General features: G+C 42.8%; 1 protein-coding gene and 1 pseudogene across 3 annotated transcripts; both read right to left on the bottom strand.

The window, feature by feature from the left end:
* Positions 1-71,695: 71,695 nt before the first annotated feature.
* On the bottom strand, positions 71,696-265,609 carry SASH1 (SAM and SH3 domain containing 1). Of its 3 annotated transcripts, XM_068985545.1 has the most exons (20): positions 265,481-265,609; positions 222,704-222,832; positions 175,533-175,583; positions 175,361-175,410; positions 148,799-148,839; positions 146,331-146,417; positions 143,844-143,956; positions 134,350-134,451; positions 109,507-109,639; positions 103,998-104,344; positions 97,450-97,524; positions 95,817-95,960; positions 92,307-92,442; positions 90,893-91,062; positions 89,964-90,173; positions 89,016-89,166; positions 83,583-83,696; positions 78,518-79,650; positions 76,134-76,265; positions 71,696-74,982 (listed from the first exon to the last, which is right to left on the bottom strand). In XM_068985545.1, exons 1-20 carry the CDS (start codon positions 265,607-265,609, stop codon positions 74,719-74,721), a joined length of 3,711 nt encoding a protein of 1,236 aa, XP_068841646.1. In that variant the 3' UTR covers positions 71,696-74,718. The 3 variants fall into 3 exon arrangements, with proteins under 3 accessions (XP_068841646.1, XP_068841648.1, XP_068841649.1); XM_068985547.1 differs by lacking the exons at positions 134,350-134,451; positions 143,844-143,956; positions 146,331-146,417; ... (3 more) ...; positions 222,704-222,832; positions 265,481-265,609 and adding an exon at positions 114,655-114,666 and having other exon boundaries at positions 103,509-104,344; XM_068985548.1 differs by lacking the exons at positions 134,350-134,451; positions 143,844-143,956; positions 146,331-146,417; ... (3 more) ...; positions 222,704-222,832; positions 265,481-265,609 and adding an exon at positions 114,655-114,666.
* LOC138089925 (lanosterol 14-alpha demethylase pseudogene) lies at positions 139,196-142,985 on the bottom strand (annotated as a pseudogene).
* Positions 265,610-288,358: the final 22,749 nt, after the last annotated feature.

Raw genomic sequence — 288,358 nt, 5'->3', positions numbered from 1 at the left:
GGTCATGTATGGATGTGAGAGTTGGACTCTGAAGAAGGCTGAGCGCCGAAGAATTGATGCTTTTGAATTGTGGTGTTGGAGAGGACTCTTGAGAGTCCCTTGGACTGCAAGGAGATCCAACCAGTCCATTCTGAAGGAGATCAGCCTGGGATCTTTGGAAGGAATGATGCTAAAGCTGAAACTTCAGTACTTTGGCCACCTCATGTGAAGAGTTGACTCATTGGAAAAGACTCTGATGCTGGGAGGGATTAGGGGCAGGAGGAGAAGGGGACGACAGAGGATGAGATGGCTGGATGGCATCACTGACTTGATGGACATGAGTCTGAGTGAATTCCGGGAGTTGGTGATGGACAGGGAGGCCTGGCGTGCTGCGATTCATGGGGTCGCAAGGAGTCAGACAAGACTGAGCGACTGAACTGAACTGTGAAGAATGTTCCAGTACTAATATGGGGTTTAAATATAGGCATGGATTATTAAGGTTGAGGAATAAGGACAACACAGAGGGGCAGGCCTGATATTCTAATTTCTCATGATGCTATAGATCTTTTTAAAGTAAAAATTAAAATGCTGTCGTTACAGCCAATGCCAATTTAAAAAGTTTATCACTTGGAAAAAAGTGAGTCTTGGACTTCCCTGGTGGTCAGTGGTTAAGAATTTACCTGCCAACGCAGGGGGCATGGGTTTGATCCCTGCTCCCAGAAGCTTCCACATGCCCCAGAGGAGCTAAGCCCACGCACCACAACTACAGAGCCCGTGCCCTAGAACCCAAGCTCTGCAACAAGAGAAGCCACCGCAATGAGAAGACCTCATGCCGCAATGAAGAGTAGCCCCTGCTCACTGCAACTAGAGAAAGCCTGCGGGCAGCAGCAAAGACCCAGCACAGCCAAAAATAAATAAATAAAAAATGTAAAAGTGAGTCCTAAAGAATTAAAAAAAGACAAATTTTTAATGACTGAATAGTGAATGGATAAAAGACTTCCCTACATGAATTTGTCTGCAATGCAGGAGACCCAGGTTCGATTCCTGGGTCGGGGCAACCCACTTCAGTCCATGGGGTTGCAAAGAATCAAACAGGACTGAGTGACTGATGGTTCCACTTCCACATATATATATATATATACATTAATTCATTTTAATCAAACTCTTAAATAGGAGATGATTGGAAAAACTAGGTTTTATTTAGTAAGGTGGTAAGACCAAGTAAGGTTTCGGTTTTAAGAACTTGGTTTTTTAAAACTTGGTTTTTTTACAACTTTGGTTTTAAAAGCTGGGTTGTAGAAACGCAACTTTCTACCTTGGTGGAATTTTCATCACATTTTTGTAATTTCTCTATGCTCTCTCACCTTGATGGGCCACTGGCTTTTTCCTTTCCAGTTGAGCTGTTCATTTTCAGACCTCTGCTCTTCCCTTGAGTAATGTGCTCCCTCCCTGGGGTGCCCAGTAAAGCCTACTCATCCTTCAAGTCCATCTCAGGTGTTCTCTCCGAGTGGGAAATGTAGTCCTCCTTGTTAGAACCGCATATTCCTCTCATTATACTTTCATCGATTTCTTCTGTTCATGATTGCCTTTTGTCTAGAGCCCAAATCCCCCAATATTATAGGACCCTCACCAGCTCCTAGCACTCACTCTAAGCCTGGTCATCAGCCTAGGTGTGAGCCCTGACTCTGCACTTCCTCTCACGACCATTGGCCTCACTGCTTCCTACCTTTTCATTTTCCTCCGTCCCCAAATTTTGCACTGTACATTCTGGAAGCTGCACTGCAGCAGCTTTGAAGATATCTTGATCACAGACCAACAAAATACTAAGTCTTGTTCTTTTTTTTTTACAACTGAGAAACCACATGAAATATACACACATTTTATTTTTAAATGTGCAATGTATTCTACTGTCTTTTTAAAATAAGTAACACTGTTGTGGGTCAATTACATATCCACACACCAAAAAAGATGAAGTTATATCCTTACCTCATGCCACATGCAACATTTAACTAAAAATGAATCAGAGACCTAAATATAATAGCTAAAAATAGAAAACTTCTTAAAGAGAATAGAAATCTTCATGACCTCGGGTTGGACAAAGAGTTCACAGATAAAAAAACAAAAGTAAAATCCACAAAAGAAATATTGAGAAACTGGATCTCATTAGAAGCTTCTGTGCTTCTTAATGTGACACTATTAAGAAAATGAAAAGACAAACTACAGGCTCGAAGGAAATATTTGCTAATCTTATATCTAGTAAAGAAATATTTCCAGGACCCTCATAATTCGGCAATAAGAAGACAACCCAGTTGCAAAATGAACAAAAGACATGAAGATATACAAATGATTAATAAGCACATTGTGTGCTCAACCACATTAGTCATTAGGGAAATTAGAACCACAATGAGATACCAATACACCCAGTAGAAGAGTTACAGTCAGAAAGATGAACACTACCAGTTGAAGACTGCAGCCACTGAAACATTCATGCATTGCTGTTGGGGATATGAAATGGTACGGCCATTCTGAAAAATAATTTAGCTGTTTCTAAAAAGTTAAACATAACCTTTTCAAATGACACAGCAATTCCACTCCTAGGGATATACCCAAGAGAAATGACGACAGGTCCACCCAAAAACTTATACACAAATGTTCACCGAACTATTACTCATATTAGCCCCAAACTGGAAACAATCCAAATGTCCATCAACTGGTAAATGGGCAACACAATGTGGTATATCCACACAATGGACTGTCCAGGATTAAAAAGGAACAAGCTATTGATACATGTTCAACATGGATGAGCCTGAAAGTTTCCTCCACTTCTTGCCTTAAGTGGAACTAGAATATCAGTTTTATTTCTCAGTGTTATATCCAGATCTCCCCCCAAAAATGGGCTCACACCCATCTGTGGAGTCCCAGTCTGGGGTTTTCCCCTTCCCTACCCCTTTGTGACACCTCATCAAGGCCCAAGTTCTCCAATGGTACTTCCTCAGACCTCCTCACTTCCCTGTGTTTCTACCCCTCCAGCTTAGTTCAAGCCACTACTGTCTCTGGTCTTGATCCCTGAAACAACTGCCAATGGCTACTTTGACTCTAATCTTACCACTTTACGACAGACAGGCCCTTCTAAAGCATAATCTTGTCAAGTTAGTGCCTATTTAAATATTATAATGGCTTCCAGTGCCACAGGAGGAAATGTAAAGGTTCTAAGAAGGCAAGCAGAGTGTCTGGCTGACAATAGATGATCAGTAAAATCTGCTGAAAGATAGAATGAGTGCATCTTCTGGCACTAATGTTTTACTCAGTTTCATTGTATCTATTTGTAGGAATGCTGTGTCTCCCCTACAAACCCAACACTTCCCTAGGACAGAGACTTGTATGTTTATACTCCTTTGTCTTCCCTAGCCCTCAACACAGTGCACTTCACATTGCAGGAGTCTGATTGCATTTGCCAGTGAAGGAGTGGAAGCTGCTGCTGCCAAGTCGCTCAGTCGTGTCCGACTCTGTGCGACCCCATGGACGGCAGCCCATCAGGCTCCCTCGTCCCCGGGATTCTCTAGGCAAGAACACTGGAGTGGGTTGCCATTTCCTTCTCCAATGCATGAAAGTGAAAAGTGAAAGTGAAGTCGCTCAGTCGTGTCCGACTCCTAGCGACCCCATGGACTGCAGCCCACCAGGCTCCTCCGTCCATGGGATTTTCCAGGCAAGAATACTGGAGTGGGGTGCCATCGCCTTCTCCACAGAGTTTTTCAAAGAATGGTATTAGGGACTTCCCCAGTGGTACAATGGATAAGAATCCGCCTGTCAAAGCAGGGGACACAGGTTCGACCCCTGGGCTGGGACAATCCCACACGCTGCAGGGCAACTAGCATACACGTGCCACAGCTACTGAGCCTTTGCTCTACAGGCCAGGAGCCACAACTACTGAGCCACAAGTACTGAAACCCCCGCACCCAGGGGCCTGCGCTCCACAACCAAAAGAAGTCACCGCGATGAGAAGCCCATGCACCTCGACTAGAGAGTAGGCCCCGCTCTCCACAACTAGACAAAGCCCAGCAACGAAGACCCATTTCAACCAAAAATAAAATAAATTAATTAAGAAGAAGAATGGTATTAGAGCCCAAGAGTTTCTGGTTCCCCAGAAAGTTCTTGGTTTTGGTGTAACTTGCAGAGCAAACAACATGCTCCTAGTAGAATATGCAAACTCACCAAATGTTCTGCATTCCTGAAATCTGCCTGGGGACTCATCATTCAAACTCTCTGTTTTGACTTCAGAGAGTTGATTAGCTTGGTCTGGACTCCAGTCAGCAGCCTCTTCTTGCCTGGCACTCCTACAGTCTTGCAAAGAGGAGGAAGAAAACAGTTAATGTTTATCTTGAATATAAGAGACTTATTCACATGTGTGATAATAGTTTCTATCCAAAATGTCTCTAGAAAGGCTCAGTTCAGTTCAGTCGTTCACTCGTGTCCGACTGTTTGTGAACCCATGAATTGCAGCAGGCCAGGCCTCCCTGTCCATCACCAACTCCCGGAGTTCACCCAAACTCATGTCCATCAAGTCGGTGATTCAATCCAGCCATCTCATCCTCTGTCGTGCCCTTCTCCTCCTGCCCCCAATCCCTCCCAGCATCAGAGTCTTTTCCAATGAGTCAACTCTTCACATGAGGTAGCCAAAGTACTGGAGTTTCAGCTTTAGCATCAGTCCTTCCAAAGAAATCCCAGGACTGATCTCCTTTAGAATGGACTCATTGGATCTCTTTGCAATCCAAGGGACTCTCAAGAGTCTTCTCCAACACCATAGTTCAAAAGCATCAATTCTTCAGCGTTCAGCTTTCTTCACAGTCCAGCTCTCACATCCATATATGATCACTGGAAAAACCATAGCCTTAACTAGACGGACCTTTGTTGGCAAAGTAATGTCTCTTCTTTTCAATATGCTGTCTAGGTTGGTCATAACTTTCCTTCCAAGGAGTAAGAGTCTTTTAATTTCTTGGCTGCAATCACCATCTGCAGTGATTTTGGAGCCCCCACAGAAAAATAAAGTCTGACACTGTTTCCACTGTTTCCCCATCTATTTCCCATGAAGTGATGGGACCAGATGCCATCATCTTCGTTTTCTGAATGTTGAGCTTTAAGCCAATTTTCTCACTCTCCTCTTTCACTTTCATCAAGAGGCTTTTTAGCTCCTCTTCACTTTCTGCCATAAGGGTGGTGTCATCTGCATATCTGAGGTGATTGATATTTCTCCTGGCAATCTTGATTCCAGCTTGTGCTTCTTCCAGCCCAGTGTTTCTCATGATGTACTCTGCATAGAAGTTAAATAAGCAGGGTGACAATATACAGCCTTGATGGACTCCTTTTCCTATTTGGAACCAGTCTGTTGTTCCATGTCCAGTTCGAACTGTTGCGTCCTGACCTGCATATAGGTTTCTCAAGAGGCATGTCAGGGGGTCTGGTATTCCCATCTCTTGAAGAATTTTCCACAGTTTATTGTGATCCACACAGTCAAAGGCTTTGGCATAGTCAATAAAGCAGAAATAGATGTTTTTCTGGAACTCTCTTGCTTTTCCCATGATCCAGCAGATGTTGGCAATTTGATCTCTGGTTCCTCTGCCTTTTCTAAAACCAGCTTGAATGTTAGGGAGTTCACGGTTCATGTATTGCTGAAGTCTGGCTTGGAGAATTTTGAGCATTACTTTACTAGCATGTGAGATGAGTGCAATTGTGTGGTAGTTTGAGCATTCTTTGGCATTGCCTTTCTTTGGGATTGGAATGAAAACTGACCTTTTCCAGTCCTGTGGCCACTGCTGAGTTTTCCACATTTGCTGGCATATTGAGTGCAGCACTTTCACAGCATCATCTTTGAGGGTTTGAAACAGCTCAACTGGAATTCCATCACCTCCACTAGCTTTGTTCGTAGTGATGCTTTCTAAGGCCCACTTGACTTCACATTCCAGGATGTCTGGCTGTAGGTGAGTGACCACACCATCATGATTATCTTGGTCATGAAGATCTTTTTTGTACAGTTCTTCTATGTATTGTGGCGACCTCTTCTTAATATCTTCTGCTTCTGTTAGGTCTGTACCATTTCTGTCCTTTATCGAGCCCATCTTTGCATGAAATGTTCCCTTGGTATCTCTAATTTTCTTGAAGAGATCTCTAGTCTTTCCCATTCTGTTCTTTTCCTCTATTTCTTTGCATTGATCGCTGAAGAATTGCCCTCCCCAACACCTTGTTAATTTCTTATTTCATTTTTTCATTAATTTAGAGTATAATTGCTTTATAATGTTGTGTTAGTTTCTATTGTACAGCAAAGTGAATCAGCTGTCCCCTCTTTTATGGATTTCCTTCTCATTCAAGTCACCATCGGACACAGAGTTCCCTGTGCTATACAGTAGATTCTCATTGGTTATCTATTTTTTATACAGATTTCATAATTTAGAAAATATTGCCCTCCCCAACACCTTGTTAATATTTTCTAAATTATGAAATTTTTATAATTTTAAAAATTAATTTAAATAATAAAGTAAATAAGAAATCTGTAAAACCCTAAATATTTAAAGGTTATTCATGATCATTCATTTGATATGAAAGTTAAAGTGAAAGTCGCTCAGTCGTGTTGGACTCTTTTCGAACCCGTGGACTATATACAGTCCATGGAATTCTCCAGGCCAGAGTACTGGAGTGGGTAGCCTTTCCCTTCTCCAGGGGGTCTTCCCAACCCAGGGATCGAATCCAGGTCTCCTGAATTGCAGGCAGATTTTTTACCAGCTGAGCCCAGAAGAATTCAAGGGAAGCCCAAGAATACTAGAGTGGGTAGCCTATCCTTTCTCCAGCAGACCTTCCCGAGCCAGGAATCGAACCAGGGTCTCCTGCATTGCAGGTGGATTCTTCACCAACTGAGCTATCAGGGAAACCCTCATTTGATATAGCTGGAAACATTCAGGAGCTGGAAACATTCATTGATCACAGTCAATGACTGGATATTATTATTCAATTGTTCAGTTAGTGTTATTAGATATTATTGTTCATTATTGTTCAATGAACACTTATTGTTATAAATTTATTTCTTTTCTTAATACACATTTGAGTATGCTTACTTGCACTTTAAAAAGACTTACATGAAAACTAACGTGGTCTTTGATAAAGACATTAAAACAGTAAACTAGTTGTCAGTTATTATTTTTTCATTTACATATAAATTTCCTTTCTCTATATGAAAGGGAGAAGATGAGACAAAGTAGTTGGCCTAAGAATCAATAGACTTATCTGACACTTTGCTGTGTGTCAGTGGAGTACCTGTGCAATCTGTGTTGTTTGCTGTTCAGTTGCTAAGTGCTGTCTGACTCTGTGACCCCCATGGACTGTAGCCCACCAGGCTCCTCTGTCCATGGGATTTCCCAGATAAGAATACTGGAGTGGGTTGCCCCTTCCTTCTCCAGTGGATCTTCCTGACCCCAGGGATCAAACCCGAGTCTCCAGCATTGGCAGGCAGATTCTTTACCACTCAGCCACCTGAGAAGCCCAGTCTAGCTGTGACCCTCATACAATTTAATAAACAGTTGATTCATGTGGTAGTGGCTTTGCCTCCAGATGACTATTTCACTGAAACTGAAGTACTGCAAGTTAATCAAAGCTGACTCCTTCTTTCTTAGCTAAGGCTAAGAAAACTGGGTCTCTTGTCAGCTCCTGCTAATGAAGACAAAACAAACAAGCTTGCAGCTAGTCCTGGGCACACAAACTACACTACTGCAAGAAATCAGCAGGAGGCTCCGATGTCTCAAATGCATAAGAACACAATGTGTGTTTGCTGAACTTTTGGAGTCAAGTAAATTTTTAAGATTTTTGAAAAGATGCTCTTTCAATTCTGGTTTCCTCGGTGTGTATGCCCAGCAGTGGGATTGCTGGGTCATAAGGCAGTTCTATTTCCAGTTTCTTAAGGAATCTCCACACTGTTCTCCATAGTGGCTGTACTAGTTTGCATTCCCACCAACAGTGTAAGAGGGTTCCCTTTTCTCCACACCCTCTCCAGCATTTATTGCTTATAGACTTTTGGATCGCAGCCATTCTGACTGGCGTGACATGGTACCTCATTGTGGTTTTGACTTGCATTTCTCTGATAATGAGTGATGTTGAGCATTTTTTCATGTGTTTGTTAGCCATCTGTATGTCTTCTTTGGAGAAATGTCTATTTAGTTCTTTGGCCCATTTTTTGATTGGGTCGTTTATTTTTCTGGAATTGAGCTGCAGGAGTTGCTTATATATTTTTGAGATTAGTTGTTTGTCAATTGCTTCATTTGCTATCATCTGAAGGCTGTCTTTTCACCTTGCTTAGAGTTTCCTTTGTTGTGCAGAAGCTTTTAAGTTTAGTTAGGTCCCATTTGTTTATTTTTGCTTTTATTTCCAATATTCTGGGAGGTGGGTCATGTATAATATCATATATGAAATGAATCGCCAGTCCAGGTTCGATGCATGATAGTGGATGCTTGGGGCTGGTGCACTGAGATGAGCCAGAGGGATGGTATGGGGAGGGAGGAGGGAGGGGGTTCAGGATGGGGAACACGTGTATACCTGTGGCGTATTCATGTTGAGGTATGGCAAAACCAATACAACATTGTAAAGTAATGAACCTCCAATTAAAATAAATAAATTTTAAAAAATAAAGAAAGGGGATCAAATTCCCTGATTTCAAAATTCGAAAAGAAAAGATGCTCAACATCACTCATTATCAAAGAAATGAAATCAAAACCACAATGAGGTACCACCTCACACCAGTCAGAATGGCTGCTATCGAAAAGTCTACAAATAATAAATGCTGGAGAGGGTGCAGAGAATGGAACCCTCTTACACCGTCTGTGGGAATGCAAACTAGTACAGCCACTATGGAGAACAGTGTGGAGATTCCTTAGAAAACTGGAAACAGAACTGCCATACAACCCAGCAATCCCACTGCTGGGCATACACACAAAGGAAACCAGAATCGAAAGAGAATACATGTATCCCAGTGTTCATCATAGCACTGTTTACAATAGCCAGGACATGGAAGCAACCTAGATGTCCATCAGCAGACAAATGGATAAGAAAGCTGTGGTACACATACACAATGGAATATTACTCAGCCATTAAAAAGAATGCATTTGAATCAGTTCTAATGAGGTGGTTGAAACTGGAACCTATTATACAGAGTGAAGTAAGTCAGAAAGAAAAACACCGATACAGTATACTAATGCATATATACATATGGAATTTAGAAAGATGGTAACAATGACCCTATATACGAGACAGCAAAAGAGACACAGATGTAAAGAACAGTCTTTTGGACTCTGTGGGAGAAGGCAAGGGTGGGATGATTTGAGAGGGTAGTGGTGAAACGTGTATATTATCATATGTGAAGCAGATCACCGGTCCAGGTTTGATGTATGAGACAGGGTACTCAGGGCATGAGCACCTGGGGGATAGGATGAGCAGGGAAATGGGAGGGGGGTTCCGGATGGGAAACACATGTACACCGTGGCTGATTCATGTCAATGTATGGCAAAAACCACTACAATATTATAAAGTAATTAGCCTCCAATTAAGATAAATAAATTAATTTAAAAATAAAATAAAAACACAAATGCCCCAAAAAAAGGTTTCTAAAACTAAGATTCCAAACAAATTCCTTTTTTCCCATAAATTTCCAGCTCCATGAAGAATTTAATGCTTGATTATGGAGGGTCTACTATGTCCCAGGAGTTTTCAAGTGCATTATTATATTTTTGCTCAATTAATATTATGATAACCTCAGTCTCTTATATTTTAAGCCACCAAGGTTTCGCAGAAAAAAAATGCAGGCATATTTTCTAAATGCCTCCATTTAGACATGGGGTATGGGTGAGAGTGAGATGTATGAAGAATAACTTGAAAACTTACACTTAGTTCAGTTCAGTTCAGTCGCTCAGTCGTGTCCGACTCTTTGTGACCCCATGAATCGCAGCACGCCAGGCCTCTCTGACCATCACCAACTCCCGGAGTTCACTCAAACTCACATCCATTGAGTTGGTGATGCCATCCAGCCATCTCATCCTCTTTGCCCCCTTCTTCTCCTGCACCAATCCTTCCCAGCTTCAGAGTCTTTTCCAATGAGTCAACTCTTCACATGACGTGGCCAAAGTACTGGAGTTTCAGCTTTAGCATCAGTCTTTCCAAAGAACACCCAGGACTGATCTCCTTTAGAATGGACTCGTTGGATCTCCTTGCAGTCCAAGGGAATCTCAAGAGTCTTCTCCAACACCACAGTTCAAAAGCCTCAATTCTTTGGCGCTCAGCCTTCTTCACAGTCCGATTCTCACATCCATATATGACCACTGGAAAAACCATAGCCTTGACTAGACGGACCTTTGTTGGCAAAGTAATGTCTCTTCTTTTCAATATGCTGTCTAGGTTGGTCATAACTTTCCTTCCAAGGAGTAAGCGTCTTTTAATTTTATGGCTGCAATCACCATCTGCAGTGATTTTGGAGCCTCCCAAAATAGTCTGACACTGTTTCCACTGTTTCTCCATCTATTTCCCATGAAGTGATGGGACCAGATGCCATCATCTTCGTTTTCTGAATGCTGAATTTTTTCACTCTCCTCTTTCACTTTCATCAAGAGGCCTTTTAGCTCCTCTTCACTTTCTGCCATAAGGGTGGTGGCAGCTGCATATCTGAGGTGATTGATATTTCTCCTGGCAATCTTGATTCCAGCTTGTGCTTCTTCCAGCCCAGCATTTCTCATGATGTACTCTGCATAGAAGTTAAATAAGCGGGGTGACAATATACAGCCTTGACGGACGCCTTTTCCTATTTGGAACCAGTCTGTTGCTCCATGTCCAGTTCTAACTGTTGCTTCCTGACCTGCATATAGGTTCCTCAAGAGGCAGGTCAGGGGGTCTGGTATTCTCATCTCTTTCAGAATTTTCCACAGTTTCTTGTGATCCACACAGTCAAAGGCTTTGGCATAGTCAATAAAGCAGAAATAGATGTTTTTCTGGAACTCTAGCTTTTTCCATGATCCAGCAGATGTTGGCAATTTGATCTCTGGTTCCTCTGCCTTTTCTAAAACCAGCTTGAACATCTGGAAGTTCACAGTTCACGTATTGTTAAAGCCTAGCTTGGAGAATTTTGAGCATTACTTTACTAGTGTGTGAGATGAGTGCAATTGTGCGGTAGTTTGAGCATTCTTTGGCATTGCCTTTCTTTGGGATTGGAATGAAAACTGACCTTTTCCAGTCCTGTGGCCACTGCTGAGTTTTCCAAATTTGCTGGCATATTGAGTGCAGCACTTTAACAGCATCAACTTTCAGGATTTGAAAGAGCTCAACTGGAATTCCATCACCTCCACTAGCTTTGTTCGTAGTGATGCTTCGTAAGGCCCACTTGACTTCACATTCCAGGATGTCTGGCTCTAGGTGAATGATCACAACATCATGATTTTCTTGGTCGTGAAGATCTTTTTTGTACAGTTCTTCTGTGTATTCTTGCCATCTCTTCTTAATATCTTCTGCTTCTGTTAGGTCTGTAACATTTCTGTCCTTTATCGAGCCCATCTTTGCATGAAATGTTCCCTTGGTATCTCTAATCTTCTTGAAGAGATCTCTAGTCCTTCCCATTCTGTTATTTTCCTCTATTTCTTTGCATTCCCTGCTGAGGAAGGCTTTCTTATCTCTCCTTGCTATTACTTGGAACTCTGCATTCAGATACTTGTATCTTCCCTTTTCTCTTATATCTTTCCTTTTCTTTGCTTTTCGCTTCTCTCCTTTTCACAGTTATTTGTAAGGTCTCCCCAGACAGCCATTTTGCTTTTTTGCATTCCTTTTCCATGGGATGGTCTTGATCCCTGTCTCCTGAACAACGTCACAAACCTCACCTCATTCCATAGTTCATCAGGCACTCTATCTATCAGATCTAGTCCCTTAAATCTATTTCTCACTTCCACTGTATAATCATAAGGGATTTGATTTAGGTCATACCTGAATGGTCTAGTGGCTTTCCCTACTTTCTTCAATTTAAGTCTGAATTTGGCAATAAGGAGTTCATGATCTGAGCCACAGTCAGCTCTCGGTCTTGTTTTTGCTGACTGTATAGACCTTCTCCATCTTTGGCTGCAAAGAATATAATGAATCTGATTTCAGTGTTGACCATCTGGTGATGTCCATGTGCAGTCTTCTCTTGTTTTGTTGGGCATATGTAAAACAGATAGCCAATGGGAAATCGCTATATATCTCAGGGAACCCAAGCAGGGGCTCTGTATCAACCTAGAGGGGTGGGATGGGGAGGGAGATGGAGGGATGTTCAGGAGGGAGGGGACATACATACACCTATAGCTGATTCATGCTGATGTTTGACAGAAAACAACAAAATTGTGTAAAGCAATTATCCTTCAATTAAAAAGTAAATAAAATTTTACAAAAAGCCTCCATTTAGGAGGGCTCTGTAAGGTTTTTTTAATTGTCTTATTCAACAGGTATGTTCCAAAAAGGAGAAAAATCAGAACCTCATAATTTTTAAATATGAATATTATCTTTATTAGAACAATTGGTGCAAATAAAAATGCTGTCAAAATAAATCTTTTTGTCCCTAAATGGGGTCATAATTTATCAAATTCCCTGCCTTTATTTCACACGATTTATTTTATTTCAGAGCTGTATGATCTATAAGAATTACATGATTGTTATTTCCCCAGTGTTAAAAACCTCTAGTTTTTCTCTCTAAATAGTTTAAAGGTTTAACACTGATGTTTAGAAAAGCTTTTCAAATGTCATATTTAAGTACTTTCCCCCTAAGGATTACATCATCCTTTTAGTAATTAACCAATCTGATTGCTTCTGGTTAAAATAAACTCTTTAGCAAAATTACACTCATGTGTTTACTATGGTGCAGTTATTTAAACAACTGGATTCCAGGAAATGAAGTTGCAAAACATGTTTAGGTAAATAATGTTTTAGGTAAAAACAGTATTCAAATGGTCCTGTTAACTAGATTTACAAAATTATTAGCAATTTCTATTGCAAAGTAAACCTTCATTTCAACAGAAGGTACCAACCTTAAGAGTAACTCAATATAGGTCATCATAGTGGAGAATAGAGGAGCTTGGCATGCTGCAATCCACGGCGTCACAAAGAGTCCAACACAACTTAGCGACTGAAAAATAACAACAACAACAATAGCTCTTCCCAATTTTGTTCAGTTCTGGAGAAATTTAACACTGACCTAAACAATTAATATACAGCTATCTCCCAAGGGCATAGCATAACTAAATTCCAGGCACTAAATTTGAAGTCCGGACACCTGAGTTTGAATGGAAACTTTTTGTTACAATTGATATTCCTTAACTTAACTGGGCAGAGAAGGAGATGGCACCCTACTCCAGTACTCTTGCCTGGAAAATCCCATGGGCAGAGGAGCCTGGTGGGCTGCAGTCCACGGGGTGGCAAAGAGTCTGACACGACTGAGCGACTTCACTTTCACTTTTCATTTTTATGCACTGGAGAAGAAAATGGCAACCCACTCCAGTGTTCTTGTCTGGAGAATCCCAGGGACGGGGAGCCTGGTGGGCTGCCATCTATGGGGTCGCACAGAGTCGGACACGACTGAAGCGACTTAGCAGCAGCAACCAAACTGGGAAATGATAACCATTTTACAGAACTCTTTGAGGCTTCAGTTTCATAATCTATGTGAAAACTCTTCATAAACAGACAAGCAAAAATTATTTCCTTTTTCTGGGGTGACAACACCCATAACTGTGACCAAGCCAACAGAAGTCAACTGTAGCAACAGGCTATTTTTTTCATCTTGAGTTGGGATTTCTGTTTTGCCTCAGAATAAATTAGAGCCTATTCATGCCTAAACAGACACTGAACCCCTGCCTGCATTTGGAGCCCCTGATACAGCCAGACACTCAGTGAACTTGACTATTACTAACTATCCCCCATCCTGCCTCATTCTGGCTTCTCCAAGATAACACAATCTTTCTCAGCTGCATTTTAAATTATTTATGTTCAAGTACTATTTTCTACAGGCTTCCCTGGTGGTTCAGTGGTAAAGAATCTGCCTGCAATTCAAGAGATGTGGGTTCGATCCCTGGGTCAGGAAGATCCCCTGGAGAAGGAAATGGCAACCCACTCCAATATTCTTGCCTAGGAAATCCCATGGACACAGGATCCTGGCAGGCTACAGTCCATGGGGTCACAAGGGTTGGATATGGCATAACAATAAAACCACCACCACCTCCACTATTTCAATGGCTTTTACAACTGATTCCCCTTGTAATACCTTTTGTTATGATTAACAACAACAAAAAAAGATACTATTGGATAAAGTGAAAATGAAAACGCTCAGTTGGGTCCGACAATTTGTGACCCCATGGAATTTTCCAGGCCAGAATACTGGAGTGGGTAGCCTTTCCCTTCTCCAGGGAATCTTCCCAATCCAGGGATCAAACCCAGGTCTCCCACATTGCAGGCAGATTACCAGCTGAACCACAAGGGAAGCTAATCACTTATTAAATAGTAAATTTCATTACTAAGTCACATACACCAAAATAAAGGATGATAAAATTATTTTTTTCTATGGCCGGTGGGCTGTGTCATGTCCAACTCTTTGTGACCCCATGGATAGTAGCCCACTAGGGTCCTCTGTCCATGAGCTTTTCCAGGCAAGAATACTGGAGTTGGTTTCCATTTCCTACTCCTGAGGATCTTCCTGACCCAGGAATAGAATCTGCCAATCTTGTGTCTCCTGTATTGGCAGGCAGATTCTTTACCACTGCACCACAAGTTCCAAATGATGCCCAAGACAGCATTTTGAAGGATGTCTCATTGACCATCTACATCATAGTCACATGCGATATTAAATAAAATGCAGACTTATCTAGAAGATTCAGTAGCCTGCAAGCCACTGAAACTCCCTAGGGAAATGTTACCATGCTGACGTTTGAACGTGATGAGAAGCATATTAGTCAGCACTTGAATACATTGGAATTTACTGAAGAATCAGTATACAGAACTACATTTTGACACTTCTCCATTTCGTTTCTCCTTTTCATCCACAGTACATCCATTGTAACTTCTAATCCACCACTGTCCCTTTGAACCAGTTCACCCTGTCCCACGCATGAGAGTACCACACGGCAGAGGGCAGAGTCCCCTTGTAAATCCAGTCTGGAGCTACTTGTTTCTCTCTGCTCCTCAATACTCTTTTCATTCTGCATCTGAACTTCATTGTAGATGAGGGAAGTAAATTAATATTGGAGGCGGATGACGTGCAGGAAGTGGCAATTACTCATGGTGGTAGCGCTAGACCTCTACATAAGTGAACAAGGTTGACCAAGGAGCTTTATGAGAAATTTCAGGTTAATGTTACTCATAAGTTACTCATAGGTTAACAGCTTGTTTTGAGTAACATAAATTAGCAGTTTTATTTCCACTATATTATTTTGCCAGTGATACCTGTAAACTGTATCTCCTGTAAACAAAACAAAACAAAAGAATGCCTTAGGGCTTCCCTGGAGCTTCAGTGGTAAAGAATTCACCTGTCATTGTAGGAGACACGAGTTCGATCCTCGCTCCAGGAAGATCCCACGTGCTGCAGAGCAAGTAAGCCTTATGCTACAACTATTGAGCCCGTGCTTTAGAGCCCGGGAGTGGCAACTATTGAGCCCACTTGCTGTAACTACTGGAGCCCATGTGCCCTAGAGCCCATGCTCCACAACAAGAGAAGCCACTGAAATGACAAGTGTGAGCACCACAGCTAGAGAGTAGCTCCCGCTCGCCGCAACTAGAGAAAAGCCGTCACAGCAGCAAAGATCCCCCCAGCACAGCCCCCCAAAATGAGGCTTTAGGACCTCTGAAGTTTTCTAACTTTAAACTTTTTATTTCATATCAGGGTATAGCCAGTTAACAATGTTGAGGTAATTTCAGGTGAACAGCAAAGGGACTCAGCTATACATACACATGTATGAGACAAATACTGAAAAGAGAAAGTGTGAAACTATTCTGACCAAAAAGCCCAGTGATTTAAGGTGAGATTAAGTTAGTAAAGTATCATTCATTTGTCAGCTGATTCCGGGAAGTTCTCTGTACCATTGCCTGGTGGGTGTGGCTCTTCCAGCCTGGTTATCAATTCTAGATAAATAACCTTCAGTTTGGTCTTTGAGCTCTCTTCCTTCATGATTCCGGGAAACACTGTTGAAAGACACCATGGACCAAACAACATTTGTGCTCTCTGAGGTCACTGGCTGGGCCTCCAAGGTCCTATAATGGGGATTGCCTCTGAGACCTGGACAGCCTCACTGTAAAAGCAGCAGCCAGGATTCATCTGATAACAGCAACAGATGAAGCTAAACTCTGTGTGGCTGAGATTGTATTTGCATGGAGTCTCTGAATTACTGTGCATTTGTTTATTCCTTCCCTTGGAAGTTCTGAACTGAGTCTCATTTTGAGAAAATTGCCATGAGAAGAAGCAAGCCCGGGCAGAAGGGATACCATCTGGACCAGAAATGGGACAAAGGAAAAACTGTTACAAAGAGCTCATACATTTTCTTTGCTTTTATTTTCTATCTTGATGAAAATTATAACACAAAACAAATATAAACGCAAAATGCAGCTGAAATCATGCTTTTTTGACAGATCTATTAGGGGCCTTATCATTATCTGGGAGCTAACATCACAGTTGATTCTCTAACTATTTCTGTTCTGTTCTTGCTCCCCAGGCTTGCTGCCTTTCCAGCCACGACCTTGGTCCAGTTCTCCACATGGACTGTGCTATTTCCTTTGCTGATTCATTCAGGACCCTCTTCCCCTGGCATCATTTCAGGAATGACCGTGTCACTACTACCACTGTAGAGCTGTTTCCAGAATGTTCACTGGGAAACGTCATTGTACTTAGCATAACAAAATGTATGAAGTGTAGATTAAAATATGGCATTGAAACATGTATAATATCATATATGAAACGAATTGCCAGTCCAGGTTCGATGCATGATACTGGATGCTTGGGCTGGTGCACTGGGATGACCCAGAGGGATGGTACAGGGAGGGAGGAGGGAGGGGGGTTCAGGACGGGGAACACGTGTATACCTGTGGCGGATTCATGTTGAGGTATGGCAAAACCAATACAATATTGTAAAGAAGTTAACCTCCAATTAAAATAAATAAATTTATATTTAAAAAAAGAACAAAGTAAAAGGACTTACTCTATCATATCACAACTTTTCACAAAGGAATATCAAGACAGTGTAATATTAAAAAAATAAAATAAAAAATAAAAGATGGAGTAAGATATACAGAGATTAGACAGACAAATGGAGATTCTGCATACATACTTTAGTAGAGATTCTATACGTGTGTATACATTCTGATGTTATCAGGGAGATTATTTTGTTTCTTGGCTGTGCTGGGTCTCAGTTGCTTAGTTCCTCTGTGGCATGTGGGATCTTAGTTCCCCAACCAGGGATCAAACCCACGTCCTCTGCATTGGAAGGCAGAATTCTTAACCACTGGATCCAACAGAGAAGTCTCTTTTTCTTGAATTCTTGATCTTCATGATACAACTTCACATCTCAGATCCATCAAAAGATTAATTATAAAGATACAGAGGCCCCTGGGTAGCCAGATGCTTTTCTTCGGAACAGGATTAACATTTCAATGGATTTGACATCCTAAGACGGTAAGTCATGTTCACTAACCTTGCACTCCATTCTCCTAATCCTTGCCAACTGCTTCATAAACTTACGCTCCAGGAAAATGATTCCCCAGTTCCTTTCCCTAATGGTCCCTGGTGGCAGTAAGTGAAGAAACTCTGCTCTTGGAGGAAATCCCTGAAAACCCACAGGCCTAGAATCAAAGGAACTATGGCATCACCTAAAGAACTAACAATTTGAAGACAAGGCAGGTGAGGAATTTTTGAGGATTTTCTTGCCACTCTCTGGAATCCCAGAGGAGCTGAGGTGACACTTGATGACACCAGCTACACTCTGAGGTCAGCAGGGGGCAGTGTGGTAGAAGCTGCCCCAAAGAAGAGACAGTAATTCACAGCAGAGTCCAAGACCAACTCGGGCAGGGCTGCATTGGCCATTGTATATTCCAGAACATGAAAGAAAGCACAGTACAAGTTTTAGAGGCAGCTTGACTCCAGTTCCAATTGCTTCTAGATAGCTAGGTGACCTGACCTTAAACAAGTGACTTTTATTTAACTTAGTAAATTTTATACTGGAGTATAGCCGATTAACAATGTTGTGATACTCTCAGATGGACAGCAAAGGGACTCAGTCATACATAAACATTTATACATTCCCCCCTTAAACTCCCCTCCCATCCAGGCTGCCACATAACACTGAGCAGAGTTCCCTGTGCTATATAGTAGTACTTTATTGGTTACCCATTTTAAATATAGCAGTGCATACTTGTCAGTCCCAAGCTCCTTAATTATCCCTTCCCTCCATTCCTCCTCCTGGCAACCCTGAGTTCATTCTCTAAGTCTGTGAGTCAAGATTGACTTCTGGATATTTATTGTCATCATTCTAAAAATGGAACTATTTATATCTTTTTCATAGGACTGTTCTGTGATTTAAAGAAGATAATGCATATGAAACCATGTTTGGTATATCGCGGTACTGCTTCTTACACTATATGAGCTTGACAAATTAGTAAACTCTGCACCTCCATCTGCTCGTTTATTACATGACAACAATCCTCGTGTCTGCTTTATAGGGGTCTTATGAGTATTAAATGAGATGATATAAGAATATGGAATCACTCCCAGTAAATGATATCAGCTAGTTTTTATTAATAGCAATACATGTTAGCTATTAAAAAGTGATCATTCAATAAATGAAAACTATAATCATTATCATTATCATCATTCAGAGACTATAAGTGAATGAGAGAAACATTACGGAATTTTCCAAACTCACCAGACCCACTCATTACCGAACTTAAAAAAACTATTCTTCCTTCCTTTTCATCAACTTCCTTTAATCATAAGATAATCAAAGTATTTATAAACAGAATCTCAAGTTATACAAATGCTGACATATACCCATGCATACAGGTACTTCTAATCAGCTTGGCCAGAGGGTTCAAATTTCAATGGGCTTTGGCAATTTGAAATAGCTGGATTCCAACAAAGCTACCTGGGTAATGCATTGGATGCCTGATGTATCACTTAAAATCAAAGAGTTACAGGAACTTAAAATAGATAACCTTGGTGGTTTTCAACTTCCAACCAATGGAAGGTTCTTCATTAGCAAGAATTCTTGATCAGCCCCTTCTTTTGGGAAGAGCTTGCTCAGTGACTGATCTGGATTGGACAATGTAAGTCATTATAAATTTTTTTCACGTATTGAACTAAAACTAGTTACCCAGAATCTTCTATCCAATAACATGATTACATTATTTCTATCCTATGAATATAAGAAATCAAGTCAGTGCCCTCTTCTCCAGGAAGATTCTTCACTCTTCACAAGCTTTTAAACAGCTCTCATGCCTCCTCTTAGTCTTTTCATCTCAGTTCTTCTTCATTTCCCATCCAGTCTTATTCAGTATTATTGTGAATAGTACAGTGGGAACATTACCTCCAGGGTGAACATCTGTTGTGTTTGCCTTTCTGGTATCCATTTCCCTCTGCTTTTATTCATACGGTTCCTCTTCATATGGGAACCTACCTCACGTGGTTTAGATAGAAATAAGCCTATCTGCTGCTACTAACCCTTCGAAAGCAAGAACTGGAACATGACCCATATATAGCCACCCCACCCTGTCCACAGTGATTGCTGTAGGGATGTGACCTAAGCCAGGTCAATGAGAGTCCATTTTAGGGCTCTGCTGGAACCAATGGGAAAAGCATTTTCATTTTGCTAATTTAGAAGAATATGAGTCATAGACGTTGAGGGTCACACTTGTCACCATACACTGAGAACCAATCTAAGAATAAATGCAGCACACAGGAAATAAAGTCAGGAGACTGAGAGAGGCAGACTTCGCCCTGCCGGGAGCATGTGGCTCCACCTACGCTGCAAGTAGGGTTATCTCTGGGATTTGAAAATATCACATACAATGCGTTTTGTTTGTTTTTTAGTTTTATTTATGCTACTTTCAACTGCAAACAAAATCGATTAACACACTTTCCTTGCCTATGTAAGAGGGCATTGAGTCCAATCTACTCCCCTCGCCCACTCCCCTAGCAGCTCCACAGTTCCTTCAGGTTAGGTCCCCTGAGAACTTGATGTTATCAGCTGTCTCAGTTGGGGATCCCTTAGTTGCAAGAAGAGAAATGGACATAATCAGCATAAAATAAGAGTGTTCATGAGGATACAACAGTACAATCATAAACGAAGGCTTCTTCCCTTTTAAGTTGGATCTGATTTATTTTGATGCCATATTCCAGCATATTGAGATCATGATAAATTCCATTACCATTTAAATTAGTTGTTTTTGACAGGTGTGTATCTGCTGCATACATTTATGAGTACGCCTTCTATGACTTTACTAAACCACTAATACAAAAGTTGAATAAGACAAGGGCGCAGAGCCTTGTGGTCTACCACTAGAAATCTATACAGGTTAACTGACTATTCATTAATATCCTTTGGGTCTAGTTAGCCAGCCAGCTGCAGACTGTCTAACGTTTCTCTAATCCAGCTCATATTTCACCATTTTAACCTTAACCTATCTCAAAGGAGACATTGAAAAATACTTTTCTTCAAATATAAAAGTAATAACCACTGAACCTGGCATCCACTATCCCCTTACTACTTACCCCTTACAGCGGTTAACTTTTACTAGAGAATTTGTCATTCTGAATTGCCACTGTCTATCTTTCCAGCAAGACCATGAGTTCCTCAAGTGGCTAAGTTCAGTGTCTGTAGTAATGTACTGGTGCTCCCCTGGTCCATTAGGTGTTACAAATTAGATTATAAATGTTTTATTTTATCTTGCAGAGGAGGGACAAAGAAAGATGGTGACTTTTAAAATAATCCAGAAGGGGTTAGTTGGGCCCTTTTAAAAATTAACAGATGATGGCATTCGTTTTTGTTACATCACTACTTAGTTTCCTCAAAAACAGGGTGTCTTTAGTATTATTTTTACAAGCCATGCTTAGGAAATTGGATAATAATAAATAGATTAGGTTCAAAGGGGAAGAAGAAAAAACAAAGAGGATTGGAAAGAGGATTGGCTAAGATAGAAGAAAATGAGCAGAAAAGATAGAGGAAAAGCCAGAAATAGCACAAAATGTGCCTGATGCCTAACAAGTGGGTCAAATCATTCTCTTTGGGGCCACTGGCCCGGACACAGGGAACATTATGACATGGTTGCTGCGGGCTGACCTCCGAGAGAGAGGAGATGAGCTGGTCACATAAATAGGAGATACTTCTTGCAATAGACTAAATACACCACACATTCCTCCCCCATCCCCGCCAAATCTTATATTGAAATTTAAGTCCCAGTATGATGGTACTTGGAGGTCAGGCTTTTGGAAGTTGCTTAGGCCATGAGGGTGGAGCCATCATAAATGGGACTCAGAGCGCAGGCAGTGGCGGCGGCCAGTGCACTAAGCGCGGCCAAAGGCTACCCCATGTCCAAGGTCAGGGACAGCGGCCTAGAGTGCCAGGCTGCGACGGCGCAGGAACGGCCGAGAGGAGCTGCCCCATGTCCGAGGTCAGGGGCGAGGGTCGGGAGGAGATACAGAGGAGATACCCCACGCCCGAGGCCAGGGACGGCAGCGGGAGAAGCCACCCCGCGTCTAAGGTCAGGGGTGGCGGCCAGAAAGAGCAACCCCACACCCAAGGCCAGGGGCAGCAGCCGGGAGGAGCAACCCCACATCCAAGGAGCAGTGGCTGCCCAGGCGCAGGAGGGCCTAGAGGAGCCATCCCACGCTGAAGGTTAGGAAGGGCGGCGGGAGGAGATACCCCTCATCCAAGGTAAGGAGCAGAGGCTATGCTTTGCTGGAGCAGCTGTGAAGAGAGACTCCACACCCAAGGTAAGAGGAACCCAAGTAAAATGGTAGGTGTTGCAAGAGGGCATCAGAGGGCAGACACACTGAAACCATACTAACAGAAATCTAGTCAATCTAATCACACTAGGACCATAGCCTTGTCTAACTCAATGAAACTAAGCCATGCCCGCAGGGCAACCCAAGACAGGTGGGTCATGGTGGAGAGGTCTGACAGAATGTGGTCCACTGGAGAAGGGAATGGCAAACCACTTCAGTATTCTTGCCTTGAACACTATGAAAAGGCAAAATGATAGGATACTGAAAGAGGTACTCCCCAGGTCAGTAGGTGCCCAATATGCTACTGGAGATCAGTGGAGAAATAACTCCAGAAAGAATGAAGGGATGGAGCCAAAGCAAAAACAATACCCAGCTGTGGATGTGACTGGTGATAGAAGCAAGGTCTGATGCTGTAAAGAGCAATATTGCATAGGAACCTGGAACGTTAGGTCTATGAATCAAGGCAAATTGGAAGTGGTCAAACAGGAGATGGCAAAAGTGAACGTCGACATTCTAGGAATCAGCAAACTAAAATGGACTTGAATGGGTGAATTTAACTCAGATGACCATTATATCTACTACTGCCAACAGGAATCCCTCAGAAGAAATGGAGTAGCCATCATGGTCAACAAAAGATTCCGAAATGCAATGTTTGGATGCAGTCTCAAAAATGACAGAATGATCTCTGTTTGTTTCCAAGGCAAATCATTCAGTATCACAGTAATCCAAGTCTATGCCCCAACCAGTAACACTGAAGAAGCTGAAGTTGAATGGTTCTATGAAGACCTACAAGACCTTTTAGAACTAACACCCAAAAAAGATGTCCTTTTCATTATAGGGGACTGGAATGCAAAAGTAGGAAGTCAAGAAACACCTGGAGTAACAGGCAAATTTGGCCTTGGAATGTGGAATGCAGCACGGCAAAAACTAGAGTTTTGCCAAGAAAATGCACTGGTCATAGCAAACACCCTCTTCCAACAAGAGAAGACTCTACACATGGACATCACCAGATGGTCAACACCGAAATCAGATTGATTATATTCTCTGCAGCAAAAGATGGAGAAGCTCTACACAGTCAACCAAAACATGACCAGGAGCTGACTGTGGCTCAGACCATGAACTCCTTATTGCCAAATTCAGACTGAAATTGAAGAAAGCAGGGAAAACCGCTAGACCATTCAGGTATGACCTAAATCAAATCCCTTATGATTAAACAGTGGGAGTGAGAAATAGATTTAAGGGCCTAGATCTGATAGAGTGCCTGATGAACTATGGAATGAGGTTCGTGACATTGTACAGGAGACAGGGATCAAGACCATCCCCATAGAAAAGAAATGCAAAAAAGCAAAATGGCTGTCTGGGGAGGACTTACAAATAGCTGTGAAAAGAAGAGAGGTGAAAAACAAAGGAGAAAAGGAAAGATATAAGCATCTGAATGCAGAGTTCCAAAGAATAGCAAGGAGAGATAAGAAAGCCTTCTTCAGCGATCAATGCAAAGAAATAGAGGAAAAGAACAGAATGGGGAAGACTAGAGATCTCTTCAAGAAAATTAGAGATACCAAGGGAACATTTCATGCAAAGATGGGCTCGATAAAGGACAGAAATGGTACAGACCTAACAGAAGCAGAAGATATTAAGAAGAGATGGCAAGAATACACAGAAGAACTGTACAAAAAGGATCTTCACGACCCAGATAATCACGATGGTGTGATCACTCATCTAGAACCAGACATCTTGGAATGTGAAGTCAAGTGGGCCTTAGAAAGCATCACTTTGAACAAAGCTAGTGGAGGTGATGGAATTCCAGTTGAGCTGTTTCAAATCCTGAAAGATGATGCTGTGAAAGTGCTGCACTCAATATGCCAGCAAATGTGGAAAACTCAGCAGTGGCCACAGGACTGGAAAAGGTCAGTTTTCATTCCAATCCCAAAGAAAGGCAATGCCAAAGAATGCTGAAACTACTGCACAATTGCACTCATCTCACACGTTAGTAAAGTAATGCTCAAAATTCTCCAAGCCAGGCTTCAGCAGTACGTGAACTGTGAACTTCCTGATGCTCAAGCTGGTTTTAGAAAAGGCAGAGGAACCAGAGATCAAATTGCCAACATCCGCTGGATCATGGAAAAAGCAAGAGAGTTCCAGAAAAACATCTCTTTCTGCTTTATTGACTATGCCAAAGCCTTTGACTGTGTGGATCACAAGAAACTGTGGAAAATTCTAACCTGCCTCTTGAGAAATCTGTATGTAGGCCAGGAAGCAACAGTTAGAACTGAACATGGAACACCAGACTGGTTCCAAATACGAAAAGGAGTCCGTCAAGGCTGTATATTGTCACCCTGCTTATTTAACTTCTATGCAGAGTACATCATGAGAAACGCTGGACTGGAAGAAACACAAGCTGGAATCAAGATTGCCGGGAGAAATATCAATAACTTCAGATATGCAGATGACACCACCCTTATGGCAGAAAGTGAAGAGAAACTGAAGAGCCTCTTGATGAAAGTGAAAGAGGAGAGTGAAAAAGTTGGCTTAAAGCTCAACATTCAGAAAACAAAGATCATGGCATCCAGTCCCATCACTCCATGGGAAATAGATGGAGAAACAGTGGAAACAGTGTGAGACTTTATTTTGGGGGGCTCCAAAATCACTGCAGATGGTGACTGCAGCCATGAAATTAAAAGACACTTATTCCTTGGAAGAAAAGTTATGACCAACCTAGATAGCATATTCAAAAGCAGAAACATTACTTTGCCGCCTAAGGTCTGTCTAGTCAAGGCTATGGTTTTTCTAGTAGTCACGTATGGATGTGAGTTTTGGACTGTGAAGAAGGCTGAGCGCTGAAGAATTGATGCTTTTGAACTGTGATGTTGGAGAAGACTGCAAGGAGATCCAACCAGTGCATTCTGAAGGAGATCAGCCCTGGGATTTCTCTGGAAGGAATGACGCTAAAGCTGAAACTCCAGTATTTTAGTCACCTCACGCGAAGAGTTGACTCATTGGAAAAGACTCTGATGCTGGGAGGGATTGAGGGCAGGAGAAGAAGGGGACGATAGTGTATGAGATGGCTGGATGGCATCACTGACTCGATGGACGCGAGTCTGAGTGAACTCCGGGAGTTGGTGATGGACAGGGAGGCCTGGCGTGCTGCGACTCATGGTGTTGCAAAGAGTCAGACACGACTGAGCGACTGAACTGAACTGAACTGAACTGAACCCTTATAAAAGAGGCCCCAGAGAGACCCCTCACCACCACTCCCCACCATGGAGGAGGCAATGAAAAGACAGCCGTTGATGAACCAGGAAGATGGGTTCACCAGACATTGAATCCTTGGCACCTTGATCTTGAACTTCTCAGCCTCCAGGACTGTGAGAAATATATCGCTGTTGTTTACAAGCTACCTTATGGTATTGTGGTATAGCAGCCCAAACTGAGTATGACACGACTCTTTGGACTTCATAACTTAGGGAGCTGAATGCAGTTTGGATGAACTGGAATATATAGTCATATATGTGGGAATGCCTCTACCAGTAACTATTGAGCTTTTATAAAATATCTACTTTAATTTCCATAATAATCTTGAGAAATAATACTATCACTGTCCTTGTTTGCTGATAAACTGAGGTCTGGAAATATTAAATAACAACCTTAGGTCAATGCCTAATTTGCAATGACACCAGAATGTGACTTCAGGCCATCCTCGTCTGGACTTACACGATTACCTCAGGCTTTGAGATTTCAGAACTTTATTTACAGCTCACCAGGGACTACCAAGTTAAATGTGCTTATCATTACTTCCTTTAAAGATGCCCATATTCTTCTTTTAAAAAATGGTGACACTGCACTGTATTTTACCACTTGCTGTTTTTTCAATAAACTTTTTCATAAACCTCAAGGTTCAGAGTCTCAGTTTAAAGCAAACAACAAACCTCTTTGTAACTCGGGGTGATCTTTATCACTCCGAGGTTTGAAGGACATTGTCTTGCTCACATGTTGAAAGGTAACACAGCTGTCTGCAATGAATCTCTGATCAACAGATGTGAGAGAGAGCTGGTGAAAAGGCCCTGGTCAAAACAAACAGAACATCTGGCTGAAGAACTGAGATTTCTGTCTTTGGTTTTTCCCTCTCTCAAGCGCCACTGCATAACCTCTGATGATCACTTATGATCCTTGGAAGTAAAGCCCAGTTGCTGGTCACACTGTCAGTATTTCCTTCATATTATCGTTATCATGAAAGCCACTGTGAAGCAAAAAAAACCGAAAGAAAAATAAAAAGACCACTTCTTTAAGAAAGTTTGCAACTTACAGTACTTATAAAGGCAATTAGTGGACTCTACAACTGGATGTTATTCATTTCTTTAATAATTAATCAAGCATTTCATGAATTTATTATTATGGATAATTATTTAATGAAACTATCAGCATAAGTTCCTAAAAGCAACACGCACACACTTAAGCTGTAGCTCGATGGAATTTTGCCACAGAAACTACTTTATAAACAAGGTAGTTGCTGAAAAATAACACTTTTACAGTAAAGAAGCCACACATCTGCTCCCATTTTTCCAAAGCCATTTTTCTCCCCTTCCTCTTTTAGGTTCCACTTCCCCTGTTTCAGCACTTCTCCAACCACTGCTACAGAAATTGATATTAAATTTAGAGCCATAGGACGAGTTCTGATTCTGAGTATCTCTAGGTAATTGAACTGCCCCTAGAAACTTTCCCATCCTAAGTACCAGGAAAGAGTCAGCTGGTTCCAACCCTCAGGAATATGGATGACACTCAGCTACTTTTGGAACATGGTTTACGGCACGTTTTCATCAGTTCAGTTCAGTTCAGTCACTCAGTCATGTCCAACTCTTTGCGACCCCATGAACCACAGCATGCCAGGCCTCCCTGTCCATCACCAACTCCCAGAGTTCACCCAAACCCATGTCCATCGAGTTGGTGATGCCATTCAACCATCTCATCCTCCGTCGTCCCCTTCTCCTCCTGCCCTCAATCTTTCCCAGCATCAGGGTCTTTTCCAATGAGTCAGCTCTTTGCATCAGGTGGCCAAAGTATGACACAGAAGCGATAGAGTAAAGGGGTGTCAAATCAATCATACTACTTTGATTTACTGTGATCTGGGCGCATTGGGACCCTGTCAACTAACAGCCCCAGAAAGACAGCCCCTGACTCACATGTGGGAAATGGGGTTAAGGCTGGAGTTTGCCCAGGCCTGCAGCTATTGTAGGGCAAATCGAGTGATGGTGAGATAAACAGAAGTATATAAACATATGAAGAGATGAGAATAAAAGAGAAGAGCATATGCATTCATTGATGAACTCATGCTGACATCTTCATGTGCCAAGCAAGATCTTCATGACTGGTGTCTGGAATACGACCTATAAAGAGCCGATCATGCAACAAATGGAATACATGTATGAACACTCATCCATAATGTAAAGGGGTTTGATCAGCCTCAATAGAGGTTTGATCAACTTTGTTATGTAAAACAGAAGAGAGTGCATTCTTCTGAGGAGACTCAAGGAAGTCATGAAAAGCGTTGATATTGCTGCCAGACCTAGAAGAACCTTCAAAGGTTCTTTACAAGATAAGTATAGAGAAGGCTTTTTTCAAAGCATTATGGTGGTACAGTCAGTAAAGAATCTGTCTGCAATGTAAGAGACCACCTACAATGTAAGAGATCTGGATTTGATCCCTGGGTCAGGAAGATCCCCTGGAGAAGGTGAGCTACTATCCATAGGGTCTCAAAGAGTTGGACACGACTGAAGCAATTTAGCACACACAGCAATGCTGTGAAGTATGTAGAGCAGATTATTTCCATTATATAAGTGAGAAAACTGAGTCATACAAAACTTCAGTCAATTGATCAAGGCCACACATTCAGTGTAGGTAAATTCCAGACTGGATCCTCAGTCTTCTGACTCCTGGTTTAATGCTATTTACTTATGTTGTGTTGTGTGTAGAGACAAAGGGATAGACCTGCTACATTGGCATCAATAACCCTACAACCAGGAATAACATTACTAAGATTTCAACCTGTCTTTCCTAAGCTCAATCTCCATCATCGCTTTTGCAAAAACTCTTGTATTTAGAACATGTGTTAATCCAAGTCTTGGTGGGAAACAAATGGTATGCTGAAATGATTTGATTTGGGGAAAGTTTAATAAAGGGGTTATTTATTGAGTTGTGGACAAGATTTAAGGCTGTATATTGTCACCTTGCTTATTTAACTTATATGCAGAGTACATCACGAGAAACGCTGGGCTGGAAAAAGCACAAGCTGGAATCAAGATTGCCTGGAGAAATAGCAATAAGCTCAGATATGCAGATGACACCACCCTTATGGCAGAAAGTGAAGAGGAACTAAAAGCCTCCTGATCAAAGTGAAAGGAGAGTGAAAAAGTTGGCTTAAAGCTCAACATTCAGAAAAGGAAGATCATGGCATCCAGTCCCATCACTTCGTGGGAAATAAATGGGGAAACAGTGGAAACAGTGTCAGTCTTTATTTTGGGGGGCTCCAAAATCACTGCAGATGGTGACTGCAGCCATGAAATTGAAAGACGCTTACTCCTTGGAAGGAAAGTTATGACCAACCTAGATAGCATACTGAAAAGCAGAGACATTACTTTGCCAACAAAGGTCCGTCTAGTCAAGGCTATGGTTTTTCCAGTGGTCATGTATGGATTTGAGAGTTGGACTGTGAAGAAAGCTGAATGCTGAAGAATTGATGCTGTGGTATTGGAGAAGACTCTTGAGAGTCCCTTGGACTGCAAGGAGATCCAACCAGTCCATTCTAAAGGAGATCAGTCCTGGGTGTTCATTGGAAAGACTGATGCTAAAGCTGAAACTCCAGTACTTTGGCCACCTCATGCAAAGAGTTGACTCATAGGAAAAGACTCTGATGCTGGGAGGGATTGGGGGCAGGAGAAGAAGGGGACGACAGAGGATGAGATGGCTGGATGGCATCACGGACTCGATGGATGTGAGTCTGAGTGAACTCCGGGAGTTGGTGATGGACAGAGAGGCCTGGCGTGCTGCGGTTCATGGGGACGCAAAGAGTTGGACTCGACTGAGCGACTGAACTGAACTGGACTGAACTGAAGAGAGGATCATGTAGGATCCCAGAACTGGCAACATCAAGGGTCTGTCACCACCACTACCTTCTCTAGATATGAAGGGCACAAAGGGAGCAAAATCATGAGAACCCAGGTATCATGGAGAAGACATCCTGACAGGAAATGTGGCTTTTAAAGGCAGACACAATCCACCCCAATTACAGCTTTACCCACGTCTAGCTTTCAGAATGCCTGACAGTGCCTTCCATTGGTTGGATCCACTAGGAGTCAAAGGGCATGAGAACCCATTGATGAAATTTATAAAAGGTCAGCTTTTTAGGGTAAGATCACATTGTGAAATGTGGAAAGTAAATCTGGAAAGGTGAACAGGCAGCACCCAGCACAGGGAGGTAAGGCGTGGTTTCTAATGTTTTGTTTTACCCATCTTCCTCACCCACATGCACCTCTGATCTGAGACCACATGCACAAACACACACACACCATTCTCTTTCCTCCTTCTCACTTGCTGTTTCCTTTTATATTTTGGAAATCTCACCACTCAAGTCAGTGCCCTGGGTCTTCAGCCAGGAATCCACTCCAGGCCAGTGGAGCCAACTCTACTTCATCCCAGTCTTTTGGACATTTTAAGTCCTGATCTGAACTTGAGGATGTACGCCTGCCAAGGTGAAGGGTGAGTTACAGAGGAAACATGTATGTAATTCTATGGTGTTCCAAACCCTGTCCTCTTCAGGACCTTCTTGGTATAGTCAGATAATTGGTATCATTTTGAGGACTAAATCTTGGACATCCAGGCTAAAGTTCTTCATAAGCTTTGACTGGATGAGTCAATGACTCTGTTGTACCAGCTGCAATCAATCCACTCTCTTTCATACTAGGCAGAGAGGGCTAAGGTGGCCAAGCCCATGTGACAGATAAGTCCACCATAGCAGCCAAAAGAATGCTCTTAAAGATGACCAACTAAAAAAAATTTTTTTGGCTCTTAATGTAATCAGGACATCTAAAATTTTATTTTGGTGGAGAAACAAGTCCTGGGCTTATTTTGCTAATGAGCGAAGTTTACTTTGTTTCCATTTTAAAAATAAAAATCATAGGCATGTGAATTATGTCTGTAATCTTATTCAGTGATAGTTTCCCTCTTAGACCCTTGATGGAAAGCCAATTTTATTGTAAGGTAGAAGAGTGGCAGCTTAAAAGGGATGAGAGAATAGAAGTGTTTATTTTATATCATGAAGGTTAATTTTACAAAATCTGATATTTTAACAAACATCTATGTGCCCATTAAACCAAAAGTTTATATTCCAATGATACTGAAGTGTTTTAGCTCAGAAATCTCAGATCAACAGTGGGCGGGTAGGATATTTCTAGTGAATCATTTGTTACTGTTCATTGTTGGGTGTCCTTCTCCTCCACCTCTTGTTTGCCCATCAGAGCTCCACATACCACTTCTAGCCAGTTATCCACCCATAGGGAGGCTACCCACCCATATTAGTCTCAATCATGATCTTGGCCAATCTCAATCATGATCACTTCTGAATACTCTGTTAGTTCTCCTGGCACAGGCAATAGGGGTTCAGTTGTCCTGGGATTATTTTAACCTGGAGATAATACAAAGAAGCACAGAAAGGACTCCAAGAGGATATTAAGGTAGACGTCCAAAACCTTCCACAACAGAGCAACATTTTGTAGAAAGGAAGATTTTTCTAGAGAAGGAAATCAATTTTTTTGGAAAAAGAATGTCTGTTTTTTATCTTCTCCTCTGCCTTGCCTTTTAACTTCTTTTTTCTTGGCTGAACTTCTAGAAAGATGGGAGGAAGTTTTGAGTAACTTTCTAGCATGTCAACTGGCAAAGCTAAAGGGCTTCACAAAATAATGGCTAGGGTCTTGTCTCATGATAACTGGTCTGGAAAGTCTTAAATCTCTGGTCGGAGATAGGCAAAGTCATAAAGTGGGAAGTTTCCTCCTTTTCCTTGTTCTCCTTCTTCCGCCTCATAACTAAGGCTTATAACCCTGTTATTTCCAACCAGCAGTATCTCATGATCAGAGCCTTTGCATTTTTGAACCCGTCAATTCAAACAACCCACTTGATTTCAGTCCTCTTGGTATCCAGCCAGAGGAAGCTGGCTAGCTGAGCAGAGAGCTAAGGGGTTAATGGGTAACTAGTTCCAGGTAACATATTTGTGTTTAAACTGGGACTTCTTGGAACTATCACTGAAATATACAGAAATGACTCCAATGTGAAGAATTTGGAGACTTAGCATGTGACTGGGAAATTGTACTTAGGATAGACAAAGCCTTTTGGAATCTTCAACTCTTGCCATTTTGACCTTGATTATGCCTCTTTTGCATGGGAGGGACCCTTCCAGTTTTACCGCAGGACTGGTTGGGATCTGGGGTCAGAACATTCAGACCTCAGACTTAAATATAGGAGAAGTTTGTAGTCATTCAGCTTTGTTTGTTTGGTCTCTCAAACATATAAACCAGACGGCACTCAGTAAGATCCAAGATTAGGGGCACTGCTGCTTGATGACTAATGCAATTAAATAAGTTCTGGTGCTGGCATAACACCACAATAACAAATCCCATAGTGTCGAGTGCTTTTGCCAGATGGATTGCTCAAACCTTTGGAAGCACTCTCAAGTACACATACTTAATCACTGCAGGGCGAGTTCATGGAAAAATGACATGGTACTTGCGTGGGTGGAAGTCTCCTGTCACTTTCATTGGGCAGTCAATGCCATTGTCAGCTTGTATAGCCAATATTGTTTTGATTTCCTCACTTGTGGGCTAGTGGTATCCAATTATTAGAAATAGGATGAATTTAAGAGATCTAATGATTTTTTCCCCAAATATATTAGATTTTTCTAGAACAGGCCTGATTTCAAATATCCTGTTCCATTGACTTTTAAAGCACATTCTGTACTCATCAAACTGAGTCCCAGTTTTTACTTTAAAAGTAAGTTACAGCATTTCCTCTATTCAGTTTATTTAAAAACACAACTTAACTTACCCCAGAGGGACATAGGTATTGAAAAGTAAGTTAAAAGCTTTGTGAAAACCTAATTGAATCTATTGTTCAATTAACTTATTAAAATAAATCAACAAGCCATTCAATTTTTCCTTCAATCGATATTTACTACATACAAGGAATTTGAGAGAGATTCAGCATGATGTGCTACCTCTCCTCAAGGAGTTTATAATTTAGTTGAAGAGGCAAAATGGGCACTCATGAAAGATGGTGGAGAATTCTCTGGTGACCCAGTGGCTAAGACACTGCACTCTCAATGCAGGAGGAACAGGGTTCAATTCCTGGTCAGGGAACTAGATCTCACATGCTACAACAAAGATTGAAAATCTGATATACCTCGACTAACAACCAGCATAGCCAAATAAATAAATACTTAAAAAAGAAGAAAGATGGTGAGTGAGAAGTGTGGATAAGTCAGTGCAATAACCACATGACAGTGTTACTGTATAGAGGTTCATAAAGAGGGAAACAAGGAGAGAAAGGAATAGTCAGACAAGTTGTAGAATGGGGATGGCATATGACAAGGTCTCTTAGGTCTTTGTTGACTTGGATAGACACAGAAGAAGAGTGTCCATGTAAGAAAAACATGCAAGCAAGGAGGCTAAGGTGAAGAAGAGGAGGGTTTAATTGATGAGAAATGAGACACGAAATGAAAATATGTAAGGTTAAAATATGGAAAGCCTTAAGACAAGCAGAAACATTCAGACTTAATGGTGTAGTCTATAGGTTTTGAAAGGTTTTCATAAAAAGCTGAATTTCAGGACCCTTAGGAGGAATTCCCATTATGAGTCAAGTAATAGTGAGGGGCCCTTAGACTAAAGCAGTATAAGCACAATAGAAAAGGAAGGAGTGATGTGAATGATACTGAAAAATATCTATCAAGACTCGATACAAGGAATAAACGGGAAGGCTGGGTCACAGGCTATTCCAAACCCAGTGGTAATGCCCATGTTCATCACTGAAAAAAAATCTAGTTACACTGAACTGAGGGAATACTGGTGCCACTGATAGTAGATTTTAGAAGGGCCTGTATTTGGGAGGGCTTCCCAGGTGGCTCAGTGGCAAAGAATCCACCTACCAATGCAGGAGCTGCAGGAGATGCGAGTTTGATCCCTGGGGCAGAGAGATTTCCTGGAGGAGGAAATGGCAACCCTCTCTGGTATTCTTATCTGGGAAATCCCATGAACAGAAGAGCCTGGCAGGCTATAGTCTACGGGGTCATAAAGAGTCAGACACGACAGAGCGATTGAAAACACACACTATTTGGGAAAGAAGATGAATTGAGCTTTGAATTCTGGACTATGAGTTGAGGAAGGGAAATTTAAGTGAAAAGATCACCCAGATAATCTAAGAGGTACATGGATCTCAAGCGAGATCAAGCATGTGATACTGAAACCATGGTAATGGCCAACCAGTCATAGGAAGAGAGCCTACAGCCAGAGAAGAACAGAGGCCCGAGGCTGTTGTCCACTAAAACTGAGGACCAGTCACATTCCATTGGTTTGCCCAGGACTGCCCAGGACTGAGAGATGTTAGAATGTCTGCCCAAGTCTAACAGATGTTAGAATCACAAAGCTGTGTACAGAAACCTACTATACTTAATCAAATGGCATTTTATTATTAAAACTCTAGGAGAGGGCTGTTTTTATAATGTATTGACTTCTGCTAAATTAAAAAAATAAGTTTGCAAAATTGATGGGTTATGTTTCAGCCTTCCAGCCTGAATCACTGTGTAAACAAACCATAAACATGATGAGTGGCATAGTTTCTGTCCTTTCACCACCTCTGTTTCTAACCTGACATAGATTATCACACAACCACCCTGCTAAATTGCACAGCTGTTACTATCCTGACTCTTCAATGAGAAAACCAAAAGCCTACAGAAACTTGGCAGTTTGATACAGGTCAAACACTAACTGGCAGGAAGAAGACTGTTAGCAGGGTTTTCTGATTCCAAATGTTGTGCTCTTTCTGCTATGTGATAAGTCATGTTCAACAGAAACACGGGAAAGGTGGGACCCCTTCCAAAAAACCCAGATAACAAATTCCCGTGATGCTAAGAATCTTCAAGTTAAGCAGAGCTCTAACTTCTCTCTACTTCCTGTGTTCCACAGTGTACATGCACAAGCAAACATGCACACCCAAACCTCTCAAAAGGCTTGTCAAAGTTAATTAAACCATAACCCAGCACAGGTACCTAGGTGCGGGATAGCTGGGGAATATTTATGCTGCTACTTATTCATACTTAACTAAAGTAAGTGCTTCTCTAGTTTGTAAGTAGAATTTACAACAACTCATTCAGATGAACAAAGCGACTTTTCAGAATCACAGCCCACCACCCTGCTCTTCACCAACAGACGGCATCATGATTGCGCCCAGATATTTAAGTCTCAACTAAAGATTGTTAGTCTGTGGGCGAAATCATAAAGTCAGGCAGATAAAGTAAGTGAATGAAGTGAAACTAGTAAAAGACAACAGAGAAGTTGGTGGCGGATGAAGTAGAGCCTGCCCTTTCCAAAGGGGAAGCTCAAGCCTCAGCTCTAGCCAGTTGTAATCATGAGGGTTTGGGGGTGCACTGTTGCCAGGTATTCTGATTTTCCAAGACAGTGTGAAAGTTCTGGTTTTTATGTGAAATCTCCTGGTTTTAAATTTTGCAGCTAATTCGCATTTTAGAAAAACTCTGTGCAGACTAAACACACCCAGATCTGCACACCAGATTGTGTTTGTGTTTTCTGAGCTAGTTTATTCACATTATTAACTCCGTTATGCCCCCAAAACACAAAGCTTTTGGAGAGTGATACATGTGGTAAGAAGAAGGCCAAGAAAGTCCACAATTCTGAACTAATCCCATCAGTGTGCACAGTTCTTTGAAGACAACTAACTTTACATGGACATGAATACATTAATTGATTTAAAAGTAATGGTTTCAACTCATGAACAAAGGGACTTATAAATCGCTTTTAAAAAACCTGATGTATTCATTAAGACAGAAGCATCAACAACATTTATATTGTGAAACTTGTTTAGAAAGGGATTCTCCTAAATATCTCCTTATAAAAGGAATACTGTTCTGTGACAGTTTCTGTGGCAGACTGAAAGCCTCTGGCATTAAAAAATAAATTACATCAAACATGAGCTTTGAGGGCAAGACCAGTTGAGAAAAAGAACAACTTGATCACTCAATAAGAAAAGGCCTGTGTGAAAGTCAAGGTAGTACAGTAAAAAAAAGCTACAAGAGAATTGGAGTCAGAAGACCTGGAGTTTTAGTCTTAGCTCTGTTATTAACACATAACCGTACTTGATTCTGAGCAAGTCTTATATTTGTGTAGTTCAGTTTCATTTTCTATAGAGTAGGAGTTAATAATTATTTTCATTACAAGCTTGCTATATTCATTATGTAAATGTAATACTGTTTATAAATAGCAAAGCTTAAATAAGTTGTAAAATAGTACTATTAAAATGATAAAGATAATGAAGAAAAGGAGGAGGACACAGGACAGAGAGAGTAAACATATTAGATAAAGCACATAAAGCTGCAACCATTTGTAGTCTGTGAAAAAACCTGTCCTGGTTCTTTTTGGACTGAAATACAGACTACTCAGGAACCTTGCTCTAAAGGACTCTAATTCCACAATACCGTTCCATCAAGGGTACCTCAAGCAAAGCTATCTTCAAAGCTGGAGCACTATATATCCTGGGTAGTGGTTTATACCAGCCCATCCTTGCTTTTATAATTAAAGTCATTTATATTGCATTGAAAAAGCTTGACTTGAATGTGGGATATTCTAGGGTGCATCATGATTGCAATGCAGAAAGGTATATAACAAGAGGCCAACCTTCAATACCTGGAGAGAGAGTCCAGTGCTAGGATATGAGGGAATCAGAGTGAAGTATATATTATATTGCCGCACTACTATTATTTTATATTAAACTAATATCTATATCATTTTTAAAATTTTGGGCCACACCCCACAGCATATGGGATCTTAGTTCCCCAACCAGGGATCGAACTTGCACCCACTTCACTGAAAGATAGGGTCTTAACCACTGGACTGCCAGGGAAGTTCCAATTTATATCATTTTAAAACAAGCATTTCACAGCATATATGCTAAGATTTCCTTAGTTAATTTATTAATTTTAAAAGATTTTGAGGGAGACTTCTACTCCAGACATGACTGAATAATGGTGACTAGACTTAACTTCTTACAAGAAACAAGAAAATTGGACAAAATGCAGGAGAAACAGTTTTGGGATATTAGACAATAGGCAACACAGGACTGTGCTCCCTCAGAGAATGGAAAGACATGAGGTGAGCCCAGCAATCACGCCAGGTATCTGGAGGCTTTTCTGGGTCATGAATCATGGACGAAGGGATCACAATAGAGTACTTTACTTGAGGAGACAGAAACCAAGTTTCAGCAGATACAGCTGGCTCAACACTTAAAGTATTATGCAAGGGTGGAGGAACAGTGCATGGAGAAAGAATGCATAGGAATCAACAATCACATTAAATGTAAATAGTCTAAACACTCTAGTTAAAAGATAGAGATTGTCTGGCTGGATAAAAATAAATGGATAAATATGCTGCCTGTAAGAAGTCCATTTCACATATGATAACACAAATATGCTAGAAGTAAAAAGATGAAACAACTTATATCATGTTAATACTACAAATAAATATATGAGAAAAAACTTAACCTGGAGTTTCTATACTAATGTCAAGCAAAACAGATTTCACAGCAAAGAATATTATCAAAGATTAAAAGCCTATTTCATGATAAAGGTGAATTAATCAAGATAACATAATCCTAAATGTGAATGTAACTAATAACAGATCTTCAAAATACATGGAACAAAACTAACAGAACTGCAAGAAGAAATAATTTACAATTATAATTGAAGAGTTCAACACCCCTTCCTCAATAACTAATCAAACAAGGTGACATAAAATCAGTAAGGATACAGAAAAGTTAAACATTTCCATCAACTATATCGATGTAATTGACATTTCTAGAACACTCCACTGAACAAAAGCAGGACGAATACTTCTCAAGGGCAAAAAGAATATTTATCAAGTTAGATCATATTCTGCATGCATAAAAGAAGTCTCAAATGAACCTGGAGGGTATTATTCTTAGTAAAATAAATCAGACAAAGAAAAACAAATACTGTATAGTATTACTTATATGTGCAATCTAAAAAATAAAGCAAACAAGTGAAAATAGCAAAACATAAGCAGACTTATAGAGAAGAAACTAGGGGTTACCAGAGGGGAGGGGAAAGATATAGGTAGGGGATTAAGAGTTACAAACTACTGTGTATAAAATAAATAAGCTATAAGGATATATTGTACAGCACAAGGAATAGAACTGATATTTTGTAATAGCTTTAGAGTGTAAACTATAAAAAATATTGAATCACTATATATAATATTATAGTGAGATGAATAATATGAAACTAATATAATATAATAAATCAACTATACATCAATTTAAAAGTCTCAAAAAATATAACAGGGCTCAAGTAATACAAAATATGTTCTCTCACAAAAATTAAACTAAAAATCCATAACAGAAAGTTATCTGAAAAAATATTCAAGTATCTGGAGACTAAGTTCCTTTAAAAAGTAATCCATGGCCAAAGAAGAGATAAAAAATAATTTAGAAAGTATTTTGAATGGAATAAAAATGAAACCAACATTCCTATACTTGTGGGATGCAACTGAAACACTACTAGAAAGTAGTTTTAAAGATAATAAGTGATTATTAAGAACTACTTTATACTAATAAGCATCATGCCAAAAAACTTGACAGCTGAGATTAACTGGACAAATTCCTTGAAATACAAAATTTATCAAAGTTCAGACAAAAAGAAAAAAACAACCTGAATAACTTTATATATCTATTTTCAAATTTTAATTTGTATTTATAAGCTTTCCCATGAATAAAATCCCAGGCCCATTTGGCTTCACTGGGAAATTCTGGTAAATATTTTTTTTAAAAAAAGAATACCAATTCTACCCAAACTCTTCTAAGAAATTAAGAAGGAGAGAGCAATTCCCAGTTCATTCTCTGAGGCCAGCATTACTCTGTCAAAGACGATTCAGGTGGGAATAAAAGACCTACACGTATACGATCAATTCATTTTGAGAAGATGCCAAGGTAAGTCAATGGAGAAAGACTTTTAAACAAATGGTGCTAGAAAATCTGGATATCCAAGTGCAAAAGAAAAAAAACCCTCAACTCTTACTTATACAAGACTACAAAAAGTAATTCAAATTGGATCACAGATCTAAAAATAAATGTAAACTTATATAATATCTAGAGGAAAACAGAGGAGAAAATCCTTATGAAATTGGGATGGGCAAATTGATAAATTATGCTATGTCAAAATTATATAAACTTCTGTTCTTTGAAAGATACCTTAAAGAAAATGAAAAGACAAACAACAAATCAAGAGAAATATTTGTAAAATGCATCTCTGAAAAATGACTTGTATCCAAAATATATAAAGAACCCTTACAACTGAATAATTAAAATTAAAAAAAGATTTTTTTAACAGCAAAAAACCTAACAGACAGTTCACTAAACAGATACAATTAGAAAATAAGCACTTAAAATGATGCTCAATGTCATTAGTCCTTGGAGGACTTCTCTAGTGGTTCAGTGGTTAAGACTCCGTGCTTCCGATGCAGAGGGTGTGGGTTCCATTGCTTGTGTATGAACTAAAATCCCACATGCTGGGGAAGCTGTAGGTGAACTAACTAGAAGCAGGGCATCCATGCGACTGGTTAGCAGTATCCAACTTTCTCATCTTCTGTTCCCCCCTTCTCCTGCCCTCAATCTTTCCCAGCATCAGGGTCTTTTCCAGTGAGTCAGTTCTTCACATCAGGTGGCCAAAGTATTGGAGCTTCAGCGTCAGCATCAGTCCTTCCAATGAATATTCAGGATTGCTTTCCTTTAGGATTGACTGGTTTGATTTCCTTGCTGTCCAAGAGACTCTCAAGAGTCTTCTCTAGCACCACAGTTCAAAAGCATCTTTTCTTTGGCACTCAGCCTTCTTTATGGTCCAGTTCTTATATCTGTATATGACTACTGGAAAAACCATAGCTTTGATGATACTGACCTTTGTCTGCAAAGTGATGTCTCTACTTTTTAATATGCTGTCTAGGTTTGTCATAGCTTTTCTTCCAAGGAGGAACTGTCTTTTAATTTCATGGCTGTAGACACCATCTGCAGTGATTTTGGAGCCCAAGAAAATAAAATCTGCCACTGTTTTCTGTTTACCACCTTTTCTCCATGTATTTGCCATGAAGTGATGGAATTGGATGCCATGATCTTTGTTTTATGAATGTTGAGTTTTAAGCCAGGTTTTTTACTCTCCTCTTTCACCCTCATCAAGAGGCTCTTCAGTTTCTCTTTGCTTTCTGCCATAAGGGTGGTATCATCTGCATATCTGAGGTTGTTGATATTTCTCCCAGCGATCTTAATTCCAGTTTGTGATTCATCCAGCCGAGTATTTCACATGATGTACTCTGCTTTTAAGTTAAATAAGTGGGGTGACAGTATATAGCCTTGACATACTCCTTTCCCAATTTTGAACCAGTCCACTGATCTATGTCCGGTTCTAACTGTTGCTTCTTGACCTGCATACAGGTTTCTCAGGAGACAGGTAAAGTGGTCTGGTATTCCCATCTCTTTAAGAATTTTCCACAATTTGTTGTGATCCACACTGTCAAAGGCTTTAGCATAGCCAAAGAAGCAGAAATAGATGTTGTTTTGAAATTCCCTTGCTTTTTCTGTGATCCAATGGATGTTGGCAATTTGATCTCTGGTTCCTCTGCCTTTTCTAAATCCAGCTTGTTCATCTGGAAGTTCTCAGTTCACGTACTGTTGAAGCCTGAAGGATTTTGAGCATTACCTTGCTTTCATATGAAATGAGCACAGTTGTATGTTCTTATTGCAATAGTCTTGAACAAAGTCTTTCTGGACTATTTGACTCTGGTACTTTTTTTTTTTTACAGTATGCATGCATTTTTATTTTAAAAAATTATTTGGATCAGTAACTGATAAAAGCAAACAGTGTATCTAGAAACATATCAGGTTTTTGAAACACAGCCCAACTCAGTAAACATTTCTTGAGCATTTGTATATTGTGTTTGTGTTGTGCCAAGCATTGAAGAAACCACACAAAAAAGTAATAAATTCAGGAAACGGGCAGCATATCCAAAAGAATCCATAATAGATATCAAGTCTGATTTGCTTACTTATAACTGAGACAAACACTAGCTTTGTGATCTCAGGCAAAAGTATTCTCTTCTCTACATCTCTTATTCTGAAAAATAACAGTAGTGTACTGCATGGTTTGTAAATTTCTTGGACTCTTGGATTCTGAGATGAGTTTGGAATAACACAACAACTTGTTTTTGGCAGTAAAGTTACTAAAATATTTTTAAAATTTTTACTTCAGTCAGAATTTATTTAAATATGTTAGTAGTTTGTTTTAGTGGTAGAATTGGACAGGAGTAATATAGGATTCAACAAAGCATATCTGAGTTCTCTGAGAGGTACTTACAAATCGATATTTGAGACTTATCTGAAATCCTAGCTATTTTTTCTCTTTACAGGACATAGTTTAAAGGTCCAAAAAGTATTCTGGAGAGTATTACATTTTGGAGCTTGCTCAAAGTTCTATAAATATCCCGGCAAAGGAAAGAAAACAAGCCATCAGCAATCACTCTGTCAGGGATTTATTGAGCGGCCCAGAGTGTTGGACTCCAGTCCAAACTGCTGTCATGGTTATAAAGGGAGCAGAGTCATCATTCAAATGGATTTAAGTGCCCATTGTATGTAAAGACCTTCCTCACCTCTCAGGGCTAACAAGTTAAGATGGATAACGGGAGCTCTTAGCCTTAGGGGGTGCTTGGCACAGCAAAATTCAAACACAGTAAAGATAACTTCTTGCCAACTGAGTTCAGCACAATTGTCTGTAGTGAGGCTGTGAAGAACTAGAAGTAAGTTGCAGTCATGTACAGTTGAGTTGGATTCCTGGTGTATTCCCGTTTACTAGTTGTGTGGTTGTGGGCAGGTTAACTTAATCGCTTTGAGCCACTCAGAGCTGTTGAAAGAATTAAATGAAATAGACAACATGAAATGCATAGGAATTCACTGGCATGTAAATTATGCTTAATAAGTGTTAGCTGAATTCATTGACAGTAACATTTCAAGTTAGAGGTAGCAGTGGTAGAAATTTAGTCACCTTTATTTACTCTGTAGGGAATCAGAATAAGCCACTTTGGCAGAAGTGTTACTTTGACCTGAAGATACTTGAGACACAGCAAATGGAGGAAGGGCTACAACCTCCCTTCTACTTAAATGCAGGATATAAAATTTCCTGTGAGAAAGGTGCCCTCCTTGTACCAGGAAGGGCAGGATAACCTTTTCATTTCTCTCTCTCTTTTTTTTTTTTTTTTTGGCCACACTGGGTCTTCGTTGTCTCACGTGGGCTTTTCTGGCTATGGCAGGAAGGTCTTGTTGCCTTGTGGACCAGGGATAAGAACCTGTATCCCCTGCCCTGGAAGGTGTATGTGTAACCACTGAACCACCAGGGAAGTCCCAGGGCAGGTTAACTCTTAATCATTAGAGACCCTTAGCCCAGAGATGTAATGTACATAACATGTATGCTAAATCACTTCGGTCATGTTGACTCTTGAGACTCCATGGACTGTAGCCCACCAGCCTCCTTGGTCCATGGGATTCTTCAGGGAATGTACTGGAGCGGGCTGCCATTTCCTTCTCCAGGGGATCTTCCAGACCCAGGGACTGAACCCATGTCTCTGATGTCTCCTGCACTGGCAGGAGGATTCTTTACCACTGGCATCTCCTGGGAAGCCCCTAACGTACAAAACAAATCTTACTAAAATAGTCCTTACCATCCATTTAATTTCCCCCATAATATTTACCTTCCCACAACTGGCCACTTCTAAGAGCTTGAACCCATTTTACTTAAACTTGTCATGTCTCCACAAATTTCTTATTATTTCTGAAGGTGCGTATAAGCCCCAAGTTGTAAGTACCACTTTGAGTTACCCATCACTGAGCATCTCCTGTGTTACGTAAATGGCACAAGTTTATACACTCTGTTTTTCTCTTGTTAGTCTGACTTTTGTCCATTAAATTTCCATGGCCTAAAGAGCGTAGAGAAAGAAGGTTGTTTGTTTTCCCCCTCCTCTAAAGTGCTTCCCTGGTGGCTCAGATGGTACAGAATGCAGAAGACATGCAATGCAGGAGACCAGTGTCCAATCTCAGGGTTAGGAAGATCCACTGGAGAAGGGAATGGCTCCCCACTCCAGTATTTTTGCCTAGAGAATTCCATGGACAGAGGAGCCTAGAGGGCTACAGTCCATGGGGTCATAAAGAATCAGATGCGACTAACAGGCTCACTTTTTTCACTTTCACGTATGTAAGTAAATTTGTGAAAACTGTGTCTATCTATAGAGACATCACTCTTATCTATTCATTCAGGAAGACTCTATGGAGGAGGTAAAAAAAAAAAAGTCACAGACTGATGGCTTATTAGAGAGCTTATTATCGTAGAGGGAACACAGAAATCAGAAAGTATCCTCAGGAAAGGAAGAGATGAAACAGAAGATGCTTCACATGTTGGAGGAACTATAGACAGTCATTATGATTGTGGCAGCAAGGACCAGGAGGAGAGTGGTGGGAAATGAAGCCACCAGAAAAGTCTTTGAATTCCATCTCAGTGGAAGTGGAAGTCCCCGGAGGGCTTGAGCAGCCAAGTGACCTGCTCCAAATACAAGGGATATAGAGCTGCTCCTTGCCAGTCAGAGCTGGCTGCCTGGAGTTTTGACTAGATGGTTTACATCTGCACAAATACGTAGGTCTAGAGAAGTACTGGGGAGAAGGCAATGGCACCCCACTCCAGTACTTTTGTGTGGAGAATCCCAGGGATGGGGAAGCCTGGTGGGCTGCAGTCCATGGGGTCGCTAAGAGTCAGACCTGACTGAGCGACTTCACTTTCACTTTTTACTTTCATGCACTGGAGAAGGAAATGGCAACCCACTCCACTATTCTTGCCTGGAGAATCCCAGGGATGGAGAAGCCTGGTGGGCTGCCATCTATGGAGTTAGTTGCACAGAGTTGGACACGACTGAAGTGACTTAGCAGCAGCAGCAGCAGCAGCAGCAGCAGCAGAGAAGTACTGAGACAGCTCACTTTTCTGTAGATAGCTTGTTTTAAAACCGTGCTCTGCAGTTGGCTGAGGGACGTATCTGTCATAAACTCAGCCTTTGACCGTAGCGTGGCTCCACTAGATGCTAGAGGCTATACCCCTAGAAGTGGCTGGGCAGTGGCCTCACATCTGCTTCCTGCCCCCTCTCTCCATGTAGCAGAAGTAGGTGGAAAGGGAGGGACTGTTCCCTGAGAAAGGGTGTTGAACTGGTGAGTGTGAGAGGCAGCATTAGAAGCAATAGGCCAAGTCAGAAGAGGCCTTGGCATTGGGAACAGGTTGTATCATTTCAACCTCAATTCTACTTCATGGCCAAATGCCAGTACTTGGGGGGGGGGGTCGGTCATAAAATGTTAGAGCTGGAACAAAATAGTTTGGAGAACTTTAAGTCCTACAAATAATCAGACTGTACTGAGGAACCCTGGGAGTCCACAGAGGTGACTCAGGGACAATCCTGAGGGAAGATGCGAGGGAGAGCCAGCGGGTGGAGACAAGCTCTCCTCCCTACTGCCCCTTAACCCCACTGCTTCCATCTATGTTAGACTGGATATTTATCTAAGGTCTTGCTTGAACGAAAGGTTTTGCAGCTAAAACAAAAGTTTGAAAATAAAAATCAAATCCACTTTAATCAACTCATTGTGAAAATGAAAAAAATGTTCAGAGATTAATTACAAATGTTCTGGACAAGCTTTTCTCACATGGGACCTCTTACTCACTTATTGCCAAGGTGCAAAGTTATTTAGTGAACACTTACTATGCGCCAGCCACTTGACTAAATTTTTTACAAACTTGATCTCATTAACCCACCAATAACCCTATGATATAGGTATTAAGGGTCCTGTTAGTGAGAAAATTGAGACTTGGTGAGGTTAAGTGATTTTTTAATGCTTCTCAGCTGAGAAGCAAAGCCCAGATTTGAACCCAGCTGAATCCATCTGACACCTAGGCCACAACTCGTAAGTTCTATCCCATCCTCAAACAGATGAACAAACCTATTAGCCAAGGTAATTCTCACTGTAATCTTAAAAAATACGTTAAATGTTTAGAAAAGCCGAAAAAGCTAATAATATTTATAGAGCTTTTCATATTTCAACACATTCTTCATGCAGTGCTCATCTTAAGCAGAGGACTCTCCTAGGAGATTTACAAATACTAATTCATATAATAGCTCTAACAAGTAGTTACTATCAGTATTCTCAGTTTTTGAGGAAAACTGAGGTGCAGAAAAATTAAGTAAATTTGCCCCCTACTGGTAAAGGATGGATGCAACAACCTAGCAAAAGCCTACACAGAGAATTCATTAAGCAGCACTCTTTTTCAGTCCACGCGTCCAAGGTCACCCCAGAATGGAGAAGAACATGAGAGATTTTATGAGCCAGAACTGGATGGGCTGGCTTTACTCTTGTCACATCCTATTGGCTAAAACCCAGTCACATGACCTCAACTAACTGCAAGGGAGGCTGGGAAATGCGCTCTGGTTTGTGGGGGTGGGGAGGAGAAGGTTGTGGGAACTGTAACAATCCCTTTTACTATAGAGGAAGACACTTTTAAGTAATATAAAATACACTCAACCTATTTGAAGGAAAAAAAAAAGTCAATTTTTGAGCTTAATTTTAATTACAAATCTCAGAAGGCTAAGCAACAGTTCGTGGTGACTTTGTTTAGCAAATGGAGGACAGTGCCTGCCCCTTTTAGCTCTAGTGCCCTGCAGCGAAGGCTGCCCCGGGATGGCTCTGTGGCTCAGAACCTCGGTTTCCCTCCTGGTTTAGGTCCGAGGTTAGACTTAACGGGGATTCATCAGGGAACCACATAGCAGACGCCATGAGCTATTCAGAGGCCTGGGAGATGAGTATCACCTGTACTGGGGGTAATAGCTGGCCACACCTCAGGAAGTTGGCAAAGAAAGTGACGACTCAAGGATAAGCAAGTCATCTGGAAGAAGTGGTTGGCCAACTCCAAAACACAGAGAACTGCCCCACCAAAGCCGGCCGAAGGAAACAGTCTACACTGAGAAAGGAGTGAGGTCCCTGCGGGAAAACCTTAGGGCAAGAGTCACGCACCCTAAGCCGATGGTGACCGGAAGAGCTCCCAAGAGCCCAGGCTGGTCAGTGGGGGTCCATGGGGAACCAAGGGGCCCAAGTCCAGTCCCTCTCCACAGCTGCCCTGTAGGAATTTGGGACCATGGTTACCAGGAATACATCCCCCCTCCACCCCGCACCCCGCACCCCGCAAAAGAAACAGAAAAGCGGGATTTCCTGTGACTCTTTTCATTATAAATTGTTGATATCTGTTTTTAAACATTTTGTTTGAAACGACACGTTAAGTAAAGCATGTGCGTAGGCCAGACTGGCCCCAGATGGGCAATCCGTGACTAGGGATTCAGTCCGCAGGTCACAGTCTGCTACAGACAGCTCTCCCTGTGAAACCAGGCGGTGCTCGGGACGCCCTCCCGCATGTTCTGGGATTTTTTTCTGGGCAGGGAGGAATCATACCGTGGAAAACATAACCAATAAACATGAACCAATAAGGATGAAGAGAACATGGTGATGACTTACTGCTGGGACCAAATTTTATCAAGAGAGGAGGAGTCCTTATTCTTCTCGGAAGACGACAGAGTTCAAAGTAGGCGCCTCATGTCCATAGTGGGGCTTCTCTGGTGGCTGAAGTGGTAAAGAATCTGCCTGCAATGCAGGAGACTCAGAGTTAGATCCCTGGGTTGGGAAGATCCCGTGGAGAAGGCAATGGCTACCCACTCCGGCATTCTTGCTTGGAGGATTTCAGGGACAGAGGAGCTTGGCAGGGTACAGTCCAGGAGGTCGCAAAAAGTCAGACAGGACTGAACGACTGACACTTTCACCTTCCTGCCTATAGAACCTCCTTGCTGCTTTACCGGCCGGCCGCAGCTTCCTCCATCTTCTCCTCTAGGCGGCCTTTGCGAGCGCTGCCTTTATCACCGGAAGCACATCAGTTCTCCAGCCAGGCTGGGCTGGGTCAACCCCGCCGCAGCCAGTGGGTAAACCAGCCAGGAAACTCCAGCGATTTTCCTAGGTTGAGTTGATAACCAGTGGGTTAAATTAAAAATACACTTAGCTTAATGTTTACACAAATCTTACGGGGCTACCTTTTGTAAACCAAAAAGTCAGAAAATGAATAAACTATCCCTGAGCCCAACCCTCCTAATTTCTTGTATTCATTCAGAATGTGAGAATCAGGGGTTTTGAAACTGAGGCTCACGAGAACCTCAAACAGAAACGTGGGTAAGTGGTGCTAGGTGACCCATTTGGACTCTTGTTTCCCCCTCACCAATAACCCCATGACCCTCAGAGTCATGAGGGGTGGGGAGAAAGACTTGAGAACCACTTGGGAGTACAAAGGATGACCTTGCTAAGAAAAAAATCTTACTTTAAAAACTATTATTAAAATATTTATTAAATATAATAAATTGTAGTCACATTTTAATTTATATTTAAATTATATTAACAAACTATCAATACAGATCAATTTTTTATAATTTTAGTTATTCTAATTATATAAAATTAATTAACAACAGAAACCAACTTTTTTTTTCTCTCTTTTTTTTTTTTTAATTTAAAAATCTTTAATTCTTACATGTGTTCCCAAACATGAACCCCCCTCCTACCTCCCTCCCCATAACATCTCTGTGGGTCATCCCCATGCACCAGCCCCAAGCATGCTGTATCCTGCGTCAGACATAGACCAGAAACCAACTTTTTAAATTGAAAAGCAATAGAGTTCAGTTACAATAATACAGATATGTTGAGGAAGAAGGAAAAAAGTATTGGAATTGAGATAGGAAAAAAAGACATGGAGTTGTGTGGGAAAGAGGTAAAACATTGCTGGCAGGTGGAAAATTGCATTCTGCCTGTTGAGGTTGCTGACCAGCTAGTGGATACTCAACAAGTTATTAAACCTCTCTTAGTCTTTTTTAACCTATAAAAATGGAAATTACACCACTGAAAAGGCATAATAGGATATTTGTGAAAGCACTGGAAAATTACAAAGTAGCATAAGACAGTAAGACAGTTATGATAATATAATTTTAATAACATAACTGAAGAAGCATAGAAGAGGACAAAAGCAGGTGAGAAGGGTCCATTGAAGGGAGAAGATGGAAGGGTGGCTTGACGTGTTCTGCCTGCTGCAGTGTAGCCATCAGAACAAATTTCCTCCTGTTTTTGCTGCCCTTTGAAATTCGTATTGTCATCATAATCTCTCTCTAATGATTCCAGTCAGCTTTATTTCTAACTTCAAAGTTTGCATTTTAAATAAATATTTGTTCTAACACAGATTTGGGTAAGTGTTAAATGCATAGAGAAATTTAGAGATTTACACTGGCCTGAACTATAAATTTCTGTGATATTGAACACTTTTTATCCTCAACATTTTATCAGAGATTGTTTTCCTCCCATATTAACTGCCTCAACTCCATATTTGTGACTAGTGTTTAAGTCTTTGTGGCCTAAGTGTATGGATGGGAGTTTGAAAGGAGGACAGCCTGTATCTGATAGCTGAACTTCAGGATAAACATGATCTTTTTGACCCCAGGTGCAAGGACCCTTCTCACTTCTTATGATTTTCCAATAACTTAATGAAATCCGAACTCCCTATTGTGACAAACCAGCCCCTGACAATCTGGCTCCAATCCATTTTCCATCTGGTCCCCTAATAAACAGGATGAGATGACACAGTGCCATGGCTTAGGAAGAAAACAATCCAGGTTGTATGTGGAGAATGAAGAGTGTTTGGAGAGGGGATCTCCAGGTAAACAACAATAATAAAGCGATACACCCATTTGATATGCTTGAACAGAAAACATATTAGTTGACATATAAATAGTCTTAGGGGGAAAATTGTCTCAGTATATAGAAAGTAAAACAATTATAACTCCAAGAAAACAAATATTTCCAGAATAAAAAATGATAAAAGTGGATTACTTGGGTTTTGCAAAAACACACTAATATCAATACTTTTATTGACCTTACTAAAAATGGGATATAACTGTTGGGAGGATGGCAAGAGCGGAAGTAGGGGTGGGGAATGTAGGAGTGCTAAATCTTCAACTACCATCACGGAAAATCAATAAGTAATATCCAGGTTTTAAAAAATAGTTCCATAAGCACACTGTTTAGAAGTCTAGAAATAAATATCACTCCCTTCAGTATACCAGCTATAGAAGTTTGTCTTCATGCTCTAGGTACTCAATTTGAAAATGTCTTGCTCTATCAGGAAATTTTATATAGCTAATAGCATCTCAAGGCACAATATGCACTTAGATTCAGGTTCATTACTGGAGATAATGGATGTGAATCCCTCTTTTGAGTCTTTTCTTGAACTTTCTGACCAGTTTATAAGACAGAATTGTATCATCATTATTATTTATCTCATTATTATGACATAGACAAATCATCCTGAGACCATGGGTCCATTCTGCTACTTTCTGGCTGTCCTTCGCATTTGCCTTGTTAATGCCTGCTTATCTATTCTGTGGGGATCTTCTCAGTTAAATTCGGTGATATATCTTGAAAGCTATTTCCACAGTCACACAGAAACAGCAGCACCTTGGCAATTCTCCATAGAATAAATGAATAAGGGTCACTGTCACTACGACCCCCCGTTGCCTTGTTATGGAACCCTTTCCTCTGGGTGCCACTTAGTGATAATGTCAGAGACAACTCAAATAGCATGTTAGTGGTGGTGAATTATTTTTAATGTAAAAATTAAGTACAAACAGAAGTTCTAATATTCTTACCCTTTATTCTAGTGAATTGTCCTTGACACCCCATCTGGAGGATCCCAGGGTGTGTCCTTAGACACCTGACCTCAGTGCACTCAATTCTGAGCCTCTCATACAATGTCCCAGGAAGAAGGGAGAGGGTGTGGGCCATCAGGGTCTCTAAAGGAAAAGGGAGCTTTGGCCAACACAGAGCAAACAAGACATTTCCTTCAGCTTTGTTCTATCTTAACTTCTTATGCACATTTTGTCTACTGCGTATGAACACTATACCAGTGTGTGTTTTAATCAGGCATACCTGCTTCAAACTGAGGTAAATCTGACTCAAAGTGACAGTCCAAGCAGAGGCCTGTGCTGTTCAAGTACTTCATCTTTGTGACATGTTAATAGGATAAAGGAACAATGTTGACTTGATTTTATCACTGAAGAAGGCCAGCAATCGACCAGAGTGTTCACTGGAATGTTCCCCAGGAGCCTCTGGCTTCCTAGAAATATTAGTTAAAAACTCTAAGCTGCCAGGTAATAACTTTGAAAAGCCACCCTTTTCATTGTCCAGTAACCACAGGCCACCTTATGCTTTGATAAGGATGGTTGGCTCCTCATAATAACTAAGCAATAGAAAAGCTGTTTGAAATATCTAGAAGTGGGGGTGTAAAGGACCCCCACTGGTTCCAGGTGTGAGTCTATACAGGAGCAGCAAAAACACTGCACAGATAATCCCTCATTTCAATTTTTCACTGAGTTAATGTCATCCTGTTGCAGAAGTCACTCCTATGGATAAAGCTGCTAATGGGAATATAGAGTTTGTCCTCCAGAAATGGATGGAAGTAATACAAGGCAGAAGCTTAAATGTCATAAATGCCGTATGGATCCAGTGCTAGAGTTGAGCAGGAGGAAAGATTTCTTCTGACTTGGAGAGAGGAGCGTCAGTGGAGCACAGGTGTCCCCCTCCTCCTGGGGGAGGAGGCATTGAAGAGGTCCTAGGCCACGGGACTAGGACATCCAGAAAGGTCAAAAAGAGAAGAAATGTGCAACCAAGGGGTTAAAGTAATGACCTCTGAAAGAGCTGAAAATATTTGGATTTTTTAAAAGATTTTTTTGTGGGCCATTCTTAAAGTCTTTATTGAATTTGTTACAATATTGGCTCTGCTTTATGCTTTGGGTTTCTTTTTTTTTTTTTTTCTGGCTGTGAGGCATATGAAATCTTACACCCCCAAGCAGGGATCGAAGTCACACCCCGTGCATTGGAAGGCAACGTCTTAACCACTGGACCGCCAGGGAGGTCTTTATTTTTATTTTTTATTAGAAAATATTTGATTTTTCCTGGATAATCTAAGTAGTCATTTATTTGAATATTGTAATCCTTTTTAATTTCTATAATTGACAACATGTGGTATGGTAAAATTGTTTTTATATTCATCACAGTGGCAATTTACTCTCCAGATATATTTGCAGCCAGAAATCTTGTAATTTTAAATCGTGAATGTAGAAATTCAGAAACGCTGCTTCCTAGATTTTAGGACATCTACTTTATACATATTATTTAAATTAGTCTTCTTTTTTATAGAAGCAAAGAAAATTAAATAGTACTAAATGGTTTATGACAAAAAAAGTTGTCCCTGCCTAACCCCTCTACCTTCCCCATCCCTGGGTCTGATCCCCAGAGGCAAGGCTTTTAAATTCTTCAACCATTTTGCTTGCTATTTAATTCTAGATTTCTAACTAGTATGCTTATGTGAGTTTTTTAAACCTTGGACATTACCTATTGCTTTTCTGTTATGTTGGATGAAGATATGCTGCTTCTGAATTCTCTACCCCTACTTCCTCTCTTGATATCTTCCCAACACTTATATTCCATTTTTATTTAGCTAGGTGAATAAAGGTTTTGACATTAGTATGTTCATGGAAATAATGTTCATTGTAAAACCTAAGTAACCTACAATTATTAAGTTGTCTTTCTTGTAAAATGTTTTGTTCTTCTGGACTTATTTTGTCTTATTTTCCCTTTTACAGTGTTTTACATGTTGAAAGCTTGAATTTGCCATGTAATTATTAAAATTATATACACTATAATTTTTTATAATAATTTAGTATATTGTTTAATTAAACAAGGAGGCCGTTAGACTGGGTGGCACTCATATTGGGTTGGCCAAATAGTTCATTTGTGTTTTCCCATAAGATGTTAAGGAAGAACCTGAACAAACATTTTGGTGAATCATAATACTATGGCAGCCTACATAAGCAACTTAAAATCTAACCCTGTAAACATCTCAAGGTTACAAAAATGTTAAGGACAACCAATCTCAAAGAGTCAAGTAGGCTTTAAGTGAAGTATAAGTGTTAGTTGCTCAGTCTAGTCCCACTCTTTGGGACCCCATGGACTGTAGCCTGCCAAGCTCCTCTGTCCATGGGATTTCCTAGGCAAGAATACTGGAATGGGTTGCCATTCCTTTCTCCCAATATTCTTCCCAACCCAGGGATCAAATCCAGGTCTCCTGCATGGCAGGCAGATTCTTTACCGTCTGAGCCACCAGGGAAGCCCGGCTTTAAACTGTAGTCAGATAATTACCTTGTTTTCTGGTGCTGCAGCTTGTCGAAGTCTCCCCTGGCTCCTGCAGGGGAGCGTCCCTAACTGCTTCCTATCTTGTGCTTCCAGATTCCAAGTGTTTCTTGCTCAAAGAAACTCTTGAAATTTGTAATATACCTCAGTTTACTTTCATATCAATCACCTTTTAAAACCACTTAAGCACATTAGATGGCCTTTCTATCTTTTTATTTTTCTGTTTATTTTCCTGGAGACTGCCTCGACCTCCCCGCGACCTCCATCTTCCTCATACAGTCTAGTCTGGTTGTTTGTTAAGCCCATTGCACACTGTCATCCATGGGCTTCTCCGTTACTTTGTTAAGTTGGATTCTCTGTCCTCTGGCTGCCATGTGTGTGTGCTAAGTCACTTCAGTTGTGTCCAATTCTTTCCCACCCTATGGACTGTAGCCCTCCAGGCTCCTCTGTCCATGGGATTCTCCAGGCAAGAATACTGGAGTGGCCTGCCGTGCCCTCCTCCAGGGGACCTTCCCAATGCAGGGATCAAACCCACATCTCCTGCATTGGCAGGTGGGTTCTTTACCACTAGTGCCGATGTCAAAGAGATACATATTTTTTCAGCACCTTGTCTCTTTCTTCAGCCTTATTCTGTGATCACCAGCCTCAAACAGTCCCCAAAGAGCCACCCTTCCTGACCTTCTCGTGCCCTTGTATGGCTCCCTCCTACACTGACCTGAGCGGCAAATTGAATACAATGAAAGTAATGGTGTGTGACTTGGGAGGCGGGTCAGGAAAGGCTCCTGCAGCTCCTGTCTTGCTCTCCTGGATCACTCCCTTGCTCTGCAGGAAGTCAGCTGTCGCATCAAATAGAAGGTCCTGCCAGTGTCCGCAAAGGTGGTGCAAAGGTTCATTTGTTCTCAGTGTCAGCCTTGGGGAGCAGCAAAGACACCAGAAACTTTTTCAGTTTTGCACTGAGTTAATATTTTAGATTTGTTGAACATTGAACACATGAATGAACCCTAGTTTTATAGATATTTATTTATTTGGGGCAAGTTGAAAGAGACAGGGCATCATTATATTGCTGTCAGGCACCATTTGGCCTTGCTGAGACACTGGTGGTTATCTTAACTTCATAAACTCAGGCAAGCATGACTTCTTCCATTTGCATCTTGGTGAAGGATCTACTTCAGCTGCTACTGCCATTAAGATTAAGCTCATAAATAAACCTTCAAGTCCCTGTATCACCAAATGCAAACCAAGATTTTTTAGAAAAGAAGTAAATATATATTTAAGGTGCTCCCATGGAAAATGGTGTTTCTGTTGGGAAATCGGTCAAGGGCTTTTGGCACCACTAATAAAGTAAAAACAATTTATTTAAATTGTTTATTTTGTCATCATCTCATTCTCTTAAATCTTGCTTATGTTTCATAACCTGCATCAGTTCAGTTCAGTCGCTCAGTTGTGTCCGACCCTTTGCAACCTCATGAATCACAGCACGCCAGGCCTCCCTGTCCATCACCAACTCCCAGAGTTCACTCAAACTCATGTCCATCAAATCGGTGATGCGATCGAGCCATCTCATCCTCTGTCGTCCCTTTCTCCTCCTGCCCCCAATCCCTCCCAGCATCAGAGTCTTTTCCAAAGAGTCAACTCTTCGCATGAGGTGGCCAAAGTATTGGAGTTTCAGCTTTAGCATCAGTCCTTCCAATGAACACCCAGGACTGATCTCCTTTAGGATGGACTGGTTGGATCTCCTTGCAGTCCAAGGGACTCTCAAGAGTCTTCTCCAACACCACAGTTCAAAAGCATCAATTCTTCAGCGCTCAGCTTTCTTCACAGTCCAACTCTCACATCCATACATGACCACTGGAAAAACCATAGCCTTGACTAGACGGACATTTGTTGGCAAAGTAATGTCTCTGCTTTTGAATATGCTATCTAGGTTGGTCATAACTTTCCTTCCAAGGAGTAAGCATCTTTTAATTTCATGGCTGCAGTCACCATCTGCAGTGATTTTGGAGCCCCAAAAAATAAAGTCTGACACTGTTTCCACTGCTTCCCCACCTATTTGCCATGAAGTGATGGGACCAGATGCCATGATCTTCGTTTTCTGAATGTTGAGCTTTAAGCCAACTTTTTCACTCTCCTCTTTCACTTTCATCAAGAGGCTCCATGAGTATAGTAATACACTTACATAAGTGTTAGTCGCTCAGTCATGTTTGACTCTTTGTGACCCCATGGACTGTAGCCCACCAAGCTCCTCTGTCCATGGGATTTCCCAAGCAAGAATACTGGAGTGGGTTGCCATTTCCTTCTCCAGGGGATCTTCCTGACCCAGGGATTGAACCCTGGTCTCCTGCACTGAAGGAAGATTCTTTACCGGCTGAGCCACCAGGTACCTCTGTGTTTGTGGTACAAGTTCACACAGGCATCTGTAGTAGGAAGCAGCAGCGTGAAGCGGAGGGCGCTCAGCCTTTGGAATAAAACAAGAAGCAACAAAGCAGAACACGGTTTGAGTTCCAGCCCTGCCACTCCCCAATCATGGCACTTGGGAAATCTGATGATAACAATGCCTATCTCATAAGGTTGAGGAAAGATTAAATGTTAAGTTCCATGGGGTCTCAAAGAGAGGGACACAACTTAGTGACTAAACAACAGCCTGGCACGTACTCTCTTAGTTCCCTTTTCTCTCATATCCATTAGGGTTCAATCAGGAGAGAGAACAAGTTTAAATAGAGAATAATCACCTAGTAAGAAGGATGTGATGATGCAAGCTTTTTTTTTTTTTTTTTTGGTGGCACCACATGGTAGGTGGAATATTCCTGAACCAAGGATCTAACTCGTGTTCCCTTCACTGGAAGTGTAGAGTCTTACCCACTGGACAGCCAGGGAAGCCCAGGACACAAGCTAGTATATATAGAATGGATAAACAGTGAGGTCCTACTGTACAGCAGAGGAACTATATTCAATATCCTATGATAAACCATAATGGAAAAGAATATGAAAAAGAAGGACTTCCCTGATGGTCCAGTGGCTAAGACTCCCCATGCAGGGGGCCAGGTTTGATCACTGGTCACAGAACTAGATCCCACAAGCCGCAACTAAAGATTTTGCATGCTGCAATGAAGAGGGAAGATCCCGTATGCTGCAACTAACTTAAGACCTGGTGCAGTCAAATAAATAAATAAATTTTTTCTAGAAAAAAAAAAAAAAGAATGTGACTTTTATGAACTTCCTTGGTGGTCTAGTGGTTAAGTCCACCGGCCAATGCAGGGGACACAGGTTCAATCCCTGGTCCAGTAAGATTCCACATGCAGCAGAGCAACTAAGCCCGTGTGCCACAACTACAGAACCAACACACCCTAAAGCCCACGCTCCAAAACAAGAGAAGCCACAGCAATGAGAAGCCCAAGCACCAGAGCTAGAGAGCAGCCCCTACTTGCCGCAACTAGAAAACAGCCTGCAGGTAGCAACGAAGACCCAGCACAGCCAAAACTCAATATAAATACATAAAGATTTTAAAAGCATGAAAAAGAATATATATATATGACTGAATCACTTCACTGTCAGCAGAAATTAACACAACAGTGTAAATCAACTGTATTTTGATAAAATAAATTATAAAACAAACAAAAGTGTTAGCTGCTGCTGCTGCTAAGTCACTTCAGTCGTGTCCAACTCTGTGTGACTCCATAGATTGCAGCCCACCAGGCTCCGCCGTTCCTGGGATTCTCCAGGCAAGAACACTGGAGTGGGTTGCCATTTCCTTCTCCAATGCATGAAAGGGAAAAGTGAAAGTGAAGTCGCTCAGTCGTGTCCAACTTTTAGCAACCCCATGGACTGCAGCCTACCAGGCTCCTCCGTCCATTGGATTTTCCAGGCAAGAGTACTGGAGTGGGGTGCCATTGCCTTCTTCAAAAGTGTTAGCTATAAAGGGCAAAAACTATCTCTGAAGGATATCCTAAGGCTGAGTGAGGAAATACTGACGGAAGGAGCAAACTTGAAAGGGAGGTGTTATGGGTTGAATTGTGTCCCGCAAACCCTCATGTTGAAATCCTAAAACCTGGAACCTCAGAATGTGACCTTCTTTGGAATGACTTTATGGTCATTACAGATGTATTAATAACTAGTTGTTAGGATAAGGCTATACTGGAATAGAGTGGACCCTAAACCAAAATGACTGTGTCATATATTAAAAGAGGAAATCTGGACACCAACATGAACACAGGGGGTACGGCAGATATGAATGTAGAGACTGAGGTGATGCTTCTGGAAGCCCAAGAACCAGAAACTGTCGGCAAACCACCGGAAGCATGGAACAGATTCTCTGCAGCTCTCAGAAGGAGCCAACCCCATTGACAGTGTCATTTCGGACTGCCAGCCTCCAGAACGCTGATATGATAAATTTTCTTGTTTAAGCCACCTGGTTTATTGTACTTTGTCATGGCATCCTTAGGAAACGGCTACAGGAAACGTCCTTCCCAAACTGAAATTCAGGCATTACTGGGGAGTGTGTGGTTGCAGCTCAGTGGATGACAGATTCATTCATTGAAATGCTGCAGTGAGTGCCATCGCATCTCCCCTCAACCATCCCTTGTCTCACGCAGAATAGGAGCAAGAAGAAAAGACTCGTGCCAGCGGCGTAGCAGCAAAACCCCTTCCTGCTGCCATGGTCCCTCTGGCGCCCTCTACTAACAAGATTTAGCATCACTCCTGCAACAAAGGAGGAAAGTTTACCGTGCCCTTCTCCGTGGCTGAGTAACCCAGAAGAGGTGGATTTAGAGTCCAGGGACCATTTACTGATAACTGGCACACACACCTCCTTCTTTTAGATGTATTGAAAGAATGTACAACGGAGTTTTGAGAAGGATTTGTTTCTTCTAGCGAAGTGGCCAGAGGCTGGCAGCCACACAGCAGCGTTGTTCTCACAGGTGTCCGTAACGTTTTGGGGTGTCATCAACCCTTCTGGCTGTTCAGTGAAACTTGGGTGTACCTTCTGAAGATAGTATTTTTATATGTATAACCTAAAATACATAGAATTATATTTTTGTTTAACTCCTGGGTTATCAAAGAACATCAGCTGATTTACCTTTGAAGGTATACTTTATTGCGTGTAGCATACATATTCCTGAAAAGTTAGCAGTAAATCATAATTTCCTGATTTGAATGAGAGCCAAATCAATTTGAGTTTATGCTCCCAAGGACCTTATAATGAATCTTTTATAAATAAATAATTGCTTTATACTTTTAGTGATTTCTTTATAATCTATCATCTTGAAATTAAACCTTTAGCTATTATTTCCAAAAACACAAAAATAGAAACGAGGCAGAGGAAGGGAGAGTTGACTGTCTTCCTGACTGTTGAGCTGACATCAGTCTTCTGCTGACCTGGACAGGGACCTAATGCCCTTGGTCTTTTGGTTCAAAGAGCTACACTGCTGGGTAGTATTTAAATTTCCTGGGTCTCTAGCTTAAGATGACAGATTCTCAGGCTCCATAATCATATGAGTCAATTCTTCACAATAAATACTTGGTTTTGTTCCCCTGGAGAACACTGACGAATACTATAGTAACACAAGTGCTTCTTATTTGTGCATTAAAAACAGAATCAAGGGAATTCCCTGGTGGCCCAGTGGTTAAGACTCTGCACTCCCAACAAAGAGGGCACATGTTCGATCCCTGGTTGGGGAACTAAGATCCGCATGCCCCATGGCACAGCCAAAAAAATAAAATAAAATAACAAGATAGACCAGTGGGTCTAATAGTTACATACTAAAATACCAGTGACTGGAAAGGACATTGTGGAAGATCTGTAAGCCCTGTGAAGTGACATAAAAACACCTGTAGTTGTGTTGGTGACAACATCACAGGTGGTGATGGTGGAAGAAAAGGCTAAATTTCAGTTACAGGTTAGTGGAAGGCAAAGGATATAATTCTTCTATTCAAGTTTATGGACCCTTGGAGTTCAGAAGCCCTGTCCAGAGGTAATTCCAGCATTAACCTGAGGTTGAGCTAGACCTCGCCAGAGCAGGCAGGTACGCGTGAGGCTCACACCACGGAGACTATCACCCTGACACAGGCGTGAGCCCCTCAGCTGCACATACAACTCCTGTGGGATTGCAAGGGACTTAGCTGCTCTCCTGCCTCCTCCCACCGTAGCTGCTGCCTCCTGCATAGGGCAGCATGCAAAACACAAATGCATGTCAGGAACGGGAAAGGTCCTGGCTGCACAGCGCCCACTCACAGAACAATACAATGGCCGACGTCAGAGTGCCTGGTGGACGGTCCCATGGTCCTGCCCACGCCTTGGCCAAATGAGTCAGTGGAGGAGGAGATGCTTGTGTATTTGCCAGCGTGGTACTGGGCGGGCCCATTGACCCACTGACCACTTGGCTGCTGACCATCGAGACCAGGCTGACTGCCCTCATTGTGTTATAATGGCCTATAGACCCATGTTCTGAAATCCAGAACCAGAAGACAGGGCAGCAAGGCCTCATAATGTTTAGAGGCTGCACATTTGCATTCTGCTCAATTCCACTCTCCCTGGGGGTAGTCTCTTAAAAAAGAAAGAAAGAAAAACAAAGACGCTGGCATACTTTCCTAGTGCGTTCTGTTCATCCAACAAATACCTCTGAGCCATGGCGTGTGCCAAACACTGTGCTGGGAAGTCAAACTGAGTCCCCGGCCTCTGCCCTCAGTCTAGCGAGAGAAGCAGTCGAGCAGACAAACCACTTCAGTGTCCCGTGGTACCTACACAGGCTCGGAAGCCCACCCAGATGACGTGGAAGCAGGGAGGTGGGCAGGCAGGTTCACCTCATTAAAACAAAAAAACCGCGCACACACACACAAAACACACACCTGACAAGATGTGAAAGTTGCTAAGAGAGTAGCCCTTAACATTTCTCTCTCAAAAAATTGTTAACTATGCAAAGTGGTGGATATTAACTGAACTTCTTGTGGTGACCATTTCTCAATGTATACGTACACCAAGTCATCACGTTGTATGCTTAAAACTAATATTACTATAACAGTATATGTCAATTACATCTCAACACAACTGGGAGGAAAAGAATGTAGGTGAAGGAGGTATGGGCTTCCCAGGTGGCGCTAGTGGTAAAGAGCCGGCCTGCCAATGCAGGAGACATACATAAGATACACTGGTTCGATCCCTGGGTCGGGAAGATCCCCTGGAGGAGGGCACAGCAGCCCACTCCAGTGTTCTTGCCTGGAGAATTCCATGGACAGAGGAGCCTGGTGGGCTACAGACCATGGGGTCCTAAACAGTTGGACATGACTGAAGCAACTTAACACAGCACGCACACACACACACATGCTCTCACCCACACAGAGAGAGAGAGAGAGAGAAGAAAAAGAAAGAAAGAAAAAAAAAAAACCTCAGAATGTTTTACTTTAAATTACTAAAATGAAAGCGACTAATCTCTATGTTACTTTCCTTCTCAGAGTTTACCTATTGCATAAATATAAGCCACAGATATCAAGGACTCGAAAGGAGAGAATGGGGACCGAATTTCTTGTGCTCAGCCATTGAGAAAGCAATTAATTTCTGTTTTTTAAAAAACTTTTAATTAGAAGATAATTGCTTTACATTGTTGTGTTGGTTTCTGCCATACAACATCGGGAATCAGCCATAATTTTATATATATATATATCTCCTCTCCTTCTGAAGCCTCCCTCCCCCTCATCCCCCATCCTGCCCCTTTATGTCATCACAAAGCACCAGGCTGGCCTCCCTGTGTTATATAGTAGCTTCCTACTAGCTATCTATCTTACAGAGGGTAACGTATATGTTTCAATGCTACTTTCTAAATTCGTCCCATCCTCTTCTTCCCCCGCTGTGTCCGCAAGTCTGTTCTCTATGTCTGTGTCTCCATTCCTTCCCTGCAAATAGGTTCACCAATACTATTTTCCTAGATTCCATATATATACATTAATATATGATTTTTGCTTAGTACTCAATTTCTACCCCGTCTCATGGCCAGTCTATCTCTCCCCAGCTCCACTCACCGCCAGTGCTAACAAAAAGAACAAGACGTAAAACATGAGGATAAAACAGTTTATAAAATTCCGTAGAGGGACCTCCCTGGTGGTCCAGTGGCTAAGACTCTGCGCTCCCAATGCAGGGTGACCGAGTTCCAAACCTGGTGAGGGAACTAGATCCCATGTGCTCCAACTAAGAGTTGGCATGACTCAACTAAAGACACTGCATGCTGCAACAAAGACCTGGGACAGCCAAATAAACAAATAAATATATTTTTAAAAATTCCATAGAGCATGGGAAGGCCGGTGGCTCAGTGGTAAAGAATTTGCCTGCAGTGCAGGAGACTTTCAGGCATCACAGGTTCGATCCCTAGGTCAGGAAGATCCCCTGGAGGAGGAAAGGGCAACCCTCTCCAGGATTCTTGTCTGGAGCATCCCATTCACAGAGGAACCTGGCGGGCTATAGTCCAGAGTCCGACAGGACTGAGTGACTGAACAGCAACAAGCCTAAATTTTAAAATGCTTCCGGGATGGATGCTGATGGAGGAAGCACCTCTGAGAGGTCTTCTGAGCGCTGACCCCTTGTTTTTCTGAGTGGAAGAATGGGTGAGAGAAGCTTGAGCTGATGACGCGGGCATAGCACAGTGGATCGCCTTCATGGCACTCATGGAACGAGCACATTTCCGGGAGGAGCTGAGGTAAAGTAATGAGTTCTGGCAAGTCCTCCTCTCCTCCCCCTGCCAAAAATAAAAGAGTCAATGAATTGTTCAGTTTGCACATTTGGAGTGTGCTCTGAGTTGAACCAGTCTCCCTGCCTCCGGTATGTGTTTGGCCTCACTAGGCTGTGTGAACCACGAGCCTGAGGAAGAAGCTTGATTTCTTGCTTTGTCAAGTCATTCTTTCATACACCTTGTGCATAGCTTTTCAAAAATGAGCGTGAGACATCTCTAATTTTGGAGGGAAAATTGGAGGATTTGTAACATCTTCTACTATCCAACCATCAAACGTTCTTCATGAGCAGCTCCCTCCCACCTCAAAGCCAATGAGGGCGGTGAGGATAGGAGTTCCCCAGTGGCCAGGGTGGCCAGTCTCCATCCAAACCGTCTTGACAGCACAGGGAATTATGGCGGTACACCTCCCGGCAAGGCCCTATCCATACATTCTGAGCCTGGGACGAAACAGGAAGTACCCAGGAGCCAAAGTAAACGCGGCTCCTCCCTGGAGAGGTGCCCAGGCCCTGCGTGTAGACCACAGCTGAAAGGGGCCTTGGAAAACTCTTGGAAACCTCTCCTAGGAAGATGGAAGAAATTCACACACTTGTCCCTGGTGAGACAACACTGAATCTGCTCTGCAAACCACGGCAGGCCTTGGCGGGGAGCTCCCAGAGGTGAGGGCTTAATCCGGCCTGAGAACGCCTTGACAGACACTCGGGCCATTTCAGAAGCAGAGAGCGACTCTGAGGCTCAGAGCCCAAACCGGAGAACAGGGGACTCCCAGGTCAAAGACTTGGGACCTGGGTCTAGGGCAATGTCTCATCTCTCCACCTTTATCCTCCTCCCCTCCAGCCCCACGGTCACCCACTGCTCCAGAGACATGCCTCTGAAAGAGATTTTAATTTGGCACCTGCGATGAAAGCCAGGAGGAGGGTTTGCAGGTCTAAGTGAGGATCGGCCTTGGCAAAAGTAGAAAGGATTGAAATTAACCTCGGAAAAGGTATGGTGTTGTGTGGTATGTTAGTCACTCAATCAGGCTCGACTCTTTGTGACGCAATGGACTATAGCCTGCCAGGCTCCTCCACCCATGGGATTGTCCAAGCAAGAGTACTGGAGTGGGTTGCCATTTCCTTCTCCATCGGAAGAGCTATGGCAGCAGACAGATGGGTGCTGTGGTCCCATCTGCTGGTGCCCCATCGTGGCCTCGGTGTGACATCCCAAGCCCCATCTACCACTGATCAATGTGACAGAGAAGTGAGGGGCCACAGCCTGCTTTCCTGGGTCTGCCCTTCTAAGGGAATGCCCCTACCCTGTCACAAATGGGGGCTTCCCCGGTCTCCTCTCCCAGCACGGCTGCACACAGACCACAGGGTGTCAGAGGAGAGCCCCGTGCCTGTGAAAGTCCTGACTCCTGTCCTGTGACCCCACTCCATTCTGACCAGAGCCCCCGCTCTCCAGGAAGCTTGAGTCGCCTCAGAGTTTATAGTCTGAGTTCTTAGAAGCTTGACTGAGCAGCACTTTTTTTTGTTGTTTTTAAAGACTGGCAACTTTATTTTATAATTTTATTTATATATTTACTGGTGGTTGTGCTGGGTGTGTGTTGCTTGGGCTTTTCCTTAGCTGTGGCTGGCAGACGCTACTCTCTGCTCACGGTGCCCGGACTTCTCATTGCAGTGGCTTATCTTGTTGTGGAGCATGGGCTCTAGGGCCTATGGGCTGAGAAGCTGCAGTTCCTGGACTCCAGAGCGTAGGCTCAGCAGCTGTGGCACGTGGGCTTAGGTGCTCCTGGGCATGCAGAGTCTTCCTGTATCAGGGATTGAACCCGTGTCTCTCGTGTCTCGTACATTGGCAGGTGGATTCTTTAGCATTGAGCCACCAGGAAAGACCTAAACAGGACTTTTAGAAGCTGGTAGTTGTCTGTCGAGGTAGATACACCAGTTGCCCCTGTGTGGTCACTTGAGTGGCACCTCACTTCTGGCTTAAGTCACTAATTACCCCGGGACATTTGTGACCTAAACAGCTGTCTCTCATATCCCTTGTTATGCAAAGCAGTTGCTTGGAGGAATGTGAGTAAATCTGAACAGGGACCCAGTTGCCACCTGAGAAAGAAAGAGGTGTCATCCCCTAACCTCTTCCCTTTCAAGAATGCAATAGATAGAATGTCTCCGACAGACTGAGATGGGTCAGACCGGAAAGGACACCCAGGCTCCCCAATGAGATGCCCAGTTCCAGGGGAACCTGAATCTGGATGATAACCTGGGCACAGTACCCCCATGGGAAGGTCCATTTGGGGGCTGGTTTTGGCTGATTGTTTGGCTGAAGCCCCAAGTACCCCCCAGTAAAGCCACCAAAGCAAAGAGAGCATCTTGTGCGGCTGGGAAGCCCTCCCCTTTGGAGGCTTTACATTTCAGATAGATGGAACTCTAAGACTGTCTTTTATCCTCCCTCCAAACAAAATGTCACCACGGTGTTTGTGTTCTTTGAGAGTGGAATAGAGACGTGGTGACGCTACAGCAAAAGAACTCGGCAGACCTGGAGCCTGTCCACGGGCGTCTGGTCCATAGGCTGTCTGTAGGCTTCTCAGAGACGTCCGCAGACTTCTCTGGCTCTGATCGTAACCTATTGTTTCAAAGCGAGACAGGCTCCTTTGAGGTCAGTAAATCCTGGGATTCTTGGGCAACTCTTTTCAGGAATGTCTTAGGGAGAGATACACGATGCCCTATACTTTGGGGAAGTGGGGACTGAAGCAGTTCAGTTTGACAGAAAAAGACTATCCCAGGTGGCAACTGGGTACCTGTTCAAAAGAGAGCAAATGGATTATTTTCAGAAATGGAAGAAGCTCAAAGCTGTTAGCAGTATTCGCTTAACTCCTATTACTGGCCCTTTAGACAAATGACATACTTCAGGAAACTGAAAGGCATGTATGAGAGACAGCACAGTGTCCTTGGACAGAAGTTCAGACAATTTGCGGCACTTTCGAATATGGTTTGAATTGATTTATAAGGAATTGATCTATTAGGAAAAGCTGAGTATCATATGAGCCGACATTTCCACTTCTGGTCCAGGGTAGGACAGAGACTACTTTGAAAAACTTTCACGGTACGGCGGTGTACAATGCATCCCCCTGGCCAGGCCACCGCTAAGGCCTGCATGTGCTCCCCTTCCCAGGTGGTGCTAGTGGTAAAGAACCTGCTCTCAAATGCAGGAGACTTAAGAGACACAGGTTCGATTCCTGGGTCAGGAAGACCCTCTGCAGAAGGAAATAGCAACCCACTCCAGTATTCCTGCCTGGAAAATTCCGTGGACAGAGGAAGTCTGGCAGGCTACAGCCCATGGGGTCACAAAGAGTTGGACACAAGCAAATCCACAGGTGCACACGTGTTCCCGCAGGGTTCCTAAGCTGAAACCCTACCCTCCAATGTGACGGTATTAGGAGGTGGGGCTTTGGGAGGGGATGAGGATTAGAAGAGTCACGAGGGTGGTGCCCTCATGAATGGAATCTGTGCCCTTACAGAACAAGAGGAAGAGTGTCTCTTTCTGTCTGCCATGCAAGGGTACAAGGAGAAGTCAGCAGTCCAACCTGGAAACAGGCTCTCAATGGAATCTGATGGCATTAACACACTGAACTTGAACTTCCATCCCTCAGAACTGTGAGAAATAAATTCCTGTTGTCAAGAAGCAGGTCTGTAGTTTTGTGTTATGGCAGCCTGGGCTGAGACAGCTATCAGTTCAGTTCAGTTCAGTTCATTCGCTCAGTCGTGTCCAACTCTTTGCGACCCCATGAATCGCAGCGCGCCAGGCCTCCCTGTCCATCACCAACTCCCGGAGTTCACTCAGACTCACATCCATCGAGTCAGTGATGCCATCCAGCCATCTCATCCTCTGTCGTCCCCTTCTCCTCCTGCCCCCAATCCCTCCCAGCATCAGAGTCTTTTCCAATGAGTCAACTCTTTGCATGAGATGGCCAAAGTATTGGAGTTTCAGCTTTAGCATCATTCCTTCCAAAGAAATCCCAGGGCTGATCTCCTTTAGAATGGATTGGTTGGATCTCTTTGCAGTCCAAGGGACTCTCACTCAGTTATTCAATCAACATTACCTTAGGTATTGCTGTGAAGGTGTTCTGTAGATGTGGTTCAAGCCCATCATCAGTTAACCTTTAGTAAGAGAAACTAAATATGGGTAAGCCTGGCTCAGTCCACTGAAAGATGTGAAGAGAAGAGCTGAGGATGAAGAAATCCTGCTTGTGGACAACAGCTGATGTTCCTGCCCAAGGGTTCCAGCCTGAAGCTCCTGACATGGTGCCCTATGGATATGAGGTTTTCCCAGATAGCCCCCCACGACTGCAGAAGCAGATCTGTGCAATACATGTCTCCCTTTCTTCTTCTTCTTCTTTTTTCCCTGAGCCATGCAGTGTATGGGATCTTGGTTCCTAGACCAGGAATCAAACCTGTGCCCCCTGCAGTGGAAGTGTGGAGTCTTAACCTCCAGACTGCCAGGGAAGCCCCTATGTTTCTTAAATATATCTCTGATTGGTTCTGCTTCTTTGAACTCTGACTTATAGAGCAGGTGATTTTAATGTTGTTCAGGCTGAGAACCAGAGTTATTGAGTAGTGGTTAAGCCAAAGGGTGGGCTTTCCCAGGTGGCTGAGTGGTAAGGAATCCACCCACAATGCAGGAACCACAGGAGAGGTGGGTTCGATCCCTGGGTTGGGAAAATCACCTGAAGGAGGGCACAGCAACCCACTCCAGTGTTCTTGCCTGGAGAATCCCATGGACAGAGGAGCCTGGAGGGCTACAGTCCATGGGGTCACAAAGAATCGGACAGGACTGAAGCGACTTAGCACAAACACATGCGAGAAATAACCCAAGGTCAAATCTCATCTCTTCTACCTACACCTCTGTGACTGCAGTTCTCAGCTGTAAAACGGGGATCACAGTGTCTACCGCAGGGGGGCAGTGTGAAGGCAAAATGCTCTCTTGTATGTCAAAAGTTCAGTGAGCAGCTGGACTGAATCCTGCCCGCTGCTTTTTATAATGTCAGGCTATTCTGGGCCATGAGCAACGAAATGCCATTCGAACAAAAATGAGCCTGGTTTACATCTCATTGCTCGACATCTAAAGTTTAGGAGTTTATATCAGAGTCAAATAAACACCTCTTTCCTCCAACTTGCTCCTATGGTCTGCAAGAAGGCTCCAGACCCTTAAACCCACCTAGAGCAGTGAACAGAGGTGGTCAGGCCTCTCTGCTAATTAAAGAAGTAATAAGGGGGAGCCAAGAGCCCCACTGTGGCTCAGATCATGAACTCCTTATTGCCAAATTCAGACTTAAATTGAAGAAAGTAGGGAAAACCACTAGACTATTCAGGGATGACCTAAATCATATCCCTTATGATTATAAGTGGAAGTGAAAAAATAGATTTAAGGGACTAGATCTGATAGACAGAGTGCCTGATCAATTATGGACGGAGGTTCATGACATTGTACAAGAGACAGGGATCAAGACCATCCCCATGGAAAAGAAATGCAAAAAAGCAAAATGGCTGTCTGAGGAGGCCTTACAAATAGCTATGAAAAGAAGAGAAGTGAAAAGCAAAGGAGAAAAGGAAAGATATAAGCATCTGAATGCAGAGTTCCAAAGAATAGCAAGGAGAGATAAGAAAGCCTTCCTCAGCGATCAATGCAAAGAAATAGAGGAAAAGAACAGAATGGGAAAGACTAGAGATCTCTTCAAGAAAATTAGAGATACCAAGGGAACATTTCATGCAAAGATGGGCTCGATAAAGGACAGAAATGGTACAGACCTAACAGAAGCAGAAGATATTAAGAAGAGGTCGCCACAATACATAGAAGAACTGTACAAAAAAGATCTTCATGACCAAGATAATCATGATGGTGTGATCACTCACCTACAGCCAGACATCCTGGAATGTGAAGTCAAGTGGGCCTTAGAAAGCATCACTACGAACAAAGCTAGTGAAGGTGATGGAATTCCAGTTGAGCTGTTTCAAATCCTCAAAGATGATGCTGTGAAAGTGCTGCACTCAATATGCCAGCAAATGTGGAAAACTCAGCAGTGGCCACAGGACTGGAAAAGGTCAGTTTTCATTCCAATCCCAAAGAAAGGCAATGCCAAAGAATGCTCAAACTACCACACAATTGCACTCATCTCACACGCTAGTAAAGTAATGCTCAAAATTCTCCAAGCCAGGCTTCAGCAGTATGTGAACTGTGAACTTTCAGATGTTCAAGCTGGTTTTAGAAAAGGCAGAGGAACCAAAGATCAAATTGCCAACATCTGCTGGATCGTGGCAAAAGCAAGAGAGTTCCAGAAAAACATCTATTTCTGCTTTATTGACGCCAAAGCCTTTGACTGTGTGGATCACAATAAACTGTGGAAAATTCTGAAAGAGATGAGAATACCAGACCCCCTGACCTGCCTCTTGAGAAATCTATATGCAGGTTAGGAAGCAACAGTTCGAACTGGACATGGAACAACAGATTGGTTCCAAATAGGAAAAGGAGTACATCAAAGCTATATATTGTCACCCTGCTTATTTAACTTCTACGCAGAGTACATCATGAGAATTGCTGGGCTGGAAGAAGCACAAGCTGAAATCAAGATTGCTGGGAGAAATATCAATCCCTCAGATATGCAGATGACACTACCTTTATGGGAGAAAGTGAAGAGAAACTAAAAAGCCTCTTGATGAAAGTGGAAGAGGAGAGTGAAAAAGTTCAACATTCAGAAAACTGAATGCTTACAGCTCAACGTTCAGAAAACTAAGATCATGGCATCTGGTCCCATCACTTCATGGGAAATAGATGGAGAAACAGTGGAAACAGTGTCAGACTTTATTTTGGGGGGCTCCAAAATCACTGCAGATGGTGACTGCAGCCATGAAATTAAAAGATGCTTACTCCCTGGAAGGAAATTTATGACCAACCTAGATAGCATATTGAAAAGCAGAGACATTACTTTGCCAACAAAGGTCCATCTCGTCAAGGCTATGGTTTTTCCAGTGGTCATGTATGGATGTGAGAGTTGGACTGTGAAGAAAGCTGAGCGCCAAAGAATTGAGGCTTTTGAACTGTGGTGTTGGAGAAGACTCTTGAGAGTCCCTTGAACTGCAAGGAGACCCAACCAGTCCATCCTAAAGGAGATCAGTCCTGGGTGTTCTTTGAAAGGAATGATGCTAAAGCTGAAACTCCATACTTTGGCCACCTCATACGAAGAGTTGACTCTTTGGAAAAGACTCTGATGCTGGGAGGAATTGGGGGCAGGAGAAGAGGACAACAGAGGATGAGATGGCTGGATGGCATCACTGACTCGATTGACGTGAGTCTGAGTGAACTCGGGAGTTGGTGATGGACAGGGAGGCCTGGCGTGCTGCGATTCAAGGGGTCGCAGAGTCGGGCACGACTGAGCGACTGAACTGAACTGAACTGAAGAGCCCCACCGTGCTTATTAAAGTGGATTGTGAATTCCACCAGTCTCCATCATCATTCTTCAGTGGCGTTTCAATGGGTGGTTTACAGGACTCATGGTCTCGCTGATAACTTGGAGAGTCGCGGAGGGCCTGCTCTCCTTCCCCTGGGAGCGTGTCGTTTTCGCCGCTCCTGTGTCCATACTGAGCGAGCGCCTTCCCCCTGCTCTCACCTCCCGCCCTCCTCACGTTCAGCTTCGGCCTTCAATCTGGCACATCAGTGCCCTCTGGTGGCCAGATCCTGCAGCTACTATTCACTCTGCAAGAGTTTATTTGCTGGAAGCGGCTGAGGATAAAGCGCTTTACTGTGATTTCTTTTTAAGCCGCGGACGCTCACGTGCCCCTGCGAATCCTTTGATGGGTAAAGAGTATCTGTCTCTTTATCGATTTACTTTGTCACTGGCTATCTGTGTATGACCTTAGCTACTCTTGTCGCCTCTCTGCGTCTGTTTCCTCACCTATGTGTGTGTTTGCGTTAGTTGCTCAGTCAAGTTCGACTCTTTGCGACCCCACGGACTGTAGCCGGCCAGGGTCCTCTGTCCATGGGATTTCTCCGGGCAAGAATGCTGCAGTCAGTAGCCATTTCCTTCTCCAGGAGATCTTCCCGACCCAGGGATCGAACCCAGGCACATTCTTTACCGTCTAAGCCACCAGGGAAGACCACTGCTTCCCCTTTAACCTGAGATTAAAGTAAATCATCTCCAGCTTTACTATTTAGGCTTCAGGGGCTTCCGGCTCGAGCTAAATCGCTTCAGTCCTGTCTGACTCTTTGCGACCCCCTGGACTGTGGCCCCCGAGGCAAAATACTGGAGTGGCTTCCCGCGTATTCCCTCCAGGGGATCTTCCCAACCCAGGGACTGAACCCGTTTCTCTTATGTCTCCTGCACTGGCACCACATGGGAAGCTTATCAGGCTCCGGGACTGTCATCCATTTAACAAATACTATGTGTCAAGCGTAAAAGTTCAGACTCAACAGACAGCAACCTGAGCATTCCTGAACTTTAAACTGTAGGAGGACACAGCTCATAAATAATCAGCGCAACAAAGAAGTAAACTACACAGTATGTTAGAAGGTGATCAACGCTTTAAGGGAAAAGAAAGCAGATATGAGACTCAGAACTGGTGGCCAAGATAAAGCTAAGGGATGGTGTCCGTTTAAGTGATGAAGTCAGATCAGGACTCTGGAAGGTCGCTCTGAACAGAGATCCAGGGGAGGAGGGTGGGAGGCGGTTAGTCCTGCAGATTTTCTGGGATAGAACGTTCCAGATTGAGAAGAACCCCACAATGGTCTGAGGCGAGGACCTCTCTGGCTAAATTAGAGACACAGAGGGTATAATGGGGCAAGGGGGGTGGGGGTGGAGACTGGCCACAGCACATTTCAGTGGAAATGAGTTTTAATTGCTGGATCACCAGGCAAGTCCCCATGGCAGAGAAGTTAAACTTGACTCTGAAAAAAAATGGAAAGGCGCAGAGGGGTAAGGGCAGAGGATTGACATAACCCGGACTATGTTTTTAAAGGGTCTGCTCAGGCAGCCATAATAAAATACAATAGACTGGGTGTCTTGCACAACAGAAATTGATTTTCTCACAGTTCAAGTCCAAGATCAGGTTCTGGCAGGACTGACTTGTTGAGAACCCTCTTCCTGGTGGGTCAAAGCCAGCCTTCTCACTGGGTCCTCACATGGACAGAGAAGATGCCCCATAGTTCCTTCCTCATCTTATAAAGATTCTAATCCCGACCTGGGTCTCTGCCCTCGTGACCTCATCTAAACCTAATCACTTCCCAAAGGCCCCACCTCCTAATGCTATCCCACTGGGGGACTGGCTTCAATGTTAGAATTTGGGAGGGACACAAATATTCACAGCTGAGTCACTTAGGCTGCTGCGAGTGCTGGATGGCAAGGATGGGGCTGGGGAAGCAGGTGGCTCTGGAACAATCCAAGTGAGGGGGTGGTGGCCACCATAGCAGTGGAGGTGGTGAGAAGGGGTCAGCTTCCGGAGAGACGTCGAAAGTAGAGACAGGAGGATTTCCTGACAGCTTGACGTGGACCAGGAGAAAAGAAAAAAAAGTCAAGGATGACGAAGGGATTTGATCTAAGTGACCAGAAGTCATCATTAATTGAGGTGAGAAATGGGGGGAAGATCAGACATTCGGTTTGGGAGGAGTGTTGAAGATAAACAAGGATGGTAGTAAATTGCAGTCAGATTAATGTTAACTCCTTCGGCTCCCACACAGGTATCCGGGGGGCCTTCCATATTGGGCTCAACCCTGGTTTGATTACGACCTTCGTGTATTTCATTGGAGTTTCAGAGAGGGGACGGCTCACCTTCCTTGTCAGTGTTCTTCTCTGACGCGGTATAAGAGGGGCACTATGTGAGGAATTAAGAGTGCTTCCAAATAATGCTGCCCGTGGCCCACTGAGGCATGGGTGGGTGGTCCAGACCCACACCTGATCAAGCATCTATCCTCTCCTGCCTCTTCCCCCCCATTCACACCCTCACACACACCCCTAGAAGTCCCGTGTACACTTCCCTCTGAGTCGATCCTCAGAAATAAAGTCAGTCATTATTACAGTAAATTCTTATTACATTATTACAGAATAAAGAAAGTCTTTATTCTAAGATGCCTCCAAATAAGTTGTGTGGTGAGATGGGAACCACCCTTTCCTTGTCTCCTTCCGGTAATCAAATTTATCTTCCTTATAACTTCTAAATGAATACAACATAAGCATCCACATATGAAGCCAAGTTATAACAAATACCGAGAATCCAATCAAGGTTTCTTAGGGATCATAAAAAAAATTATTTTCTATGAGTTGAGCTATAGAGTCTTAGGAGTCAGCTTGAGAGAAACAAGATTTGAGGTTTATGATCAATTCTTTAAAAATAATGCCTCACTTCAGAGGAACCCCAAACTCTAAGAATACATGAAATAGCCCCATTTACAAAATGGATTGGGCGAGTGGGGAGTAAAACCATGATTTGTAAGTAAGACTTATCATGGTAAAGCTTACCTTTATTGAAATCCACCAGTGGATTTAACCTATTCTATCAAAATTCTATACATAACACAGCAATTCCACATGCTAAGTGAAAAACCATGGGGAAACGCTGTCATTCCTACATGGAAAAAAGCTTATTCAGTTTCATTTGTAAATAGAGAATTTCTGAAAAGGCACGCCAATAGTGGTTGTAATACTGACCTGTGGTGTGAGAAATAGGTGACTGGACGCTTTTGGGTTTGTATCAAGTGCATGTATTATCTACTCAAAAGGTTGAATTATACACTTCCTCTTAATTAAACACGTTTTTATATCAATTGAGGTACACTAAGTTGAAAATGATTTTTGTCAAATTGCTTAATTTCTAGGATATCCCCATCTAGAAGTTTTTCTCTCTCAGAGGAAGACTTGGATTATTTCCATTTAACTATTGATACCTATGATATTGGGCAAGTCTGTGTGGACTCAAATTCTTCATTGAAAAAAATGGGCTTAGACTAGAGATGACTTCCAAAATCTCTTTCTGGGGTAAGATACTCTGATTATGTGACTTGACTATGCAATATTTGGGAAAAAAACTGAAATAAGTTGTCAAGGAGAATTTGAATGTGATAGTGAGTTTTGGTGATGTGGCAGAAATAATATGGCAGTATAGTTGTATACAACTACTATTTTTGCAATACATTTTATTCTTAAACCACACCTCATTAATTCCCTTTCATTCTACTCACCTTTGAAATACCTAGGGAACAACAAAAGAGACAGATTCAACTGAAGAAATTTATTTACTTTTTTTCTAGGTACATAGATGACATAATTATAGACAAGTTTTGATACATAGGAAAACCCTTCTGTCCACCTCTTTTTGCTAAATGAATCATCACAATAATTTTTTACAATTTTTAAAACAATACACAGCTTTCTTGGGCTGAAGCAATCGCAAGAACATATTGGTACTGGTATATTACAGCTACTTACAATGTTTAAGAACAGCAATGGAGAAAAATAAGTTATTTAAATATTGATTTCATATACAGAAAGTGCAATGTTGTTAGTTGTTATATAACTTGCTTGACAGTTTCTTGTTTATCAATTTAAAATCGAGATAACATGGACTCAGACTTTTTTTTTCTGAAAATAATACAGTACACACATGCAGCATTGACTTGGTGAACTGACTTCTTTTGCTGCAATTATGAAAGCAAACTTCGCTCTGTCAGGAACTAATTTTCAACAGACTACTTATTTCCAATTTCACCCATCCCTGGGTATAGGAAAAGAGAAAAGGGCCTCTGAGTAAGGCAAGGCCATGAACAATCTATCTACTTCTTGGTTATCTGGGAATGTAAGTAGTGGTTGGGGCTGGCTGCATTTCCTTATAGACAGCTTCAAAGAGAAAAATGACACACAACGGATGTGTAGCTACCTGAGCCAAACTGCCTCTCCAGGTCTCTCTTGTGCTTTCCTAAAACAACAGTGTTCACCCTTCCTAACATTCGGCACCAAGTGCAACGGATGAAAACCGGATATTGCTGAAGCCGGCCACCTGTCTTCCGGCATCCACAGGCGGCCGCAAACCATCTCAGTCAAATGTCACACACAAGCATTCAGGGTTTTCTAAGGTCAATTTAAAAGTTTAAAGCAAAAGAAGACCAAACAAATACTAAAAGTTTAAAAACAAAAGGATTTTAATAAAAAGCACAATGAAGTAAAAATCACCTCAAATCCCACAGACTAGGAAGCCCTTCCACTGAAAATGATTCATGGTCCCTGAATTTCACGTCTAGGCAAAGGCAATGATTTCCAAAGAAGAATGAAAAAAAAAAAAAAAATACGGTTTGGCATTCTTAAAAACTCATATTCAGAGAGCTCACTTTTCTGGCACCTCTATTACGTACGTAGAAATCTTACGGTGAAAATGAACTAACACCAGGAAATTCACGTACAATTTTCCCTTCTCCTTTGCTCCTATGTACCACCTGACTCTAGGACTTCCTGGTATGTGTGGTCTTTTAGCTCAGCTTCAACTCTGAGCAGGCTCTCTCACAAGTCACGATGAGGCACCAAAAACGTGGGGTGAGGAGCCCATCCCTTTTAGAGCATCCTCTCCTTCACACATGAAATCCCTTCCAATGACACAGTCACAGCAGAGCCTGCAGCCTCCTTACCCTTTACATGGAATGCCACATCCCACAGGAATGTCATAATGGGCTGAAGAGTTCAACAGAAATTTGGCCGCTTTAGCTTTGTCTTCTAGTTTGTTCCACAACTTCTTACATGGCATCTTATAGAAGGTGACTATTACTGAAGAAATATATATTATTCTTTAAAATGCATACCCAAAGCATGAAAAAAATATTACCTGAGAATGTCCTTTTCCTCAGAAATATGGATCCAGATCTATTTTAAAGCATATGGTAAAATGGCTTTGTAATTCATGAAAACACCTTTTTTCCCCGCTCTCCCCTAAGGGATATCATTTGTTTTAATGAGTAGATAAAATATTACAGAACTTTTAAATCACGACTCTAAACATTTCTACCAGAAATGATCATACCCAATGCTTAAAATAGGGCTCATGATAAGAATGTAAAAGAAAATAATTTTATAAGCAACTGGAAACAATTTCTGTCTGCTAGAAAATCAGACAATAGATTAAAAGAGAATGCTGAAATCAGTTCGAAAAGAACTGACAATATGCAACTATTTAATACATGGCCAATATAGTTTGTTTGGCTCCATAATGAACCTTTATTATGTTTAAGTGAATTACCTAAATAAGATGGAGAACAGTATTTTAACTATAAAACCAGGAAAAAAATCTTTTAAAATATCTTATAAACTATTTCCCTTTAAAGAACGTCTTCCTTAAATATTCAACTTACAATGACTTTTTGCAAAGGTAATCTGTTATCCGATGACCGAATTTTGGAATGGACATGGTCAAGATTCCAAGTCAACACTGCAGCACAATGACCAACATGGTAACAACACTAAACTGATTAAAATTAAAGATCATAACCTCAAACACACAAACATACTCTCACACATGATATCTTTGTGAATTTCAGCGAGCTTTTTACCAGATTTGTAGTTAGTTGAAAATCTGAAAGTCAACATGAATCCTGGCCTGATAAACACCCCTATAAAATAAGCCACGTTAGAGTGAGACAATTAGAAAAGCCCATTTCTGTTGGAAACATCCCACATACGTTAGATGGCAGTCTAAGCTGAGGATCTGGAACTACGGTTACAAGGTAGTGAACACTAGGTTAGATAACTGCTTAAAAGCTTACATTAAGGCAAATAAATGCTGATTTGCTAGAAAGCAATTATTAAAACGTCTCTTGTTTACCTAAAGGAGAATAGGGCTTTCTTTTTCCAGTGCAGCCAGATTTTCTTACTTTTGAACACATGAGCCTGATCAATAGTGTACAATCACTCCCAAGGCTGTTACTTTGGCCTGGCTAAAGCCTGTCTGGGCCTCAGCAACCCTGCAAGGTGACGGAAGAGTGCGGAGCATGCTGAGAAACGGGACAGGCAGCCTCTCCCCCTGCCCCCTGCCCCTGCCCAGCGCACCAAGACAGATTGTGGGCAAAGCATTTGTGGCAAATCGGCATCTTGGTTCTACTGTATCCTGAAAACAAAACTAAGTGCTTGTCTTTCCTTTGGGGGTCACAGAGAACCACACCAATTTCCTGGTGGGGGCTTTTCTGGAGAAGAGAAGGTCATCAGTCCTGTGCCAAGATTCCAAGTTCTGTTGGCAACACACTGGGCCTTTCTCCTGGGTCTGGTCTGCATGTCCAGCCAAGGAGGAATTGCATCAGCATCATGAGCACAGTGAACGGGTGGCTCTTGTCCAGGGAGGCCCATTTTGGGCCTGGCTACATGGCCTCGGGGCCTGGTGGCAGTTTGAAGAGTCTGGCTGCAGACACGAGCTTGCTTATGTGTCTCTCCTCTGTGATGCCAGCCTCCTGAAGGCAAGTGTGGGACAGAGAAGGCACTTGGCCCAGGGTGCTAAAGCCCGCCTCAGAGAGGGCACTGGCATACATGGGCAGACCAATGGAAACCAGCCAATCCGACACGGATGACACGTAGCCAGGAGAGAGGGGCTTCCTGCAGATTTCTGTGAGTCCACCACTTGGGATCTAGGGAAACAAAGAAAGCGATTTCATCAAGATTTGACCAGTGCCACTGGAGAGCTCTTTCTTCTCTGCCTAAGAGGAGAGCTAGGCAGAAATATTATATTTAACACTACACTATCAGAAAGGGATAATACCATGAGATGTCAAAGCATCAAGAATTCTTTCTTGGCTTCTCAAGGTGAAACAAATCCTCAAGAAAGTGTCTGAGGTCCCAGAAAGTACTTGGAATTAGATCTAACCGCAATTAAGTGTGGAAGTCTCCAAACCATCACCATTTATGTTTCTGGCTATTTTGTCTCATGGTGGTCACACTCTTCAATCAATGATTCCTATGGTGACTGAAGAACCAAACCTATGTGATAGTGTGAAAAAATAAGATACCCAGAAAAGCAATGATACTCATACGAAGTAGGTTTTCTTCTGTATTTTGAATCTACACTAACATCCAGAAAATTCATCATTTATTAAATTGTTAATTAAAATTAATCAATTATAAAGAATTAAAAATACAATAATAAATGTTGGCTAGGGCAGGGAAATGGACATTTATACTTGACTTCTGTGAAGGCCAAGTGAGATACCTCTCAGAAAGGCAATTTACCACCAAATGTGCAAATTCTTGAGATTTTCTGAAGTCTTAATGAAGCAAATCCTCTTGAAGGACTCTATCCTCAGAAATCAGTCAACAAAGTCTATAGAATTTATTAACCAGGACATTCTTCACTCAATTATTTAAAATAAATGTCTTAATAATATGGAATTGGCTGAACTAAGACACATCTACTAGAACACTTTGAAACATAAATAATATAGAATAATTTCAGTAACAAAGAAATAGGTTCACAATCTGATAACTGAAAACATTAAGGTTTCCAAACTGTACATGTACTATTATACACATGCAGAGAAATAACCAAATGGATTTTTTTTCACAGTTCTGGGATTATGGATAATTTTCATCTTTTTCTTTCTGAAACTGTATTTTTAAAACTCTGCAGGCTGACTACGTATTACTTTCCCCCAGGTGTCTCCCTTTGATATCTTATAAGGAACCCTGGGCTACTCTGGCTACCAGCATGCCCATCATGAAGCCCTATAACTGAATGGACTTCAGGAAGCTGGGTGAGGGGAGCCCTGAACCGTGGGCTGCTCACCGCCATGCGGTGCTGCTTCCGGAGCAGCTTGACACGGATCTGGTCCATGTTGGCGGCGACATCCCTTTCCGGCTGGTCTAAGTCTTCTGCGTATCTCTGCACCAGGGCCTCAGGAATTCCACAGCGGCCGTGCTGCGAGCAAGAACAGAAATCTCTTAGCAAGCACTGCGAGGATCTTTTTCTTTCTCCAAGAACAGCAAACATAAGGTAGGATAAGACATTTAGCTACTGGAAAGTAGGACCAACAGTTTTAATTTGAAGTGAATCTATTTTCTTTAATGTCAGGACAAATATTTTAGAGAGAATAGTTTACATCTTTATCTTTTAGGTAGTGATGAGCTCTGGAAATACATCTTGAAAGATGGTTAAAATAGAACACAATCACCCTCCATTGTGGGGTCTAAGGTCCTCACCTCACTCTATGTGATCATTTTGCAAAAGGTTACTGAAGGGCAAACTTGTGCTCTATAGCTCATCTACTGTTAGTCCCTCAGCTACAAAGAGTTACACTAGGCCAGCATTTACTATACAGTAAAATTTCCACTACTTTCCACTCAAAGGGGTTCATTCACTAAATATTAAGACGGCAGAGGAGGAGTATTTTATCATAAGGCATTCAGGGTCATAAGGCGCTTATAACAAAGACTCTCAGGAATGCATTAGAACAATTCATGCATTCCTAGGACTAACATACAACTGCATCTATTTTCATGTATTTGTCTTCAAAGTCATTTTGATATTGGTAGATGTACTCTGGGCTTTCCCGGTGGCTCAGAGGTAAGGATCCTCTTGCAATGCTGGAGACTCAGGTTCAATCCCTGGGTGGGGAAGATCCTCTGGAGGAGGAAATGGCAACCCACTCCAGTGTTCTTGCCAGGAAAATTCCATGGATAGAGGAGCTTGGCAGGCTATAGTCCACAGCGTCTCAAAAGAGCTGAAAAGGACTGAGTGACTGAGAATACACACAGTTCGACATGTTTGTTTGTGTTTTTCACAAATGAGAAATGAGTTTTCATTATAGTTCTCAATGTTTTTGGTACAATGGGGGTATTTTATATAATCTTTTATCCCCAGTTACCCATACAGATATCCTACAGTATAATTATTACATCTGAATGATGCTAAGTAGCGCTTCAGTCATGTCCAACTCTTTGCGACCCCATGGGACTGGGGCCCACCAGGCTCCTCTGTCCATGGGATTCTCTAGGTAAGAATACTGGAGTGGGTTGCCATTTCCTTCTCCAGAAGATCTTCCTGACCCAGGGGTCAAACCTGCATCTCTTTTATCTCCTGCACTGGCAGGTGGGTTCTTTACCTCTAGTGTCACCTGGGAAGCCCCATTTACATCTGAATCAGCCATGAAATTAAAAGATGCTTACTCCTTGGAAGGAAAGTTATGACCAACCCAGAGAGCATATTCAAAAGTAGAGACACTACTTTGCCAACAAAGGTCCGTCTAGTCAAGGCTATGGTTTTTTCAGCAGTCATGTATGGATGTGAGAGTTGGACTGTGAAGAAAGCTGAGCGCTGAAGAATTGATGCTTTTGAACTGGGGAGTTGGAGAAGATGCTTGAGAGTCCCTTGGACTGCAAGGAGATGCAACTAGTCCATTCTGAAGGAGATCAGCCCTGGGATTTCTTTGGAGGGAATGATGCTAAAGCTGAAACTCCAGTACCTGGGCCACCTCATGCAAAGAGTTGACTCATTGGAAAAGACTCTGATGCTGGGAGGGATTGGGGGCAGGAGGAGAAGGGGACGACAGAGGATGAGATGGCTGGATGGCATCAGGGACTCGATGGATGTGAGTCTGAGTGAGCTCCAGGAGTTGGTGATGGACAGGGAGGCCTGGTGTGCTGCAATTCATGGGGTCGCAAAGAGTCGGACATGACTGAGCGACTGAACTGAACTGAGGGCTCCACAGTTTTCAAAGTAGGTTTACATTGATCTTATTAACATTTGCTCCTATTAATACTTCTAAACGGTACTTGTGAAGGTTATTATTAATTCAATTTTACATCCAATGAAATGAAATGGGGATTTGTTAAAGTTTAAATACAAAGATGTTGAGTAACACATGGAAACTGGAGCTTTGTTTCAGGACCTGGTTCTAGTAATCACAGATAGTTCTCATTGCAAAGAACAGTTGGCCAAAATTAAATACAAACAAGTGAAAGAAGAGAAGGGAAAGAAAAAGAAATCCCCCAAGGCTGTGTTTGCATTTAATCTGGGCACTGTGCTCCCTGTTCATCTAAACACCCAGTGCAGGGTGACAAGGGCCCCATGCCCTGCCACTGTCTGCCACCAGCTGCCGTCGGGGGGGCAATATCATTGTTCCTGCCTGGAACCCCCAATTTACAGGGGTGGGGGGCCAGGGCCTCAGATACCTTATCAGAATAGGGCTCCTCGGTGAGGTCAATGCCTTCCGCCCGCAGCTTGTTCTCGGTGAGCATTTCCAGGTCCAGCCCGCGGGAGCAGGAGACCTTCCTGGCCAGCGCGGGCCCAAGCCGCACGCCGTGCTCCTGGAGGCTGGCGCTCTCAGGCAGCTCCGACAGCCAGGGTGGTGGCCTGGTGCTTGGCGGGCTGCCTGGCTCCGGCCCCGGGGGAGGCCTGGCCGCTGCCACCGCCGGGGGACAGTCGCTGGGGCCACCAGGGCTGCCCTTTTTAAGCGGCAGGCCGGGTGCGTCGGGGCTGGGGATGCCGGGGGGACCAGGAGGGACAGGATGCAGCCCGTTGGCGAGGCGCTCCCTGCTCTTCTTGGCGGGAACAGGCGGAGGCTGGACAGGAGGTTTGGCCTGCGTTCTGATCTCGGGGCCCCTCTGCTCAGCATCCATGCCTTCTTTGGTGCCCGGGGGGTGATGTGTTCCTTCGAAATCGAGTCCTTTCCTGTGACCCTCCAGAGGCGTCCGTGTTAAACTGGGTTTAACGGCAGGCAGTTGGGTGTCAAAGGTTTTGGGCAAACACGGAGGGGGGGATGTACCCCGTGAAAAGGGCCCCATCGGGCCATCCAGTTTCTTAGTAGTCGTTTTCTGAGGTTCAGAAAATCTCTTGCTTTGGGTCAGTAGCAATGCATTGTCAACAGCAGAATCTTGTTTGGGGCTTGGAACCTTTGTGACGGAGGGGGCTGTCTTTTGTGGCACTTCAGGTACAGTCTGAGGGGAGGGTTCTGTCACCTCGCCAGGCACACCTTTCTCAGGCTCTCCTTGAAGGTCGTCCAGGGAGTGGGACCGGGGCCAAGTCTCCACGGTCTGGGGGCCCTCCAGGGTCTCACAGCTCCGGCAGATGGAAACGGGGAGACTCCTTCGGTTTTTATTCAAATCAGTCACACGTGGGGGATCACAGCTCTTGGAGGCGAGAGGGGTGAGACCACCGCCCAGCCTCCCTTCCCCTCCCTGCTTCAAAGCATCCACTGACTTTGTCAAAGGCAAGGTTGGGTAGTTGCCCAGCTGGTTCCTGTTGAAAGACTTCAAGCTGGACTCGGTGGATTTCTTGGCAGAGAGGCCGGTTTTCCGAGTCTTGCCTACAAGGCAAGGAGATTTTTACAATCACATTTTAAAAAGCAAATCAGTCAAATTGATGTAAAAGGTGCGCTAACGTTATTGAAATCTCCAACTCCCATATCCCGTTGTGGAATTACACTAAGGACATAAAATCACCACTGGTGACGTAGAGCTACTGTGGTTCCATTTTTATTCTTTAGAAAGAATTCTTAGTCTTATTAAGGGACTCGGGGAAATGAAAGTTAATTGAGTTATGTGGAAAGAAAATATGCTGTGTCAGGCAATAATATAAATCTAGGCCTAATGTCTGTTCGCAGCTGCAGTCAGTGTGGAAGAAGGCATTATCCATATCCCACTAAGGAACCACACTGACGGATTTCTGATTAGAGTACAGTTTCCTAAGACCATGGTTGCAAAGGGGACAGGTTCTTTACGTAGGAGAATCTCCAAACTCTGGGATCAAAGGCCCCATAATCTGAGGTGGAACTGATGTAATAGTAACAGAAATTAAGTGTACAATAAATATAATGTGCTCGAATCACCCCCAAACCATCCCTCCCTCCATCCTCATCCATGGAAAAATTGTCTTCCACGAAACCGGTCCCTGGTGCCAAAAAAGGTAGGGGACCATTGCTTTAAATGGTATCCTCCCCAGGTTCACTGGTGACCACTGAACCCTCAAAATGTCATTCAAGCCCGCATTGCTTTGTGTTTTGTTCAAGCGTGTAGAATAAATGTATCCTGCAAACCGTCAGCCAATCCTGGTAACAATGAGTAAACAAGCTTAGGTAAGTCTACTGCCAGTGAGCCTTTAAGATACCAATACGGTTCTAATAGCAAGTGAAGCGACAGACCTCATTAAAGTAAACTAACTGTCAGGCTGATAACTAAACTTATCAACCAGCCACAGTCTACTTACTTAACAATCGCTGACTGATACTAACTGCTTCCGCTGCTTGATGAACAGAGCTGCCCGCTGCGTAACACCGAGTAACTGTAACACCGAGTGCATCTGATTCCCGTCCACTTAGGACTCCCTTTCTGTTTGAGACAAGTGAGCCATCTGGAATTTCCTATGGACTACCTCTGGGCTGTTAGGACAGGGAAACAATGAACAAGACTCACGGCCCTCAGATGGTCCTCTCCCTTGATATCGCTCTGTCCTTCGGTCATGCAGCTGAGGCATTTAAGACACCGCTCGCTGCTCGTGTGGCCCTGATGGATGGTCTACCTGGTAAATTGTTTTCCTTATGGACCTAATAGTTCCCAACACTCAAATGTTGGTTTTTATTGCGAAAAGGAAAGGAGATAGGAGACACACAATTTCGGTTTTATGGTTGCAGGTATTTTAGAAGGAATTTATTCGCCTCACACCGCAGTCAGCAGAGGCTAACTGGAAAGGAGAACGGTGAAGAGGTCAGAAAGGAAAAGATTACCACGGTGTTCATAATGGTAAGAGAATTGTCTTTCCTCAGAACAGTGTACTTTTGAAATCAGTGATTTTCAAAGCAGGAGGATCCTTTGTAATGAAGCTTCATTCATAAAACAGAGCAAAGTTGAAGTGTGGAGGTCGCTCAAGGCTGAGGCCCAGCCCCTCTACTGTGGCCACCATCACTCACCCCACCAAGTGCCCCCTCCAGGCCTCTGGGGCTTGCAGGATCCCAAAGATCATAGATAAAAACCAGAGCTTCAAGCAGCATGAGCTCCCGAATCAGAAGTTACAAACTGCACAAGAGGCACTGCTGCTGTAAACCCGCTGTTTACTTCTCCACTCAACGAAAATACTTTCCTAGTAAAACCAGAGCAAAGTCGTGCAGCTTGGTTTCATGTGTGAAAAAGCAAAGGTTGGGAGAGGTACCATATCCTTAACTATTTTGTGGAGAAAGCAGAAAAGTTTGGGCGGAAAATGTCAAAATCTAGTTTGAAAACATCTTCCTTTTAAAGTGCTTTTAGTTGATTTGAATTGTGGACTTCTTGCCATTTCCTATGCACACTGTATACTTCTACTCAGCGTTTCAAAGTGAAATTGATGGTTGATCCCATTGGTCCAAAACCTGTTTACTGAATGTCTTTTCATTAAACTATGAAATGCATTAAACTATGGAAGATATAAGTAAACCACTGATTCAAACTGAGTCCATCATTTGTAGTGGGTATGGGACCTACTCTGCGAACTAAAAATACATATTCTCCAATAACTTTCAAAAACTAGACCATGAGGAGGGCTGGCCCAACGTGTGAAGTTTTGGGCACCATAACTCTGAGTCCCTAGTCATGCATGCTCTCTGAGTGGGAAGGAAGTACCATATCAGATGTGGGTAATTATACTCTTTCTGTCTAGCTGGTCCGAAGTTTTGAGATTTTTTTTGTCTAATGAAAATGTAATACTTATGATTTAATCATGTACCCTTCATTTAGAGATCTAGCTTTCAAAACAATGAAGCAATATTTGAATAAAGTCAGACTTTTCACATTATTTTAATATGAATTTAGATATTTTCCTACTGAAATGATGACATACTGCTGCCATGATGTATCTGTTTATGGAAGGAGTCATTCTGCTACTGCGGTCCCGATCTGAATGTTCAGGGCCAGCCCTGCTTAGGTTTACTGTCTATTTAAGAAGAAAAACTGAGGTGATGGATGATAATGATCTGAAGAAACCAAACTTTCATGCCCTAGTTTTATAACAATGTTCTCAGTGGGGCTTCTCGAAATTCTCATATTGAAATGAGAGACTCATGAACAAGAGTCCTAAGCCCTAGGATATTTCTGCTCCTCAGACCAAATAAGCAAACAAATAGGCAGAGATCTTTTATGGAATATGTTGCCTTTTTCCCTGTTCCCGAAATAGGTCAACCTTCTTTCATCCAATCCATGATTTGTGAAGGTACTTATGATAACATACACAAACTATATATATAACATATACAAACAAATCCCTTCTGGCTTGAAGTTCAACTAAGCCCAGATACCTCTGGCTGATGTATGACGACATTAAGTAGTTAAGAGTTTGGACTTGAAAATGCTTATGGTATTGGAAAATCAGGTCTAAAATACTGTTTATCATTCGGACTTCCCTGGCAGTTCAGTGGTTAAAACGCTGTCTTCCAATGCACAGGGCTCAGGTTCCATTATTTGTCGGGGAACTAAGATCCCACATGCTATATGGTGTGGCAAAACAAACAAAAAAAACTGTCTATCATTGACTGCAAGACCATTAGGAGCCAGAGCGGTGCCAAGAGGAAGAGAACAAGAGCTTCGGTTATTGTTCAGTTTCTCTTTAGCATCTTCACTTATAAGATATGCACTGCAGGATTTGAGTGATAATTAGCAAATTGCATACATATGCACCTAACCGACTGCTCATTCATAATCAGTGTTTACAAAATACTAGGTATTTTTGATATATTATTACTTTTAAGTCTTAGAACAAGCTATAAAAGAGAAACTCATATTACCGATTTTAGAGGTAAGAGCAAGGGATGGTTGGAGAGGTAATTTGACCCAAGTCTTTGGCTAGGCACTCCAGCTCTCCCCACTCTAAACCCCCTTAACTTTTTTCACGGTCCAGAGGTGGAAGGAGGGCTAATCTCCGAGAGCTGCAAGACAATGGGAAGTTTGGGGGCCCTTTCTCTAACACATACGTTTAAGCTCTTTCCAGTTAGGTGCTGCTGCAGGATGGAAGAGTAACTAATGAAAAGATCTCTCTACTCATCTCTCAGCATCATCCATTCCCCAGATTCTTGAGAGATTTTCCTCCCACCTAAGGATCTGAATCAAGCACCAGTCAGTTGCCCTGGAAAAGCTCCACTCCCTATTTGTAGTTTTCTCAAAAGCAATGGCTCAGGCTGCGGAAGAAAGACAGTCATTAGCCAAAGCACAGACACCAAGAAAGGGCCCAGAAGGCTTGCGTATAACCATGCAGCTGTGATTATCTGTGCTAGAGTACCATTTTCCAAATTCTCACTGCTTTCATAGCATCCTGAGTCTCGTGGAGAGCATCCGCTCAAGCCCTGGCTGTCAACAAGCAGCTTCTCCTGGGATCCGGACTGGTCGCTGTTACCTAGAGAAGATAAACACATGGCGTGGGATTGTAAGGGGAATGAAAAAAAAACACAGCAGTTTTCAAATCCATCGCATCCCAATTTTATCCTCAGTTCTCACCATACATTTTTGAAGACTTAGATTCTGGACGGAAACAAAATTAAATGAGTGAGATCAGGACATTTTTCTTTTCAAATCAAGTATCATGGGAAGCTAAGGCTGGAAAGAGAGCACAGAGGTGAAATACATCAATGCCTTCTAAGTCACTCGAAGGATAACTGGCCTCAGGTCAACCAGGGAGAGAAGAAATTCAGAGCATCATATCAAAAGTGGGGGAAAAGCAACCACAGTCCTTTCTGAGGGCTGATACCACCAAGCAGGAGCAGAGAGTGAATAAATGGGCTTTTCACAAGGAGGAATTAGGCTGTATGCTTTGAAGAGATCTAGAAGATTTGTGCTTCAAATAAGTTCCCACCTTTCCAAGTTTGGGAGCTGATATAAAAGTGAGCGTCAGACCTCCCTGGTATTATAGTAGAGTAAGAATCTGCCTGCCACTTCAGGAGACATGGGTTCGATCCCTGGCCTGGGAGGATCCCACATGTTGTGTAGCAACTAAGCCCCTGCCCCACAACTACTAAAGCCCGCATGCCTAGAACCCGTGCTCCGCAACAGCTGAAGCCACCACAATGAGAAGCTTCTCACAAAGGGAGCAAGGCTGCCATAAAGGGGACACAAACCCCTAAACCCATGAGGAGTGAGTGAGTGAAGTCGCTCAGTCATGTCCGACTCTTTGCGATCCCATGGAGTATAGCCTACCAGGTTCCTCCATCCATGGAATTTTCCAAGCAAGAGTACTGGAATGGGTTGCCATTTCCTTCTTCAGAGGATCTTCCCATCCCAGCGATCGAACCCAGGTCTCCCACATTTCAGGCAGACACTTTTACCGTTTGAGCCACCAGGGAGATTAACCCATGAGGGGCCAGGGGCAAATCCTTTTGCTGCGAATAGGTTGGAGGGTTCTTCCTCCTTTTTCCTTTTCCCTTTGTCTTGGGTTAGCATTTCTATTTCTGCACACAAAAGGTATGACAGGAAAAGCTGAAAACACCCTCCAGAATACCCTTAAGGTGGGTGCCGGAAGGCCGGACGTCCTCATCCTAAGGAATCCTCCTAGAGAGAAGCATCAGATGCTTTCTGCTGAAAGTCAGCCTACAGAAAATCACATGGGAAGTCACGTGGGCCTTCATCACCCAAGCCGTGCAGCTCTGCACATTCTATAAACGGCACAGCTGACCTTATGCAGGTTCAAGGTTACAGGGAGACCATCTTTCAATCATAAGGCGGACCAAATGCTTGGTCGATAAACAGGAAACAAAACATTTTCTACATAAAATAAGTAGTTGATGATGAATGGCTTTATTTTTCTCTTCACTTCCCCATCTCCATCTCTCTCTCTCTCTCACACACACACACACAACCAGAAATCTGATGTCTCTTCTCATCATTAAAAAAAAGTTGTGGGAAGACTGAGGGCTGCCAGATAAACACCAGCGGTTCCTACTGTCCACTGACCTCTTCCTGTTTGTATTTCTCACAAGGAAAGCACTTTATAACAGAAATCTTGGCAGATAAGCCCTTGAATTAGAGCACCAAAATAAAAAATGCTATTTTAAAAGTGATTAATGTAAAATTAACTAATTGGTAGCACAAGAGCAAACCCTTTCCCTTCCTCCACACTGAAACTGGAACATCTAGCGTGGTGTCCTCATTGTATGGATGAGTCTGTGGATTTGGAATAGCCTCTGTTCTAGCCTAGCATGTTATTTAGGAAAATGATACTTGTAAAATGAGGGCTTTGAGCTATCAGTTACAACCTAGGAAGAGGAATCAATGCAGTTTGTCCCTGGTGAGATAGGTCAGTGCATTGCAGCGGCCAAAACAGACTCCAAAGTGCTGACCAATGGGAATAAAACAGAAAAGTTGTCCCCATCATTGCAGGAAAATGAGGACTGTGCCTGCAACTTTGGGGATGCCAGCCTACCACACAGCGGCATAATAACCTGAAGTTATTATGGGGAGTGAAGGGGTCCTTTGTAGTGCCTGAAAATGGCAAATCAGTTTATAAAATCAGGAGACATATGTCAAGGAGATAGAGCCACTTTCTTCATTCTCAAGGAGATAGAGCCACTTTCTTCCTGAAGGATCCAATCAGCAGCTACTTGCAGGAATCTCACTATCAAATTTAGCAAAATTCCTTAAAACTAAAAGCCAGTGTTTCCCAGGCAGGTTGTCCTTCCTTAGGGAGAATGAAGGGGAGGGGTATCTCTTACATGGACTGCAAACCAAGGCCTTTTCCTCTCCCCACACTCACTAACATTAATGCCAAGGCACAAAGGAAGAAAAAAGTGAGCTAGACTCATGAACATTCTCACAGTCAAGTGAGAATGAAGCACTGGGCTTGGGGCTAAAATTTGGACACGACCTGAATTTGGACTAAAGCTTTCCTCCATCTCATCACACACACACACACACACACACACACACACGAAGGAAAAACATGCTAAGACATTGATGAGACATCCAAACATCAAAAGGTACTTATGCCGTGAGGACATGTGCCATTTTTCTGGAGTGTAGTTCTCTTGGGAAAAGAATGGGATTGTTGGATAGCAGGCCTTCCAATGGCCTTGCAAATTATGTCTTTAAAAAGTAAGGATTGAAGTACAACAAAATGTTAACTTTAGTTGGATTTAGGCAGTGGATATCGGAGAAGGCAATGGCACCCCACTCCAATACTGCTGCCTGGGAAATCCCATGGATGGAGGAGCCTGGTGGGCTGCAGTCCATGGGGTTGCAAAGAGTCGGATACGACTGAGCAACTTCACTTTCACTTTTCACTTTCATGCATTGGAGAAGGAAATGGCAACCCACTCCAGTGTTCTTGCCTGGAGAATCCCAGGGACGGGGGAGCCTGGTGGGCTGCCGTCTATGGGGTCGCACAGAGTTGGACACGACTGAAGGACTTAGCAGCAGCAGCAGGCAGTGGATATGTGGATTTGTTTTATTTTTCTCTGTGCTTTCCCGCCTATTTGACATAATTCCTGATTACAATTCTTATGAAAATGATTTTCTTAAAAGACAGCTTTCATTTGGCAGATCAAGGAGAATGGGTTTGGGATCAGTGGAAGGAATTGCTCTGGCACAATGAGAGTCTTTCCTGAATGGAGGAACCCTGTGGGAAGGCTGGCATTCCCCGTGCACAGATGCAGTGAGAGAAGCTGGACCCTCCTGACTGCCAAGCAATGATGCAGGTGTGTCTCTTGCTTCTGAGGGAGCTGAGCTGGAAGATGAGTGAGACATCTCAGATCTCAGCAGATCTCCGGATCTGTCAACTCTAACAGAAACTGATGTGTTCCTCTAAGTTATCAGTTACTTAGCGTACTTCTAAAATACAACAAATTTAGAATTGCTAAGTGTAGAATCTTCTCATCCTAGGATAATCCTGGATCCAGGCTCTCGGTGCTCACTGGCACCCTTGAGTCCTCTAACGCCTTTATTTTAGAACCACTAAAAAGAAGTACCACATTATATATAAACGATGTTCTAAACAGTGGCACAGCACTGATTCAAAATGAGATTTATGAAGAAGCAGTGAGGCTTCCTTAGACAGCTGGGTGGGCATCATGACAGGCAAAGATCCCCTTACCTATAACATATCCCTGGGGCGGATCTCAGGACATGATCGCAGGAAGGACAAGGAGCCCCAGCCCTTGAGACAGATCCTGCCTTATGTACTCAGAACTCAGCTTTGCTCCTTCTATGTTTGAGTGCTAGAGGAAACATAACTGATGGGGTTTATCAACCAGCTGTTCTCAGGGGCTGAGGAAGAGCAAATGAACTATTTTATAGAGCAGATGTGGTCCAGGAGACTAGATAATTAAACATTAATTGATATTAATTGATATTAATATAGCTGGTCAGCCTCACCAGGCACTGGGCCAGGCTCTGACACAACCTGGTCACAGGGCAACCCCTCACCCATGGTGTCTCCTGGGAAACTCCAATCCTAAAGAGACCCGGTTATAAATTGATATTAACTACGGAACACAATTCCCTCCAAATCTATCCCCGAAGGCAGTGTGTTTATCTAGGGTTCAGACACCTATCTGACAGTGTGTCATCAGTTAATTTAGAGGGACAACCTATTAATCAGAAGTGAATTTAACTGTACTGAGACACTTACTTCTGTGTCTCTTGAGCCTGGTACATTCAGTAATGCACAATTTTTTTTTTCCACCATTAACCATGGGTTTGGTGTGTCTTTTAGCAATGGAAATGCTATTAGCTACTGATATCCCTGAAGCAGAGCACACGAAAGAAAATACATTTGAATTCAATCACTGGAAAGGATGCTTCCCCCTTCATGATGAATAATCTCAGGAATATTTTTGATGTCAGAGTGAAGAATAAAGCACGAGATAAGACCGGGTTAATGGAGCAAAGGATACAGTGTATTCAAATAGACTACATAAAAGCTGTGAGCTCACTGAATTCTGTTCAGGGACTGTAAAAATGAGCTATCATTTTGGCTGAGAAATCGCAATATGGAATTCTCTGCTCTACATATTCACTGGAGATGATTCCCTGCTTCTTTAATGCAAGCTGATGAATTTCATTTATTCATTAACTAATTCATTCAATCAGAAAACAACTCCTCATGTGCTTTGAGAAGTAATTAACCCTTGGCAAGACAGGATACCCCAAGTTTGTCAGTCACTTTTGTACCTGGATATCTTAATGACCTCCTAAAGGCTGTATATCCCACCAGCCCCCAAGGTGGTGTGAACTATGTCTTAAGTCCAAAAAAAGAAAAATACAATTCAATTCTCAGTGAAAAAGTACTGGGTAGTAAGGTTTTCTTTTGCTCCTGCATTGGCATTGGGAATCGATGTCTTTGGGCTGTTTGACATAATACAAAATTGACCTTGGCTTTGGAAAGAGTAGGGCTTCCCTGGTGGATCAGATGGTCAGGAATGAGCCTGCAATGCAGGAGACCCTGGATTCAACCCCTGGGTCAGGAAGATCCCCTGCAGAAGAAAATGGCAACCCACTCCAGTATTCTTGCCTGGAACATTCCACAGACAGAAGAGCCTGGTGGGCTACAGGCTATGGGATAACAGAGAGTTGGACACGACTCAGTGACCAACACATTTTTCAAAGAGCAAGATCAAATGAGGGACTCCGGGGATCTAAGCACATATTAGCAGCTTATGGGATGCCTCCTGGTGACCTGAGAATGTGATGGATCTCACTGAACACATCTGAGCTATGAGGGACTTACTGTCATACTCCTGTAACAGCTCCACTGCTGTCAAAAGAACAGCTCTGTGCTCTGGGTCCCTGATATTTAACTCGTCCAAGTCCTCCTCCTCTAGGAGCTTAAAGGTGTCCAGATCTTCATAGCCATTGAACAAGAAAGTGGGCATGTGCTCCTGGGAGGGAAATAAGACAGAAGAGAGTCAGCAGCTCAGCCACATGGTCCACGACCAACAACCATCCTCAAACCCCTCAACTCTTTTTCCATAGCCACTTTTATGCTCATTCAAAAATTAATAAGTATCTTTCTAACAGTCTGTACCCCCCAGTTCTACAGCTCAGTGGGCAAGCGGGGCACTTCACTAACCTTGGATTAAGAAAGTGTACACTGAAACCTGAGGTGGACTCCACTGGCCTGCATTTTAATTGTGCCCTTGCTGTGAGCTGATGCCTGCAATACCACCCAGCGTGTGGTAGAGGAGACACTTCTTTCATCTGGAGCCACAGAAACCTAGCTCAGAGAGACCTGTGACTTCCCCAGGAGCAAGATAGCTTTGCAAGGAGGAAACAGGTCATACCATGTAGACCCACCCTACTAGATGCTGGGGGTAATGGTGGTGGTGGTGGGGGGGGGGGGGGGCAGGGAGAATCCTCAAGACCTCTGTGAGGCCAATCAGGATGCCAGGAACCTGTGCTTACTGCCTTTCCTGGTGGTGGCTTGAAGCTCACAGCTCTTTGAAAGTTGCTCTTTGGACTAGGAGGAAATTTCAACCCGGAGTTTACTCTATCACCCTCAAGGGAAGTAAAGGATAGTGTTACGGTGCTGGTAATACTAATTCTATAGGATAATGGTACTCATCATGGCCATGGGACGACACAGATCCCCCCACCCTTCCCTGAAGGTGCCCTTGCTTGCTTAGTTTAAGAGAAAGTAATGTGGGATCGGGTGGGGCCAGAACAGGACGGAACTGACTTTGAGGTTGATCCGATCCAGGAGGTCCTCCACCGACTTAGGCTGGGGGGGTCTCCCTTTCCTCCTCCTCCTGGTGGCACGCTTGGGCTTCTCCTCTTCCTCGTTGAGCACGTCCACGTAGATGAATTTGAACGTGCCCACCTTGTTGTTCAGCAGGCCCATCCAGGTGCCCATGGGGGGTTTGCTGATTATATCAATGATGTCTCCTTTCTGTGGCCCAGGGAAGAAGGATCTTTCCATTAGGTACATTTCCAAGCATGAACCATCAATCCATCAGAAGTGTCAATCATGCGATGTGAAGACACTATGAAGACTAGAATCAGGGCTCCACGAGTCACCTGATGTGATTGGGAGTATGGCAGAGACCACAGAGAGAACTCCTGATTGTGTAGGATCCCGCGGAGGCCTGAGATCCCATCCCCTCAGGGCTCACGGCTGGGTGGGCACCTGGCTCTCTGAAGGCCTTGCCCTCACCCAGAGAGCTCCTACTTCTTGGAGAAAAAATTCCCACCAATCAGAGGTCAGTGGTAACCCCTGCTCTATACTCGCTTCATACATTTTGTGAAATCCCATCTGCTCCGTAAGGATGTCACCGATCACATCAATGAAGTCAGTCATGTCTTTTCAGTTGGCAAAAGCACTGAGACTGGAAGGTGAAAGGCAGTGGGAATTCTAGAGGGAAGCTGGGGTCAGAGGACAGGGCCAGCGTGGTGATAAGACAGAATTAACACAAGGCCTGCCTCTATCCCCAAAGGCTGGCTGGTTCTCTGGTTTATCACTGCAGAAGAGACCAGTTTATCAAAGGAGCAGCAGATACGTTGATCAGTCTGCACCGCAAGAGCTCAGCATTTAACACAAAGGAGAAGAGAATGGCTCCTAAAGCCACAAGGCACCCGAGGTGACTGCTCTGAGGTCAAGTAAACACACACCTTGAGCTTGAGCGAGTCTGTGTCGTAGGGGCTGGGTGTGAAGTCGGTGTGCACCCTGGCGCGCCCACAGAACGGGCCCCGGTATGGGGGCTCCTCGTCATCACCATCTTCCGACTTGACACTCTCCCTATTGCTGGTCGAGGAATCGGTGGTGCTCACTGTCTGACCACCTGTAGGGAACACACGCAGAACTTGGGTCAATGCAAATTTCCTGCACAGCAAAGCTGGCAACTCTGAAGCTATCACAGACTAGGAAGGTAAGGGCCAGAGGAAGGCAGTCATGAGCCTGACCTGAGCAGAGGCCAGGGGACGATCTGAGTTTTCTGAGTGTTCTCCCTAATCAAGCCCCTAAATGGACAGGGGACTCCAGCACATTATCTTTATGACCAGGGAAGCCAGGTGACATGGAAACTGTCTGAGGAGGACACCAGCCTTAACCTTCATAACCTCCCATTCGTCAGGCATACTGTCTTTACCGCGTTTTACAGATGAGGAAGCTCAAACAGGTCAAGTAACTTGCCCAAAGCCAAATTCTTGTAAGTTGTGGGTTTAAACTTGGCCTCTTCCCCCATGGTGCTCAGCCAACACCACCACTGGGTTAGGAGTGGTTGAACAGTGTGTGTTTCAGGGACACTTGTCATTCTCCTCTCATCTTTTTTTTTTTCCCCTGGTTCTTAGTTGACTAAAACTAAGATTACTAATAAAGTTTTCATCAACATTTTCTATTCATAAAAGTTAAGAAGACATTAGCTTTCTTTGTGAAATCAGAAAATTATCGGTAAGTCCCACTGCACCAAATGCATCAGGGGAAAATAATGTCACGTTATTGAGTTGAATTCTGCACTAAAACATTTTTTTGATTAAAGATTGCCAATTGGAGAGAAGCATTTGTCTTCTCTTTTACTAAACCCCCACTAACATGCTAATAAAGGAATTGGATTTACCATGACAACATGCAGAGGGCAATGCACTGAGGAGAGATTTCTACCAAATTCTCTAAGACGAAAAAGTGGTCAGAAGATCGCTGGTTGCTATTGCAGGTGGAGGGTGTGCCCAGAGGTCAGCAAAGCAACGTGTGCACTGCAGAACCCTGGTCATCTCCCCTTATTCTGCTGGTCATTGTTATCAGTGTTTCCCCTTGACTTCCTCCCTTCAGTCTCCATATCTTTCGCTAACATGCTTTTCTCTCTCCCCTCCAGCCAAAATCATTACCCTCTTGTTTATGCTACTGCTAGACATCGGCTCCTAAACGACTAGGACTCTAGGGCCAGGTATTTTCCAGGTCTGTCTTCATAACAGCACCCTAAGGGTAAGAACTCGGTCTTATTTATCTTTAAACTGCCTGAACCTGACACTCAGCAAAAGTCTGGCTTAGACGCCAAGGAAATCATCTATGATTGCAAACTGGACGCACTCATCGAGCTTTGACCGCTCAGAGAACTCCGCAGACTCTCCACAGAACCTCCGGCTTTGAGCTTGGGCTTGTCCACGTGTTCACTGTCAGGCTGAGAGGACGGAGGGGAGCCCGGCATCCCATCAAGGCCTGAATCCTGAAAGGAGTTTCGACAAAATCACATTTCGTCAGAGGGGGTGTGTATCTTTTTGTAATACACAGCTGTTTAGCAACGAAATCAATCGAATTCATCTTTATACTCATGTCTGATGCTTTACCCAAAATACACCTTCTTTTTAATCTATATCCTGCTTCATCTTCAAGTTGTAGCTCACATAACTATTAATTAAGCACTCAAAATGTGTTTTTCATGCCCTAACAGATGTTCTTGAAAAAAAAATCTCTCTACCTTGGAGACAAAACATTTTGTTAAAGCCTTAGAGACTCTTTGCATACTCCCTAGTTCAGTAATAAAGTGTTAGCAGCGCAGTCATGTCCAACTCTTTGCAACCCCATGTACTGCAGCCCACCAGGCTCTTCTGTCCATGGAATTCTCCAGGCAAGAATGCTGGAGTGGGTAGCCATTCCCTTCTCTACGGGATCTTCTCAACCCAGGGATAGAACCTGGGTCTCCCACATTGCAGGCTTATTTTTTACCATCTGGGCCACAGAGCTGGACCTGAAACGTAGATCAAATACTAGTGTGATGTAGTTTCCAGAAGTGCTATCAGAAAATATTTTATCTATTTGAAGGGAAATTTCTACATTAAAAAAAAGTGTATTCCTTGTTTTTGTTTTTAAAAATAGAGATCAGATTTTTATATTTCTGTTTACACAAATTATTGAAATTGGCTAATAAAATACCCACTTAGGACCCAGATACACAGTTGACCCTTGCACAACACAGGGGTTAGGGGTACAGTTGGCTCTCTTTATCTATAGTTCCACATTTGTGGATTCAGACAACCACAGGTTGTATGTATAGTGATAGTGTTTACTACTGAAAAAAATCCACCCACGAGCTGACCTGTGCAGTTCAAACCTGTTTTGTTCAAAGGTCAGCTGTACCTCAAACATACCATTTTTCTATCTATAATACAGTTTCCATAAGTCACCCTACGAGTTTAGCTTCATTGACTTCTTTTAGTTTGTTGTTAGTAAAAAGCTGTCAAGCCTCTTTCAGATCTGAATACAGACAGAAGTGACTCAGCAGAACTTCTCACTTTTGGGGTGGCTCGGTATCCATTAATTTGGCAGGCCCTCATCTGCACGTGTAACTGTAACATGCTTATTTGATTTGAAGTGCTATATAGACAGACACTGTCACATTTTTAAAAGTCTGCAGTCAGAATGGTCTACTTGCCCAAACAGAACAGTCTCTGTCATACTACACAGCCACTTGAGCACAAAACCATCTAAACGAAACCTGTTATTTGCATAGTGCCGAATCATCAGAAGGGCTCTGAGAGATTCTGCGGGGCCCTGCAAACTTTTAAGGACAATCAAAAGGGCAGCTTCTGATCCAAAACATACTTCTGCTTTCCATTTAAGAAATGAGAGCAAACAACCTCAGCAATAATAATAAAGAGAGGTGCATTATTAGGAAGTTACTGAAGCTGCAAAGGATGAATTCCTGAGGAGGTTGGTTTTCATTTCTCTTTTCTGAATCATAAAATAAACCACCTATCCAATTAAAATCTTCTAAAAATTCTTCTGGAAAAAAAATCTCACAGTTTGAAAAACAGCAATATGAAATATACATCTCTGATAGTGTACGTTCATAAGGCTCTCAAAAATTATTAATTCATTCATCACATTTATTGAATACCACAGGCACTATTTCAGATGCTGGGCATATAGCAGGAACAGAGCAGACAAAAATCCTTACCAGAAGAGTTGATATATTTACTAAAAAGATTTTTTTTAAGCCTTACAATGTTAATTTCCTTTCTCCAAGAAGCACTATAATGGTTCCTTCTTTTTTTGCTTATGTGAAATGACTGTTCTAAATAAACAGGAAAATAAAAATACAAGGCATCTATATAGCAGTAAAATTACAGAGAAATGCTCAAAATTACATGAAAGCTATACGGTAATGATCCACAAAGCAAAAAAAAAAACAAAAAAAAAACCCAGGAATATGTTTACAAGAGCTTTTAGTAGATATTTCAATCTGGGGGGAAAAAAATCAACTAAATAATAAGTGCTTTAAATCCATGCTTTCATTGGCATGTAGTCTGTCTCATAGAAGCATCTGCAGTCTGCCTCGTTGCTGGGTAGAAATATAGACTTTCTATCACTCCCACATCCATAGGGACAAGAAAGGAAAAGAATAAGGGTAACATTCAGGGAGTTTGGAGGAAGCCAGACATCCCCTGTAGGTATAACAAGCCACAGGGTCTCAACCTGGGCACTCTGGTTGCAGAGGCCTGTCCTGTGCATTGTAAGATGCATCCTCAACACCACTCCATCCTAACCCATTGTAAGTATCAAAACTGTCCCCAGCCGATGCCCTGGGCTTGGTGGGGGGAGCAAAATCACCACCCCACCCCCAATACCCCATGAGAACCACTGTAATAAACAGAAGATGCACAGGCTTTGTTTGAAGCCCAGTGCAGGAGGCTGGGCTAGCTGGTGCTGAGTGATTCAGACATGGATTTTAGCTCACCATGTCCACTAGAGGGCAGCAGCTGAGCAAAAAATGTCTGTTTCATTTTGTAGCTAAAGCGGCATTACCTAGGTATTTCAAGTTAAGACAACCAGCTCACACAGGGGGACTTCAACAGACTAGAGAAAGAACACTATAAAGGTGTCAGAGGAGAGTGTTTTGAAATTTTAATGGTCAGAATTATCTCAGGCCCAGCTTTCCAAGTGTCTTTATTCCTTCCATCCATAAAAAGAAGGTCATGTTCCTAGTGATGAAATTATAGAGCTGGGGGAGGAGGCGTTGTCAATTCTTTGATATCTTAATGTTTCCAGATAAAGCTATTTAGTGAACACAAACACCCCTGCAGAAACACGATTATTATGTAAGTCCTGCAGCTAGGAAACACTTTCTCAGTTTATTTCTCAGACTTGCTATGTGCTCCTAAGAACAACTGACACTACATTTATTTGAAAAGTCTGCTTCATAAGAAAATTTGAGTGTCTCTTTAAGGTTTGATTCTGGTGACATACATTTTGAAGGAAGGGATACTTTAGAAAATAAAATCCTTCCTTTGTTTTCTAAATTTTAGAAATTTTTTACTACAGAATAATCATTTCTTTACATGTCTGTCTCTTTTGCTCATCTGTACATAGAACACAAGATCTGATTTGTATTCCCAGCACCAAGCCTGGTGCTCGGATGACCCTAACTGCTTAATAAATGTTTGCTGAATCCACTTTGTCTACACAAACTAGGCATGGTCCTGGAGCCTGGTTAATGCCAATGAATGTATTTAGCACCACTGAAAATCTCAAGACAGACCAATCCCAGCTTTTTTTGTTATGCAAAAGAAGCAAGAGGGTATTTGCTTGACTGTCACATACCTGCTCAGAGACAGAGCTGCTGTATTTTTTAGACATTCTCTTCCTCATTGTCTCTTTCACGGATTTCACCTTTTTTCCAAGAGAGATTCGGGAGGCAGTGGGTGATTTGATTACTTCTTTATACACAAAATCTCCTTCTTTACCCTGCAAAACAAAATTTATTAAGTATCTTTAATCACAGAAAATGAAGCACCAAAACAGGTTTTATCATTCAAACCATGAATGTCCTACCTCTCAGCAAAATGTTGGCATGACCCAGGATCTCCACATTTTTCTTATGTTAACTCAGTGCTGCAATTTATCTTTATGATTAAAAATTAAAGCTGCTGACTAACTGGCTTATGTTTATTTGTTTAAAGTAGAATATGAGTTAGTTTTATTTAAACTTAGTATGATATATTCTTCTCCTATTGCATTTTTTCCCACCAGTTTAAATACCCAAGGGGACTGTGTTTCATCAATAAAGAATGATTCAGATGAACCAGTGTTCACTTAATCCCAGCAAGAGGAAGAAAAAAAAAGATAATACTACTGAGTCACCCGAGAAAGTAGTAAGAACAAAATGGCAAATCTTAATCATTAGAAGTCCATCACCTGAATAGATTTATATCACTGAAGCATTTCATGTGGTCAGCTCCTAACCATGCATAAATTTATTTTTCCCTGAACAAGTTCGATTGTAGTCACTTCTCATTCTATTTTATATTGGGGGGGGGGGGGGGAGGCTTTCCCTTGGAAAAAGAAAAAAGAAATTATACTTTTATTTTTTACAGATTGACCAGATAAAATTATTGGTTTATGAATCAATAAAATTTGATATCCAAATAAAATAATTTTATTCTCCCAGGAAATTCTGAGATACTACAAAAATATCATAGATGGGTGCTTTAGCTGACACGTGATCATAACAAATATAAAGCACAGAATCCTGATTTCACAGCTTCACAATAAAATACACAAGGGGAAAACAAAACTGAATGGAAAATACACCAACATCCTTGGGAATCTCAGAAGGTAAAGTTGAAGGAAAATCTGTACACCACAGTGGGGGCCTGACCCCAGATTGTGATTCAGAGACAAGTCTGAAAAGGCAGTAACCTTGGCTCAGAGGAGTCTGGTTTGCTTTGGCCCCAAGGGGACTAGGTTCATTTCAGGACACTCCAGATCAGGAAGTCCTAAGCTTAGTGCAGAGATACACACATGGCCTATGATAAGGCTGGTTTTCAGAAATGCTGGCTCATACTCTTGAAACCCAAATCACAGGGCTCTCTCCTGTGGCACTACCCACGTGTAATAGCCACATACACATGCAACTATGGTGAACAGAAAGCTTGGGAGCACCAATGACTAAGACTGCAGAAACCAAACTCCTCTGGACTTGTGATTTGAAGAAACCTGGGAACCAAGATATTAAAGGAATGATGCTCCTGCAAAGAGAGAGATGGTCATCTTCCATTCCATCTGAAACCAAAAAGAGGCTTTAAGACGGTGAAACAAGGCTTCTCTCCAAACATGATTTAGGATCCCTGGAGGATGGTTACCTAGTATCGATTTCAAAAATACTAAATGTGAAACTGTGTCCACCACGTCACTTGAATGCAAACCTTTTCCCTCGCTTCTGACGTGTACTCACCATTGGGTCCGAATTATTACTGCCGATGTGCAGAGAACGATTTGTCAAGTCAAATCCTCCAAAACTGCAGGTTCTCTGTGGAAAGGAGAAGGCAGGGCAGAAATAATCCAGTCATGTTTAAGTCACCGAACAGGGCACTGACCCAACACGCGTCCCGTTTGCAGAATGTCACTGGACCACAAACGTGTTACAGGATGAGTAAGAAAGGAGAAATGATGAAAAAAACACATGGTTCATGTTATAAGGAGACGTCGTCACTCATTTTGCCCTTCCACGGGCTGCTGGAACTATGCCTGCACCACAGGTTCAGAGTCCCCTTCACATGCAAAAACCAACTGGTTTAAAAAAAAAAAAAAAAAAATATATATATATATATATACACACACAATGCAAAAATACCAAACATATGTTAATTGCTCAAGATGCCCTGTCTCTTAGCCACAGAATTTCCCTTCTATTCCCCTTAATATTGGCTACAGGAATAATAACGAGGGAACATGTATTCAAAAACCCATGTGCTCAAAGCAGTCTTGGAAACCCAGATCTGAAGTCCACTGAAAGCAGGCCTTTCTAACAGCCTCTTGTTTTGTTTAGTTTTAAATCACTCAGATGGAGGAAAAGGTTATGTTTATAAGTAAAGCCCAATCAGGCCCAGAGGATTACTCACTCATTGCTTTCCTGACCTAGCCAAAAATGCTGGTAACTCTTCCATCTAACTGCCCAACTTAATCACTTACGACCCTTTCCTCAGAGTGTATGAAGTAAAGACACCACATTTGCCCAGAAAGAAAAAGCTGGTTCCGTGACCGCCTTTGACCACACTTCTTTAATTTCAACAGGAAAACCATTGATGTTATAAAGAATGAAAACTTTACTGTCCTTCTGGTTGGTTTCAAACTGAACGGAACTGCTTATGCTTCAGTGCTGCTAGTGTTTCTAGAAAAGCGTCCCCATCCGTACCCCTCCCCCCTGCAACCCCCAAATCATTGAGAAAAAGGAGAAACTCAAAGCATACTAATTTTTGTTACAATCTATTATCTTCTAAAGTAATTGGTAATGAAATCTGAACAACAGATTTGGGTGTCAATGTTTTCTATTACTTGTTTCTCAGAGAACTCTAATTAGCAGCTATTAAATGGAAGAAATGAACAGAAAAGCACAACGTATCCTATGAACATTGCTTATTGAAAATAAATACACCTCAGGTATATATTCTGCAGCTTCCCTGGTAGCTCAGTTGGTAAAGAATCCGCCTGCAATGTAGGAGACCCCAGTTCAATTCCTGGGTCGGGAAGATTTGCTGGAGAAGGGATAAGCTACCCACTCCAGTATTCTGGCCTGGAGAATTCCATGGACTGTATAGTCCATAGGGTTGCAAAGAGCTGGACACGACTGAGCAACTTTCACTTTCAGGCACACATTAACTGAACTGAGAACGTGGGACCATCTAAGAAGGAAAATGCCTAGGGTTTTGGAATCACAAAGATACAGATCCAAATCCTGGGTCTACCACTTAACTTGCTGTGTGACCACAGGTAAAGTACTTAAACTCTCGGAGCTCTGGTTTCTACATTAGTAAAATACTGTCTATATCCTATATTTGAGACTTTTAGCACACTGTCTGGCACAAAGCAGACACTCCCTAGTGGCTTAGCAGTAAAGAATCTGCCTGCAATGCAGGAGACATGGGTTTGATCCCTGGTTTGGGAAGAGCCCCTGGAAAAGGAAATGGCAACTCTCTCCAGTATTCTTGCCTAGAGAATCCCATGGACAGAAGAGCCTGGTAGGCTATAGTACATGGGGTCTCAAAGAGTTGGACATGACTGAATGACTGAACCACCGACCACCAACACCACTCTGAGAATACGGTAGCTTGTCCTGGCAATTGTAGTACTGAAGTCGAGATTTAGTCAACATTCTAAATATGCAAGTGAAGAACTAGAGCTTAGTTCTGGGCCTTATATTCTGAGATCTTCAACTGTAAAACCACAGCAATCCTAAGAATGGACCCAAAAGTGAGCGACAGCTGGTATGACAGAAAGAAAGGCCGGGAGAAGTGCTACAGGAGGCATTTCAGGATAACCAACATCCAGGATAGAACATAACTGTCCTCCTTCATCAAAGCTGCGGCTGCTGTTTTAAATAGTCTACCATGGACATGACTTCCAATAGACATGACTTTCAGTTTATATGAATATCAATGGACAATGTGAGTTCCCTTACAGTCAACTTACTCAGACCTGTATCAATTCTATAAAAAGAGACAATACCTCTGTAAACAAAATCATCACCAAACCCCCTCATCTGCAAGCAATGTCATGACCACCTCTCAAGGCTGATTTTTAACTTTAACTTCCCCTTTCCAGTGTATAGTGCCAAATACATTTTCTCATTTCTGCAAAGGCAGTCATTTTATTCCAGTCGCTTTCCTGTGACTCGGGGCTCCACAGACACAGTATGGCATCCAGATGCCTCATCATTTTATGTCTCTAGTGCTCCCCCTGCTTTGAATTCCAACGCTGACTGCACCACTGGAGCCCAGCATGTTATTTCTGATGCACATGAAATAACTGACAAAGAATTTATGTGGAAACTATAACTGCAATAAATTAGAAGCTTATTTATGTCTTCATAAGCCTGCTGCATGCATTTTTTCCTAAAATAAGAAGTTTAGAGGAAAGAGTGGACTGGTTTTCTTAACTGCCAACTAAAACTTCTTCCAGTGATAGGCTAAGATATTTGGAACTGGTTCTTCTACAGAAGGATGAACCAAATATAACAGTACCGCTTGAACTAATCTACAACTTTTTCTATTATATCAAGCAGCTCTTGAAGCAGCACTCTTTCAACAGAGAACACAGAAGAGTAAAAGAAAGTAAACCAATCTTTGACTTCAGTGGTCTACATAAATAAAGCTTACATGAAGCTTTTCAAGTTCAAACATCTCCTGTACAGAAATTACAAGAAAATTTTAGATAGATGCTTGTGGATGAGGAGAGCCAGTCAATGGGATGGTCATGCAGTTGAAAACATGTTTTGGGGGGAGGCTGGATTTTTTTTAATGGACAAAATTCCGAAATGTCATGCATGTCTGTTCCCCCAAACAAAATTGAATGACCAAATAAAAAGCAAGACAAATGACCGTTTCCAGTGAGTACAAAGCATTGTCATTTCCCTGAGGTTTCATCAAGCAAATATGGCATAATTTGAAAGACAAAAAGATCAAGGTTGAAGAGTAAAGGAAAGTATACTTTTGAATAAAATGAAAGAGAGATATGACAAGGAGAATGGAAAAGACTTCAGTGAACCAAGCAAAGAAATTATCTTAACCTCTTAAAAACAAAAACGAAAACCCTTCTTCTGTTGTTAAAATATTTAACAACAGCGGTTAAAGCCTGTGCTTCTACCGCAGGCTGGAGAAGGAAATGGCAACCCACTCCAGTGTTCTTGCCTGGAGAATCCCAGGGATGAGGGAGCCTGGTGGGCTGCCGTCTATGGGGTCACACAGAGTCGGACACGACTGAAGTGACTTAGCAGTCTACCGCAGGGGCCATGGGTTTGATCCCAGGTTGGGGAACTAAGACTTCATACTCCACACAGCATGGCCAAAAACAACAACAGGAAAAACAAAAACACTAACACTCCCCTATTGATGCTTTTGAACTGTGGTGTTGGAGAAGACTCCTGAGAGTCCCTTGGACTGCAAGGAGACCCAACCAGTCCATGCTGAAGGAGATCAGCCCTGGGATTTCTTTGGAAGGAATGATGCTAAAGCTGAAACTCCAGTACTTTGCCCACCTCATGCGAAGAGTTGACTCATTGGAAAAGATTCTGATTCTCGGAGGGATTGGGGGCAGGAGGAGAAGGGGATGACCGAGGATGAGATGGCTGGATGGCATCACTGACTCGATGGACATGAGTCTGAGTGAACTCCGGGAGTTGGGGTTGGACAGGGATACCTGGCGTGCTGCGATTCATGGGGTCGCAAAGAGTCGGACACGACTGAGCGACTGAACTGAACTGAACTGATGTTCTCTGAATAATTAAATTTCATTTTCTTGATTGTACAACTACAAGAAACGGTATGTTCAAATTTCTACTTTAGCACTGAACACGTAATTTCAGCGAGTATTAAAACTGTCCAGTACTGCCTCAAGCTCACAGTATTTCAAAAAGCACCTAGTGTCAGGTTGATGCTGGGGACAGAGGTTCCAGAGTGCCACTTTTACAAGTGGCAGAGTCAGTACATGAAAACAAGCTCGTCCAAATGTCCATACTCAGCATCAGTGAAGAATTAATCATGGGCCCCCCGATGGCACAAATCTTAGAAATACCACTTCTAAAGAGAAGGTTCTGAGGAAGTTGTATCATTAACAATATAAATAATATAAGGGATATATGAGTGAGCAACTCAAGTCACTCAGTTGCAAAACTCCTCCATATTATCTGATTTAAACTCACAGAGGTGAGCCATCAGTTCACAGAGAAGTGGATCTGATCTGTCAAGGTACACAGGCAAATAAACTAGGCAGAACACCTCTGAAGGTTAAAAAAACAACAACAAATTATACCAAGACTAGGTGGCCACAAGTATTTTCCAAAAGATCTGTGGGTCAGAACTGAAGGGGTGATGACAAGAAATAGTAACAAAGAACTATTACTTTACAACAAAAATGAAACCAACCACAACTGCTGCCAAGACACAGAACCAGAGCAAAAGCTGTTACTGATAATATTAAAAGTGTTGCAAGATCTACAAGAAGGTGAAAAAAAATGGAAAGTAAGACCTAGCGAGAAAGGCAACACGTGGGGATATTTGGAAGACCTAAAGGCTGGTACAGATGTAAGCATTCTATAAGGATGGCACTGACCCCAGAAACAGAACTTGATTGAATGAATTTAGATTACAGTAACCACCCTGGGAAGTACACCTTACATATGTGAAGAACTCTGGGAGAAGCCACCATGGGAGGCAGCAACACAGTCTATTCCTTCAGACCTTTGAAAGGCGACAGGCCAGCAGCCCCAGGTGGATTAAGCAGGGCGCCAGGGGCCACAAGCCCACAGTTCAGCCTCATCCTGTGCCGTTTTATATAGGCTCTTGTGCAAACTAAAAGTTGAGTGGTAATTTCCACGGGGAAATACTTATATTCTCCAGTTCAATATAAGTCTTGCCCTAAAAATAAATCTCACCAAGTCTCAATTCAGTAATGAAATTGAAGACCATTTTCTTTATTTGAAAGTCAGTACTTTATTCCTTGCTAGGTACAGAAGAATCTACGGGGCAGTGGAAGGCCCTTTTGTTTAAAAAGATAAGCACATCAAATATACTTAAGTAAAACAAAAGAGCTCTAATTTTTCTTTCCTTTTAGACTGGAGAACTTTCCCTTTGTCCCGCAGACATAAATGTATTTCTCAATGGTTTTTAAATTGGTGAGCACAGTGGTGCCCATCTACTGTGGGCTAGTTCTTATTGTTCTAACTGGAGAAGAGACACCTCCTTGTAGGGCAAAACGTCCTTCTGTTTTGAATCAGCGTCTTGTGGTCAAGTGATAGGATGGCTGGGACTCAAGGCAGCCACTTCTAGAAGGCCAAACCCCACCCTGTACTCTGAGAGCCCTTCTCTGAATCAGTTTCAATGTTTAGTTTTAAAGGCTTCCCTGGTGGCTCAGACGGTAAAGAACCGCCTGCAATGCGGGAGACCCAAGTTCGATCCCTGGGTTTGGAAGATTTCCCTGGAGAACAGAACGGCCACCCACTCCGGGATTCTGGCCTGGAGGATCCCACGGAGTGTATGGTCAGTCCATGGGGTCGCAAAGAGTCGGACATGACTAAGCGACTTGCATTAAAAATCCAACAGCTTCAGCTGGCAAGAGGGCAGATGAGAAAGAAGGAAGGAGCGATTCCTTTAAGAGAAGTGGGGTTAGGAATGGAGGTGATGGAGTGAGGGACCAGGAGAAGAGGGGGAGGGAGCCAGGCTCCCGGCAAGAGAGGCCATAACGCTTGACTGAACGTCACAGAAATGACAAGGCCATCCCGGGACCGTCTGGGTGACTCACGGACTTCTGGTGGATTCTCAAGAGAACCCTCTTAGTACAGCGGTCCACCGTGGCGGCCCACTTCCTCTTGGCCTCCTCCTCCTCCTCCAGCAAGCACCGCCTCAGGTCCTGCTTCTCGGCCTTGCTCAGGGTCCTGTCCGAGGCAGGACGCACTAGCTGGGTCAGGTTCAGGTGGCTGTACAGGCTGCGCTCCACCACGTAGGTGACATTGAACTCGCTGACCGCGGGGCGCCCGCGCGCCCTCCTGCTGGGGCCGCCGCAGCCCCCGCCCCCTTTGGGTTTCTGCCGGAGCAGCTGCAGGTCGCAGGTGGCACTGTGGACGCCCTTCCTGGAGGGGCGCTGGCAGAGGAAAGCTCTGGAACACGAGTGATTAGCGTCTGTCTTCTTCAAGCGGATCTGCTTCCGGACACTCTGCACCTCCTCCAGGGACGCCAGGAGGTGGTGTCGCCGACGGTGGCTGTCATAGAAGCAGAGACCATCGGTACTTACCCCGTGGCTCAGGGACCCGAGCCCCTTCTTCATCTCCCCCTCGGTGAGGGAGCGGGACACCTTCTGAGCCTTGTCGTCTTCCGGGTACGAGAAGAATGTCCCCATCTTCTTGGGGGGCTTTATCAGGCCCCGGCTCTCTCCTTTGCTGAAGGTTTTGACCAATTTGCGGCCAGCACCCCAGGTGTCCAGGCTACTGGACGATGGAGAAGTGGTGAGAGAGTCTGAGTCATCTTCTGGGGGTTTCTCAGGAGAAGCATCAAAGAAAAAGGGCTTCTTGTGCACGCCGGAGTACAGGGCGGACCTTTCATCTGGGACCGGGGAATTCTCAAACACCTGTTCCTCCCCGCCTGGAGGGAAACACACACACACACACGGTCAGGGGCTCCTGTCAACACACCCTTGCATTCTCACAGACTTGTCTTTAGATCCCTCAGCCCCCGCAAAAAAGCAGATAGTCCAGCCAGCCAGCACAGCCAGTACAACCCACTTCCACAATCACTTACCTCCCATAAACCTGGGTCCTGCTTACATAAATGCATATAAAAAAGAAAATAAACTGAGCAAATAAATGGTTTCATGCAAGGCTAATGTTAAAAGGTTTCAGATGTGTTTTCTGCCCCTCCCCCTCCTCTCAGTGTCTTTGTAGACCAAACACCTTTACAGACCTATTAAAAATGCCACCTGGAAACTCTAAGCCCACCCATAACACAGTATTCCTTAGGATTTAACGATCATTATCCTCCCCAGTATGTCAGTGCAGTCCTCAGAAGCTAAGAATCAGAATCATTCTCCCTTCTGAGAGGTGCTCCTGTTGATCTGGATGGCTTTTTACAGTCAGAGTGAGATGAATGCCATGTGGCTGACAGCGATTTTTTTTATTGGTACACGTGCCATTTAAGTAATTAAATCACCAAGGGAGAAGTTAGGGTGAAGAAGCACCATAAAGGGTCACAGCCTGCAAACACAACTGACAAATGGTCCCTGCTTGACAGGCTAAACACTAAAAGCTGGGGAACTGGATGATCCAAGCCAGGCATTCCCATCAACGCAGGCCCTGCTACAAAGCGGCAAGGGCGTTTAAGGGCCTGGACACGCAGGCAGCCTCATGGAGTGTTCCATTTCGTCTCAAGGATTCCAGCTCTTGAAGCCTTCACTGGAGCCAGGTATCCAGCCAAGCCTTTCAGAGCCCAGTGGAAAGGTTTGGACTTGCTGGCAGGAAAACTGAGTTCTTTTCTGCATGTGTTATGTGAACAGATGTGAGAAAAGAAGTAGGTCAAACTCTGGGTGTAGTGATCCTAACTGGCTCTTGTCCCTTTAATTATCGATATAAGGAAACTTTTGAGCACTGCGGCTTCTTGCCAGCTGAATTGTGAAGAGGAAAAAATACCAAGTTCCTTGGAACAGAAGGATGGCACTAAATATACCAGCTGGGACGAGGGTGCCAGTGTGTGGCTAAATGTCAGTGATAAAGGAAAAGGACAGCTCTCTCCAGAGTGGGGTAAAGATGAGTGACCGGTAACAGGCTTTTAAAGTTCCAGAAATTTCTTAATTTTTCCAACTGATGGGAATTACAGTTACAAATATAAAGAGAAAAAAAGTTGCTATTAAATACAGCCCAAGACTGACTTTGAGGTCAAGGAGATAGTGGTGGGAAGAGAGAGACTAAAAACATATCCGGTTCGAAGCTCTCCACAATCTGCAGCACAAATATATTCACTCGAGAATTATTCCTGGATCTTTCAAAGACGTTTAAAACCCAGGGCTATGGTTCTGATGGACACTGATCAGACTAGAATGCTTCCTGTTCCCTCTTCAGGACACCTGAGTAACACAGACTAGAGACCAAGCGGCCATATGTTGCTGGAAATAAAATACGGCAACCTCTTCCAGATACAGCCTACCCTCCACTACCAGGAGTGAAGTGATCAGGTTGAATGGCACAGCCTGGGGACAGGGGCAGCCCAACAGCAGACTGCTCCCTAAAAATAGTCCAATAACAGATCATGACTTCACATTAGCCCAAGTGTCCATGGAGGTGTGCAAAGGTCCTTAAGGTCTTAAGGGGATTTGGGGAAGTTAAGGACCTATCACTCAGAACTGTTCTGGAAATTTTCTAGATTCTGTATTTGGGGTTGTCATCAGAGATTCCAATATTTCCGTGTCACGTATGAGTTTGGAACCAGCTGGTTCACACATGCCCATGACGTAAGTAGCTCCACTTCCTGGTTCTGGCACGGCAGCATCTGGTAAAGAGTGTGCAGGGAAACAGGGCAAACAATTCCAAAGAGGACACCTTAGCCTGTGCTATGGGCAGTCCCCATGTGGTATGGGTTCTTCCATCCTTGCCAGAGCCAAGGCCTGAAATCCCAGTCCATGCTGGAGTCCTTGGGGTTTAGGGTATTACTTCTCCCATTTACCTCCGACTTGAAAGTACAACTATCATACTGGAAGAACAGCCACCAAGACGTGCTCAACTTCATCATCATCTGGTGTATGAGTTGCTTCTTGCTCAGCTGAGATGAGAGTAGGTCATTTTGACAGGAGGAAGGAGGCAGGTATGAGATGACTTAAAACCAAAAACACAGATTCTAGCTCTGGCCATGCCACTCACCGTCTCCACCATCGTGGATAACTACTTCATCTCTCTGAGTCTGTTTCCTCACCTGTAATAATGCCTACCTGTATTTATTTTATTTTAATGGCCATGCCATGAAGCTGGCAGGATCTTAGTTTCCCGACCAGGGATTCAACCTGGACCACGGCAGTGAAAAGTGCCAAGTCCTAATCACTGGACCACCAGGGAATTCCCAAGGCCTACCTATTGTAGTAATATCTATTATAAGGATATTGAGAGGATAAAATTAAAAGAAAAGAGATAGGTAAATGTACTTTGTATGCTGAACAACACTGTACAAAAGCTCGTGATTCATTAACAGGTTACAGGTGAACTGGAGTAATGAAGGAAGGGGAAAGACACAGAAATGACTGGATAAAGGGCACTACCCTGGCCTGCAATGTCATATTGTTTGGGGTCACCCACGCACCAGATAAGGACTCACTACTTTAGTTACAAGAGTAAGCCTGAGTGACGAATTGTAACTCTCTGGGCTTTTCCAAGACTCCAAAGCTGGGGAGTGAGAGATGGGGTGGGAGCAGAGAGCACACCCAGGATCTAGAAGAGTTAGGCTGTGCAGACTTAATTCCAAGGCTCTGTCCAGCTGGCTCGGTGACCATGAGTACATTACTTCCCCTCTTTGTGTCCATCTGAGTTTCCTCATTTCACAAATGAGGGCAGCATCAGTCTCTGCCTCTGGTGAGTATTCTGAAGATGACATATTACAAGGAGCTGTAAGATGACATATTACAATAAAATCTGAAGTGTTTAGGAAAGTGGCTGGCACACAGAAGGCTCTCAGGAAATGCTCGTTATTATTCAAACAACTTAGTATTGGCACAGGCATGCGGAAGTCAAAAGGATCAACTCTTTGAAGGTCCAGGGGCAGAAGGAGGGATTGTGGGAACTATCAATCTCTCCAGCTTTGCAAAGAAGGTGCCCAGGTGGCCTCTCTGTACCAGCACAAGCTCTCTTGCTAATGAGGAAGAATTCTAACATGCAGAGCATGGAGGAGTTCCAATCTAGCACGGTGATGTTGGGGGTAGCCTGCAGCAGATGCCCTGAGCTGTACACACACCTGGGGCCTCTCCTGGTGACAGCGGCAAGCCTGGTCAACAGCACCCCAGATGCTGGACCCCAGAACTGCCACTTGGGATTAAACTCACCAAATCCATCTTCCATCTATGACATCTAATTCATGCCCAGATGAACCAAAACTCTATGCTGAAAGTCCATAGAGTTATTACCTTTTACCCTATAGCAACCTCTTTTGGTACACTTTCCCTTTTTCTCAACTACGCCTCTCAGAGATAGCTGAATCGATTGATTCTGACATAAACACACAAGTGAGAATATTTCTGTGCTTTTATAAGCCCCAACACACATGACTATCACGTACAAAGGGGCTCCTGGGTGGTAGGCATGGGACCATGTACTTCACCCATTTATCTCATTTATGGACAAGACCCACAAATTTATGCATTGGCAACTATGCATGAGGTTTGTTTTAAGATGAGATGCTCCCAAGGTTGAATGATGGCAATTCCATATGTTCCTACTTGATATTACCAAACGACACTGTGTGTGACTTCAGTAGACCTGCCACGGGAGAGGAAGTCAGACTGTGTGTTCTGTTCTGTGGAACCATGACAGACAGGTAGGTATTAAAACAGCCAAATGTAAACAGCACCGCACCTGGAATTACCATGCAAAACACACCCAGATGCAACCCTGGAATTAAACAGAACTCTAAGTGTAAGAAACTGGCCATAAAGCAGATAGTGTCTCTTTCCCTGCTTCTCTTGTCTCCTTCCCCTTTCCTTTCCATCTCCACTTTCCCAGAGTAACCCCCTGGCCTTCAGTATTCCTCCAGAGGATTAAAACCAATAAATAATTACATCAAAAAAAAAAAAATGTCAAAACACCAAAAAGAGCAACAGAAACCCTCATCTACGTAAAGAAAGGGGAGTTCAGTTCCCTGCAAGGTGCGATTTGATTTAGATACAAAAAAAGAGCCTCTACAATGGCATTCTTTAAATCTACATGTTACAATTTTGAACTTCCCCACAATGTCAATGTGACATTTTAACAAGTCACTTGCTTTTGAAAAGAATAAAAAATCCTTTCTAGCATTTCTTTCAATCACTAATTGTTTCCCAAACAGGAAATCTTACTCTTTTGTAACTTTTGGGGAGACTTTTACAAGGTGCTGCAAATGCACTTTACTAACAATAAGAAAGACAGACGTGGTTGAGATTTAAACTGTCATAATTACACTTCAAAGGTTAACTATTCAATATAATAAATCTAAGTTCATGTCCCTTTTGACATTATGGCTTCATCTGATGAGTGGCTTGGCCAGGAACCTGGCTCTTAAAGCACTTAGAATGGGAGGTCCCTAAAGCCTCTTTGGAACTGAGACTTGAGATCGTTAACAGGAAGAAGAAATCATCCCTCAGAGATCTGAAACGACATTAAGTGCCTTGTTTGTTAGATGTTTGAGGTGGAGATATACTAAATTTGGACTAAATTCACTGGGTGAGAACCATAGTCCTTTAGGAGCTGAGGCTCACACTCAGATGTTCTAAAATAAAAGTTTATATAAAATGGTATACGGTCCAAATGAAAGCTGGACCACATCTTGAGAAGATTTCATTGCCATACACTAGCCACGCCCCATCTTTGTAATATTAAAATAACTAAGCCTCCGGAATGCTGGAGGCCAGGATCCTACATTCCAGAAGGTACTCAGTGCTGCCTTCCTCACATGCAATCCCAAACTCCCCCTCTGCCAGCCTCGGCCAGAACCCATTTTTCCACTTTCATATTTTCTACTGAGAGACGGACCCCAGATGACTTGCTTTGGAATAAGTAGGGCAGAGTTTGCTTTGTTACCTTCTGTGCTGGGCTTTTTCATTTCTTCCACCCTGATGAGTTTCTTTCTCACTCTGCGAGTGGAGTTTACCAGCTTGTGTAACCTCTTAAACTTCACCGACTCCTCGGTCTCATCCTCCGACTGTTCTCTTGACTGGCAAAGAAACAAAGGAAAAGTTAATCAGATAATTGCTGGGCGGAGCTCTGCCTCACTGCCAGTCTTAACTCTGGCAGCTCTGCAGCTGAACTTGGGGCACCAACAAAGCCGCCCAACAGGTTCATAGAAAGACACGTACCATCATCTTAAGGTCTAATTTGGTGAATAATTAGGTCCTAGGCACCCCCACACACACCAATGGCCTGGCCTGGGGTGCATTTGTCTCAATGAATTCCCGGTTCTCTTAGAGAGAGCTCCGGCAGGCTGCTCCCCTAGGCAGGCCCTGTAATTCCAGTTACACTGCTGTGCTTTGGGCCAGCCTCTCCTCTGCCTGGCCCATCAGGGCTTGCTGTTTAACGTGGTCATCGACTACTTCTCCAAACCCAGATTCTGTTGACTTGTTCCAGTCCTCCCCGAAAATCAAAAACAGCAGGGCAGGAAAACGGAAGAAATGCAAAAAGCCATCCTCGGTCCCATTTGTGGGGACTGTCTCCCATCCCTCCTTCCGCCTCTCGCAGCTCCTTCCAAGAGTTCCCAAGGAGAGCCTAGGGAAAGAGCCTGCATTCCTCCACGAGGGACAAGGGAAAAAGCTGACCTTTTCAGCCATACAGTCCAGTCCATATTCCCCAGCATCCCATTTCAGTTCTGCAGTGATTCAAGAATGCTCAGCCCAGCTGTTTTCCCTCAAGTATCAAACATTACAGAGACGGGGGAAAAAAAAGTCTCTGCAGCAATGACCCAAGCGAAAAACAATCCTTTCCTTGTGAACAAAATGAGGCTTTCGTTTCCAAGTCAGCTCCAACATTCAACAGGCAGCTTCCTCTGTTTTATCTGCTCAAAATGTGGAAAAAGCAAAAGAAGGCTCCAAGTCAATGGACGTGCTGCCCGAGCCGGGTGCGCCGGCATCCTTGGGGGCACAGAGCCGGGCGGAAGTGCACAGGCTCAGCACAGCCCAGGCCACTCTGAGCCGCTCCAGCTCACCCCACGCATCCTGCCAACAACCTTCCCTCGGTTCCCTCCAACCTAGCTCGATGACAGAGCCGGGAGAGACATGCCTCCTACCAAAACCAAACCACGTCTCCGAACCCGAGTCTAATACGGAGACCTCCCCACTTCGAAGAAATGCTCTCATGAATCCCAATTTTATAGAAGCTAAATTGGGAAGCAAGAGTGAGCAGAGAACAGTTCAAGAGGAAATGAGGTAGGGATTCTAGTAATTACTTAGGCAGAAAAATAGTGTCTGCTGTGAGTCCACAAATATTTCTGTAAGCACTCTGGCCCTCTGTCAGGGATATACGACCCACTTCCTGGCCTCTGTCGTGGCCCTGGGGTTCCCAGCATTGGAGCCATTGTACTTTCTCCCTGCAAGACTATAAGTAAACCATTCACTCCTTAAAGAATAATTATTATAACCCATGAAACGGCAAGTCATCAGGAGAGGGGTATTTCTCAGACTTTCCTTCTGTGAAGTATATCAGTACCTACATCCAATTTCTCTCTTAAAAAAAAAGGTCCTAGGTAAAATATTGCATACACATTTCAGAATTAAAGTTAACTGCTGGTAATGAAGAGCAAAAATTAGGCCCCCAGATAATCGTGGAAGGAGGATACATTGCATGCTGGCCATCATGCTTAATGCATTTGGTCTAAAACTTAAAAGGTAACACATTAAAATAATAAATACAGCTTCTACTATATATTTGTCTGATTGGAACTTTACTTTTTCTTGCATGACTTGCTGGTGTATGATGGGACAGTCAGACTGGTCAACCAGAGGAATGAGAACTTGGTTAACCCCTCATTCTGGGTAATCATCACCTGAACAAAACCACAGTGCATGGAATTACACATAAACACTGAAAAACATTCTGCCTCCTTGATGATGTCTCTCAAAAACCAAGTACTTCTAATAGAAGAAGAGTCAACATTTGACCACGGAAAGTTTCTGTACCTACAAATCTAGACTGTCTATAACCCTCACATTAAAAATTCTGGAGTCACGTGGAAATGAAATAAGCATATGTGTGTGTGTGCATGCTAAGTTGCTTCAGTCATGTCCAACTCTTGCGACCCTATGGACTGTAGTCTGCCAGGCTCCTCTATCCATGGGATATGGACTGTAGCCTGCCAGGCTCCTCTGTCCAAGGGATTCTTCAGGCAAGGATACTGGAGTGGGTTGCCATGCCCTCCTCCAGGGGATCTTCCCAACCCAGGGATCGAACCAACGTCTCTTACATCTCCTGCATTGGCAGACAGGTTCTTTACCACTAGCACCACCTGGGAAGCCCCGAAATAAGCACAGGTTGTTCATAAGCAAGATTCAGGAAGTTACATCGTAGAATGAGTATCACTCATACCTAGCTTGGGGTTGCTGGTGGCAGTGTGCATGGGTGTGTGTAGGGGTGGGAAGGGGAGTAAAAAGAGAAAGAGGATCTGGAAAGGGACAATACAAAAATCTTGTGTCATAAAGATACAAATCACCTGTAGGAAACACACTAACGGAAGGAAATTTTCAGGAAGAAATCAAAATAGTTAAACCAGGACAACAGATTTAAAGGCAATGACACCTCCCCGTCCCCACCAGCTCTACTTTCCTCTTCTCAAATTCACTGGGGTGAAAAAGAACATATTCCGGGTACTTATTTCATTACTTTCACATGTTCCATCTATTTTTTGAGAAAGAACTCTTCAGAATTTTGAATTATTATTTTTATTTTTCTTGAAAAAAATTAAAAGTTTGGAGGCATTTGCCACTGACAAATCACAAATCATGGCAACCAATAACGTTCTTTGCAGTAGCATGTTTGGGGATACTAGACAAGATAGATGACACAGCACTATTTATATGAAGAGAAATGTAGGATAAAATCAGTCATTCAAGAAATATATGTATATCTTATTATTATCATTTTTAAAATAGAAAATCTTCTCTTTGTGAGCCCAGAAGTCACTGGAGGTAAACAGTATATCCCAAGGATGCTTTTTATTGAGAGAGGTGTTGACTTCTCACTTCCTCCTGGGTCCAGAGGAAGAAGAGTTGTGAAATATTTGCCTTAAAAAAATCCTCTCCAGCTGTTTCAACATAAAGACTCTGTAAACGGCATGCATTTTTCTTTTAAACTAGGCAGTAAAGCTTAAATTCCTCATTTCATGTTTCTCCTTTTAAATACGCACGTGCCACTTCTGAAATGTTGGAAAAAAGAGACTTGTCTTTTTATTCAGAATATACACCCCCAGAAATGTACGTGTGAGATGGGGGTGTGAGAATCTCTTTTAAGTTTTTTAAAATTAAGAAACAGATATGTGTATATAAAGGAAATCCTCATACTTAGAAGAACTTTGTAGAAAATGAAGGAAATCTGCATTGAATATAAAATGAATGACTGATTCCAGGAAATAGACTCAATGCTATTATAAAACCAGGCTTTAAATAAACTAAAGAGAAAAAAAAATAACAGTATATGTTTATACACATTCAAACACAAGATGGTATCGCCTACCCTCCCTGTCTTGGCCCAGGTCAGAGTACTAAAATAAACCTTAATTTGACCAGATTCTAAATTAGAAGGTGGAAACTCAATCATCTGTATACAACCCTTCACCTCTAAACCTTTAGTAGAAAAGGCAATAGATTTATCCCACCAGAGGATGTGGAAAAGTGGATTTACAATATTGTAAATAGAAACATTTGATTTCCAACCTCCGTCTTGCAGATTTTTCCACCAGAAAGCCCATATGGCTCAACTTTTAATTACTTTGGCTAATGCTATATGTAGTAATTCTGTGGTGAATGCTTAAGTGTTTCATTTCTGGTTTCCATGGCAACATTACATCAGATTGCAGACAGCTGGCTCCACAGTTTTAAACCATAACAAATTGACCAAGCCAAGGCACAAAACTATAGCTGCTTTAAAGAGAGAGTACACCATTCTCCCGCCAGGGTGCTGAATGAGGAGACTATGGGGCCCGTTTGGCTTGCAACAGAGGGTGGAGCCTCCCTCTTTCTCAGCTTCTTCTGGAATATGTGCGTCCTTGACACATGTGCAATGTTCTAATGGGAAAGACACGGAGCCAGCGCAGAGAACTTTTTATAACACAGCTACATTAAGGATAATCAGAAAAAAAGGGAACACAATTAATAGCATCTGTAAATACAAAAATGCGTGTGCTGGAGCAAACTGAAAGCATGGCCTTACTGATCAAACTGAAGCCTGTCACTGCAGGTCGTAACAGATGCTTCACTTGCCCCTGACCTTGTAACGAACAGTTCTCGCAAACGGTGATGCACTAGAACAAATGCTTTCCAAAAGCTGCGTGGCAGAGTCCTGCAGGCAAAGCAGGAACCTCTTGTAATAAAGACTAATCTGAACTTGCACGGAGCAACTACAACCCTTTGGGGGACTGCCGGAGACCTTGCTGAGCACAGGATTACAACTGCGCCTTCTGCAGAAACACACTCACTCAGCTTGCTTCCCCAGCTCCAAACATGTCCCGACTAAGTCAACGTATCTCCCCCGGAGCCACGCAGGGAACATTACATTTATGCACTCCTGAAAAGTATTCTGAAATTGGCAAGGTATTCGCCTGTGAAATTCACACGATGCCACTGGTACTAAACCTTCATGTTAGGAGAAGGAAACCGATCTTCTTTAGGAGAAAAGCCGTTTGCAACACTGCCCGAAGCCAAGTCTTCCGCGTGAAAAGCCCCCGCGAGTGGCAACTAAGCTCCCAACCCATGTACACCCAACCCCTCGTATCCTGCTTTATTCTCAATAATAATCACTCCTCTCCGCCTAAAAGCTGTGCCTTAGTCTTGAATGAGCAAGCTGGGAAGGAATGCTCTGGGTTACAAGGTAGGGAAGGAAGTAAGGGACTAGAAGGAAGAATCAAGAGGAACTTGATCAGGAAAGTGGGAAGCACCATAGTCAGGAATAATGAGAAAAGCTTTTACTTGAAGTGACAGAAGTACAGGTCCCCCACCCCTCGGCATGAAGTGAGTCCAGCAAACTTACCGGCTTCGGCATTGAGCAGGCCTCGGGGGTGATGCTGAGCGTGTCCGGGACCCCCACCCCCTCCCCTCTCAGAGCGCGTCTTCACTCCCGCTCGACCCCTCCGTAATCGCAAAGTGATGGTGAGGCTCTCCCGGACCATGCTCCCTGGGAGTTACATGATCGGGCAGGCTCCGCGGGACAGCTTACGATCCGAAGAAAGTGAAGGCACTGGTTTCAATTAGCCGCTTGCTGCCTGCTGCCTGATCTCCCAGTTCCTCGCTCACTGCATAACTCGTAAGAAAGGCATAAGTCATCAGCTCTAAGCAAATCTATTCACCACAAGGAAAAAAGGGAGTGTTGTACGTGGCAAACAATCCCTGTTTTCACTGACGAAGGCTCCCTGACCTCCCGCTGGCCTCCAGTTCCTTAATTACTGTCTATGGAATTCCAGAGAAAGAAAAAAAAAAGAACGCGAGAATCTGAGCAAGTCCGGGACAAGGACTCACCCTCAAAAGTGACTGAACTGAAAAAAAGATCTCTTTTGCAGATAAGTCTTCTCAACACCCCCTGAAGGGAGTCGTTGCAATTGAAAATAGACACCTTCCAAAGGCTATTTTTGAAACTCCTGAATTAAAACTTATGATTGTGGTTTTTCTCCTAAAGTTGTCACTTTCTGCCTCTCTCCCTGCTTTTTATTCTTTCCGGTTTAGCCACTAGAATAAATGTAGGACGTTTCTCCTTCACTGATGCTTCTAAAACTGTCTTACCTGTTTCAATGATCAGTTGTTTCAGAGCAGCTGAGTTCTCTTGGATTCTAAAATTTGAGCATGGGGATTCTGTCAAAAGATGGTCATTTAATTTTCTCAGGGCTGTCTAGGGAGCGACATCACATGCTGCTACTTCAACAGAACATCATTTCAAAAGGCAGGACTGAAAACCCCTACAAAGAATCCAAGACATGGGTTGCAGGCCATGTCTATTTTCAGGGCTAAATTCACTCAGTTGGGGAAGTCATGTATTCCCACTGCAGTTTGAGCTGCTCACTCCTCGGTGCCTCTCCCACCGTGCAGATCGTTATTTACACTATTCAAGGGCCGCCCCCCACTCTTTTAGGGTCATCACATAGCAGAGATCCCAGGGGGGTACCAATGACCATCAGAGCTCCTTTTCCTGGGCACCTTTCCTGTTCTCCTTCCTTGGACGCCTTGGGCTTCTCTCACTCTGCATGAGGATTTCCCAGGTGGCGCTAGTGGTAAAGAACCTGTCTGCCAATGCAGGAGACATAAGAGACTCGGGTTCGATCCCTGGGTGAAGAAGATCCCCTGGAGGAGGGTATGGCAACCCACTCCAGGATGCTTGCCTGGAGAATCCTATGGTCAGAGAAGCCTGGTGGGCTACAGTCCATAGTGCCACAAACAGTCAGACATGACTGAAGCAACTTAGCACACACACGTGTACTCTTCAAGAAACTCCCTTTCCCTGAATTTTTCTGCCCTCCAAAAGTGTCTCCTCTCATCATTTATGGAACTTTCTTCCCTAGGCTACCTCTTCCCAATTTCACAAAGCCGTTTCCCTGATGCCCTCTTTGGTTTCACGTATGCCCCCTTCCCACCACCATCTGGAAAGCCCCACGTGTACCACAAATGGTGACAGGTGCTTTCCCAATGTCAGACTTCAAACACCTGGATTTATCAAACACTTGCAATTCCCAGGCTCTGGGCTAAGGATCTGCACGCATGACCTGGTCTCCCAGATGGTAAATGGCAGCGGACGACTGGGATGCTTCATGGCTTCCCTCCTGCACCACCATAACTCTACCCGGGCTTTCTTCACCCAAGGCTGACAACCACACCACATGCATTATCGTGCTTAGAATTCCTTAAGGCTGTCAGTAGACATCTCACTTGAATTTCTCTGTCATTTCATGAAAACTAAGAAAATGTGTACGCCCCAAAGATGGTGGGGAAATACTCCTCGACATTGGAGCTAGAACAGCCTGGGATTAATTTCCAAGTCCTCCAGCAAATCCCTCCACTTCTATGGGGTTTGGTGTACCTCCACATACATTTGGTCTAATAACATTTGTCTTAAAGAGCTGCTGTTTTTACAAATGGTGTACATAACTGCATACAACTGACCACTGGAGCTCGGTAATTAGTCCTTATTACAGCTGCAGTCTCTCTATTGCTGATCGGAATTCAAACAAGACCTATTTTAATTCTTACAAACTGCTGTTTTAGGTGCCCGTGTAGATAAGCAAAGGCAAGGAAAACACATGAAAGCAAGTGATGATGGACAACGTTTGAGGCTGAGTCTGAGCAGCGTGTTGAGATGCACAGATGATTCTGAGTGGCACTCGGAGCCAGAAAACAGGAGTCCCACAGACACAGGGTGCGGTCCCCTTTAAGCCACTTGTGAACTATCATTTGTAAAATAGGCAGTGGCAAGCCTCCTGGGGTTCCTGAGAAGATGAAGGGAGACCTTGACTGGGAGGGGAGCCCGTTAGGTTGCAAAGCCTCTACCGTGTAAGACCGCAGGTGCCAGGCATTGATGAGCCAGGTTCTGGGAGGCAGCTGATAGATAGGACCTATCTCCTATTTGTCCTCACAGTGGTCTCCTACTCCTTACTCACCCTTTTTAATGGCAACAAGAGAAGTCAAGTATTTATGGAGACACTTCATATGGAAAGCCACGTATGCAGGGTGCACATGGTGGGCCTTTGGCAGATGCACAGTTTGAAGAAGTTGAGACTCTCCAGCCCCGTAGCTCCTAGCCCTTGCTCTGTACTAGAGGAAATCTCAGGATATTTGAAAAACTAGGCTGAGGCAGGCCACCCTTGGGAAGTTTCTTGGTGGAAGCAAGAAGGAAACAGGGCAGATCCACTTCACGAAGGAGGAGCATCGCTGGTCTTGCTCGCTGGGTAGTGGACTTGAACTCACGCAGCACACAAGAGGTGTGCAAATTTGCAGAGGACAGATTTGAGCATCTGACTCCCACCCTAAGGGAATACTCTTTAGGTCCCCAGAGCAAAGTTCAAAGGCCATATTGTGAAATGTAGGCCGGCACGGTCAGAGCTCTCATCTCCAGCTTCTGTGTATGCTGTGCTCAGCTATGTGGATACTATGTGGGAACAGCCACTCACAGCACCTGGTTCTTATCCTCCGACTTCCTCACAGCACCTCAGACACCCCATCTCTCATGTGCCTGCACACCTCTGCACTTGCAGGTTCCTTTCTGGGATGATCTCTGCCTGCCCCATCTACTTCCCTAGCTCCTGCTCATCCTTCACGATTCAGTTCATGTGTCACCTCTTCTGGAAAGCCTTCCTGGCCTTCCACCTCATCTTCCTTATGCCAGGTGGTTGCACAGCAGCCAACAGAGTATCTTGGGACTGAGCTCAGTATGTTATCACACTATTATTAGCCCTTCACTAAACTTCAAGAAGACAAAGAGCACTGTCATTTCCATTTCTCTGTCTGTATTTCAGCAACATTTACTGTTTACCCTGTTAACACACGATCTATTTTTCATTAGAAAGTTTGGAAGATATAGATAGAGGAAAAAAGAAAATGCTTATAATTTCCTGATCAGAAATATCAGTAACATTTTGGCTTATTTCTTCATGTGCATGCGCATATGCACACACACAATACACCTCTGTTACTTTTTAAAAAATAAACAAACAAAAAGAATGACCTTGTGATCGTTAGCGACTCCAGCCCCCACAGTCACAGTCACTATCAAGGTCCCCAAAGCCTCCCTCACATGAACACAGGTGTAAACAGAAACAAAGTGCCCACTGATAACTGTGACCCTCTTTGAGAGGCATTGTTGTGCTCAAGGTTTCCTTCGGAGAAACACTGGGGTTCTCCATGTATACTGCTCAAACTGTTTTATAACCTGTTTTTAAAAATTAATATGTTTTGAACGTCTGCCGACATCCACAAATACTTAGCAAATAAAATACAGCACTGCATTAATGATTCAATGGTATTCAGTCATAGATACGTACTATAATTTACTTAAATAATGCTCTCAGTCACTGGAACATTTGTATGTTTCTAATTTTTCAGCATTATAAAAATACTCTGATGAACACTGTGTCATAAAATTTTCAATGTGTCTAGTACATCGTTTTTTTAGAATAAGTGATTAGATTGTTGAATTGATGGGTGAAGAATGGGCATATTGCTAAATCTTTTGATACATATTAATTTGCTCATAAGAAACATTTTATTGTTTTACATTCTCACAAGGAGTATAAAAAGAATACCTATTTCTGCACACAACTGCCAACATTGAACATCACAATATTCTTTTCCATTTATAATACATAGATATTTCCTGATTGGAATCAATGAATGGATGTACTGATTCAAAGCATTAGGAAGGGAAAAGAATCAAAAGTACATGAGTAAGCTGGCTTGACCTGGACTTACAAAGGTTATACTTTAGAAGTCTGGGGTAGGAAGGTCCCAAGAGAAACAGGGGTTCAGAAATGGGTGAACTCACTTCTGGTTGGGGAAACTGAGACATGCTTCAGTGAGGGAACAGGCACTCGCCAAGGCCTTGGGGACATTTCCAAGTTCCTGTATGAGCCTAAAAGTCTGCTGTTTACATGGCTCCCACTGACCTCACATGCCTGCCCATCTGGACAGTCAAAGAAGAGCTCAGCTGATGCTGCTCCCTTTATGAACAGCATGTGACACCGATCAACCACAGCTTCACAGCTCTCCTCTTCTCCAAGCTTGCTTTCATAATCCCTCCAGCATGCCTGATCTCCCTCCACTGGTCCAAGGAGTGATGCATTTGAGGTCACTCCCTACCTTAGGGGCAGTATACTGGCTCTGGCTGGGGCTTTCATATCAGCATTACCAGTCATCACCGTCCGGCCATGGCGGGGGCCTTCTGGTCACAGCCATCCAGTTAATGTGCTATTCTTTATGTTTACACAAAAATTCGTTTCACTTTTTGAAGAAGTTAGAATTACTTTCAAAAGTGTTTATGAGTTGTCAGAGTAACTATATAAAATATGAAACACATTGTGGGGTTTTTTTCCCCCCTTATTTCACAAAGGAGTCAGGGGAGGACTCATCTATTTAGCAAGAAATATTTTGTTCATTAGCTGGTGACATCATTGTCCTCTGAAATGAAGAGATTTTAGTCAGCATATGGAAAAAAAGATGAAATTCCATTCTTCTCCCAGAGGTGCAGTGTAACACTGAAATAATCTCTCTGGCAGCTTCAAAATTAACTAGTTGTCGCCAGATTTGAAGGCGGAGGAGAAGGAGGCAGAGGAGGAGAAGATAATTACATGATACTCGTATTTGTATAAAGTATGTGAGAATTTGAGGTAATGTTACCATCCCCTAGAGGCAAAGGCTTGTCAGCACTTAATTCATTGAAAGAAACTATTGAAAAACGAACTATAAAGCCAAAGGAACAATGAAGGGATACTACAATCCCCAATAAACTCTCTTCTTTTGCTTAAAATTCACAAACTCTAAATTGCTTTTAGTTACCCCCAAATAATGCTGCTACTTTTACTGTAAGGAAGGAAGAAAATATAAGACCTCAGGAATCTTACAGCCAAGTCTAGGGAGATTTCAGTAACAAGTAAGCTCACCCATCATGATTCTGCAAGTTTCCATGGAGCAGAGAAAATGCCTTTCCTTCTTGTGAAAGGAGTTGGGGGAAGAGAGATGTTAAGTGATGGAAAAGGAACCGACTTCCCCTTCATTCTGTAAATCTTTGGAAGATTTGACTGCTTGAGATTATCTCACCCTGCCCACAGGTCAGAGACCCCTGCTGGTCGTACAAAATAGGGAAGTTGAGATGAAAAAGTTATGGAAAAATAGGCAACAGTTCTATAGATCTCTCTGTAAAGAATGGGGGAGTGTTACCCAAAACACACCCATGGTCTCAGGCACACTGAAGACTAAAGCCAAACACCAAACCCACTCATTCCCAAGTGCCTTCAATTCTCACACAGCCTGTGCCATGGAAAAAGGATGATTCCGAGCAAGACTGCCAACTAGGGCAATTACATAGGCATTTGAGGCTCTAGTTTCTAGAGCTGATGGAAGTTTTCATCCCAGAAGCGGTAAGTCTCCCAAGGGATTGGGTGGTGTTTGCAAAGTCACATTGCTTTTATGGCATCTGAGACAAACTGATTCATGGATCAGGCATGATGACTTCTTGGACAGGGCTGCTAAACAACCTTGCCTAGGCACATGACGATGTAAAAATACAGAGAACTGATGGAGCTTGCATGGCAACGGAGGGAAGGTACAGACACCAAGTTCTTTCCTCTGACCCAAACTTAGGGCACCAATCAGCATGGGCATCTGTTGAAGATGGAGGCAGGTGGGCCAACAGTGCCTCCCAGAGTCATGATCTATGACCTTAACACACTTCTCCTTACGTTTGTTGAATAAACAATAAGTAAATTTACTTCCAAACTGAAGAAATCTTGGCTGAATCCTTAGAAAATGAATCAGTTAGAGCTAGAAAGGTTGTTTGTGGTCATCTAACTGGCAAAACAATCAGGTCATGATGACTGCTGAAAGCTAAATCACAGAATATCCTTCCCACAACAAGTAACAAAATGAGCAACAGTGCCCTAAAAAACACAATTACTAAAAACTGGCAAAAATACTACACCAAGAGCATCCAAAGATATATAACCTAATATATTAAACTTCAGAACCATATGATCAAGCTAAGAAACAAATTTCTGAAGACACAGAAAAGGAAGAAGTATGTGGCCTTCTCTATCTTCTGCTCTAGGAGCAGCAGAAACTGCTTCAGGAGAGGAATGAGTGAAAAGATGTAAAGTTAAGTGTAAAGCTGGTCTTGACTGGAATGAAGCCTCTAGAAATTCACCAGGGATGGGAGGAATGAATTAAAAGCAGGCTGACTCTGGCAGACCCATTCCCCCAACCTTAAGCAAGCAACGTGAACAGTGATGCAGAACGTTTAGCAAACTCTTAGCAGGGGGAGGTCTGAGCCCACGTATCCCAGTGAGGACCACATTCCACCTCAGTTTGGTTTTCCCCCTCCTCGGGCTCTTACATTAGGCTACAGCAACAACAGGGGCTTCCCAGGTGGCTCTAGTGGTAAAGAACCCGCCTGCCAGTGAGAAGATACAGGAGATAAGGGTTCGATCCCTGGGGCAGGAAGATTCCCTGGAGAAGGAGGTGGCAATCCACTCCAATATTCCTGCCCGGAGAATCCCACGGACAGAGAAGCCTGGCGGGCTACAGTCCATACTGTCACGGAGTCGGACATGACTGAGTGACTTGGCACGCACACACATAGCAACAACCAACATGAATGGATCACAAAATAAAGAAAGAAAAACACTGCATCATCTGACAGTATGGCAAATGGGTCAGAAAGTGGTCCTCATTATATCAGAACAAATAGAACATGTGACCTGAACTACCCAAGCATGATCAAAATGAAAAGAAATGCATGAAACTACCCAAACTGTAACGGGTGGGGAAAGAGAGAGACAGAAAAGGCATGGACCAACACAGTGCTTTTATCTTTGATCGCATCTCTCTATCAGAAGAAAACAAAACTCAAGGAACAAGAAGAAATCCTCAACAGTCGCTTCTCTTCATAAATAGTTTAAGAAGAATATGAATTCAATTAAATGAGGCCTCAAAGACAAGATGAAAAACATAATGATATGAATTTTAAAACTGCAATCATATATGGAAGCAACCTAAATGTCCATTGACAGAGGAACAGATAAAGAGATGGCATATATGTATGTGTGTACGTACATGTGCACACACACACACACACACACACACACAATGGAATACTACGCAGTCATAAAAAGAATGAAATAATGCCATTTGCAGCAACACACATGGGTGTAGAGATTATCATACTGAGCGAAGTAAATCAGAAAAAAGACAAATATCGTATGGTATCACTTATATGTAGAATCTAAAAAAGATACAAATGAACTTATTTATAAAACAGAAATCGACTCATAAACATAGAAAACAAACTTATTGTTACCAAAGGAGAAAGAGGTGAGGAAATAAATTAAGAATTTGAGATTGACATATACACACTAGTATGTATAAAACAGATAAACCACAAGGACCTACTATATAGCATAGGCAACTATATTGTAATCTATATTGCAAGATCTTGTAATAACCTATAGTGGAAAACAATCTGAAGAGGAATACATGAGTAAAATGCAATTACTTCGTTGTACATCTAAAACTACCATAGTGTTGTAAATTAACTACACTTCAATTTTTAAAAATTGCAATCATAAGGAAATGCAGACCAAACAACCTACCACAGAACCAATCTGTAAATATTAATGAGAATGAGCAAAGAATAGAATCAATACAGTGGAAGTAAAAATATCGATAGTGAGGAAAATGTATATTATTTTAGAGGTGTCTCATGGTAAAGAATCCACCTGCCAATGCAAGAGATGAGGGTTTGATCCCTGGGTTGGGAAGATCCCCTGGAGAAGGAAATAGCAACCATTTCCAGTATTCTTGCCTGGGAAATCCCATGGAAAGACAAGCCTGGCACGCCTCAGCCTGCAAGGTTGCAAAAGAGTTGGATACGACTTAACAACTAAACAATCAAGTCAAATTATTTTAATCCATTTTCTGATATGATCCAAGTGTGAAGATTTACCTACCTATTTACCTAAGCCCAGGGCTTCCCTGGTAGCTCAGCTGGTAGAGAATTCACCTGCAATGCAGGAGACCCTGGTTTAATCCCTGGGTTGGGAAGATCCCTTGGAGAAGGGAAGAGATATCCACTCCAGTAATTCTAGCCTGGAGAATTCCATGGACAGAGGAGCTTGGTAGGCTACAGTCCATGGGGTCGCAAAGGGTCAGACATGACCGAGTGACTTTCACTCACTCACCTAAGCCCACTGGCCTTGCTGCTCCCTCTACCTGACACAGTTCTCTTGCTTCTCCTGGTGAGCTACTGCTTAGTTTCAATCATCTTTTCTGGGCTTTCTACACTCCCCTCACTGAGGACTAATGGACTTTCTGTGTGCACGTCACACGCTCAGTAGAAATATTCCAATTAAGCCCTCAATCATGCTGTCCACTTCTGTCTCTTCTTCTCAAATATAAACCCCTGTGGATAGGGACTAGCCTGTCATAGGTATTCAATAATGTTTGCACAAAGAGTGAGTGAAAGAATGTTCAAGATGGCATTCTTTCATCTACATTCTCTCATCTGGGTCAAAAGCACAGGGCAAGAAGTGTCCTTGTAGGAACTAATTATGCAATGCTATTAGAATTATACTAGTAATAGTACAGTCAACAAGGTATGACAGAAAGTGTAGTACAAAGAGAAACAGGGGCAGAGAAGAGGATAAAGGGATATTTCTATAGAAATCATTTTGTGATTGGGATTTGAATTAGAATTTGGTTGTGTTAAAATACTGCTTTCCAAATGAATCCCCTTGGTGACTGACTATAGTTCTAAGAGCTTTGATATAATGGGTAACTGTTAACTTATAGTTCAAATGAACTCTGAACAAGTGATGGGCAGCCTGTGACTTTAGTAAGCTGGCTTACGCTGGAAGTGACCCTCAGTCTGAATCTGACTCATGAACCATGATAGCATTTGGGTCTCTCACCAAGCCACCCATTATCATAAGATTTGGCATCAGAGCAGAAGATTTAATGAGGAATTAACATGCAATGAAACAATATCATTAAGCATGTAATGAAAATCCTCTTACCCCAATCTCCTTGAGGTTCATCCCAAAAGCAAAATAAGAAACTGGCATTGCAAATCTAAATGCCAATCTTTAACCCATATTATATCACAAGTATCTGTATTTAGATATAATCAGCTAGCAGGGAAAATGTTGTATATCTTGTCTGGTATTTATGCATTAGGTTGGACAGATGAAATTGCCATTTTTATAGGTCAAAAGCTGACATTTCCAGTTCACATGGCTCAACCTAATAAAAGAAGTAACAAGGAATTCCCTGGCAGTCCAGTGGTTACGACTCTGCTCTCACTGCCAAGGGCCCAGGTTCATTCCCTGGTCAGGCAACTAAGATCTCATAAGCTGCACAATGCAGCCAACATTTTTTTAAATTGAAAAAAAGAAAAAAAGTAAATAAAGATGAAGCTGAGGATGAAAGGAAAATCTTAAAAAAGAAAAGAAAAAACAGACCAGAATGTGCCTCCAAAGTCTTAAATTTTTTAAATGCTAACAATAGGTTACATAATCCCCAGATTACGTTGTGTCTGGATCTCTTGTCATTGTTCTTGTTCGTGCGGTCTCTGATGTGTTGAGGAGGGTCTGCTGGCAGCACCCTCAGCTCCCTGTGACCGTACAGACCAGTGAAGATAGAGATGTTCCTGGTTCATTTGCCAGAGTGTTGTCATTTAGTCGCTCAGTCCTGTGTGACTCTTCTGTGACCCCCAGGACTGCAGCCCACCTGGCTTCTCTGTCCATGGGATTTCCCAGGCAAGAATGCTAGAGTGGGTTGCCATGTCCTTCTCCAAGGGATCTTCCCAACCCAGGATCAAACCCACATCTCATGTATTAGTAGCCAGATTCTTTATCACTGAGCCACCAGGGAAGCCCTAGTTTGCCAGATGCAACGAGCCGAATTCCCAATGATTTCTGGGCCTGCAATAAGAGCAGCCCCCAACACAACAGGATGATGAGCACACAGCCACATGCTCAGTCAGCCCATCTCACTGTCATGATACAGTCGTAGATAATCTCAAAACAGTTAAGTATCATTTTTCCCAGACACTAATCCTAAGGTCACGTGTGTTACTGAAATCATACCAGACCCGCTACTCAGCCCACGTACACTTATGCCTTCTGAAACAGAAAATAAACTGATTGTACGTTGGGTAAAGGCATAACCAAGTAAACACACATTATTTACATTATGCTTGTTCTGAAAACTCTAGCCATCTGCCATAATATGCAAAAGCATAAGCACTGCTACCATGTTAATGGCACGTACAAAAATAAACTTTTACGGGAACTCAAGCATTTCAAGAATGCCAGCAAATGGAAAGGCAGAAGATCGTCACACAAAGTCATAGAAGCTGGCATTCACTGGGTGTTTATTTGGTGCCATTTAATACTTGAGACACCCGTGTCGGGTAGATATACTTGGCTCGGGTTTGGAGGCACAAAGAGATGAAAAAACTTGCAGAGCTAATAGGTGGCAGAGCTGGGATCTGAACCCAAAGTCTGACTCACGTCTGTGAGTTTAACCAGCCCCCTCGCCTGCCCACGCTGGGCAAATGCCTGGCCTTCCCCAGGCCAGAGCCTCCTTCCTGCCTAACTCTGTTTAAAGATGATGATCTTAAAGGCTCACAGCAAACACATGGCTCAAACTTTGGCCCTTCTCCCAGGGAGAAGGCTGGGGATAGAGGGTGGTGTGGAATAAATGACAAGAAGTCATCTAAGCCGTGGTTCTTGGTCAGCTTACGTCCAATGAGAACAAAGCTCACGTTTCTCACAGACTTTGTTACATGTCATCTCAACAGACTGATTTTATCTCTGGTCTCACCATAAACTACAGGTCTACAGAATCATTACTTCTGCTCTTCTAAAGAGAATTTTAATATGTCTCTATTGTACTATCATTTCAGTTGCAAAATCACTTCTGTTAAAACTGAGGAATATTTCTTCTTCCCACCCAGCCAAATAGAAAGGAAATTTATAGAAGGTATCCATAAAAGTCTGAATAGTTATCTCAAGACCTCAAGTATGCATTAAAAGACCAGAACCAATAAAAGCTATTTAGCAAGATTTAGAAAAGTGTTAATATTTTTGTGGGGGGCGGGCACAGTGTAACACAGCATGGCATAAACATGCTGTCCCAAGGCTACAGGGTACAAAAGCCCTCTGGCAAATTAAGGCTAGATCAAACTTTTCTTCTTTCTCCTGGTCAAATCAGAAGTCAAACAAGTTGAGTAAAGCTCTTCTGTTCAAGAAATAAAGATCCAAAGTGGACATCCAACCATCCTGTATTTAAGCCTAGCAAGTATAAGCGTCAAAGTTACAATAAGCAGAACCATTTTCTAGCCACAAATCAAAACTTAACTGCCAATTAGAATCCTTTCAAGCTAAAATCCATAAAGTTATGAAAAAACAAATCCTCTAGGAAAAGAGACTAAAAGAAAAAATATTAATACCACTAAAAGCAAACAATAACAACTAACATTTAGAAATGTAAGTTATTTTTATGCTTGGAATTTATTATTTCAAGGTAGGTAGGTTTAGTCACTAAATTGTGTCCAACTCTTGTGACCCCATAGACTGTAGCCTGCCAGGCTCCTCTGTCCATGAGATTTCCCAGGCAAAAATACTGGAGCGGGTTGCCATTTCCTTCTCCAGGGGATCTTCCCAACCCAGGGACTGAACCAGGGTCTCCTGCATTGCAGACAGATTCTTTACCAACTGAACCACCATAACTTAAGAGCAAAATGACAGTAGAAAGAAGGTCAAACGTTTTCATAAAGGTATGTTTACTGGACCTATAATGTCAACTCTAAAACTAGGTCTGTTTGAATCTTCAGTTTATGCTTTCAATAAATATTTACTCAAAGTTAGCAAAAATATGAAAATCGTATTCTTTAAAAACACTGGTACTATCTATAGGTAGGAGACAATCCTATAAACTCATCATGTATTGACATTAAAAAAAGGTCTTGTTTGGGAATCAGATTTCCCCAAACAACAAATCTATTAACACTAGTTTCTATTTTCTTTTGATACCGTTGCAATATAAAAAGAAAACTAAAGTTCCTGATAAATTTTAACTTGTGGACTTCGTCTAGAAGTTCACTCTCATACAAGAAACATATTCAAAATAAGAACCATTTTCATTTTATCAGTTATACTTAAAAATTTTGCTATTTAGCCCTCTTTTAAAAAATCTGGTTCCACCCAGAGTCTTAGAGTCTAAAAGGAGCACCTTGGATTTATAGAAGCCTCTTGGACAAGCAGAAGCATCATTCTGCCCATGGAGAGACACCCCAAGAGCATGACCTCTGTCCTCTGACTGCATTCTGTATTAAGTGATTAAACTGCATTCCGTATTAAGTGGCCCTCTTCTTTGACCATAATAGAAATTAAGGCATTTGCCCCTAAGAACCACTAAAAAAGTTAACTTTGTGGAATGTTCTCCTGGCTTTCAGTACATTATTTTTTAGAAAGTTCTAGACTAGACTAAAGCTAGCTACCTCTTCATGCATAACAACAGACCTGAATGTTCTGGCTGGAAGACAATGGCTGTCATTGAGGCAGGTGAAATGACGCTGAAAAATCTCAGTAAAAGCCATCTAGGGGTGAGAGCGAAGTTTATGGTTTATAATTTTAGAAAGCCCCCAAAAGATTTAACAATTTTGTATCAGGCCAACACTATGGGGATATTTTAGTTGTGACCTTGAAAGTCGTTAATCAAGGAAACACTTAAAATAGTGCTTTGTAAAAAGTGAAAGAAATGACCACTTGATGTTGTGTCTCCGTTACCCGAAATCTGGACACAGTTCAGCCACATGGCTCCCCAGGTTCCGGGCAAAGCTATACTCAGAAATGGAATGAAAGGCTACGCGGAGATGCACAGACGGACGTAAAGTATTATTATCACACCACAGCGATAACATAGCTCTCTCCTTGCACAAATATTTCCCAACTCTAAATTCCCCCAAATGTAAAATGTTATCAATTATGAAACGATGACTTGCTTTATAAAATAACTCACTTCACAAAACATTTCACCAGAATTGCTTCATCCTCATAAGGAACTCCAACTTCAAAAAGATAATTCCAAGTTTTTCCGGAACACAGTTTATATGAAGTAAAACAATTAAACAGGACTAAAATAGATGCTTGCAATGGACTCTAAGAGCTCTGTGCTTTATTTTCCTTGCTGGTGCTTTAATATTTCTGTATACATTGTATTTTTTAAAATAAGATGAATAGCATCATAATCAAATAATTGACAATTAGAAATTTTTTTGAAAAGAGATTTCACTGCAAGAATTTCAGGCACAGAACACCAACTCTTAGCTACCAATTTTGTAAAAACAAACACTATGATTTACTAAAATGTATGCCTTGAGTAAAAAACTTGAAATCCCAGAAAGACAGAGAGCACAAATCCCTTTAAACATTTTCTTAATCAGAAGGCAAACTGAACCTCAAAGCAGAAAGCTGAAAGCTTAAAATGAGAACTCTTACAACCTTCCTCCTGCAGGAGGTAAAGGAAAACACAAGTTACTAAAATAAAATGAAAAATACTAAAATACACGTTCAGATGTTTAACAAGGGATCCCGTTAAGTTCTCAACCAGAAACTCTTTCTAAAAACTCTGACACTCACAACAGAAGTTTGTTATTAATGAATAACAGCAGAGAACAGATTCCCCTCTGGCAAAGAGAAAGCTATTTTTCACTTCCCCTGGTAACTATCTTTAGTACTTTATACTCTTGGAAACCAAGAATGTACATATGGCTTTATTGTGAAACAACATGCAATTATCGACTGCCAGTTCTGGGGGTGGGGGAACCTATGAATCAACGCAAATGAAATCTTAAAGCACGACAGGCATCAATATAGGCATTGAGGTCTGGTGACAAAGACCTTATGATCTCTGAAACTTTCACAGCCTGGGCATTCCTGACTAGGGCCAGTGAGCTATTTACATCTCAGTATAAGCTCTGGCCCTTGCACAAAAGATAATCAAAGCCCTGAACCCAAGGCGGTTGGAATAGTACACAGTGGGAATTATCTGAAATTAATTACTCACTATCAGGCAAATGGAGCATCAGTGAGAAGCAGTATTTTGGATGGAGTTTCTTGCTGAGTCTCCAGGAAAACACAAGACAGACTAAAGTCAGGGTAAGTGGGGCGAGTGTCACACATGTCGGGATTACCATCAAGTACAACCAAACTTCGGTGCCAGTGGTGGTTGGGTACAGACAGTAATGAACGGTGTGACTGAACACGGGTGTGGGTTGTTTGCACAGGGACAGCTAGCAAAGTACGTGGGGTAGACAGCCTTTCTTCAGAAAACTCTCTCCACTGCTGAATAGGCTGTCTTCATTCGCCAACATCTTTCAGTAACAGAGGCCAGCCATTCTATTTTTTTGTTTGCTTTTGGCCATGCCACAGGGCATGGGGGAATCTTAGTTCCCCGACCAGGGATGGAACGTGTGACTCCTGCATTGGGAGCCTTAAGTCTTAACCACTGGACTGCCAGGAACATCCCAGGACTGTAAGTCATTCTAGAGCTTCTGGGAAATTGTGCTGAAAGTGGAGGGAGCATATGGTATCGTTGGCCCTCTGTCCAACTGGGAAAGGCTGAGCATATTTTTGAGCCGTCTATGAAGAAACAGTTTGCTGAGGAAATGATAACTAAGTGTGTGCATGAATCTCTGGGAGCAGGAGTGAGGGGGTTCTAACTTCTGCATCCCAGGGGAAACACTACGGGGGCAGAGTCTCCCCTTTCACCTTTGCAACCTGAATCCCTAGCACAAAGTCTGGCACATAGCAAGTGCTCCACAGATGTCACCGAAATGAACAAACGCGCCAGAGAGTACCCATTTAAGAAGTACCCATTTCATTCTGACAGCTGATATCAAGGTGATGGTTGTGATTTACCCTCTGAAAGGGGCTCAACAAACCAATACTTAATATAATGCTTCCTCAGCAACTTGTTTTATAGTAACTTTTTCCTAAATGAGACAAGCCTCTCTCCTTGCCATCTAACTATGTGAGGTTCTACCACTGGCCTGTTTCTCTGAATGGATAAAATCTTATATCCTCTCCCTTGATGCAGATGCTATTAATCAGGACAGTATCCAGTGAGATGGACACTAAAGGACCCACTATGGATGACTGGGGCTTTGTGTTCTCTCTCCTCCGAGTTGGGTCTGAATCACAGAGTCCTGAGTTATGGTATTTATTTATTCTTCATGATTCTTTGGATTCATGATTTACATTTATATTATGTTAGTCTTTAGAACTAGAGGATAAGAGACCCCAAAAAATGCATTGAAAACCATAGATATGGTTCCTTTGATGACCTCATAGTCCTAGGACATGCTGCTGGCTAGCATATGACACATTTATTATTATAAATGGTAAAGTCTAAACCTTGCACACAACAGCATACCACGCAGTGTTTTCAAATGAATAACCTGTGGGCCTTTTGTTTGTCTATTTGTTTGTTTTAGCTGCAATGGAATCTGGTGCTTGATTTAGGAAATCAGGGACAAGAAGATAGTGGGAGGGTTATATTTACTACAGATATGCCATCATTTGTTACTTAAATGCAAAGAAAGTATAAAGACTGAATCTGGAGTTGGAAGACATAAAACATGCTCTTAAAAGCAGTCAAGAAGAATGACCACTCAAATACAAGCTTGTGCACTAAATATTTCTCAAATAGGCTATAGGAGCTGAACACTGTGCTAGGCATGCCTTTCTTGCTCAAGGAGCTCATAATTTCAACCTCAAGGAGGTTGATATACAATTAATTCAGATACTCCAGGACACCTGTTAGGTTTTGTGTTGCAAGCTAATTTAACAAATTGCAGAACAGAAAGCTATGAAAATATACTTGAGGATGCTAAAGTTTCAGAAGAGGTGGCAGTTGGACATCACCCTGAAGGAGGCATAGATTTTTACCCGGAAAATATGGAGGGAGACCTTTTAGGAAATGCACAAATTAAAGCAGAGAGCATGAAAATACAAGTTATGATCAGTAATGCATGCAGGCTCCAGTGTGGATGGAGTGGAGGCTGTTAGGGCAAAGGATGAAAGATGGGAGTAGAGAAATTGATTAAAGCCAGATCACATAGGGTCTTGAGTCTGCCAAAAATTTTGAAATTTATCTTATAAAACTGGAAAACCTTCAGCCTTTTGTGCATGCATGCAAGCTCAGTCACTCAGTTGTGTCCGACTTTTTGTGACTCGGCAGACTGTAGCCTGCCAGGCTCCTCTGTCCATGGAATTTTTCAGGCAAAAATACTGGAATGGGTTGCCACTTCCTCCTCCAGGGGTTCTTCCCGACCCAGGGATTGCATCCATGTCTCCTGCGTTGGCAGGCAGATTCTCTACCATTGCACCACCTGGGAAGCTCCTCAGCCTTTTGTGAAACATAGGAATGTAAGAAAAGGCGTATATTTTGGAAAGATGACTGGCTGTATGGAGCATTAATGAGAGGAAACAAGAGACTGAAAACATGGAGAAGAGTTGTTTCCAAAACTTAAGGAAGAAATGTGCTAATGAACAAAATCATTGTGTAACAGATGAAAAAAAGCAAATTCCCTTCATTTTCATGTCATGAAGTTTGACGATCACACCACGAAATGTCTGTCTGAAACTCTGGAACTCTAATTCCTATGATCTTGGTGGAACTCTTGGGAAGTACTGTTTTGGTCATTTTAAAATGAATAATAAACGGCATCAAAACTGGAAGAGAAGAAATGAAATTGCCTCTGTTCTTGGGTGACATGGTCTTACATGTAGAAAACACTAGATTACACACATGTACACACACACTCTACTGGAGATAATAATGAAATTCCACAAAGTCGCAGAGTACAAAATTAATGTATGAAAGTCAGTTCCATCTTTATATACTGATAATAAACATTTTGAAAAGGAAATTAATGTTATCATATGTAAAAATAACAGTAAGAATAAAATACTTAAATTTAACCAAGGAGGCAAGACTTTAATACTGAAAACCGCAAAACAATGCTGAAAGACCAATAAGATGTAAATAAATGGAAGGATAGCCTGTTTCATGGATTGGAAGACTTCATACTGTTAAGATGACAATACTACCCAAATTGATCTACAGATCCAATGCAATCCCTATCAAAATCTCATGGTTCTTTTTGCAGAAATAGAAAAATCCAGCCTAAAACTCTTATGGAATCTCAAGGGATTTTAATATTTGAAACAGTCTGAAAAAGAGCCAAGTTGGAAGGCTTACATATCCCAATGTCAAACCTTTCTATAAAGCTACATTAATCAAAAAGGACAGACATATGAACCAATGAATAAACTAAGAGAACTGAGAAATAAACCCTTACATATATGGTCAATTAATTTTCAAAAAAGGTACTAAAACCATTCAATGAAGAAAGGACAGTCTTTTCAACAAATGGTTCTGGGAAAACAAGGAATCTACCCACAAAACAATGAAGTTGGATGCATATGTTCTATCATATACCAACAATAACTTAAAATGGGTCATAGACCTAAACTTAAGAGCTAAAACTGTAAACTCTTAAAAGAAAACACAGGAGGAGGGAGGTGGGAGGGGGATTCAGGATGGGGAACACGTGTACGCCCACGGCGGATTCATGTTGATGTACGGCAAAACCAATACAGTATTGTAAAGTAACTAGCCTCCAATTAAAATAAATAAATTTAAATTAAAAAAATACAGGAGAAAATCTTCACCACAACTATTTGGCAATGATTTCTTGGATATGATACCAAAAGCAAATGCAAATTAGATTTCAAAATTTAAAACTTTAATACCTCAAAGGACATTATCAAGAGAGTAAAAAGGTGGGACTTCCCTGGTGGTCTGCATGAGTTAGGTCCCTGGTCAGGGAACTAAGATCCCACATGCCACAAGGCATGGCCAACAAAAAAGAGTGAAAAGGCAATTCATATAATGGGAAAGGATATTTACAAGTCATGTACCATATAAGGGATTAATATTCAGAATATATAAAGAACTCTTACAACTCAACAACCAATAGAACAAAAACACAATTAAAGAATGGGCAAATAAGTTGGTAAACACTTCTATAAAGAATATATTAAAATGGTCAAGCACATAAAAATGGATGCTTAAACATTAGAGAAACCAAATCTTAGACCCTAGAGAAATCAAATCTAAACCACAATGAGACATCATTCTATACTCACTCGGAATGGCTAGGCGGGGGAATCAAAAGTGTTAGTGAGGAAGCAGAGAAATTAGAACTTCCATGTAGCTGTCAAGCACGTGAAATGGTTTAGCTGCTGCGGAAAACTGAACAGCATCGCCTCAAAAAGTTAAACAGAGAAATTAAACAAAAATGGCATCCATGTGCAGTGGAATACTGTTCATCCATAGAAAGGAATGAAATTCTGGTACAGACGTAATAGGGATGAGTCTAGAAAACAGGGGGCTAAGTGAAATAAACCAGACACAGAGGACAATGATTGTATGAGTTCACTTCTACAGGCACTTTATAAGTACCTAGGCTAGTCATATTCATAGAGACAGGAAGTAAAATGGGGTTGCCAGGAGTTTGGAGAAGGTGGAGCAAGAATGGAGTTATTGTTTAAGGGCTATGGAATATCTGTGTTGGATAATGGAAAAGTTCAGGAAGTGGGTTGAGGAGATGGTTGTACAGCAAAGTGTATGTATCTAGTGCTACTGAACTGAACATTTAAAATGCTTATAATGGTAACTTTTAAGTTGTACTTGACCATAATAAAGCAACCAAACTAACCAGCATGAACAGTACTATTCCAACTGCAGGTTATCAGGGAAAGAAAAGAATAACATCTCAGAAGAGACGCCTCTTTTTAGATCCAGGTGGGAGGTGGTAATTGCAAAAAGAAGCCCAAAGGCTGAAATGGTGGAGGCTGTCCCTTTTTAGTAGAAGCGGTTAAGATGCTCAAAGAGACAGTAAACTTACATTGCAGTTTGATGAGCCATCAAATGTTGGGTAAGAACCGTCTGGCCAGTCGGCAGGGTCCAAGGCAGTGGACTGCCGGTGCTGGGCCTCATACTCCTTGAGCTGCAACAAGAGAAAATGGAAGACTGAAACGGAAATAATGGCCCAGACTGTCTACCAAGCAGCAGAAAGAATACTCTGGGCACCATCTTCACACCCCTGTTGGTGATCAAATGCCAGCCAAAGATGAAAGTCCCCAAACAGAAAGAAGATACAAGCCCTGTCTTGAAGGTTTGCATCTAAATCAAACCAAGAGACACAATGGACTCCTTGTATTCTGTATTCTAAAAAGAACCTTGATTTTCCTTCTCCAACACCCTCCAACATCAAGACTCATCTTTCTCAGTTTAGTAGGAAGTCTGATAACAGAAATTGTCTGTAGTCTGGCCTCTGGGTTACCTCTCCTTGTAGAACACACAAGGTGTAGGCTTGGGATATTTTAGTAAAACAGAGGTGGAAGCCGGAAAGTGATTTTTAAAAACTGCTTTCTTGTCCTGACTGCCTCGAATTCAGTTCAATGTTATCATCTAACAAACGTTATAGGATTTATTTGGGATTCTCTGGATGAGAGAACAATATATTTTGAATATGTTCAGAGACATTTAATGTTTGACAGATGAGGTATTACAGAAAATTAACCAATGTAACCTAGCAGAAGTAGATGAATGTGCTTTCTGAATGGCAACGTGAGAAGTTCCAGGTACTTGCCTAAAAACAGGTAGAAATTTAGCTATCTGCATGATACAATTAAGTTGTCGCTGCATTAAAATTCTGTTATAAAGCAGTTTTTAGATACAAATTTAGGACGTTGATAAAATCACAGTCCATGAATCAAGACACCAAAAAACAGAAACAATATGACCTAACAGCCCAGGAGATGATATCAGGACTGTCCTTTACCACTGAAGCTATGTGGATGTAGCAAAGCCATTCTACTAGAAAAAAGGCAAGCTTCCAAAGCCTTATTTCCACTTTGAAATTTTTCTCTGTGCACACTTGTGACAGGAAATGGACTGGGTAAGGCAGACAATATTAACAAGTAAGGGTTCCCAAATAGCTTAACCTCCCTGTGCTTCAGTTCCTTCACATGGAAAACGTGATGACAATAAACTGTCTCACAGGACTATTATTAGAAAAAGTAAAATAACCCAGCAAGCTTAACACACTGCACCCTTTGCAATAGACTTATTATGATGGTATTATCGAGCTTCCCTGGTGACTCAGAGGGAAAGAATCGTCTGCCAATGCTGGAGATGTGGGTTCAATCCCTGGGTTGGGAAGATCTCCTGGAGAATGGAATGGCTAGCCATTCCAGTATTCTTGCCCGGAGAATTCCGTGGACAGAGGAACTTGGCAGACTACAGTCCATGGGGCCACAAAGAGTCAGACACAACTAAGTGACTAACATACACACTTTATTATCACCCTTGTGGTTTCAGGTAAAAGAAAGCTTGAAGTTCACATCAATTCTAGACCTCTGAACTTCTGCTATTCAGGCACTTAATATTTTAATCTTTGTAGTATATTAGGGGGATTGATATGCTCTAATCTCTATAATACACTTAAGTGACATACTAGCATGCTCTTCCTTTCCAGAAGTGCATTATTCTTCCTGTATGAGCAAAACAGCTACCTTCTGAAAAGGGGGATTATCATCTGCTTTTCAGGGTCCCTGCCGTACTTTACTCAAATTAGCCCCAAGTTCCCTGAGGCACTAAATAAGCAGTTCATCTTTAGGAAAACAAAACGGAGTCCTCCCCAGTTAATCATAAACAGACAACATTTTTCTTTTGCTATCTGTCCATTTCCATCATTTATCTTGAAGCCTAAGAGTACATGTGCTTCTTCTTTCTTTAAAAAAAAAAATTCATTTGTTGGTTTCATGGCTTGTGGGATCTGAGTTCCCCATTCAGGGATTGAACTCAGGCCCTTGGCAGTGAGTACGTAGAGTCATAACTACTGGACCACCGAGGAATTTCCCATGTGCTTCTGATAAACATTCAGATTTGTGCTCTATCTAAATTTACCTTGATTTTTAACTTCCTAACTTAAAAAAAAAACAAGATCTTTAACATTTTACAATGAAAAAAGCCTGGTTATTATTTACCTACTCTTTTATAATCCACTCTGCTCCCAAAGACAATTGATGATGTTCATTTGAGAAACATGTGTGTTTTAAAGCAAAGTTATGGAGCTTTACTTTAATTCTGGGAGTTTTTAAATAATGGCATTTTAAAGTGTGTGTGTGAGCATGTGTGTTGGTGTCTGTCTGTCCATCTGTCTATCTCAGGAGGAACTCTACCTTCACATCCCTTTTTCCCAAGTCTCGTAGTTTTCTCACACTTGAAGTCTATGACATGATGCTTAGAGGGATGCCCATCTTATCCTACTGTAAAGACTTTCATGGTGAGCAATTCTAAAATGTTCCCAATCCTACAAGTGCTTATTATAAAGAACATTTATATTTAATCCAAGTCTCCTCCAGCTGCAGTCTTCATTCATTTCCTTTTATTCTCTCCTCAGTAGAGATGAAAACAAAACTCTCTTCAGTACATCCTAAAGATGGACTGTTTAATAATCCTTCATATACTTGAAGACAGTGAATAAGTTCTTTGCTGCTTCTTTTCTGAGATAAATCCTTTCCAATTTCAGCCCACGAGACCTATTTTTAAAAAAAACCCTCAATCACTTTGTTGCTCTCCTATGGCCTCTCTTCATGAGCCTTTAGCTGCCCACATTCCTATGATTGATGTGCAAGAGCGGCTACAAGGAAATGATTCAATAATATATGTGGGTTCTCAGCTCATAATCTCATGCTCTGGTATACTAGATGCCCAGACTCCCTTTTAGAAAAGAAAAAGAAAAAAACCTGTTCTTCAATTTCCCAGTTACCATAGATATGGACTCAGGCATATACCCTTCTCAGGAGAACTATCCATGGTCAACAGTTTGAAGGAACTGTTCAGTTAAAAAAAATTACAAAAATCGTTAAGTTAAGCTGCTGTCTTTTTAAATCACATACTGTTTACACAGAGTTAATTCATAAACTTCATTCTCTCTAAATGCTTTTGCAACTTACAGTGGTGTTTCACATATTAGTTCCTTGCAGCCTTTTTCATTTTTATCTTTGTATTGATGACTGGCGGAGAAGACAATGGCACCCCACTCCAGTACTCTTGCCTGGAAAATCCCATGGATGGAGGAGCCTGGTGGGCTGCAGTCCATGGGGTCACTAAGAGTTGGACACGACTAAGCGACTTCACTTTCACTTTTCACTTTCATGCATTGGAGAAGGAAATGGCAACTCACTCCAGTGTTCTTGCCTGGAGAATCCCAGGGACAGGGGAGCCTGGTGGGCTGCCGTCTCTGGGGTCACACAGAGTTGGACACGACTGAAGTGACTTAGCAGCAGCATTGATAACTGGGTTTTTGGGAAAGTGAATCATGGACATATTCTTCACAGAGGGTAAATACTCATCAATCAGATCAAATCCATATAAACAAAGCACCATGGGCCAAACTGTATTCATTTGAACATAGGCAAAATTTTCCCCAATATGGTGCTAGTGGTAAAGTCTCCTGCCAATGCAGGAGACTAAGAGACATGGGTTCAACCCCTGGCTGGGGAAGATCCCCTGGAGGAGAGCATGACAAGCCACTCCAGTAATCTTACCTGGAGAATCCCATGGACAGAGGAGCCTGGCAGACTACTGTCCATGGGGTCACAAAGAGTCGGACACGACTGAGTGACTAACACTTTCACTTTCACTTTAAAAGTTGCCCCGATACAGGAACACTGGGTGATACACCCAGCCCAGATGAGAGAAAACCTTCTCTCCTGATGCTGGGCTGTCCTGTCACAACTAACGTCTAGACATTCTACCTAGGGGTCTGTTTTTGCGCCTAACCTTCCACTTACTTACTTAAATTCATTAACATTACAAAAATACATTGCACAACAACAATTACATTGAGCAACAAATCGGGACACAAGTTATTAGATTCCTCCTAACAAATCAGAGAAAAATTACACCTTCTTAGTAAGTCAAGACCAGCCCTAGAAATTCCTCCCAGGGGCCACATCACCATCTTGCACACACAGTCTCAGAATTGAATTCCTCGAACTGTAACTAGGCTGTGCAATATTATCTAAAGAGTGGTAAAATGATCACAGTACATTAATTATACTGCGCATTTAACTGTGTCTGAATAGCAGCATGCAGACTTATGATAAAAATAATCTGAATCTTTGAAATATATATCAAAGTACACTAGTGTTTAAGGAACCCTGAACTGTGTTCCATGTGCCCCAGGGGCTGTGCAGGTCAGTGCCCTGAATACCACAGATATTTACTAGCTAGTTTATATAAACTTTTAAGGGACGTAACTTTAGAGAATTCAAATATAAAAAATGAATTGGAGGAGCTAATTATTAACATTATTTTCCAAGTTCCTCCTTAGCTACACTGAATGTGAAACACATAAAAATTTTTAAATGCAAATATTTTAACCTCTTGCAGAATGGCTTATGAATCAGACAACTCTCTGAAACAGATTATAATAATTCTTTAGTAACAGAAAAGCATTAAATACCTATGGGTCTTTTAGTCTCTGACTGACAGTGGAAGAGACACATGTATGACGTCAGGAAAGACCATTCTTACCACGGTCATTTTAGGAGGTCTAACTTTTTTTTTCATCTTTATTTTTATTTATTTGGCTGCATAGAGTCCCAGTTGTGGCACGTGGGAACCAGTTCCCTGACCAGGGATCGAACCCAGCACCCCTGAATCAGGAGCACAGAGTCTTAGCCACTGGACCACCAGGGAATTCCCAGAGGTCTAACTCTTGATGTTTCTTTTATACAGTGATCAAATAAACTTAGACCCTTGAGCTGATCATAAGCTAAAGGAGGCAGATCCTTGGTTTTTCTTGTTTTGTCTCTGGCTGAAAGGAAGCCCATCCAGATGCTAGTAGCCAAGAATGCATCTTGCCTTGCCAAGAGCCGGCCAACAAGGTCCCCTGCTATTTCATCAACTGTCAAAGGACACCCACCTTTGTGTGTAAAATCTAATAAAGTTTGGAGAAAGTTATCAATTTTTTCTTTAATCTGTTTCTGGATTGCCTTATAGAAAACATTCTTGATGTCTTGATGGGCTCTGTCCTATAGGCAAAGGCAGCCAGCCTGGCAACAGCCAGGCTCCAGGGCTAAAACCTCCATCCACGTCCACACAGCTGTGCCACCTTTTCATGAAGTTGACTCCTGGTTTGACTCCATGCAAACAATGGCTAGCTGATAAAGGTATCAGCTAAGAAAGAGCATCTAATTTTTTTTCCTCCCCAACTTTGAAACTATTCTTTTGTTTCCTTTTCAATTATAGAAACGTGCCTCTTCAAGTTGACCGTGTTAACTTTTGACTGTGTTAACTAAGTTGATGCTTTAAACATTTTCTTCTGCGCCAAGAAAACTGAGTTTGATGCATCCTATGCAACTCTCTTTGGCATTGCCTCTCTGGGATTGGAATGAAAACTGACCTTTCCCAGTCCTGTGGCCACTGCTGAGTTTTCCAAATTTGCTGGCATACTGAGTGCAGCACTTTCACAGCATCATCTTTCAGGATTTGAAACAGCTCAACTGGAATTCCATCACCTCTACTAGCCTTGTTCGTAGTGATACTTTCTAAGGCCCATTTGACTTCACATCCAAGGATGTCTGGCTCTAGATGAGTGATCACACCATCGTGATTATCTTGGTCATGAAGATCTTTTTTGTATAGTTCTTCTGTGTATTCTTGCCACCTCTTCTTAATATCTTCTACTTCTGTTAGGTCCATACCATTTCTGTCCTTTATCATGCCCATCTTTGCATGAAATGTTCCCTTGGTGCCTCTAATTTTCTTGAAGAGATCCCTAGTCTTTCCCATTCTGTTGTTTTCCTCTATTTCTTTGCACTGATTGCTGAGGAAGCCTTTCTTATCTCTTCTTGCTATTCTTTGGAACTCTGCATTCAGATGCTTGTATCTTTCCTTTTCTCCTTTGCTTTTTGCTTCTCTTCTTTACACAGCTATTTGTAAGGCCTCCTCAGACAGCCATTTTTCTTTTTTGCATTTCTTTTCCGTGGGGATGGTCTTGATCCCTGTCTCCTGTACAATGTCACGAACCTCCGTCCATAGTTCGTCAGGCACTCTATCTATCAGATCTAGTCCCTTAAATCTATTTCTCACTTCCACTGTATAATCATAAGGGATTTGATTTAGGTCATACCTGAATGGTCTAGTGGTTTTCTCTACTTTCTTCAAATTAAGTCTGAATTTGGCAATAAGGAGCTCATGATCTGAGCCACAGTCAGCTCCTGGTCTTGCTTTTGTTGACTGTATAGAGCTTCTCCATTTGGCTACAAAGAATATAATCAATCTGATTTCGGTGTTGACCATCTGGTGATGTCAGCAATGTGTGAACCGTGAACTTCCAGATGTTCAAGCTGGTTTTAGAAAAGGCAGAAGAACCAAAGATCAAATTGCCAACATCCACTGGATCATCAAGAAAGCAAGAGAGTTCCAGAAAAACATCTATTTCTGCTTTATTGACTATGTCAAAGCCTTTGACTGTGTGGATCACAATAAACTGTGGAAAATTCTGAAAGAGATGGGAATACCAGACCACCTGACCTGCCTCTTGCGAATCCTATATGCAGGTCAGGAAGCAACAGTTAGAACTGGAACAGACTGTTTCCAAATAGGAAAATAAGTAGGACAAGGCTGTATATTGTCACCCTGCTTATTTAACTTATATGCAGAGTACATCATGAGAAACACTGGACTGGAAGAAACACAAGCTGGAATCAAGATTGCCAGGAGAAATATCAATCACCTCAGATATACAGATGACACCACCCTTATGGCAGTAAGTGAAGAGGAACTAAAAAGCCTCTTGATGAAAGTGAAAGAGGAGAGTGAAAAAGTTGGCTTAAAACTCAACATTCAGAAAACGAAGATCATGGCATCTGGTCCCATCACTTCATGGGAAATAGATGGGGAAACAGTGGAAACAGTGTCAGACTTTATTTTTTTGGGCTCCAAAATCACTGGCAGATGGTGACTGCAGCCATGAAATTAAAAGACACTTACTCCTTGGAAGAAAAGTTATGACCAACCTAGATAGCAAAGGTCCGTCTAGTCAAGGCTATGGTTTTTCCTGTGGTCATGTATGGATGTGAGAGTTGGACTGTGAAGAAGGCTGAGCGCTGAAGAATTGAGGCTTTTGAGCTGTGGTGTTGGAAAAGACTCTTGAGAGTCCCTTGGACTGCAAGGAGATCTAACCAGTCCATTCTGAGGTAGATCAGCCCTGGGATTTCTTTGGAAGGAATGATGCTAAAGCTGAAACTCCAGTACTTTGGCCACCTCATGTGAAGAGTTGACTCATTGGAAAAGACTCTGATGCTGGGAGGGATTGGGGGCAGGAGGAGAAAGGGATGACAGAGGATGAGATGGCTGGATGGCATCACCGACTTGATGGATGTGAGTCTGAGTGAACTCCGGGAGATGGTGATGGACAGGGAGGCCTGGCGTGCTGCAACTCATGGGGTTGCGAAGAGTCGGACATGACTGAGCAACTGAACTGAACTGAACTGATGCAACTCTCTTGCCAAACACAGACGCTGTCAGGATGAATGCAGACAGCTTCTGCATTCAGAGGTTCCGTTTTATGATTACAGTAGCCATGTAACAGCATCACTCCCCAGACAGTAAGTACACATCTTGCCCATCATGGTACAATTAATATAGGTGTGTGTTTCTCACATGCATTTTCCAGGAATTCAACTGGACTTTTTCCAAGTGCTATGACACGCTCAAGGAATGGTACTGGAGAGAAGATGTATGGTGGACGTAATGCCCCAGCTACGTTGGGTGGCTAAAGGTGGGGTGGGGCAGTGGGAGACCAGACTGAAGGTGAAGGGCAGGCGAAGGTGATCAGCAGCATGGACAGGATGTCACTTGTCCCCTTCTTCATCATTGCCCCAGCACACCTTCAGCCCACCAGGGATGCTGGCGGTTGAGATCACCCCTGCTCCTCTTCAACAGAGTGAAAGAAGCCGGCAGGCGGGCATCAATAGAGTGAAAGAAGCCGGCAGGCGGGCATCAATAGAGTGAAAGAAGCCGGCAGGCGGGCATCTGGTAGTAACCTTAGACCTCAGGTCTCCTACGACAGGTCCCACCTCCCACTGCCCTCAAGCGTTTTTTTCCCCCCAGCATTGTCTCAGCAACATAGTAAAGGTTTTTTTAAATTACTGATGTGTACAGTTGGGTATTCTATAAATTTAGTTGGGTTTTCCTGATGGCTCAGCAGTAAAAATTCTGCCTGCCAATGCACACAACCCAGGTTCGAATCCTGGGTCAGGAAGATTTTCTGGAGAGGGAAATGGCAACTCACTCCAGTATTCTTGCCTGGAGAATCCCATGAACAGAGGAGCCTGGCAAACTACAGTCCATGGGGTCGCAAGAGTTGGACATGACTTAAGTGACTAAACCACCTCTCAGTATGTTTGTCACTATTTCAAGGTTTCATACCTTCAAGATTCTGTTTAGTGGTAAAGTCATACCTCATTCAATGATTCCTTAGTGACTTGAAATTCTAAATCTGCCTACTTTATGACTTGTCTACCGTATGAACCAAGTATTCAAAGTAAAAGTGAAGAATTAATCAGTCAGTTAGTTGGGCAACAAAGTGGGAAATCTCTTAGGAATTGCTATCTTGATATTATCAGTGCTATTCCAGTGTCCTAAAGGCTTCTTTTAATGCCTAATTTAACTCAGAGCAAAAACAAACAAACAAACACAATAAACTATAATTTATATCTACTTAGAAATGAAAGCAAGCAAAAGTTTAAGGTTTACAGATAAAGCTTGCCTTTTTATTCAAAGCTTAATTTATTGAAGGCTTCTTTTAGAACTAGTGTTTATAATGGTTGATTTAACTTTTCCTTGGTGTTTATTGAGTAATCTATCATTATCAGTCTGTCCATTTACCCTTTGATGCCCCTGTCCTAGTCTCTTTGAGCTGCTATAACCAATCACCATAGACAGGGTGGCTTATAAACAACAGAAATTTCTCATAGTTCTGGAGGCTGGGAAGCCCAAGATCAAGAAGGTGGCAGATTTAGTGTCTGATGATGCCTAACTTCCTGGTTCACAGACAGCATGTGTCCTCACACAGGGGAAGGGGGTAAAGGAGCTCCCTGTGGCCTCTTTTATAAACTCACTAATCCTTTTCATAAGGGCTCCACTCTGAAGAGCTAATTACCTTCCAAAAGTCTCATCTCCAAATTAGGACTTAATATATAAATCTGGGGGGATGGGGGGAGGACAAAAACATTTAGTCTATAGCCATCCCTCAACATTTTTCAATGTAAGGCAGTCAGGTGCTCACAAATGTAAACCAAACATGCGCACTCTTACCCGAGCAAGCGCTTCTTCGATGGTGATCATCTTTTCCTTGACCATCATCATCAACTGAATCCGTTCCTCATCACTCATTGTTATCTCGCTTGCAACGTAACCCACATCTTCTCCTAGAGATCGAAGAAGAAAAACAATAAGAATGAGAAAGATAATAGAAAGATGCCAGCCTTGACTGTGTGTCATCTAGGACTAAAGGATGTGATTCAGGACCCTGTTCTTCATGGAGCCACAGGAGCAGGAATGGGCTGCATTTGGGGAAGCCAGTGAACCCATCTCATTGGAAAACAAGCTCCTAGAACATATGGATGTTACCATGGAAACAAATCCTTCAGAAGGATCAGAGTTTTTGTGACAGAGAGTATAGTGGAGGAGTTTTAGAAGATGACTAACAGGGAGTCTGGAGTGACCGCTCAGGCAGAGACCCAATTTAAAGATCCAGTTAGAGGGGACAAGCACTCCAGGGCTCCTTCAGCCTCTCTGTGTCCTTCCATTTCAAACATTAACAAGAAGAAAATGTTTGTATGGAAGATGGGAAGAGAATCCTCTTCTAAGACAGAGAACTTGAAGGTCACATGTCTGCCGCAGAAGAAAGCTCACAGCCTGGTAAAAGCCTGTGAGGTGTGTTGGTCACTCAGTCGTGTCCAGCTCCTTGCATCCCTGTGGACCGTAGCCCACCAAACTCCTCTTTCCATGGAATTCTCCAAGCAAGAATACAGGAGTGGGTAAAAGCCTGTTTTTATAAAACAGTTTGACTGGTGTTCTTCAGGGGACATGCACAAGTAAATATAATCACAGGCGTGAAATAGTTTCAGTTCATTAGAAGGAAGGTACTCTCTATGTGGATATCTGCAAGTGCCACTGCCATAAATACGTTTCCACCCTGTGAGGGGAACTCAACTTCCAGTTTGGAACTGAAGGCAGCCAGAACTGCAGAGGGAAAGAGAATTCCTCGATTAGCATCCTTTGGCAGAGTCTTCCTGAAAAGCGAACATAGCCATCTGCTCTCAATACGAGAGTCACGTTGGCGTAGGTGCCTCTGATCAGCGCGTGGGGAGGTTATGTCAGGTGCAGATGCGCTGTCACATGTAGCTGGAGTTCTTACCCCTCACCTTTCTCCTCCACCACATCTTTCCCACACACACATCACCACCATCAGTGTCGTCAGGATGCTGGGCTACGGACTAAATGAATCTGGCTGCAGACTTGTGGGAATGCATCGTAGTCAGGACCTACCTTGGAATTTATGTTCCCCTGTGTTTCCTTATCTCATTTCCATTTTGTAATCAATCAGTCCAGAAACACCGCTCAAGTTCCCTTCGCCACTCGGTCCCTTGTGCGAGAAGAGTGATGGTGTGTGCCAGGTGAGGGGAGAGAGAGCCTTGGCGGTGATTCATTTTACTATCTGCAACGCCTCCAGTGGTGGAGGGAGTTGCTTGGGTTTAAAAAGAAATCCACGTGAGCCGATGAACTGTTGGCTTCCTCCCTCCATCTCTCTCTTCTTTCTAAATAAGACTTTGTTAGAATCCGGGGTTTACTTTGAATCTCAAGTGATGCTGGGTGTGTCCCAAAAAGGAGAAACTGGGAATGTTTAAGAATAACTCCCTTAGAGCAAGATGACTTAAATAAGCCCACTGACGACTGCCAAGGAACCCAGGTGTGCCCCCTGGCATACAGGCTGCCCGTGTTTCTTGTTTCCGTGTGTATGAATAACTGTGCATCCTGCACAGAGTAGGACCCTGAGATTTCGTGAAAGAAAAGAAGTCGGGCCAGCGGTGAGCAACTAAAAATGCTCATTTAATGATAACCTTATCCAGCCAGACTGGAATCTGGAAGTAGCTTTGTTTCCCCTCCCTGTCTGAATGCTGGAGAAACATAAATTATATAACTGGGCCTCAAAGGGATGACATATTTACTTACTATATAAACAACAACAAAAGACACGGCCAAGAGGAGGGCAGGACTCCCTTCACAAAGCAGCCCGGGCAAATTCCCATGATGTCAGCCCATTAGACAGAGTTTCCAGGGGCAACAGCCCCATAACTGTCCCTGCCACAGAAAAGCATCAGAGTTCAGAAGACTGCAAAGGCCCCAAGTGGCAGGGCAGGGGGGAGGGTCCGAAACTAACAAATGCTAAGACTTTCTAGACCCTTTTAGGGCCGATCTTGGCCAGGAAAGATCTCCCTGAGGTTGATGTGATTGAGAAAAGGAAAGATTTGGTCTCTGCTGTCAGATCTATGAAAAGAAAGGGCTGTGAACTCTTTCCGTTTTGTTTTCTTTGATTTAAAAAAAAAAAAGAAAAGAAAAAAAGAGAACCCACTGGGATGAAATCTTAAAGTAATGATAGGAATGTCAGAAAAGCTGAACAGTTTATGGGCACACGCAATGACTTATTCTAACTTACAGCATCCGTTTAGATTAGCAGCCCAAACGTCTTAACATTTTAGAGCTGAAAGGACCTACTGTCCGCCAGCTGTGTTACAGTACCTTTTGAAGTCTGTCTCATTATTCCTTTCTGATTCTTTCGGAAGTTCTGCCAGAAATACTTATTTTTCTTCTTCCAATCTCCCTTTCCTTTAAAAAAAGGAAAAAAAAAGGCACAAGCAATAAATTCATTAATAACCAAAGTAACCTCTTCCTTACAATTCAAAGCTTGTCAGAATACTTTGATTTCACAAAAAAGACAGTTTTTCTCTTTCAGTTTTGTGAAAAGACTTAGAAATGCCTATAAAGTTGTTTAAAAGAAATGCAAATTTCCTAAGAGCAAGAAATGGTACAATGGAGTTAAGATGAGAAATAAAGAAACATCAAAAAAAAAAAAAAAAGCAGCCAAAACATGCATACTTATACTCACTTTGATGTCTGTTTAACTACTGTGTCTAATTCTGCCTTGTCTTGTGGTATAGTTTTCCCCCTTTGGTCTCAGCCACAATGATTTCAACTGAACCACAAATAGGATGCTTTAAAAAGTTAACTTTGTTTTGTTGTTATTTCTGTTGTTGATCTACCCTTGATTTTGTTTGTTGTTGTTATCCCAGCTTTGTGAAGAGAACAGAATGGTTGGTATGTGCTGGGCACCCTGCTGAGTCGGGCTGGTTTCACAGGTCTGTGGGGCTGACCCACCCTTTTCCTCTATGGTGTGGAATTGGTGTGGGTCTAGCTATGACATAGGTGGGGTGTGAGTCCCACCTCTCTGATACCCAGGTTACTGGTGACCTACCGACAGCTCACCCAGGGCACCATGATGAGAAAAGCAAACTGCCACCCTGCTGTGACATCTCTCAACTCGACACGCACACCCCCCACACACACACACACACCCCTCCATCTTTCCCAGATGGTTCTGCGTGACTTTGATGTGAAACACAAATTCACTGCCGTGGCTAAACACTTTTCCTGTCTGGTCAGCCTGTGATACTCAGGAACACCTAATACCTTTTAAAAAGCAAGAGGAGATGGGTCAAGTAAGGAAAAGGAAAGAACAGGGTGGCCCTTTATTCTTTAAAAATCATATGAAGCAGCGGCAGCCCTATCTCTTCTCAGGGACGGGCACACCCGAAGCTGCGGCTTCGTCACCCGTTTGGGGTCCGGTTGCTCCACGGCCACTGGAAACAGGGCCCCGTGGAGTGATGCACTGTTGGCTCTCACGGTCTAGACTGGTGGTGCCAGGCAGTGTAGCATGAAGCAGACCCGTGGAAACCCCACGCCTGGGGCTCCCGTGCTAAGGGCATCATTTGTCAAAGCAGGATGCCCTTACTACATTCTGACAACCCCCAGGACCACAGGAGGGAAACCAGAGCCCGCTGGCCTGAGGCTGCCTCTGTTCTCAGCATCTGGAAGGTGCCTGCTGCCTTTGGGCTAAACACAACAGCAAGTATCAGCCATGAAAGGTGGCAGCAGAAACGGGATTAGTAATACCTCTCTCTAGAGCAATCTCGGAATAGGATTTTTTTCTTGTAAGCTATGCTTCCCTGATGGCTCAGCTGGTAAATAATTTGCCTGCAGTGCAGGAGACTTGGTTTCCGAGAGAAGGGAACAGCTACCTACTCCAGTATTCTGGTCTGGAGAATTCCATGGACTGTATAGTCCATGGGGTCATAAAGAGCTGGACACAGCTGAGTCCACTTGGTGGATGAGAAAACCGAGGCTTAGAGAGACAAGCGACTTGCCCAAGGTCATAACTAGGCAGCCGGTAGAGTCGTGATTCAAATCCAAATCAAGGCCTGACTTCAGCACTTATGCTCCTAATTATGACTAGTTTGCCAGACTTTCTTGGAGCAAAACAGAATAAAATGTGACAAAATTCAGAAAAGTCGATTTTATAACCAAGGAAATAAACTATAGAACACCTAAATTGTGCATAATCTTTCATTTAAAAGTTCCAAATTGAAGGATTTACCCTAAAGACTGGAGAAGGAAATGGCAACCCACTCCAGTGTTCTTGCCTGGGAAATCCCATGGACAGAGGAGCCTGGTGGGCTACAGACCATGGGGTCGCAAAGAGTGGGACTCGACTGAACAACTGAGCATGCACCCTAAAGATATGATCATGGGTAGGCTCAAGGATTTTCAGGGGCAGCAGCACTTCCCTGTGATCGAGAAAAAATTGCAAACAACTTACATGCCCAGCAAAGAAGAGACTGGCTGTCTGAATTATGGCACATTCAACATGATAGATTACTATGCAGACTTTAGAATTTTACTGTAAAAAGTACTCAATCATGTAGGGACATGCTCAGGATACATTCAGTTGTAGAATATGATCCAAATTATGCTTTTTAAAACCCACATAGACACAGAAAATAAGGGGAAAGCTGTCAAAATCTTAACAATGTTTATTTCTGGATGGAAGGGTTCTTTGCAGGTTTTGTGTGTTCACATATTTATATGGTCTATAAAGCATCAAAAGGAAATAATTCATTAGCAATGGTTAAACCAAGAAAAGTGGTACTGACCTACAGAGCTGTCTTCTGAGTTTGACTTATGGAGAGGATTCCTACAAAAGAAAAACAAGTGTGATTATCAAGGAACCTTACCTTCATGTGAGACCTGAAGACCCTCCTAACTAGTGAGACCCAGCATCAATCAGCTTAGCGGAGCCAGGGAAATTTCTACAGAACATTAACCAACAGCTTTTCCCAGCCATCTGCTGCCTTTCTAGAAACATGCTAATGCGCCACTTGTCAACACTAATTAAAGATTCACTCCAGGGTACGACCTATATTAAATGAAGGGAATGGACTTGACTGGGTGATCATTCTACATGCTAAGTTATTTCCATTAAGAGGTCCTTCAGGGACTTCCTTGGTGGTCCAGTGGTTACGAATCCAATTGCAAGGGAGGGGACGCGGGTTCAATCCCTGGTCAGGGAACTAAGACCCCACATGCGACGGAGCAACTAGGCCCACACCTGAGCACCACAACTACCGAGTCACAACAAAGATCCCCACCTGCCACAACTGAGACCTCACGAGTCAAATAAATAAATACATAAATACTTAAAAAAAAAAAAAAAGTCTTTCATATAAATGGGAAAGAGAAGAACAATGAGAACACAGACCCAGCAGATGGGTAGTAATGAGAAGATAGTCTCAGTATATGAGTAAGGTGGTCATCTGGAGGAGAAGTCAGGAGGCTGCAGGGGTTCAAGGACGACAAGCCGCAGGCGACTGGAACCCCCAGGTAGCGGGGGGCCAGGATGGAGCTCCTCTGTCCCTTGCTGCCATCTGGCAAGCTTGCTACCTGTCTCACTAGACCTTCCAAAGTGCAAAGTGAAGGCAAATAACTCAGTGTTTTTAAAAATGGGTTCAAGTTCATTAATACATGTCTGGGCATCCGATTTGGCCCATATCCTCCCCTCCCCAGGCTGCCAGTGTGTGAACCTGAAATGTGAACTCGGCCCCAGACCAGGTGATTAAACCTTTCTCGAGAAAATACACAGACAGGTGCCAACTTAAAGAAAGAAGGCAGGAGAACTAACGAAAGTTCACACTGTTTTTTTTTAAAGGGGAAGAGCCGAGGTGGAGCAGCATCTTCCACCAGGTGGGTCCAGAGTGAGAGGTAAGCAGTGTCCCTGAGTTTGCTAAGCAGGAAAGCCAGGAAGAAGGAACTTGCGTCAGAACACAAGCAGGGGACCTCAGAGGATGTACGCCAGAATCTCCACTGCACCTATATCCACCCAGGGTGGAGTGCGGAGGCGGCATCCGGTGAAATACTCTTTAGTGTGAGAAGGGCGGAGTTCCACGGAAACAGTCAGGAAGAGAAGAATTGTGTTGGCCCCAAAGTTCACCCGAGTTATTCCGTAATATCTTACAGAAGAACCTGGGTGAACTTTTTGCCCAATGCAGTATCCAGAAAAGAACCTATAGAATTTAAGTTGACCAGACAGGGGCTGGGGTCTTCCTCTCATGCAGAGCCACTTGTGATAAGGCAACTCTCTTTGGAATAACTGCATCGATGCTGGCTGACTGCTGGCCGACATTTGAGAATGGAAGCGCCTTCAGAGCCCAAGTCTGCGAGAAAAGTGTTTCTGACTAGCACAAAAGCCGGACTGACTCCTACTGTCCATGAGGGGACAGAGTTAAGAACAAAGAGCAAAAAACAGGGGAAAGGACTCGACTACGGAAGAGCTAGACTTGTAGCCGAGTTTCTCGCCCATACTACCAGGACACCAACACAAAAAGAGGTAAGGAAAATCTACCTTTCGACACATTTTGCCAGCTTTCGCTTCCAAAATACACTCTCTTCCTTTTGATCCACACAATAAGTGGAAATACCTAAACAAATATTTACGTGAAAGGCTTCCATGAAACAACCATCTCAAAGCTTCATTCATTCGGTAAAATGACTCAGTGCTGATGCTACTACTGTGAGTAAGGTACACGGACAATCGTGATGAAGCGGGGCTCACAATGGAGGGAGGGTGACGAATGTGAATAAATGCACGCAAAGAAGGAGAAGCAACAGCTGAAGGACGAGGGGGAAGGAGGGGAGAGGGCACGTGGCGGTGGAAGTGAGAGGGACAGGAAGGAGGAGGAAGTGGAGGAGAAGCAGCAGCCACACAGGCAAGCAAAGTGCGCAGGGTCACAAAAGGAGAAGCAAGGCAAATGCCAGCAGACAGCAGAGCGAAGCACTGGCTAGGTGAGTGGGGATCAAGGCAGGAAAATGATATTGATGCTGAAGGTTTGAATTCTTAAACTTTGGTGTGTTTTTTTTTTTAATTTTATTCTGTTGCATTTTAGCTCAGTCTACCTTACAGCAACCGGCCATGGCCAACCAGCACCATCAGCAGGCTTTCTGTAGATGACCTCTGAGTGGCACATTGAGTTTCAGACTCGCTCTTAGGACTAGGAAAGTCTTGACCTAATGGCTTAGTACCAAATATTTCAACTATCCCTAGCTCCTGATAAACTAGTTAACTATGTAATAAACTAAAAATATGTATATGTCTTTCACTTTTTCTGAAAGAAATGTTTTCATGGGAAAATGGTCTAAAGAAATAGTAGTTTTTTCCAATCCTTTGCTGATTTAGAATAATACGCTTTATTGAGTTGTAAGGAATTTTACCCACTGGTTAATTCAACCCCAGTTTTGCAAGAAACCCTGGTCTCCAGAGGCACAAGGCTCCCTGACTGGTTAGAGGTCAGCAAGGAGCTGTACTGAGGCACTGTTAGCTTGATTGTCTTTCCAAAATATACTCAAGTCTCCCTACCTGGATATAGTGCATATAAAGTTGTCTCAAAAATTCAAACGTTGATTTCTAATTTTTCAACCCATTTTTCCCAAATTCACATTACAGAAAAGTTATGTTCTCACTATTACATAGTTACCACAGAATAAGTCAATATTTCCCTCTCTAAAATGCTGACTTATAACTTCATTATTTTTACATACTTTCTTCAAATTACCATGCATTTCAAATATTTATCCTTGGATTTGCAATTTTGATCTATTTGTTACATAAGTGCTTCTCCTAAGCATCACTTGCATTTCCCTCAGAATGCCAGCAGATGGCACTGTAGTTTCTATATTCAACTTGCTTATTGTGGCCAGCGGGGATTTTGTTTTCAGAATTTCACCAGTTCACAATCTAGATACTGGCCAAAGATAGCAAGCCAGTGCTTTCATAAGCATGAGGCTTCCCAACTCATCAATTTGCAAAGGGGCAAAATACCATCATGTGAAGTTTAATTTGGATGCAGAGAATCGTCCCTGCAAACAGAAGCTGGCAGAGCAGCAGAGATGTAAAAACAAGGCCATCTCCTTTCTCCTCGAAACTGATTGGAAAATTCATCCAGCAGAAACAAAATTCACTGAAGCCACCAAATTCCAGATTCGGATGGCAGCAGGTGGAAAGGGTCGTTTACTGATCTCCTGGTAGAAGAAATTAACACTCAGAAGTCAGTTCCAAAGAGACCTCCTTGTAAGACATCCTTCCAGCCAGACACTGCAGATCTGAACATGGCAGCCTGTTTCCACCCATCATGCTCACTGTCAACAGGGTAAAAGAGATGGGGACTTCCACAAAGATTCTGATGACTGGGAAGCAATTCGACTGTACTTTGAGAATTAAAGCATTTAATAATCATTGAATTTTGCTTTTAAAGTCTCCGAACTCAGGATCTTTTTTTTTTTTTCATCAATAACTGCTACTATTAGACCCCCAAACTGCTTACGCATAAATATTTATCCTCAAGACCCCTAATGACTCTAGTTCTCCCTGAAGCCCAAATTCACTGAAGAAAATTCATCAGGAATGCGTGAATTAGATTTTTTAAAAATCAACTTAAGGAACATCTCTAGAATTGAGCCAATTCTTTTCATTCTACTCTCCAATCATTAGCAAATTCTTTGTTAAGTTGCTTTCTTCCTTTTTTTCACTCATTCATTTATTCACTGTTTCTTTCATTCAGTAAATATTTATTAAGCTCTCGTTCTGCATCTAGCATGCTCTTTGGTAAAAAGATCATAGCAGTAAACAATGGGTAAGATCCCTGTTCTCTTGGAGCGGGGATAGGGGAATGATCAAGAAGTGGGGAGAATTCTAGAAAGGATGGACAGAGAAGGGCTCTCTGAAGAGCTGACAGATGAGCACTCACCTAGATGATAAGCTGACATGACACTGGCTCCTCCAATGGGGAAGACTGACTGGGGAAAGGAGAGGGGAGGAGGTGAGAAGTCTCCTTTGCCCATGCTCAGTTTCAGATGCTTATTGAACACCACTGCAAAGGGGGATAATTGGATATTTGAGTCTGAGTTCAGGGGACTCACTGAGGACCACAGATAAGCATTTAGAAGTCACCTGCATATTTAAAGCCAGGAGACCAACGAAACACAGTGAAGAGATGCTGAAACAGAGCTCAGGAGTAATCCAATTTTTAGGGGTGAGGAAAAGAAGGGGAAGTGGGCAGTGGGACTTCAGGAGAGGGGTCAGTGAGGAAAAGGAAAGCCAGGAAAGTACACTTTCACCTTTTCTGGCTAGAAGAATAATACCAAAATTGACTTAACACAGCTTATACTGCTGCCTCAAATGCCAGACAGGGTAAATTCTACATTGCTCTATTTTTCCATTGAATCTATGCCTCACAGCAGAGAAGACCAGAGAGAAAGAGGAAACTAACAAAGGTCAAAATGAAATTCTTTATATTTGTTTACAGAATTCCACCTTGCCTAAGGACACACAGCTGGTCAGAGACATAACTGGGTTTTGAAGCTGTGTATCTGAGTCCAAAGCTTCATCCAGTTCACTGAACATATTGCCTCTTATTTACATAAAGGAAATTCACATCACCTGATACACTGGCTTGCTTCTTGGGTAAATTCCTGGAAGACCCTCAGAAGGATTTATGAGGAGAGAGCATGCTTTCAATCCCAAATGTGAACATGGCTTATGGGTTTATTAGAACAAAGTATTTCAAAAACACTTATTCAGTTGTGTTACTACCACAGGGTCCTCCTGTCTGCTTCTGGAAGAAAATGAGGCCACATCATTGAGCTCAAACCCAGTTTTCTTCTGTCCATTTATATATAAATACCCCAAGGTACCTCCAGGCAGAGACAGCTCTATCTCACTGTTACATACTTGGGCTGGCACACCAGAAAGGTAAAACAAACGCCCATGCATAAAGGAATTCCTAAAATAGATTGCAGGTCTGTGTTTTGATGCACTGCCCAGAAACTTCATTATAATCAAACAAAAAGGAAAGAAAAACAGTTCTATCATCATTCCTAAGAAAGGACCGTGTGTTATATGTTACTGGAAAACCTATACTTAAGAGACTTTAAAGGCTCCTTTATCTTGAGTCTCCGGAAATACACTTTCCCATTAGTTTATTTCCGGCTGGATTTTGAATCAGGGCTTCTGCTGTGTCTGGGTTCTTGCCTGCTTTATCCCTTAGCCTGCCAAGACAGTCCCCAAGCCAGGAGCAATTTTCCTCAAGACCTAGAAAAAGAACTGAGGCATCTGTGCTATTGAGTTGTACCGTGCACAGGAGAGGGTAAAGAAAGTAAACGGGGTGAGGGCCTTTTTAGCAGTTAATATTTACTTTTGCTTTATTCTCTCTCTCTCTCTCTTTTTTTTTGGCCATGTGATGCAGCTTGCAAGATCTTAGTTTCCCTGGAATGTGAACCTGGGCCACAGCAGCAAAAGCATCAAGCAAGTCCTAACCACCGGACTGCCAGGGAATTCCCTTCTTTTGCTTTATATTTACCTTACTTAAACATAACAAACTTGGGACTTCTCTAGTGGCAAGGTGACTAAGACTGCTCTCCCGAGGCAGAGGGCCCAGGTTCAATCCTTGGTAAGGGAACAGGCACAGCTAAATAAATAAATGTAACAAATTACTCATATTCACATTTTGTATATTTAGTGACAAATCAGTGTGCATAAAATAGGTAATTCTTTAGTTTGATATTTCAGGTATCAAAGATACTTTTTCATATAGGAGCATTTCTCCTCTATTTAACTGAAATAAAATGAAACAAAATTCATCTCATATTGTCCACTGTTGGCCATGAAAATTTAAGGGTCACCCCTTTTCCTAGCCGTGGGGTGAGGACTAGGATGAGGCCTCAGACATGGAGGGTCCCCATTGCTGGGTGCTCACTCTTGAGGGTGGGCACAAATGCAAGAAGCAAGTACCTCGTTAAATTCCGTACCCTCTGTAATCTCTTGCTTTTCCCTCAGTGGGGCCCTTCCCAGCCAATCACTGCTGTATTTCATACACATGATGGAAATTAGCTTGCAAACCCACAGGATGGGATGGAAGGTAACTCTGCAGCCAAGCGGCTGGCATCCTGTTAGAACTCCCTGAAGATTCAGGATCAGTGACAACGCCAGTGACATGTTGTCATCCTGGTGAACACTCTCCTTACGGGCTTCTCTTTCATGTCACAGTCTATTCCTGGCCTGTACTTTCTGGCTTTTTTGCTGAAAGGTCACCTTCCTAAGTGATCAAGGCAGGCGTATGAAGAACCAAGTCCAAGGCCGTGGCCGACACTGCACAGGCTCGGAGCTCACAGGCTCAGAAGTCAGGGACGCCCGTGATAGCGCTGCCACAAACCTAGGCCAGGTGTTCCTTCTTCCCACGAAGTAAAGCAGCGTGATGCAAGACTGTACCTACTTTAGTGGGTTGTTAGGGGAATTACAGGAGGCAATGCATGTAAAGGGCTTAGGGTGGTGCCTGACCACAGGTGAGTTCTCAGTGCATATGACCTCCCCCTGGAGCCACCCAATCAGATGGATTCACTTGGTCTTTGCAGACTATTACCCATCCTCATCCCACCAAGCCCAGCCACTGCTCAGCCCCTACTCTAGACTCCAGCAGTTTCCGAATCACCAAAGTTCCTCTTTTTTTATTTTTCTTACACTGGTGCAGTCGTTCAGTGGCTCAGTCATGTCCACCTCTTTGAGACATCATGAACTGCAGCACACCAGGCCTCCCTGTCCTCCACTATCTTACATTAACTTCCCTTTCTTACATAATAACTTCCCTCAAATAATTTGAATGGATGCAGTGATCCTTCTTCCCCTTTCAATCTCATTTTATGCAAGCAATTCATGTTTTTCCTAGAATTAAAAGAAAAAACCATCTAACACAACACTGCAAGTCAACTATACTCCAATAAAGTTTTTTTTTTTAATAATATTTCTTTATTTGGCTGTGCTGTGCTGGGCCTAAGTTGTAGCATGCAGGATCTTTGATGGTCACTGGAGCATGTGGGATCTAGTTCCCTGACCAGGGGTCAAACCTGGGCCCCCTGCTTTGGGAGCAGAGTATCAGCCACTGGAGCGCCAGAGAAGTCCCTCCAATAGAGTTTTTAAAATTTTTTTAATATTTTCCCCCTGAAAATTTTAAAAACCCACAACAAATGAACAACACAATTTATCCTTTTTTTCAGCATACATAATGTAATTAACATTATGTAATTAACCGTACAAGTTTTAAGCAGTAAGAACTGTACAAATTTAGTTCATTGTGTTCAGCACAATGCATAGTAAAACAATTCTATGTTGATTTTGAGTAGATTTCAGTATGGATGCATACCAAATCATGGGAAGCACTTTGGACCCATCAATCATGTAATATTAACTCCTTAAAAGAAATGGCAGGGGTTCCAGGTTTATTAAGTGTAGATACTGTCTCAAAGCAAGAATATTACCCAATCTTTAATTTCAATTTGAAGAGGGTCTCTTACCACACAAATCAAATTCTCACACTTGGAAAGTGCTAGAAGAATATTTTGAAAAGTTTGAAATTTTCAGCTATAGGTTTGGGCCCTTTCAACTTTTCCTTCTTTATGTTATCTTTGGTTTTGAAACTGCCACCAGAATCACTGTAGGTGAGCTTTTCCTTCCACACAAGATATCTCAAAAGGAGCATCTTACTCAGAAAAATGTCGAGAGGAAGACACAGCCAATCCAGGTGCAGAACTTGATGTCTAATGACAATCATTTCTATTATCCCTCAATCCGCTGCTCATTTTATTAGGTATGTGGAAGTTCTAGGTATTTAAACATGGTCTTTCCTGCTGCAAAGCAAGTGAGTTTTGTTTTAAACATTAACTGCCCTCACATAGTTAAAATGAACATAATGGCTTCTCTTCCACTTCTCAACTGCACTTTACAAAAGCAATTCATGTTTTTCTTAGAATGAAAAAAAAAAAAAACACTAATGATTGAACAAGATGTCAACATGGAGATGAACTGGGCAGCTCACTGGTCTCTAGTTGTGAATGACATTATCTCTAATGTCTCCCCTGAGACCACAACCCAGGAAGCCGCCCAGCACAATGGCTCACAAGGCGGGTTCTGGAGTCCGACCGCCTTGGACAGCTCTAGCATTCACTAACTAGCAACCCTGGACCAGCCACTTAGTCCCACTAAATCCAAGTTTCAGAATATGCAAAACAGACACACTAATATTATGGAACATACGGGCTTTCTAGAGGTTTCAGTGAACTGTGGCTTGCCCAGTATTGAGAACATGCTTGCACATGATAAGCAGCACAACCAAGAAGCCAGTGGTCACGGGACTGTGCCCTCTTAAATTACGCAGCTACCCACACTCCCTGGGAGCACATGGAGCCCGGGTATCAGCACGGCCCTAGAAGACATAACTGGGATTTTACATCCTGGTGTTTCTGGGAAAGCTAGTGTTTTCACAGTGAAAAGAAATGACTCAAGTTTTCACGTGTCTTTTGCCCTTTGCCCTCCCCCTTGTTCCTACAGGAAACATGGGCAGAATGCCCAAGCAGTTGTCATTTTACTATAAGGAAGAAAGTCACATACTAAGGATAGAGGAGTACAGAAAAAAATTCCTCAGAATACCTACCTCTAGATTATTTGCCTTATGGGAGGGGGAGGGGGAAATACACACACACACACACACACACACACACACACACACACACACATATATAAATATACCCCTGTTGGCCTCAACACTGCAGACTTGGTTGTAATGAAGTAAAAATGACAAACTTCTAAAAAACATTGACGTGGGTTTACCAAGCACATTCATATACATTTCATTGGATTTCAAGCTCATACAGACCCTGAAAAGAACTAGCCCCACTATATAGATGGAGAGACTGAGGCCTGGCGCACTCATGGAAGTGACTTGTCCAATTGTATTAATAAGTCACAGAGCTGGGGCTTAACCTCAGCTCTTCTGACATCAAATCCAATGTCCTTCCCACTAGAAACCAGATGCATAATACTGTGAGCCCAAAGCTAAAACGGTGTGCATTTTCTCTCATTACCCCTGGAGAAGGAAATGGCAACCCACTCCAGTACTCTTGCCTGGAGAATCCCATGGACAGAGGAGCTTGGTGGGCTACAGTCCACGGGGTCGCAAAGAGTTGGACATGACTGAGCGACTTCACTCACTCACTCACTGGCACTGAAGATGCCATTTAAGTTAGTGGCTTGGCCACAAGAGAGTCTGCAGTCCCAGGTCAAGCTCTGACTTTTGGTGTTTGCTCAAGAGGCATACATATTAAGCTGTTCAAAAGGAAAAGGGGGGCTTCCCTCATGGTCCAGCGGATAAGACTCCACACTCCTAATGGACAGGGCCCAGGTTTGATTCCTGGTTAGGGAACTAAGATCTCATATACCACAACTAAGCCTGTGCACTGCAGCAAAGACCCAACATAGCCAAAATAAATAACAAGTAATCTTAAAAACAAATAAAAAGATAAATTTTTAAAAAGATCTTGAACTTCGTCTTCACTCTCATTTTGGTATAACCAGTAAAAAGGAATGCCTTCCTTTTATGGCCTCAATGTGACATATTTTACATTTTATTTAAGTCTTTATACCTTCAGAATTACTAAATTATTGTCAAAACCAAAATAAAACAGGATTGTAGCACATTATTTTCACCACAAAAGCTAGTTTTTTTTAATAAAATACGGAAAAGAATTATACATAGCTTTGCTTACATTTTTAATGGCTGCTATTTATTCTGTAAGTTGGACACAATTATTCCTTCCTTTTGGTTATTTCCCCCTTTAAAATTTACTGCATATGTGTAATAAGTATGTGGTCCAAGAAAGGCTTTTCTGCAAGGAAATGTGGTTGAGATTTGAGGCTGTCTGGATCAACAGGCATGCACCTGCCTGCTCCTGTGGAAGGACATTTGGTTATAACTATGCATGACGCAGGTCCCCACTCAGGAGCAGGTGTGGAAATGGATTGCCACTCTGCCTGGTACGGGGTGCACACGGGGCAATTCATCCCAGCAGAGGCTGGCACGGTAAGGAAAACCGGCCTTTGATATTCTTATCAAATTGGCACGGACCAGCAGGGAAGAGCTGGCCCCTACCAGCCAGGGCCTCAGGATGGGGAGAGGGAGTATGGGAGGAAAGGAGGCGGAAAAGAGGCTCCTTTGAATGATCTCCTCGGTCTGTTTCCATGGCGATGGCTCCGGAAGCGGGTCAGAACTTTCTCAGTGGAAACAAATAGCAGCCCCCATTCACCATCACTCAAACCACGCTGGCCACACTGGCCGCTGGGACGTCAGGATCCAGAGAGGGACGCGGGGGCCGGGGCTGCCAGCCTTTCTTCTGTTGGCTGCTCTGAGGCGTCAGTGAAGCTGCCTCTGAAGGCTAACGCTGAAGGAGCTGCAGGCATGCAGGGCCCTTTCTGGCCTCCTGATCATGTGCTGGACGCACAGGGACCAGCCATCCCCCGGACAGGGCTGTGAGTGTTGCCTGCCTGCCCTACTTCTCCTGGCTGGCAGCCCAAAGGACCAGGTCCTCTCCACAGCGGCTGCCACCAGAGCCTTTTTGATGTTGTTGTTGTTTTCACTTGTAATTCCTTCAGGGGTGTGTGTGTGTGTGTGTGTGTGTGTGTGAGTCACTCAACCATGTCCGACTCTGTAATCCCCTGGATTATAGCTCGCCAGGCTCCTCTGTCCATGGGATTCTCCAGGCAAGGATTCTGGAGTGAGTTGCCATTCCCTTCTCCAGGGGATCTTCCCCACCTAGGATCAAACCCGGGTCTCCCGCGTTGCAGATTCTTTACCATCTGAGCCACCAGGGAAGCAAAGCTGATGAGAAACTTTGGCTTGTTACAAATACTATGAAAATGGGAACTTAAGCTTTCCTGTCTTTCCAGATCTCACTTGTGTTAACTGAGGCATAACTGACATATAAACTTATATTGGTTTCAGATACACAACACAGTGATATGATATCTGTATATATGGGTCAGGAAGATCCATTTCCTTGGAAAAGGGAATGGGCCACTCACTCAAGTATTCTTGCCTAGAGAATTCCATGGATAGAGGAGCCTGGCGGGCTACAGTCCATGGGGTCAAAAAGGGTCGGTACACATTGTGAAGTCATCACCACAATAAGCCTAGTTAGCATTTGTCACCATTCAGATCTCATGTTTAAATCTCCTCATCTCTTCGTCACATCCTTGTACCTTCCACGTGCACAGCCACTAGGCAGCTGCGGATGCTTCCCCCGTACTTTGTCATTCCACTAGCTGGTCTGACTCTGCCCTCGGATTGCTTCACATCCTTCCTCCTTTTGATTCACAGCTTTATCTGAAGTGGCACACAAGCACCTGCCGGTGATGCACAAGCTCCAGACAGCGCCGCCAAAGACCCCACAACCACAGCCGACCCCCACCAGCATCCTCTGAGCAGACCCCGAATCCGCTGGTGACCAAGATGTGGAGCAGAAGCACGGAGCTTCCGCTGGACTGACGGGAAGCCGGTTTGGACAGAGATTCATAAACCCAAGCTGGCTGCCTGAGAACCCCTGGGAAACCTGTGACAGGCTCCATAGTTCCACATTTGGGGAATCCAATTCACTGGAGCTGGGCAAGGCCTGAGGGTCTGTCTTCAGCAAACTCCGCAGCTAGCTCTGACGTGGGGATGTGCTTGGATCCCCCCAGGCTAATCTAGGAGAGAGTGGAATCTCCTCCTTCCATCCTCCAAAATGCAGAAAGCCAAAATCCCGTGAGATTTTCAGAAAAGAATATGGAATACACTAAGATAAAACAAGTGGCCAGTAGGCTTCAAGGGTTACCCTTCTGCAAGGTTTTGTTTGGAGAAAGCTTTTAGACAAGGCTGAGGGCAGGGTCCAGCCAGACTCAGGGAGCTGTGGTGAACTTGTAGTCTGTCAGCTGAGCTCAGCTGGATCACGTTTCCCCAAAATCCCTTCACCGCACGGTACTAGGTCAGTGTGATACTTCATGTGAGATGCAGAAAGCAGAAGCAGAAGCTGTTTTCTCTTTGGGCCTCAGGGTCAGTGCAGGGCAGGAGGCCCTGAGCTGGGGCTAAAGCATGTGGCAGAGTGTCCCCTGGGTCACTGGGTAGCAGATGGGCCGCAGGGCTTGCATTCCTGCCCAGGGTCTCCAGTCCTGGCCTGTGGCTTGTCTCCCTCCCAAGAAGGATGCCAGCAGCTCCTCCTGCAGGTTCCTGACACTGGAGGATGGCTGGGCAGCAGGGAGGATGACTGGGTTTCAGCCCATCCTTGTAGGTGGCCATCTGTCCTCTGTCCCCAGTTGAGCTGACTTCAGGCCACAATACTGGACACAATACTGGAACGAGGCTCCGCAGACTCAGTAAGTCCAAAATGCTAGAACAACGTGATCACAATGTCGGCTTCTCTCACAGACCCCCGACTGATGGGGGAATTTATGAGAGTCTCAGCCCCACCCCGCCCTGCAGGGGTGGGCCGTCCCTCCTCCAGGCCCTATGTGCTGTACCCACAGGGTATCACCTCACGGTGCCATGTCTCCTTCAGGTTGTCAGAGAACAGCGACCTTCCCTAGGCTGTTCATCTTCCCAGGGCCGAGCATATGTGTCCAGACAGCAGAAACGTGAAAAGCATTTATTCAGTTAAACGTCATTTGCCACCTAGCCCATCACTGGTCCTCCCCACATGCGTCCGCCGTTACGAGCTGCCCGTGGTGGAGTCTATGATAAAAGGCCTGACGCTGGTGGATCAGCAGGTCTGGATTCCACCTCTGCCTCACTCAAAGTTCATAACCATGATGATGCCGTGCCATCTAGTCTTTCTTGCTTCCTTAACTGCCAGCTACCAGTTACATTACAGTTCTGTTAAGAGGATTTACACACAAGTTGCAGGCTTACGTCCTCCCCTGCTCCTGCCAGGATGTGTGCCAAGTCACTTCAGTTGTGTCCAGCTCTTTGCTACCGTATAGACTGTGGCCTGCCAGGCTCCTCTGCCCATGGGGATTCTCCAGGCAAGGATACTGGAGTGGGTTGCCATGCCCTCCTCCAGGGGATCTTACTGACCCAGGGATTGTACCCACGTCTCTTATGCCTCCTGCATTGGCAGGCGGGCTCTTCAGCCACCTGCCAGGATAGGAATGCTATTTATTTACTGGTAGCCCTCTCCTCTCCCATCCTCCTCCCTGCCCCAGTGTCCTGGTCACCTGTCCTGCAGGACAGACAATAACCAGCGGCCACTTCCGCAAGGTAAACACCTCCTGGCAATTGCTGGATGCAGCCCAGGCACGTGGCCTGGAGTTCAGGGCCATAGCGTTTTCGGAGGGGAACAGCTGAGGAGGAGAATTCTGACACAGCTGCTTTTGCTCCGATCCCCTGTGTTCTGGAATGCTGAGCCCCTCAAATATGCTGCGCAATGGAGCACACACGTGTGCGGCACAAACACATATTTCAGCACGTTGTGAGCACATGGGCTCTGTGAAAGCGGTGGCTGTCTCCCAGCCCTTCCCCTACCCTCCCATCTCTGGGGCGCTGAAAGGACAGGACAGCTCAGGTAGGAGGGGCACAGGGTAAGTGGCTGTGGCCACCACAAGCTGCGTGTCCGACACCGTCTAATGTGATGGATGGTGGGAACCACAGGCACACTGTGTGCAGAGCGCCGCCCTAACGCAGGGTATGTGCGTGTGTGGCTGGTGGTGGGGGCGGGGGGAGACACAGCGTGTACCTGGGGAAGGCATGGCACTGGGTATTTCGCACAACCACTCTCAGAAAGAGCGTTTATCCTGCACATTTTATCAATTTGGAACCTGAGGCTTGGAGAATTTAACTCCCAGAACTAGCAGAGCTTAAATTCATACCCTGTGTAATACCAAAGCTGATGTTAGTTAGCAACAGCAAACACAGACTCCATGCAACGTTGGTGTGTACAGGGCAGGCTTTGCATTTGGTCAGAAAGGGAGAAATGGCCCAGGCTAGAAGGAACCTAGAGATCCTGACTCAAACTCACCACCATGTCCCTGGGAGCTGAAGCTGGAGGGCTGACCATCACAGACAGACTGGGGGCCCAGGCCCTGGACAGTGCCCTTGCTCTCAGGCCCACAGCCTTGGCAGATAGAGGCATGCTTGCGAGCTAAGTTGCTTCAGTCATGTCCAACTCTGCAACTCCATGGACTGTAGCCTGCCAGGCTCCTCTGTCCATGGGATTCTCCAGGCAAGAATACTGGAGTGCGTTGCCATGCCCTCCCCCAGGGGATCTTCCCAACCCAAGGATCGAACCAGTGTCCCAAGGCTCCTGCATTGCAGGTGGATTCTTTACCCCTGAGCCCCCTAGGAAGCCTGGCAGCTGGCTACTAGTCAACTAATTAAAGCAAAAGAATATGGACTACATATGCCTATGCCAGGCTCCCGGTACAGCCTATTTATTGGGTTGACCACAAAGTTTGTTCGGGTTTTTCCACTACATCTCATGGAAAAACAAGAAGGAACTTTTTGGCCAACCCAGTATTTTCTGAAACCTAAGCTTGCCGTCTGCCTATCTTCCCTGCCTGCTGAGCTCCAAGGGCCAGACACTAGGAGCCCAAGTCACCCCAGGTGCTGTTCTCACAGGGCACAAGTGCCTGCCGCCCTTTTCCGGGGGGACAGTGGGGACATGGTGAGACGCACCCCCCTGAACTGGGCAGAACTGACTGGTGAGCTATCCGGAAGGATGGGCCTCCACAGGTTTTCTCACTCCTCACACATACACATTCCCCACAGGAAAAAACTGGTATTCCCCTCCCCACCCCATAGCCCTGCCACAAACAGGATGTGGAAACAGGATGCATTAGTCTCAGCTCCAGGGAGCACCGCTTGACCTGGATTTCTTAACAAACTGCCCGGCCTCATCAGCAATTCTTACTGCCTCTGTCTGGTCTGGGCTATGGTTTTTCCAGTGGTCATGTATGAACGTGAAGACTGTGAAGAAGGCTGAGCACCGAAGAATTGATGCTTTTGAACTGTGGTGTTGGAGAAGACTCTTGAGAGTCCCTTGGACTGCAAGGAGATCCAACCAGTCCATTCTGAAGGAGATCAGCCCTGGGATTTCTTTGGAGGGAATGATACTGAAGCTGAAACTCCAGTACTTTGGCCACCTCATGTGAAGACTTGACTCATTGGAAAAGACTTGGATTAGGGGCAGGAGGAGAAGGGGATGACAGAGGATGACATGGCTGGATGGCATCACTGACTTGATGGACGTGAGTCTGAGTGAACTCCAGGAGTTGGTGATGGATAAGGGAGGCCTGGCGTGCTGGGATTCATGGGGTCGCAAAGAGTCAGACACAACTGAGCAACTGAACTGAACTGAACTGAACTGAACTGAACTGAACTGTCTGGTCTGAAGGAGGATTTCACAATCACTCTGCAGGTGGGTTTCTAGCACTCCCATTTACCAGCGAAAAACAGAGCCCTGGCTCACCACACAAGGGACCACAGCCCCTGTCCTCAGGGGAATTCCACAAGCAGATGATGCCTGAGCTCCCTCCTCAAGCCCAGTCTCTGGGAACCAGCTAATTGAGCAAGAGGGAGGAGGTTCCACTTAGAAAAGAAACTTTCTGACATTTCTTACACATTTCAAGGAAGTTGGACACAAAGTTGTTGAGAATTGGAATCACAGTATTTTTCCTATAAGCTGTAGCGCACACATTTTCTTTCCAATGTGTGCTCTCCTTCTGTTTATACGAAATATCCCAAATGGGCATTCTATACAGATATAAAGTAGATTAGAGGACTTGGGGTCATCAGAAGACAGAGCAGTGATTGCTGAAGGACACGGGGTTTCTTTCTGGGAAACTGAAATGTTCTATATTGACAAGGTGATGGTAACACGTACCTGTGGATATAGTAAACACCTGTGGACTGTAAACTTTAAAAAGGTGACCAGCATGGTCTGTGCACTGCATTTCAACTAAGCTGATTTAAAAAAGAAAACAGATGACCCCACAAAAACCTGTAATACAAATGTTCAAAGTGACATCATTCATAATAACTGAAAAGTCAAAACACCCTTAAATGTCCATCAGTTGATGAATGGATAAGCAGAATGTGGCACATACAGACCACAAAAAGGAATGAATGTAGCAAAGCTTTGAAAACATTATGCTCAGTGAAATAAGCCAGTCACTTAAACCATGTATGACCCCATTTCCATGAAATGTCAGCAACAGGCAAATCTACAGAGACAGAAAGCTGATTAGAGGCTGTTCAGGGGAGAGGAAGATGGGAGAATTCAGTGCAGACAGCTGAGAGACACAGGATTTCTTTTTGAATTGACAAAAATATTCCAAAACTGATTGTGGTGATGGCTGCAAAACTCTATACACCCTAAAACCCACTGAACTTTACACCTTTTAACAGGTGAGTTGTGTGGTATGTGAACTATATCTCAAAGCTGTTACTAAGAATAAAATAAACACACTTTCCCAACAAAATTGCAGGTTTAAGAAGTTTTAAGGATTTTTAAAATTACTATAATATTTTGTTTGTTTCTCCGTATCATGCCTTTATTGGAGATGCTACGTGATCTGTTATTTCTATTGAACAGAGGAGGGAAAATCTGAGATGACTTGAACAAGACTGCAGAATGGAATTGAGTAGGGAGGGAAGGGGCAGCTTTTACAGAGAGATCTGGGGACTTGTGGAAACTACTGTTCTCTCTGTCACAAGTTTTTTAAAATGCTTTTAACAGGTGTCTTCTTCTGGCTAATATTCACAAATAAAAAGCACTTACTTCATATTACACTGCTAACATTTTAGGGAGATGCTGGAATATGCTAGCTAACAGATGAGACTAAAGTAGGTCTTCTGTAATCAAAGTCCTGGAAATAATCCACTTTTAGTTTTATTTCAAAGTATTGGGGGTGAATGAATTTAATGCACTTATATAATGAGCACCTGTTCTATGTAAACCACTGTTCTGGATGTTACAGAAACTCCAAAGAAAGGAAGAGAGTGAGCTCATGGCCTCAAGGAGTCCATGATCATGCTAGGCTGGGTGGGAGCAGAAAAGTCCACAAGCGGTTAGGGGTTTTCCTGACGGCTCAGCGGTAAAGAAGCGGCCTGCAATGCAAGAGAGGCATGAGAAGCAGGTTCAGTCCCTGGGTCGGGAAGATCCCCTGGGGGAGGACATGGCAACCCACTCCAGTATTCTTGCCTGGGACGTCCCAAGGACAGAGGAGCCTGGTGGGCTACAGTTCATAGGGTTCCAAAGAATCGGACATGACTGAGCAACTGAGCATGAACAAGGGGCTAGAGCCAGGGGCAAGGGCATGAACTTGGGTCAGACAGAACAGACACTGATAACAGACAAGATTGTTGGGCCCTTATTAGATTCTTAATAGCTTACTAAAGCTTCCCTGGTAGCTCAGCTAGTAAAGAATCCACCTGCGATGCAGGAGACCACAGTTCAATTCCTGGGGTGGGAAGATCTGTTGGAGAAGAGATAGGCTACCCACTCCAGTATTCTTGGGCAAAGAATCTGCCTGCAATGCGGGAGACCTGGGTTTGATCACTAGGTTGGGAAGATACCCTGGAGAAGGGAAAGGCTACCCACTCCAGTATTCTGGCCTGGAGAATTCCAGGGACTGTACAGTCCATGGGGTCACAAATAGTCAGACACGAATGAGTGACTTTCACTTTCACTTTCTATAGCATACTGAAGGAAGTCCTTTACTGATTATCCTCACTTTATATCATGAAATCTGTAGATAAAAAGATTAATTAACTAGCCAGGAGTTGCAGGGCTAGAAGAAAGAGCCTGGATTTCAACCCAGAGAACTGGTAACCCCAAGGCTATAATGGTACTTCAGCTGGATTGGGATTTTTGTTTCTTGCTCTGGGACCTTAGACTAAGTAATTCCCCTCAAAAGTAGCACATACCTCGGTGAGTTCATGAAAAATTAAATGATCAAAGCACAATAAAAGCGACTAGCACCAGTGTCCAATACGCAGAAATAACCCAAGGTTATTACACTGCTATAGTAACAACAATGATGATGCTGCTGCATGTGACGGTATATGAAGAGACATCAAATGTTCCTGGATTCCAAGCGGTAGAAAGAATACAGCCAGCAAGGGGACTGAGAAAGCATTCAAGCAGAAGCGATCCTTAAAACAGGACTTAAAAAAGGAAATGCTTTCCGGTCAGGAACACCAGACAACTCAGGAGGGATTGGAAACAAGCTCCAAGGCCTGGAGCTGGGCCATGTGGCTGGCAGACGGGAAGATGAAGCAATAAAGATGGGCTGGGTCTCTATTAGGGGGTGCTGATCAGCAAGGTGAAAACCTGAAGAGATCCTGAGGTCCCTTCAGGATCTCAGCGTCCTCTCGCTGTGCTGGGACCTAATCATATTTCAGGGAGTAATTTCCTGAATTACTCTTTTCTAGTTCACCAGAAGAGTGTTAGGGTCTTCCTTGGAGTAGTGAAGATGAAAAAGAGGGACATGGGTCAAGTTACAGAAGTAGCAAGCAACAAGATTTGGCAGAGGTCTTAGAATCATGCATGAAATGCAGAAGTAATAATGTAAAGCTCTGTAAAGTGCAGAAAGTAGTCCCTGGGAAAAAGGGGGAACATGCGGTCAGAGAACAGGTATTCACAGAGAGAAGGAAGAAGGATAAAGGAGGAGCAGTTCTACCATAAAAATGTGCAGCTTGGGGTGACTGGAATGGCAATGAGCAGACAACCGGCAAGAGGCTGAAACAGGCACGTCACCAGCTTGGGGGAAGGGTCAGAGGGCACGGTATAGATCCCACACAGCTGCCCAGAGAGAGTAGTTCAAAGCCACGGGTGGGTATAAGTATCTTGGGAGAGCTTGCAGGCTGGATAAAAGCTCCAGCAGGATAGCCAGAGTAAGGGGTCGGAGGAACGCAGGGAGTTGCCAAAGAGTGGGCATTAAGTGAGGGGGAGAAATTGGAAACCACAATGTCACATACACACACACACACTAAGGCTGAAGAGGGCAATGTGACCAAGAGAAAATGTGAGCCAAATGCAGCAAGCATCTAAGGGCGGGGTGGGGCATTGGACCTTGGGAACAGCATCTCAGCAGGGAAGGAAGAAAGGAATTCAGCTTTGGGGGAAAAGTTCAGCACTAAGTGGGGGAGAGAAAGGAATTATGGGAGGATGGCGAGATTCTCACAGGGTGGAAAGGAAGTAAGCATTTTTATGAGTGTGTGCTCACTCTCCCACTCATTCATTTATCCAAAGTATTTTATGTAAAAGATCCTGGGCTCGGTGTGGGAGGTGACACACACACACACACACACACACACACACGGGAGGTGACTACACACACACACACACACACACACACACACACACACAGAGGTGAGCCCATAACTGCTGTCCACTGCTCCCAGAGCAGAAGTGCTCAGGGGTGACGGAGCCCAGTAGCAGGATGCTCTATCTCCACTCTGCAGATTAGGGACGACCTCCAGAAGAGGCAGGACCAGAACTGAGTTGTTAAGGGTGAATGAAGCCTGCACAGGTAAGGGGGGGCTGGGGAGGATGGTGAGCATGAGAGACAGGACACCCCATCGGGAGGAGGAGGATGAAGCTCAGTGTCCACGGGAGAATGTGGCCCATCCGGGAGACCGTAGGAACTTCACCAGCCTGAAGAGCAGATCAAGGGAAGAGATGGCCAGGCAGGCAGAGGGCGGGTTAGGAGGGGTGCAGAAGGAGAGGCAGGCAAGACCAGGAAAGCAGGCAATCAGGTGAGTGAGTAGGCAGGAGGTGAGGCAGAGCAAGGGGGACCAAGGGTGTCTTCCCCGGAGTCAAGAGGCAAAAGGAGGGAAAGACAGAGATTTTTGAGCGGGTGGGGGCTGCAGGAAAGAAAGCTGACACCTTCAAGAGTTACCAGCTTGCCAGATGAAACAATCTGGAGAGTGACGCAAAGTTCAAATGGAACAAATGCTTGCATAGAACATCTATAAACTCTATTCTACGCATTTTATCCGACTGCAGAACACTGCTCCCACTGTATTTATCTTCCTCTTCCATCACGCTGCTATATATTTTTAGACTTTTTCACCATAAAATAGTTGAAGTGTAGTCACAGGTAATGAAAGAAAGGGAAACTAAATCAGCGAATTTTCAACTCTAGTGAAAGACTTAGGAGAAAAGAACTTATAAATATTGGCGAAGGTGAAGTGTTGAGATTTATTCTGGCCCTTGCTGTCTCTATAGATAAATTTAAGAGACCCAGTATATATAAGAATAAAACTTGCTCCTACTTCCAAGGGAACATCAGAAGTAGAAGTTTTAACTGCTGTTATTTACAGAATGCTAATGAACTCATTTACTTCTCACCTCTCTATTTGCATAAGCAATACAACAAGCACTTTAGAATTTGACCTTCAAGGTTAGGAGCGTGAATTTTTAAGTGGGATTCAATCTGGGCTCTGTCACCTGTTAGTTGTGTAAACATGGGCAACTTATCAACCCCTCTGTGCCTCAGTTTCTGCATTTGTCAATGGGAAAACAACACCGAGACACTGGACTGTGCTCACGGCTGATGCTCAGAGAACAGCTGCTGTGGGAAGAAATGAGTGGGGTACACTGGAGGGTGTTGGACAGGGTTTCTAGAAAAGCTTTGTAAATGATGTGCCCTTGGCTTTTTTACCTTTGTGAGATGTCAGGGGAGTTTGTCATTTCCTTGGGTCTGTGCTGCCACAGCAAAAATTTGAAGCGACGGACAGACCAGTGTTACAGCTCGGTGTTAACAGCTCAGTTTAATTTGGCAAGCAAAGGAAAATACATCCTCGAGGCATGAGGGTGGACTGACCCAAAAGACACCAACAGAAGCCCGTGGCTCAATTCTGGCTCCTCTTTTTATGTGTTTTTTCTTCTCCCCTTGAGCCTGTGCTGTGAAAACTGGGCTAGTCAGGAGGGCTCTTTGCTTCACCGGGGGCTCTCATTCGGGTCCTCAGACTGTCCTTTGTTCTACTTTTGCAGGCTTTTTCCTTTCTGTGTCTTTTAGCCACTGCTATTTTGGGCTCCATTTTCCTATTCTAAGTACCTAACACCTTTTACCTTCTTCCCTTTATCCTGCTTCTCCTTCCCTCCTGGAAGAGGCAGCAGCACTTTAAAACTGGAGGAAGGAAGGAAGGGACAAGGGAGGGCGGGAGAGAGGGAGGGAAAAGGCAAGGAAGGCGGGAAAGGACAGTCTGAGTTCCTGAAGGCTTGCTTGAGCTGCAGTGCCAGTCTTAGATCTGCCCATGAGCATGAACGTATCTAGTGAAACTTCCCTTAGTTAACAATACTACTTGTCAGGTTTTCTGTTATTTCTAACTAAACTCTGTGGGCACAACCTAAAAGTTGCAAGTTAAGTTCAATTTGAAGACCTTACTGAAGACTATGGCTCAGGGGACAGCTGCTCAGAGAGCTCTGAAAGGACTGATCCTAGGAGACCAGGGAGGAGCCAGGATAAACAGGGATTTTTCTTTCCCCCCAGAGGGGGAAAACATCAAAAGACTGAACATCAAAAGATTACTACTAATCACACACACACAAAAAAAACCCCACCAAAATCCATATATTTTAAGTTAATTGTTTTGGTGACTTTCAACAAATTGTGGAAAATTCTTAAAGAGATAGGAATACCAGACCACCTGACCTGACTCCTGAGAAATCTGTATGCAGGTCAAGAAACAACAATTACCACTGGACATGGAAAAACAGACTGGTTCCAAATCGGGAAAGGAGTCTGTCAAGGCTGTGTATTGTCATGCTGCTTATTTAACTTATATGCAGAGTACATCGTGAGAAATGCAGGGCTGGATGAAGCATAAGTTGGAATCAAGATTGCCGGGAGAAATATCAATAACCTCAGATAGGCAGATGACACTACCCTTATGGCAGAAAGTGAAGAACTAAAGAGTTTGATGAAAGTAAAAGTGGAGAGTGAAAAAGCTGGCTTAAAACTCAACATTCAGAAAACGAAGATCATGGCATCTGGTCCCGTCACTTCATGGGAAATAGATGGGGAAACAATGGAAACAGTGAGAGACTTTATTTTGGGGGGCTCCAAAATCATTGCAGATGGTGACTGCAGCCATGAAATTAAAAGACACTTGCTCCTTGGAAGAAAAGTTATGACCAACCTAAACAGCATATTAAAAAGCAAGAGTCATTACTTTGCCGACAAAGGTCTGTCTAGTTAAAACTATGGTTTTTCCAGTAGTCATGTATGGATGTGAGAGTTAGACTATCAAGAAAGCCGAGCACCAAAGAATTGATGCCTTTGAACTATGGTGTTGGAGAAGACTCTTGAGAGTCCCTTGGACTGCAAAGAGATCAAACCAGTCCATCCTAAAGGAAATCAGTCCTGAATATTCATTGGAAGGCCTGATGCTAAGGCTGAAACTCCAACACTTTGGCCACCTGATGTGACGAACTGACTCAGTGGAAAAGACCCTGAGGCTGGGAAAGACTGAAGGCAGGAGGAGAAGGGGATGACAGAGAATGAGATGGTTGGATGGCATCACCAACTCGATGGACATGAGTTTGAGCAAGCTCCAGGAGTTGGTGATGGACAGGCAGGCCTGGCATGCTGCAGTCCATGGGGTCACAGAGTGGGACATGACTGGGTGACTGAACTAAATGAACTGATATATGGGAAGATGCAGGAATCTGTGCTGTTTGAAATTATTCTTTAGGTATGCATCTTAACAGGGCCAGGATCCAAAGCACAGAATGCCTCCAGTTTTTTCTCCATATAAAAGTCCCTGGGGTTGGGGCTGGGGGCTCTGCAGTGGCTGATGGCTCCACCTTTACAGAACTGTTGTGGAGGGAAACATTCCTTGCTTGCACCCATTCCATATAGATATAGTTATAAAAGATATTTTCCAACAAAAACTATTTCTCTCAGTTATTCTTGAGAATAACTGGTGAGTAACAAGAAACTTTAATAAGTTTCAGCCAGTCAACAGAAAGCCAAGATTGGTGCAGTAAAATGGATAGTCTCATCAATAGGCCATGTAAATAGATATAAATAGAAGAGCTCTGTCGGCCTTCTTTACTATATTTTCAGTGAAAGCATATGGAGGGCCTACAGACTGTAAGAAAAGAAAAGGATGAATGGGGACTTTGTCAGACTAGGGAGGGAGGGTGGGTGGGTGGCAGCTGGCAGGTCCATATTCCATCCCCCCCACCTCTCTCTCTCTATCCATGCATCATCCACCCTTTCACCAGGCAGGTCCTGCATATCTCAGATGGTAAAGAATCTGCCTGCAATGCAGGAGACCCAGGTTCAGTCCCTGGGTTGGGAAGATACCCTGGAGAAAGGAATGGTTACCCATTCCAGTATTCTTGCCTGGAGAGTTCCGTGGACAGAGGATCCTGGGGGGCTATAGTCCATGGGATCGGACAGGACTGAGGGACTAACACTACATATCTGGAGACCAGAGTCCAAAGAACCTGACTTGTCAGGGTGCTCAGGTGCTGTTCTGCCAGATATATCAGAATTCTCACTGCTGGTCTACCCAAATAACCCACTTCCTGGGTCTTTCCTGGCCAGAGCTATAGTATTGCAACTTGAAAACTTTAAATGCTGTTGAATGCAAAATACAACTGAGAGAGGTGATGATTTGCATTACAAGTAACACCTGATACCTTCCTTAAAACAAGTTTTCACTGGGGGAGAAGGAAGGGCAGGGGTGCTGAGGCTCCTAAGACTACTGTGTGGGGAGGAGACAGTGGCTGCGGAAGGCAGGAGCCCCCAGGGCCCACATCTCAGCTCCCACATTTCCTGCTGTCACCTGTGCCTCTGCTCCTAAGGTTGTGCTGCTGTTGATCTGTCCACTTGTGTTTACTGAGTTCTCTTGGAAACCTTCTGCCAATTAAACGGCACTGCTGACTCAGAAGGGTATTATGGTTGGCAGACACTCTGTAGTCACTAACCAGATACAACCAACTGGTTTGCCAGGTCATCCTCCAGGGCCTGCAAAGTTACCAGCAAGCATCTTCATTTGCAGAATAGCAGGATTTTGCCTTCCAAAGTATTTGCAAGCACACAGAAGTGTAAAGCAGAGAGCCAAAGCATACAAAAATTGGTGAGTCGAAGTAGAAGTCACATGGGAGCTCATCACAAAATTCTTGAAACTTTTCTGTAAATTAAAATTTTTTTCAAGTTTCTTTTTAATAAGATGTATTATAGTTTTCAAAAACCATTAAAAGGGAAATGGAGGAAAAGATGTACGGAAACCTTCGAATTATTTAGAAACAACTAAATTCAAGGAAACCATTTACTAGAACATGGGCTTCCCGGGTGGTTCAGTGGTAAAGAACCTGCCTGCCAACGCAGGAGACGCAGGTCCGATCCCTGGGTCAGAAAGATCCTCTGGAGGAGGAAATGGTAACCCACTCCAGTATTCTTGCCTGGGAAATCCCATGGACAGAGGAGCCTGGAGGGCTACAGTCCATGGGGTTGCAAAAGAGTCAGACACAACTGGGCAGCTAAACAACAACAACAACAACAATTTACTAGAACAGAAGCAAAATGCCTGTATGACAGATGGGGAGGCTGGGGGTTGTCAACAGCTCTGTGTGTGTGTTTGTGTGTGAGAGAGAGAGAGAGAAATTTGGTAACCTCGGGAGGCTGTTAGTCTATCTCTGAACCACAAGAGTCATGCCACATTTTACCAAGTGGAGCACATAAACACGGAAAGAATGACTGCCCACAATTGAGGGGAAGGAGAAACACCAGCCTAACTAAGATGAGTATAACTTTGGTGAGTCACTTCCTCTGAGGAGGAAAGTGACTTGTCCCCTGGTAGATTCAGAGATTGAGAGATCACCTGAGCTCTCAGGCTGAATCATGCCACAGGGGTAGCAAACCAGGTCGGAGGAGCCCATAGCCTCTCATGCGGAGCTGCTGCTCACCTTCAGTTCAACATCACCACACCTCCAATTTCAAAACTGAGGTCAACTCAAATCTCTTGGCTACTTCAGCCTCCACACTACTAAGTCCCCAGGAGAATACATGCAACTAAGACAAAGGAAATTCATGCTTATGGCACATTTCTCTTTCAACCTCGAGGGGGCAACGGCCTGGGATTTCTTCTGCTCATCACCCCCGACATTCCCCAGGCCTGAAACTGAATCCGCTCAGTGAGACGGAAGCTTTGGCATGACAGCCTCTGCTCCTAGAAGCCGCGTCCGTGCCAGCGCACACACACGTGGATGGATTAGGCAGAGCTGTGCTGTAAAGCACACACACGCTCGCCTAACGTGTGCTTTTCATTCCAGAAATACTTTTGACGCCTAAGCCACTTCTATGCCTCCCTTGGCCTCAAACAGTCTAAGTGGCTCTGTGCCAGAGGAAGTGTCTGTTTAAAGATGGGGACCTTCTCAAAATTTCTTTACCTCAGAAGATCATAAATAGAACCTTTTAGCGTAATTATGATGGAATAAAGTAGAAAAGGGAAAGAAAAAAATTGCTTTTTTTTTTCTTAAGTGACGTAAAAGAAATACTGGAAATATAAACTATAACATAGAATTATCTTCCATGAGAGTCAAGATTACAGGGTCCAAGTTAGGACAAGTAAGCCAAAAAAAGTACTACCTTTAATGGGAAAGGTTAGTGAGCATTTACCATCTTCTGTGACAAGTGTTTATTCTTGTTTTAAGGCGGCTCAGTGGTAAAGAATCTGCCTGCAATGCAGGAGACCCAGGTTCAATCCCTGAGTCGGGAAGATCCCCTGGAGCAAGGCATGGCCACCCACTCCAGTATTCTTGCTTGGAGAATTCCATGAACCGAGGAGCCTGGCAGGCTACAGTCCATGGGGTCGCAAAGAGTCAGACACAACTGACCAACTAACACACACACACACACACACACACACACACACACTTCAGAGCGAGGTGCAGAGGGGTATTCTAATCATTGTTTTATTCTGGAATGTGTTATACTTTTGTACTTTGCTTCTTTATGACTTCCATCCTGTATCAAAAACCAGTATAAAAGAAGAAAACTATTTTGGTTGACTTGGCTGTCTCTTCCTTTTCTCCACGCTCACTTCCAGATATTTCAGGTTCACTTACAACAAGGAGTGTGAAATCAATAACACTTTGCAGAATCCTTGGGCATCACCAATTGAATTTACAAAATACACTCATCCACCTACATACATACACACACACACGCAGGAAAATAACTTCAAGTTCCACAGTACATACACACTATGAGTACAATCACCTATCCCATTTCCATCAGAAAGGACCTAAAAGACACCTTAGAAATTCCGCTCCAGGACAGAAGGAGGAAAACTTACTTTCTTTCCACTTCTGGTGTTGACACGGCGCTACAGAAGCCAAGCGACTCCTAGGAGAGAAGATTCATAGGGTCAGTGCAGGCAGAACAGCAGGCTTCATCTCATTTTTACATAATACCACTTTTTAAAAAAGACAGAAGCAAAAATAGATGATTAAAGTCACTGTGCTTACTTCGATCTGGGACCGCAGCTGAAGTGACGTGGGGCTGGCTTCGGGTTTCTCCTAAAACAGAACAGATGCTGGTTTAATGAGACTTCCAAACGTGGCACACACCAGAAAAGATAAATAATGTGTAAGAAGAGATGGGGGGAGAGTTGGGAAATGCTAGGTTACAGTGGGAGGAGATAAACAGATTATCTGAAAAAAACTGTTTTTTAAATGAGAGCCCTAGCCTTTTAAAAGTGAACTGTTTTCCAAATTACATTGCTTGACACTGGTGACAGTTTTATTGCAGAAGAGAAAAGCACAATCTAACTGAAGAGTATGGAGAGTTAATGGTAAAATGATTTTCCGGATGAGACTAGGCCGTCACAAAGACACAGAATTTACTACGGTCCATTTATGTCATGAAGTTATAAAGAAGAGGCAGGGGATTCAAGGATTTTAGAGATAAAATCACAGAGGACAATACTCTTCATTTCACAGTTTAAAAAACTGTACCCTTTCGAAAGAAAAAAAAAGATACACCAGTTACCTGTGATTTAAAAATATATTGAAATAAACAGGATAATGACATTATTAGAAGTGCCATGGCTACTACAGAAAAATGAGTTATACAAGTAAACAGAGCGCCACACTGATATTTTTTCATAAGCAGAGAAAAACTTCAAATAGGCGCTAAAGCAAAGGTTCACACCAAAGTGCGGTCCAAGACCAGGGTGGTCCCTGGCTGATCAGTAAGTCATAAGCAGGAAAATGGGCAGTTTTAGAGGAAGGAGTAATATCACCAACATTATACAAGCTTGAAATATGAAATTGTGAAAGTTTTCCGATAATCCTATTGTGTTCTTAAAGATCACTGTCTTCTTCGGGACTACATGCGTACTTTATGAAGACTGTTTTCTTAGCTAACATTAGTCAGCTAACACTCAGGAAATGGGCAAAGATCATCTCAAATTACAAATTCTCACTTGCATCTAATTGCTTTTTTTTTTTTTAGTTTGACTAGTTCATCTTTAGCACAATTATAAATCTAGACCAATATTTTCAAATGCAGCCATGAAATGTAACTCCAAATAAAAGTATGAATGTAAACACAGGAATCCGGTACAAATATAGAAGATAAAATGAGAGTGTTGGAGTGGTCATCTGAGAATGGGGTGATGTGGATAGGCAGACCACAGGAGAAAACTGTTCTAATGGACTGGCAACCCACTCGACTCCAGTTCCAGGACCTCATTTGTCATGAAAAAATATCAGAGTGGTATGAAGTCCCACTGAACTTCTCTCTGGTTAACATTCTCCTGGTTTGTATTACCACTTTCGTTTATAATGATCATGTATTGTCATAAAACAATAAATGGAAATGTTTGAGTTACATTCCAAGTCTGATTGGTATGATGTTAGACTCAAGTGCAATCAACAAAAGGGATATGTACTTTGGAGGTTCTTGGTGCTTAGAAACCTATCTGGTGCCCTGATACCAAACCTTTTAGGATCAGTGCATAGAGAAATTTACAAACTTCAACTGTAGGAAGTAAGCAAAGGCAGACTTGGCAGTTTTTTCATCTTAAGTCTTCCCATTCAGGAGGGTATGGAAGCCTCAGAATTATGACTCAACTCTATTAGTTCCTCTGAAATTTCCTCTGAAATTGTCCTTCTAGCAGCCAACTCCATACTCATCAACACAAAGTAACTGATTCAACTCTTCCTGTCCTCTGTTCTTAACTTTATACTCCAAGTCTCTACTTACGAGATAATGCAGATCATGATAAGAAATTACCTGCTTTTATTGTAATTTTTATCTGCACTTTTCTAATAAATTTTATTTATTGGTGCATCATTTGTTACTCCACATAATAAACAGAATATTTATGGTATATTATGCAAAACGTACCCATTCCTGAATATAAAGCTGATGCTTGTTAACAATCATATTAAATGTTTGATGATCTGGAACAAATACTCTAAAACAATTCATTTTCACGTGTTAGTTTGTCACTTATAATAGACATTTGACAGTGCTGTAGCTACTTAGGAAATTGGTTGGGGGTGTAAGTTTGATGTATAATGCATTACAATTCACCCCATTAAAATAATGGACCCAGTTAGTTTCTGTGCAGAACATCTGTTTTATCAGGAACAGAATATGTTGAACAGGAGATCTCGTGCTGTGATTGTTTCTAGTGCTTTTCCACCCGCAGAGTATGTCACAAACAATGTGATTCAGAGCAAACATTATTAATTTCATCTCTCAAGGAGAGACAACCACCATTATAATGAGGGATTTCTTAGACTAAATGTACCCTAAAGTAAAAACACTACACAAGTGAGGAGAAGCTTCTAAAACTACCCACTAAGTTAAGGACCTATTTGATGTTTGGTGAAAAAACAGATTGGGCTCTTTGGCAAAATTCCACTATAATGATATTGATAGATGTCACATGATATTAATGACAAACATGCGAAAAACTACCATTCTGTCATGCCCTTGGAATATGATGAAACCCATGTGGACCCACCATCGAGCCTAAGAAACAGAACATCACAATAAAGAGTTAACGCTAAAAAAAAAAAAAAAAAAAAGAGTTAACGCTAGCAGGTACTGATGTACAGCTGGATAAAACGCCTTCTGTGCAGACCATGAGACAAGTTTGGAAATGTGTCATACACACTTGAGGAAAACAGTGCTGGACAGTTTTTTATTCTGTTTAGCACTAAAAAAGAAATAGATTTCTTCCACTGCACAATGTGAAATGAAAAGGTGTGAAAGAGCCAGGCAGAAAGAGCACCATCACTGGTACTGTTTGCAGACATGTATGTATACATGTACGTATACATGCATGCAGCAATAAGGGGTATTGCTTACATAATAAAGAAGGATGGATTCAGGTCAAGGTGGGCAGAGAATGTGCAGCACAACAGATGGACCTAGAGATTATCATTCTAAGTGAAGTAAGTCAGGTAGAGAAAGTCAAATACCTTATAATATCACTTATATGTGAAATCTACAAAAATGATACAAATAGACGTATTTACAAAACAGAAACAGACTCAGAAAGCAAATCTAAGCTTATGTAAAATGGAGGGAAGGAGGAATAAATTAGGAGCTTGGGATTAACAGAGACACACCACTATATATAAAATACATTAAAAAAAGGTCCTACTGTACAGTACAGGGAGCTATATTCAATATCCTATGATAAACCATAATGGTTTCTATTTTTTTGGAATACATACACACACACACACACACACACACACACACACACACACAGCTGGATCACTCTGTGGTACACCAGCAACTAACATGACATTGTAAATCAACTATACTTCAATTTTTAAAAATTAAAAGAACTATTAAAAAAAAAAAAGAATGGGCAGAGAAAAGCTCCTCAATATCTTCTTTCCCTGTCCAGTTCCCAGTTTAGGCTCCCCCCTTCTCCATTCCTAATTCAGCCAGTGTAATGAGGGGAATAAGCTATGGTTTTTCCAGCAGTCTTGTATGGATGTGAGAGTTGGACCATAAAGAAAGCTGAGCGCTGAAGAACTGATGGTTTTGAACTGTGTGTTGGAGAAGACTCTTGAGAGCCCCTTGGACTTCAAGATCAAACCAGTCAATCCTAAAGGAAATCAGTGCTGAATATTCATTAATGGGATGCTGAAGCTGAAGCTCCAATACTTCGGCCACCTAATGCGAAAACTGACTCATTGGAAAAGACCTAATGCTGGGAAAGATTGAAGGCAGAAGAAGGAGACGACAGAGGATGAGATGGTTGGATGGCATTACTGACTTGATGGACATGAGTTTGAGCAAGCTCCAGGAGATGGTGATGAACAGGGAGGCCCAGCATGCTGCAGTCCATGGGGTCGTAAAGAGTCGGATATGACTGAGCCGCCGAACTAAACTGAATGAGGGGAATGACACCATCCTAATGGCACAAAGAGAAGAGGAACTAAAGAGCCTCTCAATGGAGGTGAGAGAGGAGAGTGAAAAAGCTGATTTAAAACTCAACATTTAAAAACGGAAGATCATGGCATCTGGTCCCATCACTTCATGGCAAACAGTGAGGAAAAATGAAAACAGTGACAGACTCAGTAGTCACAGTGTGGAATTCTAATCACTAAACTGCCAGGGCGTTCACTAGAAGGATCCTTAAATACCAATGATTGATTATTTCTGCAATGGCTTCTGTATTTCTGAATTGGTGTAAACACCAATGATTATTCCTGCAAAGGCCTCTGTATTAAGTGTGAAAGCACATAATACTTTTATATTTTTAAGCATAATAACTATTCTAAAAAATTAAATCTGATAATAACTTTAGTTTTATCTCAACAATCAAACATTTCTTAAGAAATATCAAAACAATTTCTCAAATTAGGCCATGCCCTGTTTAAAACACTTTCATGAAGTTAAAAAATGTTTAATAACTTATGTCATAAAGCTACGCAAGCAGCTTATGTTTAACAATAAAGGTCCATGATGATTTTAGAAATAATCTCATACTCATAGTTTGACCGAAAGAAACTAAACCATAGTACTATTTAGTTTTTTTAAGAAAGGAATTAGATGACAAAAAAAATTACTGGGGGGAAAAACCTCATATCCATTTCTTGTCAAATTGGACAATTTCTGGAAACAATTCCCTGAATGTTTATTATGTCTAACATGTATGCACATGCATGCTAAGTCGCTTTAGTCATGTCTGACTCTGCGACACTATAGACCATAGCCAGCCAGGCTCCTCTGTCCATGGGATTCTCCAGGCAAGAATACTGGAGTGGGTTGCCATGCTCTCCTCCAGGGGCTCTTACGGACCCGGGGATCAAACCCGCATCCCTTTGTCTCCAGCACTGGCAGGTGGGCCCTTTACCACCAGCACCTCCGGGGAAGCCAGTGTCAAACACAGAAGCAAAAAAAGAAAAGTGTTTCAAGATGACGTAAGTGGTTTCCTAAAACCAAAACATGAGAGCATGTGTGTGCGTCCACCCACTTGGGCATGTGCACACACACTCACACATGGGCAACACACATATACACACAAACACACTCTGCGGTCACACCAGTGAACCAACCAGTGACGTTGCTCAGTCGTGTCCGACTCTTTTCGACCCCATGGACTGTAGCCTACCAGGCTCCTCCATCCATGGAATTTCTCCAGGGGATCTTTCCGACCCAGGGATTGAACCCAGGTCTCCCGCATTACAGGAAGTCGCTTTACTGTCTGAGCCACCAGGGAAGCGGTCACACCAGTCGAGGTCAAATAGGAAACTAAAGTTCTGACGTTCCATGGCTGGGTTTTCACTCTGAAGCGCTACACTCACTGTGCAATATTCCAATGTCAAAATCCACTCATGGCAGAACAGGGCCTGGAAAACAAGTACCCGGCCCTCACTCCCACACCAACTTCGCTTTCATGTTTTTGTGGAAATCCACACCTCTCCCTCCCTTAATGCCGGCAGTGCTGGAAGCCAAAGGAACTTCACAGCTGAGAAAGCAAGAGGGATAAACCCGTCTGCTGTTCCAAAAGCAGGGAGGAATAACATCAGGAGCCCACCGGCTCTGCTTAGCACCAAGTTCTCCTCCTCCACCTCAGGTACAGGAAGAGGAAGGCGGAAAAAAGCAAGAGGGCTGTGTGCTTACAACTTTCAGCCACAAGTGAGATGCAACAGGCTCTTACCAATGTATTCAATGCGTGGCAGCAACAAAGCTCTGAACTGCCCAGCAAAGGTGCTGCTGGTGGTTGATGGGGACTTCCCTGGTGGTCCAATGGCTTAGACTCCACACTCTCAATTCAGGAGGCCTGGGTTCGATTCCTGGTCAGGGAACTAGATCCCACATGCCTTAACTAAAGATCCTACATGTCACAACAAAGCCCTAGCACAGCCAAATAAATAATTTAATTAATTAAAAAAAGACACATGTGAAAAAAAAGACACATGTGGCATTCATCACTTAACAAGGAGACCGAAGTGATGGCAGGGCCCTGCTGGCCATGTATCCTCCCCTTGTCTGACTCCTCCATTCCAGCCCGTCAATGCGGCACGTGTTCATTCTACCCAGTTTTAAACCTCAGTGTTTTCTTGGGAATTTTCTCACTCCCATCACATTAGGAGATGCTGCTTCTCCCTTCTCACAGCCAATGCATCTGCTCTCACAAACACCAGGTTCTTTGCCGTCCCCCTCACAGACCTGGACCACAGTGCACAGCAGAGTGGGAGATGCTGACTTCAAGCTGGTAGAATTATGTTCCAATCTGGCTCCCACTTTAGATCTGTTTTATTTTATTTGGTTTTTCCAATGGCAACAAAAGATAAACAGACCATTTGATTATCTTTTAAGTTCCTTTCCGACTCTGAAACCCCAGGCTGCAGCAGCGTCATGCCCACTCAAGCTCTACTGTCCAATAAACCTTGAAATCCTAATGCTTTGTCTTTGGTATTTAAAGTGCTTCATGCATGATGAGCGAGGAGATCAAACCAGTCTCCTTGGTCAATCCTACAGAAAATCAATGCTGAATATTCATTGGAAGGACTGATGCTGAAGCTGAAGCTCCAATCCTTTGGCCACCTGATTCAGAGAGAGCCGACTCATTGGGAACAAACCCTGATGCTGGGAAAGATTGAGGTCAGAAGGAAGGGGGGACAGAGGATGAGATGGTTAGACTGCATCACCGATCCAATGGACATGAGTTTGAGAAAGCTCCAGGAGATAGTGAAGGACAGGGAAGCCTGGCATGCTGCAGTCTGTGGGATCGCAGAGTCGGACACAACTGAACAACAACATCATGAGCATTAGAATCACCTGGAAGCTGGTTAGAAAGGCAGTCTTGGGCCCCACTTCCCACCTCCTGTATCAAAATCTGCAGTTTACCAATATCCTCATCAATTTGAGAAGCACAGGGCTTTGTACTCTGTGTCTCGTCTATGTTCCAAAATCCTTTTCAAAATGTGGAAAACACAGTGCAGCCAGGATAAAGGTCACATTTCTGAAGGAGAGGCCCATTGAACCAACTGGTCAGCTCATAAACCCTCTTCTTAGAGACTGGGTGCTGGGTCCACTGTGCCCTGAGTGGATGCTTTCCTAATGTTTCACTCTCACTCATGACTGCCTGGAATGCCCTGCTGCTTCCTGTCCACCCAGATCCTGGTCATCCTTCAGCTCCAGCTACAAACCTGTCTCTCCTGTAACCTTCCCTGCCCAGCTGTGTCTTAAACACTATGCCTGAGAGTCCTTATGTGGAGGTACTCTTAGGCTTGGGGCTTCCCAGGTGATGCTGGTGGTAAAAAAAAAACCTGCCTGCCAATGCAGGAAACAGAGACGAAGGTTTAGTCCCTGGGGCAGGAAGATCTGCTGAAGGAGGCATGGCAACCCATTCCAGTATTCTTGACTGAAGAATCGCAGGGACAAAAGAGCCTGGTGAGCTACAGTCCATGGGGTCACAAAGAGTCGGACGTGACTGAAGTGACTTAGCAGACACACACTCTTCTGCTCTCTTTACTTTATTCCCTCAAAGAAAAGGGCTTCCCTGGTGGCTCAGAGGGTAAAACATCTGCTTGCAATGCCGGAGACCTGGGTTCGATCCCTGGGTCACCAAGATCCCCTGGAGAAGGAAATGGCAATCCACTCCAGTACCCTTGCCTGGAGAAAGAATCCCATGGATGACGAATCCAACTCTTGGCGACCCCATGGACTGTAGCCCGCCAGGCTCCTCCGTCCATGGGATTCTCCATGGAGCAATGAACAAGACGGATCCCTCTTCTTGTCGGCGTTTCTCTCCAAAGTCTTGCACAGGCTCTCTGCTTAGGAGAAGTGCTCGAGGGCTATCTATTGATTTGATTTGCTTAAGCTTGTTTATTTTGCCAGTGAATCTGACTCTTCCACTGATTTCTGTTTCAGGTCTCACTGACTGGAACATGTATTTTCATGCTTTAAGACTTCTTTCAGGTTGCAGGGAGTTACATCAGTAAGTAAAAGCAATTCAGCAAATACTCTCAAAATGATCTACAACTTAGATCTGTAAGAACTTAAAAGGAACAGGCGGTATTTAATCACTCTTAAGGTAAAATCTGCAGTGGCCTGTGTGTTCTCAGTCTGGCCCCATACCTTGTCATGCCTTGTTTCACCTAAATCGTTCACAGGTGAAACAGGAAGCGTTCGTCATTTTCAGGTTCCTATAAATAAACTCACAGCTTAGCATATAAAGTTTTTTCTAGTGAGTGAAAGTGAATGGAAAACTACTCCCATCCCACCACATCAAACAAGAAAGTTCCCAAGGAAAAAAAACTCTTTCTTTCCACAGTTGAATGCTACCCCACTGACTGCAACTTTAAAGCCTAACCATAATTCACAGATCAGTGAATTTCTAGAAGCAGTGATAAGAAAGCAACAAAAGTGGCAATTTCTACCTAGCCATTACCGCCCTGTGCTGAGTCTCCTTGCTGCCTTAGCCCTTATTTGTTAGACCTCTCCATGTTGCAAAAATGACTTAGAATGGCTTATGAAACTTAAGTGCAATGTTATAGGATAAAGTTAAAAGACTAATGTAAATGATATAAAGAGGGAGAAAAAGCAAGATTCTGTAGTAAAACCGGTCCATGAATTACATTAGTTCACAAAATACAGGTTATGGAGACCACACATTTGAAGGGGCTAAGCTTTTGAACTGTGGTGTTGGAGAAGACTCTTGAGAGTTCCTTGGACTGCAAGGAGAGCCAACGAGTCCATTCTAAGGGAGATCAGTCCTGGGTGTTCATTGGAAGGACTGATGCTAAAGGTGAAACTCCAGTACTTTGGCCACCTCATGCGAAGAGTTGACTCATTGGAAAAGACTCTGATGCTGGGAGGGATTAGGGGCAGGAAGAGAAGGGGATAACAGAGGATGAGATGGCTGGATGGCATCACCAACTCGATGGACATGAGTTTGAACTCTGGGAGTTGGTGATGGACAGGGAGGCCTGGTGTGCTTCGATTCATGGGGTCGCAAAGAGTCGGACACGACTGAGCGACCGAACTGAACTGAACTGAACTGAACTGAAGCTTTCTAATGTTTAATGCAAAAAAGACATCAGTTAAAGACTGACATTACCCATCTTGCCTGGAGAATTCCATGGACAGAGGAGCTTAGTGGGCTACAATCCATAGGGTCGCAAAGGGTCAGACACAACTGAAGTAACTAAGCACATAGCACAAGGTAAGTCAAAAGATACAGGGCTATTCCTGTGAGTGAGAATTTCTCCTTTGAATTCTGGCAGAGAGTACACCAGATCTCCCTGACCAACATCACAAGCCAGGTCCCTACAGAACTGTCCTCCAAGTGCTTTAACTTCAGCAAAGCTGGAGGCAGGCCTGAGACCCCCTAATGTAAGCGGAGGGGCCTCCCAAGGGGGCATCCATGAACTGCACACGCCCCCACCCCCTACTGACTGGCAGTACCCAGGACCCAGGATGGGGGCAGAACTCAGTTTGGGGAGAAAACAGATACATTCTGCCATCATGATGCATGGCTGTGGTAAAACACAGGGGTGTTAGTAAACGTTAGATGAACTGGTTAAAATCAAGGATAATTTGAATCTAAGAGTGTCAAGCTTGGTGCTCTCAAGCGTCATTTCAAATGAGGTCGTTTAACTTCTAAACTGTCTTAGGAGATGATGTACTGGATCTTTCAGGCTACAACTGGAACAGCGTTGAGTACAGAGCAGGCACCAAGCATCTTGCAGAAAGACAGGGATAGGACCTAGACCGTGGCAATGACAATGGATCATTTCAATGACGTGTGCCATGGTAGAAGCATACACATGTTCATTCTATGAATAAAACTAACACAGCGTCTCATGTCATAGAAGTGTAAAAACTAAAAGGCACAGTGTCGTAAAGATATTTTAATCATCTTTTCTAAAAAGTTGTATAGTTCAGGTTAATTTATTGACGCCAACACACAAATGGCCACTGCACTTCCCAGTGGTGGACACCATGATGTCCAGCCACTCTGGATGGTCCATCCAGACTCAGTGTTGTAAGAACAACGTGCAGAGATCCAGATTCACAAAGAGGTTTTCTGGGTAATCTCATTGCCGAGGGGGATTGATTAACATGAGAGAAGAGTGATGGAAAGCAACTAAATGGGGCTGCTTGTTTTAAATTTCTCTCCAGGACTTCCCTGGTGGTCCAGTGGTTAAGAATCTGCCTGCCAACGCAGGGGACGCAGCTTCGATCCCTGGTCTGGGAGGATTCCACATGCTGTGGAATCCATGAGCCACAACTCCTGAGCCCTCACTCTAGAGGCCCCAGCCTGAAACTACTGAGCCCGCACTCTACAGAGCTTGTGCTCTGCAACGAGAGAAGCCCTCTGCAATGAGAAACCCCCACAAGGGAGGGTAGACCCCACTCACCGCAACTAGAAGCCCACGTGCAGCCATAAATAAACAAATAAAACTTCTCTCTGCTGTCTCTTCATTTATTCTTCTATCTAATCATTCTTTAATTTAAAAAATATTTATTGATCATACACGGTATGCTAAGCACTGTTCTAGTCAAGAAGGATAAACACTGAAAAAGATAGTTGCTGCCCTCACGGAGCTGACGTTCTAGTGATTTCAGAAGTCACTCATGGGAATTATTTGCACTTAATGTCTAAATCACAGACCCAGGGGTTTCCCTGGTGGTCCAGCGGTTTTAAGAATTCACCAGCCTGGGGAGGAAGGTGGGAGGCCGGTTCAAGAGGGAGGGGACACAGGTATACCTATGGCCGATTTGTGTTGATGTTTGGCAGAAACCAACACAATACTGTGAAGCAATTATCCTTCAATTAAAAATAAATATTTTAAAAAGACAATAAGCAAATATATATAGATCCAAATAGGTAAATAAACAAAAATAGACGTGATTACAAAAAAAAAAAAAGGAGAGAGAGAGAGAGAGAGAGAATCTGCCTGCCAATGCAAGAAATCCCAGTTCCATCCCTGGTCCAGGAAGATCCCACGCCCTGGGGGTGGCGAGGGGGAGCCTGCAACTGAGACTGTATACCACAGCTACTGAGGCTGCGCTTTAGACTCTAGAGCTCGTGCACTGCTACGAGAGAGTAGTCCCCACTCACCACAACTAGAGAAGGTCTGAGCACAGCAATGAAGACCCAACAGAGCCAAAAATAGATTAAAAAGTTTAAAAAAAAATCACAGGCCCCATATTCCTTTGTTCTAGCAGGTGCTATACAGGCAGGTGCTATCTGGACCACTGTGCTCAGTTCTGGTTGCCACATCTTCCAGAGGATACCGTAAACCAAGAGAACCTTCACTAGAAGGGTGTCTGGAAATGGACTCATACAAACGAGATCAATAGGACGAACTGGGACTATTTACTCAGAGAAGAAAAGAAAAATGCAAACATGGGAAGGGCTTCCAGGGAGAGAGGGCAGACAGCCTTATGCACCTTCCCACGTGGCACAACATAACAGGTCCTTCTACAGAGGGGGTGGCGGTAGGGGGGACACCGAGGCTTCCCAGGTGGCTCGATGGTAAAGAATCTGCCTGCAAGAGACTCAGGAGACATGAGTTCTATCCCTGGGTAGGGAAGATCCCCTGGAGTAGAAAATGGCAACCTACTCCAGTACTCTTGCCTGCAGAATTTGATGGACAGAGGAGCCTGATGGGCTTCAGTCCATGGGGTCACAAAGCACAGGACATGACTGAGCACAGCACACAGGGGGCAGGGTGGGAGGAGAAGGGGCTGAGGGAAAAAAACATTTATTACGTGACTTCCCTGGTGGCTCAGATGGTAAAGCGTCTGTCTACAATGTGGGAGACCCAGGTTCGAGCCCTGGGTTGGGAAGATCCCCTGGAGAAGGAAATGGCAATCCACTCCAGTACTATTGCCTGGAAAATCCCATGGACAGAGGAACCTGGTAGGCTGCAGTCTATGGGGTTGCAAAGAGTTGGACATGACTGAGCAACTTCATTTTCATTGACAATATCAGAGTGTTAGTGGAAACAATAAATATTGAATTGGTAAAAAATTTCCAAATACAATCTTCTTAATTTTTTAAAAACAGAACTGTGGGCTTATTTACTTAAGAATAACTTAAAAATTAGGATACATAAGCGAGACTGCAGCAAAACTTTTAAGGGTAAGTAAGCTCTTGCTGCTCTTGGTCATTTCTTAACAAGAAGTTCACTCTCACAGCTAAGTGAAATTTAGGCCAAAGATTTTGGCCATTTTTATAACCACTGAAAAATACTTAACAGCAATTTATACTGCAAGAATTTAACAGCACTTTGAGTAACATCACAGTAAAATTTCCTACAAAAATGTAACAGATTTCAAATCTACCTGAAAATTCTCATAGTAGGTATGACAAAATGACCAAGTTCTAGTGTGCAGACTTGTGCATCCAACGTCCATCCTGAAGCTAGCTCAGCCACGGAGCCAAAAGATTCCCGTGTCTCCACCATGTCTGACCACTATACCATGAACTGCACCTTGAACCATACTCATCCAACATTTCCAAGGCCCCGTGATCATCACATTCGGCAGAACAGTGCTGGACAGCTGGCTGATACAGTGCGAGCCATCACGGAGCTTGCTGCCCAGAGGAATCACAACAGGTTCCATCTTGGGTCACACTCCAATGAGCCCTAGAACAGCGTTTCTGCTTTTAGCACCTTGCAACCGCCCAGAGGGCTTGTTTAACACCATTGCGGGGACCCTTCCCAGAATTCCAGATTCTGTCCATCTAGGGTGAGCCTGCTGATTTGCATTAAGACCAAGTTCCCCGGTGAAGACCACACTGCTGGCTGGGGAGCCACGCTTTTTTTATTACTTACTTATTCACTTATTTTTGGTTGTGCTAGGTCTTCGTTGCTGTGCACAGGCTTTATCGAGTTTCGGCAAGTGGGGACTACTCTTCAGTGCAGTGGGGAGCACAGCTATAGGCCTGTGGGCTTCAGTAACTGCAGCACGCAGGCTCAGCAGTTGCCACTCATGGGCCCTGGAGTGTGTGGGGCTCAGCAGTCACAGCGTCCAGGCTCTAGAGCATGGGCTCAGTAGTTGTGCAAGGGCTCAGTTGCCCCATAGCGTGTGGGATATTCCAGGACCAGGGATCGAACCCCTGTGCCCTGCATTGGCAGGCAGATTCTTGACCCCTGGACCACCAGGGAAATCCTGGGGAGCCATACTTTGAGAACTGCCGTCCCAGACCAGGCAGGGTTGCTTCAAATTCTGGATTCAATGGCCTGGAGGTTAAAGAGATCTGTGTATCCTGAGTCACATCTAAACTCCAGCCTGGTCTTCCATTCTCGAGGAGGAGATGATCAAGACTAATGATTTTAAAATAAAAAGGATGAGCTTTAAACATCACTTAAAGGTGGAGGGGGCAGGTAAAGCCAGGTGTCCAACACTAGAATAAGTTATTTACAACATGTGGAATCTGCATAACTGGAGGATTTGAGATCATGACCATGTTACTATCTGCTGTCTGGGATGCGGGCTATTTCAAAAACTGATCCAGACCTCTGTCAACTATAATGATTCTATTACTTATGTTGCAGTGTAACAGCTGGAAATTAAATAAGACTTTGAGGGATAATTTACTTTTTCCATTATATTTTTACAGGAAAATGAACTACAAGTCCTAACCCAGTGACTCAAATGTTTTAGACTGAATAATCTTTGGAAGTTGGTGACTACCTGTAACTGAACAAACATTCATGTATTTATTTATTCAACCAATATTTCTTAAGGGTCACCTTTATACTTAGCTGACATGCTGGGAACTGGAAGTATAAAGAAGAGTCGCTGAACTTCAGGAACTCTTGATCAAGTAAGATGAACATAACTGAGAAAATAAAAAACCCAAAGCCTCCACATTATCATATAAATAACATCTGATCTGATTAGTATGCAGAGTGTGTGAATATGGATTTTATAAAAGTACGTAGCCTCACCAAACTGGAGATACCAAATTTAAATGAATCCTCTAAGAGACTGACTCACATTTTGTCATGAGTTAGAGCATTATTATTGTTGTCTTTGTAGCTGTAAAAATCAAACACCATCATGACATGTAACCATTGTTCTTTCTCAGTCTTTGCATCACATTTTCAAACCATCTTTAAAACTTTTTTAACCATCTTAAAAAGCCTCAGAATCACTGACAGGCAGTGACAATCCAGTATTCTAAAGTCGTCAGTGACAAACTTTTACTTCTGAAAGAAATGAACTTTTGAATTAATAGTAATGATGTGACTGTGTACATGCTCAGTTGTGTCCGAGTCTTTGTGACCCCATGGACTGTAGCCCACCAGGCTCCTCTGTTTGTGGGGTTTTCCAGACAAGAATACTGCAGTGCGTTGCCATTTCCTTCTCTAGGGGATCTTCCCGATGCAGGGACAGAGCTCGAATCTCCTGTGTCTCCTGCATTGGCAGGCAGATTCTTTATCACTGAGCCACATGGGAAGCCCAATAGTAATGTTATAAAACATTTAAAAACACACACATAAATGTCATAGTGTTTGATTAAGAAAACTAAGAATAAAATAAAAATTGGAAACTCAGAAGTTGAAACAACTGCCAAATTTTAGCCCAAGGCAAACTTCTTACTGCTGTATTTTAAGTGCTTGAAAAATCAGGTTTATAATGGAAACACAGACAGACCAAGCTCTGATGTAATATACATAAATGATATGTTTCTGTTCTTGTATAGTGATTTCCCTCCTCTCTAAACATTAATCTTTGAATGACTTACTCCATAAATTATTGAACTTAGTTCAAAAGCAAATGAAATCTAAAATACCCATTTACTGAATGGCTACAGTGCCATGTTGAAATTACTGTGATTTATCTCTTTCGTTAATGGTTACTGTAGCAAACGTACTTCATTGCTCAAAATTATTACCTGGTAGCACAGTTTACTCTAGTTTAAGCATAAATCTACCCCCCTATTCAGAACAGCAGCTGTTTGTCAAGATCTTGTTCATTGTTCACTCAGCCACAGCCATGAGGCTCGACTTTTTCTTTTTACATCCTGAAAGTGTATCTATACGTACACTGAGGTACACTGAGGTACATATAGATGGCATGCATATTTGGGGGAAAGCAATTAAACTTGCATGCCCTATGATTGCTGCAGTGGGGGAGGGGTGAGGTAGAGCACCATTTACCCACTACTGAGCTCACTCCCTGTGCTCATATGCGACGTGACTCTACCAGCTCAGGCTCTGAACGCAGACCTCTCTATAGAACGATTGCATTTCTCACACGTTACTGCTCGCAGGTACTACAGTCACAGCAACTGAGCTGTTGTTGCTGTGGTTACAGAGAGAGATTCTGGTTTAGAATCCAACTTCTCATCTGCACCAAGAGGAAGACCTCCTCCTCATTTCCAGTCTTATGATTTGGTTGGTAGAAGAGTTGAGGAAAATGTCTATTCTTCATCTAGAGAAAATCTGGCTGCATACATGACAATGGGCTAAATGGTTTAATATATAGAGAGAGAGTGCTGCTAAATAAATAAGAAAAACACTACTTTAGATAGAAAAATGGGCAAACAACTTTAAGAGATGAGCCACAAAACAAGATATTTTTTAAAATGCACTCTTAAAGAATTGAAAACACTATGAGAATACCTTTCACCAATCAAACTGGTAAAGTTTTCTTTTTCTTGATAATATTAAATACTGAGAAATACAAAATTTAAGAAGCATAGATACGGGATTCCCTGGTGGTCCAGTGGTTAAGACTCTTAGCTCCCAATGGAGGGAGCATGGGCTCGATCCCTGGTTGGGGAACTAAAATCCCACATGCTGTGTGTCCAATAAATAAAATAAAACAATTTAAAAAAAAAAAGGAGCATAGATATGCTGCTAATGGAAGTGCAAACTATACACTATTTCCAGATGGCAGTTTAACAGTGTTTGTGGAGTCTTTAAAATGTTCCTACATTCAGCCTGCTAATAAACTCACATCTAACAATCTAAAGTATAATAAATTATGAAAGTGAAGATGTACATTTATAGATATTAATGGTTACTTATTTTTATAATAACAGAAGATGTACATTTAAAAATATTCATGGTTACTCATTTTTATAATAACAAAAAACATTTAAATAGCTTGAATTGAGGAGTACATAAATAAACTATGATACATTCGCAAGATAAAACGGTATATAACCATTAAAAATCACAACTCTGGAGAGTATTTAACAAGTGGAAAGTGTTCTCTATAGAAGGTTAAGAAATATAAGCAAAAAAAAAAATATATATATATATATAAGCAAGCACGCTGTATCCACAGCTTGATTCCAAAGTGTATTTGGGTAAATGCGTGAACATATATAGAATGTAAACTCCACCGGGCAGAAAATTCTGTATGTTTTGTTCACTGATGTACCCCAGAACCCAGCAGTGTCTGGCACTTAGTAGGTATTCACTGCAGTCTGGGAGGAAATAACCTAATATGTGGTTAAATCTGAGATGGGGATAGGGATCAGAGGTTTAAGCATAACTAAGTTTGTTTTTTAGGCATTTCTGTATTTTCTAATTTTTCTGTATGGTGTACGTACTACTTTTACAACCCCAAAGCAAGACAAAAATGTTTCTATTTGAAATGTATTTTTTCTAATGCTATTTCTTCTGTAGAGCTAGAGTCAGATTTGGTTCAAAATTTACACCCACATGCAACACACTCTCAAGATTCTATACCGTAACGGACTTAGAAAACCCAAGGCATAGTAGAGGTATGTTAATTGTGTTAAATCTCACATGATAACTGATTTCTTTTCTACAAACAGATATTTATGGGAGCCTTGTCATTTAAGGATACATTATTCATGTCATGTGGCAGTCTGGTTGGGAGGGGAGTTTGGGGGAGGATGGATACATGTATATGTATGTCTGGGTCTCTTTGGCATGCACTTGAAACTATTACAACATTGTTAACTGGCTATACCCCAATATAAAATAAAAGGCTTAAATTAAAAAAAATAAAGATACATTATTCAGCACACAAACACACACTTCACTGTACTTTATTTTTTTTAACTGCATTATAATACTGAATATTTTGAAACATAAATAACTTGGAATTTTCTTCACAGAAAATTTGCTTTCCTTTCCCTTTTGCTTCAACTGCCTTGTCAAATTCTCCTTTCCCATAGCATGGAAAGATAAAATTGGAAGCATTTCCTTGTTGTCTCTTAACTAGCCTCAGTCACCTAAATATCACCAGGGTGTTAATTAGAAAATGGTTATTTCATATAAAATTATGCATATTATATGCACAGAGAAATTGCATGTATGCAAACAGTAAGCCAATTTGCCCCTGGCAGGTAGCACTTTTTTCCTTAGCAAAGCAAACAAACAGAAGCCTCAGAAGAGGACAAACAGGAAACACACTCGGACCTGATCTCCAAGGGCAGAAAACAGATGAACAGCCGTTCCCTAGCATCTGCAGCAGGACTGATAAAAGCAGAGCCTCAAACACAATGACCAGTGTGCCTGGGAAACTGACAGGGGAGCAGGCTGTGTCCCTGAATATGGCATGTCCCTCCAAGGCTGCAATGAACATAGACAATTGTGACTTGGAGAAACGAGAGAAAAAAAGAATCTTGCATGGAACAGCCAGGTCTGTCAAGAAAAAAAAGGCACAATCCATGCAGTGATATGGTATCACTTCTAAATCACCCAAATTATTTCCTTCCTATCAAGCTAATATACACACACTCAAAACACTAACACTTGAATTTTTCATTCATTTCATAAAATTCGGGGCTTCCTTGGTGTCTCAGATGGTAAAGAATCTGCCTGCAATGCAGGAGACCAGGGTTCAATCCCTGGGTGGGGAAGATCCCCTGGAGAAGGGAATGGCTATCCTTTCCAGTATTCTTGCCTGGAGAATCCCATGGACAGAGAAGCCTGGCAGACTACAGTCCACGGGGTTGCAAGAGTTGGACACAACTGATCGACTACACTTTAAATTTTTTCACTTTCATAAAATTCAACAAAAAGGGAACCTGAGTAGAGCGCTCACCTTTACCACAAAACCTTAAGCTAGGAGAAACAAAGGGCACCCTATGTATATGTTTTAAAGGTTGCGCATATACAGTTTGAAAGTTGTTACGAAGAGGCTCTTTAAAATATTCCAAATTTTAGTCACCAGACACATGACCTGACAAATTCATGAAAATGTCAATTAAACTAAAAAGAAAATGATCTTTGGAAATACAGAATTCAGTTCTTTGTCATAAAACATTCACAGAGCAGTAAGTAACCCCTTCAACTCTTCCAAAAATGTTTTAATGTTGGGATGAGCAATGCAGCACAGGAGAATGACTGAACAGGCAAGAGACGGAAAGGTGGTTATAACTGCCAGGCAAGAGTCAGCGATGGGGAAAAGACTGGTTACATCAGAACTGTCGAGGGCCTTTACAGTCATGGTTCAGAGTCTGGAAGGTAATGAATATTTTTGACAGGCCTTAAGGAAAATTAAAGATGTTACCCTTTCTGTGGGACGTCCGCAACCCCCAAGACTGTCCGGTGCTCACATCACACCATTTAACGACATGATACTGCCATTGTCTAGATTTGTCTACAGGGATTTCATGGAAGGTTTCTCGGCAGAGGCTGCTCACCATTAACATCCCAGTATCTAGTAAAGCACCTGTAGAGATTGGATGAACGCATGAATGAAAGGTAGTAGAGGGGATAAAGTGGAGAGATCACAGCACACAAAGCCTAATGCCCAGTATACGGTAGGAAACTAATGAACACTCATCAGCCAGATTAAAACTTCCATTATGTTTTTAATCTCGGATATTGACATTGTATAACTTGATCCACAAAGAATGAGACAGATAGTATGTTGAGAAATAAAGACAATGAGAGAAACATGTTCAATGAGGGATTGAGACTTTGTTAAGCTCTCTCTATATCATCTCTCTATATATGGTTTTTCCAGCAGTCATGTATGGATGTGAGAGTCAGACCATAAAGAAAGTTGAGCCACAAAAAATTGATGCTTTTGAACTGTGGTGTTGGAGAAGAATCCAGCACCCTTGAGAGTCCCTTGAACTGCAAGGAGATCAAACCAGTCAATCCTAAAGGAAACCAGTCCTGAATATTCATTGGAAGGACTGATGCTGAAGCTGTAGCTCCAATATTCTGGCAACCTGATGCAAAAAGCTGACTCATTGGAAAAGACCCTGATGCTGGGAAAGATGGAAGGCAGGAGGAGAAGGGGATGACAGAGGATGAGATGGCTGCATGACATCACCAACTCAAGGGACATGAACTTGAGCAAGCTCTGGAAGTCGGTGATGGACAGGGAAGCCTGATGTGCTGCAGTCCATGGGGTTGCAAAGAGTTGGACATGACTGAGCAACTGAACTGAAGCTGATACCGTCCACTACATGTGTCAAAGATGTTGCTAGGGACCACACAAGACTGCCATCTGTCCTTGCTTACCCTGAGTAGGCAACGAAGGGAAAAGTCAGAGTAGTTTAGGGATCAGTTCAGTTCAGTCGCTCAGTCATGTCCGACTCTTTGCGACCCCATGAATTGCAGTATGGCAGGCCTCCCTGTCCATCACCAATTCCCAGAGTTCACTCAGACTCATGTCCATTGAGTCAGTGATGCCATCTAGCCATCTCATCCTCTGTCGTCCCCTTCTCCTCCTGCCCCCAATCCCTCTCAGCATCAGAGTCTTTTCTAATGAGTCAACTCTTCGCATGAGGTGGCCAAAGTACTGGAGTTTCAGCTTTAGCATCATTCCTTCCAAAGAAATCCCAGGGCTGATCTCCTTTAGAATGGACTGGTTGGATCTCCTTGCAGTCCAAGTTTAGGGATACATGAAAGCAAATAGCTATTTCTTGAAACTCTCTCTTAAATATTCAAATGGTACCCATTTTTAAAACTGAACTGATTGCTTCAGTTATCCATCCCCAAGGTATTATCAAGTAACCAAAGAAAGAGCAACAAACTCCTTGGGGTCACTTGGTCAACATAACCTCATAAACACCAAGTAATTACCAAGTGTTCATCAAGGCTCCCTCTCACATTGCATCCCACTTCCCCACCTGCTAGCTGTCACCAGATCTCCGCCTATAAATTGCAGGCATATCCCAGGGCCAGTTCTATCTTGAGGAGCAGGTATTTCTGCAGTACTTTCTGATTCATCATTATCTATGTAATTATCATCACCAGCATTGTCACCATCATCACCATCATCTTCTTCCTCTTCACTTCACTGCCATCATCACCAACATCCATCAAGTACGTGCTTGGTGCCACATACCATTCCAGGCACTTTACATGTATTACTTTATCTAATCTTCTCAAACACCTTGCTGTTGCTGCTGCTGCTAAGTCGCTTCAGTCGTGTCCAGCTCTGTGCGACCCCATAGACAGCAGCCCACCAGGCTCCTCTGTCCCTGGGATTCTCCAGGCAAGAACACTGGAGTGGGTTGCCATTTCCTTCTCCAGTGCATGAAAGTGAAAAGTGAAAGTGAAGTTGTTCAGTCGTGTCCAACTCTTAGCAACCCCATGGACTGCAGCCTACCAGGCTCCTCCGTCTGTGGGATTTTCTAGGCAAGAGTACTGGAGTGGGGTGCCATTGCCTTCTCCATCAAACATCTTATGCAGTAGCAAATTTTACTATTTCCATCTTAGAAACTAGGAGAGTGAGGCTCAGAGAGATTACAGACCACAGGCTAGGAGTCAGCTTGATTCCAGGGTGCACCGTCTCAATTGTCATGCTTACCACCTACTGACTCGCTGGGTCAGTACTTCAGTGCTGACAGTTGGGCTACCTTTAGCTTCCTGAGTCCCTCTCCTCCTCCCTGGCTCTTTAGCCCGTATCCAAGCGTTTTGCTTGGTTGTCTTCTTCCTTCTAAGGCTTTGTTCTGATAACATGCACAATAACCTTGGTCTTCTCCCAGGGCAGGGGTTCTGCCCCATCCTGTGTCAGCCTGGTGACCAAGTCCCTTCCCCGTGCTCACAGACGTAACAACAGACAGATATCCATTAGTAGGGGTTCTCAATTTCCTGTCCCTGCCTGACTCCTCTGTCTTGAGGACCCCCATCACCTGCTGCTGGTCCAGACTTGAGCTTCCTGCTGGAGACCTGAGCCTTCCAGTAGATACTGGTGTGGAGGCCACTCAGTGGGTGGGTCTATAGCCAACTGCTGGTCTCTGCAGGACATTTCTGCTCCTGCCATCAATCAGTAGCCTCACTGGGAAAACTCTGAAGGTGTTAAGGGTGGTAATGAATTTCACATTAAAATTACCCACATGCCAGAGAAGCTCTTGGATTCTCTATTTCAACTGCAATCCAACAAAGATTCATTCTCTCTGGAGGCAGCACAACAAAGACACTGTTCCAAGCCAGTGCTGGACACACGGCAGCTCCCTTCTCCTGCAAGACACAGAGGAGCCTGCCACCTGTCAGAGAGTGTGTAGTTTAATTAGGTAACACTTGTGAAGGCTTTTGTGACGTGCAGCACACGTGTCATCCCGGGAGCTCACACATGGCATTCCACATTGCAAAATTCAAGAGCTATTTTTAAAGACTCTCTACCAGCTGAGCAGAACCTACGGTATGTCCTTCACAGACTGTTGTAAATCCACTACTCTTTCATTGGGATACCTCGAAAAGAACACACAACTGGTGGAGATTATTGAACAGGACACAAAGGTCACTTAATAAAAAAAGTATTTACAAGCAATGTTTAGTTTTCAGAGAAACCTCAAAGAGCTTTCTTTGTTTCATCCAGTAGTTTGAAAACAAACAATTCCAGGGGAGGGGGCAGTTTGCAGAGTACACCTATTGCACCATGCCTCCAGATGTCATTTCCAGGTAGGAGAGTGAGTCAGGACGCTGGGGACCAGCTGAGGGCACCACAGAGCCTTCTGGCATGCCCTGGAACCTACAAGCACCAAGGCCAGGGTCTCTGAGGCCCTGGCTAGACTCGCTTGGTCAGTTAAAGCCACGTGCCTCACGACAGCTGTAGGTGTAAGTGTAACATCTACCTCTCCAGACTGTGATTACAGAAAGCTTGGCTGGCTTCAGGAAAACTAAATGGCTTATTTTTAATGAATGAGGGCAGGCCCCTCATCCCCTCTTTAAGAATGCTTCCGTCTGTCAAAGGGCTCCTGTGATTGAGTGGGTAGGCTTAATGGACTGCCTCTGGCTAAAAGAGGTTGGTGGGTAGTTGCCCCAAATCATTTTAGTCCTCCAATGACTGCCAGTGGGGTTTGCCGCCTCCCCCCTGGGCTCTCCCTTCTGAGATTAGCTGACCATCCTGAGGGCTCCGAGAAGACCTGTGTCCTGCACTTTGCAGGGCCAGGGGCTGCCATGTTCTCAAACCCATTCACAAGACTTCCTTGGAAGTCCAGCGGTTAGGACTCCATGGCTTTCACTGCTGGGGACCCCAGTTTGAACACTGGTCGGGGAACTAAGATCCTGTAAGCCTCTCAATACATCCCCCCCCCAAAAAAAAATACCTGAAAATTCATGTTTATCTTTCTGGGATCTATGCTCTGACACAACAATGCTGAGCATACCAAATGAAAGTCAAACCTGAACAATGATCCATCTTTAATTTCTTTTTTTAAGAAAGGTACCCTGTGATATATCTCCTACAAAATTAATACTTTTCTTCAAATACTGTTTTATCAATCTTTTTCGCCCTGCACACATGTGATATAACAAAGGCACCTTTTAGAGAAAAGCCTGGGTCAAAGCTATCAAGGGTCAGAAAAGTGATATTCTTCCCTGGCGCTTCCCATCTAACAGGTGGAAGAAGTACAATATATGGAAATCAGTACCCAGGCCCCTTTATAGTAAACAGAATTTGCTAGGTATATGCACAATTTTCATTAACTAATATCAACATGTAATTTGTTCAGCTGACAACAGGTACCAATAGGACTAAGTGATTTTCTCCCCCAGATTAAAAATATTCAACACCAATTTGTAAATTCACTGGCCAATGGAAGCCCCAGTCATCTGTCATTAAAAAATATGAGAGACTTCCCTGGTGATCCAGTGGTTAAGACTCTGCACTTCAAACACAGGGGGGTGCAGGCTTGACCCATGGCGGGGAAAACTAAGATCTCACATGCCACGAGGTATGGCTAAAAAAAGTTTTTAATGTGAAAACACTCTGCTGTCTTGAATGTCAATGATTTTGGCTCACACTGAGCACAGCCAGGCAGTACACTTGGCACTTTACAAATATGGAGAAATGTGTTCATTCTTCCTGAATCCTAAGGAATGTAATAAGCACAAGGGCAGACACTTCACTCATTTTCTTCATTGCAGCAGCCCCGATGTCTGGCACATAATAGGTGCTGAATAAATATGCACTGAATACATTAAAAGAAAAATTTCCCATCGTTCACACAGTAGCCTTCAGAGATTATGTTTATCCCCTTTCTACAGAAGGAGAAACTGAGGTTCTAAGAGATTAAGTAACTTGCTCCCAGTCACATGGTAAGCTCCCTTCCGCCTGCCTCCTACACTCATGCTGAACCATTCCGCTCTCTATCACCTGCCTCCTCAAGCCAATTACTGACTAAAACTATTTGCATCCAACAAAATGTCCGTATGAATACACAGTTGGCCCTTGAACATCTCAGGGCTTGGTCTGCATTTAATTTATAGCCCATATGTGAGGTTCCTCCACATCCTCGGATTCAACCAACCAAGAACAATGCAGTACTGTAGTCTTTACCATAGACAAATCTGCATATAAATGGACCCTTGCAGTTCAAACTCCTGTCGTTCAATGGTTATCTGTTTGTGCAAAAAAAAATAAAAACCTCCAGAAATTCTACCCATGATAGGCTTTCTGACTGTGCCTTATGACCCAATACTTAGCATGTTTGGGCATTCAAACCTAATTATTTGGGTGCTTCCTCTATATCTTTATATAATTACCTTCTTTTTAGCAAGTATTACACAGACAAAAGGGGAAACACAAACCTTTTCGGATGACTTTCACCTGCTATAAATATGAATGACATGCCCTTGGCAAAGGAGGATCAGAAAGCCACCCATGCTTTAAAATTCTTCATTCTCCAAAGAGGGAAGGTCACACTTCTTCATAAAAAGGAGGAGCAAGTCCCCGTATATTTATTCTTCCTTTCTACCTTCTATTCTGCATCATCATTCTTGTCTTCCCTTCTTTTTGACCCACAAACATGCTCAACTCTCCCCATAGAAAGACAAATGAAAGATAGGGGAGGGGAGGAGACAGGAGAGGAGAGGGAGGAAGGCAGGAAGGGGTTGTTTGGTGAGCTCTGCTCATTGCACTCTTTCTTCAGAGCCGAAGATCAAACTTCTTATATGAATTTTCTATGCCCACCTCCTCCATTCACCCCTCACACACCCATTCATTCCAGACCATACATCAGGTTTGGTGCCAAGATGATGATAACTAAGATTCAGAGCGACTCTCTCTCACTCCAGCAGCTCCTATAAATCATCAACTACTGTAAAGTCTCTAAAGTCCCTGGCTTTACAGCTCCTAGAGAGCGTCTGAACAGAATCTCAACTTCCACACAGTATAAAGTGAGTCCTGATCTTCCCACACCCCGCTTCCATCTCTCTCTCACCTGCAAGAAGCCGCATCAGCCTCCAGGCACCTCTGCTTATCCCTGCCTCTGCCATGGACTCAGTGAAGTTCAAGTTCTTCCAGTTGACAAAGCATCTTGCCTCATTTCCATTTCCATAGCTGGTGTCTCTACTCGGGCTTCTGTTCCCTTTTATCTGGTCTACAGCCACAGCCTTCAAACTGCTCCTGCTCCTCCCAAATAACTGAAAAAACTATTGACGAACCAGACTCCTCAAGAACACAATGCCCATGTCATTCTCCTAATCAAAAAATTTTCAAATGTTGATTATTCCTACCCTGTCTGGGGGAAGGTAAATTGGTGCAGCCCCTATGGGGAACAGCATGGACGGTTCTCAAAAAAACAAAAATCGAGTTGCTATATGATCCAGTAATCCTACTCCTAGGCATATATGCAGACAAACTGATAATTCAATAAGACATAAGCAGCACCCTAGGCTCATTCTAGTACCATTTATAATAGGAGGAAAAGGAAGCAACCTAAGTGTCCACTGACATGGTGCACAGACACACACACACACACACACACACACACACACACACACACACACACTGAAATATTACAATACCATAAGAATGAAATAATGCCATTTGCAGCTACATGAATGAACCTAGAGATCATCATACTAAATGAAGTCAGAAAGAGAAATATGATATCACTTATGTGTAGAATCTTTATCTACACAACAGAAGCAGACACACAAACTGAGAAAAGACTTTTGTGGTTGCCCAAGGGAGGGAGTGTGGGGGAGGGGTGGATTAGGGGTTTAGGATTGAAGATACAAACTATCTATGGATTAAATAACAGAGTCCAACTGTGTAGCACGGGGAACTATCTTCAATATGCTGTAGTAAACCGTAACGGAGAAGGGAAATTTTTCCACACATTCCCTCTTAACAACAGAACAATGTCAATTATTTAAGGATGTTTGAGGCTTCCATGATAGGGGTACAACCTACTCTGCAAATTACTTAATCTCACTAATTTAATTGAAATTGGTGGCTCAGAGGTTAAAATGTCTGCCTGCAATGCGGGAGACCTGGGTTCGATCCCTGGGTCGGGAAGATCCCCTGGAGAAGGAAATGGCCACCCACTCCAGTATTCTTGCCTGGAGAATCCCATGGACGGAGGAGCCTGGTGGCCTACAGTCCATGGGGTTGCAAAGAGTCGGACACGACTGACCAAGCAACTTAACTAAACTAACTAAAGCTCCCATGAACGTCCAAACATGATTCAAACTAAGTTAATACTAAAGTAGCTCAAACTACCAAGATTATAGTTAAGTTTCATGCATTTGGTAAGAAGTCAACATGCACACCGGATTCATACAGTTTTTAAAATGATAAACATTCCCCTAAAGTCTCATCATTAAAACCTCAGTATTACTCAGAATCAAGTTGTTTTCTGCAAGAAATGCCTCTTTCTTTTTCTCCAACAATAATTATTTTGCCTGTGATTATTTTCATATATACTTCCTGATTTAGTGTTTCAACTTTGGGGAACTTGCTGCAAACTCAGGGGATGATGGTACAAATCATAAGCTTAGAGATCACACAATAAATATTTTATTATACCATTTGACATCATTTTTTAAGCAATTGTTTTCTCCTTCCATTCATGGATGCTTTAAGGTAATTGTAGCCTTTAAAGAATCCTTCTCTCCGAGTGACAGCAGCTAAGTAAATAACTGCTACTATTGCCAGGAAAAGAATGAGGTACAAATTGAAATTTATGTGAAACATAAACACTTGGTGCTTCTTAACATTTCTTAAATGAACTCTAATTTTCTCAATGCTTAAAACAAAATCTATCCAAAATGATCCCTCATATTTATAAAACTGTAAGCCTCTTTAATATCTTGAAATATGATCTCTCAGACATATACATGCTTTTTTAACACCTCAACTGCAAGTCACAGCGAGTCGTTAAGTATCAACATTCAGTCTAGCTTCAGGCCATGAAGGTTACGAAACAAACAGGAAATTTACCAAAATGGAGATTAAGGATTTGAAAAATTAATGGAAAATCCATCAAGAGAGTAGCCTGCATAAAAGTTTAGGCAATTATTCCCATTATGGACTGAAAATAAAGTTCTAAACAACCGGGGATTTCATGCTTCACATTAATTTCATCAACTTTACATAGAAAATTACTAAAAACCCAAATGACACTTCCTTTTTTTATATACAGTTTTATACACAGCCTCTTATATAAAAGACTAGAGATCTCTAAGAAAATTAGATACCAAGGGAACATTTCATGCAAAGATGGGCTCAATAAAGGACAGAAATGGTACAGACCTAACAGAAGCAGAAGATATTATGAAGAGGTGGCAAGAATATACAGAACTATACAAAAAAGATCTTCATGACCCAGATAACCACGATGGTGTGATCACTCACCTAGAGCCAGACATCCTGGAATGCGAAGTCAAGTGGGCCTTAGGAAGCATCTCTACGAACAAAGCTAGTGGAGGTGATGGAATTCCAGTTGAGCTATTTCAAATCCTGACAGATGATGCTGTGAAAGGGCTGCACTCAATATGCCAGCACATTTGGAAAACACAGCAGTGGCCACAGGACTGGAAAAGGTCAGTTTTCATTCCAATCCCAAAGAAAGGCAATGCCAAAAAATGTTCAAACTACTGCACAGTTGCGCTCATCTCACATGCTAAGCAAAATGACGCTCAAAATTCTCTAAGCCATGCTTCAACAGTACATGAACCGTGAACTTCCAGATATTCAAGGTGTATTTAGAAAAGGCAGAGGAACTAGAGACCAAATTGCCAACATCCGTTGGATCACTGAAAAAGCAAGGGAGTTGCAGAAAAATATCTATTTCTGCTTTATTGACTATGCCAAAGACTTTGACTGTGTGGATCACAACAAACTGTGGAAAATTCTTAAAAGATGGGAATACCAGACCACCTGACTTGTACGTTACCCTGCTTATTTAACTTATATGCAGAGCATATCATGAGAAATGCCGGGCTGGATGAAGCACAAGCTGGAATCAAGATTGCTGGGAGAAATATCAATAACCTCAGATATACAGATGACACCACCCTTATGGTAGAAAGCGAAGAAGAACTAAATAGCTTCTTGATGAAAGTGAAAGAGGAGGGTGAAAAAGTTGGCTTAAAACTCAACATTTCAGAAAATGAAGATCGTGGCATCTGGTCCCATCACTTCATGGCAAATAGATGAGGAAACAATGGAAACAGTGACAGACTTTATTTTCTTGGGCTTCAAAATCACTGCAGATGGTGATTGCAGCCATGAAATTAAAAGACACTTGCTCCTTGGAAGAAAAGCTATGACCAACCTAGATAGCATATTAAAAAGCATATTACTTTGCCAACAAAGGTCTGTCTAGCCAAAGCTATGGTTTTTCCAGTAGTTGTATATGGATGTGAGAGTTGGACCATAAAGAAAACTAAATGCTGAAGAATTGATGCTTTTGAACTGTGGTGTTGGAGAAGAGTCTTGAGAGTCCCTTGGACAGCAAGGAGATCCAACCAATCCAACCTAAAGGAAATCAGTCCCAAATATTCATTGGAAAAACTGATGTTGAAGCTGAAACTCCGATACTTTAGCCACCTGATGGGAAGAACTGACCCACTGGAAAAGACTCTGATGCTGGGAAATATTGAAGGCAGAAGGGAGAAGGGGACGACAGAGGATGAGATGGTCGGATGACATCACTGACTCAATGGACATGAATTTGAGGAAGCTTCTGAAGTTGGTGATGGACTGGGAAGCCTGGTGTGCTGCAGTCCATGGAGTCGCGAAGAGTTGAACAGGACTGAGCAACTGAACTGAAGTGATACATAGCCTTGCACATGGTAAAAATTCAACACACATTGATTCAATGTAATTGCATAACACTGAATTATATAATGCTGAATTACATAAAACTGGATCCTCTCGTAATTCATGACTGTTTGTCTAATGGAAAAAAAAATACTTTTTATTGCATTTTTCCTGGACTCCAGGACACCCAAAGTACTGAATCAATACTGATGGATTGAATCACAGGATTATATATTTAATTGTATAAATTCATGATATTGTTTAAATAAAAATACATATCTGAGAAGCAATTTTTATGTCTCTGTCACAGGTATATGGGCAAAGCTTTATCTTCTACCACTGGGTAGGTCATGACACTACAGAGCATGATATTAGTTTATCATGAGGTCCTCCTTGCAGCAAGCCCATCTCAGAACACGTATTACCTCTAATGCAATGTGGCTTTTTATTACCTCATGAGAGTTCCATTTACTACAGAATGTGAATTTTGTGCAGCTTCTAATTTAGACTGTCTTAGAGAGAAAATGTAATGGTGGTAATATGGTTCCTTGCTTTATAGGAAGGTATGGCTCTTGTCTCAAGAGAACCAGTTGAGAACTTTAAAAATTGTCTGAGATAAAAAACAAAACCATTCCTGAGCACAAGTAATCTCTTCTGTGGTTTGAAACATGCAAACATTAAGAATATAACCTCAGGCACTGCTTTCCATAACACTGACTTTTTGTTATAACAAAAAATACCCACCTCTATGTTTAAGCACCTTCTGAGGGAAACTGAGGGAGTACTCATTGGGATTACTGTACAAAACACTCTCTAAATTCATTGCTACTCTACCAGTGGTGGCTTTACAACCTCCAGCTGACACATACCAGGATATTTTCCACAAATATCTTCTTGATAAGAGAAGAGCAAGTATTCCTGTTAAGCGTATGTTCTGTTATGGGCTGTGGTGAAAGTCAGTCTTCAAGGGGCCAGACTTGGTCATTTGATACATGCTTCTTGACTGCCTCCACAGTTCCACTTTTATTAAAAGCACAGGGAATCACTTTCTTCTGCTGACTGACTTTAAATTGTAGTTTTGAAAGACAATCTTGAAGTCACTTAGGTATGAAATTTCTTACATAGCCCCAAGGCGATGTTGGCATAAAAATTTCTCCCTTCTCTTATCCTTATTCTTTTCTAATTCTTTTATCATAACATTGATGGCAATTTTCACAGCATTTTTGGACATCTTAAAGGAAACAAAACTGTATTTGGGAATTCATTTAACAAAAATTAAAACAGGAGACTGTTTAAATTCAATACTGCTATTCACACAATACTATCTCCTTACAACTGTTAATAATTAGATATGCAGTTAATAATCATTGATCTCTGCACAGTACAAGTCACCATGAGCCACCAAGTACTGTGGCAAATGTTCCAAAGGATTGTTCTTGTTGTGCACAGTCTCCCAGTCGTGTCACATTGACTGTGACCCCGTGGATTGCAGTCCAACAGGCTCCTCTGTCCATGAGACTTTTCAGGCATGAATACTGGAGTGGGTAGCCATTCCCTTCTCCTGGGGATCTTCCCAACCAAGAGACTGAACTTGGGTCTCTTGCACTGCAGGCAGATTCTTTACCATTTGAGCCATGAGGCAAGCTTATCCTATATACAATAAGTAACTCAAAAAGGGTCAAAGACCTAAATAGAAGAGTTCAAACCAAAAAAACCTCTTAGAAGAAAACAAGAGAGAAAAAGCCTCATGACATTGTCTTTGACAATGATTTCTTGGCTATGACACCAAAGACACAGGCAATAACAGAAAAAAAATGAGATAAATTGAACTTCATCAGAATTTTATAACTTCTGTACAACAAAAAACACTATTAACAGAGGCAAGCTGGGGAAAGGGAGAAAATATGGGCAAATCATAGAGTATTTACATTCAATAAGGGATTAATATCCAGGATATGTAGAGAACTCCTACAACGTAACAACAAAAGCAACCCAATTTGAAAATAGGAAAAAAAAAAAAAAATAGACATTTCTCTTAAGAAATATACAGATGGCCAAAAAGCATATGAAAAGATGCTCCATGTTACTAATCATTCAGTTCAGCTCAGTCGCTCGGTCATGTCTGACTCTTTGTGACCCCATGAATCACAGCACGCCAGGCCTCCCTGTCCATCATCAACTCCCAGAGTTTACCCTCAGTTCAGTTCAATTCAGTTCAGTTGCTCAGTCGTGTCCCAGTCTTTGCAACCCCATGAATTGCAGCACGCCAGGCCTCCCTGTCCATCACCAACTCTCAGAGTTTGCCCAAACTCATATCCATGAAGTCATGAAGTCCATGAGATGCCATCCAGCCATCTCATCCTCTGTCACCCCCTTCTCCTCCTGCCCCCAATCCCTCCCAGCATCAGGATCTTTTCCAATGAGTCAACTCTTTGCATGAGGTGGCCAAAGTACTGGAGTTTCAGCTTCAGCATCAGTCCTTCCAAAGAACACCCAGGACTGATCTCCCTTAGGCTGGATTGGTTGGATCTCCTTGCAGTCCAAGGAACTCTCAAGGGTCTTCTCCAACACCGCAGTTCAAAAGCATCAATTCTTCGGCGCTCAGCTTTCTTCACAGTCCAACTCTCACATCCATACATCCATACATCCAACCATAGCCTTGACTAGATGGACCTTTGTTGGCAAACTTATATCTCTCCTTTTCAATATGCTATCTAGGTTGGGAGATGCAAATCAAAACCACAAGAAGGTATCATTTCACATCCATAAACATGAGAATTGGCTATTATTTTAAAAGAAAGAAAAGTAAGGAAAGAAGAGAACAAGCATTGGCAAGGATGTGGAGAAACTGAAACATCTGTGCATGACTGATGGGAATGTAAAATGGTACAACTGCTATGGAAAACAGTATAGGGGCTTTTCAAAACATTAAAAGTAGAATTACCTTATGTTCCAGGAATTCTGCTCCTCAGTACATACCCACAAAGAACTGAAAGCAGAGACTCAAAGAGAGATCTGCACACCCATGTTCATAACATGGGGTTCATAGCATTTCGCTCAGAAGCAAAATGGTTGAAGCAATCCAACTGTCTCTTGATGGACGAATGGACAAATAAAATGCAAATAGATACCAATAACTTATTGGTAACTATTTGCTGAAATATTACTCAGTCCCTTAAAAATGAAGGAAATTCTGTCACGTGCTGCTACATGGGAAAACCTTAAGGACATGACAGTAAGTGAAATAAGTCAGTCCCAAAAGAACAAGTACTATATAATTCCACTTATGAAAGTGAAAGTGTAGTTGCTCAGTCCTGTTCCACTCTTTGAGACCTCATGGATTGTAGCGCACCAGGCTCCTCTGTCCATGGAATTCTCCAGGTAAGAATATTGGAGTGGATTGCCATTTCCTTCTCCAAGGGATCTTCCTGACCCAGGGATTGAATTTCACTTATGAGAGGCCAAATCCATAAAGACAGGAAGTAGAATAGTTACCCGGAGTTGGGGACGGGGGGGGGGGGGGGGGGGGGGGTGGGCAGGAGAGGGAAGTTATTGATCAGTAGGCATCAGGTTTCAGTTTTGCAGGATGAAAAGAGTCCTGACAATGGAGGATGATGATGAGAGCACAATATACTAAATGTCACCGAAATGTACACTTAAAAATGGTTAAGCTGGCAAACTTTATGCTATGTGTATTTTACTACAATCTTTAAAAGAAGTAATTTTTTAACCTAAAAGAAAGTAATGTTTTAAGCTAAAAAAAAGCGCTAAACCAAACTAAAACAAATTCAGCCCTATTCATTTACCCCCATGTAATGAATAAGGCCTTCCTAAACCTGAGAAGGGCCTGACCCCTGGCCCCAAGATTTTCCCTGTTCCTTTTGGAAGGCCAATACCCTTAGGGCCATATCCTTCCTGGATTCCTGCGTCCAAGCTCTTAGCACTCAAGCTCCACTGCTAAGTTGTGCTAGAAGACAACACACAGATGTTGGCTTGCCTCTGTGCTAGGTGCTGATGGATAGCACACCATTCTCTCTAAGCTTCAGCAATGAATTTAGGAAGTTGTATACAAACAGTAAGGGCTTCCCAGCCCTTCCCAGCCTGGAGAAGGAAACGGCAACCCACTCCAGTATTCTTGCCTGGGAAATCCCACAGACAGAGGAGCCTGGTGGTATACAGTCCATGGGGTCGCAAGAGTTGGATACAACTTAGCAACTAAACAACAACATACATAATGTGACAGATTAAAATAACCAACTGCATTTATTTATAACTTCTTTCTTATCTCTTGCGGCTCAGAAACAGATTTCCCTCACATGAGCACTGCATCTCCTAATGGCGTCCTTCGGAGGACATCTTTGAGGTTCATCTGGTGAGAATTCCAGTCAAAAGAAATAAGCAAACAAACACAACCACTGCAGAAGAAATTTTTATCTGACTAAAATTCTGTTTAAAATGTGCATCTCCTTAGGTCGGACCAGGTGACCGACACCCAGCAATGAGAAATTTGCAACCTGCCCTATCCACCCCTACACCCCCTACCCCCCCACCCCCACCCCCAGCCCAGGGCCTGTTCAGCAGCTTCACCCCGACTTCTTCCCTATCCTCCAGTCAGTGTGATGTGGACATAAATATATCCCCACCTGGAGAAAATATCTCTCAATTCTCCACTGCTTTGCAGGTCGCAACCCAGCACAAGATGGGTTGGGTTACAACAATTATCGGGTTGGTTTCTGTTTTGAGGATTTTTCTCTTTTTGGGGGGGTAATAAAATTTGAGCTTTAATATTAGCAAAAGTGGACACATCCCGAGGTCAGGCCAGTTAGTCCAGTTTTTCTCAGGATGTGCTGGGATCCAGATGCTGAGCATACATACCACACATAACAAGTTTGCATGGGAAGATGAAGCCTACGTATAAAATAGGTAACTAACGAGAACCTACTGTATAGCACGGGAAACGCTACTCAGTGCTCTGTGGTGACCTTAATGGGAAGGAAATCCAAAAAAAAGGGGCAGCTATATGCATACATAGAGCTGATTCACTTTGCTGCACAGCAGTCACTAACACAATACTGTAGAGCAACTATACGCCAAAAAAAAAAAAAAATTTTTTTTAAGCATCCTATCCATTAGAATCATATTAAAAAATAGGTTTATATAAGCAAATTTTAAAGCATGAAAGAGATTTTTTTTTTTTTACTATCAAATATACTTCCTTTGGGAGCCTTTTCACCTCTAATTAGAAGTTTGAACCTCTTATCATATTTTACATTTTTATCAGCCAGTGGACTCATTTTGTAATAAACTTTTCCCCCCCAGAATTATACTTTACAAAACTTTCTCGCTTTAAAAATGTTCTTTATGCTTATTTCAAACACTGAGTGAATAATAAAAAAGCCTCACTTCTTGCGGATAAAAGTGCAAAGATCTCCAAAATGCCCAGGTACTGTCATTCATTTATTCATTATTTTCATTGTTATTTATTACATCTACTATGTGCTGAGAGGGGCTTCCCCAGGTGGCACTAGTGGTAGATAACCTGCCTACCACTGCAGGAGACGTAAGAGATGCAGGTTCAATCCCTGGGTTGGGAAGATCCCCTGGAGGAGGGCCCTGCAACCCACTCCAGTATTCTTGGCTGGAGAATCCCATGGACAGAGGAGCTTGACAGGTTACAGTCCATGGGGTCGCAAAGAGTCATACATGGCTGAAGCAACTTAGCACGCATGCATGTTGGGAATTGTTCTAGCCCGCAGAAATGCCAGCGTGAAGAATTATTTATTATACACTCATTATAGAATGGTTAAAGAACACAAAGGACTGTGGGATTCTGGAGCAGACTGTGGTGAAGTCTGCACAACCCTGGGAATACACTAAATCCAGGGAACTAACTGTACACTAATTTAGGGCTTCTTCGGTGGTTCAGACGGTAAAGAATCTGCCTGAGATGCAGGAAACCTGGGTTCAATCCCTGGGTCGGAAAGACCCCCTGGAAAAAGGAATGGCTACCCACTCCAGTGTTCTTGCCTGGAGAATCCCATGGACAGAGAGAGGCACCTGAGGTTCCAGGCCATGGGACCACAGAGAGTTAGACATGACTCAGCAGCTAATACTTGGACTTTTCATGGGAGTGTTCTGAAGGAAGATAATATGTACTACATGCTTGCACATGGTAGATACTCAATAAATGTGTTACAAAGAACACGATCTGTTGTGGTATTCAATGAAAAGATACTGACTTGAAAATATATACGTGTGTGTACACACACATACACACACACACACACACACACACACACACACACATATATATATAAAACCTTGGTTATTACTTTAGTCAGTATTATCATCCTAACTATAAGCCCTGTTTAACAGGCCTTTCAGGCCCTGTTAAAATCATCCAAACATTAGTTGTTTCCTTGTGTTGATCCAGGCTCTGGCACAGACTAAGCTGAACAATTGCACGCATTCTTGTCCAATTACTCAGAAACCAGCCTTATGCTTGATTTTAGGTTGTTGAGCCCTGACTCCAGCCTATGGCACCTGCTCCTCCAAATCAGTTCAGCTAAGCTTTCCAATCAACAAGCATCACCACGTTTACCTTTTCTATTGTACTTAACGTATCTCCAGGTGAAACTAGTTGGAAATTAGAATTTGCTGTAAGCAGACCTATATGTATCATCCACTCATGAATATGACTAATAGAATCTTGCCCTTGGCTGTCTTGTTCTATTGCGACATGAACTTCCTGAAATGAGGCTTATAATTTCTGTTATTAAAAACTTCCCCATGAAACCACCTAAGTTACTGAAACACACCAGAAAACCAGTAAATGTTGTTTTTACTTTGCTGTTTTTACCAGTTCCCTGTATTAACATCCAGGAAGAATAATACATGCCATCATTCAGCCATCTCTAAAATATTTATCACATAATACTGTAAAACTACAATATTACAGAACCCTCTAACAATGTTAAACTACATTTTCAAGAAAAGACTACAAGTAAAACAGCAAAATGCTTTATTTTACTTCTCAAGTTATTTTACCTTCTCAAATGGAATTCTTCAATCGTCTATTACCCACTGTGCTCTATAACAATTAGGGAATATAATTTAACAGATTCTTTTTAATTTATAAGGTCTTTGGCCCCTGTTCTAAATGTCCAGGTTGTCGAGCCTTTGAATTCTCCTAATTACTTTTGAAATTTTCTGTGTCTCCATTTCTGTGAACATTTCTTACCACTATCAGATAACTGTCTCGAGCAGTAAGTCAACCCTCTTTTAACTTATTGCTTCCACTCTGCTGCAGGTAAAACACCATGTGTCTTTTTATGCGGGTATTTGTCTGTATGTAAAGAGAGAAAGAAGAGATGAAGGAGAATGAATAGAAAACTGGAATTCCAGGAAGTGGCTTAGCACCTAACTGTTTGGAACTGTTACTCTTGGTAGGCATTCAGTTCAGTTCAGTTCAGTTCAGTAGCTCAGTCGTGTTAGGAGACTTAAACTTCTACTTTAAGGAATTTTTTGAATTATTTTTTTTTTGTAATGAGTGTATTATTTTAATTTGTACAACAGAAATAACTATATTATACTATTCTGTATAATATCACACATTTAAACTCTATTACCCAAACATAAGCTAATCTGTAAATCAAGACTTACTCCTTGGGGAGGGGAGGGGGAGGAGGAGGAAGGGGAAGAGGTGGTCGAGGAGGGATGGAGGGCTGGTTTGGGTAGAATCTCCCAGTAGTAACAATGCAAGGTTAGTAGGTGGTCTGGGGAGATTCAGAGATTTTTGCACTGACTTCTCATACTCCATGGCTCAGAGGTAGTAACCTGCCTGCAATGCAGGAGATGCAGGAGGCCTGGGTTCGATCCCTGGGTTGGGAAGATCCCCTGGAGGAGGAAACAGCAACCCACTCCAGTGTTCTTGCCTGAAAAATCCCATGGACAGAGGAGCCCGGCAGGCTACAGTTCATAGGGTCATAAAGAGTAGGACATGACTGAGCAACTGAGCATGAGTCCAGTTTCAAATCCTTCCTACCTTTGATACCTACCAGCTATTAGATTTTTAACAAGTCCTATTTATTTAGCATTCCTATTATAAATAATGTTTAATATATTCATTGAGCTTTAGCATGCACCCAGAAACTGTCAAGTGCTCTACAAACATTACCTTATTTAACCTAGCATATTATGTAACCATTACAACAACCTGTAATATCTTGCTTTACAACAAGCCATTGTCATCCCCGTCAGGCAATGCCCTGACTGAAGTTCCAGGTAGGCCCCAGACAGAGAATGACCAAACAGGTGGGCGATGGGGTTTACCCACTGGGTTATTTGGCCTCCCTTTGGGAGCACTATTTCCTGCCTCTGCCCAAATGAAATTATAACATTATTAATATATGTCTCATAGGGGTATTAAAAATACATAAGGTGATAGGTATGGATGCCTCACGAACTTCAACATATTTTTAAAATGTCATTATTGCAATAATTATCAGTATTGTTATTATGGCCTCTTCACATTTCACCCTTCCTTTCTAGTTATTGCAACTACTTTAGGTAGTGAAGCAGATAAAGTATCTGAGTTTTACACACGTTAGGTAATAGAGATGATCAACTATGCCAAATAGCTTCAATGATAATTATCATAAAATCACCGGCATTTAAAAGATTCATCAGAAACATTAACTAGTGACTTTCACTTAAGCTGAAAATCTCCCTTAGAAAGGTTTTTAATGTTCATGAGTCAAGTGACTGACTCCAATGAAGAATTCAGATAAATTATCGAAAGAGATTCCAAAAGATGAAAGAGATCAAAGGAGTATCTTGGAGAAGTGAAACCCACATGCCCAGGAGAAAGGATATCCACACACAAAAATGCCCTTTGAAATCACAGCTGGAAATCTGTCTTCCTCTTGGCATCTTTGTTAAAAAGGCATGTCCCTGCCATCGCACACATTAAAAAATAACATACACTCCCACAAACATATCCAGATGTTCACGAATATTCATGATGTGCTTCCAATCTGGTTTGGACTTACCCTTGATTTATTTTTGATTAAGTTTCATCAGCTTCTGCTGGGGCCCATGAGATGGATGGCATGGCTGTACCACAAATTTCAAACATCTTCATACTCTAAATAATTGCAGAAAGTCTCTCAAAGTATCCCTTAGAAATAAATGCTTTATGCACCAGCCTCAGAATAATCAGTGATAGAGAAACTGGTTCACTCCCGAACTCTTAACAGCACTGCTCTACTTGGTCAATGAAGCCTCCATTTCTAAAACAAAGGTTGACATGAGGAGGTGGCGGGGGAGCCTGCAAATAGCTAGACTCTAATGTCCCTTTTTGAGAAATATGGCAAGAGATGAGCAGAAAGTCAACACCCTGCTCTGAGGGTTCTGTGATGTATTTTTCACTCACCAGGTTAGTTGTATCCTTCTAAACACTAAATGGTATAAAAAAAAAAAAAAACCAGAAGAACTGAACCAAATGCATAGAACAAATTATCCCAACATTTTACTGTCTTGCTTTCTTCTATTTAAAATAAAATTCACAAAACTTCCAAACTAGGGGTGGGGGGGAGGCAGCTCCAAATCAGAAATTACTGCTGAAACCAGTATAATGATCTTCTCAAAGGAGGTGGCCAGAGAAAGGGCCAGTCAGAATACCTGATGCTCTGGGGCCCAGTTCTTTCTGTCCTTGGTCATTTTGGTTGGTGCACAGGAGCTGTGGTGAGAGATCCCTCTAAAATATGGACCAAGTCTAGGGAATTCCCTTGTCCAGTGGTTAGAACCTGGCACTTTCACTGCTGGGGCATGGGTTCAATCCCAGGTCAGGAAATTAAAATCCTACATCAGCCAATAATAAATTTAAAAACTAAATATAAATAGGAATATAAATATAAAATATATATAACTTTATAAATATTTTATTTAAAAATAAAATGTAAAGTAAAATAAGGACCTGGTCTACAGCCACACTACCCTGAACATGCCCCATCTCATCTGATAAGATGTGGACCTACGAGGTCAGAAGGCCAATGTCAGGTGTATGGGCCGACACCAGCGAAGACCCACAACCCTGCAGCTGCTGACTTTCTGTCTGGGCCCTGCAGGCGTCTACCTAATCCCACTCCAGACCCCCAACAACCAACCAGGGCCGTAGAGGACAGGTGGACCCCTTGGCCTGGGCCACTCAGTCTTTGCCAAGGATCTCAAACTTAGACCCTTGACAATATTGTCAAATAACATTGTAGATGTGGATGCAGAAACCCACTGAAAATAAGGAAACATTAATCACACTCCTTTACTTTTCTCTCACAAGGAGACCATACTGCCTCTAGCGTGCTACAAATTAGCATGTTTAAATAGCCTATAATTAGCTTGTGATTAGCACAAATAAATTACACTGTAATCTTCCACGTGAAAAGTGTTTAATTGTTACATGTAAACTCTGAGATCATACTATAGTCCTGGTTTTAATATTCCAGGGCTTCAAAAAGGCACCTGGCCTGGGCCTCACTCAACTCTGAAAGGTCCCAATTCTAAGAACAAAGGCACTCCTTTCCCCTCTGAGCCCAGATTCTGGCCTCTGTAATTCCTGGGTTTTTCTCCCCAATTACTGTCAACTTGATTAACATTTAGGAATTCTCTCTGTTGTATGTAAATGAAAACAACTACAAAGCTCAGACTTTTTCCCCTTTCTGGCAAGCAAATGTATTTTGAGCAGAATGCTATTTTGGTGTTTAATGCCCCCAGGCACACTGCTTTTACAAATGCAAACAAACAAAAATCAGTCATTTCTGAATGCTCAGGAGCAAAACTAGAAAGGGAAGCTGATGTTGTTGATTCATATTTGAAAAGTCTGATGGGGACTATTCTATATACTCACACAACTATTCTATCAGCGACTGTATCTAATCTGTCAGCTTCCAGAATGTACAGCTGTCTACAAAGGTCTCCAAGCTGAAGAGGATGGAAGGACACCTAAATTGATTGTTAAGTAGAATAAAAACCTTCTCAATTATGAGAGGTACAGGATGCCAAGATCAAATCTGGCAGCCAAGAGGCCTGTTTATGTCTATGTTAACGTGGTGCAATGTACAAAAAATGCTGACTAAATTGGGACTGGACATTTGACTACAAATGGGACTTTGTCTGAGAGGAGCCTGAGCAGAGAACTGTATTACCATCTGGCTTAAGACATAAAGGCTCAGTGTATTTTGACATCAAGTGTGTGAATCCCACAGCAGAATGTGGTTCAGACTCACTATCTAATGGCCACTGTTTCTGACTGCAATCTGCAAATCAACAGTAGCCCAAAGCTAGCAAATAATGTCCTTTAAGACAAAATGAAACAAAACAAAAGCAAATGCCCTTAGCGCAACAGTTGGGCTTTAGCATTCAGCAGTTGAATATTTAAACTCAGGACAATTTGCAACACAGATCATGTACTTAACCTATGGGTGAGAATAAGAATTCAGGAATCTGGTACCCTCCTGGGGCAGCCAGTGTTCCCTAAGTGCCTAGGTGGGGGGAACCCTTATCTTGTCTTGAATATTCAGGGGGCTTAAAGTTACAGGAAACCTGTTTTCCACAGGTTTTGCTGTTTCTAGCAAATAACAAAAGAGCAGTCAGTAAGATAAAACAAAACCCCCCTGGAGACTGCACAAGTCTGCATGGCTTGGGAAGGCCACAAGGTCACCTTGGCCCAGCCGATCAACTATTGCGAAAGGGCGATTATTTTTGTTTTGTCTTGGGAATGGTGATGAATCAAAGCAACATTCTTTTTATATTGTTAATAATACAAGACCTGTGAAAGGACAGCGTTTATCTTTCCTCCATACGTGTGTTTATATCGTAGATTCTAGCCACAGTAAACTTCTCTCCATGGCCCATAAAAGCCACATTTTCGCTCTCATTTTTGGCTTTTTCTCCGTGACCTCGGCCTTAAATTACTCTGCACTGTCTACACCTCCCTCCCCAACCAGATTAATCTTTCTGTTTCTTTACAGTTGGGCTTAGGCATCACCTCCTCCAGGAAGCCTTCTTTGATTTTCCTAAACTGGGTCAGGGTCTCTCCAGTGTACTTCCTGCACTTAATAGTCTGCTTAAGGAATTCTTGGTGGTCCAATGATGAGCACTTGGCACTTTCACAGCCACGGGCCAGGGTTTAGTCCCTAAATGGGAAACCAAGATCTCGCAAACCAAAAAAGTACGACCAAAAATAATAGTCTGTTTATTTGTCTAAAACCCCCACTAAATTATAACATCTTTGTGGATGGGGAATACATCGTTGTATTTCTGGAATGACCAAGTCTCAAGACACATGCCTGATGCTCACTTAATAGTCTTAAATAATGACATATACAAATAAATTCAACAAATACTCACTGAGTACCTATTATGTGCCATGCACTATATACAGAAAGGACCAAAACAGACTGACAAACATCCCTGTCCTCAATCCAGGATTTACTGAGAAGGGACATGGGGAAACTTTGCAAGGTGGCGGCTGTATTCTATGCCATGCCAGGATGTGGGTGATATGACTGCCCTCTTGGCAAAATTAGGTAGCTCAGATGCCTGCATTTCAACGTGTAAACTGTACTTCACAAACAAGAAACTTTCAAAAAGTAAAGGCAGAGGAACTAGAGATCAAATTGCCAACATCCGCTGGATCATGGAAAAAGCAAGAGAGTTCCAGAAAAACATCTGTTTCTGCTTTATTGACTATGCCAAAGCCTTTGACTGTGTGGATCACAATAAACTGTGGAAAATTCTGAAAGAGATGGGAATACCAGACCACCTGACCTGCCTCTCGAGAAATCTGTATGCAGGTCAGGAAGCAACAGTTAGAACTGGACATGGAACAACAGACTGGTTCCAAATAGGAAAAGGAGTACGTCAAGGCTGTATATTGTCACCCTGCTTATTTAACTTCTATGCAGAGTACATCATGAGAAACACTGGACTGGAAGAAACAAGCTGGAATCAAGATTGCTGGGAGAAATATCAATCACCTCAGATATGCAGATGACACCACCCTTATGGCAGAAAGTGAAGAGGAACTAAAAAGCCTCTTGATGAAAGTGAAAGTGGAGAGCGAAAAAGTTGGCTTAAAGCTCAACATTCAGAAAACGAAGATCATGGCATCTGGTCCCATCACTTCCTGGGAAATAGATGGGGAAACAGTGGAAACAGTGTCAGACTTTATTTTTGGGGGCTCCAAAATCACTGCAGATGGTGACTGCAGCCATGAAATTAAAAGACGCTTACTCCTTGGAAAAAAGTTATGACCAACCTAGATAGTATATTCAAAAGCAGAGACATTACTTTGCCGACTAAGGTCCATCTAGTCAAGGCTATGGTTTTTCCTGTGGTCATGTATGGATGTGAGAGTTGGACTGTGAAGAAGGCTGAGCGCCGAAGAATTGATGCTTTTGAACTGTGGTGTTGGAGAAGACTCTTGAGAGTCCCTTGGACTGCAAGGAGATCCAACCAGTCCATTCTGAAGATCAGCCCTGGGATTTCTTTGGAAGGAATGATGCTAAAGCTGAAACTCCAGTACTTTGGCCACCTCATGTGAAGAGTTGACTCATTGGAAAAGACTCTGATGCTGGGAGGGATTGGGGGCAGGAGAAGAAGGGGACGACCGAGGATGAGACGGCTGGATGGCATCACGGACTCGATGGACGTGAGTCTGAGTGAACTCCGGGAGTTGGTGATGGACAGGGAGGCCTGGTGTGCTGTGATTCATGGGGTCACAAAGAGTCGGACACGACTGAGCGACTGAAATGAACTGAACTGAACTGAAGAGTAAAGATGAAGAGAGAAGGCAGGATGCTGGTAACTGCTGAAGGGCACAGAAGTTTGTTATACTATGCTGTTTATATATGTTTGAAATATCCCAAAATAAAAGCTAAAAGAAATCTCTGCACTCATATGAATAAATATTAATGAAGTACAAATCACAGACTCTCCAGCATCACTACAGGAATTTTTGAACCAGGAATAAAAGGGAAGGAAAAGAAATAGGCAGTTACAGGTCTCTTACGATGATGGACAAGGTATTTTATAGCAATTTCCCCCATTTAATCCTGGTAATGACTTTATGACAGAGGATGAGATGGCTGGATGGCATCACTGACTCGATGGACGTGAGTCTGAGTGAACTCCAGGAGTTGGTGATGGACAGGGAGGCCTGGCGTGCTGCGATTCATGGGGTCGCAAAGAGTTGGACACGACTGAGCTACTGAACTGAACTGAACTGAATGACTTTACGAGATATTTTTATCCCATTTTATAGAAGGGGAAACTGAAACTTAGACAGGTTACACAACTTGCCAGCTAAGTACAATGGCCAGAATCTAAACCCCGAGTCGCCCATCTTGCCATCATGTTTCTCACCGTCTTTTGCCACTGTGACAACCACAGAGGCTAGGACTCCCACCTGGGCTTGGGGTGGGAGAAGGGTAGAATCTGAAGAAGCCCCAAGAATCATCTCTAGACATAACAGATACCACTTTTACTGCCTCCTAGTCCAGAATTATACCTTGAAAGATTAAATTATGAAAATTGCAAGGAACAATAATTATGCCCCAGAATTATCCCTACACCATCAGCGATGATTCTGATATCCCATTCTGATATCCTCTGAAATAATGTGCAATATTTGTTTTTATACTTCGGATCCTTAAAGACCTGGGTGCATCTCGCCTGGGCTCCTGGGTCCTGGTTAACAATGTGTTAACAATCTGCATGGATGGAGATCCAGCATCATGAACAGGGTCCCACTTTACAGTGGTAACTTTTCCATCAGGGCTGTGCTACACCAACCACCACACAAACTTGTTTCTGCCAACATCCGAGCAGATTCAGCTTCCAAGATGCCAAGGAAGCTGACATGGCCAGTAATGAGAGGCTACCTTGAGAGTGTCTCTCCTGGCCACTGTCACTTTGACAGATGTCAGACTTAGCATCACTAGAGATGAGCCCATTATGGACTTGGGAAGCTGCTGTCATTTCCAAATGCAGCTTCTTGCAGCCAAAAACACACACGGTGCTCAGGGATGTGCCAAATGTATGGAAATACGGGCAACTTCCCTGCTGTTCAAGAGCGCTAATGTCCCGATCCCCAGCAGAGGCAAAGGCTGCGGTCCAAATACACAGTCCCTTTAGGGCCCATTTGGTGCTAAATAAAAACTCTCACGATAGTTATACATTTGAATCACAATCCCTGCTTATGCTGTTGAATTTTCACCCATCTGTCCTCTCTCTGTTACCTCCATCTAAACTAACTGGTCCCCCAAAACACTTTATCAAGTAAGTGCTTTATTCCAGTCAGGGGCCAGGTGATTAGGTCCTGGAGAAGTAGTTTGATATCCAGTCCAGAAAGTTAATTACTAACATAATTATCAAAACCTTTTATTTTCTCAGGGTTAAGTCAAGCATCTCTATGGGTAGGGTAACTTTTGGGCTTGTTTATTCTCCAGTTGGTATGTAATTAGCTCTTATGGACACTGCATGTTTTGGGACTTTTTAAAGCCAAAGAAATATCTAAATATGTTCCATCTATAGAACATTTCCTCAATTCCCCAAATTCACCCAGAGGATTTGAAATGAAACAAACCCGAAAGACCTGTTTAAACCATCACCAAACTTTCCATCGTCAGGCTGTCTCTAAGGACTTTTTCTGCAGAGGACACCACAAGCTTGATGTTACTTTTTTCCCCCTAGAAAATGCTTTAGAATCCTAATGTGTTACTATTTCCTCTTGGTGCTATCGGTGGATTATTTCTTCTCCAAGTCATCTCACTTCTGCTTTTGACAGGGCTGCTTACTAGCCCAGAAAAGAAGGATTTACACGGCAGGTCCTCAGACCCAAAGCTGCCCCAACAGCAGAGCAGGAAAGAAGTTTGCCTACTTGTCTGAAGGCAAAAATCAAAGTCTAGAAGTTACAGGTAAAATCTGATGCAATAAAGAGAGCCTTATGGACTGAAAGTTACAGCTTTTTAAGAAAATCGCTCTCCATCAAGACTCAATCTGTGATGAGCTAATCACTGCAAGAGGACGCTTTCCCCAGGTCACTAGAGTTGCAAGCATGGCCTGAATGATGACCTTAAAACACCTCTAGGGATTTCCCTGGTGGTCCAGTGGTTAAGACTCCTCACTACCAATGCAAAGGCTTTGGCTTTGATTCCTGGTCAAGGAACTAATATTTGGCATGCCATGCAGAGAAGCCAAAAGATTTTAATTTTTTAAAAATGCTTTTTCAGTCTCCAGCTTATGGACTCCTGAATAATGAGAACCATGTGGCATTTAACTTGGTCTTCAGCACTTGTCTGGAATCTCATAGAAAGGGAACCTGAATATGATGACTTGGACCTTACTTTTCTCACTAACTACAGTTGAAAGGATGAAGAGTTTCCAGCCTGGCTGGAACTGGCTCCCATCAATGTTACCCACCATCACATTTCTGCAACTCTGATGAGAACTAATTTAGCTCCTGTGGTATTTTCTCCCACACTGTCTTCTGAAGCTCTGGAACAGAGCACACCAAATGAGGCCCATCTGTCTAAATGGGAAGAAGTTATTTATCCCACCTCCAGGCAGGCTTCCTTTCCTACCAAGAAGCTGTTCTCCAAGCTTCCCAAACACTGTGGGATAATTATGGAAACCCCAACTCAATCGGTTAGAATTTGGGGAAGAGCAGTTGAGTGTCATATCAAGGATCATCTGCCAGTTCACAGCCATCATTTTCTTACTTGGTGAAGTGTCCTAGGAAGCCACAGAATATCCTACCAGACTATTTTTCAACGTCAAAATTGCAACATCCAAGAACTCAGTGCCATAATTAGGTTATTGTTTGGCTACAATCTTGCCAAAAGGAAGAGAATCAACCTTTTCCCAGCAGGTTAGCCTAGTCTTTTCCCACACGAGAATACTTTCTTAGAAGAAAGGAAACACCTCTCTCCCACTGACACACGCCAGGGGTAAAGTTATAAGAAAGACGCCCTTAATAACAATGACGCCCCGGTGCCTGCTTGGGCCATGGTGCCAGGCTCCTGGGATGATGACTTTCTGCCCCCAACTGATGCTTCTCAGTCTCAGCTGACTCTATTATACCAACTCCCACCCATGTGGAATACAAAATCAGCGAGGAAAAAGGATCAGTAATTATTTGACAGTTATGCTATCAGAAACCTTTAGGTGGATTGAGTTAAGGAAAAAAGTGAAAGTGCATAAGAGCACCAGCATCTTACCTACAAAGGAAGTGAATCATGTACTTGCGAAATGTAGCAGCTGCAGTGCCTAAACTGCTTGTTGGATCCCTTATCCAATAGGTCTTTTGTAACATCCTTATCCAACAGGTTTTTATAATAGGTTTTTTATAAAAGGAATCAGTCATAAAATAATTATAGAAAATCACAAAATAAATAAGGATTCAATAGAATCAGTGTGCTTTTTTTTTTTTTTTAAAGGCAAGAGGTGTTGTTACTCAAAGAGCTTCCCAGGTGGCTAAGTGGTAAAGAATCCATGGGTTTGATCTCTGGGTCAGGAAGATCCTCTGGAGAAGGAAATGGCAATTCACTCCAGCATTCCTGCCTGGGAAATCCCATGGACAGAGGAGCCTGGAGGGCTACAGTCCATGGAGTCACAAAGAGTCAGACACAACACAGCGACTAAACAACAGCGTGGAAATACTGGCAGATATAGATTTCATGGCATGCATGTGTGCTAAGTCACGTGAGTTGTGTCTGACTCTTTGCAACCCTGTGGACCACAGCCCTCCAGGCTCCACTGTCTATGGGTTTCTCCAGGTGAGAATACTGGAGCGGGTTGCCATGCCCTCCTCCAGGGAATCTTCCCAACCCAGGAATCAAACCTGCATCTCTTATGTCTCCTGCATTGGCAGGCAGGTTCTTTAATACTAGCGCCACCTGAGAAGCCCATAGCTTATATGGACCTAAGGTACTGCCTGGAGAATCCCAGGGACAGGAGCCTGGTGGGCCACCGTCTATGGGGTCACACAGAGTCAGACACGACTGACGTGACTTAGCAGTAGCAGCAAGGTATTTATTTACTATTTATCACATGCAACTTCAAATTCTCCACTAACCATACACATAAAGGTCTTCACAAAACAGACAAATGAATTTCAATGCACCTGAGAGAAGGAATATAGCCATGAAAAATGGTGATGACAAAGAAGTCTTAATAATACAGAACTATAATAAAATATTAAGTATAAGAGCAAGAATTACATAGCTGATGTAAAAATGCCCCCAACAGAGAGGTGCTGAAACACCTATGTGGGTTATTACTAGGTGAGAAATTAGGATGGTTTCTTGCTTCTTTAAACTTTATCTTGTTGAAAACAAAAAGAAGAAAACAAAGGAAGAAAGGAAAGAACTAGCCTAGACCTCCTTTCGGCTTAGAGTCAGTAAAAATGTAGTGTATTTATCAGTCTAGCGTAAAAATATCCTTTCCTCTTGAGTTAAAATAAAAATGCGATATTTTCGTAAGTACAAAAATTTGATCACTGTTGCCCCTACTGATACTTATTGTCTGATATCCAGAGAACTGGGTTAATCCTTTGGGGATCTGAATTCTTTTATCTCAAAGTAGTGCAGCAAAATGATCCACGCACAAGCGTTAGAGGGGGAGGGAGGGGACGCTGGACCAGGAGCAGACCGGCTGGGCAAGCGCATATTCCCAGGATCCCACTCACCACGTCCAGGTCCTGGGAAACCCGCCGTTTCCGCAGCTCCTCCATCCTCTCACACACGTCAGAGAAGCAGGTATTGTAGTAATCTGCATACTGCTGAGCCAGGTCATCGATGTTTCCCAGGGAGCCGTCCTGAGGGTGAGGAGAGCAGGGAAGAAACAGAAAGAGAACAGAGGCGGTCAGTCCACCTGCATACGCCCTGTGTCCTCTAGTCTCCCTCTGTGTAGCCTTTATAGTAATAACAGCTGGTATTTTTTAAGTGGTGGACATGTGCCACGCTGTTTTACACGCAACATCTCCTAATCCTCTGGACAGTCCTCAGACATTTTTCTCCCTGCATAGAACAAACAACAGCTCAAAAGAGCTGAGCCACAGCCCAAGGGTTCCAGGGCTACCACGCAAAGAAGCCGGGTCCCCAACTCAGGACTGTCTGATGCCAAGACCATGATTTTAACTCACACCCCTGCTTGCCTCTGGCCAAGAAATCCCCAGAAATAAACACTGTCAGTGCAAAGGCTCCCTAATGCCCAACTGGCAGGATTCCCTGGTGGCTCAGATGGTAAAGAGTCTGCCTGCAATGCAGCAGACCCAGGTTCGATCCCTGCATCAGGAAGATGCCCTGGAGAAGGAAATGGCAACCCACTCCAGTATTATTGCCTGGAAATCCCATAGACAGAGGAGCCCAGCGGGCTACAGTCCATGGGGTTGCAAAGAGTCAGACATGACTGAGCGACTAAGCACATGAATCAGAACCTCCAAGGAAGCTTTTAAGGATCCACATGCCAGGACACCCTTCCCAGGAGGAATTCTGGTGGGAAGCTGAGAATTCAGGAGCCAACAGGGAATGCTACATCTGGGACACACCTCAGCCACACCTCCTATGAGATGCTCAGAAAAGTGGGAACGCTTGTTCGCTACGTCATTCAAGCACAGATGCAAGAGGACACGTACACATTCACCTAAATATATAAGGAAATACGTCTGTCTCCATTCAGGGAAAGGCCCAGAAGTTCTGAGGTCTGAACCCTCCAGTTCACCCTCATCTCTGCTGCCACTTCCAACTCATCAGCTTAGGTATGTTTCCTAATCTCCAGCTATTTTCCCATGAGGAGTAATGAAGCAATGTGACACTCTCAGAGCTTGGTCCTTCACAGAACTCTGACACACAAGTTAAGTGCTTGATTTTCTAAACTAATAGTATTCACTACAAGATAACACTTCAGACTACAGTCTTCCTTTAGGGGAAGTGATTCCTAAATATACACACACAGAGTGATGCTGTGTACATTCGTAGGTTATGCCATTTCTTCTATTCATTCATTCATTCATTCCGAGAAGTATCTTCCCTGTCACTTCTCACCTCCCAATGCGTTCTTTCTTTGGTATGAATAAATGACCCTACCAAAACAACCAAGGAAAACACAACTGTTAGACAACCGAAAAGACACACACACATTTTGCCTGGGACAGACCACTGGTCAGCCCATTGCACAGTTCCGTCACCTATCATGCAGCATGTGTCTAAGACTGCAGAGCACACTTACTTAGACACAGGCAGGGTTTGGGAATTAAACGTTCTTCAAAAGCCTTTCTGCTAAAGACCACAAGGCTCCAGTCAGGATGCCCAGGTCAGAACAAGCAACTGCATGTATTCCACTTCCGCTTTCAACAATGTCACAGAACTGACCGAGTGGGGAAATAGAAATTGAAAGAAATGATTTTTTCTTTCTTTTTTTTTTTAAGAAAAGATGCTTCCTTTCTTACCAATAAAATGTTCTGTATTTGAGGTAATGGCCTCGAAGTCTGCAGTACAGCATAGGGGTGTGAAGCTCTCTGTAAAAACAGTTAAGATGTTTGCACGTGTCTGCACAGGTCATTCCCTCACGTTTGAGACGACAGGCTGGATGGACACAGCGGGGTGGCCAGAGTCTACTGCCCCCCCTTGAAAACATTCATCGTCAAATTTCCAACAGGGAAATAACACGGGATCAAAATGGAAGTCCACTGCCAGCCAAGAGGAAACGCACAGAGGAGGCCAGCCTTGAAGTCCTCGCTTTACTGCTTTCCGTAGATGTGAGCTTCCTGACAAATGGCATCATAAATCAGACTATGATCCTGAGGTTTGTCCTGACTCGTCTGAACGCAACAGTACACACCCTATGGACCACAAAGTGAAAACCTACCACCTCCTGACTGGGTTTTCTTGTCTCCTTCCCCAGTTGGCCTCATTGGCCTTGATCCAGTCACCAAAGGGACCTTGCAAAACAGAGATCAGACCAGGTCGCTCTCCTCTGAGAATGACACACGCTGCCCTCATCACCCATTCTACAAATAAACCCCACCCTCACCAGGCCTGGCTTTCAGGCCCCTTCATCTCTGCTGCCCAACCCCAGCCTGGAGAAAGGGGCTGTGGTCTGCCACCGAGGGCCAGAGGAGCCAGAGAGCACGGGCAGCCCCTCTAGCAGCAGCTGGCCCCCTCCCACCACCAGGAGAAAGTACTGGAAGAAATTTTTAGGAAAGAGTGCAGGCAGAAGAGCTGCTCCCATGGGAGCATCTACTCCAGACACCAGCTACTGACAGCCAGGACTATGACTGCAAAGTGGCCAGTGAGGTAAGGGACTGGTCCACCCAAGCCCACCGCTGCCTCGGCCAGACAGAGCATCTGGACAGTTCCAAGGATGAAGGGAACTTCTGGGCTACCTCTAACATCAGACTGTCTGACTTCTACTGACCCAGGATTGTTTGCTTACACCTCAAAAACACAAAGCCCTCATTTCCCAGTTCTCTTCAAGAGCCTCAAGCATTCTTAGGTCGCTCACCCAGTACATACTGGGAAAGATCCAGCAGCCTCCTTCCGAGTGAGTGTTGGACTCACAACAGTGTTACCCGAGAACCCATCCTTCTGAGTTCCTGCCCTGATCCTGCCACTCCCCATAGCCACCGGCACTCCTGGCCAACCCTGGACTCTTTAGAATGGTCTTGGTCTCTAGCAAGTTTCTGGGGCATCCCAGGTGGTGCTAGTGGTAAAGAACCCACCTGACAATGCAGGAGACATAAGAGATGTGGGCTTGATCCCTGGGTTGGGAAGATCCCCTGGAGAAAGAAATGGCAACCCACTCCAGTATTCTTGCCTGGTACATCCCACGGAAGGAGGAGCCTGGTGGGCTACAGTCCACAGAGTCACAAAGAGTCAGGCTGAAGTGACTTAGACACACACACACACTAGAGTATGATGACATCCTCATCGTACTCATTTCTCATTTCTCATCGAGAAACTTCTGCCTCCATCCCTCCAAGGAAATGAAACATACTAAGAATGCTCAAACTACCGCACAATTGCACTTATCTCACATGCTAGTAAGGTAATGATCAAAATTCTCCAAGCCAGGCTTCAGCAATATGTGAACCGTTAACTCCCTGATGTTCAAGCTGGTTTTAGAAAAGGCAGAGGAACCAGAGATCAAATTGCCAACATCCGATGGATCACGGAAAAAGCAAGAGAGTTCCAGAAACACATCTATTTCTGCTTTATTGACTATACCAAAGCCTTTGACTATGTGGATCACAATTAACTGTGGAAAATTCTGAAAGAGATGGGAATACCAGACCACCTGACCTGCCTCTTGAGAAATCCGTATGCAGGTCAGGAACCAACAGTTAGAACTGGACATGGAACAACAGACTGGTTCCAAATAGGAAAAGGAGTCCATCAATGCTGTATATTGTCACCCTGCTTATTTAACTTCTATGCAGAGTACATCATGAGAAATGCTGGGCTGGAAGAAACACAAGCTGGAATCAAGATTGCCAGGAGAAATATCAATAACCTCAGATATGCAGATGACACCACCCTTATGGCAGAAAGTGAAGAGGAACTAAAAAGCCTCTTGATGAAAGTGAAAGTGGAGAGCGAAAAAGTTGGCTTAAAGCTTAACATTCAGAAAACAAAGATCATGGCATCCGGTCCCATCATTTCATGGGAAATAGATGGGGAAACAGTAGAAACAGTGTCAGACTTCATTTTTGGGGGCTCCAAAATCACTGCAGATGGTGACTGCAGCCATGAAATTAAAAGACGCTTACTCCTTGGAAGAAAAGTTATGACCAACCTAGATAGTATATTCAAAAGCAGAGACATTACTTTACTGACTAAGGTCCGTCTAGTCAAGGCTATGGTTTTCCCTGTGGTCATGTATGGATGTGAGAGTTGGACTGTGAAGAGGGCTGAGCGCCGAAGAATTGATGCTTTTGAACTGTGGTGTTGGGGAAGACTCTTGAGAGTCCCTTGGACTGCAAGGAGATCCAACCAGTCCATTCTGAAGGAGATCAACCCTGGGATTTCTTTGGAAGGAATGATGCTGAAGCTGAAGCTCCAGTACTTTGGCCACCTCATGTGAAGAGTTGACTCATTGGAAAAGACTCTGATGCTGGGAGGGATCAGGGGCAGGAGGAGAAGGGGACGACAGAGGATGAGATGGCTGGATGGCATCACGGACTCGATGGACGTGAGTCTGAAAGAACTCTGGGAGATGGTGATGGACAGGGAAGCCTGGCGTGCTGCGATTCATGGGGTTGCAAAGAGCCGGTCACGACTGAGCGACTGAACTGAACTGAACTGCCGCCTTTGACCACATAAAACTTCTACATCTTCTAACACCTGAGTGAACTTGTGAGGGGGTGGTTATAGCCACACACTTGCCTGAGAGCTGGCTGTTCTAAATGCAAATTCATCTCTCTCGCCCCTTCTCTCCCTCTCATTCAGAGGCACTAAGAGTTGTACTCCCATCTTGATTGCTGGCTTCTCAAAAGTAAGCAGCTTTCAAATTTATAAACTGTATGGCTTATCCCAATCAACTACTGTTTTCTTGGACTCATCAAGGTCATCTGAAAAAAAAAAAAAAACTGTAAAAACACTTATTTATAGAGCTTTTGTTCAAACTGGTTTCTTTCCTTTCTCTCTCCTCTCTTGGAAATCCTAGAACATCTTCAAAGCCAGCTGTTGACTTCAAAAGTTCCCAAGCTGCTGGTCAAACTTTCCTTCCCACTAGTGAAAGAGTTTTCTTCCCTCTCCCTCACTTCCAATCACTTGGAAATCCCCCAAACTTCGGGGGCCGGGGAAATATCTGTTGCTTATGAGGAAGAAAGTAGCTGTTCAAGTCGACTCAGGCCAAAGACAGCAAACATCTCATACCCTGCGATGTCCACCCCTCACTTGGTGCTCAGCAGATAATAAATTAGAACAGGGTGGCACAACTGACTCTGTTTTCCCAAATCGCTTTCCAGATGTGCAGCGAGCCCCCATAATTATCACTTGCATCAGTCTTGATCCTTTGAGTGCCAAAAAAGGCAAAAGAAAACCTTTTTAAAGTGTGTATGTGTAATATTTATTTAGCTGAGTCAGATCTTAGTTGCGGCACTGGGTGTCCTCACTGTGTCATGCGGGATCTTTCATTGCAGGACATGGACTCTCTGGCCGTGGTGAGGACTTAGTTGCCCGAAGGCATATGGGATGTCCACCAGAAATCGAACCTGTGTTCCTTGCATTGCAAGGCAGATTCTTAACCACTGGACCATCAGAGAAATCCCGCACATGTGTTTTTTAAGGACGTCTTGTCTGTCATCTCCAGAATGGAATTTTTCCATCCCAATCACATGGAACCAAGGAATGACATGATGAATTTCTCTTTACTCACTCCAAATGCAGGCTTTTTCAAGACTATCTGAAGACCTTTGCATCCCTCCTATTCAACTTGTTCTTTTGTTTGTTTGTTTTAATCCTTGTTGCTTATCTATTTTATTTTTTTGTCATGCCACGAGGCATGTTGGATCTTCGCTCCCTGACCAGGGATTGAACCTGCACCCCCTGCATTGCAAGAGTGGAGTCTTAACCACTGAACTGCAAGGGAATCCCCAAGTCAACTTGTTCTTACTTGAGATAGTACAAACTTGTTCAGTAAAAATATTTACTTCAATTCAAATATTTGCAACATTAGTCTGTAGGGAATTTAAATAATGCAGCTGCTGTTTCAATAGCACCACACCTATTATCTTTTTGGAGGGAATGTGAAGTTCATGCCTGATTCAACACCCCACAATGCTAATGCCAAGAGATACTGATGTCACAAAACAAACTTCTAAATATACAGTATGACTTTAAACTATAAAAATTGATATTTATTATAATAAATACAATTATTAAAACACTGAAACAGATTTGCTTATTTTTCTTTTAAGATGCTAGAAGTTTCTGCTGTAGAGTGTATTACTTGTCTAATATGTTTCATTACTTATATTTCCCCTTTGGTTCAAATGCATTAGGCTGAAGCGGGCTTCCCTCATAGCTCAGTGGTAAAGAATCTGCCCACCAGCCAATGTAGGAGGCATAAGATTCTCAGGTTAGGAAGATGTCCTAAAGGAGGAGGGCATAGTAACATACTCCAGTATTCTTGCCTAGAGATTCCCATGGATAGAGGAGCCCGGCGGGCTATAGTCCATGGGGTCACAAAGAGTCAGACACGACTGAAGTGACTTAGCGTGCAAACAGGCTGAAGCAATACAGCTCAAGTTTAAGAATAGAGAAAAATCTTATTTCCTCAAAGTACACTTTTTAAAGTAAGTTGTGAAATTTTGTGTCACATTATGTTTTTACAAGATTTTCCCATCTCTGTCTACAAAGAAAAGAAAAGAAAATGATACAAGCAAATTCAAGTTCTCTTTCCAATTCTTAGTACAAAACCAGGTCATAGGATTTCCCATGGGGTACAGCTTCAATCCCTGGTAGGGAAACTAAGATCACACATGCCGTGCGGTGCTGGCAAAAAAGATTAAAAAATAAAAATAAAAACCAAACAGACCCAAAAAAGCAAGCACAACATTTTTCCATACGATCATCCATTTCACTTGATATGAACTTAATTTAAATCTGGGTCCCACTGCCAGTGTCAGCTCAATGGAAGACAAACTTGTGTAATTTTCCCATGAAGCCATGGCACACATTTACATGGCACCCTACTCCATTACTCTTGCCTGGAAAATCCCATGGACAGAGGAGCCTGGTAGGCTGCAGTCCATGGGGTCGCAAAGAGTCGGACACAATTGAGCGACTTCACTTTCACTTTTCACTTTCATGCATTGGAGAAGGAAATGGCAACCCACTCCAGTATTCTTGCCTGGAGAATCCCAGGGATGGCAGAGCCTGGTGGGCTGCTGTCTATGGAGCTGCACAGAGTCGGACACGACTGAAGTGACTTAGCAGCATGTTTTTTATACAAGCAACATAAAAATACAGAGATAAGGGACATTGGACTGAACCATTCAGATTGGGTGAACTTCTGTTACAATTAAGAAAAAAAGAAAAAGAGCACTGTCCTCTCGACAATTCATTCCATAGTATTTCTGAATTTTTATCCCGATGTACTTCTGTCTCTGGAAAATGTGAAACTAAAAGAATTATGAAAACTGAGGCACTTGTATCTTTATTTTTGCTGTTCTTGCTCTCCTTTCCCCAGATGTCATTTATGCTTTAGACTATCTTGACAAAGCTCAAGGGGAGAAAAAACAAAAGCAAAAAACTTCTTTGAAAACATCAGGAGACACAATGTACTCTGGATCGTTGTATGTAAATTACATGCAAATGAATGCAAATGAACTTGTGGTCCTGCTATTTTATCTATCTATAAAGACAGAGCCCCAAGGGAAAACTCAATGTGTTGCTCTGAATCCCCAGAGTTGAGGGGAAGAAAGGGAATAGACTCCTGGCTCATTTATTTAATGCCTCTATCTTTTCTGTCTGTAACAGTTAAGTACATATATGATATATGTTATGAAATTACATGTCATATTTACACTGCTCACTATCGTTTGGGGGGAGGGATAGAGATATATCCATAAGAATAAATATATCAGACCCTACAGGATAAATCTACTAAAAGAAGTCACAACAATAAAACCCTGATTTCTTGAATGACTTCAGCAATGCATTCACACTCTTAATTAGTTTGTGTAAAGATTTTGAGGGGATAAACACTTCCAGCAACCTTTCAGGTGAAATTGCTATACCATAAACAAGACTTTAATTTCAGTTTCCTTGTTCAGCCTCATTGAATCTATGAGGCTGTTTGCACCAGCTCTGTCTTCCCATCCTGCCATACCATTCTGGAGAAATTCACTGAATCAGTCACGTCTGACTCTTTGCGACCCCATGGACTCCAACCTGCCAGGCTCCTCTGTCCGTGGGATTTCCCAGGCAAGAATACTGGAGTGGGTTGCCATTCCCTTCTCTAGGGACTCTTCCTGACCCAGGGATCAAACACAGGTCTCCCACATTGCAGGCAGATTCTTTACCATATGAGCCCATGAATCTATAATAACTGATCTCAGTTATTCTTCTCCAAGGTATCCCTCCTAGCATTTCTGCAGACGGTTTGAGCTGAAATGCAGTTTGTATCAGGAAAGTTTTTGACACATAAAAACCAAAAACATACACTAGAGGGACAAATTAAGTCATGCTCGTGGTGAGGAGGGCCCAGGGGACACACCCACATGGCAGGTGGCTGAAGGAGGGCTGATTTCACATCTCCCACACTCATCCTTTCAAAACACTCAGAATTTTCCAGAGCCTATGTCTAATTCTTATCTTGGCAAATATGATCCTGGTGCTCAGGGCCCCCACTATTTATGCATCAGTGGTCTCCAGCTAACATAAATCCCTTCCTGAAGAATGAACAGTCTCACAAGCTGGCGATACTGGCCACTTCCTTCTTCCCAGCACTCTCTCAGCAACTGCCTCTAAAGGCAATGGTGTTCAAAGGTCTGGGGAACAAATACCTGAAAAATAAATTGGTATATGGAACCTCCTTGTTGTTGTGCAGTCACTAAGTCATATTCAACTCTTTGCAACCCCATGGATTGCAGCATGCCAGGCTTCCCTGTCCTCCACTATCTTCTGGAGTTTGCTCAAGTTTGTGTCTATTGAGTCGGTGATGCTATCTAACCATCTCATCCTCAAAGAACCTTCTTGACATAATGTAATTATTTAGGAATACTACTTACAACTCTAAGCACTTAATATAAATTATATCTATTAATATTTGCAACTACTCAGCGTTAAAAATACACCCCAAAATAGGCATTTTAAGTTAGATAAATACAAGTATAAACAAAAAGTTCTAAGTTCTCTCCTGTTCTCCAATGAATAAGCAACTGTAGTGGTATTCACCCTGCAGATGATGACCCATTAGGACTCAAGGCTGGATCCAAGAAGCACAACTGCCAGGAGATTGGAAGTTGATAAAATAGTCTGCCTATACAGGTTGCTGCTTGTGCCAAGTATTGAGCCTAAAGTCACCACAGGTTGGCCACGGTAGCAGATGCAGGAAGCTGGATGTGAAAGACCAAGGACAAAACGCAAGGGCATTGGAACCGGGAAGACAACTGGAATCCATACCTGCTTGTCATCAACTCTGACCTTGATGCCATAGGTGACTTACATGAGAAGCTGGAGCTCCTTGGGTGACTCAGCACCTCCAGAAGTTGAAGGAGATCTGGCAGAACCTGGACGTGCTGCAGGTCTAGGCACCAACTCGTGCCAACAAGGTAAATCAGTGACACCACGAGGCAGCCACCACAGTGCCCACGACCCTCCACCAACCTTCAGAATCTAAAAACTATGGCTGCTGCTGATTCACTTCTAGCCTCGGGTTGACACAGTCCGTAACAGCCACAGAATCCTCAGATACATATTTGAGACCAGCATTTGTTTAAATGACACGGCACAGCACAGAAGAGCACAGAACAGAAGAGAAAGTCTTGGCAACACCCCAGGAAGAAAGGGGACTGTTTCCTGCAACATTTGTTGGCAACACCCCAGGAAGAAAGGGGACTGTTTCCTGCAACATTTGTTGGCAACACCCCAGGAAGAAAGGGGACTGTTTCCTGCAACATTTGTTTCAGTTATGTATCTGTTTGTACCTATACAACTGTACCTGATCACCATGTACTAATAAAATATATCTTCTAGTGATTCTCTGGCCAAAAATCAGAAAGTCATTGGTGGAGTTTGTCTTTCAGGCTGCACCCTGGGGGTCCACTTTGGAGTCTGTTCTTGAGTCCCATGGGTCTCTTCAGGACCTTCACCCTCCTCCTCAACTCACCTCTAAATCCACATATTCCCTAAAGGCCCTCCCTGCATTTTTTTTTCTTCTTGTAGTCCCTCTCTGCTCCTTTGGGGGGAATAGCATCAGTGATTGAATAAGTTTAAAGCCACAACAGAAGCATTTTTTTCTTCTCCTCTTCCTCCTGCAGGCTCAACACAGCCCACTTGACTCTAGGATATGAAAAGCTTGAGATATTTTAGCAACAATGTTATTACCAAAATCTTATGCATGAACTAGTAATTTCTAATTATCTCCTGGAAAGGGATTTGAACAGCTTGGCCTAAATATGAACAAACTCAGTTTATAAGCCATAGAGAGGAATAGTTATAACAAAATGGAATGAAAAGGCCTTCTCCTGGGGAGTGCATGTGCTGGCATCTTTGACATCATGATGATTGCCAGGTGTGATGAAGAAAGTGATCCATAAAACTATGGTCTTCAATCACCAACACCTAGTGGGGTAGTTCATTAATTCAAACTATATTTATTGAACACCTATGAAATTCCAAGTGCTGTGCTAGGTGCTAAGTATACAACATAAAATCAGGAAACATGAATGCTTATTATTACTGGACAGAGAAGCAAAGTATGGTCTTTATTTTAATGCAGTCATATAGTTAAGTCATGGAAACTTGTTGAAGGGATTTACTAAATTGTGTGCTTGCTATATGAGGTCTTTTGGGGAATTAAAAGATTTGAAAGATCCCATTTGCTGGGCTATCGGTGGCTTTAAAAAAACATTTCACAGGAACCCTCAGAACTTGAAAAATGCAGGGAAAAGACTGGAACGTTGACACTTTGCTCAACTTGACATTTTGCTCACACTTAAAACGGACATGTGGATTTAGCCGGTGACAATTTTAGACTCAACTCACCTCTCCTTTCCAAACCTGCCTGAGCTTAATCGAAAATCATAGATTGGAAAGAACAGCAGAGTGAGCTAGCTGGGTGGGAATGACGTCAGAATCTCAGAATAGATTCACAGACTTTGATGAGCATGATTCACACTTTACCCTTCCTCCGGCCACCTCTGCTCATAACCATGGGGAAACGAGCATTTGCAGGCAGTGGAGGCATCACGATCCTACTGGGGGCAAAACTGATCTATGATATTCCTAAAAATTTGGAAAATACACTTATCTCAGAACACGCCTGAAATTTCTTTTTATAAGGCTAATTAAACTTTGGATTGGGTTGGCCAAACAGTTTCAGATTTTTCCATACCACCTTACAGAAAAACCCAAACAAACTTTATGACCAACCCAATACAACATTTGAGTTTGTTTTATAAAAATGATATTCCACCCTGGCGTGAGCAGAGAGTTGGCAGGTGTGGTATACCTGGAGTCAGACATGTACCTGACTCCACCTGATTTTCAAGGACTGCTCCTGAGGACAGGACGACTGTCAAGTAAGATTCAAGGTCGTGGTGACCTGATTAAACTGAAAACATCATGCTTATCATCATTCCCTGTTATAGTGCTGATCACATTCTTTCTTGGTGATGTTGCCAAAATTCTATATTTTTAAGAACTGGCAGCTAATACCTACACAGTGCTATCAATAAAAATTCACATGGCTTACAAACCTGAGGATACCAAACACATGGCCCAGTACTAAAAAATTTTGCAGCCCTTAATTTATATTTTGATAATTCTCAAAACTCCTCCTCCAGCTCCTGCGGCTGCTGCTGCTTAGTCGCTGAGCCGTGTCCCACTCTTTGCAATCCGTGTGCTGTGGCCTGGCAGGCTCCTGTGTTCATGGGATTCTCCAGGCAAGAAAACTGGAATGAGTTGCCATTTCCCTCTCCAGGGAATCTTCCCAACCCAGGGACTGAACCTGGGTTTCCGGCACTGTAAGTGGATTCTTTACCTTCTGAGTCACCAGGGAAGCCCTCCACCTCCTTAGCAAATGCCTCTGTCTATTCTTCCTTGATATTCAATTCAAACTCCCCACCCCCACAAAACTTTCATTCTGGATTCCAGTAGTCCAGAGATCAGCATCAGGCTGTTTCATCCATGCCAAGACTCTCAGGGTCATTCATTCATCCCCAAAGTTAAGAGGTCACTAGGTTTTACAATGTGTCATAAATAAGTGCTAATATAATATTTCTTCTCCACTATCTCTTAGTCTCAAATATCTCAAAATGTTTCTCCATCCTAATCTTATCAGAGTTTCAAGCCCTCAACCAAGGTTCTCAGCCATCTAGCCACTCTCCAATCCCATGTCATTTACAACCCGCTCTATACCCCCTACCCACTGTAACTTTCAAAATATAAATCTTGAAAACTATAAATGTCTCGCAGTGAAGATCTGACAGTCAGTCCATTGCTAACAAAGCGAAAGCCTTTTTATCTGTACTCTGTCTGCCTTTGTAGACCCCCACCCGTGGCTCCACCCGTGGTCCCATCCAGGGACCAGTTTTGGCCACAGCAAACTACAACCAGCTCTACATCACCCCTGCTATTATCTCACAGTATTTCTTCTGCCTAGAACGCCCTTCTTTTACTTCACTGACCCTCTAGGCAGCAGCCCATCCTTCACAACAGCCCTGACCTTCCCACTGCATCAGCGTAAATCATACCGTCCCCACACGAATGGAACAATCCGAGGTCTGCGATTTGCTTTAAAGTCATGGGAGAAGGAGAGGGGAGTGGGAGCAGGTGCAGACAAAACAAGGTTGGCCACAACTGATAACTGTAGTGCTGCCATACGGGTATTTTTTAAAATATTCTCTCCACTTTGATAGTTGAAATTTTCCATTTAAGACTTTTTTTAAAAAAAGGAACTCTTACTTATTTACATGGTGATTGTCCCCAGGAAAACTTTAAAGTCCGTGAAAGCTGAATCTGGGTCTTATTTTTGCAACCTTGGCCTGTAACAACCAGGACAACACCTGACACTTAACAATTACATGAGAAATACTTATCAAGTATATGAATGAATGAAAGAGGGAGTGAAAGTGAAAGTCGCTCAGTCCTGTCTGACTCTTTAAGACCCCATGGACTATACAGTCCATGGAATTCTCCAGGCCAGAATACTGGAGTGGGTAGCCTTTCCCTTCCCCAGGGGATCTTCCCAACTCAGGGATCGAACCCAGGTCTCCTGCATTGCAAGCAGATTCTTTACCAGCTGAGACACAAGGGAAGCCCAATAATATAGGAGTGGGTAGCCTATCCCTTCTCCAGGGGATCTTCCCGACCCAGGAATTGAACCAGGGTCTCCCGCCTTGCAGGTGGATTCTTTACCAACTGAGCTTTCATAGGGAAGCTCCCTATTGAAAGAGGAAAGGAAGGAAACAACGGAAATCAGTAAAATGATCTCTCCCTTTCCTGAAGGTGTCAGGTAACATTCAGTCGATAACATCCTGTCCACTACACTGGCATTTTCACATATAATGGTGAGCTTTCACAGGCTCAGCCTCCCTGTCCCCACCAACCTACGATAGCAATTCGGTTTAGTGAGCAAAACATTCAAACATGACAGAGATCATTAGAAACAATGACAAATGACCTGGGTGAGAGGGTGGGTCACCTCCATATGAACACGCTCCGTTTCATGAGCACGGTCATCAGTCCCATTAGTTCCTTAAGTCCAACAAAGTTAGCCTTAGGTACCCAACTAACACAATCAGCTACATAGTACTGTATTGTAATAGGTTTATAATGCTTCTCACACAAATAATACATTAAAAAATGCACACAAAAATAAAGAAAACATTTTTAATCGTACAGTACCTTGCAAAGTACAGTAGCACCGACTATATCGCCACTGCTTTTACTCTTGCTTCCTGGCATGCTGGGCTTGAAATAAAGACACTGTACCACTGTACTCTACACAAAAGCACAACCAGTCACAGAGGATGCACGCACATGACAACGTACACCTGATACGTGAACTAACTACCGAGACTGCACACGCGAATGCACGTTCACATCTCTGAACGTTCACCACTTGGAGGTTCGTATGCAGGGACTTGCTGCAATTCCTCGGAGCGGGAGACCCTTAACCTGTCCCCAGGGGAAATGCTACAGGGGGTGACTGACAGGTCAGTGCAGAGATGAGGCAGGACAGGGGCCAAGAGACAGAAGCGAACCCAGTTTTCAAGATTCTTCATGCATAGGAATTAATGATTCCTAATAATCTCCACTTATTGCTGATAATTTTCAATATGTTGAGGGTCATAGATCTGGGTGGAAACCAATGGAAATTTCTCATACTTAAAAGACAGACGATAAAGTTTCTTGGTGTAGTACCCTTAAGGTCTAAAGATTAAAGTCTCACATTCTTCTCATATCTTGACAGAAAAAGCAATTATGTGTTTGGAAACAAAGACAGTGCCTTATATAAAAAGGCACGAAACACACCCGGAACTTGTCTGGTTGAAATCCTCCACAGCCAGCTCCCAGTCAAAGAAGCCAGGAGGAAAACACACCTGGAATGCAACTGGCCCGGGTGTTGTAAGAAAGCAAATACCAGAGCAATGTTGTAGCCACCGAAACAGGCACGTACCCTTTACAGGACTGAGTTATCATGAGCTGAAGATATAATTGTTTGCTCCTATTTACTGGAGACTATTTTAGGGCCCTTTGCTCATTTGACACTCACTGGGTGGTTTCTTTTCAAAGTCAGGGAGAAACCAGTTCACTCCCTACCCTGGAAAAGCTCCCAGTGGTCCCCAAACTTCACTACACACCCAGCCCCCTCTAAGCACACTTCATGACTTAGTTTCTGCTATTTGCTCTTCTGACCAGTTCTTTATCTTCAGGACACTCACAATGGCCATCAGGGCACTAAGAGCTTCACTGAGGCCACCTTGGGAATGTGGGCTAAAAGGAGAAAAATCTGGCTCCGTCCTATACCACACTGTGATCTGTCACGTACAGGTAAAATTGGATTTAAAGAACGTCAGCCTCACAAAATTATCCCCCTTGTTTCATGCACATGCGTGAGTATCCATGTATCTACGTATCCGTCCATCTACAAATGTAACCACATAAAATATGAATTGACGTGACAGCCATACTTCTATTTCATTTTGAGGGGGAGACAAGTTCTTTCCCAACTACATCATTTCCTCTCAAGAGGAGCTCAATTTTCATCATAAGAGATTTTCATGTTCGCCAAGAATATAATGTGAAAATGCTCTGAGAAAGCATCATAGCACCCAGATCTGTTCTTACTGTTATTAGATTAAGATCATCTTGAAGTTGAGAGTGAAGGTGATTTGCCTTGTACCACATTCCAAACATAGTTACAGTGTAAATCGACAGGCTTCTTATGAACTAAGAGAACAACAACAAAAATCTAAGATGAACTGACATCATTCTACACCAAGCCAATCATCATAAGAATGAAAATATTCAATTTGCTCACAAGCTGAGAATTTACTAATGTCACCATTGGCTTTTTCATGACACCCACAGTTTAAATTTCTAACATATACTTTTTTGAAAGAGCAACTCACTTTGTCAAAGAATTAGCATTTTCCCTCACATCTGTCAGAATGGCCATCATCAAAAATAACACAAGTGACAAGTCCTGGCAAGAATGTGGAGAAAAAGAAAGCTTCATACACTGTTGGTAGGAATGTAAACTGGTGTACCCACTATAAAAACAGACACACACACACACACACACACACACATATATATGGTTTCCTCTAAAAACTAAAAGTAGAACCACCATAAGATCCAGCAACTCCACTCCTGGGTATATTTATGAAAGAAACAAAAACACAAATTTGAAAACATACATGCACCCCAATGTTCATGGCAGCACTATTTACAGATGCCAAGACATGGAAGCAATCTAAGTGTCCATCAACAGATGAATGCATAAAAAATGTGGTATATATTATACATAACAATGGAATACTCAGTTCAGTTCAGTCGCTCAGTCGTGTCCAACTCTGCGACTCCATGAATTGCAGCACGCCAGGCCTCCCTGTCCATCACCAACTCCCAGAGTTTACCCAAACTCATGTCCATCAAGTCAGTGATGCCATCCAGCCATCTCATCCTCTGTTGTCCCCTTCTCCTCTTGCCCCCAATCCCTCCCAGCATCAGGGTCTTTTCCAATGAGTCAGCTCTTCGCATGAGGTGGCCAAAGTACTGGAGCTTCAGCTTTAGCATCAGTCCTTCCAATGAACACCCAGGACTGATCTCCTTTAGGATGGACTGGTTGGATCTCCTTGCAGTCGAAGGGACTCTCAAGAGTCTTCTCCAACACCGCCGCTCAAAACCATCAATTCTTCGGTGCTCAGCTTTCTTCACAGTCCAACTCTTACATCCATACACGACCACTGGAAAAATCATAGCCTTGACTAGATGGACCTTTGTTGGCAAAGTAATGTCTCTGCTTTTGAATATGCTATCTAGGCTGATCATAACTTTCCTTCCAAGGAATAAGCGTCTTTTAATTTCATGGCTGCAATCACCATCCGCAGTGATTTTGGAGCCCCAAAAAATAAAGTCTGACACTGTTTCCCCACCTATTTCCCATGAAGTGACGGGACCAGATGCCATGATCTTAGTTTTCTGAATGTTGAGCTTTAAGCCAATTTTTTCACTCTCCTCTTTCACTTTCATCAAGAGGCTTTTTAGTTCCTCTTCACTTTCTGCCATAAGGGTGGTATCATCTGCATATCTCTCAGCCATTAAAAAAGGATGAAATAATGCCATTTGTGACTGTCGTACTAAGTAAAGTAAGTCAGAAAGAGAAAGATAAATACCATATGATATCACTTATATATGGAATCTAAAAACACAACAACTAGTGAATATAATAACAAAAGGAAGTTGTCTACGGCCACACCACCCTGAACATGCCCAATCTCATCTGATCTCGGAAGCTAAGCAGGGTTGGGCCTGGTTAGTACTTGAATAGGAGAAAAAGAAGCAAACTCAGATATATAGAACAAACTTGTGGGTACCAGTGGGGAGAGGGGAAGGAGGAGGGGCAATGTAGACGTAGGGGATTAAGAGGTATAAATTATTAGGTATAAAATAAGCTACAATGGTATATTGTATAATATGAGGAATATAGCCACGTTTTATAATAATTATAAAGAGTATAACTTTTAAAAATTGTGAATCACCATTTGTACCCATAACTTACATAATACTGAACATCAACTATACTTCAATCTAAAAAAAAAAAAAAAGAACTAACATTTTAATCTACTCATCAGTGAAATCTAAAGTTCTCCATACCAGCGTTTGCTCTCACAGGGCCCCCTTGTTTTTATCCATAATCTTGGATTTACAAAGCAACACTCCCACTAAAGAAAATGAACATTCAAACACTTTCCACCTCCCCACACTTTTCTATGCTTCTCAATTGCTGTATTAAAAAGGGGGCAATTTCACTTTCTTCTCTGTGATGTGGACAGGACACCTTTTGAAGTGTTTGCCACAGTGTGGGAGGGGAAAGCCCATAAGGAAAATCACATGTGCTCTCAGACTTCTTAAAGAGCTGCCTGGCTTTAAGATGCTGATTCATCAGAATGGGCTGCGCTTTTTCCATTCATGAAGCACAGCAATTTAACAGTCGTGTTTTATTTTTCTGGGAAACCAATTACTGGGTGGCCTCCTTTCACCCCTGCGCACCCTCAAAACACAGCAGTTGGAGAGATGCCATTAGGACCCAGGCAGATTTTGTCCCTCTGCTCCAAGGCCCTCCTCAGACTCCCCTCTTCCTTAAAGGGCTCCATCCCCCCCATAAACTGAAAGACCCTCCCTATCTGTGCCTCTGACCAGCGCCTCTCTCCTGCCTCTCCCAGGCTCACTGTCCCCCGGGATTATATAATAAACCTCATGACTCCTCCGTACTCCAAATCCACCAGCTCCAGCCGGGACATTGAACTTGCTCCTCCCTCTGCCTGTTGTGTCCTTCCCACGGTTGTGTGCTAAGTCGCTTCAGTCGTCTCTCTGTGTGACCTCCTGGACTGTAGCCCACCACACTCCTCTGTCCATGGGATTCTCCAGCCAAGAATCCTGAAGGGGGCTGTCTTTCCTTCTCCAGGGTATCTTCCCGACCCGGGGATCGAACTCACCCTGTCCTTCATTGGCAGTGGGTTCTTTACCACTAGCGCCCCCTGGGAAGCCCTCTTCCCAGGGTTACCTACCCTCATCTGCTGCAGAGCTGACTCCAACCCCCTCTTCTCAAGGGATGTCCTAGCTGCCATGGCAGCCTCCCTCCCCTGTACAAACAACCTCTGACCCCATTCTCTGCCTTATCTTTCTCCTTACCACTTTTCAGCATCTAAATTAGTCTGCGTGACACATCTTTTCCAGCCTCTTTCTCCTGACTAAAGTGTAAGGTCCAGAAGGGCAGAGATTTTCCCCTGAGTTTCGTTCACTGCTCAGTATTGAAGACAGTGCCTAGAACACTCTCGATATAAATTTGCTGAATGAATGAATGAATGAATGAAATGAAATGCCAATCCATTAGCACTGTACTAAGCACTACACTCAAGCCCTGGGAAAGATGGAAATAAACAGTTCATACAATGATGCTCTATGTTGTAACTTTTTTTTTTTCTAAGCAACAGATCTACTCCTCAGCAATCTGATTTATAAGTAACTGGCAAGTTTTAGCTTCTTAAATACCCAGGACTTCACAACTTAAAAGGCCAATATTAGGAATACTGGTGCCCTTTGTAGGTGCACCATCCTGCTCTCTTTGTAAGGTTTCAAAAGAAACAAATGGAATACACAGTTCAAGGTGCTAATTACATCAGCTTATTAAAAACAAACTCCCAAGACATGCTAGTTCTAACACTTAGCACTTCTCTGTTTACGTAGTTTATTAGTTTCATACACATGAGAAAGTCAAACACAGTGAACGTAAGATTCCAAAACAGCCAGTATGAAAGGAAAATTCTTTCCACTCACACAGACGGGGCTTTTAAAGAACTGGCTCTGCTGTGCAAATTTGAAAATGAAAGCACATGGCAGTAAACAGGTTTTTACATGCCAGTGTTTCTGAATTCGTGGTAGGCTGATGTTCTGCTTCTTTATGTACTGGGCTGGCCAAAAAGTTCGTTCGGGTTTTACCTACATGAACTTTTTGGCCAACCTAATAATACGCGATTTAAACAATCTCATACAATCAGAAAAGAAGTATTTGCAGTATTCCATACTGTAAAAACAAGGGAGGACTTCATTTGGTAAGAACTTTAAATGGAGCATAAACACTGGATCACTGAGCTGTACACTTGAAGCTAATACTATACATCAGGGTTTCCCTTATGTCTCAGCTGGTAAAGAATCTGCCTGCAATGGGAAGACCTGGGTTCAATCCCTGGGTTGGGAAGATCCCCTAGAGAAGGAAAAGGCTATCCACTCCAGTATTCTGGCCTGGAGACTTCCATGGACTGTATAGTCCATGGGGGTCACAAAGTGTAAATCAACTATTAAAAAAAATATTAAGAGAAAAATAAAATGTTAAAACCTACCAAAAAAAAAAAAAGAGTGAGGACTATTTCAAGACATTCTGCATATCCAGGTCATAAATGACCTAGTTCAATAATGCCAAATCATTTTCTTATATTAGATTCACAGAGAAAGTTCTGTGAACAACTGCTGCTGCTGCTGCTTAGTCACTAAGCTGTGTCCACCTCTTTGCAACCACATGGACTGTAGCCCGCCATGCTCCTCCGTCCATGAGATCTCCCAGGCAAGAGTACTGGTGTCAGTAGCTATTCCCTCCTCCAGGGCATCTTCCTGCGTCCACCTCTGTGAATGAATACCCCAGAATAAGACCTTCTGACTTGCAATGGCAAATCAGGCCATAAATGTAGGAAATAAATATTTCAAAATAGCCATTAAAGTTCACTGCTCCTCAACTGCTAGTACTCCACCGCCCTCCTGGAAGCACGGTGAGTGAAAGGCTTCCCGTCCCTACTTCTATCTTTCCTGACTTTGAGGCACCATGAATCATAGGGCATCTTGGCTGGCTCTGCGCCCAGATCAAGCTCAGGTCTTGTCCCCACCTCCCTACAGACAAGTGTGGTCGCAGAGGCTTGACATGACTCAAGTGAAAATGCAGAAAAGTCCATTTGATTTTCTACAGGAATAATTCAGAAAACATCTAGAAAGTTATTGGTCAATTCAATTAGTTGATTTCAACCTCATTTCATTTTTTTCCCTAAACATTAACCTAGTGACTTTAGCCTCCTCTCCCATCCCCTCTTTTGTGGCAACCAAACTGCTAAAAGGTATGAAATATGGAAGAAGGAAGAGGATTAGTCATTGCTGAAAAATATAGTTCCCTGAGGCTGGTACGCTAACAGCAACATTCAAAGAGGTAACCAAGGAAAAGATACCAAGCATGGGACACTTGGCAGCATACTTCACCAGTTTTTTTTATTACTATAAAATTTTATTTATTACACAAAAGGCTTTCCGTTCTTATTTGAGAATACCTTATTAGGTTGGAAGATATTTTGGAAAAGGCAAGAGACCCTAAATAACTCCAAATCAGAGAGAGAATTTAATAGGAGAAAACCAAGACAGTACCATTCAAAGACAAGGAAAGGAAAAATCTGAGATGGAAATATCTCGGCCCACCACACTCAACTAAGAACTTGAAGATGAGTGTCCAGGACTAACATTTCAAACCTTTCCGCACACTACTTCTGCGTGGATTTCTTCCTGAGTCCAAATCTTGCCAACTACGTCTAGAGCTCTGATGATAGCTAAAACACCCACCTGTTGGGTTTTATGCATGTTCCACAATTTCTTTTTCAATAAAGGATGTCCAGATAAACTTAAAAGACCACAGAATACTCTGTCTAGAAGGAGACATTTGAGAAATCACTTGATCTTTCCCTACATCTTTCCTCACCTCCACCTTCCATTTACAAAAAGAAAAATACTATTTGTTACTTAACAAATTTTTTTATCTATGTTTGTGGAGGTTTTTCTTGGTTTGCTTTTGTTAGTGGTTTCCTTTCCTTTTTTTTTTTTTTTGTCAAGGGAAGAACCAATACAGTGCAATGATTAAGATCCCAGGTTCTCATCTCAAAAAAGCAAATTACTCCATTTCTTTGTGCCCCAGAGACAACATCGCCAAATGAAGAATAGCATCTGTGCGGTGCATTCAGAACTCAGTGACTTCTCTTAGCAGTAACAACCGCCACTGGTGCTCACAATGTTATGAAATACCAGGACCAACCCAAAATTATCTAGCTTCAAAACTTTCACTGTACCATGGTGACATTATCTTTGTCCAGGTAGCAACAATTTCAGTGTGTGAAGCAGATATGATCATGAGTAAAATGCTATGAATAAGAAGCCAAGAGACCCATGATAAGCACAGCTTCCAAAAATGGTCTTTTCCTCTTCCATGGCAGGGCATACATCTAAAGGCAGGTCCTTCCCATGTTGTGTCCTCTCTTAATGTTTATGCACTCACTCCACCTACCAAGTCTTTATTCCAAGTTCTCTCACATCTGTACATTTAAGTACTCTTCCCAACACATATTAGCTCTGCCAGGCCAATGCCTGTAAGGCAATGCATCTGTAATCCTTTGTAGCACCTGTCACAAGGTAGCACAGGTAGGCATTTAATAAAAGCTCCACAAAGGAATGAATTTTTCTCTTCCAGAACACAACCTTCAGACATGTAGCTTCAGATATCACATGGATGGCTTTAAACCAATTGGCTTTTGTTCCATTTATTCAAATTTGTAGAATAAACTGATAATAGAATGGGAGGGGAGTATGTATGTGTGTGTGTGTGTGTGTGTTGTATGTTGGGGAAGCTGAAAGATGAAAGCTAGGGGAGAACTTAACATTTATTGAGCATATAAATACCTATAAATATATGTATTAATCTATCTATATACATATAGGCATATACATAGACAGGATACACATCTATATTATATGTCAGTATTCTCACATGTTATTTAACTGAAAACATACAAGACAATGTAGGTTTTACTGACTCCACACCAATGAGAACAGATACTCAGGCTTCTGTTTCATGAAGCACATGAAGCACGGACCCAGGCTTCAAAGCCACACCTGTTTACCCCAAAACCTGACTTCACCATTCTAGTAGTGTGGACTTAGAGCAGTTGGGCGTTAACAAATCTTAGCTAACCTTTCTGATTATCTAAATTATAAAGTCCTCTATTAAGGCCTTCCACAGAAGGCCCCCCTCCATTATATTTTTTAAATAAAAGTGACAGCTAGTTAACTTGACTCCCAAGTTGCACACACAAGTGTAGGCTGAATCATCCTTCCAACCACAACTGAGGAAGCCCATGCCTGGGTGCTTGGCCAGGCCAGATGAAGCGGTACATCATCCAAGCCATCCTTTCTGTCCGAGGCTGGGATCACAGCTCAGCACTGGAGGCACCGCTCGTGGCCCTGTGGGGAAAGCTGAGGCTTGGAGATCCCAACCGTGGCTCTGGTGGCCTCTGAAGGTGTCCCCTCCCAAGCTCTTTACTCCAGTTCTTCACGCCGGAGCATGAAATAGCGAACTGGAGCTGGGTGCCAGGGGGGCAGAAACTCAGTGTCTTCCCACCAACTCCCCTCTCCCAAGTCTGAGCAGGAGCACTGGAAAGGGTGGGTCCAGACACAGGTCGGGGCCTGACCCCAGCGCAGACCCTGGAGGGCAGAGGGGGCTGCGATCATCACATCCTGGTCAGCCCCGGCCCGCCCTCTGCCAGGACAGCTTCCTGAGGAAATCCTGCAGGCTACAGAGAAACGGGTGGCCCAGGCCAAGGATGTAAACAGGAGCGGTGTGTTTCATTCTGTGTCCCTGCACACTCAAGCAGGGCCTTGGCTCCACAGCTTTTGGGGCAGCAGCACCATTGAAGGGCCAATGTCCTCGGATGACTAGGACTTACAAGTCAAGAATGGGCATGGCTTCACTCAACTGTTTTAAGACTGATGTGATCTCTCCTATGCTTTTAGCTTAAGAAAGAATTTGGTTGTTGTTTTAGTTGCAACCAACTCTGCGCGACCCTATGGACTGCAGCGTGCCAGGCTCCTCTGTCCATGGGATTCTTCAGGCAAGAGTACTGGAGTGGGTTGGCATTTCCTTCTCCAGGTGAAACTTCCCAATGCAGGGATTGAACTCGTGTTTTTTATGTTGGGTTCTTTACCAACTTGACCACCTGGGAAGCCCCTGACCCTTAAGTAATACCTAACCTCACTCAACCTCATCTGTAAAATGGGGTGATAATGCCAGTACCTGCATCTCATCTCATCTCAATAGGAGTGTGACAAGTGAAAAGAAATAACCCCCGATGTCATTTAGCATAGTGCCTGTCACACAGTAAACGCTCAGTAACAATCTTAGCTAGTATTGAGCTCAGTTTAGTCGCTCAGTCGTGTCCAACTTTTTGCGACCCCATGGGCTGCAGCACACCAGGCTTCCCTGTCCATCACCAATGATTGGAGCCTAGCTAGTATCACAAGCACCAAAATTCGAGAATTGTCTAAACAAAGCCTTGGATGCCACTATCTGTAAAGTCTTTATTTTTATGAAGAGTAACACAGAGGTATTTGATACTTTTTTTTTTTGAGGCATTTAAGTTTGGCAATTATTCCCCACTAAGCCTTTTATACATGAAGTTTCATGTAAATATTATTTGGAATCAGACTTTTGAGTACCACAGACTGCATTTATGCTATTGTTTATACCAACTAGAGATAGCAGCCTGGGAATAAAGCTCTTCCCCTTGCCATCAACCATCATTTGGATGGTGGGATCTGCCTCTTTCAGGTGTGAATTCTCCCACCACCACAGGGTCTGAAGTGGGGGTCTGGTTTCTCAAGAATCTGAGAACAGTCCTGTCTGCCCACGTGGGTCAGCTGAGCAGAGGGGACTCCAGCCAAATGACATCTTACAATAGTGACCTTGCAGCTTTTCGTCACTGTGCTTCCTGAGAGAAGCAATGAGGTCAGTGTGAAAATAAGTCTAATTTTAGAAGTTAACACAAGATCATGCACACAGGAAGCGGGAGAGGGAACTGAAGGCCTTTTCTAATTGATCAGAGGAGAAATTTGGAATTTGGAAATTTCAAGAAAACTGAGAAGACCAATTGGGGCCCTACGTTTAAAAAGTTTTGGAGTTCCATGCTAGTCCAGTGGCTAAGACTCTTTGCTCTCAATGCAGGAGGTCAGCTTATGAAAACTGCCAGAAACACTCTACTTTTGGATGGGAAGGTGGGTGATAGTGCGTGGGGTGGGGGATGGAGGGTTGGGGCGAGCCCTGTATTTAAATAGTATTAACTTCATGTTTCACTGTTGCTATTTTGCAGTATTTTGTTGGTGTCAAAACTCTTGGAAACAATACTCACCGTATCACTTTGTCAGCAAGCCTGTCAATCACAGATAGAGCCACCAGCCAGAAGGGACTCTCACCTCGACCTTTCACCAAGAGAACCTTCCTTTCGGCCTTGAGTCACTTCCTGCCCCAACTATAGCAATTTCTGGTTTTATATTCTTCTTACATAGTGAACCACAAACTCTAAGTGTGCTCAGGACAGCCAACTTTTGCATTTTTAACATCATATCACATTAATGAGGTTTCTTAAGCCCTTTTCTACCCATTGCTGAGCTTGATTCCAAATTACTGATTCTTCTGTCAGTTTTTGAAGGGACTGCATTTTGTTCCATGCGCTTACTCCACTGACTTCCCCCAGCCCTGGGGTGAGTCTGTTTTCAGAAGAAGTGGCAGCTGGGGACCATCTCTGAAAATTTCTGGAGCCCTCTTCCTTTGGGACCGTGACTCATCTTCCTTCTCAGTCTCAGCTTTAAAATTTTCCTTTTCCTCTGCAAATCAGAAGTTTCTTAATAGGATGTCTACTGGGCTGTGTAATAGTCTCCAAAGGGAAGTGATGAAGGTTTTGGCTTGAATCATTGAACTCGCGTTGGAAATGTAATCTATGGTTATGTACTATGGGGAGCAGTTCATTACTAACAGGATGGGCTACAGATGATGTAGGAAATTTAATTTTTCTAGCTCCCCATTTTTATTGTACTTTACAAAGAACAGTTCTCTGAAAGCATTTATTCTGAACAAACGGTGGGAATTAAAACTAGTTTATCCCAGGGTCTAAACTTTTTAGGATGAAAATCCCATAAGATTTTAACTAAAATGTCCAGCAAAAAATTCACAGAGATTAAAATAAAACACACTATACATTATTTCCATTTTCTCCATACTTTCATTCCTGACCCTCAACAATTCCATAAGGAATGGTTTCTGACTCCTCAAATTGTGGTATCTTAGCTATCTCACCTGGAGAAGGAAATGGCAACCACCCATAGCTAAGATACTACAGCAGTTGACACTGGCTCAGAGACCAGGAGAGCAGAGTGGTGTCAGGAGAAGCTTCAAGTGGAGGCAACATTTTCATCCAGAAATCTCTGTCAGTTAAGTTCAGTTTAGTTGCTCAGTCATGTCCAGCTCTTTGCCACCCCATGGACTGCAGCATGCCAGGCCTCCCTGTCCATCACCAACTCCCCGATTTTATTCAAACTCGTGTCCATTGAGTTGGTGATGCCATCCAACCATCTCATCCTGTCTTCCCCTTCTCATCCCGCCAGAAGCCTCTATCACTCCTCTCCTAACACAGTCCCTGTGGGACACCATCATTCATCTCCCTCTGAAGGACACAGGGCAGAAAACACAAGGGTGAGCCCAAAGGGTGAAACACAACCTGATATTTATGGATATCACCACCAACATTCCTGGGGCCACGTAGACTCAATCCCCCCAAAACCCTTGGCCAGATTCTCTGACCCTTCTCCCACCCCGAGCTCATTGGCCCCTAGCTGGAATGACAGTCTCTTTTGTCTCTGCATCCTCTCCCAACTTCTCTTTGGAGCAGTGGTTGAGATGCGGGCAGGGGCAAGGAAGTGTTGTCCTCTTTGGAGGAGTCATTCAATTCTGCCACTGCAGAGCAAAGAGGGACTAGATATACAGAGAGAGAGAGAGAGTAATAATAAAGGTAGGAAGAGGGAAAACTTGAAAGCAATGGCCTGAGGGTTTATTTAATGGGAACTTGGGACACAAGGCAATTTCCCATCCATTTCATTCCTTGGCTCATCAGATGGGAAATGCTGGATCTTCACCAAGCAAACACCTCCTTCTACTTTGGCCCTCTTTTCACTCCCTAGCACTTGGGAGAGGGACAGAGGAACTTGTCTTCCTCATCCCTGGTGGAATCCACCTACACCCAATCAGCGTTTGTTGCACAGGTGTCTGCGCTGCCCTGGTCAGTTTCTCACTGAAGCTCTACTTTGTCAACTTTCCTTCTCCTGCCAGTCAAGGTGTTGGTCAGTGCAAAATATTAAAACTAGAAAAAGTTTTGCTTTCTTTATGCCTGCTTCCTTTTCCCAGCAGCTGCTCCCCTACACACCCAGCACACCCACCTGGATCAGCTTCCTAGGGTTGCTGCATTCCAAAGTACCCCAAACTGGGTGACTTAGAAACATACCATCTCATAGTTCTAGAAGCAGGAAGTCCCAAATCAAGGTTTCACATGTTCCCTCTGAAACCTGTAGGGGAATCCTTCTTTGCCTCTTCCTAGCTTGCTGCAGTGTTTCGTCAGCAATCTTTGACATTTTGTGGCTTAACAGACACATCATTGTCATCCTCTATTTTCATAAAGTTCTGTCTACATGGGTCTTCACAGCATCTTCCCTCTGTGGATGCCTTTGACTGTGTCCAAATTTCCCCACTTTAGATTAGAGCCCACTCTAACAACCTCATCTTAACCTGATTAAACCTGCAAAGACCCTATCTCAAATAAGGCTGCATTCTGAGATGAAGACTGAGCGTCCAGACTTTAACACATCTTCTTTGAGGGGGATACAATTCAACCCACACCACCACCTCACAAGGCTATAGGGACAATGGAATGAGATAATGCATGAAAAGAGCTTAGCAGAATGTTTGGTACATAGTACATGATCCATCAGTCAATCTACATCAGCTGCCAACAACATTATTGCTATTACTACTAGTATCTTTTTGCTCCATAGCAGCTTTGCTAAAATGGCATTAAAAACAAGTTTTTACAGCACTCAAGTTTGAAAGAATGTTCCAACTACCTCACAAAAATATAACCTCCAAATTCCTTGAGGGAGAAAAAAAAAAAATTACAATGGTTGACTGGGCAGCAAACTGTAGAATGTTCTTTGTTCTATCCAGTGAGTTCTGAAGCTTCAAGGAAGCGAGGAATGTAGAGCTGTGTAGGAATCAATAAAGGAAGAAAGGAAGTCCTCCAAAGAATCTGCTGACAACTGAATTTCTAAGTTCCTTTGGTTTGCAGGAAAAAAAAAAAAAAATGATTCTATCTGCATGCTTTCTCTACATTGCCACAAAGAACATAGGCTTATATTTTTAAAATAATAATTTACTAAAGGACAGCAGATACACAAAGCGTTAGAAAACCAGAAACCAAAGAACCCATTAATTGACTGCTAATGGTCTAAGAAGTAGTGCCTTAAAAATACAAGAAAAAAAGGTGATCACATTTAGTTTTCAAAGATATTTCAGAGTGTTGGCTATAACCCCAGTTGTACAGTGGTGACTATTAATCACCTCCAAGGCGCTGCTGCAGCACCGGCATGCTTTTCTCTGCACTAAGAAAGCTTGTTTTGATTTAGATCTTCTAGGGACACCAGAAGGTAGCGTGCCACTGACTCCAGCCCTCATTCATTTTGCTAAGTCATTTTTCTACCAAAACAACATTTGGAACCTTATCAGCACCTGCTGCCAAACACATTGCATAAGTCAGGACTTACTTATCTTGACCTAACTAGCAAATTCAGGATTTAAACCAATCTTGCTTTGGCTTGTTCACTTGGTCTCTGGCTGATCCTCTGGGGAACCATCTACAACCAGAGCCCTCGAGCAACTCTCACCCAGGATTTTCTTCTTTGTATGTGAGAACTTGACACAGAATACCCTGAACCTTGTCTGCAAGTAAGTCAACAGGTATACAAACAGTGTGTGTGTCTTTTTAAAAATCTTGATTTTAAAACATATACACAGATGAATCTAGTAGCAAAAAACCAAACTGTTTTGCAGCTTGAAAAACTTTTTGGCTGACAACAGGAGTCTGTGAAAGTGGATCTTCCTGTTTTTCACAGTAGAACAAACTGGAAGTCATGAGAACTAAAGTTTGACTTTTCGAGAATTCGTGGCAAGCTGGTAACAATGAGCCACCAGATGTTTGTGCTTCTCTCTGCCTCCTCAGGACAGATGAGCCTGCAAAGTCTTGAGTGTTTGCCACACTGACCCACAATATAGCATTCACGACCTCAGGGACCAGGCAACCTGGATGGAAAATGGGAAAACGCTGACTGGGCATCACTTTCTGGCTTTCCCTCCAAACTCAGATCAAAGAATAGCAGAGCCCACAACCAGCTCGGTCAGGTTGACTTCAGAGAAGCATTTGAAAATATTTGCAAAGATATAACTTCAGTGTTTTACCTTTATTTCACAGATCAAATAGATGAACTTAGAGGCCTAGAATGTGCAAAAGCCACAATCAGAAATTGCTGAATTATGGGTATTGAAATTTGGGCAGTGAAATGTCAGTGTGTTTGAAAAGGAAACCAGGAACCCTGGATTACTCAACAGACGAGTGAATTGTGGTTGCCAACAAACTGAGTTTCTAGTAGCTATAAGGGCATTAAACCAGTCGATGCATGTAAGGACACACCATGAAACGTAAGGAGTTATATGCCTATGTAAGTATTATCATTTAATTTCTATGAGCAGTACTTACAGAGTAAGGGATGTGACTTGCTGAATAATCTCCTGATGCTTAAGGAGTAGATTCACTCTACTTGACTCCCCTCAGGTTTCTATGGAAGCTCTTCCACCATGGAAGAGATCCTGTTTTCTAAAGACACAAGATCTGGGATGTGCAGTCTCTCAGTGACCTGACAAGCTGAGTTCTTTGATATAGAATGAGGGGGTTACCAGCAGACATTCTGGTGTGTTGAAATAGTACATAATTCTCTGCTAGTGCTAAAGTAACATCACATAGATTTTACTGTATCTTTCATGTATCTTTTGACACCTATTTACTTTATTGCTCATTGCATAGCCTCCATTTCATAATATCTTAATCAGGGCAAATCACTACCAGGCACCAGTGTTATGAGAGGCTTTCATTAAGTCATCACCTGGACAGCACATGTTACGTAAGTAGAAGCAAAATGCTGCAGAGGCAGTAACGACCTTTCCCCAGCAGACTATGTCCTAAGGCTACATTTTTGTGGGAAGTTCTTAGTAAAACTGTATTTCATGATAAAATCTGCTTTAAAAATGATGTCTTATCTTTCCAACATAAAATTGTTCATCTTTATAGACTTTCTCAAAGTTTCACATTTTCTATAAATGCATAATGAAGTCACTCCCTAATTAAAATGTACATAAGCGGCATATTATCTAATAATGATTAATAATAATCATCATCTTCCTTCAAACACAAAGAATCTCATTTTCTATCAAGTTCACACTGATAATGTGTCTGCAGGTTGCTTTGGGCTCTTGTGGGGACACTACCATATGATGCTTTTATAAATTCTTGATTGGCGATGGAAGAGTCTTAACTAAGATGTAAAAACACAGAATGAATGCTTAGCAACCTGGGCAAAAACAGTGGTTAATTCAACAAAACCTTGGGAAAATATTTCACAAAAACATTTCAAGATACTAAAAGTAGATTTAGTACAGTTACATGGGTCCAGAACTCAAAAAATAAAATCATTAGTTAAGTGGATATTTTTAATATTTTACATGTTTCTAAGAAGTCAACTAGCAAAAAGATCTCATGCTACTGTGATACTTAGTCACAGGAGAACTGAAAAATAGCGATCTGTACAACCATTTAAGCTGAAAATATGTTTTCATTACAAATACCTTCCTGCCTCCAGAAAACCCTTCTTATTCACAAGTCCCATACATTCTCTCTCTTAAGTACACGTAACATTTTTAACACCAGTTTCCTAAAGTGAAACATGAAGGTTAATACTTTGAAATAATTTATGCATTTGTTTTTAAATTTTGTGTTCTAAAAAGGACATTTGGCAAACATCAAAAACATTAAATCATCAAAAAAAAAGTTAAATTAAAACAAATTAAATCAATAGTTAATCCCAATCCTAAATTGAATATGTGGTATCAGACCACCCCTCCACTTAAAGATGAGCGTGAAGGCAAATTAATTCACGCTCCAACTAAAGATTTAACTATTAACAGCTAATAATAAGAAACATTTATGACCTGCTTACCATATGCCATGCACACTTCTAGGGATTGAATCAATCTGAGCAGACCCAATAATGTAAGTGGCTATTGTCCTCATTTCACTGATGAGGAAACCAACGCACAGAACAGTTAAGGAGCTTGCTTAGGTCATGAAATGCTGAAGCCAAGATCTAAAGCCACTCTGAACTGCTTCCTTTTCTCTTTACTCCCCTACAAAACAAACTTTCAGTTTTCTAAGAGGTGTTTAAACAATTTTTTCTTGTTTCCAAATGTGCTCATCCTGTTCCTCTTCTCTTGATAAACAAAATCTAATTATTTTTGTATTATGACTTCATCGTTTAGTAGCTTCAGACTGACAGCAAAATTAAAGGAAACATAGATTCCTAATATGTCTCCTGCCCCCAAACATGCATGCTGCTGCTGCTGCTGCGTCGCTTCAGTCGTGTCCGACTCTGTGCGACCCCACAGACGGCAGCCCAGCAGGCTCCCCCGTCCCTGGGATTCTCTAGGCAAGAACACTGGAGTGGGTTGCCATTTCCTTCTCCAGTGCATGAAAGTGAAAAGTCAAAGTGAAGTCGCTCAGTCGTGTCCCCTATCAATATCCCCTACAATTATGTCGTGATTTAAAAGAAACAGATACTTGGTCTTCTTCCCAGTCCTGGTACAGGGCTCCTAATTCTTGAATTTGGAATGACAGGAGCATCTTGTGTCATTCATTAGGGGGTCCCTTCAGAGGCATCTGAATTTTTGTTAATGAGGTGACTTAGGCTGGGGTTCCTAGATAGTCTCGGAATGGAGCTGACCACCAAGAAGACCAAGTAAATTAGAAATTAGGCACTTGCAGTCTTATCTCATTCTCGGTATCCTGGAAGGGAAGCGGGGCTAGAGATTGAGTGCAGTTACCAAAGGCCAATCCTGCCTATATAATGAAGCCTCCATAAAAACCTAAAAAGACAGAGTTCTGAGAGCTTCTGGACTGGTGACTATGTGGAGATTCAAGGAGAGAGGTGCCCTAAAGAGCATGGAAGTGAAACAGGAGAGAAGGGGGCAGGGCACAAGCTTTGAAACAATGACACAGCCCGAGGACACAACGTCAACTGATTAGAATCAAATGGGTCCAAGATGGTGAACAAGTCAACTTCGTCTAGACTTTGGTCCTCAGTGTACGCTCACTGTAACACATCAGCAAGCTAAATGACATAGCCAGAGGTGCCAGGACAGTTCCAAGGCCCATCAGCAAAGACCAAAAGATGGGAGGTGGCTTAATTTCTAGAAATCTCGCTTTCCCCAAAATAGGTTGGAATAATCCTTCCACTCATTTACCCAGCCCATAAAAGCTAACCATGCCACAATTTGGGGCCCACTCACCCTCTGCAATGGCCCACACTCTGTGGACTGTGTTTCTCTCTGAATAAATCCACTTCTTACCAATCACTTTGTTTCTCACTGAATTCCTTCTGTGCAAAGACACAAAGAACAGGTGAGTAATTCTAATTAAAAGATTATTGGGTCAAGTCCCAAGCAGGGTTTTGACTGGGTTCGAGTCCCAGCTGCATGGGTTAGAGTCCCAAACTGGGTTTTGGCTGGGTTCGAGTCCTGGCCTTGTGGGTTCGAGTCCCAGTCCGAGGTAAACGGTTTCAGAAGCTCTACCCTCTCCCCACATACTAGCCCTAAGCAAGGTTCTTCCAACTGGCTGTTCCTAAGTTATATCTCTTTATAATCCCATAACCCAGTAAGTAAAAACTGGTTGATTTAGCAAGTAAATTGGGTTTCCCAAGTTCTGAGTGCTGCCCTAGCAAATTAATGGAACCCAGCAGCCAGCCAGTCGAAAGCACACATAACAATCTGGACTTGGCGGTTGGCAACTGTAATAGCGGCAGTCTTTGGGACTCAGCTAGTAGATAGCAGGACCTAACACTAGCAGAAAAATGTCAGATTTGAATTAAATTTGGGAAAACTCAGTGTCCACTGAAAATATGAGGATTGCCTGGGGTACTGAAATAAATCCACTGTACACATTAGAGTGGTAAGTACAATTGTTACAACCTACATTGTCACATCATAATCACCCCAAATGCAAAGCACGCAACATGATTCACTCTTGCTGGTGAACATCTATTCATCATTATAAAAATTCTCCGTGCTCCACCTACTCATCCGTCCCTTCCCCCGACCCCGGCAACCACTGATCTTTTCAATGTCTCCATAGTCTTGCCTTTTCCAAACTGTCATACAGTCAGAATCAAAAATCTCTTCAGGTTGGCTTCTTTCCCTTAGTCATAAGCATGTAGGGTTCTTCCACATCTGTTGATGGCTTGATGGCTCATTTGTTTTTATCCCTAGATAATTTCCACCAAGCTTTACGTGTCCATTCACCTACTGAAGGACATTTTGGTTGGTTCCAGGTTTGGGCAATTATGAATAAAGTTGCTATAAATAGATGTATGCAGTTTTTTGCTTGGAGGACTCAAGTTTTCACTTTCTTTGGGCAAACACCAAAGAGGGCAATTGCTGGACTGGGTGGTAAGAATAAGGCTTAGTTTTGTAAGAAACTACCAAATGGTCTTCCAAAGTGGCTGTACCATTTTTCATTCTCACCAGCAACGAACAAGAGTTCCAGTTGTTCCTCATCTTCTTCAGCATTTGATGTGGTCAGTGTTCCAGATTCTGGCCATTGGTAAAGGTGTGCAGGGGTATCTCACTGCTGTTTTGTTTAAAAAATATTTTTTTAACCTTCATATTTCCAAACAAGGACACTTGTAAAATTGTTAATGTTTTATCTTATGTCTGTGCTCAGTCACGTTCAACTCTTTGCGACCACGTGGACTATAGCCCACAAGGCTCCTCTGTCCATGAAATTCTTCAGGCAAAAATACTGGAGTGGGCTGCCGTCTCCTACTCCAGGGTATCTTTCTGATCCAGGAATTGAAACCGTGTCTCCTGCATCACCTGCATTAGCAGGAGATTCTTTACCACGGTGCCCCCTGGGAGGCCCTCATACTACAACCACAGGACTCGATTTTAGCCGAAACGCCAAGAAGCGGTTATCTTATAAAGAGGCCTTTAAAATCCTCTGAAAATGAATGTAAGCCTATAGCACAGTTACTTATTCTTAAACTAGAACATTCCTTTCTTCTTGATAACAAATAATATTGAAACACTCAATTTGTAAGAATGCCCAAAAAAGCATAAAAACATTTTTTACCTCGAGTGTGAAAAAAAAGTGTTGGTTGATAAGAAGTCTTAGGCAAAAGTCATCAAGTCCACCAAATTAGGATAAATTTTGAAGTAACCAAGATTAAGGATACATACTAAACTAAAAAAAAAAAAAAAACACGTTTTTCTTCTGCCCTTCAATAATACTTATAGTTAAGATTACAATTATAGGCATTATTTTTCCTTCAGTTTTCATTCCACTTTCAATTCTTCATACCAGGACAGAAAATGAAGCCACAACAGGCACAGAGTGATGTGTGGACACACTGGACCTTTCTCATTCACTACTTGCTGTAAAACCAAACAAACAGTGGATGAAGCCACAAAACCAACCATGAGTCAAATCACAGACACCAAGGAGAGCGGCCAAGAACGTCTATGGACACACAGAACAAAACTCTACAGAGCAATCACTATAAACGCAAACGTATCCATGTTCTCACCAATCAGCTTAGAAAGTTGAAAGACAAAAGGAGGTCCCTTCAAAAAAGAAAGAATACGGGTTCCAGAGAGGAAAAACTATCTCATTATCAAGCTCTTGTGTTCTGTGTCTCTAAGATACTCCAATGCCTGAGTCTCCAGCCTCCATGCCGGATTCTCTATGACAGGACTTGACAAGCAAGAAAAAATACAAGGTAAGTTATCTCTAGGAAGCATCTCAACTCATAAAGAATTAATGCTATCCAGTGAAACATCTTATGAAACAAAAGGTGGGACACTAGACAGCTGGCTAACAGCAAAGCTAACGACCAGCAGACCCACACATTTCAGGTGTCATTACCAAATTAAGTTAATTAGTAAATTAGTATACGTTTATTTGAGAAACAACAATTCCAAGTCATCATAAAAATACATTTTATCTCAAAATCAGTCTGAAGGTTTACTGCTTACAGTCTTGCATTGATATTAAAAGGTACAGTTAATTCTTACACCTTTAGCCTCTACACATCTAAATTCATTATCTTGAAATCAATTTTATTCCTACCCTAAGAAAAGAATGTGTGTAAACCATGGGTAAGCTCATCATATAATATAGCGGGATTATGATGGTTAAGTCTGAAGCATAAAGTATTCTTCGACCCAAGTGTTTCAGTGGTAAAGAATCCATTTGCCAATGCAAGAGACTAAGGTTCAAGCTCTGGGTAGGAAGATCTCCTGGAGAAGAAAGTGACAACCTACTTCTTACCTGAAAAATCCCATGGACAGAGGAGCCTAGTGGGCTACAAGTCCATGGGGCCGCAAAGAGTCAGCCAGGACTGAGCCTATACACATGACATGCCAAACTGAGCATTTCCCTCTATTTCACTGTCCTCTAGAATTAGCTTTTACAAGATGGAATTAAAGATCCTTTGGTTATAGCATTGTGTGTGTAGTTATAAACAATAAACCTCTTTTAAGGAAACAAATCATTCACACCAGGGCAAAGACAGGTAAGCAAATATGTGTACACATAGATGTGTCAAGATAGACAATTTTTCTTTAGAATGAAAAAGTCACAGCACTACAACATCTCTAAAAATCTCTTGCATTAACCCAGCCTACTCTTGAGCTGAAAAGAATTTATCGAAAGCAAGTTACCAGGAGCAATCCTTGACTACTTACAGAAGAAAATATTGAGATAAACAGAAGCCAGATGATAGATAAACTAGTACATTTCACAAACCTCTCATCTTCTCTTGCCTAGACCACTAGTCTTCTTCCAAATTCATCACCAACTCATCACCCACAAAAGTCACATTTCTAGAAAGTGATCATGTCATACGTCAGTTTAAAATTCTGCAATGGCTTTTCACTGGAGACTACAGAATGGTGCCAGCTAACTCAGCTCTCACCACCCAGTACCCACCTCAGTGGGCTGTGCTCTCCCGTCTCTTTTCCCCTCAGCTCTGTCCAGAAGGCCCTTCCTCCCTTCTTTCCTCCTTACCTTCACTGGGGAACACCTCTCAAGGGAAACCTACTCACTGCCAGGACCCAAGGTGGAAGGCATCTCTGGGACTGACCTGCCTGCACCAGCACCGTGGCTGACCAACCCACTACCCCCTCACTCTATACTCCAGCCTCCTTGGAGCACTCTACACACTGCACCACACAACTAGGTATTTAAGGAAGGGGCAGTGGATGCTGTTTGTCCTTCTGGAAGCCAGGGGTATGTGCAGTTAATACTTAGTTAAAAAACTTTGGCAAAAAGATTGACAGTCCATTGGCTGTTGTTCAGTCACTAAGTCATGTCTCTCTGAGACTCCATGGACTGCAGCACGCCAGGCTTCCTTGTCCATCACCAACTCCCAGAGCTTGCTCAGACTCATGTCCATTGATTTGGTGACGCCATCCAACCATCTCATCCTCTGTCATCCCCTTCTCCTCCTGCCTTCAATCTTCCCCAGAATCAGGGTCTTTTCTAAATAGTTGGCTCTTTGCACCAGGTGGCCAAAGGATTGGGGCTTCAGCTTCAGCATCAGTCCTTCTAATGAATATTCAGGACTGATTTCCTTCAGGATTGACAGGTTTGATCTCCTTGCAGTCCAAGGGACTCTCAAGAGTCTTCTCTAACACCACAGTTTGAAAACATCAATTCTTTGGCACTCAGCCTTTGTTATGGTACAGCTCTCACATCCATACATGACTACTGGAAAAACCGTACCTTTGACTATATGGACCTTTGTTGCCAAAGTGATGTCTCTGCTTTGTAAGAGGCTGTCTAGTTTTGTTATCAGTTTTCTTCCAATACTCAAGAAGTGTCCCAGTAGAGATATGAAAGAATGAACTATAAAATTGCAACTGTGAGTTAATTTCCAGGAAATATCAGGGGATTCAAATCCCAGCTCCCCTGTTCACTATCTGTGTGATTCAGGATGTGCACATTTAACTCTCCACTGTAAAATGGGGACAACACTGCTCAATGGTCGCAGTGAGAAGACCAAGTAAGCTAAGTATGGGAAGGGCCCCGCCCAGCACTGGCATTCAGTCCCTCTCCTCACATGGTGACATCCTCTGGTCAGAAGCTGGAGTCAGGATGGTGAAAAGGATGCAGAACGAGCCAGGTGGGCAGGGGAAAATGTTTCAGGATAGAAAGTGGCAAAAGAAAGCATGAAAGCAAGATGCTGGAAAGCTAGGAATATGCACTGCCACTTTAGTGCTGGTGGTCCAGGAAGGCGGACCCCTTCCAGGGCCCGAAACTGGGCTCTTGTCTAACTCTCGGAAATGAACTGTCCGAGGAGACACACGTGCTGACAACGCAAGAGATTTTATTGGGAAAGGGCACCCGGGTGGAGAGCAGTAGGGTAAGGGAACCCAGGAGAACTGCTCTGCCGCGTGGCTCGCAGTCTTGGGTTTTGTGGTGATGGGATTAGTTTCCGAGTGGTCTTTGGCCAATCACTCCAATTCAGAGTCTTTTCTGGTGGCGCATGCATCGCTCAGCCAAGATGGATGCTAGCGAGACGGATTCTGGGAAGTGGACAGACATGCGGTGTCTCCTTTAGACCTTTCCCGAACTCTTCCAGTTGGTGGCGGCTTATTAGTTCCGTATTCCTTATCAGGATCTCCTGTCATAAAACAACTCATGCAAATGGTTACTATGGTGCCTGGCCAGGGTGGGCGGTTTTAATCAGTGTGCTTCCCCTAACACAGGGGCCTCTTTTTAAAAAAATGATCATTTTATTTATTTATTTGGCTGTGCCGGGTCTCAGTTGCCACATCCAAACTCTCAGTTGTGACATGTGGGAATCTAGTTTCCTGAACAGTGATCCAGGGATGGAACCCGGGTCCCCTGCACTGGGAGTTCAGAGTCTTAGCCTCTGGACCACTAGGGAAGTCCCCGGGGGTCTTTTTTTGATAGCAAATCAAGGGCCCCAGCCAGAACTATAAGGCTTAATTCTGTCTTTGGCAGATAATTGAAAATTGAGAGGTCTGAGCTCTGGCCCCTACTCTGCTGCCCCAAGCCCTTCCATTACTACCTAAATGAAGGAGCTGAGGGCTCACATCCAGGGTCTCTTTGTTCAGTGCCTCCTGATAGATCACCCTGCGATTTCTCTACTTCTGTAAAAGCCATAGGCTTTCCGCTGCCTAACAGGAACATAAAATCAAGATGAAGTCAGAATACTTGACACTAGGGCTGACGCTCAGATTCCAAGACCTAAAATTAAGTCATTAGCTAAAGGGCTTACCGTAAGACGCCGCCCAACAATATGTAAATTACACACTGGTTGGTGCCAAGGTGTTTGCATTTTAAAAGCCCCCTAGGGATCTCACAGGCCTCTTCCCTCCCCCACACTTAAATACAGAGTGAAGGACAGTCTTTTAAAGGAAGAGGACTTTAGTAAACAGCAAGATACAATAAACCTAGCAGATAACCTAAAGAGTTTATTTATTATGTTTATTAACTGAAATAAACCTACTACACTTTTCTGTAGCCTGAAAAGCAACGAGCAGAGGGGAAGGTCATCTGTGTAGAGTTTGTCTACACAATGGCTATTTTCTAAGCATTGCTAGGAAATGGGTGTAAATTGTAGCAACACAGCAGGGACATGTAAGGTTTGGGGGAGGTGCGTCTTGCAGGATCTAGCAAACAATAGTTACTTACTAACTCCCTTCCTCTCCCTTCCCAGCAAAGGAGAAGTTTTAAATGCCTGCTTATTCCAATTTTGGAGGAAAACTTTATGAACCATCACAATTCACCAAATGGATACTTGGGGCTGAAAATATGATCTACCTCTTCTAATAACCTCAACAATTCCTACTCTTAAAAAACAACAACAACAACAAAAAACTAGGCTCCCCAACCCCAAAAACGAAAACGGAATGTTTTGTCTGTAACCAGGGGGACAGAGGATGAGATAGTTAGATGGCATAGTCAATCCAATGGTCCTCAGTCTGAGCAAACCCCGGGAGGTAGTGAAGGACAGAGAAACCTGGTGTGCTACACTCCATGGGGTCTCAAAGAGTCAGACATGACTGAGCAATTGAATAACAACAAGGGAGTAAAACTAAAAGTAAAACCCCCAGAGGATTCTAACTAGTTCTGTACATCTCAACAGAAGTCTAAGAATGTCATCCTGAAAGGTCAGGTTTTGAAAACCCAAGCAGACCATACGTTGCCGAGTTAGCGAACAGAACAGAGTATTTGACTAAAGATCACGGTTTAATTGCTCAGGGTTTACAAACATTTCCCAGTTTGCCAATACGCTTTCAGTGGAAGTGCCAGAATTTAAGTTTGCACAGCGGAACTGTCCAAGTGGTAGATTCAGCATAAAGAAAATTTATTCTTCATAAAAGCACCCCATTATAAGCCAGGGCATGAGTGTACAGAACTGTATTTTGAAGTGGCTCCTGCATTTAAGAGTACATGCTTTTTTCCTTTTTCACTCAACAAAATCATGTTCTCAACAGCCAGTCAGTAAGTCCCAAGCCCTGGAGGTAGAAAATTGGGTAAAATGCCCTCTAGGTCTGCACAATCCGTAGTAAGTAGGGGTTCTCTATTTATATATTCACTTGTTAGCATTTTATTCATGCCAGCACACTCATTTTCATGCCATAAATTATACTGTTACTTCCCTAAATAAGCGTTTTGTTAACAACTATCTAAAAGCAACTAGTTGGTGCTGAACTGTGCAGGACTGAATTAATCTGAATGCAAAATGTGCCCTAATGAACTCAAACAACCACCCTGTATTTACTGAGATCAATGCCTCTGGGGTAACACCCTCCCCTGGGTCAGAACCAACAAAATCTACGGGGGGTCGGGGTTTGGGGCTGGGGCATCCGGGCTGGGGGGTGGGGAGGAGGGGAACAGGGGACAGATGGTAGAGTGTTCCTTGTTAGACTGCCCCTTCAGGAAAGGGGAGCTGTGCTCATTCAATTAAAAACCCTAATAGGCTTTGAAGTTCACATTTTTACACTAAGAAGAATCTAAAAGATAAAAGTAGCAACTGTGCCTGAAATCTGCTAAGTATGATGCTTGGATGTATAATTCCCCTTCTACCTCTTACTCCCCTCCGAAGTTCTCTAATAAAAAAGTGAAAGTCACTCCGTCCTGTCTGACTCTGAAATTCTCCAGCCAGAATACTGCAGTGAGTAGCCTTTCCTTTCTCCAGCGGATCTTCTCAACCCAGGAATCGAACCCAGGTCTCCCACCTTGCAGGTGGATCCTTCACGAGCTGAGCCACAAGGGAAGCCCAAGAATACTGGAGTGGGTAGCCTATCCCTTCTCCAGGGAATCTTCCTGACCCAGGAATCGAACACAGGGATGCAGGGATCTCCTGCATTGCAGGCAGATTCTTTACCAACTGAGCTATCAGGTAAAAAGAATCTTCCAAATTTGTTGTTATTGTTTAGTTGCTAAGTCGTGTCCAACTCTATAGCGACCCCAAGGACTGTGGCCTGCCAGGCCCCTCTGTCCATGGTATTTCCCAGGCAATAATACTCGAGTGGGTTTCCATTTCCTTCTCCGGGGGATCTTCCGGACCCAGGGATAGAACTTGAGTCTCCTGCATTGGCAGGCGGACTCTTTACCACAGGTCCACAAACTTCCAAATCGCCTTTGCCTACAATACCAGATGTAGTCACATTTCTACTAAGTTAATCTGGGAGAGTTAACTATGGAGCATCATGGCAACGTGCTCCTGACTGGTGAAGGTCAGAAACCTGGGGTGCAGCCTGACATTGCCTCTAGTGCCCAAATCACTTTGCCCATCTAGGCTGAGAGATGATTGTTAAATCCCATATTTTAAATACAAAATGAAGTGTCTTTTATCTCTGTAAGAACAGACAAAGTCTGACGTCAGTTTTGTGTCATGATATATTTTTCCAAAGATAGTTTCTTATAAACACTTGGATGACAGCATCCTCAACACAGAATAAAGATCCTTTTCCCCTAGTGACTTCTCATAGGCCCATACAGAGGAGAGGTAAGCTTATGTCCTCTGCGTTTGCCTTTTGCCTGTGGAACAATCTTGATGCCCAAGATTTAAAGGAAAAGATCTTACAAAAGATGGGAAAGCAGGAGTGAGCACTACCTGTTTAGGACAACCGTTACCGTCTTTCAGCCTCACACAGAACTAAATATTAGCTCTGTAAGAAGTACATATTTTCTTTTCTCCTGCATCGGCCTTTGGAATAACAGGTTTAGGCTTTTTGAGCCCCACCCCGTCTTCTAACTCAGCCAAAGAACACTCTGCTACGACTGACCCAACAGTGCTGGAATCTGCCAGGGAAGGGAGAGTCACTCTTCAGGAAGTGCTCCATGCCATCCCCACCCCCAAACGACCCTGAGCCCACACTTCAATATAAGTGAGCCCCTCCAAGGCTTCCCTCCCCAGCCCACACCGTACTAAGAGATGCAAACCAATTTTCTCAGTGACTAAAAATTTACAGTGAGACCTAAGCAAGAAATAGCAAGATAAGCTTCTGCTGCATGAACTTAAAATACAGTCTATCACCACAACTTTTATCCATGTTCATTGAGTTTTCTGGAATTTCACTCAAGGCCCGTATTCATCAGTAATGTTCAGAAAATGCAAATAGCGTAACTTGAAGTGTTTCTCAATATATATTTTTAAAATATTGGAGCGCCCTTGTGGGACGGCCAACACTCTTGTCTATGGAGTGTGTATTTCCCTGAACAAATCTGCTTTCAAAAAATAAGTAAAATAAAATATCAGAGTGAGAAGAGCAGGTAGAATTCTTTGACTGACCTTCCCTGGCTCTCTGCATAGGACTAATCATTAATACCAAAGGACACCTGAAGATGGAATAACTGGGACTTTTAGGATCTCTGGAAAGATGAGCCACAAGATTATTTGCAAGAAAAAAAAAAAAAGACAGCCATTACTTATTGTTGTTCAGTTGCTCAGTCGTATCCAACTCTTTGCGACCCCATGGACTGCAGCATGCCAGGCTTCCGTGTCCTTCACTATTTCCCTGAGTTTGCTCACTCACGTCCCAGATGCCGTCTAACCGTCTCTTCCTCTGCTGCCCCCTTCTATTAATACTAGTATGCTGAGCACTAGCTATATATCAACTTAGCTAAATCTCAGAAAATCCAAGAAGCATATCTTCTTTGCTTCACTTTTCAGGTGATGAAATAGAACATCAGTGCAGCTGGGTACCTTGGCCAAGATCATGCAGTCAGTCAACGTGGAGGTCTGGGATCTGAATCCAGGCTCACTCACTACAAAGCCCAAGAGCTGAATCACTGTGGTAAAAATGGTTTCATCAATCCCAAAGAGCTTCTTTCAACAAACTATACCTCCTTCTATTAAAAAAAAAACAAAAAACACCAAAACCTCCAAGTAAATACAGAGCCTCCTCCAACTGGCTTCCACAATAGCCAATTCCAAATCTTTACATTGAAGTTGACTTTTTATATGTGGAGTAAGATGCCAGAAGTACTTACCTATGTGTGGAGTAAGGAGCCTGACCTACCGCCCATCTGATTCCAGTCTACCTGCCTCTCTACAGTGCCATCAAAGCAAATCTACTAACTCCTCAAGGCACGGAACCCTGAACAAGTTAAAGCTTCATCTTCCATGCCTAAAAACCATTTTTCAGAAATTATGCCAAATCCAGGGGCGGGTTTAGTTACTGGATATTTCAAAATACATGACAATACAGATTTAGCAAAATAAGCCCTATTGTTTTTAGCCCCAAACACATAACAAATATCCTGTAATTCTACAAACTGAAAACTGCAGAGTATGTTAGTTAACTTGTTGTGGTTCTGAGCAAGGAGGTAATTGTTTTCCTCTCCTGCTCAGACAACAAACGGTGCAGAGATAAACATCAGTAAAATCACTCTCTTCCCAAATCCGCAGCAGCCAAACACGGTTTATTTACATCCAGCCTTGGAAAGACTCTTCCTCTGTCTTTTTCCACACCAACTTCTCAGCAGGTGTCCCAGATTACACGGCAACACCACAACCCGATTGTTTCAAACATCTATCTTTGATGTGATCTGTGGCTGGTTATTTTTTAATTAGGTTTTTGAAATCCTAAACCTTGTGGATTTAACCCCTTAAGAACTAGAGCCGGAGAAGGACGACCCCCAAGGGGTGGGCTGGCCGAGTCGGCGAGCGCGGAGGAACGCAAGGTCCCCTAGAGGCTGCCCTGCTCCGGGGGGACCCACGACCCGCCCACCCCCCGCCTCCAGGTAACTCACCAGGATGCCCATCACGTCAGTCCAGAGCCGGGAGAACGCCTCGGACATGCCCGCGCCCACCTCGGGCTCCGAAGCGGGCTCGGGCTCCGGCTCAGGCGCCGCGCCGGCGGCTCCCGCGTCTTGCTCCATGGCCGGGTCCCCGGGGCACCCTGGCCCCGCAGCCGCGCGCGCCCGGCCCCGGGAGCCGGTCCCCGCCCGCCGCGTCACCACCGAGCCGCGCCCCCGCGCCGCATCCCCCGCGGCCCCGGCCTCCGACCCGGCGGGGGCCCCCCGGGGCAGGCGGCCGCTCCTCGGCTCTAGGTGGCTGCGGGCCGCGCGACTGACAAGTCCGGAAACTTTCCCAGCCCGGGCTCGGCTTGGCGGCGGGGCAGCAGGAGGCAAAGTTCGCACCACTGAGTTTACCCGCGGGGAACTCTGGCGGCCCCAGCAGCGATGCACGCCGCTGCAAAGGCGTCTCTTCCTGCGGCCTGGACCGACTAACTGGGCACGCGACTCAGTGCTTCCAGTACGTCTGGGCAGAGCCCCGCCGGGTGACCGAGCTGCCTCGGGAACTTGGAGGGAACTCCCCGGCCCCCTCTCTTCAAAATGAGCTCTTCCAGCTCCACATGACTCTCTCCCCTCGACGCTAAAGAAAGCGTTTAGCAACAAAAGGTGCTCTGATGTCAGGCTCTTTGCATGGAAATGAGCCACAGACAGGAGAACAAATCGCCTGTTGAAAGAGCGGCCGCCTGCAGCCTCCCGCCTGCACAAGTTTCCAATCACGCCATTCACCGACACAGTCTTGGCCCCAGAAACTCGAGAAAGTTAATCTTTAAGCGAGTCCTACCCAAAAGAGTTCCCAAGCAGTGAGTGTCACAACGCACACCTCGCCCCTCCCGAAGTCAAGCGACCTCAGGAATTACAGCGCTCTGCCTCTGGCAGCCGAGACTTGGAAAAAACAAGTGTGAAAGCTTGGGCACGAGCCACTGTTTGGGTCGTGTTTATTATGTTTATTACGAGTGGGGACATTTTGGTTCCCGGGTGCCGGCAATGCCCTGCATTGCTAGGGGTTTCGGCGCTTAAGGGGAAATGCGCCTTGGGTTTTAATGGTTTCTTTAATGTAAGGAACGGCGTGGGGTGGGCGAGTGGGGAGGCGGATTTTCAAAAGGAAGTGCTATGGTTGTAACCAGTAAGCCAGCACACTTGGGGCCCTGTGTGTGTTTTTCTAAGGACAAAACCCATGACGGATTTATTTTATGAGGGAAATAGCCCTATAGAGGTGTTTCTCCTTTTGTGATTGTTTCTTTAAAAACCACTCAACTTTCCCTGGGAGATGACGATCCACACTGGATTGGGTGATTGATCACTTTGTGAAGCAGTTCAGCAACCACAAGGAACCGCCTCTCTGTTAAAGGACTGCTTCAAAAACCAAAGTGAGATGCCCCTCGAAGAGAGTCCTCCCTGGGGCACCTCCCTGGTGTGGTTTTTTTTTTTTTTTTTTTTTTTTCCTTCTAGGTCCACATAAAAACAGAGGCAAAAGAGCAAGTCCTTGAAATCCCTTCCCTCGAGCATTAATTACCAAAATCCAATAAATGAAGAGCCCTTAGAGGAAAGTTCAAAATTGGAAGAAAAAAAAATTTTCCCAAGGTAATTAAATTTATAAGCATAATCCTCGATGACAATATTTTTGAAAGGAAAGAAAAGGAATGAGAAAGCTCTCCCTTGATCGTCAGAAGGCATTGTGCTGCAGTGGAATGCTGGGCGCAGAGTCAGTATGACCTGGCCTAGTGCTTTCCTGGGTTGATGCTGGTGCCAGGTGTGTGTTCTAAAATTCTGGGAATCCAAATAAATTCATTAAAGCAGTGCTGGGGTTTTTAAAATTATCATCATCATCATCACCATCACCTCTATAAAGACATGAAAATAAGTAAATGATGAAAAAAAGGTAAAATAACCGTTGAGTTGATTTTACGTACATTTAAGAATTTCAGTGTACTAGCCATGTGGTACCTTACTCAGTGGGCTTCCCTAGTGACTTCCCTGGTTAAGAATCCACCTGCCAATGCAGGAGACTGGGGTTCAATCCCTGGATCGGGAAGATCCCCTGATTGTAGGAAATGGCTACCTACTCCAGTATTCTTGCCTGGGAAATTCCATAAACAGAGGAGCCTGGTCGGCTACAGTCCATGTGGTTGCAGAGTCAGACATGACTTATCAACTAAACAACAGCAACATCTTACTCAGTCCAAGAAAATACAAAGAACAGTGCTGCTTCTACTGGGGCTGTATAAACACATTATGGCAAGGGACCGAGCATGAAGCCAAACAAGAAGGATGGTGGGAGCATCAGTCTCCATTGCCAAGCATGAGTCTTTCTTCCTGACTCATCAGAGGACCTGGAGGCAAAGCAATGAACTTTTCTGCATTTCTATTTCCCCATGCTAGATGAAGCAAGGCCACATTAATTGCCACCTACCTCCTCAGAGGTGATACTACATTTCAGGGTCATTTAAAGATAAGGTACTGTTTAGCAACAATACAAACATTTCTCAATATAATTAAATCTTAGCCATCATTTTGGCAATCAGAGAATCAAGCTACCCTAGATATTTGAGGTCCTTTTCCTGGGGCTGGCTAATAAATGGATAAGGAAATAAATAATACATTTGAGGAGGAATGTTGGTACCTATAATTTTGCTGTCTGTGCATAAATATGAAATTCTGAGCAGTCATTTTTCTTCTTATAGAACACAATTTTTTTGACATTTGAAAAATGAAGCTGAACCTTTTCACAGATCAGCTTCATGAAGCTTCTACTCAAAATGATTCTGATTACTTCTCCCAAATTGAGCCTTTTCTCCACAGTCAATTCTTCCAAAAAAATTCTTCAAGGGCTTTTTAACAAAATATAAAGAATAATCAGCAATATCATGATCATGATCATACTATTTCAGAGTCCCCTAGGGTACCATTCACAAAGAGCTTTTTACAATAGAATTATAACTCCACAAGGGTGGAAAAGGGCCTTTAAGATGATCTGGATCAAATCCCTCATATTGAAGATGAAGAAATGGGCTCTGGAGAACTTGAATGATCACTGCAAGTGAACAAACGGACAGGAGCACTCAAAGTCAGATGACTTCAGTACTTTTAAAAATTCTTTCATCTACACTGTGATATATTTGATTCCCACAAAGCTCTGTAAGGTGGGCAAGTGTAGATTCGCCATTAAAGATGTGATATGGAAAGCATCCACCGACTCGATGGACATGAGTTTGAGCAGGCTCTGGGAGTTGCTGGTGGACAGGGAAGCCTGGCGTGCTGCAGTTCATGGGGTTGCAAAGGGTTGGACACAACTGAGTTGACTGAACTGAACTCATAGGAATCCTTTTGTCTTTCCATCAATGCTCTCCCTCATCCAACTCACTGGAATTGTCACAACACTGGTAAGTGAATTCCAAGGACAGAAAGGGACCTAGAAGAGGATTTTCTAGACATCTAGTAGAGACCCAAAAGTGGACTGAAATCAGTTCTCTGTGTTCTGATAAACGTTTATTGCAATGAACTATTAGAATGCATTGAATGAAAGTACATACTGGAAATACACCTATCTCAATAAGTGTTAATTCTTGGAAAGTTAGTCTCAGTTGTTTAGTCACTAAGTCGTGTCTGACTCTTTTGCAACCCTATGGACTGTAGCGCGCCAGGTATCTCTGTCCATGGGATTTTCCAGGCAAGAACATTGCCATTTCCTTCTCCAGGTGAACTTCCCAACCCAGGGATCAAATCTGAGTCTCCTGCATTGTCAGACGGATTCTTTATCACTGAGCCACTTGGGAAGCCCAAATCTCAGTCATACAGCTGCACAATACATGGAGCACAGAAGTCCATACATACACACATACACATATAAATGCACATATTGGATTGCTTTGTGAAAAAGTAGTTCTGACTATGTGGCAGGATTACAAATTTAAAAGCCAGTAGTCTAGAAGTTACAAGGTGTTGCCTACAGCCTATTTAGGACATCTTTTTTTTTTTTTTTTTCATGATTTTGATGTGGATCTTCAACTGGCAACTGTTTAAAATTTATTTCTGTGTATTTATTGGCTGTGCTGGGCAGGCTTTCTCTATTTGCAGCAAGTGGGGGCTACTCTCTTGCTGTGCTTAGGTTTCTCATTGCAGTGGCTTCTCTTGTTGCAGAGCGCACGCTCTAGGTGCACCGGCTTCCACAGTTTCGACATACGGTCTTAGTTGCCCTGCAGAGTGTGGGATCTTCTCGGGCCAGAGATCAACCCCATGTTCCCTGCAATGGCAGGCAGATTCTTAACCACTGGGCCCCCAGGGATGCCCTAGGACATGATGCCTGGCAGTGAAGGTAGAGTTTGGCAGCAGCACAAATATAATGGATTCAGGGCAGAGTTGAATTTGAATTTCACTCAGGTTTCTATAAGATACTGGGCAAGTTCTTTATCTCATTTGTAAAGTGGGAGAATTCAGCTATTTAACACAGTAGCTATGAGGTTGTGTGTGAATGTGCAGGTAGTAACTCTATGATTTAGAACTTTTTCTCTCTTTTCCCTCCTTTTGCCCTCCACCTACCCACTCATACCATGAGGTTTATATCTATAAAATGCCCTTGTCCATACCTGTCTGTTGGATCACATTATAAAAATGCTAAGTTTTCTAGTACATGCAAAAAAGAATTCCTAGCCCTGGAGTGTGGCTGCTGAGTAACAGGTCTGGGAGACAGAGTGGAGTGATAAGGACCATTCAATTTTGAAAGTAAAAGAGTAATAACAGCAATACCAATGTTATTTATTGAAAATCAACTTTATATCAAGTGATTGACATTTTTTAAATAGTTTATTTAAACTTTAAATAGAATTTATGACTTCTCACTACAATCTGTCCATCCCACCCTGCTCACATCCCATTACATCCATCCACTGGTTCAAGCTACCAACCTCAGAGACGTGACTGATTCCTTCCCACCTCACCATCACTCCCTTCTAACCATGAACAAGCCCTGTGGACCCTACTTCCTAAATATATGCCAAGTTCATCCACTTCCCTCTTTCTCCACTACCACCTTAGTTCATACTAGCTCCATCTTTTAGACTACTTTATTTGGATCAATGCTTCTCAAAGTGTGGACTCAAGAAGAAAAGCATTAGCATAACCTAATTTGTTGGAAATGCAAATTTCCAGGCCCCAGCCCCCAAGTCTACAGAGTCAGACACAGTGATCAGCAGTTTAACAAGCCCCTCCAGGTGACTGTGATATCTACAGAAATTTGAGAGCCTCTAGGAACTTGGGACTGTCAGAATAAGGAAAGGAACACATTGCCAAGGGAATGCCAAGGGAAGGTAAAGTTTAAAATATAACCTATTGAAAAACTAAACCAGTGGATGGCTTTTAAAATTAATTGGTAAAAGAAACCATCATGAGATATGTGCATGGAGTTCCCCAAATCAGATACTCAGAGACATTTAAGGACACACAATAAAATGTTAAATGTATTTATTGGAATAAACTGTATTATCCATAAGAATAGCACATGTTCTAGGAACACAGCTTCATTCAAACCTTGTTATTTTTTATTTCATTGTTATTAATTTTTTTTTTTTTTTAACTTTTCAGCCATGCTACAAGGCATGCAGGATCTTAGTTCCCTGACTGTGGATTGAACCCGTGGCCTCTGCAATGGAAGCATGGAGTCTTAACCACTGGACTGCCAGGGAAGTCCCCAAATACTTGTTGCTTTTTAAAGGTAACACATTTTCTACAGAAAAAAAAAAAAAAAAACAACGTGAGATTAAGCAGATGTTAAATCCAAAAGATTATAAATAGTCTAATTAACGTTTTTACCATACTGCCTTCTGAAATTGATCTATGAAAATAGATAAGCTCATTTACTTTTTGCCTATGGTCAGCAATGCTCTCTGGCATTCCAACCCTGGGCATTCCACAATGCCTCAGGGGGTGGGGGGGACTAACTTCAAGGAAATACTAAAATGCCAAAACATTTTTCCGCTTAACAATCGCAAACACATTTTTTCCACAACTACCTTAAAAGTGAGCTAAATCTCTGCTAAAGCATTACCTGTTTAAAAGTCTTCATCTTGGAGTATTTGGTAAGAGAGATGGAGAAAAGAACCAAGAGCAAACTAAAAAGAAAAAACCAAGTGAAGACAGCCCAAACAGGCTGTGGAGAGAAGGTAAATAAACAAAATGATGATTCAGAGCTATAAATACTTTTCTCTGAAATCTCTTCTCCCACTATGATAAGCAAGGTTACCAGCCTAGCCAGTTAGGTTTTCCTCTGTGTTGATGCTCTGTAAACAACAAGGTTTTGCCTGGAAATTATTCCTCCAGACAGACAATGTGACCGATATTTCAGTTTGCATAGTTGGATCAGACAAGATGATTTGTAAAGCCATTTGTAATTCTGAAACACGAGGATTCTGAACTATTCAGTAATACCTATTATAGACAAGAAATAAAAGGCTCTGAGTGGGCTGGTTCTGGTGTGTGTCTGTTAGTGGCTCATTCGTGTCTGACTCTTTGTGATCCCACAGACTGTAGCCCACCAGGCTTCTCTGTCCATGGAATTCTCCAGGCAAGAATACTGGAATGGGTAGCCATTCACTTCTCCAGGGGATCTTCGCGACCCAGGTATCAAACCTGGGTCTCCTGCATTGCAGGCAAATTCTTTACCATCTGAGCTACCAGTGAAGCCCTTCCAACACTGAATTCACAATATTTAAGGCAAAGAATCCAAAGACTTCAACTCACCATGAAACAACTTCTGAATTAACACGGGAGCAGTATCTCCTGTGGAGAGCTGTGAGATTCTCTGAGAGATACCTGACACTGAAAAGCAGAAAAAAAGGAAGCATGGAGAGCGAATGGTCTGTAGAATCATACTCCCTGCTATTTATTAACTTAGGAGAGTGTAAGACAAAAAAAAAAAAAGGAATGTGTTAATAAGGGACCAGAGACTATGTTAAATATTTCCAAATTATGCAAGGAAAGTCTTAAAAAGCACAGCTGGGAAGTATCATCCACCAAACAAATTGCTTCATCAGTCTTGTGTATTTTATAAACTCTACCCGAAGCCTACTTGGCTGTCTCTATTGCTTAAACGTGGTCATGAAAAATATTTTTTTATTCCCCATTACTTTCAAAGGCTCCAATTAAGACTATGGCTCTGCTTCTTTGAAGTAATGTTATAGACATAGAACAAAAGATGCTCACTCACAAAATCAATCCCAGAAACCACAGAAAACTATTATAAATCTTATCCAGAATTGAAGTATTATCCAGAATACTCTGGTTGAACAACAATAAATATTAATTTATAATTAATGATATTTGCATATGACTATTAACAAAGGAGGGGGATGTTGAGCTGAGTATAGCATTCTGGAAAAAGTATGCGCTGACTCATTAAAACAAAGGAAAGTGTTATTATCCTTTTTTACTACTCCTTTTTTTTTTTTAAGAGTCATATATTTACTATATAAATTACTTGAAGAACCATGAGTCTTAGATGCATTGCCCAGCCTGATGGTAACTGTATACAGACTGGCTTTCTTTTGTTCTATGTCTTTCATGGAGGAGCCAGTATTTTGGATTACGAGGAGCAAGGTTTTTATACTCCTAAAATGTTATATGTTGGCTGTTTTAAAGGGAAACTCGTATTCTTGTTTCTAAAGAAATAAAGACAGGAAAGAAAGAAGGGACAAAGAGAGAGAGAGAGACTGTCTTAACTTTCCCTTTAGCTGTAAATTTATCATTTTAGAATCTCAGAAGCATAGCTTCCTTCTCACACAGTCTAACTCCCTTCCTTTCCATGTATAGCAAGTTTTTCAGTCTCTCCTGAGTCATTCAAAGCCATTTTCCTCTTCTGGGTACTTTCTTTCAAACTGCATTTCCTGTGAAACATACAGGGGCACCCACGCATGCGCGCACACGCATACACAAAGGCCCAGTTATCTCAGTTTTCTTTTCTGAGCTGCCTTATACAATTGAAGATAAAAATAAATGAACTTGGTGAAGAGCTCATCAGAAGAGGTGGCGCCATGAGAAAGTCTCAATGAGCTTCTCACATAGAGAGAGAGAAGGTTGAGTGCCGGGACACGGGTGTCACGGCTATTTCCTTAAATAGTGCTTTGGTCAAGTTTAGTGAAACGATTCCCTGTCTTGGGAAGCACGTTACACACTCTGTTCCTGTGGTGAGGGCTGGCTGGAATGAGGATTGAAATCTAAGAGAAATATTAATATGGGTAAGCAGGCACTAGAATTTAGCACCATTTCCCTCTCAGGGAACACAAATATTTTTAAAGGAACAAATAAGTGGATTGCCTAGGCATAAATTTTTCCTTTGCCTTACAAATGAAACAACTAGGTTCTAGCTTCTCTTTATCTAATGAATGTTCTCAAAAATCAGATGATGTTGATTCCAATTGCAAAGAGACACAACAAAGGCCCCTTGTTCTAGAAATGAGGTCATTTGGACAGTCTATCCATTAAGAAAAAGCCTATTTTGCTTTCAGAGGTCACCTATTGGGGCAGGAAATCCATCTTTCAGCCAGTGAACTAACATCTGGCCTAAGTCTTCTGGGCTGAAATGTCAATTTCCTGGTCTAAATGGAACACACATGAAAGGAAAAGAGATGAAAAATACAATTTTTTTTCCTTTTTTTTTTGTTTTTTAAGCCATGCTGTGAGGCTTGCAGGATCTTAGTTCCCTGGCCAAGGACTGAACCCAGGGCCATGGCAGTTAAAGTGCCAAGTCTTAACCAGTAGACTACCAGGGACCTCCCCAAATTTTTCCCCCCAAAAGTTACTCTTTAGTGATTAAGATGAAAAAAATAAAAACAGTAAAATACTCATGTGAAAATTTTATTTCTTTCTCTAATAACTACTGAAAGGTAAAGTTAAGAGGCTAGGGATTAGTGATTGCAAAGGAACAAGTCAGTCATTCAATCCTACTTTCATAAATAAATCTACTTTAGAAAGACTAGTTACGGTTCATGATGGCTCATCCCCAGCTGGCCCAGATTTGCTTTTGTACTATGAGGAGTGGAAGTAGGGGGAAAGTTTACTAACTAAATTAACAGGATAAAAATTTAAAAAGAGAAAGTGGGACTTTCCTGGTGGCCCAGTGGTTAGGACTGTGCTTTCAATGCATGAGGCATGGGTTTGATCCTTGATGGGAACTATGATCCCACATGCTGCTTGGCCGTACCAAAAAAAACCAAAAATCAGTATAAAAAAAGGAGAGAAACAAATAATGCTTAATCAACATATAAAAACAAGTCTTTTAAAGCTGATTAAAAGTACCATAAGGGCTTCCCCAGTGGCTCAGTGGTGAAGAATCCGCCTGCAATGCAGGAGACATGGGTTCAGTCCCTCGGTTGGGAAGATCCCCTGGAGGAGGACATGGCAACCTACTCCAGTATTCTTTCCTGGAGAATCCCATGGACTGAGAAGCCTGGTGGGCTACAGTCTATGGGGTCGAAAAGCGTCAGACATGACTGAAGTGACTGGATATGCTGGCACTCAGAAGTGCCACAAAACATTTCATGTGTGATTCTTCTAAATAAGTCACCCACATCTTTGATAATATTCCGTAATTTCAACTAGTCTTTCTTCTATGTGTTCAAATTAGAGTGATTTTGGTCCTTTGTTCATTTATTCATCAGGCAATAAATATTGATTGAGTTCCGGTTACATATGACATCATATTAGGTATTGAAAAAGGATAACCCTGGTTCTCAGGAGCATCTAATCAAGAGTGTAAAATCCTTATTTTGTTGAAATTAATTTGTTAAACTGTCCTATTTAATTTATAATTAATGGCAATATGGAGTCTAGAAGAGGGTGCAAATTGAGAAAACACAACTTTTCAAGTCATCCTACTAATTTAAGCAAGAGGCTAACAGCATTAACAATGGGGACACTTAGCTCATGTTCCTGCCTGATCCTACACTGCTTTCCAGCTTGATTTTCTGTTGTGATCCAACACAGAGTTATTCTGGAAGGCTCTTATCTACTTTGCCCCACATTCTGAATTTCCCATTTTATGCTTCTCCGTTTTGTTCAGTCTATTCATTTTTCCTGAAATACTCCTGCTTTCTCCCTCCAGCTTTGTTGAGATACAATTGATTTATTGTGTAAGTTTAAGGAGTACAACGTGTTCATTTGTTACTCTTATATATTGTAAAATGGTTACCACCACGCTGTTAGTTAACACCTTTATGACCAGTCATATCAGATAATTACCATCTTTTTTGTGGTGAGAACTATAAGATCTACTCTCTTAGCAACTTTTAAGTATATAATACAGTAGTATATTCCAGGTTTCTCTGGTGTATGTAATACAGGACTATAAAACATTAATCACCATGCTGTGTATTGGATTCCCAGAACTTATAACTGGAAGTTTGTACCCAATGGTCAATATCTTCCCAGTTCCTCCACTCCTAGCCCCTGGGAACCACCAATGTACTCTCTGCTTCTATGAGTTCGTCTCTCTTTGATTCCACATGTAAGTGGTATCATGGCTTCCTGGGTGGCTCAGTGGTAAGGAATTGCCTGCAATGCAGTAGTCACAGGAGGCACGGGTTTGATCCCTGGGTGGGAAAGATTCCCTGGAGGGAGGGCATGGTAAGCCACTCCAGTATTCTTGCCTGGAGAATCCCATGGATAGAGGAGCCTGGTGAGTTACAGTCCATGGAGTCACAAAGAGTCGGATATGACAGAAGTGACTTAGCACAAACATGCACATCAGTGGTATCATATGGTATTCATTTTTCTCTGTTTGACTTCTTTCACTTAGTATAAGGCTCTCAAAGTTCATCCGTATTGTCACAAATGGTAGGATTTCCTTCTTTCTCATGGCTGAATAATATTGGATATATATATATATAAAACACATCTTCTTTATCCATTCATCTATTGATAATTTGGTTATTTCCATATCTTGCTTATTGTGAATAATACTTCAAGGAACATGGGAGTGCAGATATTTCTTTGAGATTCTTTTTCATTCCCTTTGAATATATACCCAGAAGCAGAAATGCTGGATCATATGGTAGTCCTATTTTTAACTTTATTGAGGAAACTTCATCCTGTTTTCCATAGTGACTGCATGATTTATGTTCTCATCTATAGTTCACAAATGTTCCTTTTTCTCAGGTATCCTTATTTTATGAAAGGGTATAGGTCGTTATGAGGAGTAGCAAAGAATGAAATCCACTGGTGTAAACGAGATTGTAAAACCGAGAAAGACCAGAACTTGGGGGATACCAGCATTCAAGAGAACAACATGGGGACTTCCCTGGTAGTCAGTGACTAAGACTGGATGCTCCCAATGCAGGGGACCCAGGTTCAGTCTGGTCAGGGAACTAGATCCCATGTGCTGGAACTAAGAGCTGGTGCAGCCAAGTAAGTGAATTAATAACATTTTAAAAAAGAGAGAGAGAACAAGATGGGGTCATGACATAATGTCTGAGTGAGAGTAGTCCCAGGGGCAGAGAATCATGATGGCATGATGTCAAGGGAGCTGAGGATGATAGGAAGGAGGGTGGGATCAATGCCTAACATTAGCAATGTCTAACATTATGGAAAAGTCAACAGCGAGATATCAACTGAGCGTTCATTCTGGGGGTCACTGGTAACTCTACTTACCCAGTGCTATTTCATCATAGTGGAAGGAGCAAAAACCAGATTGGAGAGGAGTGAGGAAATGATGGGAGAAAAATGGGTGAAGAAAGATGATAGAAGCAATCACAAGGTTTGAAGAAATGCTTTTAAGCATGTGAAAGATTTGAGCAAATTTTTAAGGCAAGCAGAAAAGGAGTAGTAAAGGAGAAGAGATTGGAAATTTAAGAGAAGGTGAAGTGAAGTGAAAGTCGCTCAGTCGTGTCTGACTCTTTTCAACCCAATGGACTGTACAGTCCATGGAATTCTCCAGGCCAGAATACTGGAGTGGGTAGCCTTTCCCTTTTCCAGGGGATCTTTCCAACCCAGGGATCAAACCCAGGTCTCCCACATTGCAGGCAGATTCTTTACCAGCTGAGCCACAAGGGAAGCCATTAAGAAAAGAGAGTACTAGAAAAAGATCGCAGAGGAGATGATGGTGATGATAATAATAATTTACATTTTTGAGAAATTATTGTTGGCAGGTTTCTCTCATACAGTGCTGAACAGAGTACCCCTTTACTATTAACACATGTTTCCTACTCAGTAATATAATATACAATATGCAGATTAGGAAGCAACAGTTAGAACTGGACATGAAACAACAGACTGGTTCCAAATAGGAAAAGGAGTCCATCGAGGCTGTATATTGTCACCCTGCTTATTTAACTTCTATGCAGAGTACATCATGAGAAATGCTAGGCTGGAAGAAGCACAAGCTGGAATCAAGATTGCCAGGAGAAATATCAATAACCTCAGATATGCAGATGACACCACCCTTATGGCAGAAAGTGAAGAGGAACTAAAAAGCCTCTTGATGAAAGTGAAAGTGGAGAGTGAAAAAGTTGGCTTAAAGCTCAACATTCAGAAAACTAAGATCATGGCATCTTGTCCCATCACTTCATAGAAAATAGATGGGAAATGTGGGAACGGTGTCAGACTTTTTTTTTTTTGGCTCCAAAATCACTGCAGATGGTGATTGCAGCCATGAAATTAAAAGACGCTTACTCCTTGGAAGGAAAGTTATGACCAACCTAGATAGCATATTCAAAAGCAGAGACATTACTTTGCCAACAAAGTCCATCTAGTGAAGGCTATGGTCCGCTGGTCATGTATGGATATGAGAATTGGACTGTGAAGAAAGCTGAGCACTGAAGAATTGATGGTTTTGAACGGCGGTGTTGGAGAAGACTCTTGAGAGTCCCTTCGACTGCAAGGAGATCCAACCAGTCCATTCTAAAGGAGATCAGTCCTGGGTGTTCATTGGAAGGACTGGTGCTGAAGCTGAAACTCCAATACTTTGGCCACCTCATGCGAAGAGTTGACTCATTGGGAAAGACTCTGATGTTGGGAGGGATTGGGGGCAGGAGGAGAAGGGGACAAGAGAGGATGAGATGGCTGGATAGCATCACTGACTTACTTGATGGATGTGAGTTTGAGTGAACTCCGGGAGTTGGTGATGGACAGGGAGGCCTGGCGTGCTGCGATTCATGGGGTCGCAAAGAGTCAGACACAAACTGAGCAACTGAACTGAACTGAATACCATACAGTTGATCAGATATAAGCATTCTAAGAAAGAATCGCATTCCAGTCACATTTTACCAATGCTAGACCCAGATCATCTTCAATGAATTTCAGGATTTTCACAAATCCTCATTCATACATTTCAGATATTTCAGGTCAATAAGTGTTTACTGAGCATCTATCCTGTACTAAGGGCTTCGCAGGTGGCTCAGTGGTAAAGAATCTGCCTGCCAAGCAAGAGATGCAGGTTAGATCCTGGGGTCAGGAAGATCCCCTGGAGAAGGAAATGGCAATCCACTCCAATATTCTTGCCTGGAAAATCCCATAGACAGAGGAGTCTGGCGGGCCACAGTCCACAGGGGCAGAGAGAGTCAGACGTGACAGCGAGTAAACAACAAATTCTGTATTAAGCATTGGGAAGTATGAAAAGTCACAGATTCAGGCCTTGATGAACTTAGTCTACTGAAGGAAATGGACACATAAATATTCTCAACGCAGTCAGACAAAAGAATCCATAGGGCATTTATGAACTGAGACACTGGGTCATGGCAGCCTAGAGGCATCGTGGGAGCCTTCCTATAAGCGGTTTCATCTGAGTTAACATAGTCTTGAAGGAAAGGTTGAAATTAACCAGTCAGATGGAGGCTAAGCTGGTTTCAGAGAACAACAGGAACAAAAAGCACAAAAACATACAATAACATTATGTGTCAGAGAAACTTGAAGCTATGTGTTTTTAAAAAGTGCCAGTGAGGAAATGGCTAGATCCAAAGCTCAGAGAACAAGGTGGCCAGTCACATTGCACCTTGTCTGCTGTCAACTAAGGTTAGTCTTAAGGCTCTGGGAGAGGGCATCGTCTGTATCTTAATGCTTCCTGATTTCCTTTCTGGGATGGCAGTCTTCATTTTGGGCTTCACTGGTGGGTCAGTGTAAAGAATCCACTTGCCAATGCAAGAGATGCAGGTTCCATCCCTGGGCTGGGAAGATCCCTTGGAGGAGGAAATGGCAACCTACTCCAATATTCTTCCCTGGAAAATTCCATGGACAGAGCCTGGCAGACTACAGTCCATGGGGTGGCAAAAGAGTCACATAAAACTTAACAATGAAATAACAACAGCAATAACCTTCATTTACTTGCCAAGGGCACCATGTACCACTGAGAGTCCCTGGGCTTAACTGGCAATGCCACTACCTGCAGTAACAGAGTGCATAGATGAACAGCCATGGGCATGTCAGGGAGCGAGTAAAATTGGGAACACTTCACTCACGTGCAGGTCATACATGCCCAAAGGCATGATGATCCTTTATTTCTCTTTCCAGTGTTAGTATTGGGCCACCCCCTTGACATTTCCTAGCCGCAGTACCAGTCAGCTTCACACAGAGGCGCTCGTCCTAAATCTCCCCACCAACTCTGTAATTTGAAGTGATTCACCATCTCCCTAGTTCTTGAGTCCTTAACTCTAAAATGAAGGGGGTAAAAAAAGATACTTGAAGTCTTTTCCATTTCTAACGTTCTGTACGACTATGAGTGAATGTTTTGGTATAGGGATTGTCTTAGGGATTAAGGAAGTAAAAAGAAGCTAAAAGTCTGGGGAGGAGGAAAATGGCTTTCCTGCTTAGTGGAAGGAATTTTTATAATGGGTGGGTCAAGCTGTCTGGAAGATACCCCTTATAAGAAATGGTTGATGCATGCATTCTTGATGAGAGCAGAGTGTGCCTCAATTCTGCATCTAGAAATCAAGCAGTATCTTCTTTAAGGTGGCAATGGAATGTGACTGATATAAACAAAATTATAAATGTAAATGGCTACAAGATTCAGAAATTTGGCAGGATGCATCAAAATCCCATAAAAACATTCAATCTTCTGATCCAGTATTTAGATTCCTGGGAATCTATCCTGGAAAATTGTCAGAAGGGAATGAGAAGCTCTGTGCTCAGCTTATTGCTGCATTTTTAAAATAACATTTAAAATTTAGAAAGAAGCTTCCCATTTCACAAGAGAAGAATGGTCAGATAAATAATGATGTTGAAGGAGTAATATTTGCTGATTAAAATATCAGCATAAAAAATGTCAGTATAAAGAACATGTAACAACATGAAAAAATACCCTCTGTATGAAAAATTTAACTCTGGGAAATGAGGAGTGCAGATGTACAAACATGAGATGAGACTCTACCAATATGTCAGTGTTTGCATTCTAGTAGAAGCTCAGTAAATACCTTTTGAGCAAATAAATAAAGCAAGTGAAATGAAAACTGGCGATGTATTAGGATGTCAGGATATTGAATTAAATTATCACCGAAAAATTTTCTCTGTTATTGTTTTTTAATAATGATCAGAGTTAAAGGTAATGGAGGTTACTCATTTATTAAGTGTTTATTCTGTATAGATTCAGTCCTATAGGTAACACATTCTATAATGCTGTCTCTTCATTACCTTCTGAAACAAGCCTGCTATATTTTCACCTCCAGATTCAAGCCTCCATGGAACCAAGTTCAATGCCAGCCAGACTTGAATGAATGAATGAATGAATGCATACCTCAGTGAATGACTGAATGCATATCTCCATGAATGAGTGGAGAGACTGAAGCACCAGATACTGGTGCTTTAAACCGCACAGTCTCTGGTGGGCTGTATGGCTAGGAATTCTCAGCACTCACTCAAAAATCCTAGACTTCGAGATTCTCCATGTAAATGAGTTCAAGAACTGGAAAGATTGAGTTCCTGAAGCTGGGAGAGAAAGAGTTCTTTTCAAAAACCTTGTCTCCTTCAATTACTTCTGATCATTCTTGAATGCCTCACTGTTGGACAATGGAATGTGCTGCAAAAACTTTACATGTTGTAGCTTTTCCAAAGAGCAACAGGAATGCACTATGGCAAATTTTTAAGGAATGGAACCTGAAGTGACCCAGCATCCAAAAAAAAAAAAAAAAAGCAAGCAGGAGCTGCTGGGAGTCACATTTTAAAAGGTTTTCTTGATATTTCCTCAAATCTCCTTAATAATAACAAATATTCAGGAACCACCTCTTTTGATCCATCCATAGTGTTTAACTTTCCTGGTTTTGCAGGTTTGATTGTAAACATGGTGTCACAGATTAACAAGAGCTCTTTATTGGACTGAATTTTATCACTGGCTTGTGTGTGCCCATGTTCCACGGAACCCACTGGAATAGTTCATCTGATTCCAAAAGACGTATTTAACCTTTCATCAGCAACACAAGCAATTTCACCCTTGATTTTTCTTGGATACAGTCTATCTTCCTTACTATTCACCTTGAGCTTTTCCACAGAGAAAGACTGTTTTTGAAGTTGCTCTGTGCCCTTGCTATTTCTCCTGATTCCTTCCCTTCCAGCTGATTCAGAATAAAGCACGGGCAGCCAGGTGCCATGTCTGATCACCGTTACACTCCTCAAGGCACAAATAACAGTATTTTTAAGCACAGCAATCTCAGGGGTTCTACTTCAGTAGCTTGTGTGACATAAAGAGCCTCATTTGATCATTCACACATACATAGACTCAAAATACACCCATCATTCTAGAAACCCTGACTGTGCCAGAGTCTGGCCATCTCAGTAAAGCGACAATAAATATTCCTTGCATCATCTCTACATATGGTGGCTGGTTTCTCCTGGAAATACTTGTAATTCATGAGGGAAAACCAGCAAAACATTTCATAAAACCATGGTGTTAAATGCCACTCACTTTCCTGGTCTATAAAATAAAATGTCTAACTTTCAGTGCCTATGAGGAGAAAAACTGAGAGTTCAGAAACTCAAGGTCCAGCATTTTCTGAGCGCTTTCTTCTCATCATAGATGCATCCTGGGCAAGCCAATTAATCTGGGCACCATGCCTCTAAGTGGGTTGTGTGCTATTCCATGTCACTAACAACGTGACATATCTATGCCCTGCACCCACTTAATTTGTCCCTGGCTGGAATACATGGACTTTTATTTGTGCTGTTATCATCATATCCTGTCTAGACTGAAAACAGCTACAGAGTGGCTCCCTTCATAGTCACTGAATTAAAAATAAAGAGACCAGTCTGCCCCCTCCCATCACCTCTGCTGGGGATGCTGGTTGCTTTCCAATCAGTCTCTCCCATCGAAAAGGGGCAAAACGGAGGGAAGACCATGGAAGCTGCTTCCAACTGGTAAAATGTAAAATAAGAGCAAAACTTGACATTAAATAGTAAACACAGGGATCTGACTCTAGTAGTAGTATATTTTAAGTAAATCCCTTGGAAAAATAATGAAAGTTTTAAATCAAGCTAGGCAGCAGTAATGTTCAGACTTTGTTTTGACTCTAGTTTGAAAACACTGATATGCCAGGAAGTCAGGGAACAGAAGGATGACTATTTTCTGAGCTATGAGTGGGAAAGAGTCTGGGGACCTCAGAACAAGGATTCTCGAAGGCAGAGATGTTCAGGGGTGTGGCCGGCTATTCTTATTCTGAGATTTTTGAGAGGTTAAGAAAGCTCCTACAACCAAGGTAAGAAAATCCTTTAAACTTAAAATACTTTGAGTTTATGTAACACCAATTAATCACTGGGGTAACTTGCATCAGAAACAAACCAACCTAATCTGTCCATTTAAGGATTCATCAAAGGATCTAAGACGGTGGTTGAGCACAAAGACTGACTACTCAAGCTCAACATTTAAGAAGTATTCTCTAAGCCTCACCTTCTTCAGTTATAAAATCAAGTTAACGAAAGAGTCTGTGATATAGTGTTGATGAGAAGAACAAATGAGAAACATTGCAAAGAATGTGATGCTATGGGTGACACGTAGTAATGACCAATAAAATATATTATCTACTTTTATTATTATTATGTGGAAAAGCAGTCAATACAATATCTGCTTGGCTTAAAGGAAGCACTGAATAAATGAGAATACTGGTTATTAAAACTGTATTTCAATTCTGTTCTATACTAATGATAAATAGTAGCCCACAGAATCCCTTGAATATTTGCAGATCATTAGCTGCTTTTAGAAAACCATCTATATGCTTTTCCATTAGTAGACTTGGGGCTCAGAAGAGATTGCTGCTGCTGCTAAGTCGCTAAGTTCTTCTAATTTGATCTTCATTTCCTTCCTCTTGAGCTAAGGACACAATAGGCTTCCCTGGTGGCTCAGTGGTAAAAAAAAAAATACACCTGCCAGTGCAGGAGATGTTGGTTTGATCCCTGGTTCAGGAAGATCCCCTGGAAAGGGAAATGGCCACCCACTCCAGTATTCTTACCAGGGAAATCCTATTGACATAGGAGCCTGGCAGGCTACAGTCCATGGGGTCACAAAGAGTCAGACATGATTTAGTGACTAAACAAAGAAAATAACAGAATGACGTTGGGTGGAGAAGAGAGAAGGAAAATAGATGGCATCGATTTCCAAAAGTGGTTTGAGGGTCTAACAGGAAAACGTATGCCATTGATTAGAGGGAAATGACCACAAATGTCTGAGAAATAACCCCTAGATTCAGGCACAAAATAATACACTCAGCCAGCTCTGTAAATTCCTCATTACCATATAAATTGTTTTCCAGGCTGATCTAATAGGATATGATTAATAATTGGAACTTGTTTTCTTCTAACAAGATGAATGATTGAAGGAAACCCATACAATTTAAAAGACCATTCCTAAACTGATCCAGTAAGTGCTTTCTGCTTTGTTTTGTATAAACAAAAGTATTCTAATTAGTGGGCGAGGTCCTCATGGATGACAAATCAAGTATATGTGGCTGTAGTCCTGACATTGTATGTGTTCACTACAGGCAATGGGGCTGCCTCTACTCACCATATGGCTTATGAAATGAGAATTGTAAAAATTATGGCTGCTCAGGGACAGAACTTCCAAATCTGTGTTATTTATCCTCTGATTAGAATACCTTGTCAGCACCGAGGACCGCTTGAGCTACTTCCCAGCCCTTTTCACTTCCTCTTTGGACCACTTCTGAGAAGCACAAGCTCATTTCTGGTATAAATTTAATGCAACCTGAATTGCTTATGAAAGTTGGACAGGAAAACACAGAGCTTGTGCTAAAGGTAATTTTCAGACGAACAATCTTTCCTTGTTCAAGTTGCCCAAAATTCAGAGCTATGCAAGGGGGAGGGAAGGATTGGCAAGTTAAGGGAAATAAAATCAGCAAAATAAGCCCTTTGATGACGAGTTAACACAATGTGTGCTAGCCAGTTGACACAATTACAGCTCCAGGTTCTTGGCCAGAAGGAACAGGTAGTGATTTCTAATTCCACTGCCCACCCTACGCCGGGCATGTAGCTGCACGCACACAGTCACCGAGGCCCTTGTCAATTAAAAGCAACATTAAAATGACATCCCATCTGCTCCACAAATGTCGCTGAGCTGGTGCCACCTGTTGAGGGGCTGTGGAGACAGTAGAAGGATAAAGAGTCTCGACACAAGTTTGTGTATTTATATACACAGAGAGCCGCTTCATTCAATGTCCTCCCTTGACTTCCACTCTCTACTCTTCCTTGCCAGAAATCTTTTGAATAGTTTGGCAGTGGAATTTTACACCCCAAAAGAGTGTTAGTTGTATTTAAGTACCAAGCCTGGAGAATCACAGGCCATTGTGAAACACAGACCATACCTCAAATAGGAGGAAAAAAAAATGAACATGCTGTTATTCTTGAACCATCCTCCACATGCCTTCACCAACAAGCATGAAGAAAAATTGCAGCCAAGGGGTTTTAAATTGGGAGTTAAAGATGGATTTTCTCAATCAGAGTGGATCTAAGACACTAGGATGACGATGGAGACAACTGAAGCTCTTTTCCAAAGATCTGGACAGTAGAAAGTGTATCAGAATCACAGGGTCATGTCAGCTTACGTGAGCTTCTATCCAGCTCTGCTCATGGAATTTCCCTGTAATATCTAAGTCCAGCTTTGGGGTTTGGCTAAAACGGTGTCTCCTTTATCTGCCACTAATTCCCATGATCTTTTTCTTTTTTTGGAGGGGAGTAGGGAGGAAGAGTTCTGGTTATCATTCAAAGCGTGTCTCTTGGGACTTCCTTGGTGGTCTGGTGTCTAAGGTATCATGCTTCCTCTGCAGGAGGCATGAGTTTGACCCCTGATGGGGGGACTAAGATCCAGCATGCTGCAGTACAGCCAAAAAGCAGAAAACAAAACAACAGCAACAACAAATAAGGTGTTTCACTCCTCAGTCTCTCCACATCTCACTGGACCTCTGTCTACTGACACTTTAGCTGTCCTTCAAGACATCATCAAATGCCACCTCCTTCAGGAAGATTTTTTTTTTTTTTTGGCATCCGGTCCCATCACTTCATGAAAAAAAGACGGGGAAACAGTGGAAACAGTGTCAGACTTTATTTTTGGGGGCTCCAAAATCACTGCAGACAGTGACTGGAGCCATGAAATTAAAAGACGCTTACTCCTTGGAAGAAAAGTTATGACCAACCTAGAGAGCATATTCAAAAGCAGAGACGTTACTTTGCCAACAAAGGTCCGTCTAGTCAAGGCTATGGTTTTTCCTGTGGTCATGTATGGATGTGAGAGTTGGACTGTGAAGAAAGCTGAGCACTGAAGAATTGATGCTTTTGAACTGTGGTGTTGGAGAAGACGCTTGAGAGTCCCTTGGACTGCAAGGAGATCCAACCAGTCCATTCTGAAGGAGATCAGCCCTGGGATTTCTCTGGAAGGAATGATGCTAAAGCTGAAACTCCAGTACTTTGGCCACCTCATGCGAAGAGTTAACGCATTGGAGAAGACCCTGATGCCGGGAGGGATTGGGAGCAGGAGAAGGGGACGACAGAAGATGAGATGGCTGGATGGCATCACTGACTCTATGGACGTGAGTCTGAGTGAACTCCGGGAGATGGTGATGGACAGGGAGGCCTGGCGTGCTGTGATTCATGGGGTCGCAAAGAGTTGGACACGACTGAGCTACTGAACTGAACTGAACTGAACCATCTTCCCTTTAGGAGCCTCCTTCTTCTCCTCTATGATCCCAGAGAAATACCCTGCAAATCACACTCTTACAGCACCTAACACACTGCATTTCATTTTATTTTACTACTTTTTAAAGATTGTTTTTTTAAAAAATGTGAAGTATATTTGATGTATATAACATTATGTTAGTTTCAGGTGTACAACATAGAGATCTTAAAAATACATTATGAAATTATCCCCACAGCAATTTCAGTAAACAACACACAGCATTTTAGTTCTTAATTTGCTTCATTGTTTCTTCACTGTGAGCTCCCTGAGGGCAGGGGCTTCATGTTTTGTTCTGTTTTTCTTTTCTTTTTCTTTTTTGTTATTCTTAGTGCCTAGCACAGTGCCTCAAAAGAAGAGCTTCTCAGTGCAGAGTGAAACAAAGCAAAACAGAATCAACCCTGTGGAACACTCCCTATATGACAGGCATTGTTCTCAGAATGTTAATAATACAATAATACAAAAATTTATCTCCTGGAAGTGTGGATTCTTTACTGCCTGAGCCACCAGGGAAGCCCAGGAATACTGGATTGGGTAGCCTATTACTTCTCCAGGGGAATTTCCTGACCCAGGGACCCAACCAGGGTCTCCTGCATTGTAGGTGGATTCTTTACCAGCTGAGCTACCAGAGAAACCCTTTATCTTCTGAGGTTTTCAGAACTGACTTAGATAAGTCACCTCCAAAGCCTGGTACAGAATAAATGGTGAATAAACTAGAAAATTGTATCTCATGAGTCAGTTAATTTTTAGAATCTATTTTCTATGTAGTGCTCCTACTATTTCTTCTCATTTTAAAGATGAAGAAATAGATACTTATAAGGGATAAGAAATTTGCCCCAAATCACTTACTCAGCTTAAGTGCCACAGTGGACTTCTATTTTATTTTAATATCACCTTTCTAGTTTTTGACAAGTGAGTACTGCCTTTAATGTTACTTCTTTTTCTTCCAGGTCGGGTTTATGGAGGTACAGTTTAAATACGGTAAATTTCATATCTTCAACTTTGCTACCCATTGCTGTGTTACAGTCCTGCAACCACCATCACAATCAAAATAGGAAACAGTCACATCACCCCCAAGAGGCTTCCCATATGGTGCAGTGGTAACAGAATCCCTCTGACAATGCAGGAGATGCAAGAGACATGGGTTCGATCCCGGGGCTGGAAGATTCCCTGGAGGAGGGCATGGCAACCTGTCCCAGTATTCTTGCCTGGAGAATCCCATGGACAGAGGGATCTAGCAGACTACAGTCCATGCGGTTGCTGAGAGTCAGGGAGGACTGAGCACAGCACCGCAGCAACATGTCAAAACTCCCAAAGAATTTCCTCATGCCCTGCAGTCATCAACCCCTTCCCACACTCCTGGGGTCTGGGAAACACTGATCTGATCTTTGTCCTTTACAGTTTGACCTTTTTCAGATTGTCACATAAGTGGAATCATATAGCCTGTAGCCTGTTGAGGCTAGCTTCTTTCATTTAGCATTTGCATTTTGTAAAGCGTTTGCGATTCATCATGTTACTGTGAGTATCAGCAGGTTGTTCCCTTTTATTGCCAAGTGGTGTCCTAGCGCATGGATATACCACAGTTCACTGGTTAACCAGTTGAGGCATGCTTGGTTATTTCCCAGTTTTTGTTGATTATGAACAAAACCTCTTACACATTCATGGACACGGGTTGTGTGAACATAGACTTTCATTTT

The sequence above is a fragment of the Capricornis sumatraensis genome, chromosome 13 (genome assembly GCF_032405125.1).
Source record: "Capricornis sumatraensis isolate serow.1 chromosome 13, serow.2, whole genome shotgun sequence".
Lineage (NCBI taxonomy): Eukaryota > Metazoa > Chordata > Mammalia > Artiodactyla > Bovidae > Capricornis > Capricornis sumatraensis.
This window is presented reverse-complemented; position numbering and strand designations above follow the sequence as displayed.

Excerpts from the sequence above, each read along its gene's own strand:
- SASH1 (XM_068985545.1), bottom strand. The coding sequence starts at position 265,609 with ATGGAGCAAGACGCGGGAGCCGCCGGCGCGGCGCCTGAGCCGGAGCCC. Across the intron at positions 175,411-175,532 it reads AGCTGCGGTCCCAGATCGAA|GAGTCGCTTGGCTTCTGTAG; the intron begins GTAAGCACAGTG and ends CTTCTCTCCTAG. Across the intron at positions 92,443-95,816 it reads GCAGCTCTGTCTCTGAGCAG|GATTCAGGCCTTGATGGGAT; the intron begins GTATGTGACAGT and ends AACTCCTTTCAG.